Here is a 288,358-nt window from a genome sequence, read left to right as displayed (position 1 = left end):
GTAAAAGTAAATGGAAAGAATGAGCTTTCCATTTACTTGGAAATTAAATGGAATTAAATTAAGTGGAAATTTTTCAAAATTGAAAAATATTCCTTTTGTAACATGTCAACTCCACAGTGTATTACAAGGGAATTTGTCAACAGAAACATTAATTCAGCATCAAGCTGCAATTATCATGGATCAAGCATGCACGGAGAAACAAAATAGCAAAATTTGAAAGTACAGATGCTGTAAATGATGTACATGGTTGATTATATGGTAATTTTCAACTTTCTAAATCACAGTTGCACATCTTTAATATAGCCCCCCTTGCACAACAAATTTATGAAATTTGGCGTGTTTCTGATTTCAGATTGTTTCAGTTGTTTATATAGACACAGCATCATACACTGCATGTCTACACCAAGTTTCATAGCCATTGGCCATTCAAAAAACAATGTACTGGCTGTTAAACTTTGATTGGCTCAAGTAATCACTTGTGCAATGCAAGCATTTTCAGTGCCCCCTACAGGAAGATTTTGTCCTGTTGTTTACAGCAGGGGTGCCCAATCATGTTCCAGAGGCCAGTTGTTCAAAAAGTTTAATCTGGATCAGAATGATCTGGATCTGGAAATCCCATGTTTTGCTGTCCAAGATCATGTAATCCATCGTAATTTTGTGCTGGTTTTTCAAAGCAAAATTGGATCACCCTGATCCAGATACACACTTTTTTAGATGACCAAATCTGGATAACTAGTGCTCTATGGAGCACCTGAAGGGACATGATGATAAAAAGAATATGAGATGGAGGGCAAAAAAATAAAAATAAAAATTGTGTAGCGTTCACACGAGAAATGTTGCGTTCGCTCACAAACAACTTTTGATTGGTTCATCTCTTATGATTGTGCCAATGTCGTTTACAAACAGTGATAAAAACAAACAAACAAACAAACAAAAAACACTTTGAAACAAATATAATATTTTTGTTTGATACTGTATTTACAGCTGTTTGGAGATTATTTTATGGCGCCAAAATGTCATTTTTAGGCTAAATACGTAACCTAATGTCTACTTCTAATTTATTACTTTAACAGTTAAACTAATCAAGAGCTATATATATACAGTTGTGGCCAGAATTATTAGACCCCTTCATAAATATGATCAAAGATGACTCTAAAAGTAAATCTGCATTGTTTAACCTTTTGATCTTTAATTGATAAAATTAGCAAAAATCTAACCTTTCATTGAAGGAAAAGAATTGAAAGTGGGGGGAAATAACATTATGAAATAAATGTTTTTCTCCAAAACACGTTGCCCACAATTATTAACACCCTTTTATTCAATTCTTTTTGCAACCTTCTTTTTGCCAAGATAGCTCTGAGTCTCCTTCTGTAACGCCTGATGAGTTTGGAGAACACCTGACAAGAGATCAGAGATCATTCCTTCATGCAGAATCTCTCCAGATCCTTCAGATTCCAGCTCCATGTTGGTGCTTCTTCTCTTCAGTTCACTCCGCTCATTTTCTTTAGGGTTCAGGTCAGGGAACTGGGAAGACCATGGCAGAAGCTTCATTTTGTGCTCAGTGACCCATTTTTGTGTTGGTTTTGATGTTTGTTTTGGATCATTGTCCTGTTGGAAGATCCAATCATGGCCCATTACTGGTTTTGATTTTTTATCTGTTGATATTTGATAGAATCCATGATACCATGTATCTGAACAAGATGTCCAGGACCTCCAGCACAAAAATCGGCCCACGACATTAAAGATCCAGCAGCATATTTAACCGTGGGCATGGGGTACTTTTTATCCATGTGTGCACCAAACCCATCTGGTGGGTTTGCTGCCAAAAAGCTCTTTTTTTTTTTTGTTTCATCTGACCACAGAAGCCGGTCCCGTTTGAAGTTCCAGTCTTGTCTGACAACTGAATATGCTGGAGATTGTTTCTGGATGAGAGCAGAGGATTTTTCTTGAAACCCTCTGGAACATCTTGTGGGGATGTAGGTGCTTTTGATACATTTTTTTTAGGCTTTCTGAGATTCAAGACTCAACTAATCTCTGCAATTCTCCAGCTGTGATCCTTGGAGAGTCTTTGGTCACTCAAACTCTCCTCCTCACCGTGCATTAGGATGATTTAGACACACGTCCTCTTCCAGGCAGATCTGTAACATGTTTAGTTAATTGGAACTTCTTAATTATTGCCCTGATAGTGGAAATGGGGATTTTCAATGCTTCAGCTATTTTCTTACAGCCACTTTCTATTTTGTGAAGCTCAACAATCTTTGCTGCACATCAGAACTATATTCTTTGTTTTTTCTCATTGTGATGATTAAGGGAATTTGGCCTTTGTGTTTCCTCATGTTTATACTCCTGTGGAACAGGAAGTCATGGCTGGACAAGTTCATGTTCATGATCACCCCGGTGAGCTAAAAAAAATTAATAATGAATGGGAATATACTTCAGAGATATTTTACTCTAATAATTCTGGCCACAACTGTATATTTTATTTATTTATTTATTTATATGTGTGTGTGTGTGTGTGTGTGTGTGTGTGTGTGTGTGTGTGTGTGTGTGTGTGTGTGTGTGTGTGTGTGTGTGTGTGTGTGTTTGTATATTATGTAGCCTATAGTATGATAAAAATGTTGTATTTTTTGACCAGTTTTAAAATGTTATTACATTTTTGCTCCTGAAATCCACCCTTCTGATGAGATCAGTATAATCCAGATTTTTTGGATCAAAGATATCCCAATCTTACTGAGACACAAACTGATGATTTTATCCATGATCAAAACCAAGATTGGATTTCGTTATCTAATCTGATTTCAAAATCCTTTTTTTCCCCCCTCTCCTTTTGAACAACCCATTTTCCAGATTTGATCCAATCTGATAGCTGAAATCCGATCAGATTACTTTTGAACAACTGGCCTCATGAAGATCAACCTGCAGAGTTCAGATTCAACCCTGATCAATCACACCCGTCTGTAAATATCAAGTGCTCTTGAGATCTTAATTAGTTGGTTCAGTTGTGCTGAACAGTTGTGTTGGAGCTGAACTTTGCAGGAATGCCGATTTCCTGGAACAGGATTGGGCAGCACTGGTTTACAGAATGTATTAAGTGTTCTGAAGCATTTTATACATATATTAAGCTGACACAACTGATATTGATATTACAGATAAATCTACTGTTACTTTGCAGTGGGTAAAGAAGGCAAAGAGAGACAGACAGCCGTGGTATTCAGAAATACTCTGATCACATCATTTATGAAATGACTTACAGTCTTATTGAATATCAGCCTTATATTTATCATATAAATCAATGTGATCTATTTTCAATATATTTAAACAATATTGTTTGCTTGTTTTAGGTGGTTCATCTGAGAGTAGACTCCACAGGATACTCATGAAACGAGATGGTGAGATTGACAGCTTTAATTTTAAACATTTTACTGGTTAATGATATATGGTTTATTAAGGTTTTTATCTGCATATTCCACCTAATCACACCCTGCCCATCATGCCAGCGGTTCAGTCATTTACCATAAATCTTTAATTATAGCCTGATGCCCTCCTGATGCCTTCAATGCCATCAATTTCTTCACACTTGTCCAGAATTCCCCATCAGCTTCTGACCTCCAAAACTGACAGAGATTGATGGCTGATATGTTCCAAGGGAAGATAACATGTACGATTATAAACTAAAGACATTGTAGATATTTATAACATGAAGGTGTGGAAGCTTTGGGCTGTAGATCAGGTCAGAGTCTCTCTGTGTCATCGTCAGAGCAAGATAATTGGGCAGGGGTGCTGTCGCTTTAGGCTGTTATCATCCTCTGTGCTTAAAACACATGTTTCTTTTTTAAACTGATCTGGGGTCTGCTCTTTTAGAATGCATAAAAAACCTACACAAATGCGTAAAGGGGGTCAAAATGACCAATATTGGAATTAATGGTTTTCTTTTAAAAAAAATGTTTATTTGTCCTATTTACTTGTGCATTACAAAACATATAATTTATTCTTTTTAAAATGCAGTTGTATTTTTTTTTTTCTTAATCTAATTTAGATCTTCTGTAGAGTATATTCAAGTCTGAACCTTCACTTCCCACATTACTCACAGATCATGACAATGATATTTTCAGATACAGAGAACATTTCACATGAGATTTGTACCTTTCTAAGCATAACTTTTATGCAGAGTTTGCACCTCTTCTTTTGTTTGGTTCTTCAGCTGTCCTTTCTCCACCCATCTGCATCTGAAATCATACTCTCTGAGTAGTAAAGTGTCCATTGTGAACTTCAGAATTGTGGCAGAAGTATTACATCATCCGGATACATTTTTGCCTACTGTTTTATGAATACCGTGAATTCAGACATACTACTCATTTCACATGCTGCTTTTCACCTACTTAAAGAGTTAGTTCACCCAAAAATGAAAATTCTGTCATCACTCACCCTCATGTCATTCCATCTTTGAAACACAGATGAAGATATTTTAATTAAATCTGAGATTTCTGAATCCCCGAAATTTCTGATCCCCCAATTAAAAGTCAGTTCACCCAAAAGTCCATAAGAATCGATGAAGAATGCTTTATGAATGCTTTATATGAGGAATAGATTTTATTTGGCTTTTATTCACATATAAACACTGATCAGTGAACGTACATAGAGTACTCATATATGGTAAACGGAAGCTCAGCTGTACTTGCTTAACATGTGAGGCCATAGAGTGCCTCAGGGATGACGTGTTTTTGTAGGCCGACCTGGAAGTTAGCGGCGCACGGGTTCCTTCGATTGAAAGCCTATGCATTTTTCCCATAGACTTTTGGAAAATCGCAGAAAATTAGCTCTGTGTTTAACAAAGGGTTATGACACTTACACGTTTTGTCTGTCAAGATAATCTTTACAAGTTAACACAACATTTATAGATTTTGAAGCCTAAATAAAGTCGTCAGATATAAAAGGCTAACAGTAGGCTATAAACGGACAACAGCACACCATGGTCGCGGATCAACGTCGTCACCACCAAGCTTCCTCAAACTTTATTTAGAAAACAACTTTATTTATAAACATGCTCACTGATTATGATTTGCGCTGTGTATGAATACTTATCCACTTTTTCATGAGAAATGCTGTCCAAATGTCCTGTTTGTCATGATGATGTCTAAAGTCCCCGCCAAAGGAAGTAGTCCCTTTTAGCAATTTGTTAGCAACGGCCAATTTTAAGACACGGTAAAAGTTTAAAAAATCACAAGTGGGTTATAACTGGTGTGTTTTATGTAAGCGGGACTCAAACCCGTGTCAAAACCATGGGAAGTGGGCGCTCTAACAAAGAGGCCTTGTGATCAGGGGAGTGAGGTTTTACACGCACAGCTCTTACCGGCCTACATCCGTTACATTTGTACTCGCTGATCAATGTTTATATGTGAATAAAAGCCAAATGAAATCTGTCCTTCGTATAAAGTGATTGTGTTTATTCAGAAAACTTAGATTAAACCACTTGATTCATACAGTACAGTCCAAAAGTTTGGAACCACTAAAATTTTTATTGTTTTTAAAAGAAGTTTCGTCTGCTCACCTAGGCTACATTTATTTAATTAAAAATACAGTAAAAAACAGTAATATTGTGAAATATTATTACAATTTAAAATAACTGTGTACTATTTAAATATATTTGACAAAGTAATTTATTCCTGTGATCAAAGCTGAATTTTCAGCATCATTACTCCAGTCTTCAGTGTCACATGATCCTTCAGAAATCATTCTAATATGCTGATCTGCTGCTCAAGAAACATTTATGATTATTTTCAATGTTGAAAACAGTTGTGTACTTTTTTTTTTTTTTTTTTAAGGATTCCTTGATGAATAGAAAGTTCAAAAGAACAGCATTTATCTGAAATACAAAGCTTCTGTAGCATTATACACTACCGTTCAAAAGTTTGGGGTCAGTAAGAATTTTTATTTTTATTTTTTTGAAAAGAAATTAAAGAAATTAATACTTTTATTCAGCAAGGATGCATTAAATCAATCAAAAGTGGCAGTAAAGACATTTATAATGTTACAAAAGATTAGATTTCAGATAAACACTGTTCTTTTGAACTTTCTATTCAACAAATAATCCTGAAAAAAAAACAAATTGTACACATTAAACGTTTCTTGAGCAGCAGATCAGCATATTAGAATGATTTCTGATGTGACACTGAAGACTGGAGTAATGATGCTGAAAATTCAGCTTTGATCACAGGAATAAATTACTTTGTCAAATATATTCAAATAGAAAACAGTTATTTTAAATTGTAATAATATTTCACAATATTACTGTTTTTACTGTATTTTTAATTAAATAAATGTAGCCTTGGTGAGCAGACGAAACTTCTTTTAAAAACATTAAAAATCTTAGTGGTTCCCAACTTTTGGACTGTACTGTATATGGATTTTTTTACAATCTCTTTGTGAACATTTTGGGTGAATAGACTTTCAGTGGAGGAACAGAAATCTCTCTGATGTCATTAAAAATGTCTTCTTTTGTGTCCTGAAGATGAACGTAAGTCTTTGGAATGACATGTGAGTGAGTAATTGAAGACAGAATTTAAATTTTTGGTTGAACTAAGCATTTAAAATCCCTGGTCTGTTTAAATAGTATTAAATCAGATGGGAAGCATCTGTGATCTCCAACTTGCTGAACCTGATTTCACCAAGTGCACAATATTCCTGGATCAGCCCTTTGGTAATCCTGGAACAACATTCCAATCAAGATTTGAAGGACAACCAGGGTTAGGTGCTTCTATATCAGTGTTATTCATCAATCATTCCCTCTGATTTTAGGGATACCTTATGAGTAGGCTTAGGTTTAGGGGTAGGGATATTATATTTTCACAAAGGAATGTTGTTCCAGGATCAACAAAATATAGACATGGACGTGGACGTGATCAGGATGTCCTGACAAAATCAGGATGTGCTTATGACTCTGACCTTGAATGTTTTCCTGTTTTCTTTACAAAGCAAAGGAGCTGGAAGCCAGGCCTAAAGCACAGATCGCAGTGTCGCAGTCCAAGGCTAAACAGTTTCTGTCAGAGCTTCACAGGACTAAGAGAAATGTGTGGGACCGTAGCCGCCCCGACGTCCAGCAGTGGATCCAGCAATTCATGTACATGGGCTATGATGAGGCAGTGAGTAAAACAGTAATCACTCAAATGATGTCAATTAGCATAAAGCTATCATATGCCTCATCTTTTATTTCAAAGTGCATTAAATATTCACACTGAAATTTTGATATAAGCACTGGATGTCAATTAGTGTAAACTACAAAAACGTGAGTTTGTGGTGATGTAATTCACATGCATATTACGTGTTCAGTCTATAGGCGCGTAGTGTTTCTTTACAAAGTGACATTGCTAACTACTGGTCTGGAATGCATAATACAGCGTTTTAGATTTGTGTGAACTTTGGGGTCTGTACGTGTTGTTGTGTAAACATACCCTATAATACAATTACAATTGTTCCTCACAAAAGAATAATGCATTAATTCAGAAGACCGGGAATTAAAGCGTTTCTCTTATGCTGGTTCCTAATTTTGTTTTATAGGTCTCCAGCAATAGGTTTACATGCGTCTAAACTAAAAAAACAAAAAAAAACCACATTTTTTCAAAATATACACTGAAGCATCAACTCTTTTCTCTCAGTTTCTAAATTGGTTCAATAAAGGATTTAGTTTCTCTAAACCCCTACTTTCTGAAAGCGTACTCTGTTCTCATTGGTCAGTGGCCCATCCCCAAATTACGCATATGGTCAAAGAAGATGTTTTGCAGAAAGCCAGTGAAGACCATAGGCTGTAATTATGCAAATATGTTTAGGTTAATGCAGGAAGTAAGACTGGAATGACTGACAACTCCATCCAAGCAGTTCAGAATTGGTTCTTTCTTTTAAAAGACAATGACTCCATTAATAATGCACTTTGATATTTGAAACATTTACATTCACAAACAGCTATATTAGACACTACAAGAAAGGTAATTTCCGAAAAAGTATAATAGGGGCATAGTTTATGATGAAGACAATCCGAAATATATTAATAAATATCCTGACACATCCAAGCTTTATAATGGCAGTGATAGGGTTCAATGAGTATGAGCTGAAGAAAGTGCTCCCATCCATCATAAACGTACTCCACATGGCTCCGGAGTGTTAATAAAGGCCTTCTGAAGCGAAGTGATGCGTTTGTGTAAAAAAATATCCATATTTAAAAAAGTTATGAAGTCGAATATCGAGCTTCCGCCAGACCGCCTTCCGTATTCAAGTTATGAAGAAAGTGTAAACTGGCGTCGCATCAATTGCACTTTTTCTGTAAGTTTAACAGAGAAGGCGCATGGCGTAGTGTACATAACCTAATATTGCTGAGTTCAACATGTTCCTGGGTCAAAATTTTTGTTGATCCTGGAACAACATTCAAATCAACCAACCAGATTTGAGGGACAAGTTTACAGATTATGTCAAGTTTAGACTTAAAATCATGAATTGGTGCTTCTACATAAGTGTTATTCATCTATCATTTCCCTCTGATTTTTGGGATAACTTTTGGGTAGGGTTAGGTTTAAGGGTAGGAATAGGGTTAAGAATGTTGTTCCAGGATCAACAAAATATGTTGACCCAGGAACATATCTAACTCAGCAATATCAGGACATGCACATAGCGTAAGCTTTGTGAACTGCAAGAGGTTTACACTTTCTGCATATACATTGAATATGGAAGGCGGTCTGGTTAATTTTAATTTTTAAAGTGAACTAATCCCTTATGTCTTGTTGACTACTTTTATGATACATTTATGGTGCTTTTGTGTCCTTTTTAAAGCTTGAGTCCTCATTTTTTGTAATTTTTCAAAATGTTTCCTTTTGTGTTAGATGCAAGAAAGAAGGTCATGAGTTTATCTATCTATCTATCTATCTATCTATCTATCTATCTATCTATCTATCTATCTATCTATCTATCTATCTATCTATCTATCTATCTATATATATATATATATATATATATATATATATATATATATATAAGTCTGAATCTGAGCTGCCATGTCACTGTAAGTGCATGTGACATGTTTAGTTGTGACACTTTGAGTGTGAGTCTGGTCTGCAGTGTGTATTGATTCCATTCCTTCTCTTTCCTCATTAATTTTCTGTCAATTTTTGTTGTGTCTGTGTAAAAAAAGCCCAAATGTAACCTTTTCCAAAGAGTGTAATATCTGCTCTCATTCAACATTTATGTATTTCCAGAGACTTGAGACTGATCTCTCCTATTGGATGGACCAGGCCAGATCAAATGACCAGGGCCGGCAGCATCATCATGATGAGAATGCACCAATGAGCCAACAGGACCCCCGTTCCTACAGACAAGGGGCCAACGTCAATTATGACTACTATTAAACCACTTTACAAACTATCTTGAACCTAACATTCGCTGTGAGAATTAGAATCCATTCTAGTGCAATGTATATACCGCACAACAATGTCCCGTATATGATGTGTATATGATTTTTAAATCAAGTAGTTTTTAAAAGTAGTACTTTCGTCAAGTAGGATTATGAGGAGAAGCAAATCGAGTTTGGATAATAGAGAGTGGAATTAATGCACAGTGAATAAAAAATGACAGTGTTTTTTTTTTCTTTCTTTTCTTGTTTGTATTCTATGATTGCATTGAATCCTGACTGTATTGTAAATATAATGAAAGTGGCTACATCTTGAATAAAACTTCAGTGAGGTGACAGACATTATGACACACAGACTTGCGTAAGCATGTACAAAAGGATGTCAGTTGAATATAAATATGATTCATTTAACTGCGAAATGAATGGACTCAGATTTGCAGACGTAATGATTTCATAACCTGATTCATACAAAGGCCACAGCATCTGAGGGCAATATAAACTTCTTTTACACAATACTAAATAATAGACAGTCCATAGGCTAAATAAACATTCTAAATCTATTGTTCTCAAATTCAATTTGTCAAAGGGGATTTTCGGAATCCTTATTGCATGTTCTAAAAAAAAAAAAAATAACCAGACCTAAATGCATTTGCAATATTACAAGAGAAGAATGGTGTTCACAGCCATGCTAATACTGACTAATTCCAAACCATCTCAAAGCAGAATCTACAGTTGAGCAACACAGTAGTGAGGTTTCCATCCTGATGGATCAATGTTGTGATCAAATCGGTTCTTTGAATGATTCAATGACTCAATCGCCCCCTAGTAATGCATAATGGCTTGAATCATCTTATGTTTGGAATTGGTGACATTATTTTAGGATAAATTTGATGTTTAGAGAGATTATTTTCAATGTCACATGCATCTAGATTATATTCAGTTAATCTTTAAGTTTATTTAATTACAGTCTTTGGAAACTTATTTTTTCCTTTTTCTGTATTTCAGTTTTACTCTGTTCTACTTGTATTTGAAGTGGTGGTGCTTATTAGTGGTGCTTATTAGAAATGAGCTCAACTTTCTTGTGGAAGGAGTTAGCTGTCTGGCTAGCTGAAGAAGGAGAACTCTTTTATGAGGGCAGAATGAGTGGAAAAACCAAGAACAGACCATATTTAGTTTGTTTTGTAGGCCGAATGTCTTTGAAAAATGACGCATGGGTCTTTGAAAGTTATTGTTGCTCGGATTTGTTGAGGTCTGGTCAGGGCTTTGAACCGATTCAAAGAATGAAAACAAAAAACAGAGATGAAGAAATAAAATTTAATGAACAGAACAGAAATTCTGAACAGAAATGCTTATTTAAAATGACCATTAACTGGTTAATAATGTCATTTTATCATTCTGTTTAATATTTTAATTTGGCAGTCAACCAATCATGAATTTGGCCTATGAAAATGTAGCATTGACACACAACGCCTGTGCTCAGTTGTCACGCCATCATAGGCAAGTTACCATGGAAATGGGAAATGCACTGGCATTAGCTTTTGAATCTCAGGAGTTTTTTTCGAGGATCTGTCACCAACCGTTAAAGCATTACATGTAAGTGAAAATGAATGGCAGGTCATGTCCAGCATGGTGTGTTTTATAAACAACTGCAGTATAAACAACATCCACATGTCGTCACACCCTCTGCAGCGCTTCTGTGAACAGAGAAAACAGAATAAATTCATATATATATATATATATATATATATATATATATATATATATATATATATATAAGGAATAAATTGCCCTTTATGCAAATATATTTCACTTAAATAATTAACAGATTAACAAAAAGCAAAAAGAAAGAAAAACAATTGTGCTGAGTTTTGATTCATTTTTGTGATGTGCTCCACAAACAACGGGTCCGTCCCTAATTCAGTATCAGCTATTTTAAAAGATTAGTTCACTTTGAAATGAAAATTACCCATCCCTATTCAAACTACGAAGGCCTCTCGCAGGTCAAAATCCTTATGCTACGTCCTACACCTTCTGTATTCAACTTACGGAAAAAAAAAAAAAAGTAACTGACGCACTTTTTTCTCAGAAATTGAACTTTTTTCAATTTGGATTTTTACCTTTACCAAAAAAAGGAGCAAATTAAACAGGGGAAATGCTGTACAGATGTTTCAAGCAAGAGAATGCTTTATTTACAATTACTTTTTCCATTTGGCAGATGGTGACTCTGCATTGATGTTCTTCAGATTATATTTATTACACCAGAGCAAAGAGCAGATATGACCATTGATAAATAGCAGACTAAATTAATTTGTAGCATGATGTTCTCGCCTTTATGTAAACATCATGTGTGAGCTGTCACATCTGTCATTGCAGTAATTTTTCTGGTAAATGCATATACAACATAATATAATGAGAGAGTGATAAGGTCTTTCAGTGCTTTACCACTGTGTATATGAACAATAAACAGTGTCTGTGTGGTCGAGCATTTTTTAAGTCTGTGTGAGCATGCAGGGGTGAAGTTCAAGACAACAGTGGATCAGAACTCTGGTCTAGCCATCATCCTGATGTTATTGCTTCACAATCCCTCATTTATGTCCAGCTCTGTAAACTAATACTGTGGTTTCTATCTTTAGCACTGAGAGATTTGTTATATAATACCGCTACAGATACCAGTTTGAACATCAAACACACCTGTGGAAACCCTGTTCTAAAGCTATTCCTGACAATATTTCAAACAAAAATACTGCTTAGGTGGTATTTATTATATCCAGAAGTGAAGCATTACTCTGTACAATGTATTCTTGTTGCCATGCTTAAAGGGTTAGTTCATCCAAAATTATCCCTCACCCTCAAGCCATCCTAGGTGTATATGACTTCTTTCAGATGAACATAATCAGAGATTTTTTAAAGCTTTATAGCTTTAAGCTCCTAAGCTTTATAATGGTAGTAAACAGGAGTGTTTCTTGAAGCCAAAAATAAATGCATCCATCCATTGTGCTTTCAATGCTGTGATTAGTGCCTTTCTAAACCCTACTTTTGACCCCGGGTAAAGGGAATGTTTCACAAGGGCTTTTCACACTGTGTGTAACCCTGAGTTATTGTTCTAAACCCCACTTTTTAACCCCAGTTAAAGGACGTTTCACACATGTAATTTAAAAACAGGGTTAGCACCGATAAAATGCGACAACTGGAGTAAAGAAGACACTATTTCATTCTTACCTTTATAGTCCAGACTTTTATAGTCCTCTCAAATGATGAAACTAATGTTTATACGGCATGCAGTGTTTCTGCGACTGCAAAAGCAGTGCTAAACCGGGTATGGAGTTACAAGTGTGAAACATACTCTACCTGTGGTTAAAAGGGGCATTTAGAACAAAAATAATGGGGTTAAGCACAGTATAAAAATGCCTTCTCCTTCTCTTTATCTTTGTGCCATCACTCTGTCCCTCCAGAAAATGTTGACTCTGAGCACAGCTTCATCGATTTCCCTTTGTGGTGTTACAAATTACATCTAAGTGTTTTGCATGTGAAAACTGCACCATACCATGATGTCATGGAGATAGTCACCCTTTTTATTCCTCTAGCAGCCCCCATTAGTCTGATGAGCTGGAAGAAACCTTGTCTGTGTTCGTGGCTCTTGAGATATCTCCTGTTTCATGATCTTAAAAGCGATAATGTGCTCAATGACTTTATGTAGTTATTATAGTGACAGAATTGTGGTCTTTAGCATGGCGTCGGTCAGGCTTTGCTAACCTTCGACAGAGAAACAATGATTGCAGAGAATTGATAACATCTCAAAGGCAGTTCCAGCTGACACGGCTCTTTAGTGTTCTCTGCATTGTGCTGGAATCAATTACTGTCGACTCACACCCACTGCAGCCTGATCTGCTCAAACCCTCCTGTAGACATTAATCAAACTGAGAAGCTTGATTGTATTGCTTAAAGGATTGGTCCACTTTTAAATAAAATTTCCTGATAATTTACTCACCTCCATGTCATCCTAGATGTTCATGTCTTTCTTTCTTCAGTCGAAAAGAAATGAAGGTTTTTGATGAAAACATTCCAGGATTATTCTTCTTATAGTGGACTTCAATGGACTCCAAACGGTTGAAGGTCAAAATTACAGTTTCAGTGCAGCTTCAAAGAGCTCTACATGATCCCAGACGAGAAATAAGGGTCTTATCTAGTGAAACCATTGGTCATTTTTGGCTTTATAAACACATATTATCGCCGTGCACGTGCTTCCGCTTTCCGCATTCTTCAAAAAGCTTACACTGTATGTCCTACGCCTTCCCTATACTACTTATGGAACGACCGTGGCTCCAGTTTCGTTTTTTTCCAAAAAAAAGGCATGTACGTTGAAGCACGTGCAAGGTAATAAAATGTGTTTATAAAGCATTCGTAAATGAGTGATGTTTTCTCTAGATAAGACTCTTATTCCTCGTCTGATATCGTTTAAAGCTCTTTGAAGCTGCACTGAAACTGTAATTTTGACCTTCAACCGTTTGGAGGCCATTGAAGTCCACTATAAGGAGAATAATCCTGAAATGTTTTCATCGAAAACCTTCATTTCTTTTTGACTGAAGAAAGAAAGACATGAACATCTAGGATGACATGAGGGTGAGTAAATTATTAGGAACATTTTATTTAAAAGTGGACTAATCCTTTAATAGTCCCAATTGGGATGTGTCTTCCATAAAGTAAACTTCCAACAGCAACAGTACACTTCTTTGTTTCTTTAACACCATATTACTCCCATTAACCAATCTTGTCATTCTTCCTGCAGCTTGCAGTCTCCTACAGCTGAACTGCATCACAGGATTCTTTGCACATCCAACCGAGCAAAGTGAGAGATCCCGTGGTCCTCTTCTCACATCCTGAGATCAGAGGAATGTCTGACACCCATGCAGGCTGAGAGGTGTCTCTGGAGCCAGGGAAACAGTGACAATGAAATGCATTCAACAATACAATATGCTTTAATGAATTCTCCCTGTTTGTGTCTTTTATCATTTTGTCATTTAAAAAACAAACAAACAAACAAAACATTGTCTTAAAGGGTTAGTTCATCCAAAAAATGAAAATTCTGTCATTAATTACTCACCCTCATGTCGTTCCACACCTGTAAGACCTTCATTAATTTTCGGAACACAAATTAAGGTACTTTTGATGAAATCCGATGGCTCAGTAAGGCCTATTGACAGCAAGATAATTAACTCTTTTAAATGCTCAGAAAGCTACTAAAGACACATTTAAAACAGTGCATGTGACTACAGTGGTTCAGTGGATTTCAAAACACTGCTTCATGAAGTTTTGAAGCTTTACGAATCTTTATGGAGCGCGTATCAAACTGCCGAAGTCACGCCCCCCAGTGGTGAACTATTTACATTTCTGATCATTTTGAAACACTTATGAGGTAACGGAGCCTCGTTTACTGAAATCACATGACTTTGGCAGTTTGATACATGCTCCGAACCACTGATTCAAAACAAAAGATTCGTAAAGCTTCAAAGCTTCATGAAGCAGTGTTTTGAAATCGCCCATCACTAGATATTGTTGAATAAAGTCAATATTATGTTTTTTTTTTGGTGAACAAAAGTATTCTCGTCACTTCATAACATTAAGGTTGAACCACTGTAGTCACATGACTGTTTTAAATATGTCTTTAGTAGCTTTCTGGGCACTTTAAATGTTTATTTATCTTTAAATGTTTATTTATTTATCACTGATTAGGGCCAAGCAATAATAAAAAAATAAAACCATCTCGAGATTAAAGTTGTTAAATTTTGAGAAAAAACTCGTTAAATTACAAGAAAAAACTCGTTAAATTTCGAGAAAAAAGTTGAGATAAAATGTTGAGAATAAAGTCATTAAATTACGAGAAAAAAGTCGTTAAATTACGAGAACAAATTCGTTAAATTATGAGAAAAATGTCGTTAAATTTCGAGAAAAAAGTTGAGATAAAATGTTGAGAATAAAGTCATTAAATTACGAGAAAAAAATCGTTAAATTTCGGAACTTAATGAATTTGTTCTCGTAATTTAACAACTTTTTTCTCAAAATTTAATGATTTTTTTCTCGAAATGTAACAACTTCAATCTCGAGATGGTTTTATTTTTTTATTATTGCTTGGCCCTAATCCTCTTCCGTAGCATTGACAGCATTTTGATTTCATCAAAAATATATATCATGAAGATGAATGAAGGTCTTACGGGTGTGGAACGACATGAGGGTGAGTAATTAATGACAGAAATTTCATTTTGGGGTGAACTAACCCTTTAATTTCACTTATTGTTTGTGCCAAACATACATTTTACAATTTTGGCCAAAAGTTCAATCTTGGTTTCATCAGACCATATTTGGGAGAATGTATATACTGTATGTCTTTGCTTTTTCTTTTTCTTTTTTTCTTTTTTTGTCTGTCAGAAAAGACTAATTAACTAGCTAATTAGCATGAGACTAGAAATAAATATCAGTTCCAACTATGTTTAATGAGAATTCATGAAAAAGTTTTTCTCAGTTTAATCAAGTGCATTAAACATTTTTATCTTTTGAGTGCAGTAAGCTAGGAAATACTCATCACAGTTCCCTGAATTCTAGTGTGAAGAATAACAGCTCCTCTCAGTAATGCATAAACCATGTTCTAGATCCCCCACTGATACTAGACATGACAGCATGCCATCATTTCTGGCCTTTAGATGGGAGAGACTCATGGAAAGGAGACAGTTGATAGAAACACACTGGCATTTCCCTCAGGGAGCTTGTCATAGGTGAACATGCAGTAAACTGTGACTGCCACATCTCTCATGCACTGATGATGTCAGTGTGAATCAAGCACTTCACATCTTCATTAAAAGAACTTTGCCAACAAATTGTGTAATGTATATTGTTATTTCTTTTATATATTCTGTCACAGCATAGATACAAGATAGCAACTGTATCTGAATTTCCAACATAGAAGTAACAGATGAATGCTTCTGTTGTTTGACATTCCAGTTCATTCAGTGGGGTTCAATGGGTTCCCCAGGTAAGCGATGCACACGCATCCAGCCATCCATGTGATGTGAAAGAAAACGTGATTCATCAGACCAGGCCACCTTCTTCCATTGCTCCATGGTCCAGTTCTGATGCTCATGTGTCCACTGTTGGCGCTTTCGGCGGTGGACAGGGGTCAGCATGGGCACCCTGACTGGTCTGCAGCTCCATACGCAACAAACTGATGCACTGTGTATTCTGACACCTTTCTATCAGAACCAGCATTAACTTCTTGAGCAATTTTAAGCCATGGAGCACTTTTGATAGATACTGACCACTGCAGACCGGGAACACCCCACAAGAGCTGCAGTTTTGGAGATGCTCTGATCCAGTTGTCAAGCCATCACAATTTGGCCCTTGTCAAACTTGCTCAAATCCTTATGTTTGCCCATTTTTCCTGCTTCTAACACCAACTTTGAGGACAAAATGTTCACATGCTGCCTAATATATCCACCCACTAACAGGTGCCGTGATGAAGAGATGATCAGTGTTATTCACTTCACCTGTCAGTGCTCATAATATATGTTGTTTCTATGTATAATGGTATGTCTGTGAAAAGAAGACCTTTCTTTACAAATACAAAGAAGTATAATTCAAATAAACAAGCTGCCATAAACACATTTGTACATTTGTGTGAAACATATTTGTGCTTTACATTACAGAATTAAATTGCAGGCACAAAATTATGCTCATTTGTGGGATGCATTGTAAATTTACAATGGATGAGTCTATTGAATACATAATGCATGCATTTGTTAGAGATGTTACAGTATACACACCATATGAACATCTGCAATTGTTGGCATTGATGGGTGAATGTCTTTGTTTTCCTCTAATTTCTTTGCCTTTTTTGAGTAGAGTAGTAATAGACATTTTAAAGAAACACTACAATGGCTTATTATTCTGATTGAAGAATTGAGAATAGGAGGACTTTAGGAAGATTGGAAAACTGAATACACCCTATATTGATGAAGAATCGATTGTGATGGCGTTTATTTTCTCACTCTTTGGTCAGAGAAACCAATTAACGGATCAAAAGAACATCAGAGAATGAGAAAGTTAAAATATCAGCCTGGTCTCATTGTTAATACGTAGTTATTAATACGTAACTTTAAAAGACACAAAACGTACATATTTGTACGTTTTGAATGGTGCTAAAACGTACAAATACTGACGTAATTATGGCACCAAAACGTAAACATACTTACGTTTTTACTGCGAATAAAACGTAAAATATTTACGAATCTTTCATGTCATAAAAATATATGTATAAAATATATATAAATGTTCCCTTTTTAACATTTTTAGATGAATTTAATATCCCTAAACCCCACCCCGAACCTAAACCTACCCATTTTATACATAATGTTAAAAGAATAAATCATAATGGACAGAAATGTGTAGGAAAATGACAATTTTAGTAAAAATATGACATTAAAACGATATTTTGAGCCACTTATCCTACACCTACCCCTAAACCTACCCATAACAATTTCTTAAAACTACATAACGTTACTGTTAATAAATGAAAAACAGACAAACAAGCGTAACGTTAATCAATCATTTATTTTTTGCAAATATGTCAAAAGTGGTACCAAAAGTTAAAATGATGATGAGTTCCAGTCGCAGTCCTCTCTGGCTGTAACGTAATAGTTTTTATAGGGTACAGAGCAGAATATAATTTATTAATCCGTGAAATTATGAATCTTCTCTCCGTGAAGGCGCGCACTCATTTCAAATGTCAATCCACTGAAACACGGCATATCGCAATCTGCGACGAAGCAGGTAAGAACCAATGAGCGTTCGATATCAGTGCCGTAAATCATGTCGTAACGCTTCTCGAGGGTGGCGCAGGCGCACTGGCGCTATTTTTTAAATTGAATCATAACGTGCGCGGGCTTTGACTGTGACGGTCGCTGTTGCTGAGAATGAAGGTGAAGATCGACAGATAAAGGGCTGAATTTGAATCTGTTCCTCGCAAACATATGGATTCTAAAGATATGGAGTACAGCAAACAAATAAAATGGGTGTGATTTGTTAATTTATGTTGTGCTTTGGTGTATCTTATGGTTGTATTGTCAGTCACTGCATAGGAAAAAAATCTCACAGCAAAATATTACAAAACGATTATAGAAATGTTATTCATTTTAAGGTTTCAAAGTGTAGTCTCGTTTAACATTTATGTAACGTTAATGACAATTGAACACAACATATTTGAATCATTAAAGCCACGATTTTAATATTAATACATGGTAATTCATATACATTCACACTTTACGTTAGATGTTTTACGTTTTTTAAGCTGCTAATACGTAAGTATTTGTACGCTTTAGTGCTATAAATACGTCAATGTTGTACGTTTTTGTGTGTATGAAAACGTTAGTAAATGTACGTGTGGTAGAACCACACTTCACGTAAAAATACACACGTATTCTCATGAGATCACGTTGAAAATATAGACCTTTCATCAATATCTCCAACTCTATCTATCAAAAACTGCTACTCATTTTCCCATTTCCCAGTCCAGAAAGACAACATAATTTCACCATATATTTTTTTTTTTCAGAGCCTGCTAACCACTAACTCTCATTTAAAGAAAACCAAGATACACTCAACAAGACAGACTTCATTGAGGAGTGCAAATTAGTGGAAGATTGTTTGAGGTTTAATATAATTAAAAGGGTCAGTATGAAGGTGAAGTAGGCTGTATGTCTAAAATTTAGTTAAGCACACATTCTGATGCAAGCTGTAAGGGATAGTCGTTCGCTGTAGCAAGGTTTAAAGTACAGGGAAGGAATCAGATCCGCACAAACGTTCAACGTAACTCTTTAATTATAAAATAAACAAACAATAAAACGAAAGTAAAGTGGCAGCCTCTGACTGACGACTGACATTTATCGCAGTAGATGATTATCGAGCCTGTAGAAATATCAGCATGCAAAGATTACTATATTCTAATGTATAATTACATGAAATCCTTCATGTCTACAGGACGCATACATCATTAATGTGCACTTGAATTGTTTGAATGGGTGGTTGATGTCATCTGTTGACATTAGAGAAAGTAATGTTCGAACTGAAACTGATGGCTCTTGTGTAAAACTGCTCCATGCAACTGAGAAAAGAAATTGCATTGCTATCACACGTTTATTATATTCTCACATTTTGAAACATACATTTCTACATTATTTTAACCAAAAATGCAGGTCAAGAAATTGCTGTACTGTAATGAAAAAGGCACAAAACCATTTTGAATGCATTTGTTTTTTGTTTATTCAAAGTGAAAGGAAAAGAAACAAATGTAACTGCATCATGTCTTTTCAAGTCAGAACAGTGATTCAATTTATAATAACAGAAATTGATTTATTAACATATTATTAACTATACACATGCAGACTAAATGCTACTTCTGTCAGTATAAAATGACTCTATGATTTTTTTATTTTTTTATTTATTTATTTAGTGACACCACTGCTTTACAATGCATCAGTAATGTACAAGTTCTTTCATTTTTGGGCAAAAGAAAATCACATAATAAAATATATAATGACAGACAGTTTCCTTTGAAATAGCTTTTTTTTTTTTAAAAGTTGAAATTAACATGTACTTTGTCTTGATGTTTCCATTTTCTTGATGATGATTCTTTGATTTCACAATATAACTCATTTAAAAAAAAAAAAAAAAAAAAAAAAAAAAACACGTCTCCCTGAAGTATACTTGTGGCTATCAGTGCAACAACCAAATAATTTTTCAAAGGCTGTAGTTATTTCTTCAAGAGACTCCTTCTCCTGGGGATAGAACATACTCTAAGTGAATAGTCTTTCAAACCTGTTCCATGAGCGATAACGATCCCTCTCTGTGCTCTGTGCAGCAAAGCAGGCATCATCAGAAGCTCCTGTCTCTACACTGTTGTAAGGTTTTGTTGCAGTAATCTGAAAAGGAACGAGTCAAAACACACAAATACTATGTTAAAACATTTAGAATTTGTGATACTCTTTATAATTTTATCAATCCACTCAGTTCGCTCTACAACATTTGTAAATGTGTAACTATATCTTCCAAACTGTACAAGACTGCACATAAATATATATCAAACTTTATGTATCAAAGTTTATACGGAAAGACTAAGACAGTTGCAATTTGCATTTCATGCCGACTTTAAGTAGCTTCATTGCAGTAAACTACTTGTTGTACCTACTTTGCAATTTATCTAACCACATTTTTAAAATAGCAGCTGGACTTTAGTTTAACTGCTTTAACTACTTTAATTACTCACAAATGTAATGTAGAAACATGCATTTTTCTGTAAATGATGTGTACTTGGAAAATCACTATAATAAATGTGAAATGAAAGGAGGACAAATGTCCACCCACTTAGAGATTTCTTTCCTTGCCACAAGATACTGAATTAAATCATTTGTTAGATCTAAAAAAAAAAAAAAAAAAAAAAAAAAAAAAATGCCTTCAGCAATGGAATTTTTAATTCAATTAACTTTTTCTATTCAGGTGTCACAAATCTGGTGAATAATATGTTTTAAATATTTATTTCTTTTTATGAAATAGTCACAGCATGTCTTTGACCTTCTAAATGAATAATAATAATAAATGAAATTATGAGACATTTTTCCCCAGAACCCAGAAGTATATTTGTGAACCTCCTATCAAACTGCGCCCTGTGCCGTCCATCCCTAATTATTTTATTTTCTAAATGGCACGTGATTCAACCAGCAATTTTACTGATTTTCATCAACATCTGTGCCATGTGTTTCAACCTAACTCAGATGACAGCATTACAACATGCAACATTGTACAGGCAAACTGCATAACCACTTCCTCTTTTAGTGTTATAAAAGCATATTTTACTAGCTGAAAACATCTAAAAGCTGTTTATAAGACAGACTTCTGTACTTTAACTACTTGCAAATTGCAATTTTTTCTTTTTTTTTTCAGTTTTGTATCGATTGTATCGGCCCTAAATGGTTCAGCTCCAGTGTATTTAACCAATCTTCTATTGCTCTACATTCCATCACACTCTTTAAAGTCACAAAACTCTGGACTTTTGTTAGATCCTAGAATATCTAAGTCCACTAAAGGAGAGAGAGCATTTTTACATTTGGCTTCTAAACTCTGGAATAGCCTTCCTGATGATGTCCGGGGCTCAGACACAGTCTCCCAGATTAAATTAGTCAAGAATTTTAGATTAGAATTCACATAATGCATCTCATAACCTTCATAACCTTATATCAGATGAAATGCACATGATTATCTTTAGCTTGAAATGTTGAGAACAACAGCTACATTAATTATTTTCCATGTGCTTTTATGCCCATCCTGAGGTAACCAGAGAGTACGCCAGCTCTAGTTAGGATCCAGCCTCTAAAGAAGATTTCACATGACCAACACCTGTGAAGAAATGACGCCAATGAGCCCAGGAAAAAATAATGTGTACTTGAGTGCATTAAAAAAATACTTAAATACAAGCAAGTACATTTGTAGTACATTCTTATTTTTTGTGCTAAATAAAATTGTAAAAGTTATACGCTATAAATGCAGTAATTAAAAGTATATTACTTCAGTGCACTTGAAAAAGTATACTGAATACCACTAATAATTCAATTGATTTTTAGTGCATTGAAATAAAGTATAGTACTGCAAAAATATACAGAGGAGATTTATTTCTTAAATTAGTTCAATGCTAGTTGACTTTTATTTAGTAATCCTAAATTTAAATTAAATGGATTTTATTAAAAATATATCACGAATGCACTAGTTCTAAGTACATTTTCCCACTTATGGTACTTAAGTAAACTTAATATAAATGCACTAATTAGCACTAACACAAATTGATTTTAAGTGTATAATCAGATGAAGTAACCAAATATACAGTGTTTTATAAGTGCATTACTGAAAAGTGTGCTATATGCTTTTTATACTATCACTAAGTTCTATTTTAATGAATTTTCATGAAAAATACTGTAGAAATGTATTAATTACAAGTAAAACACCATTAACATATACTTAACATATAAAGGGAATATTAACAGTTATACAATACATTTGAAATTAATTATATGTGGGCAATACATTAAAAATACATTTTGTACAAATGTATTATATATTATTCTTATATTTTAAATTATTCACATTCTCATTCAAGTCTGTTTTCTATGTCTGATGAGCATAAATAAATACATTTTTATTGCAGAGATAGTATGTTAAAAGAACATTTTAGTTCATATGGTGTCTCATATGAAGTTGAGGACACTTAGATATTCTTAAGATTACCTTTATTAAAGAATAATTTTTAGTATCATCAGTATTCTGTCTAAATGAATACACAATGTTAACTGCATGATTTATATTATCTTAGAATATGTATGGACATTGACACAGTCACCTCTGATCACAGATAGTACTCACAAATGTAATGTAGAAACATTCATTTTTTTCTGTAAAACTGCTTTGAAACAATATGTATTAGGAAAAGCACTATACTAAATGTGAAATTTAATTGAATTATGACTATCTTTCTTGAAGCTGGAAAAGTCATGGCTTCAAAGAGTTTTGAAAGGAGACAATAAATAGAGATCCACCCTATTTCACCAAGGACAAATGTCCACCCACTTACCTTGCCACAAGATACTGAATTAAATAATTTGTTAGATCTAAAAAATGGAATTTTTAATTCAATTAACTTTTTTTTCTTCAGGTGTCAAAGATCTGGTGAATAATACGCTTTAAATAAATAAAAAATATGAAATAGTCATAGCATGTCTATGACCTTCTAAATGAAAAATGTGACATCTAAATGAGACATTTATCCCAAGAACCCAGGATCAAGAAGTATATTTGTGAACCTCCTATCAAACTGCGCCCTGTGCCATCCATCCCTAATTATTTTATTTTCTAAATGGCACGTGATTCAACCAGCAATTTTACTGATTTTCATCAACATCTGTGCCATGTGTTACAACCTACATTACAATACAGTAACTCAGGTGACAGCATTACAACATGCGATGTTGTACAGAACATGCTTACAATTCAATGAGCCATGCATAAACCTCTTTTAGTGTAGTAAAAGCATATTTTACTAGCTGAAAACATCTAAAAGCTGTTTATAAGACAGACTTCTGTGCAATACTGTTTAATATTAAGCAACACTTTGGATCAAAAACGGGATGTGTTTGCTTTCTCAATTGAGCTTTGATGTATTTTTGCAGATTTTCAGTTCAATTCAACAAAAGTGTATTTCGGTCCTCAAAGAAAATTTTTCATAATAAAGCAAAAATATACATAATAACCAAAAAAGGAGTAGGCTGAAGCCTTTGCTTATTATGCTAACCCTTTGTAATGAGAGTCACTTTTCTTATTGGGGTTGATTAATTCAAGATAAACAAAAAGTTACATAAGACATTTTACAAAATGTACATACATAACTACACATTTCAGACATTAATACAATAGTTTAAATATTACATACACAAATTATTCATATTGAATTATATATATTTTAAACATTTTCTTGAATTTACAAAGTAAAAATACACATTTTTAATTCCTTGTCACAATTATTCTGTATACTCTTGACAGATATATACATCTATTTTTTTTTTTTTTTTAGTCCTTGCCCGTATTTTTCTTTAAACATATACATTCCATACAGTTTATACTGACTTTGTGTAGCCAGACCTTCAGACTGACGGCAGAAGGTCTGGACTCTATTGAACTGAACATACTTTTTTTTTTTTTTTTTTTAATCCAGCATTTAGTTGATCCTAAAGCACTCATTGTCACAGTTCTAAACACGACAGCGTTCTTCATCCACCAGGGGGTTTGGCATCACAGTGTTTGTTTCCAGGCAGACCATTAAAGAACGCAACACACAATTCAATCAATCAGATGACGACTTGGAAACGCCTGAAGTGTTTCCAGATAAGTGTTCCATATGCATCAGACGTTCAGCCAACGGTCCATGCATGACGTCTGAGGCTGAGACTAATACTGACTTTTATTTCAAACAGCCTCTGAATACAATCTGGAAGTAAATTATTATACTTTATACATTATCTGTGAAGTGTAAAAATCAAATAAATCAACAAATTTTAAAGCAAGTAATTTAATAAATATTACAAAACGGTTAGTTCCTGTCCTTGATTCTGATTGGTCAATAGCTGTGTTTTATCAAAGACTATAGAATAACACAAGATGTGTCACTCGTATCCGGTTGTTAAGTCTGACGTCTTGCGGCAACGCTTCCGGGTCCTAACGCTCTATCTCATACCACAAGAAAACAACAAATGGTGCTAATATACATACACGATGTGGTGTAATACTACAAAAAATATATAATTACAACCTTTATCTCCATATCAAAATTCCAGATGGCCAGACAATGATTCATCTTTTATAAATCATTAAAATATTAATATCTGTGACGCTGTGAGCACGGAGACTGTGGTGTAGACTGTAAGTATTTAAAATGTTTAACTTTTTTAAATGACTGATGTTTAATATGAATAAATAGCGCTCATAAACGGCCGTCGATGGCATTCTCAAGTGAAACGAGTCGAGGCTTGGACCCGGAAACGGCGTTCTTTACGTCACGACTTAACAAGCGGATTGTTTTGAATGGGAGAAAGTGTAACGTGCAATATGGCGGAATAGGTCCCGCCTTCTAAAGCGAAGAGCCAATCGCCGACTGGTAAAGTCATCGCGTCACTTCAGCGGCCGTTAGAATCACCAGTTTCTATAGAAACAGTCAGACGCGCGCCTCCGAAGAGACGCGCATTTAGGTCTGCACATGCGCATTAGCTTGATCCAGCCTGAATTTTTTTTTTTTTTTTGGTTATGATTTGAGAGTTTAGAAACTAAATTTATGAGCTGGTTGTTGTTAGGTTTCATTGGTGATTTCAAATATAAAATTTAATCGTAAAGTTGGCAAACAGTTTTGGAGAATTTGATGTTTCCCCATTCAAAGAGAATTCATGATGCCCAGGATGCCCGAGAGGCGTTTCAAACATGGCCGCCGAGTGAAATTACTTGTCTTAAAGGGACTTTGATATTGTTCAGTGAATCTTACTGTATTATATAGAAGAGTATTGTGAGAAAGATTGAGTGAGCGAGTTTATTACCTGCATTCAGATTTAGCATTTTCCTTCAGGTCAGTCCTATTTTCATAATAAAAATCTGTTTAAATGCCTCATGTATTATCTTGTCCTTTTAACAGTAAGGGGTTTTCCCGTCACTGACAGCACTAGTCAAAGCATTTCTCAGTTGTGTCTTGTTCTGTGTTCACAACAATTCAGTCTTTTCAATGTTAAAGTCTTCACTACACACTGACACACTCATAAAGACAGTCTTTGCCGCCATCTAATGGTGTAATAATGTAACTTCTGTTGCTGTTCACGGTCAGGGACTATTTTTTCCGGCAGAAGGAAGGCTTTTAGTGAAAATTTACTTCATGAAAGTTGCACTGATACATATTTTTGGCTTTAATATTTGCATTGTGTGGTAACCGTTTTATAAAAGCAATAAGGTACTCAAGGCTAGTGCTGTATCGTGAATAAATCATGGCTGAAGGGGTTACAGGCACTCTGCTTCACGTCATGCCTAACAACGCCCTTCAGCCTTGACTTATTCATGATACAGCACAGCATCTCGTACCTTATTGCTTACATATATTTGTTGGTTTGTAATAAGATGTTTTAACCTTTTTCAACTCGTCAACTTGTCTTCCTTTAACAATATCAATTTGAGTTAGTTTAATTATTGTCACTTTGACAATAACTGAAGTAACTGTACGCCACAGGGTACAACCTTGCCATTAGTTCAGTCCATATACATTACACTGTATTCACGAAGCAAATTATGCAAATGCACAGTCACTGAAAACTAATAGTAATTAACAAACAAAAATTTGTCTGAGGACATATAGCACATATGGGAGAGCTACATTCACTTCAGGCCAAGTTACACCATATGAGGCACATGTCTGTTACAGCTGTGCTAAAAATTCATCATCAGCCACAACTCTGTGATGAAATGATCAGCCACCCCTTATAATTGTCAATGTGGATTCCTATCAGATGATCACGATGAGACTTTTCAAAGTCACCCTGTCAAAATGAATGAGAAACCACACATATCTTCTCCAAGCTGGATGCAGCTTGGCAGTGTTTTGAGGAAAATAAAAGGCACAAGATGACGCCAAGTTCAGTTAAAGCTCATCCTACTCCCTGCAGTTGGATAGCTCCGACAGCGTGGGGGCAGGAGCAATAGTGGCTGTGGCTGTGGAAGCGGGGGATTGGCTGTATGGATCACTGTGTTGTATAACATCTCTCAAACTCAGCAAGCAGCCACACAATTGCCTTCCACCATGCCATCACGGATCCTTTCATCATTGTGTGCCAGTAGGGGCTACTGTTACTTCGTTTTGATGTTGCACTGCATTTTCAGTATCCGTTGATGTTCACTGATTCCTTGTGAAGAGACTTCGCCTGACCTCTTCTATTACTTATAACAATTTTAAAGTGACTTTTTTACATAGTTTACATAGTGTATAAATGATATAAACAGTCAGGGAAAGCTATTGCTTCCTCTGGATCTGGAAAACTGCCTGAACAGGATAACACTTCAAGTGCAATATCTGTGTACAACCAAATCATTTCCCCCACTTGTACATCACAAAGGACAGTGTTCAGAATATTTCATTTGGGAAATCATGTTCCCAGAAGTTGCAGAGGGCAGAGTGCACGGGAGCTTAGAGAACTTTTGGCTTATCTGCTGGTTTGAAGCACCAGGAGGGACCGCGTGTGTCTTCAGCCCAACTGAGCGTAGCATTCTGGAGCGGCACCCAGCTGCATCCCCCAAGCAACTGAATTAGCCAACATATTTCTGTCCTCACTCTTTTTCTGTAGCAGATCCTGAACTCAAGCATGAAAAAGAAGCACGAAAAAGATGAAAAATGTCATAGTTGCCACTTTACCCAAAAACTTTGCACTTATAGTTATTGCTTTATTACTTATATCAAAAGGAAGAAATCTATATATAAAGACTTCAGATGCAAAAGCCTCTAAGTGCTATCTGAAATTTTCTTCTAAAGTGATCATTTTTATCAGGCTTTTATGTTTATGTTCAGTTATTTCACTTTAATGTCAGTGAAAAGGACCTATGCATTGCCTTTAAAGTGAAATGACTGAACTTAAACACATGAGCCTGATAAAAACACTCATTTTAGAAGAACATTTCAGATGGCACTTTGAGGCATTTGCATCTAAAGTCTTCTTATATATAGGGATAAAATCTTCAAATTGTCTGGAAAATCTGGGCTCAGAAAAGCATGTTTTCTATTAGAAGAAAAAAAATAAAATGTGTCAGACATAAGTGCTGTTTTTTCCTAAGGCACCTGTTACACATTAGCACTAAATACGATTATATAAAAAGATGAATAAAGGCTAAATATAAACTCTCCTCTCATGCTCTTGTATTTTCTTTCAACATTTTGTTAAAAGGTAAGTGCTTAACCCTGAATTTTCTTTAATCCTTATTACATATAGCAACCCAGATTTATATCCAACACAGATGGATCTCTACCTGTTGCAATAGCATAAAACCCTCCTGATATTAGAGTAACAATTACAGAAGAATAAAATAAGTCATATTTTGTTACCTTTTGGAGCTTGGAAGAGTTCAGTTTGAGCAGATGTTTTATATCATCACTGTCCTCGTCGGAGCTCATTTCCCAGTACATTCAGCATCTGGATCATATTTGCGATCTCAAACATATTCTCAAAACTGTCATTTTCAACAATCTTCTTCACCAGATCCACCATCAAGTGATAGTGACACTAATATTTGATTGCATTCAGTACTTGCTCTGCAGTAAATCGTTGAGCCATTTCAAGTTTTGCTGATGATATACTTCTTATTCTTTTTTTTTATGCCTGCAGTGAAACATACCCTAACTTCATCATTGTGTATCATACATTGCCACCATAAATGTGAATTGCACTTATTCAGTCATGAAAGACTCAATTTGTTGTACAGAAAAAAATATACTTACACTGTTACACCCCTCGGGTCGTTAGCGACCCTATACAATTTTTACAAAAAAGTTAATGGGAGAACAGGCATAATTTATTTTTTTTTCTTTGTATATTGTTTATAATAAATTGACTGAGGAATACTAAGATGGTTCAGGTCTAAATTTACAAAAAAATGAATCTGGAGTAGGGTAGTGAATGACGTCCCGGGTCACTAAAGACCCGAAGTATGCGTTTAAGGGTTCAGCTATTAGAACAGCTTCAGAGACATGAAAATCTGAACAAATCCTTTATATTATAAATATATTTATAGTTACATAACCCATTATATAGATATTTTTAAAGTATTAAATAAATAAAAATTAAATGATTAATTAATGATTAAATAATGGATTGAATAGGGTCAGATTTCCTACATATTTTCCAGAGGAGTACAGTCATCGGCCCTTGTATCGTATCTGGTTTCATTTCTCCTGGTCTCTCTGAGTGATTACTGCACTTACTGATCTTCTTGACCAGTCGCTGGATAGTAATGGACAATGCAGAACAATTAAATATGTGTGTATGGACAGTCATGACAGCCATACACAATCTCATATTTCAACTTTCATGACAGATGAAATGATCAATCAATGGACCTAACGTTTAATATCCAGTGTTCCAAAACTGAAACTAGGGAACATGATGTGAGTAGCCAATACAGTCTGAGACACCAGATTTGGTCTTACGTGTTATGGCAGACCGGGGACCTGCTATGCAGTGGGTCTGGAACTCAGCAGGGTTCTCTGGAGCTGCCGGGAAGGATCTCTGCTTTGTTCACATCTAGATGATGTGATGGACAGCCATGCCAGAAAACATCAGTCAAATTATCATACTGCACTAATGATAGTGCTCACATGATGGAAAAGGTCCCCTGGCCAGGGAGCTAAAGATGAATGTGTGAATAACAAGTTTATAAGTAATAAAATGCTCTTGACTGTAATAGCGACAGGAAGAGAGAGTTTATGTTTCTGTCTTGATTATTGATTTGTTCTTCCAATTAGAGCTTGACATGTAAAAACAGAACCAGGACTAAATAGATACAGCAGATACTACAGTACACAACAGACTGGATAGTGTTTCTGAACAACAAACACCATGAGATGATAAACCACAAACATGGCTACCCAAGCATCTTTACCACACAATGTTTGGATAACTCAGCTTATTCTGTCCTTTTAAATTATTTGCTCACATAACTCACCCAGCCAAACATATTTATGTGTGTATTCCCAAATTGTTGTCGAATCAACATAAAGAAAGGATATTTATTTAACGGCAAGTACTATCACGAATATTGCCAATACAAATACCTTTACAAATATGATAAATACAAATCATTTTAACATTTAAAGGCGCAGTGTGTAAATTTTTAGCAACATCTAGTGGTGAGGTTGTCCACCTCACATCCCTTTCGAAGCACATAGAGAAGCTACGGTGGCTGAAACAGGACAAAGAAGTCATTGTCTGAGACAGCAAAAAGTAGCCAGTCAAGCAAACGCGCTCTGTAGAGCAGTTTGTCCGTTTAGGGCTACTGTAGAAACATGAGAGCCGCTTAATTCGATGTAAGGGAACCTGTGGTGTATGTAGATAGAAATGCTCATTCTAAGGTAATAAAAACATAACGGTTCATTATGTAAGGTCTTTATACACCACTGAAAACATAGTTATGTATATTATATTGCATTTCTGTCAATAGATCCTCCTAATGCTGCGTTCACACCGAAAGCGTCTGGGGCGTCTGATTTACATGTTAAGTCAATGTAAACGCATGTCTAGTTGTCCTGTGGTGCGAATCAAGCGTCTAGCGCGGCACGAATTGGCCGTTGACGCGCGAATTGAGCGTTCATGCGAACGTTGGCGTAAATTCGTGATGCGTTAACCAATCAGGGACTTTGGTAGTAGCGTGTTTATGATGTGATCAGTGGTGGAGACCAGAACAAAGATGTCGCTGTGTGTAGCCACCCTGAGCTCTATGATGTGTCATTATATTTTTAACGAGACAGGAATAAAAAGGACCTTGCCTGGAAGAGAATAAGAAATCGGACAATCTGGTTAGTTGTAAAACTTTTTGCATGATTTTAGCCATTGATACTAGCCCACCTTCTATCTAGCAAAAGTCGGCCGGCATAACCGAGTTAAATTGCAACTACAGGTTTACAACTGACGAGATTATGTGTTTATTCAGAGGATCTGTGCAGAAAGAGATGAAAGCCCCTCCCCTGACACGAATTTGCGTCAGAACACACTTAGTTTAGACGCGCGAATTGAGCGAATTTTACACGCGTCTGAAGCGTCTGACTTCAAAATGTTCAAGCGTCCAACTAGGCGCGTCTGGCGCGAATTTGACGCCCCTGACGCGTTCGGTGTGAACGCAGCATAAATACAGTATTACACACTGGACCTTTATTAAGAAAACTGCAGATCATCAGATGACAGTAACAGTACATATTATAATAACTTTTAATTTAATTAAACATATAACATCCCATGAAAATTATAATAAATGTCTCATTTAGCGTTACTGTTATTTATAAGAATTAATCTTAGATATTAAATTAGACCGTAATGTATAAAGAGTCATACACAGGAGGATGTAGAAGTGAGCGCTGCAATTTTGCAACACAAAAAAAATGCAAGCTGTGATTAGCCATGGAAAGACAAAAAGAATTTGCCCATTGTATTACACAAATTTTAATGTAATTTCCATTACGGAATGCTATTTAATAAGTAAAGGTCTTTGCATGCCCAAGGTTTACAATCTCACACAGTGGACTCTCCAAACAAACTGGGGGAAAAAAACCACAAAGTAAAAGGCATGTGCAATATGAGCAAGAACATACATTTTTAGTTGAGTAATCTCAGAATGATGCAGATATTAGAGTTTTTTAGAGTTAGAAATTTTTTATTTTTTAATTTTAACATTACCAGTAACTTGTAGTATTGTGAAACACAGCTCTGATTCTGTTCTTACACAATCTTGATCTCTTGCTGTTTATACTTTAGACTTGTAAAGTAGTAAGGTAAATCCTAGTTTCTGTCTCTCTATGACTTTATAACAATTTGGCAAGACCCAAAGAAATATTTATGCATGATTAATCCATGACAAGAAGATTTTAAAGAGGCTGATAAAGGAATTTCATTAAACCCTCATTACAACTACAAAATGCACTAAACATTTGTTATACTGAAAAACAACTTAATAGAAAACAGACAAATCCTTTTTAAAGTTGTTTATACAAAAAAAACAGATTAATTATTTGCTAAGTGAATACTGGTGTCCTCAGCTGTGTTGCCCTAAGGAGCTGAACCCTCTTGACGGCTAATTAAACATTACCATGATTGATGATTTGTTATCCTTGTCAGCGACTGATACTGTCTCTTAATACTTTTAACCTGAAGCGCACGTTAAGCGGCCTGTGCTCTAAAAGTAGGACAGCAAAGGCTTGTTTGGGATCCTCAATACACTAGGAAACTGACTTTTATAGTGTATCATAAGAAGCTGCCAGAAAAGTCTCTCTGAAATACAGAGGTGGGTAGTAACAAAATACATTTACTTCTTTTCATTTACTTCAGTACACATTTAATTTTTTTTTTTTTTTTTACTTTTTAGAGTAGATTTAAATGTGGGTAATTACATTTTTAATAAAATAAAGTTCTTTTACTTCATTACACTGGGCGAAATTGCTCTTGTTACTTTATTTTAAATTTTAATGCAACATGTTAAGAAAGCATTGCACACTTGCACGCTGTCTCTTTATGCGATGCCCCATTCACAAATTAATCACCCTTTTTAGATAGAGTAACTAGCTACTTGAGTAGTTTTTTCATTGGATACTTTTTACTCTTCCTCAAGTAACTATTAAGATTATTACTTTTACTTTTTACTAGAGTAAATATTACTGTAAGTACTTCTACTTGAGAACAGTTTTTGCACACTCTACCCAACTCTCCTGAAATATCAAAAAAAAAATGCACGCAGCATCATAAAATTAGGATGACTGTGTTTGCAGTCCAGCTGGTTTTGGATAAGACCACCAGGTGTGACCTAGTTTTTCCTTTAGTTAATTTGATAGGCCAAAGAACAAGGATCAAAGAAGCAGAACTATTTCCTTACATAACCTCTTGCTATTACCACTTCAAGACATTTGCATCTTCCTTTCTGCCCAGTGGTAACTTCTGCTGCCAACATCCGGCCAAGTCTACTGCCTCAGGTATTCAATATGTTTCACTTTATGTTGACTCAACCTATAGGTCTATTTAAGCTCTGGTGGTAGCTTTAGGCTCATTTTTTGCATGAAAACCTTGTTGAGTTATGACATTAAATATCTCCAAGTGTCACCACAACTGCAGAGCAAACTGTTAAAACCCCACGCACTTATGTAATACTGGTAAGAATTATAAAAGATAAAGATAACTTAAAGTAGGCTAACTTGGTTGCCTTAAAATGGAATTAATTTGAACTAAAAAAATTGAGTTGATACAAAATAAGAGAAAAATTGTTTTTTACAGTGCAGTGACAGACAGCACTCAGTCAGCGCTCATTTAAACTGCTTATTAGTGTGAATGACAGAGACAGAGAAACATCATGTCCTTATTTTGTTCTATATTTTTTAATTTATATTAATGAATATGATTTGGTTAGTTAAAATGAGTTGAAATGAAATCAATATTCAGGGAGTGACTTGATAGGACTCCCTGAGAGGGAGTACCTGCACGTTATTTTTTCCACTTCAAGCACTGGATATATTACTTCATCTTTAATGATTCTCTGTTGACATCTCTATATCAAAATGTGTCAGTGAAACGATATTTTTGCCTTTATATCTTTGCACAATGGAGTGCATTGATGCACACAGCCTCTGACGTCAATGTGTGTGCGTGTGTGCGTGTGGTTCCGGTAAATCCTACGTTATGGGGACAAAATGCATTTATCAGAAAACAGCATAATGAATTACTGCAAGCACACAAACATCTAAAAATACTAGCTTACAATAGCTGACTAACATTTTTCCATCCTGTGAGATGGCTATGGTTTCTTTTCAAAAGCAATGTGACATTTGAAGAAAGATAAAGCAAATGTTTTTATCTCTTGTAAAGCATAGCAATATATTGTAAGTTATTCCTTTACTCCCTGAAGCAGTTAAGGGAAACAAAATCTAAGGTCTATTTACCTATATTTTTATATTGGAAACAGGAGGAGATGATCAGCTGGGATTATTTTTAGACTCTGAGGGTATGCTAGCCACAAGCATATCTAAAAATAAATAGTCTAAAAGTATCCTGAGGGCAAACATCTCAGGTGTTTTACGAGGAAAGAAAAACTTGTATTTCAGTATTTTTCTGACTATGTAGAAAGTAGCCATTATTATAAAGAAAATGGTAGCACTTTATATTAAGGTTCCCTTAAAGGGTTTGTTAATGAGTAATAAGTAATTTACAAATGCATTATAAATCATTAATAAGCAGTTCTAACTGCATGAATAAAAAGGGCAACTTTAATGCAATACCTGCCAAATAGTGAGCCGTTTTTAACTCATATGTTATAAATGCTTAATAAATGTATTTATTCACATTTATTTAACTCAAAACCAGATTCCTGGTTTATTTCATGCAGCAAAAATTGAAAAATTATCTAATGTCTGCCACTTTTCTTACTATGTTGCTTTTCTGTCTTACCCATGATACTCTCCAAAAATGTCATGATGCCGATCCACATCAGTAAACTGATTTCTTGTTTCTGAAAATTCAAACTTTATTTTGAAAATAACACATAAGATAATAACTATAACAAGATGAGATATTAATTATGAATAATTTAATACCAGTAATAGTTATATGTGAACCATAATGTAGGGTGGACGCTTGTGAACCATTTATTAATGAGTTATAAACATTAATAACTTGTGAAAGTGAACCTTAATGTAAAGTGAACACATGTGAACCATTTATTCATGAGTTATAAACATTAATAACCTGTGAAAGTGAATAAATATATTGATTAAAGAAAAAAAAAAGGTTCAATTTCATCTTGATATACAAGCTTTTTGGGGAGTATCATGGGTAAGACAGAAACTTCTGTTAAGCAACATAGTAAGTGGCAGTCATGAGATATTAATAAGAAAACGTCTCGGTTACGTATGTAACCCTCGTTCCCTGAAGGAGGGAACGGAGATGTACGTCAGTAGTGACCGACGAATTGGGATATCGCTTAGACAGCCCTATCAGCTTCGTGTGAACTAAAACAAGCCAATGGAATTGGCGTGCGATATTTGCATAATGCGCACCGCCTCCGACGGGTGTATATAAATAGGAAGCAGATGCAATCGCACTCTGTTTTTCGCTAAGGAGACAACTGGTGTCCGCACAACAGCGAGGGTACAGAAACTGTGGCGACGGGACGTACGTCTCCATTCCCTCCTTCAGGGAACGAGGGTTACATACGTAACCGAGACGTTCCCTTTCAGTCGGTCACGTTCGACGTACGTCAGTAGTGACCGACGAATTGGGGTCCCAAGTAAAGCGCCACAGTTACGAAACCCCTTCCAGTGCTCAACGCGAGCTCTAACCGCCCATAGCACCGGAGGACTGGAGAAGGGGGCGAGCTCACGCCAAGGAGTTTACTGCTGTTTCACCTCATACCCACTAAGTAAACTAGACTACACTGGGGAAGCGAACCCGAAGGGGATGCTGTGGAGGCCACTACCTACCCAATGGGGGAGGAGTTTACGTGGATAATACACATATGGACTGGCCCGGGGGGGCAGTACGCATATCCCTGGGATGGCTCCACCTGGGTAGGGGGAGACTCATCTGACAGGTGACAGCAGAGCTGGCTCTGCTAAGGGAAAGACACGGGCTCGCCGTAGGGAGTTTAGACCCGTGGACAATTACACATATGGGACCGCTCACGTAGAGGAGTCACGACATATGGAACCCAGCCAACAGTCAACGTCAGAGACGAATGTAGGCCTGGCATCAGACACTCCGCAATGTCTGAGCCGAAGGGGGAGGCAGAGGAACTCGACAGGGTTCGTTAAGCGGGGAACACGACTGGAGTAAAGATATGCACGTATCCGGCCCAGGGGGCGGGAATGGCATTGCAAGCCGACACTTAGAGCGGGTTCAACGCGTCTACCGGCTAGTGGAAGCGAGTACACGGGAAGATACCGGCTCTACACGTAGGCTATAAAACCTAGCGAACGTGTTAGGTGTTGCCCAGCCCGCAGCTCTACAAATATCTGTCAGCGAGGCGCCGTGAGCCAGCGCCCAGGAAGAGGCCACCCCTCTGGTGGAGTGGGCTCTCAACCCAAGCGGGCAAGGCACGCCTTGGGAGTCGTACGCCAAGGTGATGGCATCCACTATCCAGTGGGCCATCCTCTGCTTGGAGACAGCCTTTCCCTTCTGCTGGCCTCCATAACAGACGAAGAGCTGATCTGAGGTCCTGAAGCTTCGCGTTCTGTCCACGTACACACGCAGAGCGCGGACGGGACAGAGCAAAGCTAGGGCTGGGTCTGCCTCCTCTGAAGGCAGCGCTTGCAGGTTCACTACCTGATCTCTGAAGGGAGTGGTAGGAACCTTGGGCACATATCCAGGCCGGGGTCTCAGGATGACGTGAGAATCACCGGGCCCGAATTCTAGGCACGCTTCGTCGACCGAAAATGCGTGCAGATCCCCTACCCTCTTAAGGGAAGCCAATGCAACCAGAAGAACCGTTTTAAGAGACATTAGTTTCAGGTCGACTGATTGCAAAGGCTCAAAGGGATGACCCCGGCGGAGAGCTGTGAGAACCAGGGTCAGATCCCAAGAGGGTACGGAGGAAGGGCGAGGAGGATTCAGTCTCCTTGCCCCCCTCAGGAACCTGACGATCAGATCGTGTTTCCCCAGGGACTTACCCTCAACTGCATGGTGATGTACAGCGATAGCGGCAACATACACCTTCAGGGTGGAGGGAGACAGCCTTCGCTCCAACCCTTCTTGCAGGAAGGAAAGCACGGATCTGACCGAGCATAATCGGGGGTCCTCTCGGCGAGAAGCGCACCATTCAACGAATAGGTTCCACTTCAGCGCATAGAGGCTCCGAGTAGAGGGAGCTCTAGCGGAAGTGATGGTGTCTACGACCGCTTGCGGGAGATCACTCAGAACCTCCGCATCCCATCCAGGGACCACACATGGAGGTTCCACAGATCGGGACGCGGGTGCCATAGGGTGCCCCGTCTCTGAGTCAGGAGGTCCTTCCTCAGAGGAATCGGCCAGGGAGGGGCTGTCGGGAGGAGTGTGAGGTCCGAGAACCAGGTCCGAGTGGGCCAGTATGGCGCCACTAACAAGACCTGCTCCCCGTCCTCCCTGACCTTGCACAAGAGTTGTGCGAGAAGGCTCACTGGGGGAAACGCATATTTGCGCAGACCCTGGGGCCAGCTGTGTGCCAGGGCATCCGTGCCGAGCGTGCCGCCGGTCAGGGAATAGAACCACTGGCAATGAGCAGTTTCTGGGGAGGCAAACAGGTCTACCTGGGCCTCGCTGAAATGCTGCCAAATCAGCTGAACCGCCTGGGGGTGGAGCCGCCACTCGCCCACAAGTGGAGGCTGCCGTGACAGCTCGTCGGCTGCACGGTTGAGCACACCTGGGACATGAGTGGCCCGAAGGGACCTCAGATGCTTCTGACTCCACAACAAGAGATGGCGGGCGAGTTGCGACATGCGACGGGAGCGTAGACCACCTTGATGGTTGATGTACGCAACGGCCACAGTGCTGTCCGAGCGGACCAGTACGTGCTTGTCTGACAGCAGCTCCTTGAAGCGGCCCAGTGCAAGACGTACTGCTAGCAACTCCAGGCAATTGATATGCCAATGCAGCTGAGGCCCCGTCCAAAGACCTGACACTGCATGCCCGTTGTACGTGGCCCCCCATCCTGTGGCAGAGGCATCTGTGGAGACCACAGCATGCCTGGAAACTTGTTTGAGGGGTACTCCGGCCCGCAGGAACGAAGGATCCGACCACCGGATGAGGGTGTGACGGCAGCTCGGTGTCACGGGGACATAGAGCGTGCCGCGCTGCCACGCCCTCATATGGAGCAATCCGAGCGCCGTGACCGCGGCTGCAGATGCCATATGCCCCAGGAGCCTCTGAAAAACTTTCAGTGGGGCCGCTGTCCTGCGCTTGAGCAAGCTCAGGCAGTTCAACACCGACTGGACGCGCGCCTCGGTGAGACGCGCAGTCCGTGCGACCGAGTCTAGCTCGAGACCGAGATAAGAGATCCTCTGCCCGGGGGCGAGTTTGCTCTTGTCCCAGTTGACCCGAAGACCCAACCGGCTGAGGTGAGCTAAAACCATGTCCCTGTGTTCGCACAACTGCTCTCGCGAGCTGGCCAGGATCAACCAGTCGTCGAGATAGTTGAGAATACGAACGCCTTGTTCCTTGAGGGGAACAATGGCCACCTCCGCAACCTTCGTAAAGACGCGGGGTGACAGGGCCAGCCCGAAGGGTAGGACTTTGTACTGATATGCCCGACCCTCGAACGCAAACCGTAGGAAGGGTCTGTGTCGAGGCAGAATCGAGACATGAAAGTACGCGTCCTTCAGGTCGATCGCTGCAAACCAATCCTGGGGATGGGCGCATTCGAAAATGCGCTTCTGCGTGAGCATCTTGAACAGCATCCTGTGAAGATACCGATTCAAAACGCGCAGATCCAGGATTGGCCGTAGCCCACCGCCCTTCTTTGGTACAATGAAGTAGGGGCTGTAAAACCCCGACTTCATATCGGCTGGAGGGACCAGCTCGATTGCATCCTTTGCCAGTAGGACAGCAATCTCCGCCCAGAGAACAGGTGCACTGTCCAACGACACCTGAGTGAAGTGGACACCCCTGAAAACCGGGGGACGCCGGGCGAACTGAATCGCATAGCCGAGCAGCGAGGCAGAGTACGGGGACCCGACTCGGACGGCATGGAAGCGGCCCGGAGTGTGGTCGGACTCTGCGAGGCAGCAGTGCATATGGCAGACGGCGCACGGGACGCGACCTGCACCATCACACTGCCACCTGCTGGCGGAATGGGAGGGGGCTGCGAGCGGCGAGGCGGGGCCTGGCACACTGGCAGACGCGCCCTCTTGTGACCTGGAGTTTGAGGAAACTGCTCTTTTTGTGACAAGGTGGGTACCGCTGGACTCCGGAGAGCCAGCGGCGGTGGACGGACAGACAACACAAATTCCCCCCGGCCCTCCTCCGGGGGTGGGAGAGCAGATGGAATGCTCTCCCGAAGAGCAGGAACCTTCCCCTCCAGGTCGCCCGTCTCAGGGCCGAGTTTTCCTCGACCGCTTGCCACGTCCGCGACCGGCACCCTGCTGTTTGGCTGGTGTTGGCTGCTGCTTTGCCGACTTAGCAGGGGCGGAGGACGACGCAGGCGGGCGCCCCTCGGCAACGAGCAGGCTGAGGCTGAGGCGGCTGGGTGGAGGCAGCAGCGGACTGCCGTGGCATGACATATTTGATAGCCTCAGCCTGCTTCTGTGCAGCGGAGAACTGTTGGGCAAAGCTCTCCACAGGGTCGCCGAAAAGGCCGACTGGAGACACGGGGGAGTCCAGGAACCGATGTTTGTCGGTTTCCCTCATGTCTGCCAAGGTCAGCCAGAGGTGGCGTTGCTGGACTACCAAAATAGACATTGCGTAACCAACAGAACGCGCTGTCACCTTCGTTGCCCGGAGGGCAAGGTCAGTGGCAGCGCGCAGCTCCCCGAGCAGCTGTTGGTCAGGACCTTCCTGGGGCATTTCCGACAGCGCCTTTGCCTGGTAGACCTGCAAAAGGGCCATCGCATGCAGGGCGGCAGCACATCCGGATCTTCCTCCCCCGAGGACCCTGGCTCACCTTCCGATGCAGAGATCAACATCTGCTCCGCTGCAGGCGCACCAAAGGTAACGGCTGGACAGTCCGTAGAGGGCCCAGCGGAAACCAATGGCGGCACGATGGGTTGCGGTGCTGATGAGGTGGCAGGGGCCCGCAGAGCGTTTCCGCTCGGCCGGGAAGCCCTAACCGTAATCCTCAGGTCACCCTTCCTATACACCGCCGAACCGTCATTCCGACCAGGGCCGGAAAAAACGGTAGAATGGGGCATAGGGGAGGGGACCCCCGCTTCCTGAGACTTCAGGAAGGAGAGTCTAGACCTCAGCACCGTGATAGTCATGTTCCCGCAATGGGAACATGAACCATCTACAAAAGCTGCTTCAGCGTGCTGAACGCCCAAACACGAGATGCAGTGATTGTGCCCATCAGCAGGGACCAGGGAACGACCGCACCCAGTAACGCACAGACGAAATGACATACTGTCAAGGTTCGTCTGTAAAGCTCTTTTAGAAGGGAATGTCAGCTCACTCGTGCTGAAGCACACAGGGAGTGACGCTATGTGCTTAGGTACACCACTCCCTGAACACACCGAGGAACCGGCCCAAATGCCAACACACACACACACTTTTAGTAGTGTTGCTGTTAGAACAGCAGTTGAGAGCTTTACAGCTCGGCTCCCCGGGACTCGCGAACTCGCTGGAGTGCCTTTTTACCAACACAGACACTCGCTATTAATCCTCTTCTGAGGCAGTTTTAGTTGAAGAAAAAGAGTCTTCTGAAGCAGGACACCAGTGTATGGCTCCGAAGCGAAAGACAGAGTGCGATAGCATCTGCTTCCTATTTATATACACCTGTCGGAGGCGGTGCGCATTATGCAAATATCGCACGCCAATTCCATTGGCTTGTTTTAGTTCACACGAAGCTGATAGGGCTCTCTAAGCGATATCCCAATTCGTCGGTCACTACTGATGTACGTCGAACGTGACCGACTGAAAGAGAAGCACAAATACAACACCCTTCAGTCTAATTATGATAGTCAATTTTTGCTGCATCATGAAATAAATCAGGAATCTGGTTTTAAGTTAAATAAATGTGAATAAATACATTTATTAAGCATTTATAACACACTTTTTGTAGACAGTTGGGTTGTTTTAACCCAGTGGTTGGGTTAAATGTTTGCCCAACGTGCTGGGTGGTTTTATTTAACTCAACTGTTGTATAAAAATTACTGTATTGCTTGCTTAAAATGAACCCAAAATATGCTGGAAATTAACATTTATTAATATGTTTAATAAATTAGCATTTATTAATAAGATAATGAATAATAAACAATAAACATTTATTTAATTGCTTATTAATAAATGTACACCTTTTGATTATTATTGTTGCCTATACTAATTATGTGTCTGATTTTTAATTTCTCACCTATTTTGGATTTATTTTAAGCCAGATATATATTCATATAGTCATCAGTAGTTGGGTTAAATAAAACTACCCAGGAGGTTGGGCAAACATTTAACCCATCCACTGGGTTAAAACAACCCAATTGCTGGGTTTGTCCATTTTCAACCCAACTTGGGTTGTTTTTAACCAAATATTTTTTAGAGTGCATGTGATTTAAAAACGGCTCACTATTTGGCAGGTATTGCATTAAAGTCACCCTTTTTATTCATACAGTTATAACTGCTTATACTCTAAAAAATGCTTGGTTGTTTCAACCCAAATTTGGGTCAAATATGGACAAACCCAACTTATGGGTTAAAAAATGCATTTAAAAATTTAACCCAATGGTTGGGTTTGTCCATTTTTGACCCAAACTTGGGTTGAAACAACCCAGCATTTTTTAGAGTGTATTAATGATTTATAATGCATTTGTAAATGACTTATTGCTCATTAACAAACACCTTTATAAACCCTTTACAAAGGGAACCTTAATGTAAAATGTTACCAAGAAAATAAATTATCTGCTTTCAAATAATTAAAACCAGGGATATCTTGACAACAACTTGATGAATCTGTTTGTCAAAATCTTATATATAGTATATAGTTCAGTCCGCTAGAGTTCTTGGTCATCAATGACTGCCTGTATACACAATGACTCATTGTTTTTCCTAGTGGTGTAAATGTTTGTTTGTTTGCTGGATCCTGCATCTCTCACGGGAAATGATCCCTCCCTGAGCTTTCGTAATCTTCTGAATCTCCCAAAGAGATTCATTTTAATCAGCCTTCAACACATGGGTCACAGTATTCCTAAAGATTTGGATGCGAACCTTAAGAACTGCTGTATGCCTCTGCACTTTTGGCATGCCAGTAGACTTCAGGGATCAGGGAACAGAAGAACGTCATGAGATATTACAAAGAGTTCAGCTGGCTAACAAACAACTTTCAAATTACACATTGAGATTTTTTTCTTTCACAGTTGTGTACAAACTTTATTGACCTGATCATCTGGGTGATTCTGTGCAATAATAATTATGTGTAAATGCATAAATCTGCTACATGTGTAACCAATGATGATTACTCATAATGAAAAGGGTCTTACATACATTCAGTATAAAAACATAGTCATCTAAAAGAGATGTGCTGAATGTTAGTCTAATTTTGTGCATCTCGATTATAATACATGTCTATTTCATCCCCTTTCAGATAAACATATTAGGTGACATATTAATCAATGCATATATCATCTTTAGTTCACCCAGAAAGGACAATCATAACATTCATTAAGAAACACAACAGTGGCATTTCTCTCTATTACCATTTTCCTAAAAGTTTTGCCTTTGTGTGAAGTGAATCTAATATATTTTTCATTCCTATTTATAACATGCAAATGTGCAAAAGGCACAATATCTGGATGCCATGCAGAAACTGACACTGGAATAATCTCTGTAAAGCAATACATTTGCTTGCTCTTCAAATTTCAGTCCCCATCGACTTCAACATAGTCTACTACTGGAAATAAATGAATATGTCGATACCCGGTTCACTTAAAAGTCGATGCCATAATATATTCTCCCGCTTGAATCATGACATGTTCTGCTGCCAGTGTACCCTCTAGAAACAATATTTCTCTGAAGATCAACGAGACACTCCCTCATACACTTTGGTTAAGCAACAAATGATTAATGATTAAATGGATTCGCTGCTTAATATGCTTCTCACTGAACCATCAAACCTCATTCCTGCTTATATAGAATAATCTGCAATAGACTTAGAAAACAGTTCTGTAACACCTTGTTTTATGAAACATGTTTCTCATTTGGAAAGGTTTATCCCACCGCCTGGCTCATAAAGTCTGCTCCTCTGATTATATCCAGTCTGCTTTTTGTTTTTCTGTTTATATCCTGTGTTTCAGAGTAACTTAGGTATTTTGTAATAAGTCAGACAACCGTTTTACCCTGTTCCAGGATTTTTTTCTTGGTATTACAACTTTATATCTACAAATTGCAATTTTATTTTTATAAAACGTGACTTTCTATCTCACAATTGTGACTTTTTGTAGTAATTGTGACTTTACTGTATAAGTGCAATGTTGTTTCTCATGATTGTGACTAAATATCACATTTGTGACTTGCGAGTGTTAGATGGAAATGATGGAAGACCAGGGGTGGATGAAATAAACAGTCTTTAATAAAGAACGTAAATAGTCCTCACAGGTTTATCAGGTAGAACACAAAACACTGGCATTAAACAGAGCCAGAACAAAAACTGCCAGAACGACTGGAACACAGGAAATCTGTCTTAACCTCCCCGAGGACAGAGGCAGGGACCCCGAGATGCGTACAGCCGGTCGAAAACAATGAGGACAGCAGCCAGGGTGAACAGCCAAGGGCGAACGCAGAACAGGTACTGAGAGGTCATAGAATAATCCGACAACAGGACAGGGCTAGGAAGAGGGAATAAGAAGCAGAGAAAATCAAGAGGGAAACAGGGACAGGTGAGGAGAAGGGAATGAAAGGGGAACCAGCTGAAAGAGATAATGAGCGGAGAAGTGGAAGTGTGTGCGTGAGAGTGTGTGACCACAAGAGGGAGACAGAGAAAGAGGGAAAAGCCAGGATCATGACAGCGAGTTGCGAAGATAAATTTCTTAATTGCTACTTATATCTCACAATGCAACTTTATTTCTTATTTTAAAGTTTATGTAAGAATTCCCTTTTTATAGATAGAAACTTTAATTATATTTAAAGCTGCAGTCCGTAAGTTATGCCTCTTTGTCGCCATCTCTGTTTGAAACCTGCAATTGCAGTTATTTGCAGAATTATCATTTTTATGTGGGCACGGCTCCTCAGCACGGATGAATCTAATGTTTGCTGTCAGTCACCACATCGGTGGGGATACTGTACTTCGGAATCACAGATTCTGCATCTTGGAAGTATGACCAAAATAAGAATTTTGACCAAAATAAGAATGTCGTCTGAACAGTAAGGAACATTACAAGAAAAAAAAAAAAAAAAAAAAAAAAAGTAACGTTATAATATTACAATGAATTACACTTCCAATGGTGATTAAATCTATTTGGTTTATTTTGTTTTGTGCTCATGTTTTATGAAGGGTTTCTTGAAGCTTGATTATGGGGCCAAAAACAAGCTGTGAGATATACTTATTACAATCACAATCAGCTGGCAATGAAAACATGCTAAAATTCATTCTTCATATAATTAACATAAGGCTACTTAAAATTGATGATCAATTTCATACATACAAGTACTTCCTCTTTAATTTGTCAGTTGATTGACTTGGATCATCCGTATGACAATTTATTATTAAATCATGCTAGACTTGAGATTTGTGACCTTTTGGTCAGTTTTGCACTTCTTTCGGATATGTCAGTCACTCTACACATTATACAATCATAAGCACTACAGAGAGACTCATTAATGGAACAGCTCAAATGTCGCACTTCTTATAATATGAGATCATTGTCATATTGTGCCATTTTCAGGGGCAGATGAGTCACAGCCTTGAGGAATCTTAAGGGCTTGGTTTCACATGCAGAAACCCTGTCTTTAATGTGCATCTGTAAAATTGAATATAGGATCATAATGTGAGATTTTTTATTATGTTGCAGTGATTGGATATCTATCGAATAAACATCTTTTGATACAGAGGTCCTGTTGGAAACCTTACTCCCCATGTGCTGGTGTTGATGTGACTCTGTGGTGATGTAGTTACTACATATGTATGTCTGATGTCTGGATGTCAGACGTGTGACAAGGTTAATCAATGCATTATGAATTTACAGGCCTTCAGCAAAACAGTTTAGCCTTAAATATGGAAATAATTTGCCAGAGCATGACTAAACAGACAGGGTCATGGTGAGCATAAATCCATGCATTAAAGTATGTGGTACTTTCAAATGGTTGGACAAGGTCAGCAAACTTGAGGTGGAATACATCTTTCCTTGTCTTTCAAAAGTGTACAGTTTAAGGAAGAAGCAACTTCAATATCTAACCTGTTTGCAATAGCCCTAATAATTATGCGCTAACTAAATAAATAAATAATACAGTGCCCCTGTTTCCACTATAACAGTTGTGGTAGATAACAAATTCCAAATCACTAAATACAACATCATTCACACCAAGTATTATTGTCCATTTCAGGTGATTTCAATTTCAATTTCAATTTCAAATACTTCATTTATCCCCGAAGGGCAATTCACAAGGTCACGCAGAGTAACAACAAGCAATGTACGTCAAAACACAACACAGTAAATAAACAAATAACACAATATACACAACGTATGTATATTCTATGGTATGACATATAAACATCTCAAAAAAAAAAAAAAAAAAAATTAGATATGTAATCACAACATAGTAAACCTGGGGTTCAAAAATAATTGGAAATTTAAAAGCTGAACCACTATAGGAATGAAGGTGATGTGATCATGTGGAGTGAGCTACAGTAAATTCAGGTCCAAAACCATTTATGATCGCCACTTTAGGAAATGAAATGCATGGGATGCTCCCAATATTTTTTTGCACACTTTTATCTCTGCATATGCACACCAAACTGTGAATGACCACCTAGTGACCTGTCAGTCTTCCAGTCATCCACACTCTCAGAGAAAAGCTGTCACTGTGGTGGTACAGTTTTAAACCTTTGTACTTTTTTTTTTTTTTTTTTTTTTTTTTACCTCTTAAGTGTATATTAGCACCTAAAGAGTATAAATTAGTAACTTGTGAAAGGGTACCATGCCAGTGACATCTTTTGTACCTGTTTTTTGTTTGTTTGTTTGTATTGTTTTCTCATAAACGGCCGTCGATGGCATTCTCAAGTGAAATGAGTCGAGGCTTGGACCAGGCAACGGCGTTCCTTAAGTCACAACTTAACAAGCAGATAGAAACCGGTGATTCTAACGGCCTCTGAAGTGACGCAATGACTTTACCAGTCAGCGATTGGCTCTTATTTAGAAGGCGGGACTTATTCCGCCATATTGCGCATTACACTTTCTCCCATTCAAAACTATACGAGTGACACGTCTTGTGTTATTCTATAGTCTTTGACAATACTCACATCCGACCCATGCATGCGCATGCATGAGGAACACTTTGTAAAGATCCATTTGAGAGTTATATTAGCTGTGTGAACTTTGTTTATGTACTGTTTAAGGCAAGCGCGAGCTCCGTGGGCGGGGAGCACAAGAATTAAAGGGGCAGCAGCATAAATCGGCTCATATTTAATGATGCCCCAAAATAGGCAGTTAAAAAAATTAATAAAAAAAAATCTATGGGGTATTTTGAGCTGAAACTTCACAGACACATTCAGGGGACACTTTAGACTTAGACTTTGATGTAAAACATAAATAAATAAATAAAAGCTATTTTCCACTCAAGGATGTTGACACGAGGTCTAGGCCTATATCTAAAATAAGGTCCAAGTACACAAAGTTGATGTGTTAGTAGCAGGAAAAATGGGCAAGCATAAGGATTTGAGTGAGTTTGAAAAGGGCCAAATTGTGATGGCTAGACGACTGGGTCAGAGCATCTCCAAAACTGCAGCTCTTGTGGGTGTTCCCGGTCTGCAGTGGTCAGTATCTATCAAAAGCGCTCCAAGGAAGGAACAGCGGTGAACCGGCGACAGGGTCACGGGCGGCCGAGGCTCATTGATGCATGTGGGGAGCGAAGGCTGGCCTGTGTGGTCTGATATAATAGACAACCTACTGTAGCTCAAATTGCTCCAGAAGTTAATGCTGGTTCTGATAGAAAGGTGTCAGAATACACAATGCATCAGTTTGTTGCGTATGGAGCTGCATAGCTGCAGACCAGTCAGGTGCCCATGCTGACCCCTGTCCACCACCGAAAGAGTCAAAAGTGGACACGTGAGCATCAGAACTGGACCACCTGCTGGGAAACCTTGGCACTTGGCAACCATGGCAACCTTGGTACTTTGACAGGTACCACCTACCTAAGCACTGTTGCAGCCCACAATACAATATTTTTGCTAGCTTGGTGAACAAAGTGAACTATGAAGCTGTCACATTTTTACTGGGGTTTTAAAATGTTATAAACGTGTAGAATTCATTAGTTAATGTTTGCTGCCATCTGGACATTGTTTAATATTTTTGCATGTTACATTTTCAAAACTGCAATAACACCGGAGTGTCTATTTATAGCCCGTCGTGTATAACATGGAAATGTAAAGCACTGCTTAAGATGATCATGTAAGCTACTATGCTGTGTTGACGTCACTCTCAAGGCTTCTCCCATGCACAAATGCGCTCTCAAGCTCTCAGGATCTGAAGAGGTGGCGAACTCGAGATGTGTGCGCCTCGCCAATGAACGCATCCGCAGCAGGGGAATGCTGTCCCTTGGTAAATGTTACTTTTTATGTGCACAGCTATTTATTAATTACTCAGGCAGTATTTCAAGACAAGATTAACTTCTTTTTTTCAATTTTGACTGCATGTAGATCACTTGTTTTAAGAGTCTGCGAAACTCTTTCATCTTTACAGTTCACTTCTGCAGTGGCATTAGTGGCAGACTTTAATTTATATCAGGCATCCTCCGAAATGACCAACAAGCTTAAGCTACACGCTTAACCTACATATCTGTTTGAGATGGACTGGGAGGCTTTTTATTCGGGCTGCTGAGCCCAGCAACTTGATTCTCGCGCTGTGAGGACCACAGCATTGGATGAAGCATCAGTTGCGATTCTTCACAGAACTTCTCGTGAATGGCATGGTCCACGCTCAGGTGTGGGGAAGATCCGAAGGAATTTCCTCAATGCATCAAGTATGCAATAATATAATATCAGCTGAAGAGTGTTAAGCAAAGATGTTTTCTGAAGAAGCTAATTTCAGTTATACTTCGAACGGCACGGATGATAACACGCTGTCCGCGCAAGATCAGGATTGGAGCGACACTCCTGCTGAGAAACTGTCACGGACGGGACACAATGTGGTCGCCGTTATTTTGGGATCTATTCTGGTGTTCGGGATCCTAAACAATTTAATCGTCCTCGTTCTGTTTTGTAAATTCAAGACCTTGCGGACTCCCGTGAACATGCTTCTGCTCAACATCAGTGTGAGTGACATGCTCGTGTGTCTGTTCGGCACCACGCTCAGCTTCGCGGCCAGTATCCGCGGCCGGTGGCTGGTGGGGAGACACGGGTGCATGTGGTACGGATTCGTCAACTCATGCTTTGGTGAGTAAGAAAAAAAAATGCAAAACTGTACGTTGCATGTATGTAGTAATATTGTAGCCTAATACTTTTCCCATTAAATGGGAAAGGTTAATAAAAACACAGTAATGACAGTTTTTACTTGTTTTACTTGTCCATGGGCAATTAGTTCTTTAAAGATCATTTATCAAAACCTGATTAATTAAGGAAGGAAACACTACTAATGTGTGTTGACTGTCAACAAGAGTTGCTTTGGCTTGATTGAATGATTGATTTATGTTAGGCAATGATTCTGCATGGTTCTGGATACATTGAGAATCACTCTTTTCTAGAATAGCGATCAATATTCTCTAACAATTCTGAAGAAAAATCTGAATGTAAATTTACTAAACAAAACATGTAATTTACTGAAGGTTCTGAAAAAATGTTATTTTCTTCAGTCTAAAATGCAATAAACAAAAAAGTATGTGAGTCAGAGTAAATATTTATTGAAATATGTTTAAAAGTTTGCACAAAATATTTAGCTTACATCCTAAGTTAGTATTCCATGACTAAAAAGAAACAGGTAAGAGACTTTTAAAACTACCCTGATTTGTCAGTTTTATTGAAGAGTTTTTACATACATTTTTTTTTTTAAAGATTAGTCCACTTTTAAATAAAATTTTCCTGATAATTTACTCATCCCAATGTCATGCAAGATGTTCATGTCTTTCTTTTGTCAGTCGAAAATAAATTAAGATACCAGACGAGGAATAAGGATCTTATCTAGTGAAACGATTGGTCATTTTTGAAAAGAATACAACTGTATATGCTTTATAAACACAAAATATTGTCTTGTACGTGCTTCTGCTTTCCACATTCTTCAAAACGCTTACGCCGTATGTCCTCCACCTTCCCTATTCAACAGAACAACCCCGGTGCCAGTTTCGTTTTTTTTCCGTAAGTAGAATAGGGAAGGCGTAGGGCATACAGCGTAAGCGTTTTGAAGAATGCGTAAAGAAGAAGCACGTGTAAGTCAATAATTTGTGTTTATAAAGCATATACAGTTGTATTTTTTTCAAAAATGGCAGATAGTTTCTCTAGATAAGACTCTTATTCCTCATCTGGTATCGTTTAAAGCTCTTTGAAGCTGCACTGAAACTGTAATTTTGACCTTCAACCATTTGGAGTCCTTTGAAATCCACTATAAGGAGAATAATCCTGGAATGTTTTCATCAAAAACCTTTTTTTTTTTTTTCGACTGACGAAAGAAAGACATGAACATCTTGGATGACATGGGAGTGAGTAAATTATCAGGAAAATTTTATTTGAAAGTGGACTAATCCTTTAAGAAATCGATTAAATGTATGATTCAGTGACTCAATCTTAAAGACAGCTGTTTCATTCCTGAATGAATTAGCATTTTTGAACAAATTGTTATGTTTTGTGTGAAAACGTGGCTTATTAGTGTTTTCATTAGCTGTGTGTTCGTGTCTTGTTTGAAGTGGTTTAGATTCTGTTTCACTGACTGTTCCCAGTTCATTCCTATGGGTGGTCATAGATCTGAGATTAGCTCTGTTTTCACTGGCATTCCTCAGGGGTCAGTCTTGGGACCTTTACTTTTTAACATACTTTTTAACCGCTTAGCCATCTCTTGAGATCAGTCGTCCTTCATTTGTATGCTTATGATATACAGATTTATATACATTCAAAACCTGGTGAGTGCCCTGATCTTAAGATCACCCATAGATCTTAAGCATGTTTGAGGAACAACCAGCAAGTTCGTTTGTGAAGAGAGTAATCTGCAATTAGGCATATTATAGGATGTAACAGTTCTGTTAAATATTGTGGTGCCAGGGTGTGCAATGCTTTATATGTGAGCATCATAATTTTGCAAAACCTGTCTGGGAGCCAATGCAATGATTCCAAAACTGGAGTAATATGATTGGATATCCTGGATCCAGTTAAGATCCTGGCAGCCGAATTTTGTACATACTCCAGCTTGTTGAGTGTGGATTTTGAAACTCCAGCTAAAAGGGTGTTACGGTAGTCTATCCAAGAGATGACAAAGGAATTTATCAGCTTTTTTGCTTCAGGAAAATTTTAAATAGGACGCAATATTGCGATGTTTCAGAGATGGAAAACAATATGTTTTAACAGTACTCTGAACAAAAGAATCAAATGAAAGATTAGCATCAAAAATAATTACAAGGTTCCTCACTTTATTTTGGGCTTGCAAAACAGAGCTATTAAAAGTCAAAGACAGAGAACCAGCTTTGGAAATCTGATGACGGGAACCAATGAGCATAACTTCGGTTTTACCACTGTTCAGAAACAGGACATTGTTACTCATCCATTTTTTTTTTTTTTTTTATCTCAGTAATACAGTCAGAAAGAAAAGCAGTGTCAGGGCGCCCACCAGGTACTGAATATATAATGGAGGCCGAGCGATCTCAAGAGCTGGCCAAGCGATGACAGATGAATGTTAAAAAGTAAAGGTCCCAAGACTGAAGGGGTTATTTATTGTGAGATAGTTACACAAATGAGAGGCAACAGTACGCTCAAGTATTTTTTGCCAAAAACTATGGAGTCAAATTAATGCCTTAAAGTTTTGCACAAATGACAGCTGTAATCCTATTTTATCTTTGCCACATATTTTTCATGCTCAAATCTACTAAATCATTTGCAACGCTCATTTTATTCTGCGTTTCAGTCAAGCGTGCACTCACGATACCGCTTTTCCTTTGCGCTGCACTTTTCTGTGCATATCTCTTTATGGCACTGGTTTGACGTGGGGGTGGAGTCAAGAAACGGGGGCACACCTCCGCGAAACACGTCATCGGCAGGAGACGCAGATCGCAACAGAACAGATCAAGCATACCCTGCGTTCCAATGTCCATACTATCCATTCTAAATAGTATGTGAGATTAAAATAAGTGTGTCCCAAAGCATAGTATGTTGAAAAGAGTATGCCAAAAGTCCCCGGATGGTCTACTATTTCCGGTAGATTTTCGAAGTGTGGATCCGTGCACGCTATAGAGGCTAATATTGCCCACAACCCATTGCGCATTGGACGAGGATTCAGTTCAGAACTACAAACACGAGTAAAAAGTGTTAAAAAACTACAAAACATGGCGGATATGCGCGATCGACGCTGAGAGATTTGAGTGACTAATAATCAGTTTAACCTGATAGAAAATATATATTTAATGTTACCCGTGTTATTTTTCATCTGCAAAACCAATGTGGACTTTTATAAAGATCCGAATGGCCATTAACTTTTAAATGCATCATTATGCATTAATATGAGGAGAGTTCTCCACATGAAAGACCCGCGACTGCAGATCAACGTGCTGTATTTCTCTCCGATACGGTAGGAAATTAGCTAAATGAAATATGGAGGATGTAAGATGATTAACAGGCCAGTTTACGGTGACAGGATGCGACAGAGAGAAAAGACGCGATTGTATAACGTGTTAGTATGTCCCAAAGCTTGTCTACTCTTTTACTACACACTCAAAAGTAAGTACTTTTTGTTCACAGAAAGAGTACATACTTTTAGGGCGTAGTATAAGTAGGCGAATTGGAACGCAGCAATAGAGACAGAGCGCATTTATTATAATCTGAAAACCACGCCCACCGGAGGGGAAAACAATCCAACCGTCTCCATTGACTTTGTATTGCGTGAGGCTGCCTTCTTGTCTTTTCTGACTCATTACAAAAAACAGAACAATGCCTAAAAGCTGCTGTGTGACAAGGTGTACAGCTAACAAGCTAAAAAACCCAGAAATAAGTTTTTATAAGCTGCCCAAAAAACGAATGTTTAAGGACACAAAAGTGGATACAGGCAGTGAGACAGAGCGCAACGGGTCATATTACTATAAGAAATGCATGGAGGGGAACATAATCGGCGACAACATATGCTAAACAAACCAACAAAAACATTATTTTTAACCATGTCAAAGAATTATTTCACCTGTCGCCGATTACGTTCCCCTCCAATACATTTCGCGGAGGCGTGCCCCCGTTTCTTGACTCCACCCCCACGTCAAACCAGTGCCATAAAGAGATCCGCACAGAAAAGTGAAGCGCTAAGAAAAGCCGGAATCGTGAACGCACGCTTGACTGAAACGCAGAATAAAATGAGCGTTGCAAATTATTTAGTAGGTTTGAGCATGAAAAATATGTGGCAAGGATAAAATAGGATTACAGCTGTCACTGATTTTTGTAATTGATTATATTTTTATTTTTGCACTACTTTATTTTATCTTGCAATTTATTATTTTTGTTTGCAAACTTTTTTTTTCTTCCACTCAATACTTTATTTTTCCTTTGCAATTCTTTATTTTTATTGCTCAATTCTTTTTTGTGTTTTGCAAAACTTTATTTTTGTGCAAAACTTTAAGGCATTAATTTGACTCCATTAAAAACAGAAGATTTGACAAATCGTCCAGAGCAGCATTCTCTTTTTTTTTTGATAAGCAGCAATCTTTAATGCGACTGGAACAACCCTAGCCTGCAAAGAGTCAATTATAATACTGAGAACAGCAGGGCACAAATCAATGAAGCAAGATTTAAATAAGCTTGTGGGGATAGGATCAAGCAAGCAAAAGCTAGATTTCATGCTAGATATCTCCCTTTTGAGAGTCTCAGTATCAAGATAAGGAAAGTTAGTAAGTACCAGTGAACCCAGCTGGACAGTGGAATGCAGATGAGATCAGATTTGTTTGCGAACATTATCAATTTTAGAATTGAAGAAATTAAGAAAAAAGTTACATAGCTGCTGAGAAAGAGGTAACAGCATTGACGTGACGCAGTCTATTTATAATTTGAAACAAATGTCTTGGGTTTCCTTGAATGTTTTCAGTACTCTGAGAGAAATAAGAAGATCTTTTAGTCTCAATTAATGCTCTGTAGTCACCCAGAAGATCCTTCCAAGCTAGATAAACATTCAAGCCAGTATTTTTCCACTTTTATTTCAACATGTTAATAAAAAAATTGTTTTGCTAAATGGAAATAGAAGATATGGTGTAAAAAGTCCACACATTGCATTTAAATGAATGCGCATTTTGATTGGTAATGACAGTCATACGTCAGTGTCTTGTAACGTCTGTCATTATTTTTCAAACTTCAAAACGTAAATATAGGTCGTAATAAGGTGCTTGAAAAACAACCTGTAGGGTGGTTTTATTTTTGGAGGACAGTCTCTTTTATTTACTATAATCGTGTCTATTTTATTTTATTTTTTATTCTTGGTTTGAATGGGTATGATGCTTCAGGGTTGAAGTGAGGACTCAGTACTGCAGAAGTGTTGGGCTTTTATTAGGTATAAAAATAAAAACACCCTATCCCATTTGGGAAAACAAGACCGTCAACTGGACAAGGCAACACTTGGCAAGGCAAACAGGATCAGGCAGGGCAGGACACGAGAGGTCCTGGATAAAGCACAGGACTGCAAACACAAGGAAAATCAATAGGGCAGCAAACAAGGCAGATACTGAGGGAGGACAGGTGGGGGAAAAGAACCAATAATCAGATAACAAGAAGGGCGGGGTCAAGATAATTCACATGAGGGCACATGACACAAAGAAACAAACATGACAAGCCATGTGATCACACCAAACACGAGCACATGGCCAGCGAAGGCACTCACAAGCCATGTGCTCAAACAAAACACGAGCCACTTGTTACAAAGAACACGACAACACAAGAGTGCCTGGCCAATGAAAACAAACCAGGTGCTCACAAAACACATGAGACAAGAGCGCACGGCGAGAGAATGAACACACAACCCGTGCGCTCACGCGAGAGACAAAACATGGAGCATGAATGTCATAAAACTGAAACCAAACTAGACATGAGTGCCGGGATCCAAACACCACGCTCTGAACAAGAAACAAGGCATGTGGACAAGCACACTTCAAACCGCACACTCGCACAAAGACGATACAGAGCTCTGAGAATAAACCAGACTGAAGTGACAGAACCCTGACAAATGTGCTTTAGGATGATGCTAGTCAAATAATATAATCTTCCATAACATCTCTGCCTTGATTTATTGCGTTTGTACTGCTACAATGTAATTTTGTTGCTTTATTGATCCTCACATGAAGATGAAATGATTGCATTTAACAAATGTATAACATGTCAGTGAAGGTGCAAGTGGGTATGTTATGGATGACATACAACACTGCACAAAGAAATGCAAAAGCAGTTTATGTTCCCAGTTTTGCCAATAAAAGTTGAGCCGTAAACCTCGGCTCAGGTGCTGATGATTTGTAATGCTGCATTAGTCTTGTCACTGTAGGGGTGAACTGGAAAGATCACAGATATGTTCTGAAAAGATGCAAACAAATCAAAGGCTTGTTAGGAGGTGATAATAGCTTCATCTGTGGGTGTGAATGTAATTCATAACATAACCTCACATATATGTTTACTTGGCTATCTAATAGACTTCTATTGTTTTAACACACAGCTAGTTATAAAGGCTAACCATAACTCAGTTCATAAATATTTTTGTCTAACCTTTAAATGTTTTGCCAATCATCATTACATATAAAGCATATTTTGTAAAGCATATTTTGTTACATTTTGGAGCTTGGAAGGGTTCAGTTTGAGCAGATGTTTTTATCATCGTCAGAGCTCATTTCCCAGTACATTCAGCATCTGACTTATATTCGCCATCTCAAACATATTCTCAAAACTATAATTTTCAACATCTTCAAATTCAATATTTTGATCACTGACACCTTCTTCACCAGATCCACCATCAAGTGACAGTGACACTAATATTTGATTGCGTTCAGTACTTGCCCTGCTGTAAATTGCAGAGCCATTTCAAGTTTTGCTGATGATATACTTCTTTTGTTTTCTGCCTGCAGTAACTAGGAGTGAAACGTCACTTCATCATTGAGTATCATACATTGCCACCTTGTGGAATTAATGTGAATTGCACTTATTCAGTCATCAAAGATTAAATTATTGTTGTGCAGAAAAAATATACTTATACTGTTACACACCTCGGGTCATTAGCAACCCTATACAATTTTTACAAGAAATGAATTGGAAAACAATTTTATATATATATTACTATTATATATACATAGTTTATAATGAATTGTTTAAGAAATACTAAGAAGGTTGATGCCTAACTTTAAAAAATGAGGAGGGAAGTGAATGATGTTTAAGGGTTAAACAAACAAAAAAAACCCACTTATTTACTTTTATCAGTTTTACAAATCATGACTTCCCTAAAAGGAGGTTTTGTCTGATTTAACTGACTTTTGGTTACAAATTCGCCCCAGAAGCCTACTGTGTCATATGTAATACACATTTCTTAGGCCTCTAAATGATCAATATAATAAAATACCTGTTGCACTCAATCTACTACATACCTTCTGTTGTCTGATCAATGGTTTATTCTTCTTTTTAAAAAAAAAAAAAAAAAAAGAGAGAAAGAAACAAAAGCCCTATTAGAATAATTCTGAAAAACGCCCCCCTACGCAGGTCATGCACGTGTTTTTTTGCAGTGGAACTTTTATATTGTTAGATATATTTTAAGATGAACACTGTCTGGACTGAAGCAACTTGTGATTGCTTATCACTCATTCCATATATCACTTTTTAGAAAAATCATATTAAAACGTGAATATCAAATTTGATACATCATGCTTTTGAGGAAGGTTTATTTGTACATCTCTGTCATTATGTATTGCATTGTATTATGTTTTTTCCCCCACAATACAGAGCTACAGATCATAAAACTAAGCATTTAAATGTCATCTTACTATGTTATTGGGTATATATTTACAACTTACAATCACAGAAAACTTTATGCATTTTTACATTTTCAAAAAAACATCACTTTGTATGATTTTGGTCTCCATGAAGATAAGCTGTTTTCCTTTTGGGGACCAAAAAATGTCCCCACAAGGACAACGATTTTGGGTAATGCCATCTTTTTGGCGACATCTTGTTCCCATAACAAACACACACACACACCCGAAATGTAAAACTGCAGACTGTAGTTTTATATGTAAGCACTTTGGACTCATAAAACATAAACATGTCAGTGGAACCTCCCTGTGTTTATCAGTCTGTAATCACTGAAAAGTATTTTTAAAGTTTCAGACATATAATAGAGGCCATTTAAATCATGTAAACTACTAATATATTTTGAATTATTTTCAGGGAGTTCATCCCTGGAGTGCTATAAATATTCTATAAAACATTCTGTTAGGTGAAAAATATGCTGCATGTTTAATTTCATCAGAGTCCCCTGGAATTTGGACAAGAAAGTTAAGTTTTGATGCATGGGAAAGCAGCTGCTGAAGTGTAGATGTGGAACACAAAAAGACTGCAGATGGAATTAAATGTGCAGGCAAATAACTGTAACATTTTTGTAAACACAAAGTGGGGTTATGCTGTGCCATACCCAGTTATAGCACTGTCACCCCTTTTCCATCCAAGCTGACCCCAAAAATGTTTTTATAAATGTCAAGATGTTTCTTGCACCATGCTTTTGTCGTAATCTGCCAGTCATAATTCACAGGTGATGCTGTCCATGTCATGCATGCATTTAATACAGTTCTCTCATGTTGCATTATTAATGGCTGTCCAATGTCAGGTTAACAGAAGTCATGAAATACAACATTAGCAGAAAAGATTTTCACACTGAGTGACAGACACATACTTAGAAGACATTTCTTAGTCCCACTTTATATTAAGTGTCTTTAAATACTATGTACTAACATTTAAATTAATATTTTGATATAGTGCACTTATTGTGTACATACATGTTTTTACATTGCACTTATATTTTAAAAAATACCTGCATGTAATTACAGCTGTAATTATTATCAGTAATTACACATATAATTAAAATGTTAATTTTTTTAATTTTCATTTAAGCTTTATTTGCATGACTGTGAAGAGTGTCACAACATTGCTAAAGCATTAATATGTGTGTGTGTGTGTGTGTATATATATATATATATATATATATATATATTATAATTATTACAAAACACAAATTTACATGTATATGTGATATCATATGTAGCATAGTAAATAAATAAATAAATAAATTCCTAGCCGTGTCTAACATTGCAAAGAGCTAATGTTTAGCAGCAACTGTGTTTTCATCTTTTCCAGTTATAAAAAGCATTTTCTCAGAATGAATGATGTGATCAGTGCTTCAAATTAGGGAAGAAAATTAGGTAAGAATGTGATATTTAGGACAGATGAGAAAGAATTTGCTGTAGATCACAGTGTCAAATTATCTGCTTTCTCTGTGTCTGGGTTAGTTTACAGTTTCCTCTCTCTAGTTGTAGTTTTCATTGATTGAAGGGCGAGTGTGTTTAGAGGATGAGATGCGTGTGAGGTTTCATTGGCGTGTTTCATTGAGGTTTCATTGGCGGGGAGAGCTTTATATTGGAGTCAGTATTGAGTTAGTATCAGACTAATGGAGGTGATATCCGAAATGAACTCATCTCTTCTGGATCGCCATGTTTAGTGCGGTTCAATTCAGCTGTGAAATTCTCTTACACCTTGAAGTGATAGTTCACCCAAAAATGAAAATTCTGTCATCATTTACTCACCCTCAAGTTATTCCAAACATGTACGAGTTTCCCTTTCGTGGGAACAGTCGACGCTGCGTGGTAACGCATTGGGAACCTTCTGCGTGATGTCGTCACTGAAGCACTCATGTATCTAACCAATCGCGTAGCGAGACGTCAGAGACGGGTGATGTCACGGACCAGGAAACTATAAAGCATACCCGGATGCAGAGCACGCTAGCTTCTGTGTCTTCAACAAAGTGCTCTATGTTATCTTGCCTGTCTTATTTGGTGTTGTTTGTTCTGTATCATTACAATATCTCTTCGTCTGAGGACAAGAGTTGCACAAACACACACACACATATATATATATATATATATATATATATATATATATATATATATATATATATATATATATATATATATATATATATAATAAGACAATTATAATGGCGGAGGAAAAACGTTTCAGGAAGTGTGTGCATCCCTGCCCCAGATACATTCCTGACGGGGACACACATGATATGTGCGTTTTTTGTCTGGGGGTTGAGCATGCCCAGGCAGCTCTCGAGGGAGCTGTCTGCGTGCATTGCGAGAGACTAACCCTCAGAGTGTTGAGATCTCGCCGAGCACTCTTCGAGGAGGGTGCCTCGGCGAGCGTTCCCCGCGGGTCGGGTCCTGCTGCTGCTGAGGCGCAGCGCCGGCTACTGTCGTGGGGTTCGCAGATGGAGCTGGCGGAGGGGGTTGAGACGGGCCCAGCCTTATCTCGCCCTTTACCCACCAGCCCCAGTGTCTCCTCTCAGGCGGCGGAAGCACGCGTTGCGGTTTCTTCCCCCCGGAGAGAGACACCGGCGCTTCACCTCTCTTCCTCCGAGGAGGTTGATGTGGTGAGCGTCGAGACTGGGGAAGAGGACCCGCCATCCTCTTCCCCAGCATATGAGGAGCTCCTGGAGGTAGTGACCAGGGCTGTGGCCAAGTTAAAGATTGATTGGCCAGCAGAGCGGGCAGAACCGAAACCAAAAAGTAAGCTAGATGAGCGCTTTCTGCCCGCTCGGTCGCTACCCCAGCGTCGGGGTTTGGCGAGGTGTCGAGGTCGTGGAAAAGGCCCGTGCAGCACCGCGTATTCAGCCCCCAAACGTCTGTATATAGCAATATAGTGGGGTTGAAACGGCACGGTTATGCGGCGATGCCCCGGGTTGAAGAGACGCTTGCGGGCTATCTCTCGCCCGAGTCGGCATCGTCACTAAAAGCCCCGACGTTGCCCACCAAGCCCTTAAGAACAACATCAAGCTTGGTGGGCAAAGCATACACGGCAGCAGGTCAGGCGGCGGCATGTCTACACACCATGTCGCTGCTTCAAGCATATCAAGCAGACCTGCTGGGGGAGATTGATGAGAGCGGGGAGGCCACTTATGATTGTATTCAAGAGATCAGGATGGCAACTGATCTCGCTCTCCGTGCCACCAAAGAGACGGCCAAAGAAATCGGCCGGTCTATGGCAGCCTTGGTGGCTACGGAGAGACATTTGTGGCTGAACCTCTCGGACATAAGGGAGCGAGACAAAGCTGCCCTTATGGACGCGCTGCTGTCCCCTGCGGGCCTCTTCGGCGACGCTGTAAATACAGTCGTCGAGAGGTTCCAGGAGGCATAAAAACAATCAGCGGCGTTCCAGAGGTTCATCCCCCGCCGCTCTATTCCCCCCGAGGCTGCTGAGCGGGAGCAGCCTCGGCCGTCCACGAGCTCCTCAGCGCACCACAGAGCGCAACAGAAAGTGAGCGTGGCCACTCGAGCTCCCCCACAAACAGCTTGGGGACCGGGTCGGTCCGCTCACAAGAAGCCTTTCAAGGGTAAAACGGACCTGCGGGCCGTTATCATCGCCAGGAAGGCTTCAAAGCGGTCCTGACATCTGTGGGTCAGGACCCGATGAGGGTGGTCCCCTCTGGAGGAAGCCGGGAAAAAATACATCTAATCCCCGCTCCCCTTCGGCACCCTCAGGGGGACAGTCCGTCAACCCTGCCACCCAGTGTGCGTCAGGGCACGGCGGTCCCCGCCGGTCCTTTGAGGAGGGCCGGCCACTTGATTCGGTTGTCTGCCGGCGCGCCGTGTCAGATCACCGAGCCAAGTGCTCAAAAAACACCAGAGACCAGTCTCGAGAGACTGGTTCCCTTAGTAGATTTTTTGGCAGAGTGGAAACTACTTCCAAATATATCAAATTGGGTGCTGCTCATGATAGAAAAGGGTTACAGAATACAGTTCGGGTCTCGCCCGCTCATATTCAATGGGGTCCTTCCCACAGTGGTGACCCCCGAGCAGTCTCTGGTGATGGAACAAGAGGTTATGACACTCTTGCAAAAAGGAGCTATAGAAAGGGTCCCTCCTCCCAGCAAGCTGTCAGGCTTCTACAGCCGTTACTTCATTGTTCCAAAGAAGGATGGAGGACTACGTCCTATCATAGATTTACGCGTGTTAAATCGCTCAATCCAGAAGCTCAAGTTCAAGATGCTTACACTCAAACAGATTATCCCACAGATCAGGTCCGAGGACTGGTTTGTGGCGATAGACCTGAAAGATGCATACTTTCATGTGTCCATCCATCCTTCTCACAGGAAGTTCCTCAGGTTTGCTTTCGGGGGCGAAGCTTTCCAGTACAAGGTTCTTCCGTTTGGCCTATCGTTATCACCCCGCACATTCACGAAGTGCGTGGATGCGGCTCTGGCCCCGCTAAGGCTTCAGGGCATCCGCGTGCTGAATTACATCGACGATTGGTTGATTCTAGCTCAGTCAGAGCAACTGGCAGTCCAGCATCGAGATGTTGTTCTGCGTCACATGGAGAGGCTTGGGCTGAGGCTCAACGCAAAAAAGAGTGTGCTAGTTCCGGTTCAAACTATCACTTATCTGGGGGTAGTTTGGGACTCCACCACGATGCGGGCACATCTGTCTCCCGCTCGGGTGAGTGCCATTCTTATGGCTATGAAAGGGGTGAAGTTAGGCCAGTCACTCACTGTAAAACAGTTCCAGAGGCTGTTGGGTCTGATGGCAGCTGCGTCCAACGTGATACCTTTTGGCCTCCTGCACATGAGACCCTTACAGTGGTGGCTCAGGACCAGGGGATTCTCCCCGAGGGGAAATCTTTTTCGCATGATCAAAGTCTCACGACGATACCTTCGTGCTCTGGTCATGTGGAAAGATCCCTGGTTTCTGTCCCAGGGACCCGTGCTGGGGACTTCTGGTCGTCGCGTAATGCTTACGACAGATGCTTCCCTCACGGGCTGGGGGGCGATCATGAGTGGCCGTCCAGCTCAGGGCTCATGGGAGGTCCATCAGCTCTCCTGGCACATAAATCGGCTGGAGATGATGGCGGTGTTTCAGGCATTAAAACACTTTCTCCCAGATCTGAGAGGCCATCATGTGTTGGTCCGCACGGACAACACTGCTGTGGTCGCCTATATAAATCATCAGGGGGGTTTGCGGTCTCGCCAACTTTATTATTTGGCCCGTCAGATCCTCCTGTGGGCCCAAGGGAAGCTGCTCTCCCTGAGAGCAGCTTACATCCCAGGGCGCCAAAATATGGGAGCAGACGCCCTGTCGAGGCAGGGCCCGAGGCCCGGGGAGTGGAGACTTCACCCAGAAGTGGTGGATCTCCTATGGAAAAATTTTGGTCGAGCGGAAGTCGACCTATTTGCTTCGGGAGAGTCAACCCAGTGTCCACTCTGGTACTCCCTCACCCATCCAGCACCTCTGGGGCTGGATGCCATGGTACAGACGTGGCCGAGGCGGCGTCTGTATGCATTTCCCCCGATCGCCTTGCTCCCGGGAGTTCTGGAGAAAGTACGCCGGGAGGGGGTCAGCCTAATATTGGTGGCTCCCTTTTGGCCAACCAGAATATGGTTCTCGGACCTAGTGTCCTTACTAGACGGCTCCCCAATGGAGCTTCCCCTCAGACAGGACCTCCTGTCACAAGCGGGCGGCCGGATAATACACCCCAGGCCCAGAATTATGGAAACTATGGGCCTGGCCTCTGAGGGGGCCAGGTTCGTAGATACTGGTCTCCCAGCCGAGGTTGTGGAGACCATATTAAACTCCAGAGCTCCCGCCACGAGGAAGCTTTATTTATACAAGTGGAATCTGTTCTCTGCCTGGTGCAGACGTATTAATGTGAACCCTGTCCACGCCTCTATTAGCCACGTGCTTACATTTCTCCAAGAAAAGTTCTCGGAGGGCCTATCCCCTTCAACATTAAAGGTTTACGTTGCGGCTATATCTGCCTTTCATATTCCCCTTGTAGGTGGCCTTTCGGTGGGTCGGGACCCCCTGGTCACTCGCTTCCTCCGTGGCACACTGAGGTTGAGGCCTCCAGTGCGCACAAGGGTTCCGGCCTGGGACCTGGCCGTGGTTTTACAAGGGTTGGCTGAGGCGCCCTTTGAACCACTAGAGGAGGTTCCTGAGAGGTTCCTCACTCTAAAGACTATTTTTCTACTTGCTATCACTTCTCTGAAAAGGATAGGAGATTTACAAGCACTGTCAGTTGCTCCCTCATACATTGAATTTGCACCAGGAATGGTGAAAGCATTCCTGCACCCTAGACCGGGCTATGTCCCTAAGGTCCCTACCCACGTTCCAGGTCCCATTGTGCTCCAGGCTTTCTGCCCTCCTCCCTTTAAATCTTTGGATCAGGAAAAACTAAATCTGCTCTGCCCTGTGAGGGCCTTGGATACTTACGTCCACAGAGCTGCCCTGTGGCGTAAGACTGATCAGCTTTTTGTCTGTTATGGGTCCCCTAAGAAAGGGGGCCCTGCATCTAAGCAGAGGATGAGCAAGTGGGTGGTCGAGGCCATCACACTTGCATATGATGCGGCTGGACAGCCTTCTCCTCTGAATGTCCGTGCCCATTCTACGCGGGGTATGGCGGCATCAAAAGCCTTAATGTCAGGTGTCTCCATCGGTGACATTTGTGACGCGGCTGGCTGGTCATGTCAGCACACGTTTGTAAGGTTTTATAACCTTGATGTCGGCTCCACTCCGGGGTCATCAGTTCTGCCAAGATAACCTGGCAAGTATTTGCCGCTACGGCACACTTGGGATAGCGTTCCCAATGCGTTACCACGCAGCGTCGACTGTTCCCACGAAAGGGAACGTCTCAGGTTACAGATGTAACCCTGGTTCCCTGAGTAGGGAACGAGACGCTGCGTCTCTTGCCGTACCCCCTGCATACTTGCGAGCATTTGTCTCAGACTTATCCAGAAGCTAGCGTGCTCTGCATCCGGGTATGCTTTATAGTTTCCTGGTCCGTGACGTCACCCGTCTCTGACGTCTCGCTACGCGATTGGTTAGATACATGAGTGCTTCAGTGACGACATCACGCAGAAGGTTCCCAATGCGTTACCACGCAGCGTCTCGTTCCCTACTCAGGGAACCAGGGTTACATCTGTAACCTGAGACGTTCTTTCATCTGTTGAACACAGTAAGAAACTCATACAGGTTTGGAACAACATTTTGGGTGAACTATCCCTTTAACCCAACCTTGAACCTGACTATACCATGAAACCTGTCCTTAACCTTAATCATATCCCACCTCAATAGCAGCAAAAGTGTTTTGATATACAACATGAATATAATAAGTACATTGTATTTAACGATTTGTGGTTACACATTATTTCGATAGTCTATGTGTCAACTAACTCACTAATTTAATCAATTTAAGACCTCTTGGATCTAGGGCAGTTCAGTGTTTGATGGCTTGACCCTGTGGCCTTCAAAATTTGATCCCATTCACTTACATTGTATGTGCCTCACTAACCAAGCAATTTGTTTCTAAAGATTATTATTATTATTAATTTGTATTATTGTGTAAAACAACATTGCTACAAATACTCTTGAATGAGCTTAAGTTGTTTATCTTTTTGAATAACGAGAACAAATACATGAAAATTTAATTTTCCATATGCAGTAGGTATATCAAAAAGCAGCATTAAAGTAAGAAATTGAATAATCAATATAAGTAATATAGGCCAATCGGATCACAAGTAAATAATGGAGTAACATCCCTGTTTACACCTTGTGTTTTAACACCAGGGGGGTATTCCAGAAAGCAGGTTATGTGACATACCTGGGTATGTTTAAGAGTAAGTAAGCGGATAACCTCAACTTTCGGTTCCAAAAATGGAGGTAACTTTTAGGGTATGTAAGTAACCATAGCAACCTGCTCTCTGAACATAACCTGCTCCGGAGCAGGTTATGTTCAAGGGTTAGTTAGTTTAAGAGGAATTCAGATGCGTGTTATATTATCAATATGGTTATATTAATGTATCTACATTTATTATATAGTTACAGTTATATACACAATGTTATATTATACAATATATAAATGTTTATTCAATTCTAATATATGAATTTATTTTATTGTCATCTCACACATGGATCTGCTTTTTATCCTTTATAACAGGACATTTTCTATGCTATGATTTCTATAATAAAATACATATTATATATGTGATATCTTATTAAATAATTAGCATCAAACAATATTAAGAATAAAAAATGATTGCATAACCACCCAATAGGTGGTGATGTGCACCAAGTAGGTTATGTAAATCGCCATTAAACAAAAGAAGAAGAATGAAGTAGAATGGCGCGCTTTTTCTTAGCGTCTGTTTCCATGGTGAATCATCGATTCGTCGCTCTGTTGAGAATGTCTTGTGTGTTAACCGGGAACTTACTCCCGGACGCATTTTTGGAACCAGCATACCTCGAGTAAGCAAGGTTTGGGTTAATCAACCGAGAGTTCAGGTTATATGTGAGAGTAAGTTAACCCTGCTTTCTGGAATACACCCCTGGCCTCTTTTATCCACTTTCGACCACTTCTGTCCTGATTTCTTTGAGGGGAGGGTCTATGTACAGGTAAATGTATGGGCTTTTTCAGATCTTTAGATCTAATGGATGAAATAAGCTCACGCAATTTACATATAAACACCACCAGAGACGACGGGAAAACACACGGAGAGCTGCATCTTTCGTTTAGTTTCAGCTGTGTGTTAGAAATCAGGAATGGTGAAAGAAGATTGCGCTTGTTACGTTTTTCAACTTCAAACCAAACTTACTGTAGGTCTTCAGCCGTTTCAAATGAATTTGACCACATGAGCATCTATGCTATGAAAGCAATCCAGTTGAATGTGTTTTTGACTACCTCTGGAAGTGGTTGAAAGTGAATCAACCCCATTTTAGACACCGTTTACACCTGTATTTAGCATCGTCCTCTTGTGATCGGATTGACAAAAATGCTTCTTAATACCAGGTGGAAATAGAGATACAAAGATGACTAGGATATTCAGAAGATATACTGTCCTTTTCTTGCAGTACATCCTTGTTAAAACATTCATTCGAAAATCTGGTAGTTGTCATGTCTGGTAGTTTTCATTTGTATATTATTGTGATAACATGCACATTTGTATGTGTGAGAGACCCGGTTAGAGAGCTGCATACAGTGTAATCTCAAATTGAGCTTATTTCTTGTCTTCACTCAAGCATACTGCGACCAAATCCTTTTGAGCAGAGTATCCTCCTAAGCGCTGATAAACATGATTAAACAGCTTTGAAGATTAGAACATGCTGTCCTGTTAGAAGAGAGGCCTGAGAAGTGATTTGGGAACATTAGGGAATTGATTGCATAACTCACCTCTTCCCACGTAAAGCAGAGACTGAAGAATTTCAGATCTAAAGCCAAGAAGAAGCTGAGAAACGGTCCTTGTGACAAAAGCGCTTTAAGGGAATATGTGATTCCACCTGTCTCTATCTTTTAATTAGAATTATCATAGTGTGATTGATGCTGTCCAGAATTATTATAATATTTCCTCTCCAGAATTATAATAATGACAATTACAGTTTCTCATCCTCAGTAGATGACATTATATATTATCATGACACCCACCTGGTTTCCGTTTTCTGATCAGTCTCTCTAATTATAACTATAATGGACAGGGTATCAGTTTTTTTTTGTGATTAATTCTCTCATTAAGAATGAAAGAATGTTCCCATCACAATCAGATTCTCTGTCCAGTTTCCTGTAAATGTTGAAGATTTCAGATTCATTGGCCTCTATGGTTGGATAGCAAAAACGAATAGCAAAGTGAAGTAAACATAAAACTATATGCACTAAAAAAAAAAAAAAAAATTGCAACTTGTGGCCATGTCCATTCTTACATTAAATATAAAGTGCTTAGTATGTATTTGTATATTGAGTACTTCTCAATCAAAAAAAATATTTTGGTCTGAATTTAAGTTTATGTAATTGAATTACATTAAAATTTTCCATCCATTTGGATTACAAAGTGTTAACATAAACTAATTATCGTAATCTGATTCATATTTGTCAGTCATACATAAATGAAATACGTAGATGACACCATTGTCTAAACAATCCCCATTCACACGGATATTCTGCTGCCAGGCCATTAGATGGCGATGATACACAATAGACTGAACATGTAATACACATGTGCATGACATCATCGTTTCCACAGATTCACGTTTTTATTGTTTACACGGAGACCGTTTTCAAAAACGTGCACTTTGAAACCTGTTTTCAAAAGCTTGCATTTTCAGGCATCCAAGACACTGCTGCTGTTTAAATGAACAGCCAAAATGCATTAAAAATTTTACGTTTTTAGTTGAAAACAGTGTTGACCTTAGTGTTCACGTGTGTGCGCGCACTGTTAGGGTTAAAGTACCATTGAAGCAGTGTCGAAGTTAATGAGATAATTAAGTGATGATTGAACCTTAATGATGAACACCTGCTGTTAACAAGCATAATCAATGAAGGAAAGAGAAACACAAGAACTACAACTGACTTCAGTCACAGATGATAGATGAAATCAACTGAAGATAAAAGACATTTAATCTCTCATGATTTGATTAAACAACTCTATAAACTCTACAAACATTACCAGCTTCACTCGTTTGAATTTCTAATTTTCTACTAAAGACTAACATCATAGTGATAACTAGTATTGAGTGATCTTGTTGGAGCCTGACAGATCAAATATAATTGCCACTAGATTTCGTGACATTTATGGGATTAATGTTTTAGTGGATCATTAGAATGTCATATGTGCTTCTATAGAGACTGCAGTCTGATTAAGGGTTTTCAATTGCTAACAAGCATCGGTCAATACTGAAGCCACATTTTCAAAATTCTTCACACATTTAGCGAAAAAGAAGTCTTTGTAGACTGTGAATCATTTTTTATTGCTTTCACACAAAATGCATTCAGTGACCTTATTTTCCAAACTCCATGAACACTTTTGTCATTCATACTTCAACAAAACACTGGATAATTGCAGCACATTTTTCGAATACTACTGCATTCAACAGCGTTTTCTTTCCCAGAATCTCGGGTCCTAGGCAGGAAAACACCCTGGACAGATGGCCAGTCTATGAAAGGGATGACACACACACGTACAGGCAAACTTACAGTCTCCAATACACCCGTCGAAAAGACATTATTTTTCACATATATGACATTGTTGCTGCTCCTCTCTTCCCAGTCTGTCAGTTACGCTCCTTTCGAAAAGCTTAATGTGCTCTGATTGGTCAGCTGGATCTGCGTGTTGTGATTGGTCAACAGGTGTTTTAGAAATGTCACGCTCCTTACCATAACTGCAAGTTTCAACACACTACTAACACAACTCAACCAGGCCTCATCCTCTTTGTCGTGTATGCCTTGGGCGGGAAATAATTAAATCAGAAAATGTGACACGTATGTTAAATATGATGTGTACATTCCTGGAGGAAAACTCAAGGCATTTGGGGAGTTCAGAAATGAACTTAGAAAAACTCCTGCTGGAGTGGACTTTGTTCTTTACAACTTTGCAGATCTTTTTCATGCTCAAACAGCAACATTACACACAAGATAAAAAAGCAAATAGGTCCTCTTTAACGTTCTTCAGAATGTAAGCTGCAGTGTCTAACAGTGTTGGGAATATGAAAATTAGCATGTAATCCTCTTCTGTGTGTTTCTGGAGTGCAAATATGTTCAGCTCTACTCTTGTGTGCCGTTTCTTGTATACACAGTGACAAATACGGCAGCTTAAGATTCCATCAACAGACTCAAAGATCTTTATTAACACAGGCTTAGAGAGAAAACAAAGAAACAGTGAATGTGCTCTTCATATTCTGGTGAATATCTGGTGAATTCATGTCCATACTGAATTTTCATATCTGAATGTTGGAAAATAATCTGTTTTGGTGTGATATGAACAAACTTATTTGCATACAGACATTTGAAAGGGATGTCTCATCACCCTGTCTGAAAAATCCCACACTTGCCCTTTGAAGAACATCAGTGAATGAAGGTTGCTTAAAGGCATTTTCATTAATATGTAACAGCAACAAAATGGCACTGTAGTATTTTTCCCACTTTATGCTCTTGAAATAGCCATTTCAAAAAACAGAGTGGGCTATTTACCTGGAAGTCATTTCTAATTTTTTGTTTCTTAAATCATAACATCACTTTGACATTAAGTGCTTTTCTTGAAATCCAACGTGAATAGAAAGGCAGATTGTATGTTTATTCCCTGTAATTATGTTCTGGTTCTTAACATGTCATCACTCTCAAATTGACAATTTCTTTTTTTTCAGGCAATGTGTATTATCTGAAATATTTGTTTTTATCGTATTGATTTTTATGATGTACATCAATGCAGATAAAAAGGCATTCAACCTGAATTACTTGTACTATCAGACTGGTGCTAATTTTATTATCCTTTGAAAGTTCAGGAGGGTTTTCACTTTAGGGTGTTCAGGGGTTTTAGGGGATATTAAATAAAAAAAGAAAAAAGAAAAAAAGAAAGGAAGGGAAAGTAGTAACATGTTCTATATTGATTTTATTGTTTCATTTTGCTTTCTAGTTTTTAACATTAAAATATAAAGAAAACATTAAGAAATAAAAAACAGATTGTAAAAAATATTATGCATTTGTAAACATTCATCTCTACGGAAGAGGATTAGGGCCAAGCAATAATAAAAAAATAAAACCATTATTAGATTAAAGTTAAAATGATAAAATGTTGATAATAAACTCATTAAATGATGAGAAAAAAGTTGTTAAATTACGAGAACAAATTCGTTAAAGTATGAGAAAAATGTCGTTAAATTTTGAGGAAAAAAGTCGAGATAAAATGTTGAGAAAAAAGGCGTTAAATTTCGAGAAAAAAGTGAAGATAAAATGTTGAGAAAAAAGTTGTTAAATTACGAGAACAAATTCGTTAAATTACGAATTTGTTCTCATAATTTAACGACTTTTTTCTCGTAATTTAATGACTTTATTCTCATAATTTAATGACTTTATTCTCATAATTTTATCTAGACTTTTTTCTCGTAATTGAACAAATTTTTTCTCATAATTTAACAAGTTTATTCTCAACATTTTATCTTGACTTTTTTCTTGAAATTTAACAACTTCAATCTCGAGATGGTTTTAACAAGTTTGTTCTCGTAATTTAATGACTTTATTCTCAACATTTTATCTCGACTTTTTTCTTGAAATAATACATTTTTCTCATAATTTAATGAATTTGTTCTCGTAATTTAACAACTTTTTTTCTCGTAATTTAACGAGTTTATTCTCAACATTTTATCTTGACTTTTTTCTCGAAATTTAACAACTTCAATCTCGAGATGGTTTTATTTTTTTATTATTGCTTGGCCCTAATCGTCTTCCGTACATCTCTCCTTCCTTGATCTGTAAAAACATTGAAAAATAGTCTTTTGTTCTATGAAGTTTCTATCAGAATACTTTTCCAAGTACTAGTAGAGTAACACATTACTTTTAAATTGACAATAAAATATCTGAGTATCTTTGTTTTCCCATTTATTGACTGACAGCTTTCCTGTTCCCATTTTGAGAGAAATCGGAAGCAAGTTGCAGAGGCGTTGTTTGCGCTGTCTAAACATGATGGTTATTGTAGTAATATGAACATGCATTTACTCATCTCACTTGCATAAAACAGATTTCGTATTCCTAAAAAAGAATAAAAACAGTGAAATGCAAACTCAGAATATTACGCAAACATGCAATAATCAAGTATTGTAAATTACACGGATATACTTTGTGTTTAACCCTTACATGCATAAATGTTTTGCCAATCATTATTACATATTTGGGTCTTTAGCGACTCGGATCTACAGTATATCTAACATGGATGGATCTCTACCTGTCGCAAAAATATAAAACTCTCCTAATATTAGAGTAACAATTAGAAGAATAAAATAAACCATATTTTGTTACCTTTTGGAGCTTGGAAATGTTCAGTTTGAGCAGATGTTTTATACCATCATCACTGTCCTCGTCAGAGCTCATTCAGCATCTTCAGCATATTCATGATCTCAAACATTCTTAAAACTATCAATCAAAACAATCTTCAAAATCAATATTTTGATCACTGGCAGCTTCTTCACCAGATCCAACATCAGTACTTGCTCTGCAGTAAATCTCTGAGCCATTTTTAAGTTTTTCAGATGATATACTTCCTTCCTATTCTTTTGTTTTCTGCCTGCAGTAACTCTGAGTGAAACGTCACTTCATCAATGTGTATCGAACATTGCTACCTTGTGAATTGCACTTATTCAGTCTTCCAAAATTCAATTATTAATGTGCAGGAAAAATATACTTACACTGTTACACCTCTTAGGTCGTTAGTGGCCCTATACAATTTAAAAAATAAATACATTAAATAAATTGGAAAACATTTATTTTTATCATTTTATACCTTTTTTTCTTGTTACATTGTTTATGATGAATTGATTGAGGAATACTAAGAAGGATGATGTCTAACTTTAAAAAATGAATGAGGAGGAGGGAAGTAAATAATGTCCGGGGTCACTAAAATCCCGATGTATGCGTTTAAGGGTTAATATCATTTTATTAACAAATGTCTTTACTGCTGATCCAATTCAAAGCAAAAATGACTTTAGATAAACATCACATTTGTGTTTCTTCTTTTTTTTAATTTCTGAAGTAAGAGTGTTGAACTTTCTTCTCCTGCCCTATTCTTCTGCAATCCAGAATGGCAGCACAGCTGTGAGGTTTGTTTGAGCTGTGCTCTCTAATGTTCACAGAAGTGAATTTGCTTATTCGTTTCACTTTTGGTCTGAAAGGGCCTTTACACTTGCAAAAAATATAACTTGTGTTGCTGTTGTTGTTGTTGTTGTTAATAAAAAAACAAGCCCAGCCCAGGTGAGAAAAAGTAACACAAAAGTAATTCAATATATTATGCATGTAGTTACTTTTTTAGGCAGTATGGCAATATTGCAATGCATTGCTTTTAAAAATAAGTTTCCCCAACACTTCTCGTCACTGTAATTTGTAAGGAATTATCTCTAAAAAATATTTATTGATCATAGAAAGGGGGTCCCTCATGAGGGAGCCATCATATTTGGAAATTTTGGCATCTAAATGTTTGCAAATCCTTAAATGTCATTATAATGATTATTATTGCATGCACTTGATAATATATAGTCAATGCTAAATAATAACAGATATACTTTGTCTGAATAATTCCTCTTTTCATTTTTTTTAACAGGGATTGTATCATTGATCTCTCTGGCAATCCTTTCGTATGATCGTTACAGCACTTTAACTGTTTACAACAAGAGAGCCCCAGACTACAGCAAGCCCTTGTTGGCTGTCGGGGGCTCCTGGCTCTACTCACTGTTCTGGACGGTTCCCCCCCTGCTGGGCTGGAGTAGCTATGGACTGGAAGGGGCAGGAACCAGCTGTTCAGTCACATGGACCGCCAACACTCCTCAGTCACATTCCTATATCATCTGCCTGTTCATTTTCTGTTTGTTAATCCCTGTGCTGGTCATGGTGTACTGTTACAGCCGGCTCCTCTGTGCTGTCAAACAGGTAAATTCCATCACAATATTTCAATTCAGAGTTAATGGTACACTTTAATTATGCGTGTAATATTTCTACACAACAGGGTTTAAATAAGTCAGATTTAGTGCCTGCAGTGCAGTTTCCAATCCTCTCTGGAACTAAATGTCTCTCTGACTCAAGCTCAAACTAGGTCAGTATCTCAGACTCCAGATAAAGTTTAAACCGCCTCAAATTATGTTTGATATCTGATGTGATATCTGGAATCCACAGTCTCTATTATGCTAAGTAGAAGCACAGCCTTGCAAAGTATACTTCATTTGACGTACACAGGCGTTTGATGCATGTGCATTTTTGAACAATCTTTCGCCACAATTTACAACCCATATGCATATGCTAGAGTTGTACAATGAGGGTACTTTCTAACCTCTTTGCACAGTCTCTCGTCTATGTAGGCCTCCATTGTCGCTGTAGATTGCATGCGTTCCAGTGTCATGAGAAATCGAGTTTTTTCTTCGACTATCTTGTGAATCGACACCCTCCCAGGGCACAGTTGCCATCTTGTGGATAAACTAATTACTGCAATAAATAAATAAATGCACATGTGTGACCTGCGCATACTTTAATTGAGGAGTTCAATTTTTATTAGTGTGGAGAACATTTTAATAATCTAAAGAAACCTTGTACATCACGAAGAACCTTTTGTGTAATGGAAAGGTTCATTGGATGTTAAAGGATTAGACGACTTTTAAATAAAATTTTCCTGATAATTTACTCACCCCCATATCATCCAAGATGTTCATGTCTTTCTTTCTTCAGTCGAAAAGAAATGAAGGTTTTTGATGAAAACATTCCAGGATTATTCTCTTTATAATGGACTTCAATGGCCTCCAAATGGTTGAAGGTCAAAATTACAGTTTCAGTGCAGCTTCAAAGAGCTTTAAACGATACCAGACAAGGAATAAGAGTCTTATCTAGAGAAACCATTGGTCATTTTTGCAAAAAAATACAATTGCCAAAGATACAAAAATTCAATTTACGGAATGAACGCGGCACCAGTTTCGTTTTTTCGGTAAGTAGAATAGGGAAGCGTAGGACATACGGTGTAAGCTTTTTGAAAAATGCGAAAAGTGGAAGCACGTACAAGGCGATAATATGTGTTTATAAAGCATATACAGTTGTATTTTTTCCGAAAATGACAGATGGTTTCGCTAAATAAGACCCTTATTCCTCGTCTGGGATCGTTTAAAGCTCTTTGAAGCTGCACTGAAACTGTAATTTGGACCTTCAACAGTGGAGTTCATTGAAGTCCACTATAAGGAGAATAATCCTGGAATGTTTTCATCATTCTTTTCGACTGAAAAAAGAAAGACATGAACATCTTGGATGACATGGGGGTGAGTAAATTATCAGGAAAATTTTTATTTAATAAGTGAACTAATCCTTTAAATGTTCTTCATGGAACCATCGATGCCAATAAAGAACCTTTATTTTTAAGAATGTACTGTTCTAGATTCTAGCTTTTAAAGTGAAGAGCATTGAGCATTTACATAATAGAGAAAAACCTATACCAATTTGTTAAATAGGGTGCATCTGTTCCACATACACTTCATAAATATGTAAAATTGCTGTTATTTCAGGACATCTTTATGAATATCAATAAATTATGTTCTTGACCCTAATGAGTCAGCGGTTCCTCTAAACCAGATTGTAGGTTCATTCTATAGTGGATCAGAAATCCTTTCATGAGGGATTTGTATATACTGAAGACTAATTCTGAATCATCTGCTGGTTCAAACAAAAAATACAATCTAATTTACATGTTTTTCCTCAGGTAGGGCGTATCAGGAAGACAGCAGCAAGGCGGAGAGAGTACCACATTTTATTTATGGTCATCACTACAGTGGTGTGCTACCTTTTGTGCTGGATGCCTTATGGGGTTGTTGCAATGATGGCCACCTTTGGACGTCCCGGGATCATCACACCCATTGCTAGCGTGGTGCCGTCCCTCCTTGCCAAAAGCAGCACGGTCATCAACCCTCTTATTTACATCCTTATGAACAAACAGGTTAGACATTTCCAACTTTTTAATTAGCACTGAATAATGGGATATGATATACACTGAGAAATACATAACCACATGTGTGTATCAGTTAACATTTCTTCCACAACATACATTGTTTTTATTGTCTTTACTCAGTGTAAACCTACAAATTACCGGCCTATAGAAGGAACAATGTCAAGTACTGAATTGATTGTCAGAAATGATAAATAATACTATACCCCACTGAAAAGTTCTTTAGACAGTAACAGCAGATACGTTTTGGTGCAGCTTAAAACAACACTTTCTGAGAAAATATATTACAGGTTTTTGAAATGCATGTACCCACTTTTTACTAACAACTAGATTAAAAAGATAATAGAAATTATATGCACAAAGGTCAGTTCAGCTTCTCAGAGAGGTCTGTCAGTAGCAGTGCACATTCAAAAAATTGATTTAGATTATGAAAAGAATAATTTATAAAACACATTTAAAAATTACATTGATCAATTATCTACAGTTAAAATCTAATTATCGTGGCTCTATAGTAAAATAACAGCTTAAAGTGTCATCTAACTGAAGAGAAGTGCAAACGATTTAATTGAAATTTATGAGTACAGCACAGACAGACAGAAAGGAGAAATCTCTTTCCATCTTGACTCATTTCATACTGTAGCTTACCACATTAAACAGTCAAATAAAAAAAGTTAATCATTCTTTACAAAATGCGAACAGCTTTAAATGACATTTGGGAAATTTAAAACTTCCTCAATCCTCTTTTCATACTTTTTTCTTTGTTATAATTAGAACGCAAACTAGAATTTGATTCCACTCAGGAAATGGTGTAAGTGGATCATCATATTTACAATCTTATGTGTGTTCATTTCAGTGGCTTTTTGTCCTGCATCACAGACAATTTACAGTAATCTGTGAATTGAGGTCAGTTCTGACTGTTGCCAGTGTTAGATTTAATGTCTTTTAGCATAAGGGCTTTATGAGATGATGCCTCCCTTCAAGACTTCCGTGAAAGTGCTGTTAATTATTCTCCTCAGTACAATGTCTTGTCTCAGACTGTTACAAGAACTATAGGTAAAACCCTTATTCGATGACAAAAGTCTGTGTTAGTTTAAGTCAGATGGGGTTGTACTGTCTTGAAGACCTGTACAACTTCATATGTTAGAGTCTTTAAATTACAGCGGACAGTTGATCTTACTGAATCCTGGCAGTGTGACCTTTCCTTTTTTCTTGAGGTCCTCCTCAGAAGCTGTGCTCATGCGCTTGACAAGCAGTTTCTCATAAAGCAGAGGGTGGTATGCCCCAAATGTGCAGGCTGCGTCGTAATACGTCTCATGGTAGTGGCACAGATCAGTTTGTCTGATAGAAGGAATGTACTCGTACACATGGACCTCCTCACAAAGGTTCATCATCAGGACTATACCTGTCACACACAAAATTGATATATTCAGTAATAATAATTGTATCGAGTAGGCCACATGAGTCTAACCGACATAATCTCATTGCAGTCTGTAACTATGCATTTGAACATAGACATCATTTGAAGCAAATTAAGGTCAAAATGAAATTTGCTTGCCAAAGTGAACTTTCCAGGAAAGTTTGCTTCAGATGGTAAACACTTTTGAACTAGCATTGGTCCATGGCGATTACATAATAGGTAGGTTTAATCTTCACCGTTTCATTCATTTTGTTCAATTCATTGAGGTCAGATGCAAATAAAACATGAACACACTGGCGAGCTGCTTTATAGTAGAAACAGAAGTTGTAATTCTAATTAAAAGTGACACTTTAATTTTGTAAAACTGCTTGCTTTACAGCAATCTTTTGTATAAAATGCAAAATAAACGTGACAAAGCTTGACTGTAGTGCTGAATTGCACAGCTGATGCAAACATATCCACATCACTATAATCAGATGCTTTCTTAACTGCTATTTTCTCTGCTGTCATTTTTGTTGAGTGCTTAGTAAAGAACGAAAGAGAATTTTACCATGAGTATATCAGGGCATTTAGCATCACACCAGAGGGGAGGATTGTCAGTAAATAACAACTTACATTTAAAGTCACCATGAAATCAAAAATTAAGTTTTGTGGCTTTTTGCATGAACGTTCGCCGTACTGTTATTTATAAGTTAGTGTGCTCCAAAATAATGGCAAAATTTTGTATTTAGAAGACATAAGCCTTTAAAACTTAGTGGGTCCTAACGATCTAAGTGCATGGTCTAAAGCACATGGCGCAGGTGCACTTAGGGCGTGTTCGAATCCACTTTTGCTAGTTTAACGACAGAAAAAAATGAACTTAGGGCATATTCGAATCCACTTTTGCTAGTTTAACGACAGAAAAAATGAACTTAGGGCATATTCGAATCCACTTTTGCTAGTTTAACGACAGGAAAAATGATCGGCACGCCAGGTGCATGGTCCAAAAGGGTTGTACCTCGTCTCTTAATAAGTGGTTCATGGGTGTGTTTAGGGCATAATGTGAAATAAACCAATCAGAATCTCATCTCTCATTCCCTTTAAAACCCAGTTGCACTAGCGTCATGGCAGATTTGCTATTTACATGGCAGAATTTGCAAGTGGAAAAACTGAATGCTTCTCCAGAGAGAAATCCTTTTATTTCTAATACTTTTTTTGTCTGCTGCTGTGCATCCCTGTATGTGTAACAAGCAGAGTGTACATGCGTTGTGCACCCGCCTATATATTACTAACGCACCATTTTAATAAAGTGAAAAATATTGCTGGACTGAAAATGACTGCACCATTGACCAACCTGGTTGCTGGCGCAGTCGTTTTCAGTTCCTCAAAATAGCAAGTCTTTTATCTGGAGTCCGAGTCAAGTCTGAAGTCTTCATCACTGGAGTCTGAGTCAAGTCTGAAGTCTTTTGTCACGAGTCCGAGTTGAGTCTCGAGTCATTAAAAAAAATAAATAAATAAAAATTTTCATAATCAAATCCTAGTTTATCCTAGTTGTATTATATAGAAAAATTATATGATCTTTCTATAATCTGTTTTATTTTAAATGATGTAAGGGATAATGTACATCCAGTTTTTTGCTTTATAATCCATTACAAAATGTACAAAAAACAGTTGTCCTGGAACACGAGTAGTCATTTTCAATAGTCGCTAAACGGACACAAGATTGCGCCAGTGAGTCACGGTTTGTTATACTGCTGTTTGTTATACAGCTTCGTTGTTATTGACAACAGTCATTATCAGAAAATATCAAACTTCGGAATGTTTAAGAATGTCAATATAAAACTCTACACATGCTGATTGTGATAAGTTAAAATATAAGCTTTAAGTAATAAATGGATTAACATCTCTTTCTATCTCTCTTTCTTATGGACACTCATTAAGAAATAGAAAAGCTGCAAATAATACAAAGATTGATAAAACGTAGTGCTAGGTTTAAAGTCTAGATTTTTTTTTGTTCATATTTTAACAGGCTGGCAATTCAAATGAGCCATGCAGCTACACCACAGTATAATAGCTAGCTGTGTGACTTAATGCGACTAACCTTTGTGGATGCGATGTCTCATAAAATGTGATGATGCTGTTTCGGTGTCTTTAATTGTTTTCCCACATTCTGTGCGTCTAGCTGATCTGACGTGATAATAAGCACGGTGGCTCCCGTCATGTTGCATGGGACTCTTATTATGACATTTCGGAGTTTATGCGCACGGACATACGTAATCAAATTCTATGACAAGAGTCCAATCTACCATGACACGTAAGGAAATATATGACACAGATATTATAAAACTATTTAAACACAACACAAATTCTTTATTTATTATATCAGTAGTTAAGGGTAAAATACTTGAGTCATTTTTGAAATATTCTGAGTCTTTTGTGCCGAGTCGAGTCAAGTCTGAAGTCATTTCAGGTCGAGTCTGAGTCCGAGTCTGAAGTCTGTTAAAATGCGACTCGAGTACGACTCGAGTGTCCGAGTCTCTAACTCAAGTGCCCATCTCTGCAACAATGCGCCTGAACACACATCGTTTTCAGACCAGCACACCCATGGGCGAACAGATGGGCGTGAGTGCGTTTATTTAAACAAAGTGGCGCTGGATGTGAAAATGATAACTGTGTCAGGCTGAAACTAGCAAAAAAAACACTTGCATTGCGCCTGGCGTCACATTGCGCCGCGTATATGACAGAGCCCATAGTCTCTCCGTTCCGCCAATATGGATCAATGATTTTCATGACATCATGCTGCACATCAGCTTCTCATCAGATTTTCTGTCCAATCAAAAGCTCTCTAAAATCTGAAGCAACCCGCCCCCTACATTATAAATGGACGCTGAAGCTGTGGCTGAAATCAGTCACTTGTTCACACATTTACTATTTCCTACATGGTGAATGGCACATAGTGCACTATATAGGGGATACAGAATGATTCAGTCGGTGTAAAATGCTTTCCATAGAGGCAAAATAAGTATGGTTTCATTGTAGTCTCACGCGAACCGCTGCAGCGCACACACAGTCTGCTTTGGTCCAGAGACCAGATAGCACAGAGCGGATCATATTCGCGAGTCGGTGCAGAATATAAAATGTCTCAAAAGACCACAAAATGCCATGAAATCGGGCTCATTTGAATTCTGCATAGAATGCTATATTTTAAAGGGTCATGAAACCCTAAACTAAATTTTCCAAGATTTTTACAGAGATATGTGTGTAGAACATCACTGAATACAATGTTAGCATCTGATAGATTTAATTGTAGGGGGAAAGTGGTTCATTTTGAGATTTTTCGGCTATTTTTGTCTTCCGGGTTTAAGATCTACACCGTGTCCGGTGACGTTGGCGGTGGACTGTAGTATTTCGATGACACATCGGTGGAGTTTTCTTCTCCTATGTGAAGACACCGTCTAATTATTCAGGACACGACATTGCTCTTTCAAATGACAGACATGTCAGACTTTTAGATCGCGCAGTAGATGAGAGAAGCTTTCATGGGTCGCAAATATTTATTTTCATGGTGTTGAATGACTTTCCCCACGATGCTGCCAGGGCTAGACCGGCTGCAAGCGGTTGGTTGGCCATCAACTACTGACACATTGAAACTCTCTGTGTGCAGCTAGCATTTTTTCCTCAAGAGAGCTACGAGAACTGAAGAAAGGTGGACTTCAGCCTTATTCATCCTCTGACAGGCACTTCAAACAGTGAGTTCACATACAATAAGCACAAGTTCTCTTCAATATCAGTGTTTCCAACACAAATGCCATTCATCCACACTGTGAGTGCAACCGTCTTTACAGCTCTTTAACCAATCAAACGGCTTATAAAAACACCACAAAATAGGCCTAAAAAGTTATCAAAAATGCAACAGCATTCGATGTAGAGAACAAAATTAAAATGGCTGCACATTTATTTGTGCATTAAATAATAGCAAATACCATGTGTATACTGTGTTGCATGTAATGGTAAATTTGCAGCGTTCATTTGTGGAAAGCTTTGATGCTTTTAATGAGAGCGAAATAAAACCGTCAACGCCGTTGCTGTGCTGTCAGTCTCCCCTCATCCCCCTCCACTCCGCAGCTTAACCATGCCCAGTTCTGTAGCATTTTTCAAAACTATGGTGAGATCTGACTGCTGCTGAAACAGGGGGTTTCATGACCCTTTAAAGCCATATGGAGGAGATTAGGAGGAGAAACGGTTAGAGATTAGGAGGAAAATGAGGCTTTACAAAGCTCAACAGCTCTGGCCATGCTGTGATAAAACGAAACACTATTAGCTGTTTTTTTAAAAGGGGGAGGAGCTGTTTGATATGTCCCACCTGTCTTCTGGTTTCAGTGAAAATTACGTCAACACCTTGAATAATGCTGTGTGTTTCAAAACACTTCAGTAGGCCTTTAAGTTTGTTCTTTACAGTCTTTTCTACTGTAAACATACATCATATATGAATTCATAAGACTTCATAAGAAGTTTGAATCTTGAAAGCTTCATACCTGAGTCATTGTAGGTGTGTGGAAAAAAGGAAGAAAAAAAATTATAGAACCAGTTATACATACTTGGAACAAATTATGGTGAGTAAATTAATGAATCTCCTCAAAGATCTTGTGGTTAAATCTGTGTTAGTACACAGTACACATTCTGTCAGCTGTGTGTACTGTGGTCTAATGTTGGCCAACTATATTGAATGTTTTTATTTTTTCCCATCAAGACGTCGTCTGCCTGCAGGATGTCAACATACACAGCCTGGCAGTACCCTGCCAAGATCAGACAGAAAGTTGTCTCAATGTGTACATGCACACATGCAGGGGACACACATCAAATTCTTGGCAGTGTAGCCACAGGCAATATGAAGGCCAATCAGAGGCCTGGAGGGGCCGAGACCACTCAGCTAGCCAATCAGACATCTGGTCTCATGAGATGAATAGCAGGACATCCACATCTTGGAATATCCAATTATTAGACAGTTTGTTTGTTCTGTGTACACTTCTACAGGTTGTCAAGGCAACAAAGTGATCCTGGTGTATTGACTAACATCAACCCCGCAGCTATCATTTGAGAACCAGCAGGGTGTGCAGCTTACTTCACTGTAGTTAATGCCACAGGGATTTTTGTATGGACTGGACTGAATTTAATTGACATCCCTAGGCATACTACAGAAACTGTAAAGGGATGATCACATGACACACACTTATGAATGTAAACAGCTATTTCTACATCTCTGCTCTTGAGAAGTTACCTAACATCTTATCAGAAGTGGGCAGTCGTGGCCTAATGGTTAGAGAGTTGAATGAACAGTGTTCTCTTTCACTCTCATTACCCACAACTGAGGTGCCCTTGAGCAAGGGCAATCACTCCCCGGGTGCCGCAGCAAAAACTGCTGCCCACTGCTCCGGGTGTATGTGTTCAATACACACTGCTGTGTGTCTGCACTTGGATTCATGAAATACAGAGCACAAATTCCAAGTATGGTACACCATACTTGGCTACACACGTCACTTCACTTCAGAATGAAGAAACAAGTCATCCAATAATTATTGGGTCAATGACTCTCATTTTTGTCCTATATATCAATTATTCAAAAATATATAAAAAATGCAATTCATGCATATCATAGTAACGGTTATATTTAGGGCCAGAGCACCGATGGTGTGAGGACCCTATTGTAATTGCTCGGTCAATTCTTCTTCTTCTCTGAAATGAATCGCATTTTTGAGGGCCTAAACATGCTTGAAAACTCACGAAGCTTTGCACATGTCAGAAGTGGTGAAAATTTACTTCTGAAATGGGTTTCAGAATTAAATGTGGCAAAATGGCTTGATAGCAGCACCCACAAAATTTCAATTAAGCACCCTTCACGCTACGTTTCACGTACAGTACAAGTATGAAATTCCGTAGACATATCTTATAGCCCAATACCTACAAAAAATTTCCCTGGGTGCAAAATCTGAAAACCCAACGGGAGATATTTTGAATTTTCTATGCAATATTTGTCGCCATTTTCAGAAGTATTTTAACAAACTCCTCCTAGAGCTTTAATCAGAGCAACGTCATATTTGGTCAGTCTAATCGAAAGGCCATTGCGACGTTAAATTGCGAAGATCTAGAGTTTTCGTTGAAGGTCGGGTCAGTGGCGGCCTGACAAAATTTTATGTTTTCGCCATGAAATAGGAAGTTGTATTTCAGTTGAAATTGTAACTCAGGCATACAATGTTCGATCTGCTCCAAACTTCACAAGTTTGATAAGAGTCCTGGCCTGAAGACATCTACATGGCACTATTCAGTTACAGTCATAGCGCCACCAGCTGGTAGCAGGAAGTGTGGCAAATACAAATTACTGACGTAGTCCTCCTATATTTATATACTTAAAGGTGCCCTAGATTCAAAAATTGAATTTACCTTGAATAACAAGAATTCAGTACATGGAAATGACATACAATGAGTCTCAAACTCCATTGTTTCCTCCTTCTTGTGCATGTGAATCTCAACATAACACCAACTGTTACGTAAAAGTCGGGATCATTAATATGCACGCCCCCAATTTTTGCATATGCCAGCCCATGTTCAATGCATTACACAAGGGCAGCCAGTATTAACGTCTGGATCTGTGCACAGCTGAATCATCAGACTAGGTAAGCAAGCAAGAACAATAGCGAAAAATGGCAGATGGAGCAATAATAACTGACATGATCCATGTTAGCCATGGAGCACAGCCTCAAACTCATTCATAAACAAATGTAAATGTCCAAATAAATACTATACTCACAGGAATCGATGTATGCATGATGAACACTTTGTAAAGATCCATTTTGAGGGTTATATTAGCTGTGTGAACTTTGTTTATGGTGTTTAAGGCAAGCGCATGCTCTTGGGGCGTGGAGCACGAGATTTAAAGGGGCTGTGTACCCTGGATTAATGCATTTATGATAGGCAGTTAAAAAAAATTATAAAAAAACAAAACTATGGGGTATTTTGAGCTGAAACTTCATAGACATCTTATATTACATCTTTTGAAAACATGTTCTTCGGCACCTTTAAATACATATTGCCCACCGTGCTCTGTTTTCCTAAAGCCACCGGGTGGTGGTGGCATTGTTGTGAGGGCCCTTACATCGCTGCTTGCAGCTTTAATCTGTTATGTTCTGTTGTGGTTTAGATTCATTGTGTTCTAGTCCTGTTTTCCCTGTTCCTGTTTGCCTGAGTGACCTAGTTTTCTAGTGTGTGTCAGCTTGTTCCCTTGATTAATGATTCCGTTCACCTGTCGTTCAATTAATTAACTCATTAACTCTTTGTCCAGTCTCGTCTTTTTGAAAGTGGATGTGTTTCCCCCATGACTCTACTCTGTATTCTGTGGATTATCAAATTAAAGACTGTTCTCTTGAACTATGCATCTTTGTGGACTTACTATATACAACCATTCTATGACAGAAGATCGGACTTAAAACAGTAGTTATTTTATGCAGCATTTACTTTTCTTTATGGCATATAACAAAAGTCCTGCAACCATCATGCAGGGGGAAAAAAAAAAAATCACAGGGAGAAGACAGAATCACAGAGAAGACCCCCTGCAGACCCTCTGTGTCAAGGTCAATAAGCCTCTTAAAATATCAAATAATTCTGACCTTTTTATGATGAGAGTTTAGTTCAGGTTGAAAAATGTAGTGTAAAATGTCAAACATGGCATGCATCTTGAACTAGATTTTTTAAATAATTTGTCCTTTATTGTGAGCACTTAATATTTAGATACTCCCACTACCCTGTTGAAAAAAACAGCATATGCTGGTTAGTTATGTTTTAAAGGTGCAATGTGTAAAATTTGGAAGGATCTACTGACAAAAATGCAATATAATATACATAACTATGTTTTCAGTGATGCATAAAGAGCTTACATAATGAACCGTTATGTTTTTATTACCTTAGAATGAGCCATTTCTATCTCAAACTGCAGGTCCCCCCTCCATGTCAAGTCGTCATTATGCGCCGGCATGTTTCAACAGCAGCCCTAAACGCACATACACTCTACAGAGCGTTTAGTCACTATGTTGTTGTTGTTCTAAATCGGTGGTTCCCAAACTTTTTAGCTTGGAGTACCCCCTGAAGGGATTACCATCCTTCTGCGTACCCCCTCTCTTCCACTTCGACTGCAGACACACCTTTACCATTAAGGGACAATATTTGCCCCCTAAATTGACTTTCCAGTGCATTTTTTTACCTTTATGAATAACTTTATAAAATAAATAATGTTTTAAATACAAAATGTTCAATAGAGAAATATGCAATGATGGTAAAACTAAGTAAACTTTTAAATATTAAACTACAACCGCCAGTAGGTGGCAGCAGGTCACTGTTTTTATGAGTGAGTCATCGAGTCATTCATTCAGTAACGAAGCAAGTGGCTGTGAATGAATCATTGAATGTAGTGCTGCTGTGGTTTTCGTCAGAACTATTATTTAATTGCAAAAAAGATTAATCTGACAGTACTGCGTTTAAAATGTACATTTTATTTTTTGACCTGTTTAATAATGTCAGTCGAGGATATTTGGCAACAATTGCATTTTATCATCATTAAATACAAGAACTCACACAAGGTATGTTTTTGCATCGGAGAAAGTTTGAGTCTTAAATCGAAATTAATCCATTATCTGTGTCTATTTGTTCCTCATGCAAGTAAGTGCTAAATCCCCACTTTTACAAAGGTGCATTGTCGAGAATGACAGTAAATCAGCAGATTCTGCACGCAATCTGTGTCCATTCATTTTTGAAGTTGATTAAATGTACTGGATTTACGACAGTTAGAAATAACTGAACATGTATTTGGCAGTTAGAAATACATGCTCGATTTTAATATTATTTTAAGTTAGAATTAAATGTACTACTCAGCATTTGTTCGCGTACCCCCTTTTGTCACCTCACGCGTACCCCAGTTTGGGAACCACTGTTCTAAATCGTTTGTGTTTTTAGAGGGAGCTTGCATTGCCACTATGTTGAATACGCATGAAGTAGTATTAGTAATAGTCACCGTCTGGTTCATTAGAAGCAGAGACCGTTCTCTTTTTTTTTTAAGTAAGAAGAAACCTCATTTCTTCACACAGGCTACTCTCTGGTGTCTCAGACGATGACATCTTTGCCTTCTGTTGGCCAGACAGTCACCGTGGCTTCTCCGAAAGAGAAGGGTGCGAGGGGTATGCGCCATTAGTTGCAGTTCGCAACCTCACTGCTAAAATTGATACATTGCACTTTTAAAGCATGGCAGCTGGTTTACACTGGTCCTAAGCAACTAGCTCCAGCTCAGGACCAGCTTAAACCAGCTCATAAGGACCAGCATGAACCAGCTGCCATGCTTCAAAACATACCTAACAAGCATATGCTAGTTTTCTTTGGCCATAAAACGAATGCAAGATGCTGAGATGCTACAATTCAAAGGAAGCTGGGCAAACTTTCACACAAAATGTGCAAAATTATTAACATCTTTTGTGTCTCAGAAAATATGAGTGGTAATGTACTGTGTTTTGTGCAGTTTTACAGGTGTTTCCTCATCCTGTTTCATTGTAAACACAGCTCTCTAGAGAATGGACAGTCCTCCATGCCTTCAAGAACTACTGGCATACAGCTCAACCGAAGGGCTTATAGCAACACAGTTGCTGGCAACGAACCTACTTCCATTGGTCTCCAGTGCAATGAGTGCAGCACCCCTGTCTCGGGCTGAACCAACCAACACACACACACACACACACACACACACATGTTTGTTTTTGTGAATTGTGGGGACTTTCCATAGACTTCAATGCATTTTACACTGAACAAACTGTACATTCTATCCCCCTACCCTGCCCCTACCCCTAAACCTAACCCTCACAGGAAACTGTGCAAACTTTTACTTTTTCACAAAAACTCATTCTATATGATTTATAAACCCATTTACATTGTGGGGACCGCTGGCTGGTCCCCACGATGTAGGTGAACTCAGGTTTATATTACATCATGGGGACATTTGGTCCCCACAATGTAATATAAACAAAAGCACACACACACACACACACACACACACACACACACACACACACACACACACACACACACACACACACACACACACACACACACACACACACACACACATACACACACACAAAAATCTCTATGTTCCAGCTCCACACTACCCCAGTCTAAGCCTGGCATACATAGTCTCCCAAATGATGACAAAATCGTCTGTGTAGTGTTGTTGAGTGCCTACCAATCAAAAGCTGAAAATCAGAACTGTAGCAAAGTGATCTCTATCGTCGTCTTTGTGATGACCTAACACACCATTTTCAATTGGTATTTGTATGTGACTTGTCAATATAAATGTTACAAAGAGCGAGAAATGTGCAACCAGCTACTGGTGACTTGTTAAATTGGATGTTTAGATTCTGCATTACTTCTAAATGTGCTTGCCTCCATTTTGTCTGTATGTTCCCATCCCAACCCATTTAAGGCCAGGTCTGAATTAGATGTTGAATAAAGCTGTGAATGTAAAGGGAAAACCCTCAAAACTGGTAAAATCCCCCACCCATGACTTCTTTGTGTTCTGTTTGTACCCTAATCTCACCGTTAGCTGCTGGAGATCAAGGATCATGACATGTGGATCATTAGTCACATCATTGCTTGAGATTCGTCCAGTGATCCAAAACAGTATCTCCAAACTTGGTCATTAGTGGTGGTGTTGAAGGAATAGTTTAATAGAAGGAAAATCCTTCTTTCCAAACTTGATGATTCTTTTTTCTTCTGCTGAGCACAGATAATTTAATGAATATCAGGTTGGGTGAATTCAGTACAATGGCAACCATGCGGCTCGCTGATCATTTCCGACCATTTTTGGTGAAAAACTCCCCAATATTAAAGCAGCTTTAACCTGTCACGGGCCCACCGGTGGGCCCACAGCCATTACATATTTAAAACAGTAATATTCTATACTAAACCTAAACTAATCTTGACAAACTATGTATCATTCGAAAGCTTAGAATCTCTAGTTTTCATATTTGGTGACATTACACAGGAGCAGTAATTTATCAATTTTTCAACAAGCATATTTTCATACTCATAAGGCACATTCAGACCTTTATTTTGAAATAGCGATGAACATGAAAAACCATTAAAGATTGGTTGAAACATGTTTGTTTTCATGCCAAGAGTTCAAAAGATAACATCCATTCAATTTTTTGAGAAAAAATGGTCTGAAAATGTTTTTAATAGAAAAAAATATATACATTTATGATTGTGGCGGCGATCTATAACCCAAATACATGTTGTTTTTATGTCATTAGAGGCTAAATTCATATCAAATTCGGCCAAACTTCCCATACTACTTCTATATAGGATGTCTACTTCATAAATTGTATGAAAATAATGGAAATATATGGTTCAGATCACTCAAACCATATATGGACATGGAGGCGCCTTTATATGGTCAGTAATGGAGCTTGGATGTCATTTAGTGTGGTACTGCGCCCAAACAAAATCTTACTGAAAGCTCATTTTTTGAGATATTAACCTGAAATTTGAAACCCAACTTGTTCAGAATTTTGGCTTTGATTTCCTTGCAGTTAGTAAAACTGGTTTTGAAAAATATATATTTTATATAAAATATAAAATATTATATTTTTACATTTTACATTTTCATAAACTTCTGTTTCACTTACATAAGTTAGTCTACAATAATCTGACAAATTTCATCTTTAAAACAAGACCAGCCTTATGTCTATACTCCAAAGTATTCTTGAATTACAACCATTTAAGTTTGGATAGTGCATTTTCTTGTCTAAAAACAAAAGTGGGGGTGACAGTTAACAGGTTAAGTGGCATCAAAGGACTTCTAAATTTTAAGGACCTTTTGGAAGGCAGCTTTCATTTTGTGTCCTTCATTAAGCTTGTTTTAAAGGATGTTTTCAAGTATATCCTGCATATCCTACCGTCACCCATAATCCGTTACACAAAAAGGAGTTGTCACTGAGCTTGTCTAATGTAAAAAAAAAAAAAAAAAGATTGGAGATAAAAGCATTATTTACTTTTGTTTTGTTGTAAATTAATCACATAATGCTACATTTTGTTCCCAGATGAAGAAAGAAATTCTGGAACATGGTTTTGGAGTTAATGATGACAATATTCCTTTACGTCAAAGCTGTAATCGTAAACGTAAAGGTACGATCCAACATTGTGCACTCAAAACAATGAAAGAGGAGAAAAAGATAATTTTTCAACATTAGGACCAGCAAATATTGGATTGTGCCTTTGATAGCACTAATGATGTTTGATGGGTGTAGGAATAATGATCGTCTGTTTGAGAGCCATCAACTTGTATTAACAGCACCGATTTACACAGATCTTGATTATATGTCAATCATACAAGAAAATAAACCAACTACCCACAATTATACTCACTGTCACATTTGTTCATTTGCTTGTGTGCCTCTCTTAGATTTTTACTTTGAAGCCAAACCTCCATTCATTCATTAAGATTCAGCAATGCACTTGCAAAGGAGACAACAACAAAGTGTGTTTCCATGAACATTCAGGGTTTTTTTGCTGCCACAAGCACTGTTTCTGCCAGTACAGCCTTCGGCAAGGTAAGTATCCTCTAGAAATGTTATGGAGAGTTTACTTATTCCACTCTGATTGAAATAATCCCTTCATGCACCCGAAATGGCATCTATCAAAGTGATATTACTTAGTAACACATTTCAGTATTTGCACCCACACACACATTCACACATACTGCACTCTTCAGTCATAAATGAATTCAAGAGGAACAGTGAATACAAACAGACATAATTATCATTTGTAAGTCAGCAGATACTCTGGAGAAGTAGGCAGAGAAATATTTGATCTTGCTTAAATTAGGGTCGGATGTGTGCGTCAACTGCACAGCATGGCAAATCTCTCAAAAATTACTGTCACAACATGTGGCATAACAATTTTCTTGAGTGCAAGGATCAAAAAGAGGATAGATTGTGTCTTTATATGAATATGTAAATGATGAAAATACTCACCTATAAATCCCGAGGAAGGAGGGTTCGGTTGAATGTTCTCCCGTGTGTTGCTTTGTACAATATCCCAAAGTTTCCAGATAAAAGAAGGATGCAGGATATAAAAGGGCTGCTCAGGGAATTTCTTCCTGTGAGTTATGTATGGAGTAAAAAGGTCATAATCGGGATGCTGGTACCACTGTGAACATTGGGAAAACAGGAAAACATTATGTTAAAAATAAAGTCCTAACACTTAGTTGCATGGTTTGATAAAAGGTCAATGACATGATGCTCATATGCAGCTCCATACGTAACAAACTGATGCACTGTGTATTCTGACACCTGTCTATCAGAACTAGCATTACCTTCTTGAGCAATTTGAGCTACAAGAGCTCGTCTGTTGGATCGGACGACACGGGGCCAGCCATCGATGAGCCTCGGCCGCCCATGACCCTGTCTCCGGTTCCGCTGTTCCTTCCTTGGAGCACTTTTGATAGATACTGACCACTGCAGACCGGGAACACCCCACAAGAGCTGCAGTTTTGGAGATGCTCTGACCCAGTCTCTAGCCATCGCAATCTGGCCCTTGTCAAACTCACTCAAATCCTTACGCTTGCCCATTTTTCCTGCTTCCTGCTTCTACAAAATGTTCACTTGCTGCCTAATATATCCCACTCACTAACAGGTGCTGTGATGAAGAGATAATCAGAGTTATTCACTTCACCTGTCAAAACGATCCCCATTCACACGGATCCGTGATGACGACTAGGGCTGCACGATTAATCGCATGCTATTCTCACGCGCATTTCGTCAGTAAAGCCAGTTCCCTGATTACCGCTAAATCGCCATCACCTGCTTTCAAATGAAGCTGCATTTAATAGACAGAGCCATAGATCACTGAAAAGCCACGCAATATCGCGTTCATATCGCAGATGAATCGCCTGCGATAATGGACGCGATATTGCGTGGCTTGTCCGTGAACTACGGCTCTGTCTATTAAAAGGCGCTCCGTTTAAAAACAGGTGATGGCGATTTAGCGGTAATCAGGGAACCGGCTTTACTGACGAAATGCGCGTGAGAATAGCATGCGATTAATCGTGCAGCCCTAATGACGACTAAAAACGCTGTATTATGCTGCCAGGCCACTAGTTGACACTTTGATATGAAGAAAAGTAAAGAAAAACTATGCACCTATAGACTGAACGTGTAATATGCATACGCATTACGTCTCCGTTTTCACAAAGTTTTTGTAGTTTGCACGGAGATAAAAATAGTACTGTTTTCAAAAACTTGCACTTTGAAACTCAGTTGTTGTCATGTAAACGAACAGCCAAAACACCTAAAAAGTGTTTATTTTTTGTTGAAAATTGTGTTGTGTAAAAAATGCTGTTCTTACTTTAGAGTTTTTGTCTTGTTTCTAGTCAAAATATCTTAAAGTTCTTAAATCAAGAAGCAATTAAGAGAGTTTTTCCTTAAAACAAGCAAAATAATCTTATATCAAACCAAAAAAACTATATAATCTTGTTTTCAACTTGGACTAAGATTATTTTACTTACCCCACTGGCAGATTATTTTGCTTGTTTTAAGGAAAAACTCTCTTAATTTTGACTTATTTTTCCTAAAAACAAGAAAATAATTTTTACTTGTCAAGAAAATGCTTCTTGATCTATGCATTTTTAGATATTTGGACTGGAAACAAGACAAAAATTCTAAGTAAGAACAGCATTTTTTGCAGTGTAAGGAGACGGGAACTAAACTGAAGGAAACACAGGAAAAAACAATGAAACTAAATGTGTAAAATATTAATTACAGGTCTGCAAAAGATTTTACTATCATACAGTCCCAAGTCAAAGGACCTTTTTATTCCTACTCTGTTTGGTCGTCTTGTTTGTATGCCTCTCAAATTTGCTACTCTAGCGAAAATATCAGGCATTCTTCTTACGTCCACCACTTTTTGATTTCATTCTCAGTCAGTGAAGCACAACCACAGATCTAATCATTATAAATGATTCTTCTGCTGGCCATTAGGCTGATAATGTCAACTCTATGCCTTCAAAGTCACCCTGCTCCTGCCTTACCATATATGTATTTCAAGAAAGAAAACTACACAAAAAAGTTAAACAGGGCTGGATAGCATAAAGTTTCTGACAGGTTCTCTATGATATGATTTTCATACCTTTTTCAGGTCAATGTTATAAGGAGCAGGATCCCAGGCTACCAAGGTAATGTTCTTATAGAGCAAACTGCTGCTGAATCTGTGTTTGGGGTTTGCTAGAATCTGATAAAACAACAAAAAAAAAAAGACATCTCTATTTAGTCCGTGCACACAGGGAGACAGGGAATGAGTCAGAGGGTGAAGGTTTGTGTCTGTGACGACCTGAGAGTTCATGATTCGAATGGTTGTCTTGCTGCCCACGTCTCTTTTATAGCCCTTGGAGGGTGCAGCATTGAAACGCAGCACAGCATCATGGGAATCTAGAATGGCAAAAACAACAGTCAATCAAAAGTGCCAGTTAAATTTTGAAGGCAGAACACATGTTGACCTTTTGTGACAATATAGGGTAGATGGAGTAAATTGTCACAGTGGAACCTGTCATTATACAGCACTAAATGCCTTTTCAGCTACTGTGAATTTAAAGAGTATAATTATTAATAATGTCAGTTCCTTGTTTTGATCAACACATACTTTAATTAAAGGTGCAGTAAGCGATTTCTGAGAAATGCTATTGAAAGTGGATCGGACTGAACGCCACAACACATTTGTAGCCAATCAGCAGTAGGGGGCGTGTCCATTCATGATGGGGAGGAGAGAGTGAACCAATCAGCAGTAGGGGGCATGTCCACCGATTATGGGGGAGGAGAGAGAGTGAGCGAGAGGGAGATTAGAAGACAGAGGCCGTTTCTCAAAACCAAGTTCGCAAACTTCGGACTCGTGTCCTTGATAGTTAGGACTTGGCAAGTTAGACTCAGGAGAACGAACTCCCATGGACAGGAGAACACAAGTCTGGTGAATCTGCAGATGGAACAGCAGCGTTCTTGATAACGTCACTCAGCTCGCTCTGGCTTCTCCAGTTATCTCTTTATGTATATTTTAGCCAACAATAAAACAAAATTTGTTATAAAACAGCACTCTAACTCTTTTCGTTTTATTTAAAAACAAACAAAAACATATTAATAGCCTCAAGCAACGAGTGACTGATTATCTGCAATGTGCATATATTTATAACAAAACGAAATATTAAACAACCCTGCCTCTTTTCGTATATATTTCAAAAATATTAAATGTAATACTATTTGTGCATACTCTGATTAACTTCACTGTAAAAAAAAATGAAATTTTGTTTTATGTCAGTTTTAATGATAGCCATTATAAAAGGTAAGAATATACAATAAGAAATAAAGCAAACAATTCAGTCAAGCGTACAAAATCAGCGCTTTAGTAGGATACAAAAGTTAAATAGCCATTTATAAAGTTATGAAACGTCATGTTGCCCTCAGACAAAACTGAGTCAGCGGCAAACGTCAGAAGGATTAGCCGAGGTAAGGCTGCTCTCGGCTGGGCACATGAGCGCTGAGCGTCCGGTGATCGCCTGGATCTCACAACTCCGACAACATCAGATCAAATTGTCAGAATCTTTATCAATAAACCACAAATTTGAGCTTTAAACCAGCACATTTTTGCCTGAAAAACTCTTAAAACTACATATCATGACATAAAAACAGTAATATGTTTAAATTATGCGGGGTTTCTCCTTTACTATTGACACTTGCTGGTTAGTGCGAGATGCATTCTGGGATACCTGGCTGTCTCAAGTCTGCACAAGTCACCTCTCGATGCATCCTCGATAAAAGGGGCGGATCAAGAACACATTCGGGGATTTGAACCGATTTGAACTGAACTTGGCTAGATGTGTACTTTTGGACAGCGACTGATGACGTTTCACAAGTCCACAAGAACACAAGTACAGATAAGTACGCATATTGAGAAACGGCCAGACTGTAGAAAGAGAGATGGCTGAGAGACATTACAAAAAAGTAAAGCTCAGAGGAATATCACTGAAAAAAAAAAAGAGTTATGATTAGGCAAGAGCTTTAGTAATATGTGACCCGTCACGGAAACCAGGGACACAAGTCGGCAGCACAGCATTCGTGCAAAATGAGAAAGAAGCATTGGTGATTTTAGTTTTTTTGCAGAATCTGTTAGTTGAGATCATGAAGAAGCCTCTCTGTGTTTGAGATAGCAGTATTGGTATATTTAAAAGCATACATTTTAAGTTTTTCTGAGATTCTATCTCGCAGTAGGGGCGTGTTATTGTCTGTTTGTATTTCCTTACTGGAATCGGATACGCCGGCTTTTGTTTCTTTTGTTATTGCCCCCGCCCTCCAAGGGAAGCGTGGCTACTTAGTATGCAGCACCGGCTCTGCTGGATTCTTTAGCTGTGGAAAAAAGTGGCGAATTATTGGACATTTAGAGGCAAAAATACGGTAACATCCACGAAGAAGACCCCGGCAAAGAGAAAGTGTGCCCGAACAACTTATTTCATTGGAGGCAACGAGATCTGCAAGAATACTTTTCTGTTTCTTATGGGGTGAGTTTCCATAAACATCAAAGTTTGTCATTTTGTGTTCATTCTAATAACACGCACACATTTTCTCGTGTGTCTTTTGTTATTAGCTAGCTCAGGACTGTCGTTTTAATTTAATTACTATAACCTGCTTTTAGATGGTAATGTTAGCATCTGCTATTAATTTGAATTACGCTTCAATTGCTTGAATTGACTGGTGTGAATGACTTAGCCCACGTAAACCTGCCTGTTAGCATTCTTGAATTGAATGCGATGCTAATCATTTTAGCCCATGGTGGAGGAAGTGCTACTTAATATTTTTAACAAGGATTTACTAATGTAATAGTAAATGTATCAGATTAAATTCCTACTTAAGTAAAAGTATAAAGTATCCGTAGCCGTAAAATGTGCGTTATTAAGTCAAAAGTAAAAGTATGAAGAGTTTAATTAATGTTTTACAGGATTTTTTTAATCTTTTGACTCAAACCAGGTCTAACCACTAACTGAGGTCTAAACCAGGAAAGATAAATTAAAAGATAAATTACTGACATTTACAATGCACATTATCCTTTATTAAAAGTTTTCCAGGGCTGGAGAGACAATAGCTGGAAGGCCTGAAAATAGACGCTCCATACGTGAGTAACATTTGTTTTGCTATGTTTCACAGAACCAAGATATGCTGTTGTTGTGATGTTAGCTCTAGTATCAGGACAGTTTTGAGTGCCATTGTTTGTCTGGAGCTGCTGGAGACTAACAACCAACTCTTGCTTGTATGTACTCGAAACAATCTTGGGTCTATTTTTTTTTTTTCCGAGTTATTTTCTCAGTGTAGTTTTTGTTTTACCCATATCCTGGGTCAGGTTTAACCCAGGGGTTGAGTTATTTATCGCGAGCTTTTAGCTTCCTCTTCAGGAGAGAGCAGTGCAGCTCCGTCAAATTGGTGCATGTCTTCTGTAAAATACAGGTTATTTTATCTAAAAATTAATTATTGTTCGGTATATTGTTTAATTTTATGCAAAGCAACATACAGGGCCGCGATGTGAGTCCTAAACGAGTGTCGCATCAGTCTTTTCACATGAAGGATACGGCTGAATTTTATTAAAAAAGATACAGAATATAAGCACATAGGATTTTAAAATATGTTCTCAGAATTGTAAAATGATTATTTATGGACAGGTTATGGATTCAGTCACATAATATGAGTGAAACGCAGGCGGCGGTCTGAAGTTATCAGTTCCCCCGCCGAACACAAGTCATCTCCGGCACAAGATCTGGCATAGAAAAAGGTCAACAATTGGTCAATTACACTTGAATTACTTATAAATGTTTAATTTTTACTTCTAATATTTAATAATCAAGGCTAAATGTAGGCAATATGTATTAAAAACAATGCTATACTATAAAATATGATTGGAAATAAAGGAATTATTATGCAAACCAGTGGTTGTGTGGAGTATTTAAAACGTTTAAAGGATTTAATTTAATCTGTAAACATTAATTCATGTATGAACTATACGATAAGCTGGGTTAATGCTGGGTAAAATCAACAACCCAATTTGCTGGGTAAAAAAAAACCCAACATGTGTTCTGTCCTATATTTACCCAGCCCTTGGGTTGTTTTTAACCCAGTGTTTTTTAGAGTGTATGTTTGTTTTTTGTTCTTCCTTGTCATTTGTTCATCATCTTCAATTTATTTTTCACAAAGCATTATTTTGCTTTGCTTAAGCTTTGATAAAGCTTGCACTGTGTTTGTGCATTTTGGGGGCGGAGCATTAAAGGGAGGGGTGTGTTTGTACATGTTTTGTGTATTTTGTGCGTTATTTTGCATAATAAACTAAAACTTGCCCTGACCTGATCTGACCTTGCCAGTTTAATTCTTAATTTAATTCTAATTCTTAATTCTTCTTGAGGTTTTTAGTATTTGAAATCAACATACTCTGCTATTGGACATCTGACACAAAACCACAGTTATTGAGATCATGTGTGATTTGAAAATTATTGTTAAAAAAAAAAAAAAAAAAAAAAAAACACTTGTATTCATTAATTGAATCAGACTGCACAGTGTGATGGCCAATTTATTATCATAAGAAATTGCTCCCTCTAGTGTTGTAAGGCAAATCCTATCATATTAATGTGCAGGAGCCTGATGTACAGGTATATAGGATTTTTATTCTGCTATGTCTCTAGTAAACTAAGTAATTCCTTATTCATTGACCTGAATAATCAAAACAACTATCTACTATGCATTATCTTCTTCCATCAATATCTTTCACATGCAAGACATTCAATCGCCACTAGAAGGCAGCAAAATACAATTCACTAACATCTAGCAAAAGAAACCATTTTATGTAGACTCACAAACTTTCACTTTATTGGTAATGTAAGCAAAACTAATTTTACAATCAAATAAACCACTCGAATTGAATTAGTAAATATAAAATGTTTTGAGTTTACAACACAAACTCCTGCTGTAAGTTTCTAGGAAAGTCTAGACCTAAAACATAAGTTCCAATGTCCAGTTTCCAAACCAGTTTAATGGAAAGTCCAATAAGACAAAAACATGTAAGGACAACGTGATAGCAGTGCTCTCGTTCTTTCTGACAATGAAGCAGGGCAATGCTATTCAGGGGCTTCTAGAGAACAGGGAGCACTGCTCTAATGCTTATCTGCCATTGGCTGTCAGCCGCTGCAGTATTCATGTTCCAACACATTCAACAATTAGACCTTGTGCATCAATGTCTCTATTCAACAGCAGACCAAATCAAGGACTAACACGGAGAAAAAAGAAAAGAAACAAGAGAGAGAGACGATGAATTGAGTGGAAGAAATTGAATGAGGGAGTGAAAGTAGAAGCAAGAGAGAGAGAGCAACTATCAAAACAAGACAAGAAAGTGGCTATCTGGCTAATAAAAAGTCTGAGACCCTAACTAACCTTTGTGTGTAATGAGTGTCACAGTTGTCTGAACTCTTTTATCTTTCATGGACTTTCAGTTTGTTTTCATTAGTCATGCATCTCTTTGTCTTTGCTTCCCGCCACTCATCAGTTCCGCTGGACACTAATCTTGTATGTCATTCAATTCATTATCTCTGTGTATTTAGTTCCTCTGTTTTCAGTGTTTGGTTGTCAGTTGATGCTCATGCACATGTAGTGATTGCGTTACGTTTATGCTCCCGTGTGCGCTGTTACTCCTGCCTGCCTTCTTGTTAATAAAACAATGTTTATATTTGATAATCCCAGCCATCTTCAGTCTTTAATGAATCTTTGCTGAAAAAACTTACCCAAAACTTTTGAATAGTAGAGTATTGCCACAAAAATCTTAAGCAGTAAAAGCTGTTTTCTACGGAAGAGGATTAGGGCAATAATAAAAAAATAAAACCATCTCGAGATTAAAGTCGTTAAATTTCGAGAAAAAAGTCGAGATAAAATGTTGAAAATAAAGTCATTAAATTATGAGAATAAAGTCATTAAATTACGAGAAAAAAGTTGTTAAATTATGAGAACAAATTCGTAATTTAACGACTTTTTTTCTCATAATTTAATGACTTTATTCTCAACATTTTATCTGGACTTTTTTCTTGAAATTTAACGACATTTTTCTCATAATGTAACGAATTTGTTATCGTAATTTAACGACTTTTTTTCAATTTAATGACATTATTCTCAGCATTTTATCTTGACTTTTTTCTCGAAATTTAACAACATTTTTCTCATAATTTAACGAATTTGTTCTCGTAATTTAATGACTATTCTCAACATTTTATCTCGACTTTTTTATTGAAATTTAACGATTTTTTTCTCGAAATTTAACAAGTTTTTTCTCTTCATTTAACGAGTTTATTCTCAGCATTTTATCTCGACTTTTTTCTTGAAATTTAACAATTTTTTCTCGTAATTTAACGAGTTTATTCTCAGCATTTTATCTCGACTTTTTTCTTGAAATTTAAAAATTTTTTCTCGTAATTTAACGAGTTTATTCTCAGCATTTTATCTCGACTTTTTTCTCAAAATTTAACGACATTTTTCTCATAATTTAACAAATTTGTTCTCGTAATTTAACGATTTTTTTCTCGTAATTTAATTACTTTATTCTCAGCATTTTATCTCAACTTTTTTCTTGAAATTTAACAAGTTTTTCTCGTAATTTAACGAGTTTGTTCTCAGCATTTTATCTCGACTTTTTTCTCAAAATTTAACGACATTTTTCTCATAATTTAACAAATTTGTTCTCGTAATTTAACGATTTTTTTCTCGTAATTTAATTACTTTATTCTCAGCATTTTATCTCAACTTTTTTCTTGAAATTTAACAAGTTTTTCTCGTAATTTAACGAGTTTGTTCTCAGCATTTTATCTCGACTTTTTTCTCAAAATTTAACGACATTTTTCTCATAATTTAACAAATTTGTTCTCGTAATTTAACGATTTTTTTCTCGTAATTTAATTACTTTATTCTCAGCATTTTATCTCAACTTTTTTCTTGAAATTTAACAAGTTTTTCTCGTAATTTAACGAGTTTATTCTCAGCACTTTATCTCGACTTTTTTCTCAAAATTTAACGTCATTTTTCTCATAATTTAACAAATTTGTTCTCGTAATTTTACGATTTTTTTCTCGTAATTTAATTACTTTATTCTCAGCATTTTATCTCAACTTTTTTCTTGAAATTTAACAAGTTTTTCTCGTAATTTAACGAGTTTATTCTCAGCATTTTATCTCGACTTTTTTCTCAAAATTTAACGACATTTTTCTCATAATTTAACAAATTTGTTCTCGTAATTTAACGATTTTTTTCTCGTAATTTTATGACTTTATTCTCAACATTTTATCTCGACTTTTATCTCAAAATTGAATGAGTTTTTTTCTCGTAATTTAACAAGTTTATTCTCAGCATTTTATCTCGACTTTTTTCTCGAAATTTAACAACTTTAATCTCGAGATGGTTTTATTTTTTTATTATTGCTTGGCCCTAATCCTCTTCTGTAGTTTTCAACAATAATAATAAGAAATGATTTTTAAGCACCAAATCAGCATATGAGATTGATTTCTGAAGGATCATGTGACACTGACACTGGAGTAATGACTGGTGAAAATTTCACCAGTACATTTATAAAGGTCCCATGGCATGAAAATTTCACTTTATGAGGTTTTTAAACCTTAATATGAGTTCCCCTAGCCTACATATGGTCCCCCAGTGGCTAGAAAAGGCGACGGGTGTAAACCGAGCCCTGGGTATTATGCTTCGTCTTTGAGAAAATGAAAGCTCAGACGACCCAATCTGGAATCTTCCCCATATGTCGTCATAAGGGGAAAGGTTACCTCCCCTTTCTCTGCTTTGCCCACCCATGAGAAATGAGCTAATACAGTAAGATTCGAGCACAGTATTTTTTTTTCACCGAGAGACATCATGCCTTGTAAACGAGCGAAGCATGGCAGTTGCTCAGTGTTTGGATGTACAAATGAACACCTTAGTATTTTTTTAGTTCCTTCATCCGAGCCTATGAAGAAACAGTGAGTTTAATTTCAGTGAGTTAAACCACGCCGCCTAGCTCGACGTGATCATGTTAGCAGGCAAAGAAGATACTATCTAAATTCTAAATTAATAAATTAATATTCTAATGATATAACTTATCTTTATTAGTTAATAAAGATAAGTTATATCATTATAAAGTTATAAAGGTTTACGATATGCTATTTTTTACGATATGCTCCAGCACCAGTAACTTTATTGAAATTTGTGTCAGGTTTGCACATGATAATACGAAAAATGAAACGGGACTTCATACCTTTCAAATGAAATAATGATCGCGAATTAAATCCAATCCATTGCACTTGGGTAAAATGTCTATGAGTGTCCGTTGAAAAAAAACAAAAAAAATATATTTTTGTCCACAAAAGCGTTAAATCCATGAAATATTAATATATTATCCATTGTTTGCATCACATTTCTTCTGAATGATCTGCTCTCCATCATCGTTCTTCAAGAAATTATGCAACCTGGGCAGCGTTTATGTTGTAAAACTGTATGATCATATATCTCACAAAAAAATGAGCCCGGAGTTTGTGGTGTCTTGAGAGACATATTCTCCAGCCATAGTCATAGTAAATCTTACGAACAAAACTTTTAGCCAATGCCACGACGATCCTTTCCTTCCGCATGTGTGCACATCTAACATTACACAGGCGCACATCTGTCTCGACCATTAACGCAGCAAACCTTATTATTTTATAATTGTATAAAATAATCCCGAAAAAAGCACAAACACGGCAGAGATGCCAAATTCAGCGGCTGGAATTAGCTGAGGTCACTCAAGTGACCACGCCTTTAATTATGCAGAACTTTAAGGCTTAATATAATTTAAACGGATGAGTAATAAAAAATTCACCCCCCTCAGAGTTGTCATGAAGGGCAACATTAGCAGTATAGACCAAAACCACAATTTGTACCAGACCGTACACATGTTTTTTTCTGCTGTAAAACTGGCCAATTTAACATGGGACTCAACGAGATTCTGCTCTCTTTTGGAGCCTGTCCCTAGCGGCCAGTCGATGAATTGCAGTTTAAGTCACTTCCGTATTGGCCTCAAGAGGGGAGGTTGCCGCTTGTTGAATACACACACTGTAACACAAGTGTTGTACATTTCTTTGTTGTTCGGATAACCGTTCTGCTGTTGGTGTTATGGCGCATGCGATATCCACATTTCCAGATTGCAGAGCTTGATGTAATTGTAATAAGAAAGATTGTAAAAACTTTTAAGATTTATGAAATATAAAATATGTAAACAGATAAATGATGTTGTTGGCATGGTAGCACATTTTCCACAACGGCACCTATCAAAAAAGGTATTTGTAATAATGGCAGAGGTCTGACTAATTTAGTTGCGCTGGTTAGTGTCTAATATATATATATATATATATATATATATATATATATATATATATATATATATATATATATATATATATATATATATATATATACGACAGCATATCAGAGTAACATGAGCCAACAATGTAGGCTAGCATTAGCTACATGATAATAACTGTAACAGCATACGTAAACCAACTAAAGTACCGTATCCAGACACAATGTTTTAAGCGAATCATTCGGAGATGTCCTGCTGTAGCTGCTGAGTTGCAACTTCTTCATCAGGTGCTTCTTCATCAGGATCAGATTCTGGGTCAAACTGAAACGCTTGAACGACTGCGTGTCTACAAGCCATTGCGATACATCCACAGTCAACATTGGCACATGGTACCGTAGCCGCAAGCTGGTTAAGGCCACACCCACCTCCACCTTGCCCCGCCTCTCTCCTCCTCATTAGCATTTAAAGCTACAGACACAGATATGGCACGTCCTGAGGAAAGCTCATTGTGGGACTGGCTCATACTGGCTGATATTTTGCACCAAGGCTGAATTTCGGGAAAGAGACTTCAGTTACGGTACTAGGGACCACTTTGGCCTATATAAAAGCATCCAAAAAGTATGTCATGGGACCTTTATATGAGTGAGCGTTAAAGATTTTCAAACCTATGACAGGTTGTGTGTAGCCATATATGCATATTATTCCTGCCCAACTCACCAATTTCAAGCCCCAGTGATGAGTTAAGAATCGCCCCTGCTGAAGTCACCACGGCACATGTCCTGTAAGCCCGCTGCAGTCGAGGAGGAACCAGCTGTTGAAAACCTAGGCGAGCGAAGGGCTGTTCAGTGCCATCCAGAGTCCTGAGCTGAGCTTGCTCTTTCATCTGACACAGTATCTCCTCCCTACCCTTGTTTGCTTTACGTTGGCCTCTGTAGTGAACTTTGTGCTTATTAGAGTGAACATGGTCTTTGACAGCTTCCTGTAGTCGTTGGCTTAGCAATTTGTAGGACACCTTTCCCTTCCACAGTCCACGGACCACCGACCAGGAAAAGTCAGTTTCAGGAGGCTTAATCTCCGGCTGACGTTTGCCAAAATCCCTGAAATGAAACTCTTTTCTAGAGCGACGAGGTTGAAACACTTGCCTGCGCTGGAAAGGACCCCTCCTCTCCGCAAAAAAATCCCAGCGAGCATTACGGGACGCCATGATGGCCCGGGAACTACGCTGAACATGGGTTGAGTGTTGAGATTCAGAGTTGAGGAGGGAAGTCATCCTATGGGACTGGTTCACCTGGGATTCATTGAAGTAGGAAAAGACTAGAAAGAAGAGCAGCATCCAGACCAGCAGGAACAGCAGGAAAGATTGAGCAGACTTCTTCATGATATGCCGTAGGGCCGGCAATAGAGAATCCTTGACTGTCATCACCCTGTTCCACAACACTCACCCTGGAAGGAAACAGAAAGGTGTGAGATTGAGGGGAGAGCATGCTGAAGAAAAAATCACTGATATCATGCAGGGAAAGTGACTCTAATAAGTCAAATTTGTTTCACAGCAAATATATTTGTTACTGTCATTTAACTTTTTATTTGGAGCTATTCGAATGTTCACTTCCAGAGTTATTGGTGTCTGACAGTCACTATAAGTTGTGCCAAAACCATGCTGTTTGAGAAGCTAATTTATCTGGTATCTGGTGACCAATTTGGCTGAATATTGATAAGAATTATACAATTAAGAGATTAATGAAGCAAATGCAACTTGACATGATTTTTAGGGGTCTTGCACCAGTGGTGCTTAGGCACCTATTGAGTACGCTGCTTTCTTATTAGGGGCCAAGCATTGAAGGCACCTATTGTATATTTTAGTTTTCTACTTCTTCTTACATTCTTTAAGTCTATGGCATAACCACTTGCAGGAAAATTATGAAATTTGCCACATAAATAGAGGACAGTGTGAACATTAACTACAGCAATTTTGGATTCTCTAACTTAATCCCTCTAGCGCCACCAACTGTTCAAATTGGCATTTACGTTTATGCTATCAACTTTTGAACCATAAAAAAAAAAAAAAATGTTCCTCTTGATTCCTTGGCTCAAGATGATTTGACAAACTTTGTATGTGCCATTATCATTTAACACTGACCAACAGCGCCACTTATTGGTCAAAAGTGATACGCAATTTAATCATATTAAAAGTGATTGTATTTGTGATTTTTCAGCCATTTTGACTAAAATAATCTAAAAATGTCTTTTATTACTCATTGTAGCTGTTGCTATGAACATCCCAGCCATGCTTGCACTCATTGTACCTTTTTATGTTTGGTCTCTTAATTGCTGCTTGCATTTATTCTTGGTATTTTAAAGCAATTCTATATTTAAAACGATTCATTTGAAGAGCACCTGTAGCAATAGCACAACACTATACTGAAAAGATGCTCACAAAGATCATTTAGATTCAGCAGGAAAAAAAAAAAAAAAGAATAAAAACCATGATAACCATGTTAAATGAAAATATTTAAGAATTTCTTAAGCCTATTGTTCTTTCTGTAATTATAATGCAGAAATACTGCTTTTTTTTCTGAATTGGGCTCAGAAGAACCAGTGCCATTGACCCATTTTGTTCTTTATAAACCTCATATAAACAACCATTCCTGAATTCATAGGTGTCAGAACACTCTTTTAATTCATAAACTGTACCCACAATAAAAAAATATGGACATGCTAAGAAAAATTATTATAATAATTTACTGAGGGAGTAGGCCCTACATGTCTGCTCATTCTCTTCTCTCACTGTTAACATTCAGTTCAGCATCTCCATGTCTCCTATTTGAACAGTGTGCTTTATTTTGGTTCATGTTGCTTAGTTCTGCTTCAAAGAGACTCTCTCTTCCCGGCTGCCTTGGTGCTGATGTCTAAATGTTGAGAATGATGCAGAGCCCATTTTAAATAAAGGATAATTCACTTCCTTTTGCTCTTTGTGAATCTTGATGTCTGCAGATTTTAATCTCTTGTGAGTTTTGTACAATGTAGACTGTACAGGCTCTATACTTTACATGGATTTTCTGTCAAATCACACACCCCTTTCATTCTCAGAGATATCTGCTTCACACAATGAAGAAATCAATTTGATGTGCTGAAAATTGCTTTCATGTGGGCATATTGCTCTTGTTCCCAGTCTGTTCAGAGCAAAGTTAAAGAAGAACACTGAAATATACAGAACAGAGTAAACTGGTCATCTATATAACAGCAATACATCCAAGAATTCAGAATATTCTTGTCATTTTGTTTTTCTTTTTGCACACATTTATCTTCTAAGCACTTCATCAGTGGATGATTTAGAGAGCGTAACACTCTATAGTGTGTAAACACTTCAACTTTGCTGACCTTGAGACTGATACACCCGAGAGATTTTGCAAAAATTGATCTCTTTATGCTCAGCCTGGTAATGTCAACTAAGATTACAAGCACAATAGCTCTCACTAACTCACAATAGCATAAATAACAGAGGTTATATTACAGTTAAAGAGTTAGTTCACCCTAAAATGAAAATTCTGTCATTTATTACTTACCCTCATGCCGTTCCACACCCGTAAGACCTTCGTTCATCTTCAGAACACAAATTACGATATTTTAGTTGAAATCCGATGGCTCCATGAGGCCTCCATAGGAAGCAATGACATTTCCTCTCTCAAGATCCATTAATGTATTAAAAACATATATAAATCAGGTCATGTGAGTACAGTGGTTCAATATTAATATTATAAAGCCACGAGAATATTTTTGGAGCGCCAAAAAACAACAACAAAATAACGACTTATTTAGTGATGGCCGATTTCAAAACACTGCTTCATGAAGCTTCGGATCACAAATGAATCAGTGTGTCGAATCTGCTGTTCGGAGCATCAAAGTCACGTGATTTCAGCCGTTGGCAGTTTGACACGCGATCTGAATCATGATTCGATACACTAATTAATTTATGCTCCGAAGCTTCATGAAGCCGTGTTTTGAAATCGGCCGTCACTAAATAAGTCGTTATTTTGTTTTTTTGGCGCTCCAAAAATATTCTCGTCACTTTTTAATATTAATATTGAACCACTGTATTCACATGAACTGATTTAAATACGTTTTTTGTACCTTTATGGATCTTGAGAGAGGAAGTGTCATTGCTCCCTATGGAGGCCTCATGGAGCCATCGGATTTCATCAAAAATATCTTAATATGTGTTCCGAAGATTAACAAAGGTCAGGTGAACTAACCCTTTAAGTCAGTGCAGTTGCAATCTCCATCTGTTAACACATACTGTATGTATACACACTAAATTTTATGACAGACAGGCTCTGGATCACACTAATGTTTTCCTGCAGTTCTACAGTCCTAATTGCTGGCATTTCTAATAACTGACTGCCAGACACTGCTATTTGTTTTCAAACTGCAGGGGTCCAGACCATCATTAAAAAGAACACAGCAAACAACAGAGAGGAGTTACGGCTTCAGACAACTACCAATGAAACTATCATGAAGAAGAATGTTATAATTTTATATTCAGAGGCTTATTTTAGATTTTAATTTGGAGAAGGTATGTTGAATGTCATTTACCAAAGGGAAAAGTAAATGAAGGGATATTATACTAATATTTCAATCAGTGTTGAAACATATTTAGCCAGAAGCTTCAAAGAGTTTTGAAGTAAAAAAAAAAAAAACAAAACAAAACAAAAAAAACATTAGAAAAGTTGTAGCTCAGCTGGGAAGAATAGATGGTAAAGGTTTTTCATATAATTGCATATTTAAAAGAATAGTTCGGTCAGAAATTAAATAAAAAATATGTCAATTTACTTCCTTATGTTGTTCCAAACCTGTAGGACATTCTTTATTTTTTTGGAATTGTGATTTTCTTTGTAGAATATCTTGGATGGACAGATTTTTAGAGAACAACAACTTAAACATCAATGTGATGTGAAATATAGTTCACAAGTGATATGGATAACCTATAATTCAGTCAGGACCACAATAACACATACAAATTATCATTGTTCATTTAAAACATTTGGTTTGGTGGTATATGTATGGTTCTTTATGGGGTTTCAGCTTTATAATAAATTAATTTCAGTAGGATATGCAAAAATCCCCTGGAACCATCAGCATGACATTGAAACAATGATGGCACACAAATTGTTTAGTGATGTATAGAAGATTGTATGGAGATGGCACATTAGGTGATATTCCAAGAATGCTTGGATGGCGTGCTTAAGCAATTTCAGAGCAGCTAGCAATAGCAAGCTAACTTTGAAAGCATTAGATCCCACCCTCCCTTCAAAGCGCTCTCCAAAGCCACGCCTCATCCAAAACACATGAACCTGCAGGTCGCGCACAGCCAGAGCAGATTCAGCAAAGCATCATGATGGCGTTAAATTACTTAATGTCTCAAAGCACATAACATTACAATCATAATGAACGTAAACAACTTACAAAGCTCTTACTTGTACCACCTGACTGCTGCAGATTCATTTTGTCGTTGATAGTGTTGACATAGAAATGCATTAATGCGAGTCTGAGGATGAACAGCTCAGAGTAGAATGGGTTGCCGTTTCTAAATTACGGTTACAACATGGCGTGAACGCGGTATAAGCTTGTTGTTTTGATTCAGGAGGAACTGTAAAAGGCGGCTGCTGTTTGTCTGTCAACACTCTGCATCGCCTCAAACGTTTTGTGGTTTGAGACTTCCACAGATGATGTATGTGCATTTTTTAATATTTAGACCACTTCTATTAATGATTGCTATCAGGATGTGAAGGGAGTTTCAACCAGAATAACAAAACATTTATTAAAATAATTGCCTACTTTACTTTTAATACAGCAAACTGAAACAGAGAGAGAAAAAGAAAAAGGAGAACATGCAGCTATATGGAATAACGGATACTGATGTCAAGGAAAGTGGTAGGGAGTGTTGATCATGAGCTTTGGCTAAGCTGAAGGCAGATCATTTTGTCATGTGTAGTGTATATACATGATGTAGATAGAAGAATCACAGTGATCGGACAGATTGAACAGTAGGTAGTCCTGCCTAACGAACGCTTGCACTAGATTACTTTGCACAAATCATACTTTTTGTAATTTCTTTTTTGTATAATGATCACCAAACTGCGTAATTGGCGGTTGTCCAAACCAAAAGAATTCCACATTTTTATCAAGATTTATGCACACCAATGTACCTCCCACAAAACTTAACTTAGAAGGAAAGACACTGCTCTAATCTCAAGACCAGAAAGACATGTTTTTCCCCCTATGTGTTTCATTTAAAAACAGCGTTAAATGAGATAAGGGTGAAAGGTTACCTACATGCCAAGTATATCTGCCTGAGGTCAGAGTCTCTGTTTACTATTCAAAGTACTAATAACAGTGGTTTTAAATGATTCTGAGGAAATCAGGTGTATTACAGATGCTATTATTGTAACTGCTATGTGCCAGTAAACTGTATGTATTGTGTTTAACTTTATTGTTCAAAAGGTCAGAAATTAAGAAGGGCTTGAAGCAAAAATGCTACAGATGACAGACTGTCATTATAGTGACGAATGAAGTCTTTGGATAGATTAGAATGATGTGTCAATGGGATACATTTTATTAATGATATGTCCTTACATCAGAAATTGGGTCTGACTTTATATTAGGTGTCTTTAACTATGTAATATTTAAATTAATCATTTAATACAATGCAATGTCACTCACATGAGATCAGAGCAATAGCAAACATTAATGATCCAATCCATTACCAATGGACAAAATCAATACATTTTTTCTTGTTCGAGAAGTTGTAACACTTAGAAATACGTCACAAAAGGTAAGAAAAAACTATTGCAACTTCAGTTTCATGCCAACTTTAAAAACTTACAGAAAAAAAGCATGTGTGGTGTAGCCTAGTGTGCCACCAAGCTGATATCTACAAGCTCCAATATAATTTATGCCAATATGTGGTGTCCACTATTCATTTTAGCTTCACGAAATATATTTGTCTTTTTGGGTGATAATATCACCAAGCAATCAATATGGCTGGGATCTACTGTTGTTAAATCTGGGAGGAACTTTCATACAAGACATGCAAAGAACCTTTTCTAATCATAGTTTTAGACACCCAAGAGCATTTGATAAGCTGCCTACTCATGCTACAAACACATACAAACACTTTCATGCTTAGTAAGGCTTAAAGTGTGGGAGTCAGGTGCACAATTCCAGCTTTATGCTGGCAATAATCACAAAGAAGTGAGCCAGTTCAACCGTAGCACCCAACTATGCAAATTCTTCCTCAGTTCTTTTGTTTCACATCTCTTTTGCATCCAGTACACAAATTATTATAGTAAAGGTATCTTTGTGAAAACCTGGTGTTGAGTGCCTTGCTCAAGGACACAAGGGTGATAAAGAAGAATTAATCTCATGTACCTCTCCTTTCACACCATGGGAGGAAAGGTACATGAGAAGCTGAGATCTTTAACCATTAGGCTACCACCATCACAAATTAGAGGATATAAATAATTTCACCTGCTGCCTCTTAGTCCTTCAAACTTGGCCTGTGTCCAATACCACTGAGAGAAACAAATGCCTACGCCAGCAAAGGCAATCCACTGTGGAGGAGAATTTTAAATCAGCAAAGCTTTTAAACACACTTAAGTAAACCTGCCAAGAAAAAAAAAAAAAAAAAAAAGGAGAAGAAGAAGAAAAGCTTTTGCAATCCAAACAGAGAGTTTGTGTGTGACAGATCTATGCCAAAAGAAAAATTAACGAATGGAGACAGAATAAGGGCAAATTTTGATGGCAGATGAACAAAACAAGTGCTCTTGAAATGAGGAACAAATAAACAATGCATAAATATATGCAGAAAATGGGAACACAAATTGCTTATTATTATTGCTATGATGGTCTTTGGTTGTTTTTGCTCTTTCTGCACCCAGACAACTGATCCAATTGTCTAACCAAAACTAAGATAGAATACTAAACATACCAGCACTCTTGCCAGGCACAATCTGGCCAATCATCCTCAACTCTGGTGTGAGACACCAAATACATGTTGTACTCATTGCCAACAATCATATATTATATATATAATGATTGTTGAGGCAAAAAAAAACTGGTTGATTATCAGTATGTGGGTCAATGATGTGACGGGTCTTTTTTTTTTTGTCCAAAGGCCTTAATAATAATAATAAACAGAGATATGACATCCAAAGTATGTAAGGTAGTACAACTTGATCTCTTTTATTGAATCCAAAAGGTTTTATATTTTGCTACATATAAAGGTATTTTAAAGATTTTGAAGCGTCAAAAGGTCATTCGGTTTAACCGTCCAAAGGCCAATACAGCCATTTCATTTGTGATCAAAATATCTAAAAATGTAATAAATGTATATATGTTTTATTCTGGCATGATTCTATATATATATATATATATATATATATATATATATATATATATATATATATATATATATATATATGTATATATATATATATATATATATATATATATATATAGGCTATATGTATATATATATATATATATATATATATATATATATAGGCTATATGTATATATATATATATATATATATATATATATATATATATATATATATATATATATATATATATATATATATATATATATATATATATATATGTATATCAACATAGTGCAAACTGATATTAAAATTACGTGTAGAAGTCGTTGCTTTGTTATGAGAAAGAATGTCCTGAAAAATGAATTTCATTGATGTCATTTGGAGTAACCAATATAAAGGGTCCATTTTTGATCAAGTCATGCGGTCAATATCATGTGACAGGATGTGACATCATTCAGACACATTCAAAGGACCACATGGTCATGAAGCAAAGTAACTAACTCTCTCTTAACTATTTGAAAAAAAAAAAAAATGTTTTCACTTGATCATACGCATGTCCCGAAACATCAGGTCATTCGGTAAAACCGCTATAAAACATGGAAATTGTTGTAATATTTTAAAAACTTGTACTAAATATAAAATGTTTGATTGTCCTTTTGCTAGCTAGCTAGATATCAGCCTGTTAGCATTGTTTGAAAATATCGTCATTCGGTAAAACTGAATTTTTTGTTAAACCAAATGACTTTTTAGTGACAAATTTTGTCAATATTGTAAAAAAAAAAAAATGACAAAAGCAGCATAATCTCATTGTTAACACCTAAAAAATCTTCAAAATTAATTATATCTCCATTATGTATACACTTTTAAAAACCTTATTCATCAATGACCCATGTAATGGCTAATGGTTTTTATATGATGTCTAGGACAGATGTAATAAAAAAAAATATATACATTTATTACATTTTAAGATATTTTAATCACAAATGAAAGGCTGTATTGGCCTTTGGATGGTTAAACCGAATGACCTTTCGACACTTCTTTAAAATCTTTAAAATACCTTTATATGAAGCAAAATATAATTAAAACCTTTTAGATTCAATAAAAGAGATGTAGTTGTACTACCTTACATACGCTGAATGCCATATCTTTATTTATTATTATTATTATTATTATTAAGGACTTTTGACAAAAAAATGTCATCATTGACCCACATACTGATAATCAAACAGTTTATTTTTGCCTCAACAATCATATATATATATATATATATATATATATATATAGAGAGAGAGAGAGAGAGAGAGAGAGAGAGAGAGAGAGAGAGAGAGAGAGAGGACACAACTGTGTGATTGTGTTATTGATGTAGTTGTCTTGTTGTGCAGCTTCAACTGTATTGCCCAAGACAATTTTCCCTTAAGTAAGTGAAGTAAAATGTGTAGAATCGGATGCAATCAAAGTCTAGGGATATACTTTGACATATCTAATCTTTTAAATCCACATGTAAAGTGAAGAGGTGGCTTGAAAATAAAAAAAAAATAGCAGTCCCTTTGAACTTTGTACATGGATGATGGATTTTAGATGCAATTCTTTTCCTGTAAAGTAATTCAAACAGACAGCAGGTCCTCAGACAGACAGCAGAACTGAAACACTGCATGAATCCTGCAGTCGTTTCAATGACAATGTGAAAGTACATGAAACTCCACTTCACATTTGTTCCTGATTAATTACACATTCAGATTAAAACTGTAAACTCTTTTTAAATTTTAAAAGCCTGGTTACGTATAAGGTCTTAAGACATAAAAGCAAAGTTCTGAATACAATAATCTGGCACACATAGATATGTGTGGAAGGAAGCAGTAGTGTGCACTTACTGCAGCTGAAGACAGTTTGAGTCGCGCGGCTGCATTCCCCTCGCGCCGCTCCGTTTGTACTCAACAAAACTAAACAGTCATAAATGTCCAAGTGTGAACATTTACTACACTAAAACGTTAATCCATTGTACCGTTACCTCGCCAGAGAACTGGACCAGAGCGGTTCTCTCTGTCATTACTTTCATCGTTGTCAGCTCGCTATTGCCTGCGCAACCAGGATGTTATTGTCTCATGTCACGCGCACTTCAGCACAAAACTCTGGGACCAGATCTAATGAGCGCAGAGAACTAAACAGAGACGTCTACAGAATCATCCCAGTGTGTTTTCCCACGCCATTTCTTTTGCTCAAAATGCAGAGTATCCAGTGCCACAGCGCGCGATGTCTTTCCCGGCGCACACGCGGTGTCCGCTCTGATGCTCACTATTGTTCCGTGCGTTTACATCATCGGGGACGCGGGGGGGAACGTCACTGACTTAATGGTTTAAAATTACTCAAGCTTTGCAAATATTATAAAAAGCTCTTCACACACTGGTTCGTTTATTGAGTGAGTTCGTTTTATTGACTGATTGCTTGCTTGATTGATTGACTGATGTGTGCATTTGAAGGTTGGGTTAAGGTAAAGAGGTGCACTTTTACTATGCACATTTGGTACATTATATATGTCTTTATATATATTATTATTTTTATTTATTTATTTATTTTTTGGCATATGCTAATTTCCCATCCCACAGGGATCAAACTTTATATGACAAAATTAAATTTATATATCACAATTTAAAAGTAAGAATCACTTCATGCCAAAAGATATGAATAAAATATGTTTTAATTTCAAAATTATAATTGTTCGAATGTCACTATGAGGAAGGATTTGGAAGTAATTTAAAATGCATAATAAGGGACTTCAGCATTTGTAAAGATCTGAAGTAAACAGTTAAAATAAACTGTTCAAGCACAATCAGTTTGCATGGACATCATAAATTCAATTCAATTCACATTTATTTGTATACATATCGTTTCAAAGCAGCTTTACAGATAAAGCGTGTCAACTTTACAATTTAGAGAATCTGGTACTGGAGGTGACTGTCCAATGTAACAATGTATTAATTTAGGCAATTTCATTTACAATCATGTGAACAGCCTTTTTCAAGTCCACCTTTTCTTAATTGGATTGAGATCTGCTGGGGAATCACAACAATCTTCTCAAGGAAGAAGTTAAGAAAGTTCTTAAGAAATTTGTAGGAATGCTCCTAATGCAGTTTGAGAAGATTTTATTGTTTTGGTCTTATCAGATTATGGCAGGATAACTGTAAAAAAAAAAAAAAAAAAAAAAAAAAAAACTCAAAACCTGTATTTTTGCATTGCCTACAGATTACAGTAGATCAGTGTTTCTCAACTCCAGTCCTCGGGACCCACTGCTCTGCACATTTTGTATGTATCCCTTATTTAACACACCTGATTTAGATCATTAGCTCATTAGGAGAGTCTGCATGAACTGAATTGAGTGTGTCAGAAAAGAAAGACATACAAAATGTCCAGAGCAGTGGGTCCTGAGGACTGGAGTTGAGAACCACTGCAATAGATAAGTGTGCACACGGTTACTGCTGTGGTTTAACCAGAATTCATCACTCAGTGTTGTGTTTTTAATGCGCCGTGACAAGTTAAGGGGATAGTTCACCCAAAAATGAAAATTCTGTCATCATTTACTCACCCTCAAGTTGTTCAAACCTGTATAAATGTATTTGTTCTGCTGTATACGCAAAGGTAGATATTTGGAAGAATGTTTGTAACCAAGCAGATCCCGATCCCAGATTGACTACCATAGTATTTTTTTCCCCTACTATGGTAGTCAGTGGGAGACTAGATCTGCTTGGTTACAAACATTCATCTTCCAATACCAGCAGCTGAAAAGCCTCCCCACACAATGACACCTCTTCCTACATGCTTCACAGCGCTAGAGATGCATTTATTATTATATTTCTCAGCAGATTCTTTAATGGCTTTTTAAGTAGTGCATTTGCTTAAATTTTGCTAATTTCCTGACCAATAATTTGTGGTTAAGACAACTAAAAGCTTACTGTTTAGTCCAAATTTTCAGTACTTATAAAAGAATAAGCAAAATGTACCCTGATGATCTGCTATTTCCCGCAAGATTCGCAAGTTGGACAATTACAACGGAAGTGATTTAATCAAAAAACCACTTTAGCTCGATAAAAAATTTCCTGTTGTCACTGCGAAGCTTAAAAGGGCTATATAAATTAAGATGACTTGAAGTGACTAAAGCTCCGCCCTCTTCTGGAAAGCAGCAGCTCATTAGCATACACAAAAAAAGGCTTGTTTTTGCTCACACCCAAATAGGGGCAAATTTGACAAGCTATAATAAATGATCTGTGGGGTATTTTGAGCTGAAACTGCAGCTCAGAATACCAGAGACTTATATTACATCTCCTGTAAGGGGCATTATAGGTCCCATTTGAACTAGTGTGCTAACACTCTGTGCTTCACAGAGGATGGAAAGGTGCCTGTGCTTCTGTATGTAGACAAAACACCAGTGTTGCGACATTGCCTACTGCCACATCATTTAACAGTGGAGGTCTCTATTGATATCACTTACCCATTGTCATGTATTATTTGTGCATGAGTAATCTGTCATGGTCACACCAGGCTCTCCCTTCGTACACACACACCCCCCTCATAATCCCCGGAGCACCTGTTCCTGATCACCTTCCCACTCAGGACAGAACAAAAGCACACACCTTCACTCACTCAACATCTCAGTGACCCACTACCTGCAAACCTTCCTGAAGATTATATTACCTATACCTGATCTCATCGTCTGCATGTGTACTGCTCTGCATCAACAATATCAAAATCATCATCATTCTGCCATTATCAGACAGTTGAACTGTCTGTCATTTATATACTCACCTGTTGCAGTTGTCTTTGAAGTACTTTTCAATAAATACCTGCCATTGGGTTCAAAACTAATATCTCTTGAGTCTGGTATGCCCTGACAGTATCTAGCTATACCTTTAAATTCAATATTTATTTATTTTTACTTTTAGCTGCTATAAAGAGGCATTTTAAAATGGTATAAAAATGGATGTAATGGTATCTGGACACATCATCTGGCATACTATTTTTAATGTGATTTGTAAAGCAATCATTGTCTTACCTTGCATACTATGAAATGGACAGTATGCATCCAATCTTTTAATGCGCTCCCAAATAAATCTGCTTACTTCTGCTTCATCTTTGTGCAAAAGCACAAAGAAGGGACGTGAAAGGGGTAGGTTGGGACATAACTGTTTAAGCATCATTGACTAGACAAACAAACTACACCCAGAGAAATTCCTCTACCTCAAAAGAAGTTTCAGCCATTTTGACTGCAATTATAAAAGCATTAAAATGATCTGCATTATAATGTCCTGCAAAATATGTATGTTGTCATTTTCTAAATGAAATTTTGTAACTGAATAAAAGTGTACTCTGTTTTTAGAAGTAGGCTAGTGAAGTCTTTTTTTTTTTTTGCATAAAACTAAATGGCCCTAACAGGTCATGTTCCCTTCCCAGGTATAACAAAAATAAGTTCAGGTTCAATACTAAATGCCCATTAAATGCTGCTCTCAATGTCTGTTGGACTGTGCCTCCTATTTAAGTTACACTTTACTTCACTCTTCACTGCCACTTTGCAAGAGAGTTGACTGCCTATAGCAAAGATTTAGTTTATTGGTAAAAATTCTCAGATTGATGCTGCAGGCATGTGCCATCACCAATGTGCTTATTAGCTATTAGCTTTAGAATGTGTCATTCATTTCAGCACCAAATTCCTAAAGAAATGTTGTAAAGTATTTAAAATAAAAAATATACAATTTAAAAATAGTAAACAATGATCAAAATTGTTGTCAAAAATGTTAGGTTAGGATTCACATGATGTGAAGGGGAGTGATATTGCAACCAGTTGTTTATGAAAGGATAATACAAAAATAAATGAAAGGGGATGTGTTTGAATGAAAGCACAAAACACAAGGAAGTGTATAAATGTTCTTTAGAGCCCAGAATTCCATAGTGATTTATTTATTACAAACAAAAAAATTATAAATTTTTTTATACTTTAAAAATATTGTTAGTTTTTTGTGTATTCTCTATAGATGCATTGGTTAGAGACAGATTTTTTTAGTGTACTTCACAATGAAACATTTATAACTTTTATCATTTTTATCTGTGATCTGCTGTTTTTCAGGGCTTCTCTCTATAGGACCTAGGGGAGCAGTGGCATACTTCACGTGATATTGACTGTCAAAGCCTGAGTGCTTTGTTTTGTTTCAGACTGAAAGTGCCATTGGACCATGTCTCATACCAGTTGGAACTAGGCTGTTGAAATGTCAACTTGACATGATGGACATATCTATGCATGTGCACTGTAGTAGTAGTCTAGTCTAAATCAACTAAATCCCCTCATCTCTGATTAGATCTTGTTTTTTTCATCATCTCAGTCCATGCATGTTCCATAATAAACACAAAGTTTTTTACCTCCTCTTAAATGTTCTTAGGTTTATTAAGTAAAATGTATGCTAAGGAATAGCTCAGCCAAAAATGATTTGAAAAGACTTTGGCATCATTTACTCACCCTCATGTCATTCGAAACTTGTATGCATTTCTTTTTATGTGGATCAGAATTGTATTTTATTTTTTATTTTTTTTTCATTATAAGTCATTGTAATTGACTATGTGAATCATGTTATTTTGGACCTCACTGACTTTCAAAATATTTTCTTTTGTCTTCCACTGAAGAAAGAAATACACAGTAGGGGCTTTCACACCAAATAGTTCTAGGAACTCAGTTATAGGCACTAGCCACTAGGACAGCTCTAATTTCTCCCCCGGGCCATGTTCATGGTTGCATTCGCACCGGGAATAGGAACTCTGAAGCGGCCGACAGCGACGTCTTTAAGTGCGGCATTTACAAACGCTAAAAACTGGTGGATGGAGGATGCCGTGGTCGGTGCTGTGTTTGTTGTGTGTCGTGGGTTTTGTGATAACAGACATGGAATGTAAACACATAATTTACGTGACTGAAAGAGCAAAAAGTGGCGCTAAGAGATGAAATCTCCTATGACAACTTTCAGTATTGCATTTCATCGAGGCAGAGAAAGGAACACAACAATGCAGACAACAGGTAAATGCTGTTATCACTGTTTTCCATGTTTGAGAAGTAAATATGTTTACTGAAAAATTTACTGAAATGATATATGAAATGCTATGAAATGCTGAGAGGAGAGGGGTTAAAGGGATAGTTCACCCAAAAATGAAAATTTGATGTTTATCTGCTTACCCCCAGTACATCCAAGATGTAGGTGAATTTGTTTCTTCAGTCGAACGCAAATTATGATTTTTAACTGCAACCGCTGCCATCTGTCAGTCAAATAATAGCAGTGATTGGGAACTTCAACAGTAAATAAAACTTGCTTAGACAAGTCCAAATGAAACCCTGCGGCTCGTGACGACACATTAATGTCCTAAGACACGAAACGATCGGTTTGTGCGAGAAACCGAACATTATTTATATAATTTTTACCTCTACTACACCACTATGTCCAACTCCGTTCAGCTTCCTGCTAGTGAGGTCAAATAACGCGTTCTGGTGACGGAAGTGATGTCTCGCCCATATACTTGAATGAGAGCGAGACATCACTTCCGTTGTCAGAGCGCGATTAGACCTCACTAGCCGGAAGTTGAACGAAGTTGGACATAGTGGTGTATTAGAGGTAAAAAATGATATAAATACTGTTCGGTTTCTCTCACAAACCGATCGTTTCGTGTCTTAGGACATTAATGTGTCGTCACGAGCCGCAGGGTTTCATTTGGATTTGTCTAAGCAAGGTTTATTCACTCTTATAGATGAAGTTCCCATCTACTGCAATTATTTGAATGACAGAGGGCAGCGGTTGCAGTTAAAAATCATAATTTGTGTTCGACTGAAGAAAAAATGTCACCTACATCTTGGATGCACTGGGGGTAAGCAGATAAACATCAAATTTTCATTTTTGGGTGAACTATCCCTTTAAAAACCGCAAAAGAAACACACTCATTGTTCAAACATAAATAGACAAATTTTTTTGTTGAATACATTTGCCCCAGGGTGCTAATTGGCTAATTGGTACAGTATATTAAAATAAAATATATAAAATAATATAATATATAATAAAATAAAATATATAAATAAATATACAAAGAAAAGCAAAAAAAAAAACACAAGCATTTATTCCACATTTATTTATTTATACATTTATTCATTTTGATTTTGATTTATTTCCACATTTATTTATTTATTTCCATATTTGTTCATTTCCACATTTATTCATTTCTACATTTCTTTATTTTTTACATTTATGTATTTTTACATTTCTTTGTCCGTAGGGTAATGAGGAGGCCTCAACGCTTCGCTCTCGCCTACTCTGAGCTCGATTGCTATGTCTGATGTAAACCACGCCCTCCTCATTACCCTATGGACAAAGAAATGTAAAAATACGCAAATGTAAAAAATAAAGAAATGTAGAAATGAATAAATGTGGAAATAAGCAAATATGGAAATAAATAAATAAATGTGGAAATAAATAAAAATCTAAATGAATAAATGTATAAATAAATAAAAGAAAAAATAAACAAATGTGAAAAAAATAAATATATACATAAATAAAGGAACAAATGTATATAATTGTTATTTTATTTTTGCTTTTCTATGTATATGTATTTATATATATTTTTTATTTATTTATTTTTGCTTTTTTACATTTCTTTGTATATTTATGTATTTATTTATTTTTAATTGTGGCAGACTTTGGTTTCCATACATTATATCCTCTAGTGAAATGGATTCTAAGAAAATATGAAGATATCCACATTCACTACCATCACGTCAACAACTGACTGACGGTTAAGAATGAGTTGTTGCTGATGTCCGACACAACATGTTTTCAAATTCAATGAAGTACAAATCTCATCCGTTTACCATGTAATGGAAAACTTCTAAAATTGAAAGCACATCCTAAGAGTGCATTCATCTTTTATGTTCACTGAAAAAATAAAGTCATACAGTTTGGAAGGACATAAAGCTGAGTAAATTATTTTCAATTCGGGGTGAACCATCTCTTTTAGTTAACTACTTGAACTCAGTAACTAATTTACAACTAATGTATACCTGCACACTTCTGCTCATTAGGAAACTAGAAGAGGATGTTTAGGTAGGCAGCATTAAGGGAGCTCTGGGAAGAGTGGCACACAGCTGTCCTGTGCAGCCCACCATGTACAGCCCATTAACAAGACTCTACCAGAATGGGTTTTGTTTCTGCAAGCTGTCATCCAAATGGGTCAGTACAGCTGGTGCACACAGTCCCCTTGATGGCTTTGAAGGCTCTGTGCACTGCTGAATTCTCAATGGACCAATTACAGAATCTGGTTGGTCGTGTCCACGCCTGGAGCCAATGTGCCGCTTGGTTTATTTTGAGTGTAAGCGTTATGCAAATTCTCTTCGAATCTGAACAGTGCTGTGAAGGAAGAGTGTGTCAACAGCACATGGTTTTCTGCCAGTTTTAAAATCAGGCCACAGACACATAGCTGTCCCATTGTCTGCTAACAGATCGACATGAAAGTTTGGTCTTGTGAGCAATTTTCCATTGGATCTGATGGGGTATGAAGATTCAGGAGAAGCTCATTTAGTTTGAACAAATGGGCCTTCAAATCAGATGAAATTAACTGAAAGTAACATACATCACAACCACGGCCTGTTCTTGTTAGACATGTCACCTGTCTAGATCTCGGCTGTAATAGTCAGAACAGACTGGGAATCTCATCTCCCCGCATTAGTGCAATACACACATGTTTACCTGGCACTGCTGAATAAGTTGGACGGGCGTGGCGATTTGGTTATTGAATGTGTCTGGCTTTCTGTTTCATTCACTTGCAGTTATTTTTAGCTGTACAAACCAGCTTGTTGTGCTGCTTGGTATTCAAAACTGGTATTTCTTACTATATTATTGCAATTTATTGTCATAATTATAAACTCACTGGCTTGTAGTGCAAATTGTTAAATCATTCACTTTGCTATTTATTTTGTTATTATTCATTTTTTGCATTAAAAAATAAGGTGGATAGGCTTGTGCTGATTTTTCCAATGTAAGACATGTGAGGACGATTTAAAGGGGACCTATTATGCCCCTTTTGACAAGACTGGGGCAAGAATGTGTCTGTGAAGTTTCAGCTCAAAATACCCCACAGATCATTTATTATAGCTTGTAAAATTTGCCCTGATTTGGGTGTGAGCAAAAACAAGCCGTTTTTGTGGGTGGGTTGCTTTAAATTCATTCCAATTCCAATACATTGAGGATTACATAAATAATACAGCTCACACAGCAAATATAACTCGCAAAATGGATCAAACAAACTATTCTTGATGCAGCATATAACATATGGCATGTATTTTGTGGATATTTGCTAAAATTCGATTCTGAATTATTTTCATAGACTGCTGCACGGCTAACACTCTTGGAGAGACTCAATAAAAATGAAGATGCATTTATGAATTATACAGACTACACGCATTTTTGGGTTAAAAATGAAAATAACAGAATGGCTTTGGTCTCCGTGAATACAGTAAGAAACAATGGTAACTTTAGCCACACTAAACACATTAAGGAAGACAATTTGCAAACATCACAAAATAAATACATATGAAATTGGATCATTTGGTATCAATCCATCTTTGAGAATCAATTTCTTTGCAAATTTTACTGACGATTGTGTGAAGCATTCAAGTGTTAATGACTCACACATACTGCTATATGAATTTATCTAGCCACATTCCCTTCATAAATAAAATTACACCACTATGTCCTTAGTGGCTCAGATGCCAGGAGTTTATGGAAAATCAAATGTTTACAGTTATAGCCATTAACAGATCAGTAATAATGTTTACATAGATGAGATATATCACAAGCTCGGGGATAGTCATTCTTGAGTGTTGGGTTAGGGTTAGGTTTTGCTCGTCACTTGCAAAAACAATGGCGGCGCAGTGGGTGGAAACATACAGATTCAGGGGCCGGTAATATTATAATAAGTGTGTGTGTGTGTGTGTGTGTGTGTGTGTGTGTGTGTGTGTGTGTGTGTGTGTGTGTGTGTGTTTTGTGTGTGTGTGTCATATAACATGATCATTAAATAGATAGTTCACCCAAAAATGAGAATTACCCCAAAATTTACTCACCCTCAAGCCATCCTAGGTGTATATGACTTGGAGGATGAGATTTTGCAGCCCAAAAAAGTGCATAAAACATACTCAATGTAGTACACAATGCCATGACGTTTTACGCTACGCCATGATGTACTATGCTATGTCCTATGTTTTAATGCATAGTATGTCATGTCATTGTGTACTACGTCTTGGACGTTAACACTTTTTAGACACAAGTCGAATGCGTATGCCTGCCGTATCGGACGCTCGTTATTTTACTTAATAAAGTTTTAACTTCCGGCACGACAGCCATACGCATTCGATTTGCATCTCAATTGTATTCAATGACAAATAGTCTTACACAAACACATCTATTCACTTCACTTTATTAACCCCCTGAAGTCACGTGGAGTACGTTTTATGATGGATGGATGCACTTTTTTTGGGGCTTCAAAATCTCATCCTCCATTCACTCCCTTTATAAAACTTGGAAGAGATATTTTTAATATAACTCTGATTGTGTTTGGCTGAAATAAGAAAGTCATAAACACCTAGGATGGCTTGAGGGTGAGTAAATTAAAGGGTAATTTTCATTCTTGGGTGAACTATCCCTTTAAGAAATGCACGACGAAGGTATTGGCATTGTTTGCTGTTAGCAGTCTGCAGCGTGCTTTCAGAAACCCTCCACCTTCCCTAACTCCACCTGTATAGATCTGTTGCGGTTTATTTCATGCATGTTAAATGTGCATCAGCAGCAGCAGCATGTCTTATGTGTTCACAGCAATGTCTGTGAAAGTATTGGCAGTAGCAATCTCTGTACTTGCTCTGCAGGAGCAACAGCAGCAGCATAGCAGATCTATTCCTCCAAGACCAAATACATTACATTGCCATATCCATTGCCATGCCAATCTCTCTGAGAGTTGTCATGACAGAATATATATCTTAGATGATGGGCGGACACCTAATTCAGCTTTCAACGCCTTGCTAGAAGGTTGCTCTTGCAAAAGCATGATCTAGTCAAAAAGAACCCCCCTCTATGCCTGTTTGGAATTTGATATTGGTTCTCATGCGTGGTGCTCTCCGGACCCCTGTTTGAACAATTGGAGACAGTGGAGTTACGTCTGTTCTCTTTGAAGACAGCCCTCTTAATTGTGCTCACCATTTGGGCACAACTAGCAGCACTGAATCCTGCTCTTCACTGATCTTCTGTAGTACCAGGGGAGCAGCTTCACTGGAGGAAATGCATACTTCCGTCCACTCGGCCACCTATGAGCTAATGCATCCACTCCCAGAGGGGACTGCGTCAATGAGTCTCCTCTGAGGCAAACAGATTCACCTCCGCTTTTCCAAATGTGTCCCAGATTATGGCTACTGTCCTGGGATGCAGTTTCCACTACCCATAGACTCTTGACAGAAAGTCTGCCCTGCCATTCAAGGGGCACGGGACATGCACCACTCTGATAGAGAGGACATTTTGTTCAATCATTTTGAATGAGAGCTGTGACAGTGAAAGTTTGCAGTGCAACACAAAATAGCGATCCTCGGGAGGCACCAGCTTCATCACACACTTCTCTAATACGTATATCTCTGTGCACAAGAATGGAACATCTTATGGTGGAACAGTAGACATCATAACATCACTGAAGCAGGGTGGTCTGCGACAAAACTGCAGAGTGTTCTCATTACCCATTCTAAAAAATGCCAGAATCGCTTGCTAACAAGTGCACAGTTTGACAGGAATTGAATAATTCTGCGCTGTATACAGGGAAGTTCGCCATTTCGTGACAGGGGTTTGTCTGAGCTTGACTGCATGTATTTGTGAAAGCATGCTTCATGTACAGTTGTTCACTGCCCTAAGGTGGGGAACTTTGTGAACTTACACTGTAAAAAAAATCCCCGTAAAATTTACGGTAAAAAAACGGCAGCTGTGGTTGCCAGAACTTTGCCATAAAAAATACAGTAGCAACGTAAAAAAAAATCTGTTAAATTTACGGTAAAATAACCGTATTTCATTAACTGATATAATGTTAATTTACCAACCTAACGAAGTACTAATATCTGTTTTGTACCTTTATAATACACTGACAGTCACCAAACACAGTGGTGATAAGAGTCACATGATGAAAGTTCATCACAAGCTGAGGAGGACAACACTAACTTATAGAAGGTGCACACAGTGTCATTCACACACACATTAAACACCATCATGGTAACATGCATGTCATTTTAAAAAATGCAATAAACATTAATTTAACAACATTAGATGTAACATAAAACCCTAATGTACATGACTGATTAGAAAAAAATGAGAAAAACTAAGAAGAAACAGAGTTATTTCAACAAAAATATATCAAATGTGAAGTGTCACGCAGGGAATTGTGGGAATGTCAATTTACGGTTTTTCACTGTAAATTTTACAATGAATTGTTATTTTTCACTTTCAAAAACTGTGAATTTAACGGTATTTTACCGTAAAATTACATTAAATGTACCGTTAGATCTATTACAGTTATTCACCGTATATAGTACGGAAACTTTCTGTAAACCAATTAGCAGTTTTTCACCGCAGCATTTTTACAGTCTTTTACTGTTAAAATCACAGTAATTTTTTACAGTGCATTATACACAGTTAAACGTGCTGAGACGATGCTGTTTTATGCAATCACAGATATCTCATGCATCACAGCGCACACACGCTTTGAGGTAGTCTGTCTCAGTCAAGATGTGTTATAGGCTTACCTTCGTCAGTCTCCACGACAGGCGTGGCATTTGGTTAAAGCATACACTTATATCCATCGCCAACTGTAAGCTCTTTCAGCTGTGGTCTACTAACACCCTCAAAGTCATCAGGGCTAAAGTGAAGAGAACAAAGACACAGATCTTTAGGAAGTTTTATTTGTCCAAATTCTTCACAACTTCCCATTCTTTTCTCCTCTTATCAGTAAAGCATAAAGACTTACATCGCTTCTCTTGTGGCTCATCGACTGAAAATTACAACCAAAACCTGCACATTGTGGCATCGTATATTATATTCCGAGTTGTGTTGCGGTAAAAATAACAACAAGGTAGTGTTAGTAGTTCACTGAGTGCAACCATCATGGATTTTTTTAAAATAACGTAAATCTTTCAGTAAGAGACATCATTTATGTTATTTTAAGCCATACATGTCTTAATACCAGGGGTTCCCTTTAAGAATGTGCTGCCGTTACTTTGGTTTCCTTATGTTAAATATTTACCTTACGATAACCGTTTTCCACTAGGAGCAGCAAAGCTTAGTTCAAATTTGGTCTTTGCTCAGTTTCAGGATATGTGTTTAAACATTCAGACAGCTATAAACTATAAACTACAGAAGCTAGCAGCAGATGAACTGTACATTTATTGTTCTTCAGAAACAGGATGCCAGACAGACAAGTAGTAACTTATCTGGATTATCTGGTTTGAGATTACAGTTTTTCTTGATTGCTAACACATGAATTCACCCATTTTTTTTGTTTGTTTTACAACTATAAACACAAAACTGCATACCAACTTGCACACACCTCAAATGTCCACTTCAAAATCAAATATTTCAGTCAAAAACATACTCTATTCTGTCAGAATCAAATTTTGGCCAAAATGTAACACAGACTACTCCACTCCCTAGTGAACACCAGTGAGATCAATTCAAACACTATTACTAAAATCTTACTGGGAATCAGGTTCATTTTGTAGGTCAATGTCTGTTATACAACATAAATTGAAGGGTGGAGGTACATTAAAATACAACAATGAGCTTTTTTTTCTTTTATTACAGTACTGTAATGTGATCTTACCGTAGATGAAAGTCATTTTCACAAAGAGAAGTTCAAAGTCCAAAGAACTGAGTATGAAATCATGGTAACACTTTAGAATAATGGTCCGTCATTAATAAGTAACTATGCAGGAAGTAATGCAGGACTACTGAGTAGTTCTACATTAACACTTAAGCTACTATTAACTAATATAGAAACAAGCTTAACTAATCAGTAAGTAATACCAAATTTAGAAGACAGTTCCTTATTAGCTAATCAATAATTACCCTAATGAGATTACCATCATTAATAACTATTAACTAACGGACAAATTGTAAAAAAAACATTATCGTGTCTAAGACGTGATCAGTCATAATTTTTACTCTGAATATAGTTATAAAATGCATCATTAATCACTCAAGTATTACCTAGTCACTATGCAGGAACTGCTAGTGATCAGGACTATTATTTTAAAAATATTTTTCTAACTTTAAAATAATGCTCCAGATCACTAGTAGTTCTTAAAGAATGACTAGGTACTTGAGTAATTAGTGATTCGAGGTTAGTTTTCATGTTAAACGGTAGTAGTAGAGTACAAAGTGTATCTTCTTTATAGGATGAGCGACGCCTGTCAACTTTGATCTCTCCGTAAAGCTGCGAGTCCGAGCTATTCACTCATGTACGTTACTGTCAAATGCATTGTTCAATGTTTAATAGTACTATGAAGAAAATGCACCGATCCGACATACCATAAATTAACCCGGGAGACAGGACAAAGGGATGTGGAAAACCGCCAAATTGCAACGCAATCATTGGAGGACGTTTTCAAGAAGGCGTTCTGGTCTGTTGTCTTTAAAATACCACGACACACATCTTTTTGATGCGCAAGTCTCCTGCACAAGTTCCTGACTCTCTTCTCTATCTTCCGGTCATCTTACTTCCAGTTAAGCCTTCGTTTGAAACTTCACTGAAAATCACCTCCTGAAGGACCAACTACCACACTGAGCGCTCTGAAACTCAAAGCACCACAACGAACATATATGCAAGTATTGGTTACGATTTTAAATACTGGGTTTCCTTGCTGGCTCTTTAAAGTTAACTGTTGGAATTGGCCATTCTATGATCATCTCGCTCTTTTCTGCCTTTATTTTCACCTGTATGTATCTGTATCTACTTGTGTATATTTATCCGTATAACCTTTGTATTACCCGTTCTGTATATTAAACACATCATATCCATGCTTTTTGTTAACTTGATCATTCAGCAACAACCGAGTCACTTTAACGTTCTGATTCTAATATCCTTGATTTACGTTTGGATGCTACAATAGAAATGTATCTTCGTGGCCAGAGGATAATATTTCTGTCGTAAGAGTCTGTGGATAACTTACTGGTTTGCTGGACGGACCGATAGTTCTCTACATAATTATTAAAACAGAACTAATCATATATGTGATTGATTATAATTCGTTGTAGTTAATTCACCATATATGGTTAATTCCATTAATACAAATCGCTACATCGACTTGAGTGAGTTTGAGTCCCCAGCTTCACATCATGCCTTCTGGCCCATGTCTCAACCTCAGCCTGTCAGCACTTCAGCTCCGCCCTAGCTCTGCGCTACCTCAACTCCACCATGGTCCGCCAGCCCTTGGACTCATCCTGGCTCCCTCGTTCCTCTGGATCAGCCTCAGTCAGTCATCGCTCAGCTTGTACCACAGACTTCCGGTTCTACTATTGCACATAGACCCTCCACCCCTTCAGCTCCACTGGGGTTCTCCTGCCCTTCGGCTTCTCCATTGTCCTCACTACCTCTCTTGTCGCCCCGGGTCTGCCGAGCCCCCGTCTCCATCTCTATCCTGTGAGCCAGCAGCTTCACCTTAAGCTGTAGATGTAGCCCTGGTCCGTCGGCCTCTCTGCTCCGCTGGATACTCTATGCACCCTGGTTCCTCCTTCATCAGTCAGTCCCCAGATTCCACCCAGTCCTGTAGTCAAAAACTCCTGGCTCACTGATTTGAAACAAAAGATTCAAAGCAGTCTTTTGAAATCGGCCATCACTAGATATCGTTGAAAAGTCGTTATTTTGTTTTTTTGGCGCACAAAAAGTTTTTTCGCCGCTTTATAATATTAAGATTGAACCACTGAACTTACATGAACTGTTTTAAATATGTTTTGAGTACCTTTCTATCTATAGAGGATTTCATCAAAAATAACTTAATTTGTGTTCTGAAGATGAACGAAGGCCTTACGGGTGTAGAACGACATGAAGGTGAGTAATAAATGACATTATTTTCATTTTTGGGTGAACTAACCCTTTAATGGAGTTGCCGAAGAGCCCAGAGGGCAAGATCAAGGCATCAAGAAGAAAGGTTTCTCTCTCTCTGATCCCCGACAGTTTCAGCAACAGATGTCTCTCCATGACCACCACTGAATAACTGATTATAGCAGCCATCTGTTTCGTGGCCCAGAGAGCCAACTCTGTGGTGTGGCGCAGGAGACAATCCCTGCCCTTGGTCCAAGTCTTTCAGCAGGTTAGCTTGGTATGGATACATGTGCAGGGCACCACCGGTCTGACCCACTGCTGCATAAGCCTTGCCTGCAAGCTGCGAGGTGGTCTGGCATGGCTTTGCTGCCTCAGCAACAGCAGGGTCCGATCAGTGGGGTGCAGATGCTTGTCCCTCTCCCCTTGAAAAAGGGACAAGCATGAGCATGGCTTCCTCACTGTAAACTTGTCACAGTGAGTGCATCCAGCCCCCTATAGACCTGAATGTGCAAGCTGTCCTCCCAGGCAGATAACACAGAGTTCATGTATGTGCTCAGGTGTACTATGGTACACACTCTTTGAAACTCTTACCATTGCTCTCCATTGTCTTGCCACACCCTCCAAATGACTGCTGAAAACAAAATAAGGTCATTACGTGTAAATCAGGCACCCTTTTATACGCACATATTCTCCACTTGACGTCATGGACTGCCATCTGCCAATGGGTATTGGTGTGTGTTTGCACATGCTTCAGACACTGTTCATGCTGATGTCATTCCCCACACCGTCAACACCAAGACACATCATTGAAGTTCCACTTCGAAAGGTAACTACATTAATTTATACCAATAAAACAAATTTCATGGGATAGATCGAGTTGAAATAGCTCTTTAATGTGTCAGTTGCAGGTCACCAATTTTTACAGTGAAGGTACATACACTGTAAAAAAAAACGGCAGCTGTGGTTGGCAGAACTTTACCGTAAAAAATACAGTAGCAACGTAAAAAAAAATCTGTTAAATTTAAGGTAAAATAACGTATTTCATTAACTGATATAATGTTAATTTACCAACCTAATGAAGTACTAATATCTGTGTTGTACCTTTATAATACACTGACAGTCACCAAACACAGTGGTGATAAGAGTCACATGATGAATCAAAGTTCATCACAAGCAGATTTTCCACAAGCTGAGAAGGACAATACTAACATATAGGAGGTGCACACAGTGTCATTCACTCACACACACACACACACACACACACACACACACACACACACACACACACACACACACACACACACACACACACACACACACACACACACACACACACACACACACACACACACTAAACACCATCATGGTAACATGCATGAAATTTTAAAAATGCAATAAACATTAATTTAACAACATTAGATGTAACATAAAACCCTAATGTACATAACTGATTAGAAAAAAATGAGAAAAACTAAGAAGAGTTATTCCAACGAAAATATATCAAATGTGAAGTGTCACGCAGGGAATTGTGGGAATGTCAATTTACGGTTTTTCACTGTAAATTTTACAATGAATTGTTATTTTTCACTTCCAAAAACTGTGAATTTAATGGTATTTTACCGTAAAATTACATTAAATGTACCGTTAGATCTATTACTGTTATTCACCGTTTATAGTACGGAAACTTTCTGTAAACCAATTGACAGTTTTTCACCGCAGCATTTTTACAGTCTTTTACTGTTAAAATCACGGCCATTTTTTACAGTGTACATCTTCAGTGATTCTTCTCTGAATTTCTCATAATCATATTTCATCATTGGCAATGACCATATTTGCATTAGCAGTTTTTTGGCCTGTCACCTCTCAGTTCTGCAAAATTACAGAACATGTAAGAACAACTACCAATTTGGTGGCAACAAATCAATTTGACAGTTATAAGTTTAATGGTGTACAGTATGTAAACAATATTTACTGTACACAGGAGAACAAAAACCCTGTATGGCAAATTTCAGGTACCTATTTTCCTCTCTAAACTTTCCAATGATAAATACTACTTAAAAAATGATTCACAATTGGCTGAATTCGTTGACCAGCTTCCCTCATGTTCATCCCATGCATAAATGTTCTTTAGCTCCTTCCTCTTCCTCTCTGTCTCCCACCAAAATTTGGACTAAACCACTCGATTCATATGGATTAGTTTTCCGATCTCTCTATGAAGTTTTTGAAGCGTCAAAGTGGAAGTTACAAAGGCAGTCAATGGAAGAAAATCTGACAGCATTCTGTCATCAAAAATATTTTAATTTGTCTTCCAAAGAAGAATGAAAGTTTTATGGGTGTGGAACGACATGAGGGTGAGTAATTAATGACAGAATTTTCATTTTAGGGTGAACTAATCCTTTAGGTAAAACAAGAGAGTCAAACAATAAGTTATATAACAATGATTAGTTTTCTGAGAGTCAGTAGCTTAAGGCATAACGGTATAACTGATAGATATATTTACATTATGATGTTCTAATTTTTAAAAACATTATCAAAAATTATTAAATTATAAAATGATTATCAAACCATTAGTTTATTATACAGTACATTCAAATAGTTTGTGAAAAGATATGTTTTCATAATATTTGGGTCAATATGATTTACACAACATGTTCCTGGATCAACATCTTTGCTGATTCCGGAACAACATTCCAATCAACCAGTCTATATGAAGCCCATTTGTCTTGTACAGTTCCTAACATGCCATGTTTAAATCATGTTAAATGATCCATCAAGTTTCCATAATCAAATCAATTCGGTTTAATTTACATTTATTTACATTAATTTAATTTGAACATTTAGTATGCAGTGATATATTATTCCATTCACAAAATACTTTTGTACTATTTAATTAAAGGTGCCCTAGAACTTTTTTTTAAAAGATGTAATATAAGTCTAAGGTGTCCGCTGAATGTGTCTGTGAAGTTTCAGCGCAAAATACCCCATAGATTTTTTTTAATTCGTTTTTTTAACTGCCTATTTTGGGGCATAATTAGAAATGAGCCGATTCAGGGTGTGTGACCCTTTAAATCTCGTGCTCCATGCCCCAAGAGCTCGCACTTGCCTTAAACAACTTAAAAAAAAGTTCCAACAACTAATATAACCCTCAAAAGTGTTCGTCATGCAGCATGTCTAATCGCGTAAGTATGGTATTTATTTTGATGTTTACATTTGATTATGTATGAGTTTGAGGCTATGCTCCGTGGCTAACGGGCTAATGCTACACTGTTGGAAAGATTTATAAAGAATGAAGTTGTGTTTATGAATTATACAGACTGCAAGTGTTTAAAAATGACAAGATTTAACAGTTTTTTTTTAACACATTTAACAGTACATTAGCAACATGCTAACGAAACATTTAGAAAGACAATTTACAAATATCACTAAAAATATCATGTTATCATGAATCTTGTCAGTTATTATCGCTCCATCTGCCATTTTTTGCTATTTTCCTTGCTTTACTACCTAGTCTGTTGATTCGGCTGTGCACAGATCCAGACGTCCTGCCCTTGTGTAATTCCTTTCATCCAGACGTTAATACTGGCTGCCCTTGTGTAATGCCTCAATCATGGGCTGGCATATGCAAATATTGGGGGCGTACATATTAATGATCTCGACTGTTACGTAACAGTCGGTGTTATGTTGAGATTTGCCTGTTCTTCGGAGGTCTTTTAAACAAATGAGATTTATATAAGAAGGAGGAAACAATGGAGTTTGAGACTCACTGTATGTCATTTCCATGTACTGAACTCTTGTTATTCAACTATGCCAAGATAAATTAAATTTTTGAATCTAGGGCACCTTTATGGGTTACTTTGTAAATAGTCATAACAAGTCATAACCAAGATCACATAAAAAAATCCGAGACTAACCAGGCTCATCAATTCAGTCATCATTTAAATAGTGCAGAGTCTCTCAGATGATCTTGCTACACATACAAAATAGAATACATGAGTTAATGTACGTGAATCAATACATGAGTCAATAAGTATGCTGGTGCTGATGGATGAAACTTGTTTCAAGCCTGATTTTGAAACCTCTTAATAGAATGAGATTTAATGAGAATCGCGGAAGCGTTGTGGGTTGAGGTAGAATTAGTCAAACAGGATTTGGAGTATGCAGTCTACAACAATCTTTAGGTAGGTGATGCATGTCACAGTAACATCACATGAAGTCCAGGACCCGACATTGGACGTAACACTGCCAGTCTGCCTTCTTGCCATAGTGCATCCTGCTGCCATCTCTTTCCAATATAAACAATATACACTCACATGACCTTCCACCTGATCTAAAACAAATATGATTCATCATGACCCTGAAGCCGGTTTACCGGTTCTCCTCCCTTGAACTATGTTTGCCACTTCATAAAAGGAGCACTTCATATGACTTACCATTTTGGAGATGCTCTGACCCAGTCGTCTTGCCATCAGTATTTGGCTTGAATTCCTGCCCACATTTAGTGCTGTTAATATTGATGGGTTTTCAATGAGTTCTTATGAAGGACAGGCCTGAATTTTCCTTAGAGCTGCCAGTTAGAGCTAGGCTGGCTGTGTGGAAGAAAAGTCAAATCTCCAGGGGCCAGTGTTCAGCTGTCTGTGTCTGAGGGCCAGCATGACTAAAAGACTTCCATCTGCGCATTTTATTCATGTATTTCTTCTTCCTCTTACATTTTTTATTTTGGTATTCAACAACTGAACAGATTTGCCTATGAAGGATAACACAAAAGAAACATTTTAGTTTAAGGAAATGTGACAATGAATGTGTCTGGTTAGCTATGGACAAAATAATAATACATATATTTTGGTCACACTTTAGATTAGGATCCAATTCTCACTGTTAACTATTAACTATGACTTATGTCTCAATAAACTCCTAATTACTGCTTATTAATAGTTGTTAAATTTAGGTATTGAGTAGGATTAAGGGATGTTGAATATGATCATGCAGAATAAGCCAATATCCTAGTAATATGCATGCTTATATCTCAATTAGTGTGAACTGGACCCTGAAGAGTTACCAATATATATAAATAGATAACCCGTCGAAGCATGGACTCCTCTACACCCCTGATCTGGCACCAAGATGTTAACAGCAGATCCTTTAAGTCCTGTAAATTGCGAGGTGGAGCCTCCATGGATCGGGCTTGTTTGTTCAGCACATCCCACAGATACTCGATTGGATTGCTTCCCGGTGCCATGTGTTTCCCAGGTAAGCGGCCATCCACGTGACGTAAAAGAAAACATGATTCATCAGACCAGGCCACCTTCTTCCATTGCTCCGTGGTCCAATTCTGATGCTCACGTGCCCACTGTTGGCACTTTTGGAGGTGGACAGGGGTCAGCATGGGCAACCTGACTAGTATATATATTATATATATATATATATATATATATATATATATATATATATATATATATATATATATATATATATATATATTGTCCAAAAGTTTGGAACTACTAAGATTTTTAATGTTTTTAAAAGAAGTTTCGTCTGCTCACCAAGGCTACATTTATTTAATTAAAAATACAGTTATATTGTGAAATATTATTACAATTTAAAATAACTGTGTACTATTTAAATATATTTGACAAAGTAATTTATTCCTGTGATCAAAGCTGAATTTTCAGCATCGTTAATCCAGTCTTCAGTGTCACATGATCCTTCAGAAATCATTCTAATATGCTGATCTGCTGCTCAATAAACATTTATGATTATTTTCAATGTTGAAAACAGTTGTGTATGTTTTTTTCAGGATTCCTTGATGAATAGAAAGTTCAAAAGAACAGCATTTATCTGAAATACAAAGCTTCTGTAGCATTATACACTACCGTTCAAAAGTTTGGGGTCAGTAAGAATTTTTATTTTTATTTTTTTGAAAAGAAATTAAAGAAATTAATACTTTTATTCAGCAAGGATGCATTAAATCAATCAAAAGTGGCAGTAAAGACATTTATAATGTTACAAAAGATTAGATTTCAGATAAACACTGTTCTTTTGAACTTTCTATTCATCAAATAATCCTGAAAAAAATATTGTACACAAATATTTTGTTCAATTGTACACATTAAATGTTTCTTGAGCAGCAGATCAGCATATTAGAATGATTTCTGAAGGATCATGTGACACTGAAGACTGGAGTAATGATGCTGAAAATTCAGCTTTGATCACAGGAATAAATTACTTTGTGAAATATGTTCAAATAGAAAACAGTTATTTTAAATTGTAATAATATTTCACAATATTACTGTTTTTACTGTATTTTTAATTAAATAAATGTAGCCTTGGTGAGCAGATGAAACTTCTTTCAAAAACATAAAAAATCTTAGTGGTTCCAAACTTTTGGACTGTACTGTATATATGTACTGTATATATATATATACCATGACTTCATCAACAATGGCATGTTACTGAAAGATTTGCCTTTAACATAGAAAACATCACCAGAATGCAGAACTGATTTATCAGCTGAAAATGTAGTGCTGCCCTCTGCTGTTTAAACACACACCACTTCCATGTTTTCAATGTTATGAGGGAGCAGGATCCATTTTGTAATTCTTGTTATTTTAAATGTAAAATAATGCAATAAAGAAATGAAATAAAAACCTGAAAAGTCAGTGTTATTGCATGAGTTTATTTCTTGTTATGCCATATCATACAGAAGAGCTGTAATACAGGTAAACAAAGTGATTTGTGTGTGTCTCTCTCTGGTATTTCAAAAGTTCAGCATATCAGTCCTTAAGAGACAGAATGTCCATGTTCACTGAGTGTGTAAACAAGGTGGCACACTGTCTCCAATGGTTGCAGAGCCCTGGGGAGGGATACAAGTGAAGCTCGCAGTCAGCAAAAAGAATCAACTTCTTGCCACAACCAATTATCCAGCAGATACAGCATCATGACATTCATTATTACAGCTGTTTTCATAATGGTGTACATCTGAATTTTTTGTGTAAATGTAATGGTCAATTACACTGAAAAGCGTTATTGCAATACAATTCCTTTTTATTTTTTTTAAAAAAAGCCATGTTCATTTCTATAAACCCCAAATGCATTGAGATAAATGATACACTCTTGAAATGGCAGACCATTAGTGAAAGTGCTACAATGACCAGCTTCATAAAAAACAGCTGCACTCCCATTTATTTTGTTGACTCGGCATGTTTTCGAAAGTAAGACTCGGATTACAGATTGTATCTTTAAAGGCTGGTGATGTCCATTTAGCCCTCCGATGATACTGTTGCACTATGATCTGTTTGAGTTTAAACTGGACATAAAATGGTATTCTGATCATCAGCTGTGCTTATACTGTCCGTCTACTTCTACTTACAATGTTACAATGACCAAAACCTTTTTTTTTTTATACACGGAAAGCAAGCAGGTGATCTAAATCCTGCATATTAAACAAAAAAGTATCATTTGGCCCACTTTAGTTGAATAGATATGTGAGAAAAAAAGAGTGCTTCAATAAAGCAACAAAGAATTGCCGCCACTGAGAACATTTTTAAAAGGACGATGATTCAAATACTTCCAAACTTGACTTTGACCCAAATACACTCCATGAAGTTATATTAACGTTGTTATTGCATCATAGTTTTTGTAACCATGTCCTAATATAAGTTCCTCAGCATGTTTACGCAACATTAGCATGTAAACAAAAATTACTAACATCATAAAGTGCTAGTCCTTATTTAAGTACGAACCAACACTTTGCACACATACAGATTTGGCGTAAAATGAAATGGACGTTATAACAATTCCAAACTTCAAAGTGATATTGCACATATCCTGCATAAGTTGTATAAACTGTCTGCACAAAACATTGCAAGAAAATGCACAACCGTCTCTGCATGAGAGCATACATTCATTCATTTAACCTCTGGTCTAAACAATTCCCATTACGCAAAAGAGTTCCACGTACAGATTGTGTTAAAGTTTCTGCGTAACACATTTGAATAAATTTGAATACTGATGCAGAGATAAAGTGCAAGTCAATGACCCTCTGAACCAACATACTACCATAAAGTAACATGCTGTCATAGATGTGCTCTTCCTGTGCTGCAACAGAGATCCGTAACCCGGTCAAAAAAGTATCGAGAGCTCATCGAGGGCCTGAATTCTGCTAATCCAAACCAAAGGTCACTTTAATGAGCCTCAGTAAGAATCTGTTTTTGATGTGTCCTCCGCTTGGAATCCTACTAGTAAGCAAATGAAGGTTGATGTTCATGTCCGTTAGCCTTATTTACTTTTTCAAAGTCTGAATTAGCATGATTATGATTGAGCTAATTTGATTTGATTTTGGTAGAAGTTTTAGTATAGGTGGCAGATCATTGCTGCCAGTGGGCGGGAGGAATCATGCCCCGACTGCAGAGTGGGCACAGGCGGGCGTCACTGCTGTGCCAGTAGGGCACTCCGATTGGCCTTCATCTTCTCTAGTCTCTTCGTCAGGTGGCTGTTGCTTGCTTCCAGCTCATCGATACGGTCAAGAGCAGACCTCAGCTGAAGAATAAACACAGTTTGTTACATCACAAATATTCAGTGGCTTTTTAAATATCACTAAATAACTACAATCTCTGAACATCACTTATTTGTTTGATTTGGTCTTACCAAAAGAAATGCCTAAAAATCCAACAGTTCATTTTGAATAAATGCCCTTTTTATCTCTTAACTTTTATCTCTTATTTAAGTTTATAAGAAAATAAATTAGTATTTGACAAACAAATTCAATTTTTAAAATATACTTAAAGGGTTAGTTCACCCAAAAATGAAAATTTTGTCATTTATTACTCACCCTCATGCCGTTTCACACCCGTAAGACCTTCATTAATCTTCAGAACACAAATTAAGATATTTTAGTTGAAATCCGATGGCTCCGTGAGGCCTGCATAGGGAGCAATGACATTTCCTCTCTCAAGATCCATTAATGTACTAAAAACATATTTAAATCAGTTCATGTGAGTACAGTGGTTCGATATTAATATTATAAAGCGATGAGAATATTTTTGGTGCGCCAAAAAAAACAAAATAACAACTTATTTACTTTTGGCCGATTTCAAAACACTGATTCATTTGTGCTCCGAATCTTCCTGAAGCAGTGTATCGAATCACGATTCGGATCGTGTGTCAAACTGTCAATGGCTGAAATCACGTGACTTTGGCGCTCCGAACAGCAGATTCGATACACCGATTTGTTTGTGCTCCGAATCTTCCTGAAGCAGTGTTTTGAAATCGGCCATCACTAAATAAGTCGTTATTTTGTTTTTTTTTGGCGCACCAAAAATATTGTTGTCACTTTATAATATTAATATGGAACCACTGTACTCGCATGAACTGATTTAAATATGTTTTTAGTACATTAATGGATCTTGAGAGAGGAAATGTCATTGCTGGCTATGCAGGCCTCACTGAGCCATCGGATTTCAACAAAAATATCTTAATTTGTGTTTGAAGATTAACGAAGGTCTTACGGGTGTGAAACGGCATGAGGGTATAAGTAATAAATTACATTATTTTCATTTTTGGATGAACTAACCCTTTAATATTTTTGTTAAATTTCAATCAACATGTTTGAGAATGGAGAAATTATCCTGATCAGTTTCAATAACTGCTATTATTACTCATCCCATCTCAACATTCTCTTATCTTTAAAAACAAATTAAGCGCAGGGTCAAGGGCTTGCATCAGCTGACTTTCAACTGACACACGTTTACCTATAGGAATTCAACACCTATAACACTTATAATATATACAGTACAGTACGTAACAATAGGGAAGAAAAGAATATCACAACTTCTGTTTCATGCTGGTTTTATGAACTGCATGAAGTAGTTTAATAATGTACCTCTCTCTGTAACTTGCGCTTCTCCACTTTTAGTTCATCTTCCACTTTCTCTGCAGCCTCAGCAGACGTCTTATAGCGGCCCACCTGACCCTCCAGCCGAATGATCTGCCGCATGACAGAGATTACAGGTTATGCATGAAATACTGTGGAACTGGTTGTACCACAATAAGAACAAAATTAATAGTGCATAAAGGGAAGTACAACTTTAAAGGAGAATATAATTAACTACTCATGATGAAATTGCATGCGAGAGCATGATTCTGAGTGCCTCTGTGCATATAGTCTTGTGTTCATTTTATCCATTTTGACTTACGTTTTGTTCAAGTGCAGTGACTTCTTGCTCAGACTTGACAAGCTTGAATTTCAGGTCACTGATCTGCCTGTTAGCATCCCCTGCAGGAAAAAAAAGAAAAAGTTTTTTTGAGATCACATGAAAACATAAAACTCTATATGACAAAACAGCCTAAAACAAGTATGGTAGTGATCGAAAGTGTATCTTACTCTGCAAATCTAGGATATGAGGGTCCAGACCGTTCTGTAGGTCATCCTCATCCATGCTTCCCATTTCTTCTGTCCCGTTCTTCTGTTTCTGCTCTGCAGTGGCTTTAAGCTTCCGCACCTGCATACACACACACGGTATTTCATAAGATGCTCTCCAACAATAGCAGTTATATAGAAAACAAATAATCACTTGAAAAGGATGAAATGACAAAATATACCTGGTCGAGCAAACTCTCTCTCTCTTCCACCAGCTTCCTTAACCTGATCTCTGAAAGTTGCAAACAAAAACATGTACAGCACATGAACCTCATGCAGAATCGGACAATGGTACATACACAATGAGACGATGTAGGCACTAAAATAATTTATTTTGTAGCACAAAGTATACAAATTTGGACTGTCATTTTAACATTTTACAATGAATTGTACAATGAAAAAAAAATGCAATTAACGCGCATTTAACATGACCAAAAATGCATGACTTGATTGCAAATAGATTTCAGAAATAAGGAAACAAAACAACAAACAATATATTTACTTCTAAAGCCAAGTCGATTTAAAGCTTTATTCCTCTTGAATGTCAAATGATCATGCTTTCCAGCAATATTCCTATATAATTCATTTAATAATCAGCATATCATGTAATTAATTTAAAAAAGGTTCAATATAATTATTGTTTTTATTTAATATGAATATACTATTGTGTATAAATAGAAAATGTATATATGGTGTTAATATGATTATATTATTATACATATTATCCCTGTATATGTCCACTAATGTGAATGTTATTTTGTATAAAACATTTTTGATATTTGCTTTTTATTTGTGGTGACAAGTGATTTCAATTATGATGATGATTACAGTATTGGCAAACATGGAGAAGTACATGCATCTTCAGTGCAGTGCATCTAAATTTGAATTTTTATCCATAATATTGAAAAAAATTAACAGCTTTTGCATGCCCAAAACATGTCTAGATCTTTCTCATTTGCATTAAAATTTTAGAGCACATATGCAACATTACATCATGAGTATAATTTCTCAATGAAAAATAAAATCAAAAGGACATTGTCATAATCATCAGAAAATAAACAAATTGAAAAATCTGTGAAAAATCATGACACAGAGCAGTTGAACATCTGCATTTTAAATTTGGTCTTAAAGAACATGTGTGGTTCATTTTCTATACTCAATATTATTCCTTTCGGAGGTTCACTGCTATGCATATCAACACCATCCAGTGCTACAAGACCAGCATCCAGTGCAATAGCTTCCTCACAGCTATCGAGAAGGAAAGCAGTGCACTTGTGCTCTACTGGCATGCTATACGTGTCCTTCACACAATGTGACTCTGCAGCCTCGGTCTCTTGCAGGTCCCTGGATTGTACACCATTGTCTCCTGTGGTATTAAATATATCCACTTTGTTAGAGTCTGTGGGTTCAAACATGAGATCTTGAGATGTTTTCAAGGCAGCATTGATTTCTATGCAGTTAATGTTCTTTGCTGGGCTGGTCTGTGGTTCGTATACTGTAATTTCCGACATTATCTGATTCTCATGTTTAATTGGTTATAGTGAAAAAAGTTTCTGTACTTGAATCAATGTCTTCTTCATGTTTGATTTTAACAGTAATTACAGGTTCTTCAACATTAACTGCAGTGTACTTTACCTGGTGTTAAATCTGCAATCAGTAGACTTGGAACTGCAGTTTTGGCATGTTAATGATAATGAATATGGCAATGTTAATGTATTTGGTCTTGGCAGACTAGATCTTTTACACACGCTGCTGCTGCATAGCAATATGGACTTGCTACTGCCAATAAATACACATATGCGCTGCTTGCTGTGAGCATGTAAGATCTGCTTGAATAGACATACATAAATCCTGTAGCAGATCGAGGCAGGTGGAGCTGGGGAGGTGGAGGGGTTCAGAGGAACCAAACTAGCCTAGAGCGAACACTAAAACCAGACTATTTAAATATTGACCAAGCAATCTCATTGACTGCAGAATCAGCAGAGGCGAGTCAATTTGTGCCATGAGCTAATGGTGTGATTGCTTGTAGATTGCATGTAAAAGCCTATCAGCCAGTGCTATTTAGAGTTTCATTACTGAACTAGATATTTATAAGCGTTTGCTATACCATTTGTGCACTAAATGTGCTGACTTCATTCTCAGATGGACAAATCTTTGCTTGGCCTTCACTTTATGTCACTTTTCATCTGCTGTCTACATTTGGCATACTGTAATTGACTGCAGAAATGGGTTTTGACAACTTCAAATCACTGCTCCTCTTGCATATTTGTAATGTTTTCAACAATTTCTACAAGAAAATACCATTAAAGCAAAGTGGTAAAAAAAAAAAAAAAAAAGTATATAATTTGACGACATACACTTGAAAATGGAGAAACCCAGTGGTTGGGTTAAATGTTTGCCCAACCTGCTGGGTAGTTTTATTTAACTCAAATATGTGACCTGTCACGGAAACCAGGGACACAAGTCGGCAGCACAAATCTCGAGCAAAATGAGAAAGAAGCATTTTTTTTTTTCAAAATTGGTGATTTTAGTTTTTTTGCAGAATCTGTTAGTTGAGATCATGAGGAAGTCTTTCTGTGTTTGAGATAGCAGTATTGGTATATTTAAAAGCGTACATTTTGAGGTTGAAATCGGCTTGTTTTTCAGAGATTCTAACACACAGTAGGGGTGTGTTATTGTCTGTGTGTATTTCCATACTGGGAAGCGTGGCTACTTATTATGCAGCACTCTGGCCGGCTCTAGCTGATATCAAAATTCAATGAAGAACCGTGGCCGTCACACTGAAAATGTTTTGAAGTACTTCTTCGACAAGCTGGATGCTTATGAACAAGCGCTCACTGATTCTGAAGACGATCTGAGCGACGATGAAAGCGGCACAATAAGACATTACCTCTCTGGAGTCGGGTAACGCTCCGGCGCATTTTGCAGGATTTTTTTCACATTGCAGCAAAACAGACTTAAAATAGGCGTACTCCGTCATTTTTTGTCATAGAGACATAAGTAATATATCAATTGAAACTATAGAATGTCTTCTTTTATTTGTGTACACTCAGAGTAAAAACAAAATGTTGTGCTTGTTGTAAAATAAAGAAAACTAACATGATGCGTGATCTCTCGTCTCGAACGAAGTCCAATCTGATAGTTCTCAGAAAATGAACTGTAACTTAGTGAATACTAATCACAAAAAAAAAAAAAAAACACTTATGTCTAAAGAAACATTGAAATGTCAGGTTTTAAATCGTGCAAGTCAAATCGAAAACAAACCTTCTGTGTTTATGTAATCTGTATGAAAAGAGAGCCATGTCAGAAATCCGTGATTCAGCTCATTATCCGCTAATGCGGCCACGCCCACAGAGCCAGCGCTATTCAGACGCAAATTCAGTCAATACATGCATTCATCGTCTCAATTGTGTATTTATTGTCTTGAAAAGTGTTTTGAATAGCCATAGTTAGCGATCTCTGGCCTCTGTTAGTTCAGTTAGTATCCTTTCTTATTAATAGTATGCGGTCCATGCAGCTTTACAGGGGGTATGGCTTATCTAAATGAGATGTAAATGAGCCCTATTGTCACTCCCAGCAGGTGAGAACAGGTGAGAACTGCAACTTTAAAGGCGTTTTTCTCCCTATAGAGCTTTCTTGAGTGCCTACCTTCAAATGGCCACAACTTCTCCAAATATTATCAGATTTACATGTGTTACACACCGTTGGAAAGCTTGGAGACTACACTTTCAGAATCTGCGAATAACTCAAAATGCCCCTACTTTCCGTGACTGGTCACATATTGTTTAAAAATTACTGTTTTGCTTGCTTAAAATGAACCCAAAGTATGTTGGAAATTAACATTTAATAATGTTTATTAAATTAACCTTTATTAATAAGTTTAATGAATAACATTATTAGATTATTATTGTTTCCTCTAGTAATTATGTGTCAGATTTTTAATTTCCAACCTATTTTGGGTTATTTTAAGTCAGCCATATAGTCATTTTTAAACAATAGTTGAGTTAAATAAAACTCCCCAGCAGGTTAGGCAAACATTTAACCCAATCGCTGGGTTAAAACAACCCAATCTCTGGGTTTGTCCATTTTCAACCCAACTTGGGTAGTTTTTATACCAGCATTTTTTAGAGTGTACATTTGATTGCAACAAGTAAATCTGCTGCAATAGCTGATTTGTTCAGATTGTGAATACTGGAATCCGTTTGTCTTACCTAACATGCCGTCTCCAGTCATGGTAGGCGTGTGAGAGTCTTGATTCAATCGGGAAGCTGTTTCCCCATCAATCGCCCTGTCTGCTACCTCCCCATTGGCCGTCACCTCAGATCCCAGCACAATGCCATGTTTCTGTGCAAGAATACAATCTGATGTCAACATCCCATTTTTTCCCCTTTATGTTATTATTATGGTCCTCTGAATTCAAAATAATGATGCTAAATATAATTACTTCTATATCCTGTCTGTGATTGCCAATATTCCTTCTATATCTCTACCTTTAGAGCATCCTTAAGCCGGCAAACCTCATCCCTGAGTGCCTCCCGTTCATCACGGATAATGTCTGAATATTCCTTCTGCCTCTCTAAGGCCTTAATGCGGCCATCCGAAAAAGTGAACAGTCAGGGAAGGAAAGAACAAAGGAGTAAAGGAAATCTGTAAGGTTAGGAAAGACTACAAGGGACATGTGACAGTATAAAGCATTACGTATTTTAACAAGTTAACTAGGGTTAATAAGTTACACGAGCTATGGAGAATTTAGGGAATTCTGAAATGCAAAAGATTATTAAGTGTTCAAATCTAAAAAAGAGAATTGTTTTGATGCTATATGATTAATGAAACATGGCCATGAAAAGAAATTGTACCCGGATCTTTTTATCTTTCCATTCCAATGTTTCTTGGAGGTCAGAGATCTCCCTAATATAGTCCGCCTGCTTCCCGCGAGACTGTTGGGCTTCCTGAGCCCCGGCCATCACGGCAAGCAGAGGAAAACAGATGGACAGATAGGAGAATATTAAGAGGAAATATGAGAGAAGACAACAGAAAAACAGAATCCATCTATGTTAGGAAGACAAAGAGCAAGAAGAGCTTTGACTGCCCCATCATTTACTGGTGATGCTCACCGTCAACAACTCTTCACTCTGCTTCAGTGTTTCCTTCATCTCCTCAAACTGGATCTTCAGGATATTGTGGGCATGACGTTCTCGCTCGCACTCCTAAAAAACATTACAATCAGTGAAGTATGTGTGAATTTGCAGTATATCTTTGTGTGCCTGGCACTAAAAGTTTACCAGATAACAACTTCTCTGCTAACCATTTCCATATTGCAAAACCACTTCAATACAACTGATTATACTATAACATACAACATTCCCACATAGTTTAGCTATGATCAGACTAAACTCTAGAATGAGCAAAAGGGGTCAAACTGACCCAACAGAGTTTGATTTTTAGAATTTGTTTTCCAATAAAATAATAATAATAATTGAATTCCTTGATATTCCATTAATTCCTCCTGTATATCAAATAATGTACTATGCGAGCCTCTGCAATGTTATTTATACATTTCTTGGTCACAGGTTGAGAAAAAAAAAAAAGTTTCAATATTCTAATTCTTTGTAAAAGGGGTCAAAATGCCGTGTATGCACTTTTGACTCACCATTACAGTTTTTTCAATAATTATATTTATTCATCACACTTCATGGATTATTCTAAATGTGGATTTATGACTGACAAAGTGTGGTTCCAGCACTTACCAGCATGAAGAACAAATAGACGCAGGCTGGGCATAGAGATTTATTTAAAGGGGACCTTTTATGCCCCCTTTCACAAGATGTAATATAAGTCTCTGGTGTCTCCAGAATGTGTGTGTGAAGTTTCAGCTCAAAATCCCCCACAGATCATTTATTATAGCTTGTCAAATTTGCCCCTATTTGGGTGTGAGCAAAAACACACCGTTTTTGTGTGTGTCCCTTTAAATGCAAATGAGCTGCTGCTCCCGCCCCCTTTCCAGAAGAGGGCGGAGCTTTAACAGCTCAACAACAACAAAGCTGGAGAATCTCACGCAGCCAAAATGAGGATTGTCAGTAACGGTGTTCAGCCTTACATTGTTCAAACCGGAGTCGACACTGATGGAGAGACTCAGGAAGAAGTTACAACTTTTAGACGTTTCTGAATGGTTAGTGGATAAATTGATGTAGTTGCTGTGGAGTTGATTCAACTCATCCACTAGCATGTGTGCCATCAAAACTCAAACTGTCTTCAATACAAAAACATACCCTGTGTGAGTTCTTGTTTTTAATGTTGATATGATATTATACGAGCAAGAATGTAATTTTTGCCCAAATATCCACACGACTGCAAACGTGACATTGATTTTATACAACAGTTCAACAAACATATTGATATTAATATTATTAATATTAATATTAGGTGAAAAACATATTAAATACAGTATTGCCAGTATTGTTTGTTGTATTTTGCAATGAAATAATAGTTCCAACAAAAGCCACAGTAGAACACTGCAATGTTTCGAGAACAAATCTGCAACTGTGAACGAATCATGAGAGTCAATGATTTAATTATACAACTAATTGCTTCGTTACTGAATGAATGAATGACTCAGTGACTCACTCATTAAAGGTGCCCTAGAATTAAAAATTTAATTTATCTTGGCATAGTTGAATAACAAGAGTTCAGTACATGGAAATGACGTACAGTGAGTCTCAAACTCCATTGTTTCCTCCTTCTTATATAAATCTCATTTTAAAAGACCTCCGAAGAACAGGCGAATCTCAACATAACACCAACTGTTATGTAACAGTCGGGATCATTAATATGTACGCCCCCAATATTTGCATATGCCAGCCCATGTTCAAGGCATTACACAAGGGCAGCCAGTATTAACGTCTGGATCTGTGCACAGCTGTATCATCAGACTAGGTAAGCAAGCAAGAACAATAGTGAAAAATGGCAGATGGAGCAATAATAACTGACATGATCCATGATAACATGATATTTTTAGTGATATTTGTAAATTGTCTTTCTAAATGTTTCGTTAGCATGTTGCTAATGTACTGTTAAATGTGGTTAGAGTTTCCATTGTTTCTTACTGTATTCACGGAGACAAGAGCCGTCACTATTTTCATTATTAAACACTTGCAGTCTGTATAATCAGCCTGGTCTCATTGTTAATACGTAGTTATTAATACGTAACTTTAAAAGACACAAAACGTACATATTTGTACGTTTTGAATGGTGCTAAAACGTACAAATACTGACGTAATTATGGCACCAAAACGTAAACATACTTACGTTTTTACTGCGAATAAAACGTAAAATATTTACGAATCTTTCATGTCATAAAAATATATGTATAAAATATATATAAATGTTCCCTTTTTAACATTTTTAGATGAATTTAATATCCCTAAACCCCACCCCGAACCTAAACCTACCCATTTTATACATAATGTTAAAAGAATAAATCATAATGGACAGAAATGTGTAGGAAAATGACAATTTTAGTAAAAATATGGCATTAAAACGATATTTTGAGCCACTTATCCTACACCTACCCCTAAACCTACCCATAACAATTTCTTAAAACTACATAACGTTACTGTTAATAAATGAAAAACAGACAAACAAGCGTAACGTTAATCACAATCATTTATTTTTTGCAAATATGTCAAAAGTGGTACCAAAAGTTAAAATGATGATGAGTTCCAGTCGCAGTCCTCTCTGGCTGTAACGTAATAGTTTTTATAGGGTACAGAGCAGAATATAATTTATTAATCCGTGAAATTATGAATCTGTCTTCTCTCCGTGAAGGCGCGCACTCATTTCAAATGTCAATCCACTGAAACACGGCATATCGCAATCTGCGACGAAGCAGGTGAGAACCAATGAGCGTTCGATATCAGTGCCGTAAATCATGTCGTAACGCTTCTCGAGGGTGGCGCAGGCGCACTGGCGCTATTTTTTAAATTGAATCATAACGTGCGCGGGCTTTGACTGTGACGGTCGCTGTTGCTGAGAATGAAGGTGAAGATCGACAGATAAAGGGCTGAATTTGAATCTGTTCCTCGCAAACATATGGATTCTAAAGATATGGAGTACAGCAAACAAATAAAATGGGTGTGAGTTGTTAATTTATGTTGTGCTTTGGTGTATCTTATGGTTGTATTGTCAGTCACTGCATAGGAAAAAAATCTCACAGCAAAATATTACAAAACGATTATAGAAATGTTATTCATTTTAAGGTTTCAAAGTGTAGTCTCGTTTAACATTTATGTAACGTTAATGACAATTGAACACAACATATTTGAATCATTAAAGCCACGATTTTAATATTAATACATGGTAATTCATATACATTCACACTTTACGTTAGATGTTTTACGTTTTTTAAGCTGCTAATACGTAAGTATTTGTACGCTTTAGTGCTATAAATACGTCAATGTTGTACGTTTTTGTGTGTATGAAAACGTTAGTAAATGTACGTGTGGTAGAACCACACTTCACGTAAAAATACACACGTATTCTCATGAGATCACGTTGGTATAATTCATAAACACAACTTCATTCTTTATATATCTCTCCAACAGTGTGTAATGTTAGCTTTAGCCACGGAGCACCATCAAACTCATTCAGAATCAAATGTAAAGATCCAAATAAATACTATACTCACATGATCTGATGCATGCATGCAGTATGCATGACGAACATCTTGTAAAGATCCATTTGAGGGTTATATTAGCTGTGTGAACTTTGTAAATGCACTGTATTATTGTTGAGAGCTCAGGGGGCAGGGAGCATGCGATTTAAAGGGGCCGCATGCTGAATCGGTGCATAGTTAATGATGCCCCAAAATAGGCAGTTAAAAAAATTAATAAAAAAAAAAAAACAGGGGTATTTTGAGCTGAAACTTCACAGACACGTTTAGGGGACACCTTAGACTTATATTACATCTTGTAAAAACTGGTTCTAGGGCACACTTTAAGAGTGACTTATGCCATCTGCTGGCGGTTTTAGTTTAATATTTAAAAGTATCACTTCATTTCTAACACCATTGCATATTACTCTATTGAACTTTTTTTTTATTTAAAACATTATTTCATAAAGGTAAAATAAATGCACTGGAAAAATCAATTTAAGTTGGGCAAATACTGTCGCTTATTGGAAAATGTGTGACTGCAGTGGAAGAGAGGGGGTACACAGAAGGATGTTAAATGCCTCAGGGCAAAAGTTTGGGAGTCTCTGTTCTACAGGATTTTTCCTATTTTGTATTATAACCCTCTTTATCAAAAAAACTGACTTCATCGCTTGATAGGCCTTACCCTGTTTTTCTCCTCACACTCTCTGCGTGTCTCACACAGAAGTTCCTCCAGCTCCATCAGAGTGTCTCTCAGTGTGTCCACCTGATACATCAGGTTTGTCTTCTCATTGTCCAGCTGAGCGTTGGACACCATGGCCTTACGGTACTTCTCCTCCACCTCTACCAGGGAGTCCTGAGAGTAGACAACTAAATGAAGATCTTTACAAATAGATCATTGCCATTATAATTCAGTATTATGAACACACCTTCATTTCCCGTATGGAGGCCTCAGTGTCAGCTGAAATGGAGGTATCACAGCTTCCTCTCCGTGATAACCCTCCACCCAGAGATGCCAGAGTTGCAGCAGAGAGGGTGGAGGCTGTCCTGGACCCCTGAGGAGGTACTTTAAATATTTACTTGATCATTTTGTTGTGGTATTATTTACTGTGATGGATTAAAAATTTAGCTTGTGCATCTTTTCAACAATTATACTACTGACCTTTTCCAGGAAGTCTGACCTTTCCTCCACCTGTAAATGAAATGTTTTAAAGCTCTTTATACAAATCCACATTAAATGAGAAATACTCAATTTAAACAATGCATCAGAATCGGGGCATCTATAGATGTGTTGCATGCTTTATTCACTAGAGGGAGCAAGACACAAACAAGATTCATGCTAATTGCACACGATACTGAATATTCTAGTGTGAGGAAGAAGCTATGAAGAGAAGCAGGAGAACAGGTCAGTTTGTGCCATTGATCTTACAGAGATGACAGGCTCGACCTTGAAACTGCAGTACTGAAGCTTGGTCAGTGATAGAAAAGGGAAGCTCACCACTGGACTGGCACGGGCTGAACTCGCCCTAGATGAAGCCCTGGAACTGGAGCCCAGAAAGCCATTGTAGTCTGAAGGCTGACCAGAAAAGCAGGTACAGAGAGAAAACAGTAGAATAAGATGGACAGAGGAGCAGATGTTAGCAGGAAGAGGAAAAAAACTGATAAGTATAAAGTTTAAAGAAATGCCACATACACTGCTGCTCAAAAGTTTGATATTGGTAAGATTTTTTTGTTTGTTTTTAAAGTCCCCCTGAGGTAAAAATCAAGTTTTTACTGTTGTTTATATGTCTATGTGGTGTTTTTAATATGCTTTTCTGTTGATATGTTGAAATTGTGTAGATTTAGCAATATAGCGGGTGTATGATTTATGTTACGTTGTGATGAACTATATTTTTCCACCAACATTTTGAGTTGTTCAGAGTGTTTTTAAGGATGCTGATTTTCAGATGGGAGCGGTGTAACTCTGAGATGGCGAACGGGAACATGGTTTGTGTAACATTAGCAACACATTATTAGCTGTTTAAAAACATAGTCAAGCTAAAGACTAATCATATTAATTACAGTTATGTGTCCGACGTTGTAAAGAGCGATACCATTGTACAGCGTTTACCTCAGTAAGTTGAGCGAGTGGAGGCGGGGCTAATTTGCATATTCATTGATCCGCGTATATTAAATCAGGCAAGGGTGTAGAGTTACATTCAAGCTATTTTAAGGCATGAAGAAAATTTTTCATAGGAAAAAAAAAAACGTTTAAATATGTAATTTTGGTGATCAAAGATGGGTTTTTTTTAAGGGTTACAGTTACTGACTACATGGGGACTTTAAAAGAAATCTCTTTTGCTCAACAAGAATGCATTTATTTGACCAAATGTATTGTGAAATATTATTACTAAGTAAAAGAACTGTTTCTATTTATATATATTTTAAAAATGTAATTTATTCCTGTGATGGCAAAACTCAAAAAGTACTCCAGTCTCATGATCCTTCAGAAATTATTCTAATATGCTGATTTGGTACTAAAGTAACCTTTCTTATTATAATCAAATGTTGTCAGTGATTAGTTAAAAACAGCATTTATCTGAAACAGAAATCTTCTGTTGTAATATAAATGTCTTTACTGTCACTTTTGATCAATTTTATGCATCCATGCTGAAAAAAAAAAAAAAAAATTCTTTAAAAAACAATATTTTGAACAGTAGTGTAAAACCATATCTATATTGTGGGTCAAAACACACACTGACATAAAGCATTAGCGGGAATCTGTGCAAAGGAGAGTCAATCAATCTGACTAGTAAACGACCACACAAAAGACAGAAAGAAATTCAATCCAAGATGATTAACCATCAAATGCATGCTTTACAAACATACACCAACAGTCCCACTCCGACTACTGCCATGCAGGCATCCGAACACAACAAGAGTGGGAAAAACAGCTCCCAAACTTTCCTCAGAAAAGCTCATGACATGAACAGACACAAACAACACCTAGTCAAGCCTGTGGTCTGAAAACAGAACCATGCAAGACGCTCAACAAGCCCAGACTGGCATCAGGTATCAGGTCATGCCCCTTTCAGAGGGATAGGTAAAGATCGGGCCTTACGCCTCTAGCGCTGGAGCCACTGAAACGCCTAGAGCCAGAGAATGAACTCTCTTCATGCAGTGACCCCTGCAGACAGAACAGAACACCTCACACACTCCATATCTCTCAGACATAACCATGGAGAACAAACAGTTAAAATAAAGACCCTTAAATGACCGCTTTATGTATCCAAAATGGCTGCCCACCATGAAATGTGATCAAACAGGGCTGCTCACAACCTTTAAACACATTATGAGGAGGAAATGCTCGTTACATACAGAGGAGTTCAAAGGAAGCCTCTTTGTGTGTTTATAGAAAGTTAACACATTAGCTAATGCACTCTGATGTATTCTGAGCACTTATGGAATGACAAAATAAAGAATTGATTTCTGCGTTAGATGTCTGAGTAAGAGGCTATGGAAGCCGTAGACATGTGTAACTATCAGTTTACTACACTGCATGCAGGTATCTGCTCACGAGGGATTGAACACACACAACAACACGTCCGTAAATGAGATAGTTTACCCAGAAATGAAAATTATGTCATCATTCTGCTCTAATGTTGTATCAAACATGAATAAATATCTAGCAGAATGTTCAAGCAGCTCTTTTCTACAATAAAAGTCCTTGTGACAAAATCTTTTCTTGTTTATTGCAATTAAATAAAAAATAAATAAAGTAATTTAGTACATTTAAAATATATTACTATAATATAAATATGTTAATGGCTAAAATTATAATCAAGTAATTTGCATGTGCTTTAGTCAAAGCATAACATACTTCTCTAATGCACAACAAAAATTAATAAACATAATGAGTGAACTTTTAATAGAACATTGTTAGAAAGTGCACTTTTTAAAAGTGCATTTAAGTGTTAAAAACAGTCATGAAAGTGTACTCTCTTTAAGTACACAAATGTGACTTTTTATTTCAATAAAGGGTTAGTTCACCCAAAAATAAAAATAATGTCATTAATTATTCACTCTCATGTTGTTCCACACTCGTAAGACCTTCATTCATCTTCAGAACACAAATTAAGATATTTTTGATGAAATCCGAGAGGTTTATGACTCGTCCATAGACTGCAATATAATCAACACTTTCAAGGTCCAGAAAGGTACTAAAGACATCGTTAAAACAGTCATGTGACTGCAGTGGTTCAACCTTAATGTTATGAAGAGACGAGAATACTTTTTGTGCGCAAACACAAAACAAAAACAACAGCTTTATTCAATAATCTCTTCTCTTCCTGTCATTATCCTTACGTAGGTGACACAGTAAGCACAGTGAAGGCTTCCATGTTTATGTCCGAATGCTGGCTTAGTATTGGCCAGAGCTGATCACGTGATCAGCACGATGCATGCATGTGATGCTGACGTAGAACCTGGAAGCGCTGGACACAGAAGAGAAGATATAGATGAATAAAGTCATTATTTGTGTTTTGTTTTTGTGCACAAAAAGTATTCTCGTCTCTTCATAACATTAAGGTTGAACCACTGCAGTCACATGACTGTTTTAACGATGCCTTTAGTACCTTTCTGGACCTTGAAAGTGTTGATTATATTGCAGTCTATGGACGAGTCATATACCTCTCGGATTTCATCAAAAATATCTTAATTTGTGTTCTGAAGATGAATGAAGGTCTTACGGGTGTGGATCAACATGAGAGTGAGTAATTAATGACTGATTTTTCATTTTTAGGTGAACTAACCCTTTATTATTATCAGCAAGTACTAACTATTTTTTTAAATGCTTTTAAGATTTGAAGTACACTACAAATGCAATAAAGTGCAGCACACTTTATCAAATGGGAAAGGATGGGGACAAAGAACATCATTCATCATTCACTTTAGTATAGAAAAGAACAGCTTGAACATTCTACTAGATCACTCCTTTTGTGTACCACACGCACACACACACACACACACACACACACACACACACAGATGTAATATGGGTTTCGATGACAACAGATTCCATTTTTGGATGAACTATAACTTTATGTTCATTACAATGTGTGCCATGTATTCACCAAGATGAAACAAACAATCTGCATGTCAGGTTGCATGCAGACGACAACTGGAAACAAACCCTGTGACTTCTTGAACGGGGGGGTTCACTAAAAAGCGCAGAGGGCTAAAACAGACAGAGAGGGGAGGAAGAAATATATATGCTCATAACATTTCATTTCAGTACTAAACATTCTTCAAGTCAAATAATCATCTCTCCCCTAAATAAATAAATATAAGAAAAAAATATTTAATTACAACATCCTACACTCTAAAAAATGCTGGGTTAAAAACAACCCAAGTTGGGTTGAAAATGGACAAAGCCAGCGATTGGGTTGTTTTAACCTATAGTGGTTGGGTTAAATGTTTGCCCAACCTGCTTGGTATTTTTATTTAACTCAACTATTATTTAAAAATGACTATAAACCCAAACCCAAAATAGGTTGGAAATTAAAAATCAGACACATAATTACTAGAGGCAACAATAATAATCAAAAGGTGAACAATTATTAATAAGCAATTTAATAAATGTTTATTGTTTAATTATTATTTCATTTTAAGCAATAAATAAAATTTTTAAGCAATAGTTGAGTTCAATAAAACTACCCAGCAGGATGGGCAAACATTTAACCCAACCGCTGGGTTTGTCCGTTTTCAACCCAACTTGGGTTGTTTTTAACCCAGCATTATGTTAGAGTGTACAAAGAAGCACTACATCTTAAAACAAGTTTGTAAGGACCAAAATAATGACAGCTCACTTTTGTAGCTTTCTTGGTTATGAAAGTTTTTTTTTTTTTTTTTTTTTTTATCCATTCATTTTCTCAATATTAATTTAAAATAGGTAGTAAAACATGCATTTTACTGTTTGCATGTTTGCATTTGCATTTAGCAACATTCAATCAAAATAATACAATTTGAAAATACACTGGAAATAGTACTGTATATCATCCGACCACAATTGACGATTGTCAACCTTGAATACTATTTAATGCACAAAAGTGCAAACACATTTACAGATGTTTGGAAAATTTTCATGACCAAAAGGAAAACAAAAATATTTTGAGATTGAGAATTTCCCTTGAGGACGAAAAATTTCCATTGCATTGCATTCAAGTTTGTCAAAGTGAGTTCTGGGTGAGCGGTGTTTCATACATCATTGATAATGGAGTTTTTCAATTCACAAAATTTCAAGTTTTGCTAATGTGGCCGCACCTGAAGATGCAATGCTAGTTTCAGTAACAATGACTTCTCTGATTGGTGGATTTCACAGTGCTATTGCGAGTATAATGTAGCACTTAAGAATATACACACTGTAAAAAAGAATTGTTGGTTTAACTTTAAAAAATAAGTTACCTGTTTGCCTCAAACTTTTAAGTTCATTGAAATTAAAGATTTGAGTTAATACAACGAAGGTGATTGATTTAATCAAGAGAAACTCTAAATATTATGTTATATGAATCACATTAATTATCTAAGTTGATTTGACAAAAGAAAAAAATGTGATAAATCATGAAAATAATAATTTTAAATAAGTTGAAATTAAAATGTCAGATCTTATGATTTTACAGTTGCCTACACAATCACTCACATTGATATTTTTTCTTCACAAAAAGTCTATTTGGTTATTTTGAATGTGATTTTCACTACCAGAACCCTTCAGTTCTGATCTACTGACAGTTGACAGAAAATAAGCATTCCTGTGAGATGACCGAGGAAAGAGGAGCAGGCTAAATGAAGAAAGGGTTATAAGATAAAACAATGAAGAAGAGAACTAATTCTAAAGGAAGGAATAAAGAGGGATTGTTAGGGATTGTGAGAGGGACAGACCCGTCCATTTTGTAGTCTGGCTGAAGGCAGACTGCTGGTGCTGCTGCAGAGATCTGTGTGGTTACCCTACGGCAAGCAGAAGAGGACAAAAGAACAACGTGAGAATGAGAAATAAAAAAAAAAAACATGAAAATAGCTGCGGTGACAGACTGTCGCACAAGTGATGAAGAATGAATGAAAGCGGGAATTAGCAGTGACAGGGATCTGTGTGCAAACGGCAGCCGCACAGACTCTGGATTCATTATTCTGTATCATCAATGCTTACTCATTTAATAAATTAGCTTCAAATAACGAGATTAGATTTTTTTATTTGACATAACTTCAGTGATTTGAGCAAGCTATTTTAAATTGTTTCTCTTTGCATTTCACTGATGCTTTCTTACACTACTGGTCAAAAGTTTAGATTAGGTTAATTGCAATTTTGTAATGTTTTACAATTTAAAATAACTGTTTTCTATTTTAATATATTTTAAAATGTGTGTTTATGTAGTGTTTATTCCTGTCATGGCAATTTTCATCATTACGCCAGTCTTCAGTGATCCTTCAGAAATCATTCTAATATGATGATTTTGGTCCTCAAGAAAATTTTCTTATTGTTATCTTTCATTGAAAGAAAGAAAGAATTAAAAAATGATCAAAATGTCAGAATGTTACAAAAGATGTCTGTTTAAAATAAATACTGAATTTTTGAACTTTCCATTCATCAAATAATCCTGAAAAAAGTGCAACATGGCTTCAACAAAAATAATAAGCAGCATAATAAACTGTTTTCAGCATTGATAATAACATTATTATTGATTGAGCACCAATAATAACAAATTAGACTTGGTCATGTGACACTAAAGACTGAATTAATAGATGCTTAAAATTCAGTTTTGCCATCACAGAAATAAATTACATTTTAAAATCTATTTAAATAAAAACTGTTATTAAACTTTAATAATATTTCACAATATTATTGTTTTTTTTACTTAATAAATGCAGCCTTGACCGGTAGTGTAAATCCTGAATATCTATAATATTTAAGTGACAGAAGATTAAAATTAAGAGAAAATAAACTTCAAATAAAATCTCCAATGTTTTTTAATTGTATCATTCCAATGAAAGCTTTATAGGAAGAATCACAGGTATACTAACCCTCAAACTGCCCCGACTGCCAACAGACATCCGCTCCTCATCATCTGATATCTGAGACAGGAAGACAAAGAAAACAGGCATGCCTGTGAGTTTACTGCCATAGCAAACTGCTAAAGAAGATGTGGGTCAAAAAAGGATAGAATTAGATGCATACTTTACAACATTTTTTGTCAGTGATTTTTTCTTAAAGGGTTAGTTCACCCAAAAATGAAAATTATGTAATTGATGACTCACACTCATGTCGCTCCAAACCCGTAAGACCTCCGTTCATCTTCAGAACACAGTTTAAGATATTTTAGATTTAGTCCGAGAGCTTTCTGTCCCTCCATTGAAAATGTATGTACGGTATACTGTCCATGTCCAGAAAGGTAATAAAAACATCAAACATCAAAAGCATCAAAAATACATTTAAAAAAAATACAACTTTATTCAGCATCGTATTCTCTTCCGGAATCCTTTCCATTTAATTGATTCCACTGAATTGATTCCATTGAATTGATTCCACTTAATTGATTCCATTGAATCCTTTCATCTGTTGGTGTTGTTAATGCACTTTTACGTCGCCGTGGTTGTTTTTGGCGATTAGGACATCCACGATATTTTGAAGCATCGAAATTACATTTTGGTCCAAAAATAACAAAAACTGCGACTTTATTCAGCATTGTCTTCTCTTCCGGGTCTGTTGTGATTCCGCGTTCACGACTCCGCTTCTTCTTCTTCTTTTCTGTTTTACGGTGTTTGGCATCCAGCTTATTGGTGCATTACCGCCCCCTTCTGCTCCGGAGTGTGGTTCACGACTCTGCAGTGACGCTGCTGATGTAAGACGCTGCTGACGTGTTATCTGGTGCGCCAGAGCTTCGTTTACAGTCTGAGGGAGACGCACGCTGTATTCAAGCTATTCTACATTGTTTGTATTTTGGTATTGCTATATTTTTTAAAATGGTGCGTAAGTGTGCATGTCGCGGATGTCCTAATCGCCAAAAACAACCACCGCGATATAAAAGTGCATTTGAAAGGATTCAATGGAATCAGTTCAATGGAATCAGTTCAATGGAATCAATTCAATGGAATCAGTTCAGTGGAATCAATTCAATGGAAAGGATTCCGGAAGAGAATACAATGCTGCATGAAGTCGTAGTTTTTGTAATTTTTTTGGACCAAAATGTAGTTTCGATGCTTCAAAAACTTCTAACTAACCCACTGATGTCACATGGACTACTTTGATGATGTTTTTATTACCTTTCTGGACATGGACAGTATACCGTGCATACATTTTCAATGGAGGGACAGAAAGCTCTCGGACTAAATCTAAAATATCTTAAACTGTGTTCCGAAGATGATTGATGGTCATTAATGACATAATTTTCATTTTTGGGAGAACTAACCCTTTAATTATAATTAAAATTTTGTGTGTGTACCTACATATTTTGTGGTTCTACACTCTAAAAAATGCTGGGTTGTTTTAACCCAAATTTGGGTCAAATATGGACAAACCGTTGGGTTAAAAAATGCATTTAAAAATTTAACCCAATGGTTGGGTTTGTCCATTTTTGACCCAAACTTGGGTTGAAACATCCCAGCATTTTTTAGAGTGTATTATTCATAACTAGCTGTATATAAAAACCGTGGAAGCATGTTTCCGCCACAGAATGAAAAAAATAAAAAATAATAATTTTTACTTCATCTGACAATTCTCTTTTTTTTTTCTCACAACTGGTATAGTTTATATGTCACAATTCTTAGAAATAAAGATAAAACATTTCCCACAAAATTATTTCTCACAATTCTGACTTTTCTTTCTCACAATTGCGTGTTTATATCATTCAATTCTGACTTTATTTCTTTGTAATTCCAAGTTTATAACTTGCAATTCTGACTTCATAAACTCGCAATTGCAAGAAAAATGTCAAAATTGGGACATAAAAAGTTGCAATTACTGTGGCAGAAACAAGCGTGTGTGTGTGTGTGTGTGTGTGTGCACTTCAGGGTTTGCCTACATTGTCTGTTTCTCACACAAAGTTTTCATATTAAAAGATTTAGCACAAAAGTCACATGGACTATTATTCTGACACTTTTATGGAGTTTTATGATGTTTGAAAGCTTCACTGTAACCACATGGAAATTAGCACGGAATTTAGTTTTTTAACATCATAAAGATGATTAACTTATTTTCATTTCTGGGTGAAGTACATCTGACATCTGTTATGAACAGCAGAGTACAGGCAAAAATGAAACACAGGAAGAGAGTGATGGAGAGGATGAAACACAGGCAAAAGTGAGGGACTAAAAGGACAAAAAGCAGACGGAGAGATACAGACCGAGGTATGTCTCCGAGTGCGGTGGGAATACCGCTCGCTGTCCTCCTGAAAAGCAGAGGAGGAAAAGAGGACAGAAAGCAGGAAGTTTTAGGTCAAAAGGTCACATGATTATCAAACACCGCAAAAACTGAACAAAGCATGCACTGAGAGATTACGCTGTCTGTCATATCACGGTTTATTACAGGGCTCAGACAGGGTGCCTGGAGGGGTGGGAGGAGAGGGTTGAGTGCTTTAAGATGTGGGTCACGCGACCGCCCTATAATCCTGCTGTATGTTATGACCATCTCTACTAAGCCCTAACATGTCAGATGGGCATCCTGCCCCCCACTGCTCCAGAAAAGCCTGTGAAATGAGGATCAGACACAGACTGCCTAAGAGACATGCAACACCAACCAATCACAATTTCATTCTCTGAAGGATACGCTGTGATAGATAGGGTTTGATTAATGCATTCAGGACCTGCGCTGTGTGCATTTTCTAATTTGAATTCTATCTTTGGTGTCTACTGCATGCAGCAGTGTGGTATAATGACAGGTCATACCATCCACTGTTCAATATGGCCCCATTTGCTGTCCAGCCCATAGTATTTCTGGTGCAGAGAGGAGGAGAGCAACACGATCAAGTGAGGAAGGGTTATGATGAAAGGATAGGAGGATGTTAAAAACAGGTTTGAGTGTGGGATTGGTCTTCCTCAAGCTTTAGCTGTATTTTTATAACCTGATGTTCATAAAACAACAATGCAAAATACATCAGCTTGTATTTCAAATACGTGAGCACGGTTTGAAAGATATCTTACCTTTTGCGCTTGATATATCTAATTGAACAGCAGGGAGACCAGGATGAAGAGAAAGAAAGAAAGTGAGACAGGAAGAGAAAGATATAAAGAGCTTAAAGGAGACTATAGGGATCATTTATTAATAAATCAGGATAGAGCTGGTATAAAGACTTTTAAAAATCATTCTGATTCAGAAAGCCAACAAATGAACCCTTAATGGTCTGGCGGATGTATTTTACAATGGAGATATAAAGCAATATTTTTGAAGAAAAAGGTGAAATTGTGCTAATGTGTAACAGCATAAAATTGATTTTCTGAGGTACTTTATGTTAAAATTTGGTTTCTGACTGGACTTTTATTGGACACATACACTACCATACAAACTGAAAAGATTGGGGTCAGTAAGATTATTAATTTCTTAATCAATTTATATTAATTTTATTCATAAAAGGTGCATTAAAGGATTAGTCCACTTTAAAATGAAAATTACCCTAAGCTTTACTCACCCTTCTGAAGCAAAGTGATGCATTTGTGTAAGAAAAACATCCATATTTAACAAGTAAAATATCTAGCTACCTCCAGACCGCCTATTCAACTTACGAAGAAAGTGTACCTGACATTGCAAAGTTGAATACCGAAGGCGTAGGGTGTAGCATAAGCATTTTGAACAGCAATAGGCGTTACACTTTCATCGTAAGTTGAATGAATTACAGATATTTTACTTCATAACTTGTTAAATATGGATATTTTTCAGATATTTTACTTCATAACTTGTTAAATATGGATATTTTTTTAAACAAACGCATCACTTTGCTTCAGAAAGCCTTTATTAATCCCCCAGAACCATTTATGATGGATGGATGTGGATGGAGACTTTCTTGAGCTTCATACTCATTGATCCCATTCACTGCCATTATAAAGCTCGGATGCGTCAGGATATTTATTAACACATCTCCCATTGTGTTCATCAGAAAGAAGAAAGTCATATACAGTAGGATGGCTTGAGGGTGAGTAAAGCTTGGGCTAATTTTCATTTTAAAGTGAACTAATCCTTTAACTCTTTCCTCGCCATTGATGGAATTTTCCAGCAATCTATATTTTCACTGTTATATGGTAGGGGGCGCAGTTACGCATCTTCTGTAAGAGTACAGAATCTCCCGATCAAAACATTCACAAAAAGGAAGAAATAAGCATTAAAGCATTGGTTATGCACGGTGTTGAAAAAATTGTAATTTTCTCAGCTTTTTGTTCAAAATGGTGATATTTAATTAAACGTTTAACGTTGATAAAAAAAAAAAAAAAAGAATGCATGAAGCTAGAATAAAATGTTTATTGTTTTAAGCAGATACTCTGTTCTTTCTTTTGATATATTGCATGTTCAGATATTCATACGATAAAATATTCTGGAGGCCATGAAATTTTTGTGAAAATGATCAAAAAATGCTGGCAACTTTTATAAAAAATATTACTATTCTACTGTATTTTTCATTAAATAAGTGCACTCTTGGTGGTTATAAGAGATTGTCTTCAATTAAAAAAAACTACTGACCCCAACCTTTTAAACAGTAATGTATAATCTGTCCAATATATATTTAAACACACACAACAGCACTGCACTCTCTAAATGACAACCCCAAATATTTTCACTATTACGCTAAATGTGATCAAAGAAGCTATTCTGAAATATGATACTCTCAAAAATATCACAAAACAATTACTAAATAAAGGTAATAACACTCACCTCATAAGCCATACTCTGCTCTACATACATATCACATATTCAGTTTACTATTACAGACAAAGGTAAACACACACCTGCAAAGATCACATGATCATATGCATCCCACCTTTTTTTGTCTATATGCTAAGCAAAACCTTTATACAAGAAAAAAATAATATTTATACATTATTTTCTCTGTGTCACAACTTTAAGACGTTAAGGTTTAGAATGTTTATGTGTTTCTGCTCCAATTCGATTCTGATTCTGCTTAGGATTTTTTTTTTTTTTTTTTTTTTTTACTTTTATCAGCAAAAACATAAAAGTAACTCAATATTAAGTTACTCAATATTCTGAATATCAACAAAGTTGCACAAGATATTGAATATTTTTCTATGACAATTATTTACTATTATTTACTGACGCAATATATTTTCTAAATCAAAATTTAGTAATTACACTCTTTCTTGTATAATTTTGCTTAAATAAAGCCAGTGAGAAATATTCTATATAGAACCGTACAATACAGGCTATTTCTTATAGCCTAAGAAGACCTGTAACTGTCTGCCAAACAGATTATCCCCTGACCTCTTTCTGTTGCCTCTCCAATTCCTTCATACGGATTTCTCGAGCTTCTGCCCGGGCTGCCCGTTTAGCTGCCAGTCTTGCCTCCGCCTGGAAGAAAGACAGAGAGAGAGAGAGAGATTCAGAGTCAGAACTGCTATACTAAAAATACTAATCACATGAAGCATTTTTTTTTATATTCAATCAATACAAATGAAAGTCAAGACTATTTACAAGTGTCAGTGTGAGTGAGAAAGGCAATCTGTATGAGAGAAAAACCTTTTCTGCTTGAGTTCTATGCAGAGCAAAAGCTAATATTGAAGTTGAGGAGAGTCTTTGGAATGTAATCTAATTAAGCTATCCACAGACTTTCAGTGATTAATCCATTATAGTTTTAATCTCATCATTGACTTCATTGACGTGAGGGGGTGGAAGTCCCGTGGAAATGAGCACCAATCAGCAGCACCATAACTAAGATTAAGAACCATAAGAAATGACTGTTCTACCTATAAAGAAATGTTTTAACTAGAACAACAACAAAATCAGCATGATGGTCAAGGAAAAATATAATCGACTGTTATATAACCATAAAAAGAGTCATGAATAGATTGTAATATTGTAAACTGTGAACACAAACAAAGATTGTGAACTAAGGTTACCCGTTAAGCACACACACACACACACACACACACACACAGGCCGTGCCAGGAAGGAATAGCTCACTCACTGCCTCCAAGCTGCCATTTCCGGTCAACATGTGAAACCCAAAGCATAACAGAGGACAAAAAAACTGCTGCTCAACAACCCAACTGATGTACATCATTGTGAACACTTACTACTATCTGTCATCATACAAATACATTTTTTGTGGTCCTCACACTTCAAATTCATTGTACAAAAACAAACAAAAAAGGCTTCAAATTGAACATTGCAATTTTCTAATATTGTCATGAAGTGTTCTTTACAGTGTCTGGTTTATAAATGTATCTTGAATTTCAATGGCATCCTGCTCTTGGCAGCCAATAATTTGCAGTGGAGAACACATTGTGGTCGGCACAACCCATGTTTATCAGTGCAAGTCAATGGGGAATTCCCTATTGGTCTAGAAAACAAAAGGCCCGTGGAGAAGCCATTATTTAAGGAAAAAAAATATTAAATTTGGATATATATATATACATACATACAGTATATAAAATGCAACAGTTCTTTCTGGTTCTTGAATCTGATTGGCTGGGAGCCATGCAATATTCCCTCAGTACTGGAACCGTTTCACCATTTTTTATCAGTACGCTTGTGGCGACTTTAATGGTGGTCAAGCAAATCCTCAATATTTTTTTACAAATACTACTGTTGTTGTGTCACAGAATATAGGGAGTTTTTTAGATTAATATATAGTTATTTAGACCTCACATATGTGACTCATGTGTAAACATAAAGCCTATTTTTACAGTTTGTTTAGACGCTTTAGCAGATGTGAGCTCAAGGCAGGCAGCAGACGTTCAGCGCTCATGTACCCGCTGAGAACAGCTTCATCTCAGCCAGTCCTTCAAAAATTTAACACTGGCTCTTTTGAAGATAGTGGTTAAACATGAGATATAATTCATTTGGGGGATATAAATGATTTGGGTTAAGGGGAAAATTAAGTTTCATAACTTTATATTTAGGCTATATTTAACTTGAATCCTGTACTAGAGTGCTGATTTTGTACATTTGACTGATTTGCTTGTTTGTTTGTGTTATTTCCTATCGTCTAATGGCTATTGTTGTTAATTTAAATATTATTGTTTAATAACTATTATTCGGACTGAATGCAATTCTATGCCTTTCACAGACATATATACATACGAATATATTTAGACCACTTAACTTAGTTAGTGCTATCAGGATGTGAAGAGATTTCAACCAGCATAACAAAACATGTTTATGGAACAAATCGCATATATCCTGCCTTTAATTGTCTGTTTAATATCTCCTACATATGTAAACTGAACTGCTTTCACATTAGAGCTTTTGGTGCAGTCCATTATATAAGGTATAAAGCACAATGGGAATAGAGACCAATAATGGCATGGGGAAGTTTGACCAAAGCAATCAAACCATTGTGTGAAAACAGTCTCTATTGAATCAAATTAGTAAATTCCGCCATGCTACCTTTTTGTTTTACCCCAATATTGCTTATTAAGGTAGCATGAAATATATTTTTGATTTTATAAGCTGTTGTACAAGCAATATATCCATACAGACAGCATATATAGGCTAATGCACTGTATGAAGTCTGGCTAAATCTATGACAGAGTGGACAGAATAACAAGCTTGCCAGGCGACACAAACAGACTGTTAGAAAGCAGCTCTGGTTCTTTTGTTTGAACAAGTCTCAACTCATTGAATAAGGGGCTTTAGACAAGCCTCTGGCCTAGATCCTGCCAACCATGTCCACTGGCCTGTCAACAGCATGCAGGGAGCTGGAGTTCACACTGCTCAGCAGAGCAACTCTCACACGCTACTGAATATCAGAGACATACCAATGGAAAATGTGGAAAAGACAGAAAAATGGTTAAAATATAAATGGTATAATTTTACCTATAGATTATTTTAAAGCATAATCCAAGGAAAAAAGTTCATTACAATGCACAAAACAGTCTGCCAAGCAAGACAAACACTGCAATATTACAGTAATATAGTCATCTGAGGTAATTTTCAGTACAATCGATACTGAAAAGACACAAAATGGCACCAGTTTTATTTGTACGAAACAAGAAAGAAGGGGTACGCAGTGTGTTGAGTGTCTGTTTCAGTTAAGGCCTGTTCACACCAAGACAAATGTATGACGGAGATTAATGTGTCTACTCATACTGACATAAATATTTGTATGCCATCAATGTGAATTTTTTTTATTAAGAAATGTTCTAATCTATTTTCCATCACATTGTGAAGAAAACTGGCCAACCATTGACATTTTTGTTTTGTTTTATTATACACGGTCTAGTCTACTTTTGTTCAGTCCTCATTGCTTTCTGTGTGATAGTCTCTCCTTGTCTAATCAGTTGTCATAGTCGCTGATTGAGTTATCCAGGTGTTTTGTGTTGTGTTAACGATCTCTGTGTGAACTTAAGCCCTCAGTTTACTCAGTTCTGTGTTGTCTATGTAACATGGTTGTTGTTTCCCCTGAACTTTTCCTGTGTGCTTCTGTGGATTATATTAAAGACTCCTTTCGTGCAATTTGTCTTTGTGAGATACTTTACTACAGCGATGCGTGACAGAACACGGAACCCTCTAAAAACGAGTATGTTTAAAGCTGCAGTCTGGCATTTTTCCTCTTTGTCGCCATCTCTGTTTGAAACCTGCAATTGCAGTCATATGCAGAATTGTTATTGTTACGAGCACGGCGACCCAGCAGTTTCACCTTGGCGCAATGCTCCCTTGGCTTCACCGTGGACTGTCATCCCTCAAGCTCCACCGGGCTCCTTCATTCTTTTGACCTTACCTTGTTCCATCATTTCTCTGGCTTTGCCCCGGACTTCTTTGCCTCGATCCTCTGCCTCTCTGGCTTTGCCGGGCCCCACCTTCACTCCAGTTTGGCCATTGTCCTCAATCACTCCGTCTCTTCCCCGGTCTGTCAAGTTCATGCCTTCGCCTCAGTCGCACCCACCTGCAGCTCCACCTTGGCCTTCCGGACTTTCTGCGTCACCCTGGCTCTTCAGGTGGTTCCCTCTTTCATCGTCTCTGCCTCAGTTGTCCCCCTGGTTTCGTCTGTGCACCCTAGGTCTACACCGTGGCTTCTCCCGTTATCGGCTCCACCGGGGACTGTTATTTCTCTTTTGTTTTGCCCCTCATTGATTGAGTTACAGGTGGTGTGTTACTCTGTACTCTGTGTGTACATAAGCCCTCAGTTTACTCAGTTTTGTGTTCCATGGCGTCTATGTAACGTGGTTATTGTTTCCCCTGAACTTCTCCTGTGTTCTTCTGTGGATTATATTAAAGACTCCTTTTGTGCAATTTGTCTTTGTGAGATACTTTACTACAGCGATGCGTGACAGAACACGGAACCCTCTAAAAACGAGTATATATAAACATTGATACAACTGTAATCCATCTATACCTCCTCCCAGAACAAAGACCATATTTGGAGCATTTCTTTTGGATGCACTAGCTTTGAGGATCCCTTTATACAGCCTGCGAAACAGAACCAGCCAGCGACCAGCTGTGTCCGCATCGAAGCAGCAACCAGATCTGAGATAGAGCAAACCTCAGAGGCTGAAGTTATCCCAGAGTTTGAATCAGTCAAGGAGTGTGAACCGCACGTTACATCCGTCATTAGAGTATGTTCGTGGGGATAGAGTGGAGCAGTCATCCCCCTGGTTTGTCCCCCCCGTCTGTGCACCCTACGCTTCTCCCGTCATCAACTCTTTCGGGGACTATTATCTCTCTTTGTTTTTTGCCCCTTTCCAGCTCCACATCCTCCAAGAGCCTCTCCAACCTTCCCTCCTTTGTACTTTTTTTGCAGCACGAAGACGCACCTTCCAGAAGGAGGAAGCTATTGTCAGGGTTATCCACTGTCTAGTTTACTTTTGAGTTTTGCTCAGTCCTCATTGCTTTCTGTGTGACAGTCTCTCCATGCCTAATCAGTTGCCATAGTCATTGATTGAGTTATCCAGATGTTGTGTTACTCTGTACTCTGTGTGTACTTAAGCCCTCAGTTTACTCAGTTCTGTGGCATCTATGTAACGTGGTTGTTTCCCCTGAACTTCTCCTGTGTTCTTCTGTGGATTATATTAAAGATGCCTTTTGTGCAGTTCATCTTCCTGAGATACTTTACTACAGCTACGCGTGACAGTGTGTAGTATGAATAAGATTCACCCATATACTGCATCCGCATGTTGTCATTGTCATGTGACCTATGACTCAGTGAAGCAATGCAACAACTGGTCATTCACAAATCCACTCCTGTGGCCCAATGGGATAGTAAAGTATCCAAAGGATGCGCACTTTAGAATATCGCCCGAAGTAATAGGTAATCTGAGTACTTAATTACCCTACAGTTTTATGAATACTATGAGATTCAGACAGATTACTCGTCTCACATACTATTTCCAAAAGAGACAGTGAATGGCAGAGAAAGAAACTGACTCCTCTTGTCTCTGTACTTTATTTATTAAACACCATGACAAGCAGGTGTCAGAAATGAAAAGTTGTGCACCACTCTGCTTTTCCATAAGCGCCATTCTCATTCAGACCACCCGCCGTTTATTTGCATTTATCCGAACAGAAACATTCCACGCAAAATTTGCACTAAATTTTTGTGCCAAACATTTTTGCTAGTGTGAAAAGGCCTTTACCTAGATGAGGGGTCTGACATACAGTGTTGCCATGGATGATGGTGAATAATATCAGAGTGCTGGATTGTGCCCAAACAAAATCAAGTTCAAGGGAGCCATGCAATAATATGCGATGTCCATATTGTGAATAACCTTTCAGAATCTTTGTCATTTTATTTATTTATTTGGGCATTCTCAGTTTTAGCATAGTGTAGTCATGTTAATAATCCAGGTGGACACAATGGTTATCATGGGTATATTTTGTAAAAGAAAATGAACAACCCAGCTAGTTAACAAGTGTAAGTCAAGCAACAATATTAGGCTAAAGATTCTAATGGAAACAAGAAGAGTCCCAACCACAGTTTGAGAAATGTAATTCCAAAAGTTTCCATGCCATAATGTCTACTGAAATACTGCACCAACAAAGAACAGTTACAGTCTAAACACATGCACATGCCAGTGGCTCCACAGGTCAAAACCCTTTGATCAGTGACTCAGCTTGAGACACATGTGTATGCGATAAACTGGTGCCTTATCAGTCATACCAGACTTGTGTGCATTCTCCACTTGAGACCAGGGTTTTTTGTTGGTTTCATGCGTTATTGCAGAACTAAATTGTAGTGAAATAACATTATTACTGCTAATGCAATATTAAGCTTCTTTAATTATGAAAGGCTCCAGCTTCACTGATTGTCTCAGCTGTCATACATGAATGATTTCTAAAGCACTAAATCTTCTTGCAGACACTCTACCAGAGAGAAGAAAGAAATAGAGTCACTGCAATCTGCTGCGTTTTCTTCGTTGGTTGGATTCCCTTACTGGGGGAGCTATATTTTGAGCTTTAATGTTCAGTTTCTGGTTTCGTTAAACACCGCTCTGTAAAAACAGACTAAAAGTCACTGCTATTAGAGGGATTTGAGGTTCTGTGAGGGGAAGACACAGTGCCTGTCCTAGATCAAGTATGAGCGTGGCAGAATCTGACAGATGTTCCTTTCCTCCTCAGCTGTGTCAGGACCTACAGCCCTCCCTATGGAACCATAAGGAACTAGATTCTTTCAGAGCCAGGAAAGAGATCAACTCAGCGAACTCACATAAGAGCAAAGGGACAGTTCAGTGCTGTGTACACTACCATTCAAAAGTTTGGGGTCAGTAAGATTCTGTCCTTTTAAAAGGAAATGAATACTTTCATTAAGAAAGGATGCATTAAGTGACAGTAAAGAACTTTCTGTTCATCAAAGAATCCTAAAAAAAAAAAAAAATGTATAAAGATTTGCACAACAATATTAAGCAGCTGTCACAGTTATGTTCAGTTTGCTTTCTTCAGTATTTCTTTGTCTTTGTTTCCCGCAACTCATCTGTTTCCATGGACACTAACTCGTCATTACAGCTTATCATCATTTAGTTCATCATCACTGTGTATTTAAGTTCCTCCTTGTTCACTCTTTAGTTGTCGGTTGTTATTTGTGTTTATGCAAGCTGTTACTCTCTAGCCTTTTGTTTAATAAACCTCATTCATATTTTATAATCCTGTCGTCCATCTTCATCTTCTTCAGACCTCGTTTTCAGCATTGATAATAATAAGAAATGTGCAGCAAATCAGCATATTAGAATGATTTCTGAAGGATCATATGACACTGAAGACTGCTGAATGATTGTTTAAAATTCAGCTTTGCCATCAGACTTAATAAATCTAACTAAATAAAGCTGTTATTTTAAATTGTAATGATATTACTTTTTACGGTATTTTTAATTAAATGAATGCAGCCTTGGTAAACATGAAAAAAAAAAAATCTGAAAAACCCAAAACTTTTAAACAATTTACAAAAAAATCTGAAAAAAATATGTTGTATTTCTTGGCAGAATAAATGATCTTGAGAAACGTGACAAAAATAGGCTTGCTTACATATTTAAAATATGGCAGCAGCTATTTACACTAAGTGCAAAAGCAATAGATGCTATTTACACTAATGAAAATAGCAATATATTCTATTTACACTAAAGCTGGGGACACACTTAACAATTGTAAGGCCGATTATGAATCTAATTTGATACTTACGACTTATCATGCCCAAATGCTCCGAGTCAGAGCCAGTTGCATTCAGTCTGTGTTTACAGTCAGCATTTAAAATCTTATAGTGTGTTCAGTTCAGTCTTAGAATGTTTCAGCTAGCCGTTAAGTGTGTCCCCAGCTTAAGTTAATATAGCAATATATTCTATTTACACTAAGTGAAAATAGCATATTTTCTTAGCGATATGCTATTTACACTAGTTGAAAATAGCGATAAATTCTATTTACACCATGCAAAAGTATCAGTTCTTTGCAATAACAGTAAATAGTAATTAGATGCAATCTATACTTATATATTGGCAGATACTATGTTAGGATTTTTGAATATTAACAGGATGCAATAATATCATAGATTGTAAATGATTATATTTATTAAAATTATTAAATAGATGCTGCCTTATTGGAAGAATAACCTTCCCCTAACCCTACCCAATACACACATTTAATATTATTAAACACTTGTTCGCAGTTTATTTCCACTTTTAGAACATTCTTTTCATTTTCTATTGAAAAAAAAAAGCGAGCTCAGCAAAAGGCGGATTCGAACCTGCGTCGATCATGTTAAAAGCCAGGTCTACGAGCCTTACTTGCTACTGCTGCGCCACTGAAGACATTGAATTCTCTGCATCTTTTTTAAGACTTGAGTGGCCCAACCAAACATTGGTGGGTGGAGCTAGTGTAAATAGCATTTGTCAACAAGGGATGCTATTTGCAGTTAGTGTAAATAGACACTCTGTTAAAGGCAAAAATATATTTGCTGATAGTGACAGTTAGGAAAACACTCCACATGCAGTTTCACTAAATCTCAGTTTATATACTTCTATATATTGGTCAATTGTATCATTAAAGTGAGCAAACAGCACAATAACATTCAGTGAACAAGTGATTCTTAAGAGCTGGTTCTTTTTTAATGAGAAACTAACTTAAGTAAGAGGGATGAATTACACCTGTATTAAGATTTAGGTCAATCAGATCACAAGTGGATGACGCTAAATACAGGTGTAAAGGGGTTGTAAAATGTTTGAGCTTGTCCACTTAAAACCACTTCCAGAGGTAGTCGAAAACACAGCCGTTTCAACAAAAGATCTGAAAAAAAACATATATTTACCCACCCATAGACCCTCTCCTTGAAGAAATCAGGAGAGAAGTGGTTGAGAGTGGCCAAAGAGACGGATTAACATACCAGGTGGAAACGAGTATCTCCCTCGTCCACTTGTGATCTGATCAACCAAAAACAGGGCCAAACTCATTCAGTTGAACCATTCAGAGCCGTTACTGAGTTTATAACTGACTCCCTCACTAAACCATGAGTCAAAATGAAAAATCTAACACAACACTTCATTTCTGCCTATCTGGGAAAAAAGCATCAATATTTATCTGGCACAAGTACAATCAGGATCAGTAGTGTGTGAACATTACATTCATCCAGTGATTCTGTAACTAAACATTCATTTGTTCCTAAATGATTTATGCAGTCTGGAGCCCAGATTCTACAACTCACACATTGCTGCTTAATCATATTTTGCTGTGTGAAGCAAAATGTCTATCATAATCCAAACACCGTATCCAGAAGAGTTTAATCTACATAGATTAATGATTCAACTACTTGCACTTACAAGTAGAGCCTGTACTTAGCATAAAATGTGCTTGGGACTGTTTACTTGTTTGTGCATATATTTGCATGTGCAAATCTCTTCCAGCCATTTACTGAGATCCAAGAAGGTTGAGAGGTAAAATTGATTCAAATTGCTGCAGTGGAGCTCCTAAATATCTGAGATCAAACTCATGCTTTGGCAGCCCCATGTGAATTAACTTTACCTCACAATCTGCTGCTGGGCAGACCAGCTCAGAACAGACTCTCTTTCAATTAGACAATCCAACAACAAAATCACATAGCCTTAATATATTCTTGATCTATTGTAGAGAACTTCTAGCATGGAAACATTTAGTCAGTTTTATATAAGCAGTCAACATGGCAGAAAAGAAGTAGGCCGTTTCAGGCCCAGCACATTCACGCTGGGTGTCTTTGGAGACCATTAACACACAGAGTATTAGCCTCCAAAGCAAACAAGCCTGCACCTCACAGCGATATTTAACATATGTGGCTCAGAGCAAGGCTGCAAAATGAACTTTGCATAGGGACTGATGGAACAAACAACAAGAGCGTTCCTCCTCCTCCGCAGTCTTGCGGAGGGGTTAATTTGAATATCAAGTATGCTGACTCACAATTCACTCAGATCACAAATGTGTGTGTTTGCGTGGACTGGGACTGGAGTGACTCACCAATACAGATTGAAATTTATAGGAAAGCACAAGCGAATCATTAAAATAATCAGTGCAGATTAATAAACATTTTTGAAAAAACATTTCAAGAAAATGTATTGACTCTAAAAGTATCATGTGTTCTAACCATACATTTTACGCCGGACTGCTTCACAAACGAGGGTCAATTCAACACAAAAGATGAACATGACGGCACATGCTAGTGGATGAGTTGAATCAACTCCACAGCAACTACATCAATTTATCCACTAACCATTCAGAAACGTCTAAAAGTTGTAACTTCTTCCTGAGTCTCTCCATCAGTGTCGACTCCGGTTTGAACAATGTAAGGCTGAACACCGTTACTGACAATCCTCATTTTGTCTGCGTGAGATTCTCCAGCTTTGTTGTTGTTGAGCTGTTAAAGCTCCGCCCTCATTTGCATTTAAAGGGACACACACAAAAACGGTGTGTTTTTGCTCACACCCAAATAGAGGGAAATTTGACAAACTATAATAAATGATCTGTGGGGGATTTTGAGCTGAAACTTCACAGACACATTCTGGGGACACCAGAGACTTATTTTACATCGTGTAAAATGGGTATTATAGGTCCCCTTTAATAAGATAAAAGATAAAAAAAATCAGTCATTGACCCAGTTGTAAAGCTGATTCTGAGCAAATGTAATACAGAATTATTGAGAGCGAGTTGTTTTTGTTTTCTAGGTGACAGTGCAGGAGATTAGACAGTCATGGAGAGTAACTCCAGACTAATCTGCTCTTAGAGCGCAATGCAGGCCCATAACGCATCACTTCCTGTCTGCTCCTCACCTCAGTCTACCCAGCAACTTAATCGCAGGCTTACTGCAACCCCCCTAACGCGCACACTCCCGAAGGCCTACAACATCACCTTCCACTGCACCACAGAGAGCAGAATAGGCTGATATATGACCCTGCATGACTAACAGAATAACTGCCTCTGCATTCCTGGCACTTTACACTGGAAACTGTCATCAGTAGCCCTGAAAGGGAATACATTTTCATTGTCTGAGGAGTTTCAATAAAAGTGGCCAAAATAATGCACAGTAGTAGAGCTCCTAGAGGGGCGATTAACACGGGATGTTGTGGAGAGGCTTAAAGGATGCAGGTCAGTGGGTGGTGGCTGGCCAATCTGTTGCTGCAGTGAGGCAGGGGCTAAATACTCTTCTATCACTAGGTCAGCTAAATTCTCTTTCCCTCATGAGCCAAAAAACACACCTTTTCCTCCACAAACCAACCATCTATGCACACTTTGAAAATAGAATCTCCATTGGCTGGTCATTTTCTTTTTAGGTTTATTTGCCAGACTGTATTTATGCATGCATGCATGTATGTATGCATATGATTTGGAATGAATAATTTATATAGGAATGATGTGGAATGTGCATCTCTTCACAAAATGGCACAGCTTTTTACAAAGATACATTCACATGTGAAAGAATTTGAAAGCATAACAACGGAAACTTTAACATAACATCAGTCAATCAAGCATATACCTGTACATACACTTTAAAAATGCTGGGTTAAAAACAACTTAAAGGGGTACTTCACCCCTGGAAAGATGAATGTTGTGACGAGCAGGGCGGGCGAGAGCCGTGAGGGAACGGCGCGAGGCCGGTGACGCGAGTGATAATGAGCGTCACCTGCGAGGCGTGCCGGCCTCGAGTCTCTCACGGAGGAGCTCCGGAGGCATAAAAGGAGGAGCGACATCAGTGAAGGACGAGAGAGGACCAGGCCTGGACTTTATTTTATGTTTTGTTATGTTTGTGTGGCCGGCAGACGTCCGCGAGGGTCTGCCGGCATTACTTTCGTTTTGTTTGTTTATTTTATATTAAAGTTTCGTTGAATGTTCGCCGGTTCCCCTGTTATACAACCGGCACTGTCTGTCCTGGGCTTGTAACAAATTCTCCATAAATGTGTATTTAAAATTGGTCATTTATGTAGTAGAAATGTGAAATTATTTTTGAATTTGGAGCTTTCTAGACTGAGAAAAGGCAGAATATGTATTTTTGATTAATGTGGATGAAAGACAACAACTCCCAGAATGCACTTGCTGCCCTTGCGAGGCCACGCCCAAACCACGCCTATCGGTTACAGGCGGCATTACCAGAAAAATTCAAACAAATAAATTGTGAGTTAGTTCATACATTTACAGCGAAATGGTGCTAAAAACCAGGAAAGGACAAGTAAGTTTCCATCATTTTCCGATTAAATTAAAGATTTGGAGCGATGTAAACAGTGGCTGTGGGCCATCAAACACCCGAAGTTTGGAGATGACACCATTATAGAAAACCTAAAAAAACGCAGAATATGTAGTCTCCATTTCAAGCACGAGGACTACGAACCAAATATCTTTGCAATGAAGAGAACCATTCTGAAGGACACCGCGATACCATCGATATTCACTTTCCCAGAGGACGAACAGCCTGGACATCTGGCACTAAGCGTATTCGCCCAGAGGTAAGACTCGCTGATACTAGACTGGTAACACAGTAGCCTATATGTAGTGTTGTAGGCGGCAGTAAGTAACGTTAGATAGACAATTACATATACGTTGCATATATGTTGACTGTTATCAAAGTAAAGCCTCTGTTCTGTAAAACTGAGTTTATTTATCTATTTATTCTAACGTTACCACAAAAGCCTGTTGCTGTATTGGTTGAGATGACTGCAGAGACCGATAAATTTGCGAGATGAACCACTGATGTAGTGCAGACAAAATAAAGTTAATTACTGTAAGCTTAAAAATATAATTGACACCCACTTTTGATAAAATCTTTGATCTATGTCCGTGAGTAACCTCAAACGCGCATATGTATGGGCGTGGTGAAAAAATGCGGAACTACCTGCTATTACTGGCTGCCTCTGGCCAAAAAAGCCTCCGATGACGCAAAATGACGATTTTTGCGTCATCGGAGGCTTTTTTACAGAATAAAAATGCATAAATCTCTCATCTCAGGCTGATATGTAGGGGGAAAGCACGCTAATTCGAAAATACTAGTGGTATTCTACTAATACAAAGCTTAATGCTAAATCCTGAAGTAACCCTTAAGTTGGGTTGAAAATGGACAAACCCAGCTAATGGGTTGTTTTAACTCAGCGGTTGGGTTGAATATTTGCCAAACGTGTTGGGTAGTTTTATTTAACAATAAACATTTATTAAATTGCTTAATAATAAATGTTCACTTTTTGATTATTATTGTTGCCTCTAGTAATTATGTGTCTGATTTTTGATTTCCAGCCTATTTTGGGTTCATTTTAAGCCAGACATATAGTCATTTTTAAACAATAGTTGGGTTTAATAAAACTACCCAGCAGGTTTGGCAAACATTTAACCCAACAGCTGAGTTAAAACAACCCAATTGCTGGGTTTATCCATTTTCAACCCAACTTGGGTTTATTTTAACCCAACTTGGGTTTATTTTAACCCAACGGTTGTGTTTATATTGTATCTACTATGATATAAAAGGTCTGAAAAGCTGCTGGGCTCATGAATAATGTGCTCTGCATTCACTCAAACTGTTTTGCTGAAATCAAACCGTGATGAGCGCAAGCCAATGAGATTGCTGCTTGCGTATTATTCCCACCCCCTACCGAAGGAACCAGCTGGCAGTGCTTCTGCTTAGTTATTATTATATTTGCGTCTTTTTGACAGGAAAAAAAAAAAAGGAATATTATGTAGTAGTGCATTAGTATGTACTCTGTTTGTGTGTGTGAGAGAGAAACACAGAGCGCTCACAGCCAAGCCAAGAGTTTACGATGTGTCAAATACGTTGTGAATAGGAATAGTGCTCTCATACACTAGGAATAGTGCGCTCACTGTGCCGTAAAGCCAAGGAGAGACAAAATCTCAAACGCTTAGTCAGAGTGTTCAAGTGTATGCAAGTGAAAACATATACATGCTAAACTTCTTCTTAGCCTCTAACTGGCAAGTGAAGTCTAACAATTTATTAGCCAGTGTCTAAAGATAGACATTATTTAGTCACCTAGAGTGAAATGTGTGTGATTTACTTGCAATGTAGACAATTGAAAACCCAACCTTTTTTGCATTAATCACAGTCAAACTCCTTCACAAGGTCCCAAATGCCATCCTAAACCTACGTGGTCTACCTCAAAATCCACACTTCGATGACGTTATTTCACATAAACTATCCAGTAAAGTTTCTCTGGAGCCTGCATCAGTGCCTCTGCAAAGTGGGCGGTCGTGAGATCCCTAAAATATCCAATGGGATGTTCTACGGTCTCACAGGCACACGAGCCATGGCAGGTCTGCAAGACCATAAGTACATATCAAGAGCGCCATTTGGAACGAAGCCTAAGATGTACAGCCTTAAAGGCTTTCTGCTTCCTGTAAGGCAGTAAGTGGAAAAAGAGTCGAATGTGAATGGAGTCCAAAGTTCCAATGGAGTCCACATGCTGTGACTGAGGTAGATTTTAAATTTGGATCATGAGATGTGATTTCTGCTTCTGTGCAACTAAGACGCAGTAAAGATATTTCACTTGGAAAGAGGTCGGTCATAGAGTTCAAATAACATCCACTTGATTCTCAACGACCACATGCACTTCTCTCCATTCTGCTAGATCTAGATGAGTACCAAAAGGAAACATCAGAATTCATTTATTGGGGCTCATAATTAAAAATAATAACAATAATTTAACGTCTCGAGGGGAATGCCAATAAAAACTTTACTGACATTGAGGTAATTGTACAGCAAATTTTTCAGAAAAAAAGTTTTGTTTCTGCATCGGCAGGTTTTGATCAATTGAGGCGTAAGCTATTATTGCGGTCATTGCCTAATTTTTATGGGTGGAACCCTATCCCATGAGCCCAGGCTACGTTCACACTATGCAAATTCAATTTTTTGTGTATCCAAATAGAATCTGATCTAAATTATTGACTGTCCACACTGTGTATCGCAACTGTTCAGATCTGATCTGTGTGTCTTGTGCACCTCTTATGTTTTCCAGAACATCTACATTGGTTTTTATGGCAATGACATTGCTTTGGTAGGCATTCCCCAAAAACAACAACAGCAACGTAGAGGAGTTTGCAATACAGATCTTGTTTTATTTACAACATGACAGTATGCAACCACCGCGCGGGACTACTATGCCTTCAGAGGCAGTGGCAGAAACATAGGAGGCTGGTTTGCGTGGCTCTATTCCAAGCTGTCATCTCCGCCGGTCTCAAAAAAATGTCACCATTATTTCTGTTTAACCGTCACTTTGCAACAACACAGCCTTGTTTCTGCAGCGACTTTCAGCATGTTTCCTATAACAATGTCTGACCTCACTGAGAAAGTGACATACATAAACCACAAGAAATCCAATTAGAGCGGTTAGACTGAAACAGATTTCCAGAAATGCAATTTGAATAGGATTTCAAACCACAACTGTTCAGATCTGATGTGATTTGCAAATTCACACTTGTTAAATATGATCAGATTCCAATCAGATATGCACAAAAATCACATTTGAGTCTGAATGAGGCCGTGCCCCCAATCCTAGATCATGCCATTTATGCTGGCTGTAATGTGAGCAGTTTAAGATCAGAGACAGAAGAAGCCAAAAATCTATCCAGACAATATAACAAGCATTGTTTAGGCTAAATAAAAACATTGAATCCATCTTGTATATGTTACATATTACCACGCTTGTTTGTACAGTTTTAACCACTTCCCTTTTTTTTTCTGTGCTTCTAATATGTAAAGCTGCTTTGAAACAATTACCAATTGTAAAAGCGCTATATAAATAAATTTGACTTGACTTGACTTGACTTGAATTAAAGGGGACCTATAATGCCCCTTTTACAAGATGTAATATAAGTCTCTGTTGTCCCCAGAATGTGTCTGTGAAGTTTCAGCTCAAAATCCCCCACAGATCATTTATTATAGCTTGTCAAATTTGCTCCTATTTGGGTGTGAGCAAAAACACACAATTTTTGTGTGTGTCCCTTTAAATGCAAATGAGCTGCTGCTCCTGGCCCCTTTCCAGAAGAGGGCGGAGCTTTAACAGCTCAACAACAACAAAGCTGGAGAATCTCACGCAGACAAAATGAGGAAAGTGTTCAGCCTTACATTGTTCAAACCGGAGTCAACACTGATGGAGAGACTCAGGGAGAAGTTACAACTTTTAGACGTTTCTGAATGGTTAGTGGATAAATTGATGTAGTTGCTGTGGAGTTGATTCAACTCATCCACTAGCATGTGCCGTCATGTTCATCTTTTGTGTTGAATTGACCCTCGTTTGTGAAGCAGTCCAGCGTAAAATGACGGCATGACAACAACACTCTACTACAACAACTCTTCCTCTTCTCTAAAGCAGCCCAACATGGCCTCAAACCCTTTGTTGGTGTTCACAGGGGCGGGGTTTATGTAAATTTTAGGGTTAGTGATGTCACTAACACGGGAAGAAGCACCAAATCCAACACTTCTGCAAACAAATGTGATCAAGCTTGTACAGAGTCTTGCTGTTCCCTAATGCCTGCTATATAAAAACAGCTCAGTTGGCAGAGATGTTGATTATACTTATTACAGATGAACCTTGTAAGTGCTACATAGCTGTCAGATTGGCCCAGTGTCCTAATGACTCCATATCAGACTGCACGCCTAACTCATGCCTAAACAAAGCTGTCTAACATCGCATTTACATTATATGGTTCAAATTACCCAATTTCGATTTTTTCTTCCCATGTGGCTCAGATCGGATATGACCCACGAATGTGTAAGCAGGAAAAAAGCACATGGATTCCGATATTCTCAGATTGCTTTCAGGCCTCATTCATGTGGAAATAAATCAATCAGATATACATCTGCCATATAAGCAGCCATTTTACTTCCTTTTTGGCCTAAGCTTTTCCAGGTCAGTACATCTACCTTGAGTTGTTTCACCAGGTGTATAGTGTAAATGCAGATATCGGTCACTTTTAAAGTAAGATGTAAGCTAGTCAAAAAACAAAAAAAAAAATCTGGTATAGTCAACAAATCGGAATTGGGCATCAAGACCTGCAGTGTTAATGCAGACTATTATGTTGCTATGTGACTGTGCCTCTCCTGTCAAATACAAAGTTCACCAAAACTTATTTTCAAACCTGTAAAACTTTCTTTCTTACATTGAAGACAAAATAAATAATTTTATATAACACACAGTTTTCCCCTGAATTACACTGACTGTGGACTAGTGAACAAATTATATTGATTTTTTGTGAACTGGATCAACTGAATCACTGAAAAGATCAGACTAAGTGCATGATTATTCAATCATTTTAGCTCCAGAAAGCACAAATCCAAGTGCATAATCAATCCAACTGTGCATGAATTGGACGGGCAAGGCGGATGTCAGTGTGACAAATTTCAGCCTGTTCATGGAAAATAGTTCACAAATTGCAATGACAACATTAATGATACTTTTATGGTACATTTTTGTGGATATTGTAAACAGCGGCCAGTTAAAACAATTCACCTTTTGTGTTAAACAGATGAAGAAAAGACAATTTTGGTTTTGAATTGTATTAAGATGTGAAAATAATGACAAAATTTTTAATTGATTTAACTATTTGACTCAATTCTCCCTGGTTTGGGCAATGGCTGATTGTGCAGTTTCAATGAGAAAGAAGAACATTTGAGGATTCAAGGAGTGATTCATCCTGTGAGTTTAATAGAGGGTGTGTACAGAGTTTTACAAGAACACAAGGACCAGAGGGCAAATGATGCAAACCATCATTACATTTTCCATTCCTTAGCTGGAGCTAATTTTATGGACTAAATGTCCCTGATACATCCAAAGATTTTGCCTATTAAAGGAACAGTTCACCCAAAAATGAAAATTACCCCATGCTCCCATTTACTCACCCTCAAGCCATCATAGGTGTTTATGACTGTCTTCTTTCAGAAAACACAATTGGAGATATATTTAAAAAATATCCTTGCTCTCCAAAGATTTATAATGGTAGTGAACAGGGGGATCTGTTTTGAAGTCAAAAATAAATGCATCCATCCATCATAAATATAATCCATCTGGCTCCAGGGGGTTAAAGGGTTAGCTCACCCAAAAATGAAAATTCTGTCATTTATTACTCACCCTCATGCCGTTTCACACCCGTAAGACCTCTGTTAATCTTTGGATAATAAATTAAGATATTTTAGTTAAAAATCCAATGGCTCTGTGAGGCCTCCATAGGGAGCAATGATATTTCCTCTCTCAAGATCCATTAATGTACTAAAAACATATTTAAATCAGGTCATGTGAGTACAGTGGTTCAATATTAATATTATAAAGCGATGAGAATATTTTTGGTGCGCCAAAAAAAACCCAAAATAACGACTTATTTAGTGATGGCCGATTTCAAAACACTGCTTCAGGAAGCTTTGGATCATAAATTAATCAGCGTATCGAATCATGATTTGGATTGCGTGCCAAACTGCCAAACGGCTGAAATCACGTGACTTTGGCGCTCCGAACAGCAGATTCGACGATATGATTCATTTATGATACGAAGCTTCCTGAAGCAGTGTTTTGAAATCGGCCATCACTAAATAAGTCGTTATTTTGGGTTTTTTTGGCGCACCAAAAATATTCTCGTCGCTTTTTAATATTAATACTGAACCACTGTACTCACATCAGCTGATTTAAATATGGCAGACGACTGTATGTATGCTGCGCAAATCAACTTGTGCCACAAGAGTAACTCGTGACGCGATGTATGACACAGATGTAGGAGTATAGTAAGCTTAGACGCCTCTCACGGTTCAAACAAATATGGCTGAAGCTCCCCTTCTCTTATATCGAAATTCTCCGACATTTCTCTTTAAAATTTCTCATTTTAGACTTCTAATTGGTGTCCGGTGTTTTGTTTTGCTCTATCCTCTGCGCTTCTGCATTCATCATTGCATCATGCGTCGGATCAGAGGTCACTCTTCCGCCGCAAATCGGCTGGAAGCTAGTTATTATAGTTAATAAAGTTTTAAAAATGGATATTTTTCTTACAAAAATGCATCGCTTTGCTTTAAAGGGCCTTTATTAACCCCCTGGAGCAATTTTTTATGATGGATGGATGCATGTATTGGATGCAAACACCACCATTCTAAATCTTTGGAAAGCCAGGATATTTTTAAACATATCTCCGATTGTGTTCGTCTGAAAGAATACACCTAGGATGGCTTGAGGGTGAGTAAATTTTTGGTTGAACTATCCCTTTAAGGGCACCAGCTAAGAATCAAGATAAGGTCAAGGTCAATTAAAAGAAAGAAGTGTGATGGGGAAAATTGTGAGGATTCTTCAGTGAGGAAATGCTTTCCAGATGTGGTCCGTTGATCCAAAAAGGTCACAGAGGTATTTAGGTGAAAACCTGCATATTTTTGTGGCACTAAAAACAAATCTCTGACTTGGGACATCTTCTGAAACACTATAACAACATCCATTAACTGTTTATAACAGATAATAACAGATGAGCATAGGTAAAAACAACAAGCTTTACTGCATTTATGACCCACATTTTCCTTTCAGAAAAGAAAGAAACCTAGTAGCTGCTTGCGTCTGCTTTTCATTAAGGACTGAAAACCGAGGATCACATGTGGCAGAGTATTTAAGTGATCAGCACCATTTGAGCTCTGTGTATTTTAAAATACATCCCTAAAGGCTATTTGGGCCATTCACTGGGTGTGATGTGCCGCATCAGAGCAGCTTGTGACGTCAGCATTTTCGTTTGATCTTCGCCTCATGACGTCACGAGGCTGTGCAGGTATCCAAACATGAGGATGCTGTTGCTCAACTGCACTATAACGCTATTTCTATAGGGACAAATGCTTGACTCGACTGTTTAAGACTGTAATTAACCTATTCTGCAATCATGTAGGTCATGCTAGCAACAATACCTCGATTCAGACTGCGACGAATAATGCGTTTTTGTCATTCACGAGAGCCTAATAATTGGGAGGGGAGGGGTGCAATGTTTCCCATTCACATTATTGAAGGACAAGCGTCATCGTATCCGTGCTCATTTTTCCTTACTGCATGCGGAAAACGGGGAGTGAGGACAGAACAGCACAACCGACCCTTTCATAATTCATCAAGATCATTGGAGATCCCCTAAATTTGGAGAACTCCAGACGACATTTTGCGCAGCATGATCGAGCGCGTGAAATGCTGGTCATCTGTCTTACCTCTCGAGCTATTTGACTGAGCGCATCATCCTCCGCCGATAGTTTCTCCCGGTTGGGAATTCTTTTCCTCCCCGTAACTTGAGTTGCCATTTTAAATTCCCTTATACTCTGGCACAAAAATGACCTCGCCAAACTGAAGAGCTGTTCAGCTGTGTGCAGATCAAAGATCACTATTCAAAGAGACATGGTCGTGAGTGACCAGCATTAATAAATGGTTATATTGTAACCACAAGCAAAAAAACGCAGAGCCCTAGGACACATCCTCCCTTTGATGACCCATCGTCTCCATGAAGCGCATGAATATATGGCGGGAGCCTGTTGCACATTCAAACGACACATCGATCTGTCAAAACATCACGGAAGATGACAGTCTGCTGATGAGCCCGATACACCATATACACTCCTGTGAATGTAGACGCTCATCCCTTTATATTCCTTCCATTCTAGCGTCAAACCAAACGAATAAAGAATAAAGTTGTCGGTCCAGAGCTGCATTTGTTTCTAGGGCAAAGCGAACCGGATGATGAGCGGCCCTAGGATGAGAATAAAGCAGCCCAATGGCACACGGTCTGAGGGCTGGACGGGCGCTGCGCGGAAAAGTGGGCGGAGCGTGTGGGCGGGGCCTATCTTTGCATTTTAATTATTTCCGTCTTCTTTCATTTAGGACAAAATATCTTCAGAATATTATTGTTGGATATGATTCACAAGCCATTTCTATCTATCTATCTATCTATCTATCTATCTATCTATCTATCTATCTATCTATCTATCTATCTATCTATCTATCTATCTATCTATCTATCTATCTATCTATCTATCTATCTGCCTGCTTTATTAGACAATTACAATGTCATATGTGACCCTAGACCAAAAAAAAAAAAAAAAAAACAGTCATAAGGGTATGATCATCTGAAAGCTGGATAAATAAGCTTTCCATTGATGTATGGTTTGTTAGGATAGGATAATATTACTACACTCTTAGGTTTTCGCATCGATGCCATGGAAGAAACATTTTTGGTTCCTCAAAGAACCTTTCATTGAGCAGTTCTTAACAGAACCATTTTTTTTTTTTTTTTTTTTTTTTTTATTTTTAAGAGTGTATTTGAAAATCTGGTATCTGAGGGTGCAAAAAAATCAAAATACTGAGAAAATCACCTTTATAGTTGTCCAAATGAAGCCCTTAGCAATGCATATCCACTCACAAAAATACATTTTTTGATTTATTTATGGTAGGAAATTTATAAAATATATCTTCATAGAACATGATCTTTACTTAATATCCTAATGATTTTTGGCATAAAAGAAAAATGTATTGCTGGCTATTGCTACAAATATACCCGTGTGACTTATAACTGGTTTTGTGGTCCAGGGTGATGTGATTTTCAAAGCCACCTATGGGAGAAAATGTTGTTATACATGTCTGACTGCATGTGTGATATTTCTTTTTAATTTAAAAAATATAATCGTCATATTTTATAAAAGATTATAAAGCAGCTACTAATAAAGGATTCTGATATAAGTCCAGTACATCCAATCACTGGAAAAGCACAATATTCCCTAATACAATTGCAAGGTTCTTTGCAACTTAGATTTTTAATTTTTCTCAGTTACATTTCTTGAATCATCTTTAAGACTTGCAAACCAGTAGCTAAGTGAATTTCTCGAAACAATTGGTACAAACAGCAGCACACAACGGATTACCTGCAAAAGCCTGTAATGTGCTCAAAATCCTTAGTTCATCTCTCAAAAGTAAGTATGTCAATGAACTCAAGTCCTTGTGTCATTGTTCACAAAGAAGATAGTCAAAATGTTTAGTCATGTCAATATAACATTGTACTCGGTTAGTATTTTCAGATGTAAACTGGCTACAGTTTTGATGTCAATGATTGAAAATGCACAGGACTGCACTTTATCTCAATGGCATATAAATTTCAACAAAACATATTTACACATTACTTTTATGTGGAATATTGATTGCAAGAGACTGGATTGGATTCACAGTTACACTTTCACGGTCTGTCTTTCAACAAATGATAGTACAATGTCATTGCAATATAAACAAAAAAATGTCTGTGTGTGTTACATTATGTCTCTATAATAAAGTATATTTATAAGGTAAAATGCAAGTGGACTAATGTAATATAGCATTACAGTAAGTACAGTTTTACAGTAGTAAACATTGTCTGATTACACACCTGTTCTGTCTACAAACATGTTAATGATTGTGGACACAGTTGTTCTCCCAACACTTTTCAACATAATGTCATGACTGAGAACATGAGCTACAATAGTGGCCATTATTCTTATATAATCTTCTTCCCAGCTGTTTGTTTCCTTGTTGTTCTTCCATTGTCAGAGTGTGTAATACTAAGTTGTGCTCTGTCTATATGCTTCCCAAATGAAGCTTCATGAGATGTACCGTTGAGCTATATTAGAGAACTGGTTGATCTAATGCTTCACATTTTCCTTCATTAGTGAAATTCAGAATTCACCTCTGCAGTTTATCAATTCAGGACACAATTACAAAAAAAAATCTAATAGAAATGTGTAGAAAATATGCTTAACAGTTTTGCATTTAATGACTTGTGGAAGGAACTAATGCTTAGATGTTTGAGGGGTAAGACTAATTAACAGAATATTAATAATATACTTTGATCAGCATGCATGTCATAAGCAATTGATAATGTAGGAAACAGCAGACAATTAATCGATTGCATAAATGCAAAGCATTTGCAATTTGTTCAAAAGAATGAGAAACTGCTTTCATGATGCACACAAGTGGCTAGATGATGTGGAGCAGTTTTGAGATTTTAAGTTAAGATCTGAGAAATGCTAGCCTTCTTTATATGTCCACTAGAGGGAAGCACACTCCTCTACAATGAACATCAAGCAGATGCAATTGCAATAATGGGGTCAAGCTTTGGCTTGGCATCCAACAATTATCTATCCCCTGCTTGTAATGAAGTCTGTCAGCATGAAATGAACCTTTCCTTGTTTGCAGCCTTTCACTTCACCACTAGTCACTAGAATGAGAGATTGAATGATTTGCATGATCTATTATAAAGCATTTGCTAACGTTTAAGCAAAAGCTGTTGTTAGAAGTGCCTTAACTTAAGATGGTCGAGAAGCTGTTGTTTAGCCTGAATGCCTTTATAACTAGTCAACAGACCAGCATGACCAGGCTAAGACCAGCAAACCATTTGTCAAACCAATATCTTTTTTTCCCCCTCCAAGCAGGAAAGCAACACAAACATGTTCTATTTTACAATGCGTTTTACAAAGGAACAAGTGTTACATTTCTAATGAATCAACATTTATAACTTCAAGTGTTAAGGTAAGTGACAAGTTTAGTGTATCCCTAAAAAGAATGATGTAATAAAGGAAAAACTATTATTTGTTATACCTTCCTTTATTATTAAAATCTCAAAGTTATAAACGTAATTTGAGGAACAAAGCAAGCAAGGAAAAGCAATTTTTCTTGTCAGGAATACATATTTTGTCAATTTCATTATTTTAACTAATAATGATTTTAGTTAAAGCTGGGGTTTGGTCAAGTCGCCTGATCATTTACACAAGACACAAAGTTTATTAGTGCTATTTCAAGATCAGATTAATATTAGATAAGTCATTATATCACAGAGTAATATGGGCACATATATTTTCATATATAGGGTATATTTCATTAGCAATACATGATAACCTCACTGACATCTACATTGCATTTGTGTATAGGAGAAATGTTATTCATAGCAATTGAATCAATTTGTACTAGTGAAAATGCATTCTGAAACAACATAACTCATGCAATTAAAATTTGAACATAAATGGAAAAATACTGTTTAATCCTTTGGGGCTCAGAGTATTCTTGTCTTCTGATGATTTGCAAAACATCCTCTGGACTGAATGCATGCACACGTATAAGGGCCGATGCAACAGAGAAGTTAAAGTGATGTCCTGTTTACACTCAAAAGTGTACTCTGTTTGAAGGAATGTCTTGGGAAAACTTCCTTTTTTGTTGTATACTCAGTGCCTGGAATAAAATTAAACAAAAACACCTAATTAGTTGCAAATCTGCAAGAAAATTAATCGAATTTTTCCAATGATCTTTGTTCAGTTCACCTTTTTCTTGGCTTTATCAATTGATAATCCTTTAGCACTTAGAGCAGCTATCTTGTTCTCGATGTCTGAGACCTGATAGATAATAAATAATTAATATCTACAGATAGATAGATAGACAGATAGATAGAGTCGAGCCACATAATATGTTTTTGTAATGTATAACTCACCTCACTTTCTGTGCTCTGAACTTTAGCGGCTGCCAAAGCAACCTGGTCCTCTAGATCAGAGAGCTCTGAATCAGTTAGCGGGCCTCTGTAGTGATTCTTGGCATTCTGTTCAATCATTTGCAACTTTTTCGTTATATCGAAGGACTTCCCTGAAGTCATGTATACCTGCGGTAAAAAATAAAGAAAGAAAATACAGCAAAAATTAAGTTCTGAACAAATCTTACAAATGTTAGTGATATAAAACCCATTGGTATTCCAAGTGTCTAAACTCTCTCCTTCAAACAAACATAACAGGATCTATAAGAGGGATAAGCTTACATTTTCCTCAAGTTCCCTGTATGCATCATCAGCCTGCTTAACATCAGTGCCCGCTAACTGAAGTCTGTCATTAGGATTTGAGTGGGCCAACTCGTTCATAGCGCTTTCAGTGGCATTAATTGTTCTTAGAATCTCAGTTGTGATGTCGCATAGGGCCGCCGCGGTGGATCTCTGAAAGCCATGTAGAGGGAAGAGCAATTAACCGAGAGGAGAGAAGCCTCATCAGCATTAAAACCCTAAAAAATGACTGTGAGTATAGCTAAATGAGGCATAAGTGACATTAAAGGATTAGTTCACTTTTAAATGAAAAATAGCCCAAGCTGTACTCACCCTCAAGCCATCCTAGGTGTATATGCCTTTCTTTCTGATGAACACAATCTGAGAAATATTAATAAATATCCTGACACATCCGAGCTTTATAATGGCAGTGAGCGACAATCAACAAGTATGAGCTGAAGAAAGTTTCTTGATCCACATCCATCCATCATAAACGTACTCCACATGGCTCTGGAGGGTTAATAAAGGCCTTCTGAAGCAAAGCGATGTTTAATAACAAGTTATGAAGTAAAATATCTAGCTTCCACCAGATCGCCTTCTGTATTCAAATTATGGGGGGGAAAAAAGGAACTGGCATCGTGTCAAGCTTTTCCGTATGTTGAATAGGGAAGGCGTAGGACAGCGTAAGCTTTTTGAACTGCAAAAGTTTTACACTTTCTTCATAAGTTGGACACGGAAGGCAGTCTGGCGAAAGCTAGATATTATACTTTATAACTTGTTAAAAATAGATTTTTTCGTACACAAACACATCACTTCACTTCAGAAGGCCTTTATTAACCCTCTGGAGTCTGAAGCTGTTTTGGGGCCTGGAGAAGTTGACATGCCCTGACATTTGTGCTTTTTTCAGTTGTTCATAAACATATTAATGACACAAGTGTCATTACACTGTATTCAGCACAAACTAAGCTACCATAATATGTGAGGAACATGTATGTACATGTTTTTGAAGGAATAATGTTTATGCGTGGTTATTGAAAAAACAAAAAACTTAAGTCACTGAAATAAGGCCAAAAAAAAGTATATTAAATCTGTATTGACAAGACTTCTGGGTATTGGAGGTTGTAGACTAGAGTTTTGCTTCAGAATTATGTAAAAATTATGCTGCCTACTCCTTCATATTAAACAATATATTGATTTAGTTTTTGTAAGACACTTTTTGTCAAGAAACACAGTATGCGTGGAGGTGTGAACCATCATGAATAATGGGCCATTTACACCTGAGAAGACAAAAGAATCGCATAATAATGACCTGAAATGATTTGCATATTAATGAGGCCTTTCAGTCAGGTAGGCTGTGAAAAAAACCCTCTGTAATCATGTCTCAGCTCAATTTAAAATAATGGTATTCTATTATATTCTTTAAAATATCATGTATTTCTGTGATACAAAGTGTCTGAACTATTATGTTACCTCTATGGCATTTCATATAGCCTTTTAGCTTAAAAGCATGCACATTTGGAGAGATATTGATGGATTCTTATATGTTTATGTCAATTTTCTATACAGAGTAATATTTATTCAATATTTATTGTCATCACTATGAGTGCTGGATACTGTGTTTTCAATTCATACTTGCAGCCGGAGGGCGCTATGTACACCTTCAGGCCACAAATTCATATAAAGAAGAAAATGAACCAGGAAGTAACGGCATGTCTTCTAGAGATCGCTAACCATGGCTTTAACATCCAGATAAACACTTTTCAGGACAATAAATACACGATTGAGACGATGAATGCATGTATTGCCTCTGATTTTGCGTCTGAATAGCGCTGGCTCCTTGGGCGTGGCCGCATTAGCGGATAATGAGCTGAATCACGGACTTCTGACATGGCTCTCTTTTCATACAGATTACATAAACACAGAAGGTTTGTTTTCGATTTGACTTACACGATTTAAAACCTGACATTTCAATGTTTCTTTAGACATAAGTCAATTGTTTCTGTCATTAGTATTCACTAAGTTACAGTTCATTTTCTGAGAACTATCAGATTGGACTTCGTTCAGAGGGAGACGAGAGATCACGCATCATGTTAGTTTTCTTTATTTTACAAAAAGCACAACATTGTGTTTTTACTCTGAGTGTACACAAATAAAAGAAGATATTCTATAGTTTCAATTGATATATTACTTGTGTCTCTATGACCAGAAATGACAGAGTATTTTAAGTCTGTTTTGCTGCAATGTGGAAAAAAATCCTGCAAAACGCTGTTAACGGACTCCAGAGAGTTAACCCCCCGGAGCCATGTGAAGTACGTTTATGATGGATGGATGTGGATGAAAAAACTTTCTTCAGCTCATACTCGTTGGTCTCGTTCACTGCCATTATAAAGCTCAGATGCGTCAGGATATTTATTAATGTATCTCTGATTATGTTCATCAGAAAGAAGAAAGTCATATACTGTACACCTAGGATGGCTTGAGGGGGATTTTCATTTGAAAGTGAACTAATCCTTTAATGCTTAATGGTCTTTAGATAAGACACGGATTAGTTATGAAAACAACTCAGGGGAACTACGAACGTATGTTTCTTTTCCTATACTGATAAAAATTCTAGTGCTAAACTCAGTGTTTTAAGATTATTAAGGGATAGTTTGCCCCAAAATTAAAATGCTGTCATCATTTTCTCGTCCTCATGTCGTTCCAAACCCATAAGACCTGAGAGGTTTCTGTCCCTCCGTTGAGAGTCAAGGTAACCAAAACTTCATCATATCAAACAGTTGTGATGCTACATAAAGGTCAGGGTGGCACTGGCCCACTCAGATTGAAGGCTGGTCCATCCAATCAAATGAGACACAATTTTTTTTTTTTTTTTTTTGTGGGAAAGGATTCGAGAAAAAAAAAACACACATACATTGAAAATTAGGGCCCTATTTTAACGATCTAAGTGCATGGTCTAAAGTGCATGGCGCAAGTGCACTTAGTGCGTGTCTAAATCCACTTTTGCTAGTTTAATGACAGGAACACATGGTTGGCACTTTTTTCGAAGATTAACCAAGGTCTTATGGGTTTGGAAAAACATGAGGGTGATGACAGAATTTTCATTTTTAGGTGAACAATCCCTTTAGTGAATTATTTGTTCTGGCATTCTATAAAATGTTACCGATAATATGGGAAGCCTGTGGAAAGAATGTGTGACTTTTAATACCATCTGGTATTCCATTAATAGTCTGATAATGATAGATCTAAATCTGCATTAATTGTTTTACAAAAAAAAAAATAATAATAATTATATATATATATATATATATATATATATATATATATATATATATATATATATATATATATATATTAATTAATTAATTCAGGAAAACCTTACCTTGGACAATGGCAGCATCAGATTTTTGGACTCATTCGTGTTATCTGCTTACTCACCTTTTGTGCTTCAGTGGGCATTTCATCACTGGAGGAGCTCAAGGGATCTTGGGACGCAGGGGCTGTTGGTGCCGGTTCCCCCTTCACACCCTTGGACCCTTTGGACTGAGCAGGTCTCTTCGGCTCATCTTCATCAGAGGAAAGCGCCTTGTCGCTCATCAGCTCATCTAGTTTTCTCCTAAGCTTCTCCTCCTCCATCTGCCCTGCTGTGGGCTGAACGGGCTACAAACATACAAAATAAGTCATTTTTATTAAAATCATGAGATGGGCCTACGTGAAACCTTTAGGATAATAAGAAGTACTGGAATAAATGAGCTACGTTTCTTCATTTCTGAGACTTTACCTGATCAGAAGGCAAAGTCATTTTCTCCTCCAGCCGATTCAATAGACTCTCAATGGCAGACATTCTCTTGCTCAGTTCATTGATCTACCGCACAGTAACATGTGAAAGATCAACAAAAGTTAAGTTGACTTTAATATGCAGATTGATCAATGTAGTCACTCTAGCCAGACTTTTGTCTGAAGAAAACATAGTTTCTTGTTTTATGTGACACATCTGAAATCAATTATTCTACAATAACAGACAATCATTAAGTAACTGAAACTAATATAACTTACAATACTTACAATAATTTGCAATAAAAACATTACTTATAAAAGACACACTATTCATGTTCAAAAGTTTACGATTTTTTAATGTTTCTAAAACAAGTTTCTAATGCTCAAAAATATAGTAAAACAGTAATATTGTGAAATATTATGACAATTCAAAATACAGGTTTTCCATTTTAATATATTACAAAATGTAATTTATTTCTGTAATGGCAAAAGCTGAATTTTCAGCATCATTACTCCAGTCTTCAGTGTCACATGACCCTTCAGAAATTATTCTAATATGCAGATTATGTGCTCATGTATAATATTTCGTATTAATATCACACTTGTGTTTGCTTTTTTTATAATCCTTTGATGAATAGAAAGTTCAAAAGAACAGTTTCTAACAATGTAATAAACTAATAAACTTTAATAATTTCTTTAAAAAATAAAATATAAAACCTGAGTGACCCCACATTTTTTTATGTTATTGTATATTTAAAATCATGTACATCCATCTGAGGTGAAGATTCAAGTCATATCAGTAGCCTGATGGGAGTCACCTTGTTGAAATCAAATGACCAGCTGAAAACAACTAATTTTGCCTCCCTATCCTTGAACACCTCCTCTAACTGTGAATAGAGCATGTTTTACAATGGCATCTATAACCAAACATTTTGCTTTTTTATGATGATGCATCTTCACTAAGTGTCAGTCCAATCAAAAATATGATGTGCTTTTAAGTATAACTATAATTCAAATGCAAATATAGTCTCTTAATCATACCGGTGGTGCTCCCTGATTAATGTTTTCCTGAGATGAAGCTCGACTGCGGCGTCGTGGGGGCAGCTGGTAGACGGGGTAACGGAACACATCTTCCTCCTCTGAAGTGTCCAGGTAGATCTGGCGTGGAGCCATAGAGGAGTTGATTTTAGAGAGAGAGCGAGCGCGTACCATTCTGTTTTCAGAATACAAGCCATCATCTACAACAAAAATGAAGGTGACAAATGAGTTAATGTGCTTAATGCTGAAAATGCATTTAAGTTATCTTGGTGACTGTCCATGCAGTGCATCCTATTACACAACATGTACTAAACAGATATTAAAATACAATGAATATTGTAAGATGATCTGTAATACTTAACCTCTTAACCCACTTAACCTTGACCTACTACAACATTATGCACAGCATAAATACAAATGTTATTTTAAAAAAGTTATGTCAGTGATCTACAGATGCTGGATTTAAAAAAAAAAAAAAAAAAAAAAAAAAAATTCCTTCAGTAAAACATGCAAAATTGCACACATTATGGTTTGTTTGTATATTAAAAAATGTGTAATGTATTTAAAATATAAAAACATTTAAATATATTTAATTAAAATTGAATTAAAAACACTGGTCTGTGTTCTGTTGGTCTTGTGTGTACTTTTATATACTTCCTGTTCTTTTCCATGTTTTGTAGTTCTTTGTAGTTTTTCTAGTTGATTAGTTCTATGATCATTCCCAGGTGTGTCTTGTTTGCCTATTACTCCTCTAGTATTTACACCCCAGTGTTTCTTGTGTTCTTTGTCGAGTTTTGTCCTACATGTACAGTGTTTCTTGGTGTGCTCATTCTGTTCCCTGGTTCTTTGGTGTCCGTGTTTGATCGTTATTATGTTTATTCTGTTTGTAAACTCACTGCATGGATCCAGCTCTCCCTTGTTTTTGAGTTCACCTGCATTCCACATATAATTAAAATACATAAAATATATATTAAAATACATTCTCTGAAAACAAGTTAATATATTATACAGCTGTTCACTTAAATTTATATTGTTTAAAGAACGTTTAGATTTTTTTTTGACCTGAGTCACTGATTAAGAAAATGATTTCCAAATCAGTGTAATATTGTATAGACACAACCTAGTAAAAAAAAAAAAAAAACGATACCAAAATCTATTTAAAATACATTTATTAAATACTAAATATATTCATATCCATTAACATTTATTGACATATCACTTAAGACTTACTGATATAAAAGTATAATTTAACATTATTTGGAGTATTTCTTTATTGCACAATGCACATTTCTTAATATTATGCCCAAAATTAGTATTAATATCACTATTAATAAGGATTGTATGATCTCTGTATAATATCAGTCTTTAAATGCAAGTTATTTAAATATACCTGCAATAGTTCCACTTTAACACAATCTAATATACTTCAGTATATCTTTAGTTGGATCTCTACTTTTGCACAATTAAAGTGCATTAAGAACAAAATTAGTTGTTCCAGTTCAGCAGATTTAGTAATATACCAGTAAAATACAATTGCAGGGTATTTTTATTAAGCACATAAATATGTAAATGTATTTGTAGTATACTTAGCATAAAATAATCATATTTCAAATACATTTTAGAATATTTTTTCACTAGGGCAGGCAAAATTAATTGTCTTTATGTGTAATCTGAAAACTTTGTGCATATGCAAATCTTTTTTAAATGAAATCTACGCCACGTTTTACATGAAGCCCCTGAAACGTGATCAGTTTTTTACTCCATCCAGCAGCAGTTTGTGTAAATTTGCCTTTTTGTGAGAGAGGTGAGGAAGAGAAAGAAAGAAATGGAGACTGAAATGTACAAACAGAACATGTTTGCTTCACCTGGGCGCAAGAACCTGTCGAGGCTTTTCCTGCGGTTCATGCGATGATGATGGTGATGGTACATGTCAGAACTGTATTCTAGATCATTCCGCTGACCTCTATCTTCATGGATGTGCTGGAGAAGAGAGAAACGTGCTTATAATGCCCTTAAAAATGTGGATGTTGATAACAATATTATGAGCCAAATCAATACCTGGAGAGACTGTCTGCGAGAGTGAGTGGCGTAGTCGTCCATGTCAAGATCCATGGGGTGGACAGAGAGTAGACGCTTGGTCTTCCGTATCTGAGAGGAAGTCACAACAGTTCATATAAGATAATATGAGTGACAGAATACTGGTTTAAGACACTCTTATCATAATAGCACACTTTGAAAATATTCACAGTGCTTTTACATAATGATTCTAAAATATTTGTGATAAACAGTAATGTATAGCATTCAGCTGCAACAGAAGCATCATGCCCATCAAGTCAGTGTAGTAAGGAAGGCAATTTCCGCCACAAAAAAAGAAAAATAAATCATGCTTCGATAAATCATAGTCCTAATGATGATGTAAAAAGTCAAAATTATGACATTGAAAAGTTTTTGTCATAATTATGACATATGAAGTCATAATGACATAAAATGTTTTTAATGTCATAATTTTGACATACGTCAAAAACCTTTTCTCACTAGCATATGTTGATTTAGTATCTTACAATTTCAAAACTCTCTCTTATCTCAACTATTTATCTCACAAATATGAATTAGTTTCTCATAACTTTGACCATTTCTCATAATTTTGACTTTTAATCTCATAATTTTGATTTTTCATCTCATAATTATGACGAAGTATCTCACAATTTTGACTTTTACTCTCATAATTGTAATTTAGTATCTCATAATTTTGACTTTTTCTCTCATAATTGTAATTTAGTATCTCATAATTTTGACTTTTTCTCTCGTAATTTTAATTTAGTATCTCATACTTTTGACTTTTTCTCTCGTAATTGTAATTTAGTATCTCATAATTTTGACTTTTTCTCTCATAATTGTAATTTAGTATCTCATAATTTTGACTTTTTCTCTCATAATTGTAATTTAGTATCTCATAATTTTGACTTTTTCTCTCATAATTGTAATTTAGTATCTCATAATTTTGACTTTTTCTCTCATAATTGTAATTTAGTATCTCATAATTTTGACTTTTTCTCTCATAATTGTAATTTAGTATCTCATAATTTTGACTTTTTCTCTCGTAATTGTAATTTAGTATCTCATAATTTTGACTTTTTCTCTCATAATTATGACTTAGTATCTCATAATTTTGACTTTTTATCTCATAATTGTAAATTAATCATTAATATCTAATAATTTTGACTTTTTATCTCATAATTGTAAATTAATATCTCATGACTTATGTGGCAGAAATGGCTTTTCACAGCGTATTGGTTCCCTTACACACAAACTGTACTAATAAAGGCCTGTTCACACCTAGAACGATAACTATAAAGATAATGATAAAAACATAGTTCTAACAATCATTCTAAATATAAAATAATTGCACTGTCCACACCACAGCTATAGCTATAACGAGAGAGAAACAATATTGTTGGGATCACTTTCAGAATGATAAAATAAAAGCTAAAAGCTAAAATAAAATTTCCTCACATATTCAGCACTAGTTTTGACAACATTGTCTTACTTACTTAAAAGACTAGGCGTTGTTTTTATTCCACTATATTGACTTTGTCAGCTAAATTCTCTGTTAGATTAGATCGATTACACTAGCTATTCTTTCGAAACATAGCATGCTGAGGACATCTGCTGGTTAAAGCAATGTAAATGCAACAAGGACAATTATATTTATCTTTATACTTATTGTTCTTGGTGTGAACGGGCCTTTCGGCTCTCTGGTCTTCAATGTAAATACAAAAACCTAACATAAATTAATCTACCTGCTTATAACGTTGAGCTTCAGCAGCATCCATATGTTCATCATCATGATGACCATTATGCACATCTAAGAATAAAACATATTATATATTACAGTGTTGCACTATCAAAAGGAATGCCATGGTTTCATTACTGATACGTCAGCAATGCCCTCAGCTCTACTCTGTGATAACACCAACTCTGTTTTCCTCTTGTTTTCTTCACAACACCATGAATGTGTTTTGTACTCACTGCGCACGTCAGGCATGCTCTGTGTGTCATCTTCACGGTGCCCTCGAGAAATAAAGGACAATAATGTAAGTGCAGGTCTTGTGCAACACAAAGGGAAAATCTGATATTCTTTAAAGAATATTTAACTCAAGCACTCACACAGAATATAATATGTGGAATTATTGCCACATTTGTCAGGTATTTTTAACAAATTAGATACTTCAGTAATCACTTCTGCATTGAAGTACATAATACCACAACAAAAGTCATAATTCATAACTAAACAAAGAACATAAACCATTTTACAGCTGTAAACCAAAGACAGATGTCATTTTTAACCTTGGGATAAATACTCTATGCCTCCATTTGTGCGTTCAGCCAAGGTTTCTCATTTTTCTGTTTAACATGTCCCGTCGTGCAAGGCTATAAACAACATCAACAGGTTCAGCAGTGCCCCAGACACAGCATGTGACCCAGCTGTGGCCTCAGCTCTGGAGCTCAGCCTCTGGACAGAGTTCTTTGAGTTCAGAGGACTGATAAACAAATCCTTTTGGTAACTAAATACACATAGACATAACAACGATTACACATGGTCTAACTGTTGCTGTCTCTTGCCACACAAGCTTTAAATATTCATTATATGTTACACTGATCATTGATCATTCTAGTTGAGCTGATCAGAGAAATGTTTGTTCTTTTTCACATATGAAATTAAAAAATTGAACAGTGATTATTTAACAAAAATTAACAGTGCACTGTTTACGCTCTAAAAATGCTGGGTTAAAAACAACCCATGTTGGGTTGAAAATGGACAAACCCAGCGGTTAGGTTGTTTTAGTGGTTGAGTTAAATGTTTGCCCATCATGCTGGGTAGTTTTATTTAACCCAACTACACTCTAAAAACTATAATTCAGGGGACCTTTACTTACTTAAATATATATATATATATATATATATATTGTTGTGAAATAAAAAATCAAGTTCTGAAATGCTGTTAGACTTTTTACTTGTAATAGTTATTTTATTGAGAATGGATGACACACAAATTCAAATCAAAAATGTATTTAATTTTAAGTTCTGTTAATGTAAAATACAATCTGATGACATGTAAATTGTTTTGAGTTATATGAACGCTTCTTTTAATTTAGACGAACTTAAGTTAAGTGAAACTGGGCTGGGATTTATATTTCCCATCATGCTTTGCCCATGGCACTTGAAAGGGAGAGTAAATGCTAAAATTAAAGTGTTATATAATGTTTTTTTGCACAAGATTAATGGTAAGGGAGATTTAGCAGTAATTAGTGTTTTGTTATGCTAATTTAGAAGAGTTGATGTGGGTTTTTGGAGATTTACCATCATGGTGACAAGCGGTGCTTGGTAAGATCATGTTACTTAAAAATGCATTTTATTGCGTCTAAAAAGCATCTTCACCTTACTCAAAACATTATGTTGGATCAACTTAAATAGTTGCATTCATGTTGACAATTATTAAGTTCATGTTACTTAGAAATGTGTATTTATTGTGGCAAAAAGACATCTTCACCTTACTTAAAACATTATGTTGGATCAACTCAAAATATTGCTTTGAATTAATGTAATCCTCCCAATTGGCTTAAGTTAAAAATTCTAGTGGAAAACATTAAAATATTTTTTTGTTGTTGTTGTTGAACCAATGTTTTATTTTTTAGAGTGTATTGTTTAAAAATTACTGTATTGCTTGCTTAAAACAAACCCAACAGCTGGGTTTGTCCATTATCAACCCAAAATGGATTGTTTATAACGCAGCATTTTGTAGAGTGTATAGTGACCTAAATTAATCATTCTAAATTCTAAATTAATTTCTAAAATATGGCCAACTTAACATATATATTTTATTTATTATGCTGTCATTTACTAAACTATTTATTTAATACTACAATCTAAAAAAAATATGGGTTTATTCAACCCAAATGTGGGTTAAAAATGGACAAATTTTAATATAAAATGTAAAAAAGCATTTTTAGTTTAGCGGAAGCTTGAAGATTTTTTACATTTCTTCATTTAGCAGGTGCTTTTATACAAAGTGACTATATAGTTAAAATTTATGTATACTACACTCTAAAAAATGCTGGGTTAAAAACAATCCAAGTTGGGTTGAAAATGGACAAACCCAGTGATTGGGTTGTTTTTAACCCAGCGGTTGGGTTAAATGTTTGCTCAAAATGCTAGGGAGCTTTATTTAACCCAACTATTGAAAAATGACTATATGTCTGGCTTAAAATGAACCCAAAATTTGTTGGAAATTAAAAATCAGACACATAATTACTAGAGGCAACAATAATAATCAAAAGGTGAACATTTATTTATAAGCAATTTTATTGTTTAATTATTATTCATTAAACATATTAATAAATTTTTATTTATTTTTATTTATTAAACATATCAATAAATGTTCATTTCCAACAAAATTTGGGTTCATTTAAAGCAAGAAATACAGTACTTTTAACACAACCGCTGACAAACATTTAACCCAATCACTGAGTTTGTCCATTGTCAACCCAACTTGGGTTGTTTTTAACCCAGCATTTTTTAGAGTGAATATATTAAACTGAAATCAATATTTGATGTCCACATATCAGTTTATTTGGTAAGTAGCTGTGTATTAAGTAGGATAATGTACAGCCAGCCAGTCATTATCGCAAAATAAACCCCTTCAGGGTGATACAAGAGCCCTAATTCCGAGACCCAATCACCATGCCAGGGTTTATTTTGCGATAATGACTGGCTGACTGTACATTATCTCTTACTTAACACTCACTTGCTCAGATAAGCACTTAGTGATACCGCACTTGGTGATACCGAACCAGTGTGATGATGTGACAGCTTATGTGTACACAATAAAGGCTATCGGGGGCTTTTAATAGCACTCACCATCTTCATTTAATCTCTTGTACAGTGACCTCATTACTTTTGCACTGCCAAAACGCTTGAAGCGAGACCGTACATTGTCATGGTACCACCCCAAGGTTCCAATTTTTAGGACCCTGCATTAAAAAAACAGGTGTTATGTATAGTTTTATCTTAGTGATGTACTACTGTAAGTGCATAAACTCTGTAGATGTCATCTGATCTTTCTAACCTGGACATGCGGCAGGGGTCGCACACCCAGCCACGCTCCTTCTTGTTGTAGCGGCTGCAGGTCTTGCAGGTGTAGAGTTTGCAGTCCATACATTGCCGTTTGCTGTTCACCAGGAACTTAAAGGGCTGCAGGCAGCGGATGCAGTGAGAGTCACTCAGATTTGTCTGAGACCCCAGAAGTTCCCTCTTTGTTTCCTCCTTCTCAATCTTGGATTTAAGCTCCCTGTGATGTAATACAAACAGACAGAGCCTTCAGAATGTCTCAGCATAATGACATGCATGAGCTGAAATAAGCTTTGTGACTTTGACGAAGAATCGGGTTGCTTTTCTGTAGGCAGGTTTGGCTTAGCACTCAACTAAAAACATTTTAAATAATTAAATATAAATCACTAACAAGCAACCTCTGATCTATGTGCAGGACACATAATGTTTGTTAGCTAACACTGAATTCCACTATGCATAATATCAGCACTAGAACACTTAATGGATATCATAAAACAGTCCGGGGCCGTATTCACAAAACATCTTATGGCTAAATGTAGCTCCTTGCCAAATTAGGAAAACTCTTAAGAAAAAAGGACTCCTCAATTTCTGCTCTATGTGTATTTCACAAAGCATTTTAACTAGCTCCTAAATCTGTGAAACGTTAGGAGTAGTCAAGAGGACTCCTAATGCTGAATACACACTAAAAGATATATAAAATCTTATAAGATTTTCAAAATGTCAGAGACTACAAACATGAGGACAAAAACTACTAGATTTATTCGTATAGTGTGTGGTGTGCTGTGATGTGACAAAAACAGCATGCCACACACGAACAGATGACTATGAACAAGGAAAATCTTGCAAAATCTCTCAAGACTTCAGAATAAACATGGCGGACGATAGGCAGGAAGAAATTGCATTGATAGTACACTGCAAAAAAATGCTGTTCTTACTTAGAATTTTTGTCTTGTTTCTAGTCCAAATATCTAAAAATTCTTAGATCAAGAAGCATTTTCTTGACAAGTACAATTTTTTTTCTTGTTTTCAGGAAAATTAAGTCAAAATTAAGTGAGTTTTTCCTTAAAACAAGCAAAATAATCTGCCAATGTGGTAAGCAAAATAATCTTAATCCAAACTGAAAACAAGATTATATATCTTATTTTTGGTTTGAAATAGGATTATTTTGCTTATTGGCAGATTATTTTGCTTGTTTTAAGGAAAAACTCACTCAATTTTGACTTATTTTTCCTGAAAACAAGAAAATATTTTTACTTGTCAAGTAAATGCTTCTTGATTCAAGAAAAATACATCTTTGAAAATAGATAAATAAATAATGTCCAATTGTACAATTACTAGTTGTTTTCACAAGTTACAAAGGATCAAATAGAGTAAATGACTAAAATAAACATGATCGAAGTGCATCGAGGGCTCCAAGTTCACTGTACTCCCCCGTATCCTGGGAATAGGAAGCAGCCAAAAGTGAGGAGTTGGGATGGCGGAGGGATGCAGAAAACTGTAGAGATAACAGGTGAGTCGGCTGCGTATATATGCCTCCTCTCCAGCTGATTAGATAGACCATTTGAACGTAATCCTCTTGAACTTTGTTTATAAAACGTTTGTCGCTTGAATTCTGCAATCTGCAGACATGTAAGAGGCTGGCAATTATCTGAACATATACTTGTTTAATAATTAGTGACACTTAGCCTACATTTTAAAATCTTTATTTGAATATTGCAACATGATACCTAACTCTTAGCTTAAGACTTCTCTCTGTTCCCTAGTAAAAGTTTGTCTCAGCAGCTTTGTGAATAAGTTTTAGGAAAAAACTCTTAGCTAAGAACTTTAGGAGAACTCTTAGTGGTAGGATAACATGTTTTGTGAATACAACCCCAGATCAAGAATTTAACTTGAATTCAAGCCATACACTATATGAGTGTCCTTGCCAACAAATAGAAAAGAACATAATCCTCCAACTTAAGCAAATAACAATTCAATAGGCAAACAGAGACCTCCTTGTAGAAAAAGAATAGAGCTCTGGGGCATCATGTTTTCCCAGCCAGTGGAATGGTGTGATCAGGCCTTGTGACTGTACCATGATCATCATGATGTCTTTACAACAGTGTCCTTTCACACTTACTGCCCTTTCTCATAACCTGGTTTTTCTGGCGTGTACTATAGTATGATATATAGAGACATATGGAATAAATTATGCACTGTGGATAGACCTCACAGTACACTATGTTTTTCTAACATTCCTATTTAGTTAAAAAAATGTTAATGTTCTCTGAATGTTCAAAACTTCAAGTTTGTTTTAATGCTTTAAATATGTTTTTTGTTGTTGTTATTGCAAGCTTTAAGGGACATTCCATTTTATAATTTGCAAACATTATGAGAATGTTACTTTTGAATGTTCTCGGAATGTTCTGAAACAAGCAGTAACATTAAAATGTTACATAAAGATCCAACTAAAAACTTTCAGAAATAAAATTCCATGAACGATGTATAAATTCCGTTTTGGTGTTAACATTTTGAGAGCATTATTAAAGACCATATAACTCTGAATGAATGTTCTATTAATGATACATTTTGTTCATAACTTTGAGAGAACCTTGCCAGAACGTTCCCTGTTAGCTGGATAAGTGGTAACCTAAAGTTTAACCATGTTAAAGTCCTCACCCCAGCCTCTCCTCTTCCTTCTTCCTGAGTTCGAAGTCTCTCTGAATGACGTCCCACACATGTTTGGCCTCCTCTTCTGTTAGTCTGGACAGATCCAACTTCTTATCCATGATCAGAGCTTGGTTTATCTTTTTTTTTTAAAAACAAAATAACAGGAAAAGTGACCCAATATGAAGTCTAGTGAAAATGCAACTCTTTTGTCATTCTTTATCCTCTTGATAGATAGCAAGTTTCCAATATGGGATATGTTCAACATATGAAGCACCGATCATTATAATCAAGAATCCATCCATCGGGTGTGACACTTTTCGTGTCAAAGTCTAGGCAGCTACTTTAAATAAAGATACATTTAAAAACTCCATTAACAAGCCTTCAAAATAATTCAGGATAGATTATTCTGTAAACATGAATAACATCAGTGATTCAAATCAAATTTGTGAATTCCATTATGAAAGAAGCATTAATAAAATTAGTGCTAACACAACAACTATATTATCTTTAAAAAAATAAAAAAATGATGGATGCATTTCATTAAATATCGATGTTGGCCCAATGACATTCTAATTCATAGTGCATTGATTACCATGGCTCCTCACAGATACAGTATTCATGATGTGATCATAATGATTTCAGCAAGAGTGTAATAGGATATGAATCAAGTCTGACAGATACCTGCTGCAGTCATTAGAAAGTACAGTGTGATTACATACATGAACTCTTCACATTCTTAGCCTTCATAGCAGCAGGAGGAATTGACTTAATATTAAAGCTATTAAAAATATTTACCTATTAAAACATTAAAAAGCAGACTTTACACTTACAGAAATAGTTTCATAAGTGATAATGAAGATTTAGTTTACCTTGCTTGCAGACACGTAACTGCTGTTTCCAAGTCTCTCAGGATGAGGCAGATAATGTGAGGAAAGTCAGAGGTATGACAATCTTAATCACATGTCTAGTTTTTCAAATGAAATGCAGAGAAAGCTCCACCCTTTCCATGCTTGAAATATAAATTAATGATTTTTTTCCCCAGACAGTTTAAAATAATTGTTGTTTGAAGAGAGATTGTTAGTTGTATTTTATTATTTGCTTTTATCTTATTGATTTCTTTTTTCAATCTCTTCTATAATAAGCAGTTTGTTAAACATTTGCCTTTTTTATTTTACTTTTGTTTTAATGTTAATTAAGTTTTAGCCTTTCTCTAATTCTTCTTTAGTCGTGTTAAAAAATAAATAAACAAAAAACTTTCATACTGCAACACAACTGGGACTTTTTACTGCTTGTATCACTAACATTATCTGTGTTCCAGACTTACAGTCTGCATGGGTATTTTCTTTCTTTCTACAGGTTACATCATTATGCCAGTGGGTGACGACAAGTTGTTTACTTTTAAAGATTGATTTAACCTATTCTTTCAAAAACAAGTTCATTTCACATGATAAAATAGCTGCGTCTCATTTCGGAGGCTGCGTATTGGCTACTTATTTAAAGCTGCAGTCCGTAACTTTTTTTGGTTAAAAATAATCCAAAATCAATTATTGAGCGAGTAAATAACCAGACAGTGTTCAAAACTATCTCCTTACCTTAGCCTGATTCACAACAGTAAGCTTGTAATAATGTTTTATAATAAAATCGGTACTGGTGGGTATCCGCGGGAAATTCGAGCATGTCGGCGTTCATCTTTGCCACATGTTTATATGAAGAACGAGCCCCGGTTAGTAGGCTATATCTCAAGTGAGGATGCTGTAGCGGATCATTTATAGCCTTTTCTCACAGCAGCTGCAATAGTTAAACGTATCAGTTTGATGGCGGATTATAATCTAGATGTCAACTGGAGATTCACCCGTAGTCAAATGCAAAAGACTTCAGACTTTGGAGTGACTACAGAAATTGAAATCTACAGGTAACACTAATACACACTAATGCTGCCTATCAGAATTATTGTAAATACGAATTTCCGAGGTAAAAAAAAAAAATTGCACATGAACGCCCTCCCATTTTGAAACTTGAATGCGATAAGCTCGTAATCACGACTTCAGAAGTGAGAGTTATAAAATTTCCGATAGCACGTGAAGGCAGCATAAATACACATAGTCACGCAATGCTGTTGTTGTTAACATCAACAATTTGAGAACAAAGAATAACAATAATAATAATTTGCACGGTTTGACGTGATCCGAGCTAAGCGATCGTTAGATTTAATCACCATTGGTAGCATGATTTATTGTAATGTTTTTTTCTCAGTTGGTCAGAACAAAAGTGGCAGACATGTTACTTACTTGTTCAGACGACATTTTCTGGTGAAAATTCTTATTTTTCTTATACGTCCCAGACGCAGAATCTGTGATTCCAAAATACAGTATCCACACCGATGCAGTGACTGCAAACATTAGATTCATCTGCTGAAGATGCCGATGCACAACCAACTTAAAGATGATAATTCCACAAATAACTGCAATTGCAGGTTTCTAACAGAGATGGCAACAAAGAGGCAAAAATTACGGACTGCAGCTTTAAGAAAAGTAACTGTAATAAAATTGACTGTTGTTCCTCGCGAGGTGTAAAATAAACTCTATCTCACGACTAATTCATATGTATTTTACGAGGTGGCTAATTCGTATGAATTCATATGATTTGTCTAAACAACAGTGACTGGTAGCTTTAGGGATGGGGTTAGGAGTAGGTCATTCGTATGAATGCATACGAATTTGGTAACTCGTAAAATACATACGATTTAGCAAAAAACTTTGAATTTCTTTCTTGCTTTACAATCTAATGGTTACTTAACTTTTTAAAATGAGATGGCCTCAATGACATATGCAGCCTTCATATGCGACATTTCATTTTGATTTTCACCAAACTCTACCGTACACCCCCAGAACACTTGGAATATACAGCACATGCAATTTGCCACCTGCCATGTTCAACCTTTTGACTTCCAAAGTGAAAAGCAATAGTAACTTTTTTTCCTATTGTAATATGTCATCTGTGGGTTTTGTGTTTTTATAATAACCAGTTTTAAATGATTTACGTGACATTAATGGTGCTAAAAAACAAATATGATGTCCGAACACTGATATGACTGCTCCAAAAAACTTTATTGTAGCTCGTACAACGTTTCGACCATCAGGTCTTCATCAGGCACGACATTAATGGTGGTGCACATTACAGTAAAGCTTATGAGGCAAATGGCAAGATGACAGAGTGAAAGTTTCTATTTACTGTACGCCCATCTACAGGCAATGTCTGTGGTGGCTAAAAATGAATCTGGGATAGTTTTACACATCACCGCACTCTGCAATGCCTCAGTAATGTTTCATGTCTTGTGCAAAATGACACAGCAGTTTCTCTCCTGGAATTTAATAGCTAAACAATCATTTTTTTTGCATTCCCTGGTCCAGCACTGTCTTTACCTTAGTGATAAACAGAAAAGCCCCTCTCTAGGGCCGTGGTTCAGGTAAAAGATTTGTCCCGATTTATGCTGTAGGATAGGAGGTTGAATGAGAGTTGCCCTTTAGTGCATTGGGGCTAGACTATGGGCAGGCTGATTCATTACTCTAAAATTAGCTCCCATGCAATGACCTGTCTTTGGGTGCTGGCTAGGGGAAGTCCTGCTCTTATTTAGGGAAGTATTGCTGAGCTTTTCTAATGTACCAAATGGGTCCTTACACAGACTGGTTGAGTGTTTTACTGATGAGCTGTAAAGTGGGAACTAAAATGATCTAAAGAGTTGAAAAAAAAGTGCATTTACATATTTATGTACTTAATTAAAATACCCTGCAATTGTACTTGTGGTATATAAACTGGTATACTTAAAGTCTTCTAAATTGGAACAACTAATTTTGTTCTTAATGCACTTTAATTGTGCAGAAGTAGTGCTGAGATCCAACTAATGATATACTGAAGTATATTTGAATGTGTTAAAGTGGAACTATTGCCAGTATACTTTAGGTACACGTTAAATATCTTGCATTTAAAGACTAATATTATTCCAAGTTCATACAATCCTTATCAATATTGACATTAAAACACATTTTAGGCTTAATATTAAGAAATGTGCATTGTGCATAAGTAGTACTCCAAATAAAGTTTAATTCAAATTTTAATATCAGTAAGTCTCAAGCGATATTTCAGAAAATGTGTTAATGTATTTGAGCAATACTTAGTATGAAACAAATATATATATATATATTTAAATGTATTACTTTTTTTTTTACTACTCTAAAAAACACTGGATTAAAAACAACTCAATTTGGGTTGTTTTCAACCCAAGGGCTGGGTAAATATAGGACATATTGGTTAATTTTACCCAGCAAATTGGGTTGCTTATTTAACCCAGCAATGGGTTGATTCATTTTTACTATAATACCTGCTTAGTTTTTCTTTTACTTCATACATAAATTAATGTTTACGGATTAACTTAAATCCACTAAACTTTTAAATAGTCTATTTTCGATCATATTTTATAGTATGACATATTTTATATTGTTTTAAATACATATTGCCTACATTTAAGCTTGTTTAACAAATATTATCGACCAGTGTCTGTTGTCCTTTTTCCACCGCAACGGCGCTGGATCTCGTGCCGGAGATGGCTCGCGTTCGGCGGGGGAACTGATAACTTCAGACCGCCGCCCTGCTTTCAGTTCACTAGTAGCCGAAAAATGCTGCCACTGACTCCATAACCTGTCCATTAATAATCAGTGTACAATTCTGAGAACATATTTTAATGTCCTAAGTATTTATATTCTGTATCTTTTTGAATAAAATCATACAATTTTATGCAAGGCATCAGGCGTTTCCATCACACGAAAAGACAGACGCGACACTCGTTTAAGTAACTCACATTGCCCCTGTTTGCTGCTTTGCATTAAATTTTAAACGATATACAGAACAATAACGAATTTTTAGAAGAAATAAAATATACGCAAACCTGTATTTTACTGAAGACATGCACAGAGCCAGAAATGAAAGCACTTTAATGTGGGTAAAACTGTTTTATGCTGTAGTGTCTGTGGCTCATTTCCTAATGGAAAAAATGTATCTTTATATTACTTAAAAAGATTATAATTATAAATATAAATAGAATACAATACATAGAGTATAATTATTGTTTGATAGCTGGTAATGAACCAATCATTTGTTAATGGCAAATCTTGGAAGAACATTCCTTAAAATTAGTTTCTGGACCAAGAAGGTCTTGACACACACGTGCACACACTTCCCGTGCCATCAAGGCCTCCAGCATGTTAGAAACATGAAAGCTGAGCTTCCAGCTAAACAGATATATATACATGACAGACATGCACAATACTATTCACAGCAGCTCAGGCCAACATTCTCCAAGAGCTTCAAATCAACAGGTCAACCCTGTAAACAGCTGTTCTTTTGTTTAATACCAGAATCTCAGAGTTTTTATTGTCTAATTTTTGGTTTTCTACATGTCTCTAAAACAAGTACGCTGTAGTAGTTAAATGTACAGATTTGAGTCTGAATTTGATAATGGATATGTTGAGTAAACCAACTGGAAGTAAACATGAAACATTAGCACTTTAACTCTCTAGTCTCAGTGCTTTTATTTTTAAGAAGAAGAAAAAAAATATATAGTTTATTTTCCAAGAACCAGTGTTCATGGTGTTGCTATAAAATCGCTACAGTTTTTATAAATCCTGATAAAATAAGGTATTGTTCACTCTCTAAAAAACAAACAAACCAAAAGCTTATAGCTGTAAACTTATAATGGCATTCATTTGAATGGCTGTTTACTGGTTACTTGACACGTACTGCATTGTTATTCACATCCACCGTTAGGGTTTGTTTTAAGGCCATAGCAACAGTTTCTGTAGCTGACAGAAGAGTCAGTGTTAACCTCTGGCCCATAATATTGCCTACAAACATGCCTACCAGCAGCTGTAATTGTCAGGGTTGGAAACATGAGGCCTGCATCCCACTGTGAGTCTATTCCTGGAGATCTGTGGCTTCTCTCATTCTCACCATGCTAAAATAGCCACCCACTTCAACTGTGCTCAATGCCTCACAAGGATAGGTTGGAGAGAATGCAGATATAGCCACGCAGTTGAAAGGGGTTAAATGTTACGAATTTTAAGGTCATCTGAAGGTGTGTGAAATGTTATGAATATTAAGGTCATCTGAAGGTGTGTGCATCTCAACAACTGATTCGTTTAAGCAAGCAACACTTTTTTTTAAATTTGTTGTAAGTCCTTTATTTCCACTGAATTATTCAATGAACATGAACATTACATTACAGTTCATCATAAATCAAGTGCATTCAATATTTCAAGTATTCAAACATTTGGATCTCACATGGCACTCTAAGGTAAACTAGCAGGGCTGTATTCTACAGCGTATAATAGCAAACAAAACATAAACTTCTACATTCTATAATGAAAGTATAAAAAAACAATAATTCAATATTAACATTCACATTAATAAAAAAGTACAAAAGTCAAGTGGAAAAGACATTACAAATGGTGCAATTTGTACAATTTGTACTAAAACTGCTTTAAGATTGCACTTCCCTTGTCTCACAGTTATCAAAAGCAGCTAGATGATTGTTCTTATCGCTGAGGTTTTTATCTACTGTCGTCTCTTTTTCCCCACAAAGTCTTTTTTTATATAGAGCTTATTCCTCCTCTTCCTCTTCTTCTTCCTCTTCGTTCTCCTGATTGCCATCGCCACCGACTCCAAAGTCCAGTTTGGCAAGCATGGCCTCTACGTCTTCAGTGAAGAGCGTGAAGTGGTCCATGCTCTCAAAGCCGGGCTCTGGCCTCTGAAGATGTGAGTTCTTGGATGTATCCTTGGCTTCGGTGATGAGCTGCTTGGCAGCGATGAGGAACTCCGCCGTGTTGGAGTTGTCTATTGTCTGGGAGGCTTTATCCATCAGCTTGATGCTGGCCTGCAGGTGTTCGTTGTACTGCTGGATTAGAGATCGCACCACAGCCACCTTCTCGTCCTGTTCTTGAGCGATCTGTTCTAGGAGTTGGCTCTTGCGGTCTTCTAGGATGGCATAGAGTAGGTCAAACTTCTCCCCCAGCTTCTGCTTCTGCGTTTGGCTGTTTTCTTCCACCGCTTTGCAGTTTTCCTCCATCTGCGTTAACATCGCCCGCAGGCAGCTGTTGCTGGCGCCTAGCAGGTCGATTGAATTTTTAAGTTCGGACTTCTGTGCTTCATAAACAACTTTTAGAGTGGAAACCTCACAGTCCTTGTGCTCACCGAATACCTTGCACATGGAGCAGGTAGGTGTCTGGCAGGTTATGCAGTAGATGTTAATTTTTTCATCTTTGTGAACCTCGCACATGGGCTCTTTTGTTTCTTTGGATTTCAAAGGAGGTTCAAGGGTGTTACCTCCTTTCTCCAGCTGCTGCTTGTAGATGTCAATGATGTTCTCCACCAGAAGGTTCCTCTGTAGACCATAGACACCGTGGCGGTCCAGAACCACCTCAAAGCGGCAGGTAGGGCATCGGAAGATGCCTCCAGAGTAGTGGTAGGGGTTTTTGGAGTCGTAGAGGTCACTGGCGCAGCCGCGGCACAGATTGTGCTGGCATGGTAGAATGACAACCGGCTTTGTGAACATGTCCAGGCAGATGGGGCAGCTCAGCTGCTTCTCCAGGCTCTCCATGGGACTCGGAGCCCGGACTATTTGACCCGTTCGGATGTCCATTGCTGTCGTTTGAGGTAGAGTCCTTGTAACCTTCACTGCTTTGCCTTTTGGATTGAGGTTGAGCTTTAGTGGTTGCTTCTTCTGCCTTTACTGAAGTTTATCTGATCTGTCGAGGCAGAACGCACTCGGGGCTTATATACCGGCCAGCTGTTTGTGACACTTGATCCGTGAGGCGGCTGGGGCAGGATTGCTCCCACCACTTGTTTGTGCGGCTCGATTCGGAGAAACATGCTGCCCTCCAACACAACCCACTGAAGAACAAGTCACATGCCAAACTTAGCAACACGACCCCCTCCCTTCCCAAGCTGCAGTAGAGTGTGTTTGTGAATCACAAAGTCAGGCCAAACAAGACCCATGTGATAGCTGATGGCATGTAGACATCCAGACATCCAGAACTTCCCTGACTGCGCAACAACATGGCAGGTCAGGAGGCGTTTTAGGACAATTGAGCAAGGGGTGAGTTGTGTACCACTTAATCTGTTTTAGGCTGCATTGTCCTGATGGCCGCTTGCCACCAACATCCGTCTGTATGGTTCTGGAAGAGAGATCAGGTGGTTGGTGAGCATGGGCAGTGCAGGTCAGATTTTCCAGCGCATGGCTGGGTGTTTCACAACTTCAGCACAGTGAATTTGTAAACAAATAGTCATATGGTCGACAGCCATGCCGCCCCTCGACATCATCTTAAGCAATATTACACTGAAAGTGTCATTGTTCCCTCCTGGAGATGTGCTCCAAAACAGCAGGTGGACACTGCAGTACGTAGTAAAGCATATTGATGTATGTCGTGTTGGTTGCAGAATCATCTCACGCACACGTGTGTGCTGAAACAACATGTTCAGACCAGCATGTTCCCATCAAAGGTTATTTGGAGCAAAATTAGATGTTTTCAAGTGGCAAAAAAAACATATAGTATACAGTATGTTAAGTATTTAATTATTATAAGTGGTCAACATATTTTCAACGTATTTGAAAAACCTTTGTCCACCAGATCAACGTCATGTGGTACGATCAACAAAATTTCCATGGTGCAACCAACATGCAGAAAAACAAATGTGTTGTTATTGTTGTTGATCACTTTTGTAAATTAAATTAAATTAAATTAAATTAAATTAAATTAAATTAAATTAAATTAAATTAAATTAAATTAAATTAAATTAAATTAAATTAAATTAAATTAAATTAAATTAAATTAAATTAAATTAAATTATGAAATGAAATGAAATGAAATGAAATGAAATGAAATAATGAAATTAATTTAAAAAAGAAAAAAAATTAAATGTTGTCTTGGCAACTACCTGAAATATTAATAAAAAAGTAGTACTATATTATTATAGACTTAAATAAAAATAGCTAAAAAAAACTATAAGGAAATATTTTTTAAAAAGGTTAATAAAAGCATTACTAAAACTTAAACTGAAAGTAAATATATTAAATTAAAGATTATTCAAAATATTATTAATACTCTAATAATATATAGATAATACTCTGTCAAGTTCAGAAATTCTCTTAAAATCTAAAATAATTTGACCTTAATTATATTTAGTAATTAATTATTCATTATATAAATATTTATACAACAGTTCTTTCTGGTTCTGAAATCTGATTGGCTGAGAGCCATGTGATATTCTAGTGATAACGTCACTCCTACCTTTTCACTGTTTGTATCGCTCTGCTTGAAGGGACTGTCATATCCACCATTTTTTTTTACAAATACTACACTTGTACCTGTATTTTTAAGAGGTTTTTTTTTTTTTTTAGGTGAGAATGTATTTGTTTGTACCTGAAATATGTGATTCGCTTTTAATCATAGCGCCTATTTTACAGTTTGTTTAGACGTTTTGGGAGGTGCGAGCTCCAGGCCGTCAGCGGCCGTTCAGTGCTCGTGTACCCGCCGAGAACAGTATACCACATGCCTTTGCACAGTCATTACACTAAAACCTTTCTTGAAACTGGTAAAACAAAAATACAATATTGTACACTTTTGACCCATATAAGGTTTTAAATAGATAGATACATAAATAAATCAAGACAAGCTGTGCAGTTTCTTTGTGAGTGAACACTATGATCAGTGGTGGAATTGGCTGCAATGGAAGGGACACCAGATAAAATCTTGCCTACGGCAGCAAATAGGTCAGTGCCGACCCTGAGTTTGACACCCCACTTCTAGAGCTTCATGTAACCTTTATGAAAAGTCATCGAAGACAGTTTGTTGGCCCTGTATATCATCCATGTAAATATAAACAAGTGTGGGAGCCAGCTGAAAACGGACACCTCACTTATGCAACTCTTGGACACAAGCAAATTTTAAAAGATGTACTTATATTGCTAGTGTTTAAATGACTTCAAATGGATGTTTGTGGGTTGTTTGAATATTTTGTGTGCGTTTTGGCAATGAATTATGTTCCTGGAACAACGTGTCTTGGTTCAACGTGAGGTTTAAATGTCAGAGACTGGATCAAATCACCATTCGTTTTCTTGTCATGGGTAATTCTGTGACATCTGTGTTATCATATGACACAATGTGACAAAAGAGATCAAATATAAAGCTTTCCCCAATTAAACAAAAAGAAATGAACACTCTCTAACAAGACAAAGGACTCCAAACATGATACACTGTAAACCCTAATGCTCAAAATACTTAATTCGTTTGAGTAGGACAAACTTAAATTAAACAAATTAGTTCAGTTAAATTAACTGTTATGAGTATTTAAAACTTCTTTTACTTTTGAGTTCACAGCACTGACATATTTCAAGTAAACTAAACTGTTTTAGTTGCAGCAGATTTCTAGTTCCCAGCATGCTTTGCATCAGACTGTCTAAATGTTGAAATAAAGTGTTATTTTGTGTGTTTTTGCATAAGATTAACATAGGGAGACATAAGTTAGTGTTTAATGTTGTGTTATGTTGGGATTGACAGGGGGTTCTGTTATGTTAGTTTTGTAAGGTTACCATTCTGGTGAAGAGTAGACCGTGTGGTTAGGTTGAGGATGGGCTGCAAAACTTTTAAGACCACATATACTTTTATGTTTAAAACATATATATGTTTTTTGATTACATACATGCAAGTGTATATTGACAGTCTCTTTTATAGTTATAATAGCATGTGTTTTTTGCTAACTAACTAATTTAACCAAGATTTGAATGTGATGTTTATGTAAATTAACTATATGTACTTGAGTAGGGCGAGGCTGAGAACTGTGGGAGTGAAGGAATGCCAGTGATGTGATTGTTAATGAGAGACACCTGTGCACCACACTAGCATTGCTCCACTTCCATGGCTCTCGGCCCCGCCCCACTTGTCACAAAAAAATTAAGTTCTACTAACTTAAAAAAAATAAGTTAGTTAACTTAAATGTTTCGAGGTAATAAGTTTCCTCAAATGTTTTGAGTATTCTGAACTTATTGAGTTTTACAGTGTAAATGTGATTTCCATTAAACACAACACATAAGCATATGTGGTGGAAATGACAGGGAACACAGTAAAAAAATAGTTTCATGAGTTGTTTTGAATTAATTTTTTGTTTTGAATTAATGTGGTTCAGATAACATAATATTTTGAGTTTCTGTTGATTAAACAAATCGCCTTCATTGTATTAACTAATAATATTTAATTTCAGTGAACTCAAAATTTTAAGGCAACCAGCTAACTTACTTTTTAAAGTAAACAAACTATTCTTTTTTACAGTGTATAGTGTACAGTGTAAATTTTTGTGACTTTCAGATTATAAAAAGACAGAAAAATAATGATTTTGAAATACATGCAATTTCCGCAGTTTTAATTAACATTAATACCCATTTCTTACATATTACATATTTTTTATATATGATTAACATATTTAGTTGACAATTTAGCAAAAAATAATAATAATAATAATAATAATGTGAAAAGGGTTTCAATTTTATCTGTATTTTATAGTGTATGACTGAAAGTGTCCACTAGGTGGCAGAATATACCAAAGAAAACCACCTCATTCTCAAGCTCTTCAGTTTTGCTGTAGTTCAGAGTCTCAGTTATGGTTCAGTCTCTCTGTGAGTGAGCAGACTTAGAGTCGGCCTCATAATGTTCAATGTCTGTGAGAATGTGTCGCCTCTCCAACAAAAGTGTTTCCTACAGTGTATGTGATCACTGGAGACCGATTATTTGTTCTGGGGCTGCAATCAAAGATAACTGATGAATGTACATTTCCTGACTGGAGCCAGTTTGACCCCTATCAACAGAACCATCTTTGTGTCCGCAAGTCTACAATACGAGTCCATTGTGGCTGTGTATGAGACGCACAATGATTTGAATGACTTAGCAAACCGATGCTGATGTGATTGACGCTGTATAAGACTGTTGTGCAGAATTCTGTGCCATGTCAAATGTGCCAGCGACGACATGGCGTGCAGACGAGATTCCTGTTCTTGACCGTGTGTTTAACTTCCGCCACTCTGAGGATGTTGAGTGGCCATAAATACAGCAGTGTGTTTGGCACAATGACACGGTCAACAACAACGCTGATAGCAGTTTTCCCACGCTTTAAGAAATTTAAATGCCAGCAAAAACATTGTGAATATCTAGTGTGCTTATGAAATTTATGAAATGCTGGGTTAAAAACAACCTAAGTTGGGTTGAAAATGGACAAACCCAGCAATTGGATTAAATGTATGCCCAACATGCTGGGTAGTTTTATTTAACCCAACTACTGTATTGATTAAAAAGAACTATCTGGCTGGCTTAAAATGAACCCAAAATATGTTGGAAATTAAAAATCAGACACATAATTACTAGAGGCAACAATAATAATCAAAAGCTAAATGCTGGGTTAAAAACAACCCAAGTTGGTTTGAAAATGGACAAACCCAGCGATTGGGTTAAATGTTTGCCCAACATGCTGGGTAGTTTTATTTAACCCAACTATTGATTAAAAATAACTATATGGCTGGCTTTAAATGAACCCAAAATATGTTGGAAATTAAAAATCAGACATATAATTACTAGAGGCAACAATAATAATCAAAAGGTGAATGCTGGGTTAAAAACAACCCAAGTTGGTTTGAAAATGGACAAACCCAGCGATTGGGTTAAATGTTTGCCCAACATGCTGGGTAGTTTTATTTAACCCAACTATTGATTAAAAATAACTATATGGCTGGCTTTAAATGAACCCAAAATATGTTGGAAATTAAAAATCAGACATATAATTACTAGAGGAAACAATAATAATCAAAAGGTGAATGCTGGGTTAAAAACAACCCAAGCTGGGTCAAAAAGGATCAAACCCAGCAGTTGGGTTAAATGTTTGCCCAACCTGCTGGGTAGTTTTATTTAACTCAATTATTGTTTAAAAATTACTGTATTTCTTGCTTAAATTAACCCAAAATTAACATTTATTAATACACTCTAAAAAATGCTGGGTTAAAAACAACCCAAGTTGGGTTGAAAATGGACAAACCTAGCAATTGGGTTGTTTTAACACAGTGGTTGGGTTAAATGTTTGCCCAACATGCCGGGTAGTTTTATTTAACTCAACTGTTGTATAAAAATTGCTGTATTGCTTAATTAAAATTAACCTAAAATGCTGGAAATTAACATTTATTAATATGTTTAATAAATGAGCATTTATTAATAAGATAATGAATAATAAACAATAAACATTTATTAAATTGCTTATTAATAAATCTTCACCTTTTGATTATTATTGTTGCCTCTAGTAATTATGTGTCTGATTTTTAATTTCTCACCTATTTTGGGTTCATTTTAAGCCAGACATATAGTCATTTTTAATCAGTAGCTGGGTTAAATAAAACTGGGTTTGTCCATTTTCAACCCAACTTGGGTTGTTTTTAACCAAACATTTTTTAGAGTGTATAGTCATTTTTAATCAATAGTTGAGTTAAATAAAACTACCCAGCATGTTGGGCAAACATTTAACCCAACTGCTGGGTTAAAACAACCCAATCACTGGGTTTGTCCATTTTCAACCCAACTTGGGTTGTTTTTATCCCAGCATTTTTAGAGTGTAATAAGCAATTCAATACATGCTTAATTGTTTATTTATTATTCATTAAACATATTAATAAATGTTACTGTACGACATACTTTGGGTAAATTTTAATCAAGCAATACAGTAATTTTTAAACAATAGTTGAGTTAAATAAAACTACCCAGTAGGTTGGTCAAACATTTAACCCAACCACTGTGTTAAAACAACCCATTTGCTGGGTTTGTCCATTTTTTAACCCAGCGTTTTTTAGACTGTAATGTGTAATGATCCTTCTCATAACTGGCAAGACATGAAACCTAAAACATTCCAGAACAATAACCCATTCTAATGGTTTCTTTCCTTTGCCATGTACTATTTTGTGGGTCATTTATAAAAACGTAATTATCTCTTTTTTATTCTTATTTTTTTACAACATTAATGATACGAGCTGCTTGTTTAGTGCAATGCAATAGAATTATCAAGGCAAAAGTTTAGTTGTTTTTCCTCCATCAAAGATTACATTATTCTGACAGGTTCTCAAAGCTGGTGATCTACACATTTTGGCAAGCAGAGGGTTAAGTGTTATCTCACTAAGTTCAGACCAGGTCAGCAAAGGTCAGCTTCCTAATACTGCTAGATTTTCTCTCACCTCCTGACAGCTGTTGATTTTTATCCAAAACTTGTAATCATGTGAACTTAAAGAAATAACATATGGCACATAACACATCAAATTCTCTTGAGTCAAAATCTTCATAATTGTTCTGAGAAACTCAGTGTGGAGCACTACACATGCTTTAAATCCCTCTCTTCTGGTGCCATGCGACTATGTCTCTGTCCGCCTCCACTCTGAACAGCCACAAATTTGTCAGAGATAAAAAATAATCAAAGCTATACTTTTCCGTTCTCCTGAGAAAAGACACATGTGTCGGGAGTCACAGAACGGAGGAATGTGTGAGGGAAGATGTCCAGACAGGGACCTTGGTTTTACACTCTATAAATCTCTGTCGAGATTAATCATTGTTCATGTGGTTTCCACAGGCAGACGGAGCACATGCAGGCTTCTCTCATCACCTATATACTTAAATCTTCCCACTGGAATATAGACTAATGAGAACCTTCTGGGACTATTAGACTGTTAGGTTTCGTCCAGATAAAGTTGAAAGCAAAAGACCCCGACAAGACATGCCAGTGGGCCACATAAAAATCTGCAGGTGTGCAAGTCTATGCTTGTCTTTCACTCCAAAAAAACGATTTTTTGATGCTGTTCACTTTATTTAAACAATTTATTTTGATTCAACACCATTGTATCAGGTTTCTGGTTTAAATGTGATTGATTCATGTTAAATTGACTTGAAACGATTACTCTTTGACTTAACTTGATGTTTTCATATTGGAATAACATGTTTCAATCAAGTAAACCCAACCAGGAATCAATCAAACAGGATTTTTTTTTACTTCCCATCATGCTTTGCAAAGGGGCTGAACTAGGAGTGTAAATGTTGAAATAAAGTGTTATTTTAAGCAGTTTTTAGCAAGATGACAAAATGGAAAGACTTTTTAATGTTTACTGTTCTATTATGTTGGTATTTAAAAGTTTCTGTTAATTAATAGTTTTAGGGTTACCATTGTGGTGAACTGCTGCTTGGGTTGAGGACCTGCTAACAAACTTTCAAATTACTTTAATAAGAAAGTAATCACTGTGGTAGTGCTCTGGGTTGCATTTCCCAAAAGCATTGTAAGACTATGTTGATTGTAAAACCATTACCATCAATGAACTTATGATCAATAGGCTTTACAATGCTTTTGGTTAAGGCAACTTAGGATGAATCCAGTATCAGATCTAGATTTCTAACACAGAACATCACAAAAGTTATGTAAATCACAAAATTAAACAAGAAGAATTAATTGTAAAAATCAATGTTTATGAAAAAAAAATATATATATTTATTTATTGCTTTTTATTTATATATGCTTATTTTATTTTAAACGAACACAATTGATTCTAGTTAATTTAACATGGTTGATTCTATTGGATTTTACTTGTCTCAATCATGTGGAACCACTGTCCATGATTGAATTGAGTAAGTTGGGCATAACTATTTTACATAGATTCTTCCTTAGTCAGTTGTTTTGTCAAGCTGTGCCCAACCATAGTAAATAAGTTGAATCAACCTTAAAAAATTAAGTTGACCCAACGTAAGTACATTAAATTGGAATAACAGAATTCCATAATAAAGCAACTTAATCATGTGGAAATCCTTTCCATGATTTTTTTATGTTTGTGGAGGAAATCTATTTGCAGCTACAATCAGCAAAACTTTAATAAAAAAGTGTACTTAAAAAAAAAAAAAAGATTACTTTTAAAGATTTTTTTTCTAGAATATTTTTTATTTACAGTCATTTTTAACAGCAAAAAAGAAATAAATCTGCATATAATTTTGGGGAAAAAATATCTCTTATTCCTTTCAATATAAATACTGTCAAGAATAGCCTGCGTCGTATCTTTTTAAGATGTTTTCTTCTCTACTTTCACTTTTAGCTTTCATGGTGGACAATAATATCTCTAAAGCTGCTTTGGAAAAATATTTATAATGAAAAGTGTTATTGAACTGAATTGAAAATGTTTATCTTTATGTCTAAAAGTACTATATAATAGGCATAAAAATAAAACACCATTAACTTACTATAACGTAAATGTTTTCCAGATAGAATTTTAATAATGATTTTTGGCTTCAGTTTGACTATATGTCTGGCTTAAAATGAACCCAAAATATGTGAAAATTAAAAATCAGGCACATAATTACTAGAGGCAACAATAATAATCAAAAGGTGAACATTTATTAATAAGCAATTTAATATATGTTTATTGTTTAACTATTATTCAGTAAACTTATTAATAAATGTAAATTTCCAACATATTTTGGGTTCATTTTTTTTTTTTTTTATCAATAGTTAAATAAAACTACCCAGCATGTTGAGCAAACATTTAACCCAGCCGCTGGGATAAATCAACCCAATCTCTGGGTTTGTCCACTTTCAGCCCATTTTCAACCCAGCTTGGGTTGTTTTTAACCCAGCATTTTTTATAGTGATAAGAAAGAGGTCCCTCACAAGGGGATCCTCATATTTGGGGTCCCAAGCTTTAGAAGCCCTCCATTGGTGCATATGATTCCCATCAGATTACACAGTACCTGATGGTCAAGTCATCATATCAGAAACTTTGATCTCTGAGATTTTTTCATGTTTATTTGTTCAACTAAAGGGTTTCTGTACTGAAAAGATTGCCAAGGACAATGAGGCAGGAATTCCCAGTTGAGCCGTGTCTGTTTAGCTGCAGTGGGAGTGCGTGAGAAAATGAAGGAGCTGGGTGGTATTGTTCGTTGCCATCATTTCCTTATGTTTGATCCCTCACCTCTGTTGTAGAAGCCCGCTGCCCATTTTAACACCAGCATTAGGAGTGACCATAGACTGTGCTCATGGCTTTGTTTGGATGCTGGCGTCCATACAGATGTGGTTAGTTTCGACATATTCGCCCAGCATGTACCTAAATAGACTTTTCTTTTCTTTTTGAGGTCATGGGTGGAGTATAGTCATTTCTACAATTATGACTTTCAAATTCCAAAATAGTTTCCAGAAGTTTTACATTAACAATAAAAACAGCAGGACACAATGACTATACAAACCCGATTCCAAAAAAGTTGGGACATTGTACAAATTGTGAATAAAAAAGGAATGCAATAATTTACAAATCTCATAAACTTATATTTTATTCACAATAGAATATAGATAACATATCAAATGTTGAAAATGAGACATTTTGAAATGTCATGCCAAATATTGGCTCATTTTGGATTTCATGAGCGCTACACATTCCAAAAAAGTTGGGACAGGTAGCAATAAGAGGCCGGAAAAGTTAAATGTACATATAAGGAACAGCTGGAGGTCAATTGGCAACATGATTGGGTATAAAAAGAGCCTCTCAGAGTGGCAGTGTCTCTCAGAAGTCAAGATGGGCAGAGGATCACCAATTCCCCCAATACTGCAGCGAAAAATAGTGGGGCAATATCAGAAAGGAGTTTCTCAGAGAAAAATTGCAAAGAGTTTGAAGTTATCATCATCTACAGTGCATAATATCATCCAAAGATTCAGCGAATCTGGAACAATCTCTTTGTGTAACGGAAAACCATACTGGATGCCCGTGATCTTCGGGCCCTTAAACGGCACTGCATCACATACAGGAATGATACTGTAATGGAAATCACAACATGGGCTCAGGAATACTTCCAGAAAACATTGTCGGTGAACACAATCCACTGTGCCATTCCTCGTTGCCGGCTAAAACTCTATAGGTCAAAAAAGAAGCCATATCTAAACATGATCGAGAAGTGCAAGTGTTTTCTCTGGGCCAAAGTGGAAAACTGATCTGTGGTCAGACAAATCAAAATTTGAAGTTCTTTTTGAAAAACTGGGACGCCATGTCATCCGGACAAAAGAGGACAAGGACAACCCAAGTTGTTTTAGCGCTCAGTTCAGAAGCCTGCATCTCTGATGGTATGGGGTTGCATGAGTGCGTGTGGCATGGGCAGCTTACACATCTGGAAAGGCACCATCAATGCTGAAAGGTATATCCAAGTTCTAGAACAACATATGCTCCCATCCAGACGTCGTCTCTTTCAGGGAAGACCTTGCATTTTCCAACATGACAATGCCAGACCACATACTGCATCAATTACAACATCATGGCTGCGTAGAAGAAGGATCCGGGTGCTGAAATGGCCAGCCTGCAGTCCAGATCTTTCACCCATAGAAAACATTTGGAGCATCATAAAGAGGAAGATGTGACAAAGAAGACCTAAGAGCAACTAGAAGCCTGTATTAGACAAGAATGGGACAACATTCCTATTCCTTAACTTGAGCAACTTGTCTCCTCAGTCCCCAGACGTTTGCAGACTGTTATAAAAAGAAGAGGGGATGCCACACAGTGGTAAACATGGCTATGTCCCAACTTTTTTGAGATGTGTTGATGCCATGAAATTTAAAATCAACTTATTTGTCCCTTAAAATGATACATTTTCTCAGTTTAAACTTTTGATATTTCATCTATGTTGTATTGTGAATAAAATATTGAAATTTGAAACTTCCACATCATTGCATTCTGTTTTTTATTTTTGGAATCAGGTTTGTACATTTGAGTATTGCTTCATTCAAATTGTCAAGTTATTAATAAACATACAGGCTAAACATGCCAGGTTATGATATTTCAGTCTGAGAATAGTTTCTTTCCCACAGTCCAGGAGTGGTGCTTGATTTTTAATCGAGTGTGTGATAACAGCAGATCATAATCATGTACAGTTGGCCAATAGAGTTAAAGGAATTTGTATATGTGGAAGAGGAAATGGGTCGAACGAAGACGACAGTGAGGGAGGATAAGAAAGAGACAGATCATATCCATCAGCATCATTCACCACAGAGTGGAAGACTGGAAGACTGTCACTCTAAACAGGAAGATGTGGTCAGATTAAATGCAGATTACTGTTTCTGCGCCCCCTCAGCAAGAGAGAGAAAGGCACACCAGTGTAAACAAAAGATTAGTCTCGCATGTAATATCTTGGGTTAAAGGCATTATTCACCAAACACCATTGGATAAATAAAAGTGCTATCTGTCGGACCTAATGCATATTCTCAGGGTCTTTTACCATATTTAATGTCCAGGATGGAGGTATACATTGACGTAATAGTGTACACAACACTGAACAGTATCTGCTTGGCTTTGGGTTTACTATTGTTCTTAGAAGTATTTGCTAGATGGATTAAGGGCTCCTAGTGGGCTTCTTTTCTTTTTCTTGGTTTCATTTGCAGCCTTAATACATTCTCTGTGACATTTATGGTGGTGCTGTGACTTTACTTTTAACAGGTTTTGGGCTTTTACTGATAGGGGCTGTAGTGTGACAGACATTATTGGTTTATGATGTCACTGGAAACCAGAGTTATATACATGTGTCACACAGCCTCGTGAGATCTGTGGTCTTCATCCGATCTAGAACATTTGGAGCTCAGCCATGCTTTTGCACAACACATTGTTCACAACCTACCAGGAACATTAAAACTTAGTTCATTTACAAGATTGATCAGTGTAATTTGGCCTGTTATCAAGCTAAAAGAAAGCATTGTATTTACAACTGAATGTAAATGAGCAATATTACACGAGCACAAGATCTGTTGTTACTACTATGAGCGTGATTGTTATATTCAGACCATTAAGTATATATTGTGAGTGTTATATTGCTTTAGCAATCATTAATGTCAATAAACAAGAACTTAAAGGTAAAGAAGTTAGGTCCTTGGAGAGGTGAGGTGTCTAAGTCGCATCATCTTGCTACTGGGGTACCTCAGGGCTCAGTGCTTGGACCAATTCTCATCTCCGTCTACATGTTATCACTAGGATCTGTCATTCAGGAACATGGTTTTTCCTATCACTGCTATTTTGATGACTCACAACTCTCGTTCCAACCAGATGAACTGATGGTTGCTGCTCACATCGCAGCCTGCCTGACAGACATTTCTGCCTTTATGAAGGACCATCACCTTCAACTCAACCTTGCAAAAATGGAACTGCTTGTGGTCGGTGCCAACCCAACACTTCTTCATAATCTCTCCTTTCAACTAGGTTCATAAAGAATAACTCCTTCCAGGACAGCCAGGAACCTTGGACTTGTGATGGATGATCATTTAAGCTTCAGAGATCATAGCATATTTGGTAACACTTTATTTTACAGTGCTGTAGTAACACGCTACTATAGTAATAACAGTAAATTATGCATAATTACAAGTAACTAACCCTAAACCAAACCATAACCTTAACTGTAACTCTATAGTAAGTACATGTAGTTAATTAATAGTACTTTGAGTAATTGCAATGTAACTACAGCACTGTAAAATAACCGCATATTTTTCCAATTGTTTTCAATGGGAGCGCCGTGTTTTTAAAACGTCAGGTGCGTAACGATTGTGACTTGGACTGTGATCAGAACTCAACAAATGCCAAATTCAGGGACAGGAATAGAGGGTATTCATCAACGTCACTTTCCCTAAGGAACGCACTCCCTCAGCTGGACTGAGTGGGAAAAGAACCTGCTGGATGACTGGATTCAATAGAGGAAACTGCGAAAACACAAGTAAAACAAATGATTACACTAAAGGTTGGGCTCAAAAGTGTTCCTTATGACATGTCAAAGAAACCTAATCTATGGATATTGAAATGCAGCCAGGAATCGTGTTTCCTGACATTTATATGTGCCGGATTTTGAAATACATTAAGCAAATCTGCCTGTGAACGCTTTATATAAATACAATATAGGAATCGGAGTGATCACTTATATCAATGTTATATATTTCGTCATATCGTCCAGCCCTAAACTTGTCTAGTTTTGTCAATGTTTATTTAGAAACATCCAATTATGCAGAATATAAGATGGTAAATATTTAATTGATGAGTTGTCAACTCAATATATAACAATACAATATATAGGGTATGATTTTACCCCAAAATCCAACATTTTGATACAAAATGATAACTGCAAAACATGTTTCTTTGCATGGAGTCCAGCTTTTTCTGTGAATTGCAGCGACCTATATGCTTCTTTTTATGTAGCTTTCAGCAGTCTGTAAAAATACACCTCAGATTTTGTGTCAAAGCTATTTTTACAGTCAGTCGCAAAGCTCTATCCCATTTTGGATGTGTTTTGTATGTTTTTCGCAGCATTCATTCTCTTTTGCCAGAAAAGAGATACGTTTTTGATGCTTGAAATTTATCTGAAGGACCTCTCACATGGTGCATAACTTGTCAAAGTGTGGTTCAGATTATCCACCAGTGTACTTTTCCCATGGCTGTCTAAAAGAACATAAGCTCTTCTCTGAGGGACAGCTGTAGAGTTTGATTTTCCCCAAATAGCCATAAAATTACCCATAGTGTAGCTTGACCTCTATGTTGCTTTACCCTGGTCAGCTCTATTAGATGGATTCAGGGACCCCAGGCAGAGGCTTAGGGACCCAGTTAATCTCTAATTGAATCTGGAGCAGGTCCAGCTAGCCACAATACAGGTCAAAACAGGTATGAGACACCATTTATTTGCTTTTCTTTTGTCTTTAAGCTTGCTTCTTATCCAAGAGCTCCCATCTCAGATTGAGTGTTGGTGAGATGTTGTTTTAAGAAGAGTCCATGCCAAAGATAACCTCTTTCAGGTGGTAATATTTCTCTCTGTTTACCAAGTCTACACAAAACTCTTTCATTTGTTAAGTCACAAGATCAAAAAGAGGGCGTTGGGCCTTATTTCCCATTCCCATACCTCAGCATAGCTGAATATACACTCCAAAAAATACTGGCTTAAAAACAACTCAAAGTGGGTTGAAAATTGGGTTGGGTTGTTTTAACCCAGCGACTGGGTTAAACATGCTGGATAGATTTATTTTAACCCAAGTATTTTTTTAAAAAATGACTATATGGTTGGCTTAAAATGAACCCAAAATTAAAAATCAGACAGATAATTACTAGAAGCAACAATAATAATCAAAAGGTGAACATTTATGAAGCAATTTAATAATTGTTTACTTAATTATTATTCATTAAACTTATTAATGTACATTTATTAAACATATTAATAATTGTTATTTTCCAACATGTTTTGGGTTCATTTAAAGCAAGCAATACAGTCATTTTCAAACAATAGTTGAGTTAAATAAGGTACCCAGCAGGTTGGGCAAAGATTTAACCCAATTGCTTGGTTAAAACAACCCAATAACTAGGTTTGTCCATTTTCAACCCAACTTGGATTGTTTTTAACCCAGCATTTTTTAGAGTATGCTTCAGCATTTCCTCATCTTGTCTCCTTGTATTTATTAATGGTGTCTCGTAACTGAATTGGAAAAGTGCATTACGGGTTAATACGTTTTTTCAAATAAAAACAAATCTGCTACATAAACTTGAGATGCTGGAGACATTATTCTCATGCTATTTCATTAGTAAGCTGGGAACTTTGGCAGGAAATTCATGAGATAAAAGAATCAAGCTTTCAACCAAAACCTAATTAATGGTGTGCCAGTCTAATTCTTTATTTTATCGAAAACATCTGCTCTGTGCTTGAGGTATAACTGTGCACCAAAAAGTCTCCCCTGATACTTCCAAGGTTGTAGCTCTTCTAATTGGGATGTTTTGTACCTAAGAAGGAAGTGGTTCAGTGCAGGGTCAACAGTGCTACAATTAAACCATTTTCTGTAGGTCAGCGCACAGACGGTGGACCAAAGACATAGTTCAAGGGTGTTTTGCTGGTATGCACCTCAACCAAACGCTCCTCAAGATGTGCTTATTTGTGAAGTGTCTTTTCTCTATCCAAGTGTCTTTGAACTGTGTCAGGGGAGGATGCAGCCAGACTCAAGTTATAATAGAGAAGAAGTGCTTTATGATCTCTCTGATTGAGTCTCAGCCCATACAGTATGTTTGCTGATTCTTATCTGCTCAAAGATGTGGCAATGGTCAGTGGGGGAGAAGCACAAGAGAGTATTTATGCCTCCCCGTCCCTTCCTCAAGTTTGAGACATGCCGACTCGGCGCCACAGAGTGAAGCACAGCATTTTCACCTTGTTTATCTCCCTCACATTAGTCTGAAAGGCAGGCATTCTGAGCCTTCATTATGTCTGTGTTTTATACAAAGGGCCTCGAGTTATTTGCTATTATCTGTCTGGAATTCTAAACAAAGCGGAATCAAGGCCAATCTGCACTATGGCACATAATGGCTTTATTCCACAAGATAATTATCCCTGGTTGCAATCATGAAGTATCACTATCCCAAATACAAAAGCAGCGTATTTATTTCCTTTTGATTACATGAGGTTCATGTAATAATAGGATTTAGAATTTTTTCACAGTTATGGAAGGCTGTCAACCACAAAGCTTACAAAACTTGGAGTGGAACAAATCTTCCTTTGACTTTATTTATTTGTTAGCCCTTAAACCAAATTGTTTTCTAGCCAAAGCTCTGAAAGAAGAGATTCATGCAAGTTTCACACAGCAACTCTTGGCACTAGAACTAGAGATTTTGAAATAATGACCTACATAGACTCTGTCCATGCCCTTTACTTTAATTCAAAGGGAATAGGTCTTGCAAAAATCTGATAAAGTTCTGCCATCATTTACACACTCTCATTTTTTTTTTTTTTTTTTTTTTTTTTTTTTTTTTTTTCAAAAAATATATGACTTTCTTTCTTCTGTAGAGCACAAACAATCTCACACTATAAACCCAAATTAGTTGGCAAAGCGCAAAAAAAATTTGAGGTAATCAGTTACATCAAAATTATTTGCTCTTAACTTGAAATATTTGCATAAACTATCCATCTAACTTCAAATTATCATGTAATCTCAACTTAATATTTTTAACTTGCTAGCTTTAATTAAATACTTCAGTAAATGTTAACTTGTGAATGGGTAACACAATGATTTGGTAGCATTAGCAGAGCATAGCTAATACAGACAATTTAAAGGGTTAGTTCACCCAAAAATGACATTTCTGTCAGTAATTACTCACCCTCATGTTGTTCCAAACCCATAAGACCTTCGTTCATCTTCATAACACATGCATGCATTGTGCTGCTCACGTGACCAGAGCTGGCCAATACTGAGACGAATTTGTTGAATAAAGTCGTTATTTTTATTTTGTTTTCGTGCACAAAATGTATTTTTGTTGCTTCATAACATTAAGTTTGAACCACTCTAGTCACGTCGACTGTTTAAACGATGTTTTTACTACTTCTCTGGACCTTGAATAACGGTAATTTCGTTGCTTTCAATTGAGGATTAAAAAAAAACTCTCAGATTTCATCAAAAATATCTTAATTCGAAGATAAACAAAGATCTTACAGATGTGGAACGACATGAGGGTGAGTAATTAATGACAGAAATTTTATTTTTTGGGTGAATTAACCCTTTAAAATATACCTTCTCTCAAACTAAGCTCATGATCCACTCGTCAACATGATGGTTTGGTAACCCCCCAAAAAACCCGACATAACAGACACTTTTCTACATTAGCATAGCTAAACATTAAACACTACTAAATCTCCTACTTAACATTAAACCCAAAGAAGAAAAAAATATTCATTTTTTTTATTAAATTTTTACATTTAGATTTGTCAAGATTAAAAAAAACAAGTTTATAAAACTAAAATCAATGAAATAATTCAGATTACTTAAAATGTGTCAGTTTTGTGAACTCAAAAGAAAAAGAAAGTTGTAAATACTCATAAAAGTTAATTTGATTGAACTCATTTGTTTAATTTAAGATTACCCTACTCAAACCAATTATTGTTTTTTTTTTTTTTAGCATTAGGGTTTACAGTGTTTCCACACAATGAAAGTCAATGGGGTCCATTGTTACACCTTTTTCGAAGGATTCTTCAAAAAATATTCTATGATGTTGTATAGAAGAAAGAAAGTCATCCAAGTTTGGAACAACATGAAGATAAGTTATGACCAAAAGTTTTATTTTTGGATGTACTATCCCATCAAGTCTCCCCTGAAAACTGCAGGCCTCAGCTCTCTTGTGAGCAATGATTATACAAACGTGTACTGTACATAATGGTGTTTGTGCAATCAGCAGACAGGAATCTCTTTATGGCTCTGTGAAACAAAGCCAGGTCAGTTAATGTAAATGCATGCACATACACTGCAAGCATGCACCTTAGCACATAATCAAACTATTAATCAATGGGGGGAAATGAGCCCTTTGACCCTTCCCTCTCACTAATGGGGCTCCTAACAGAATGTAGCTGTTCGCCAGCAAACTTACAAAATGATCAAGGCTCTTGTGAGACTACTGATTCAGGGAGCAGCAGAAGAAATGATCCACAAATGTTCAACATTCCATTTTGAAATCATAGAAGATTTAGTGCTTAAAAACAGGTGTGCATATCAACATATCTTCACTATGGATTTCTGTGTTATTTTGTTCCATGTAGCGTAAAATTCTTCCTTGACCTCAAATGAATAATGCACCAGAGGAAAGCATAAACGCAGAGTAACACCTTCCAAACTCTTAACTGTATTCACTTGGCTGATGTTTCAATAGAATCACATTTTATTAGAATAATAACCCTCCCTCGCTTTACAGATGAATTGGCTGTCATGGTAAAACTCAAGCTGATTTGCCAACATTATGATGTAAGATTCTCAAATCTCTTGTGACTCTTCTCAGTGATTTACAGTGCTGTAAATTATATCATGGTTAATGAAAAAGTTGACAAATTAATTGTGCAGACTCTGTGAGAGGCTTGAGATGGTACATAACAGGTGATGATGACATACTGAACATTTCCATTACACACATCCCGGACGAGCCCCCACTTGTTACAACTGGCTCTTAGGCTGCAACAAATAGGAGACCAGACGCCCCACTTCTTTGCAAAACATTTATTTTAATGCAAGAAGAACAAACATAAGTATAACATAAACAAGGAAACATTTTAGGGCCGGGCATGGCAGGTGTCAGGTGGTTCAGCCACGCTCCCTCCAGACAGCATCTAAAAACACAAACGCACTGGGACGTCACACAAGGAAATGTAATCTTTTACAATGTTACATTTTTTTGTCTCAGGTTTTAACTACCCTATTGGATGGTGAAAACCTGGGTTAGATGCAAGCCCCGGAAAATGTGAATGAATCTGATATCAAAGAGAATTTATTTAGATTTCTTTTTTAGATCTCCATTGAAGCTCAATTATAGCATTGCCCTGCATCAACCAAAACAGATGTGAATGAGGTGTAAATGGGGTCACTTTAGACCCGAACTACTACAAATATTGAGACACATTTACTGTATAGTGAATTCCTGTACACTCTAAAAAATGTTGGGTTATTTTTACTACCCAAGTCCTTGGTTGAGCCTTTTGGATCATTTTTAGGGGGTCATTTTTCCATTTTTTTTCCAGTGTTTGAGTAGTTTTGCATTAATTTGTTTAGAAAAGTTCTATATAAATAAAATTTGCTTGCTTGCTTGACATAACAACCCAGTGTTTGTTTGTTTTTGTTTTTTTTGTTATCCAGGTCCTGGGTCAGACATAACCCAGGGGTTGGGTTATTTATCGTGGGCTTTTAGCGCCCTCTTAGGAGAGAGCAGTGTAGCTCCGTCAAATTGATGCATGTCTTCAGTAAATTACAGGTTTGTGTACGTTTTATTTTATCTAATTTTTTATTGTTCTGTATATCATTTAATTTTATGCAAAGCAACATACGGGGTGCGATGTGAGCCACCTAAACGAGTGTCGCGTCGGTCTTTATGTGATGTAAACACCTGATGCCTTGCATAAAATGTAATGACTTTATTCAAAAAGATACAGAATATAAATATTTAGGATGTTAAAATGTGTTCTCAGAATTGTACACTGATTATTTATGGACAGGTTATGGAATCAGTATCAGCATTTTTGGGCCCTTGATCAACCAAAACAGATGTGAATGAGATGTAAATGGGGTCACTTTAGACCCAAACTGCTTAAACTGTTCATGCTTATTTCTCAGTGATAAACATATACTACATTGATTTTTCTAAATAAAACTGTATGAACTATGCTATTTAGAAAAACAGAAAAGAAGGAACCGGACTCTGTCTGCTTAAGTTTGGTTTTGGTCAACTTTTTGTTTCGGGAAGCAGATACAGCATCAATGATTGACAGTTTTCTGTGTCTCTGTCTATCAAAAGTAGTAAAGCACCCTCAGGATTTATCTGAAATGGACTCCACCAGATCCTTGTTGCCTGAAGTCTATGTAGTAGATGTCAGCAGAGAGAATGGAGGTCAGGATTCAATACAGTAGACTGACAGCTAAGCTGCCTTTATCCCAGCGTCTGGCCCCTTTTTGTGTGTCCCCAGTGGCCTTGGGGCTTTTTCATCTCCTTGGTCTAATATTTACCCAATTTTGGAACCTTACCAGAGGAAGGAACACCAAGAAAAGAACCTTGAGTAAAGCTTTAAACATTGTAACTGTTGAGAGACATCCATGAGCTGTAAACCCATATTCTACCTGACACAAATGCACACACAGAGCTAAATGTGTTTGGCTGAAACTGACAGGTTTGTGTGAATGAAACCAACAGAGAGTGTATATATTCTGCTGTGTCATTAGGAACAGTGTTTTTGGTTAAATCAATGTTGTTCAGTATCATCTTTGGCAAATGCAGCAATTGGACCCAGAGATGCAGGGAGGGATGTTGTTTGAGTAAATGCAATGCTGTATCAGGTTCCTTTCTGATGAGAGATGGACAGGTTATGCCATAGAATACGTAAGTGTGTGTGGGTGTGAAGATGAATGGGGTTTGCATGGCCTGGAGTCAAGGGCTTTTTATAGATGCAAAGCGCTGCAAGGACTGGTGGGTAAAGCAGACAGTTATGAATGGGTCTGACTAAGAACCCATTAGCAAAGAGTTATTAATTACAGCCATGATAACAGATGAATGAGAGCGATTTATTGAATATTGCGCTGGGAAAAATAACCTTGTTTAATCTTCGTCATTTGTAATCTGGTTTCTTTGATTTACAGGTTATGAAATGAGGAAGGAAAAATCTAACTGGAATCAAACTCTATCATGTATAGTAAGAAGTACCCAGTTTAGGAATATACAACAGAAAAAAATATATGCAGATTTGATGAAGTGCAGAAAAAAAACTACATTAATTGAACTGTAAGATATTCTACAATTCGTTCTCTCTCAAATTCAGAGCTGATGAAAGCACTTTCGTAGTAGACTTGAACTTTGGACCAAACTAATGAACTTGAGAGATAAATTCATTGAATTTGACATTGAGGAATGTAGTTATTAGGGTAGCATCAATCTCTGCTACAACTGTAATTTGATCCACCATCTTTCTGTTCCCAGACCAGTACACAAAACATATATATACACAGTGGCATGAAAAAGTATGTGAACCCCTTGCAGAATCTGTGAAAATGAGAATTATTTTAATAAAATAAGAGGGATAATAAAAAATGCATGTTATTTTTTGTTTAGTACTGTCTTGAGTAAGATATTTTGGTAACACTTTACAATACGGTTCATTAGTTAACTACATTAGTTAACATGAACTAATAATGAACTGCACTTATACAGCATTTATTAATCTTTGTTAATGTTAATTTCAACATTTACTAATACATTATTAAAAGCTTGTTAACATTAGTTAATGCACTGTGAACTAACATGAACAAAGAATGAACAACTGTATTGTCATTAACTAACACTAACGAAGATTAGTAAATACAGTAACAAATGTATTGCTCATTGTTAGTTCATGTTAGTTAATCCATTAACTAATGTTTAACAAATGAACCGTATTGTAAAGTGCTACCGATATTTTACATAAAAGATGTTTGCATTTAGTTCACAAGACAAAACAACAGCTGAATTTATTAAAATAACCCCATTCATAAGTATGTGAACCATTGATTCTCAATACTGTGTGTGGTTACCTGAAGATCCACGACTGTTTTTATGTTTTGTGATGGTTGTTCATGAGTCTCTTGTTTGTCCTGAGCAGTTAAACTGAGCTCTGTTCTTCAGAAAAATCCTCCAGCTCCTGCAGATTCATCAGTTTTCAAGCATTTTTGCATAATTGAACCCTTTCCAGCAGTGACTGAAGGATTTTGAGATCTGTGTTTTCATACTGAGGACAACTGAGGGACTCAAACTCAACTATTAAAAAAGGTTCAAACATTCATTGATGCTCCAGAAGGAAACACGATGCATTAAGAGCCGGGGGGTGAAAACTTTTGAATTCAAATATCTGTTACAGATCCCTTGTCTTCCTGGACTCCATATCCCATGATCCTCCTGTTTCCACACCTGCACTCATTTCCCTCGTCTGCTCCTCATCAGCACTCATCACCTGCACCTGGACTCTATTGTCAGCACTCCCCATATATTGCACTCACTCCCTGCACTCCTGGTCCGTTCTCTGTTTATGTCAACGTGTATGTTTGGTGTTCCTGCTCTTTGTTCATTAAAGTATTGTATTATTGTGGAAATCCGTGATCTGCCTCGTCTCTGCACCAGCTACCGTAACAGAAGAACGGACCTTTACCAACTGGATTTCCACAGAAAAAAAAATGGAGACTTTCCCCAGCTCCCTGGATCCAGCTCCTCCATCACCTCTCACCCTAACAGCCAGCGAACGCCTTATCGGGCTCCTGCAGGTAGGACGTTCGCTGGAGAGGTGTGTGGAGGAGTTTGTTGAGCTTGCTTACTTGACTAACTGGCCCGACGCTCAGTTGATCTCCCTGTTTTTGGATGGATTGGATGACGACACTATCCGTTTTGATGAACCTGTTTTTTGTTTCTCCTTAAGCGAAACTATCAATTTAATTTTGTGGTTGAATGGCTCCAAATTCTTTGTGGAAGAGGTTCAGGATCAGTGTTGTCGTCCAGTCCATCCAGAAACACGGTTGGCCGGGCCAGTCAGTCAACCTCCGGCTTCCTCCGCACACCTTTCCAGCGAACTCCCTGCCTGCCCCATGCTGGACCCATATTCCTCCACTGGGCCCAGTAAGAGGAGGAGGAAGAAAGCGGCTCCAGTATCTCCAGAGCCCGCTCCAGTATCTCCAGAGCCCGCTCCAATATCTCCAGAGCCCGCTCCAGTATCTCCAGAGCCCGCTCCAGTATCTCCAGAGCCCGCTCCAGTATCTCCAGAGCCCGCTCCAGTATCTCCAGAGCCCGCTCCAATATCTCCAGAGCCCGCTCCAATATCTCCAGAGCCCGCTCCAGTATCTCCAGAGCCCGCTCCAGTATCTCCAGAGCCCGCTCCAGTATCTCCAGAGCCAGCTCCAGTCCCCACAGAGCCAGCTCCAGTGCCTGTGGGGATTTTAATTGTATTTGAGGGGATGAAATGGCCCTCAACCCCAGTCTCCGCCGAGCAAAGTTCTCCAGTCTCCGCCGAGCAAAGTTCTCCAGCTCCAGCCGCCGCCTACGAGCCCTCAGCTCCAGCCGCCGCTGCCGAGCCTGCCGCTTCAGCCCCAGCCGCTTCAGCCCCAGCCGCTTCAGCCTCAGCCGCCATGCCCTTCCTCAGACTTTTAAAGACTTTCCTTAAATTCCCCATGTATTTTTTGGGGGGGGGCCTAGTACCCGTTCCGGTACCTGTGGGTGGGGAACTCCTGGGCGGGGGTTCTGAAGCGCCAGAGCCCACCAGTGCACCTGACCCTCCATGGCAGCCCGCTGCACCTGACCCTCCATGGCTGCCCACGGCTCCAGACCCGCCATGGCTGCCCACGGCTCCAGACCCGCCATGGTTCATGGATCCGCCCTGGAGACCTCCGTTCCTGTCCGCTCCTCTCCCTGCACCTGCTTGAGGTCTCCAGGGCGCCCGCCCCGGTGTCTCCATCTACGGCGCGAGGTCGCGCCTACCGGGAGGGGGGAGTACTGTTACAGATCCCTTGTCTTCCTGGACTCCATATCCCATGATCCTCCTGTTTCCACACCTGCACTCACTTCCCTCGTCTGCTCCTCATCAGCACTCATCACCTGCACCTGGACTCTATTGTCAGCACTCCCCATATATTGCACTCACTCCCTTCACTCCTGGTCCGTTCTCTGTTTATGTTAACGTGTATGTTTGGTGTTCCTGCTCTTTGTTCATTAAAGTATTGTATCATTGTGGAAATCCGTGATCTGCCTCGTCTCTGCACCAGCTACCGTAACAATATCAAGGTAAATTGTACTCAATTTTTTTTCCCCGGGAAACATGCAAGTGTATTCTGTTGCTTCTGAAGGGCAGTACTAAGTGAAAAACAATGATATTTAAACAAAATAAGAAAAATTTTGACATCTTCATCCTGTTCAAAAATTTTCACCTCCGACTCCTAATGCATCGTGTTTCCTTCTGGAGCATCAGTGAATGTTTGAACCTTTTTTAATAGTTGAGTTTGAGTCCCTCAATTGTCCTCAGTGTGAAAAATCAATCATACAGTCACTGCTGGAAAGGGTTCAAATATGCAAAAATGCTTGAAAACTGATGAATCTGCAGGAGCTGGAGGATTTTTCTGAAGAACAGAGCTCAGTTTAACTGCTCAGGACAAACAAGAGACTCATGAACAACCATCACAAAACATAAAAACAGTCGTAGGTCATCAGGTAACCACACACAATAATGAGAATGAATGGTTCACATACTTATGAATGGGGTTATTTTAATAAATTCAGCTATTGTTTTGTCTTGTGAACTAAATGCAAACATATTTTATGTAAAATATCTTACTCAGGACAGTACTAAACAAAAAATAACATGCATTTTTTATTATCCCTCTTATTTTATTAAAATAATTCTCATTTTCGCAGACTCTGCTAGGGGTTCTCATACTTTTTCATGCCACTGTATATTACAACATAATCTTTGTTTAAAGCTGCAGTCTGTAAGTTTTGCCTCTTTGTCGCCATCTCTGTTTGAAACCTGCAATTGCAGTTATTCATGTAATTATCATCTTTAAGTTGGTTGTGCATTGACTTCAGCAGATGAATCTAATGTTTGCTGTCAGACTGGAGTGGATACTGTATTTTGGAATCACAGATTCTGCATCTTGGAAATATGACCAAAATAAATCTAAAAAAATAAGTAACATGTCTGCCACTTTTGTTCTGACCAACTGAGAAAAAAAAAACATTGCAATAAATCATGCTCCCAATGATGATTAAATCTAATGATCGCTTAGCTCGGATCACATCAAACCATGCAAATTATTATTATTGTTACACTTTGTTCTCAGATTGTTAATGTTAACATCAGCATTGCGTGACTATGTGTATTTAGTGTGTATTAGTGTTACCTGTAGATTTCAGTTTCTGTAGTCACTCCGCAGTCTGAGGTCTTTTGCTTTTGACTACGAGTGAATCTCCGGTTGTCACTCATGATTGTCAGTTGGATTTTTCTGGATTACAATCCACCATTAACATGATAAGTTTAATTATTCCATCTGCTGTAAGAAAAGGCTATAAATGATCTGCTACCAGCAGCATCCTCACATGCCATATATCCTACAAGCTGAGACTCGTTCTTCATGTAAACAGCCGTGACGTAATGACGCAAAGACGAACGGCTGCATGCACGAATTTCCCGCGGAAACCTACCAGTACCACCCGAATTATAAAACATCATTACAAGCTTACCGTTGTGAATCGGGCTAAGGTAAGGAGATAGTTTTGAACATTGTCTGGTTATTTACTTGCTCAAAAATTGATTTTGAATGGCAAATGATACAGTATTAAAAGACGGTTTCTATGGTTTCTGGTTTCTAATTGAAAGTTCTAAGTGAATGAATCAGTTGAATGGTTTCGCATAATGGCTCGACTTCATTGTGTAAGACACAAATAACATGTCTAGATTATTTATATCTAGTGCTTGCTTGACTATTTTTACTTCGCATTTGCATGTATCTTAACTGTAGGTGTCCCGCCCATGTCAGAACCTTTTGTTCACTCAGTCCAGAAAGAAAGATGATAATATCCAGCCTGAAGTCTGCTGTGCAATAGATACTGTGGGATTTTTTACAATGATATCATTTAGACCAATAAACTCTCTGTGCATTTTAATTTTAAAGAGCCATTTACTCCATAAAACTTTGGAGAGATTGCCAAGGTCAATATATGTTGTGGTCTGCAGTTCAATTGCAATCAAAACAGTCTTAAATTTCTTTAGATGTTTTATACATCCCTGCTCGACTAAGGCACGACTGCATGTTAAATTGCTTTAGGTTGGCCTGGGTCAGGATTCTGTGGAGAGTTGCATGTTTAACTTTATTGTATATAACTATAACACAATTCAAGGAAGTCATTCCTGAAGTGGAAAATATTTCATTCATATCAACACGTCATCACAAAAACGTCTCAACATTTGATCCAGAAGCTTTAATGATTTTCCCTTATGTTAACATCATGTCTCAGTCCATCACATTTGAGCTTGTTCCCATGAGTCACAGTGTTTTAAGTCATATGTCGTGAAACAACTTTGCCCACATGTTCGAGAGCCTCTTGAGAGTGCCTGTCCTTCAAAGGATTGTGTGGTAAAGAGACAGCTGTAAATTCATTGTGGTTAAAGCAGCGGGAATGACCGAGGATCAGACGTTTGATCTTGTTCTTCGAGTGGAAGCGGAGGCCGGGTGCCTCAGCCAGAATGGATTGCGATGACTTGCAGAAGAGCGGTGAAGGAGCTCTCTGTTTCTCAGCAGTCAGAACACAATGCCCAGCAATCTTCCTGTGGCAAACCCCAGAGAAACATGTAAGGAAGGTTCAGAGGAAAACCAAATGCCGGTCACTTTCCCTCAGTGTATGAGATTAAGCATGGGGCCTCCCTCTCCTCACTATCTGGCACTTTTTTGGCTCTGGCTACCAGGCACCTTTGATCTCCTTCTCAATGGACCGCAGACTGCTGCCAACAGAGGGGTATGGTAGACTATTATCATCAAATCTAATCTAGCTCCATCTAACAGCAGAGATGGAGTGATATATTTAGACTGTGAACATAGGTCATGAATTTGTGCTGTGGGGTATGAGGGAGAAGTAAGGAAAAGAGCTAATCAAGCTTTAGATGTTTTGGCAGGGCTTCACCACTGAAGAGATCCAGTGAAGTATTGTGCACTCATTTGAAAATGATTAAGTGGATTCTTAGGGTTGGTGTGGAGATGAAAAAGAAGGGAGAAATCCTGCATGTCTGTGTTTGCTTCAGCCCAGAAATAAAGCACAGTCCAAAAATAATATATATATGCACTACTGTTCAAAAGTTTGGGGTCAGTGCAATTTTAGTTTTACAGTTAATAAGAAATGGACAGTTCAATTCAATTTCAAATAAATGCTGTTCTTTTGAATTTTCCTGATAAAATGCATCACATTTTCCACACAAAAATATTGAATAGTGCAACTGTTTTCAGCTGTGATGACAATAATGTTACCTGAGCATCACATCAGCATATTATAATCATCGATTCAGTTGTTTTGACCCAGCGGTTGGGTTATATGTTTGTCATACCTGCTGGGTAGTTTTATTTAATCCAACTATAGTTTAAAAATGACTATATGTCTGGCTTAAAATGAACCCAAAATATGTTAGAAATTAAAAATCAAAAGGTGAACATTTATTTATTAAACATTATTCATTAAACTTCATTACTAAATAATAAATGTTTCCAGCATATTTTTGGTTCATTTTAAGAAACAATACAGTAATTTTTAAACAATAGTTGGGTTAAATAAAACTACCAGGTTGGGCAAACATTTAACCCAACCGCTGGGTTAAAACAACCCAATTGTTAACATAAGCAATTTAATACATATTTAATTATTATTCATTAAACATATTAATAAATGTTAATTTACAACATATTTAGCGTTCATTTTAAGTAAGCAATACAGTCATTTTTAAACAATAGTTGAGTTAAATAAAACTACCCAGCAGGTTGAGCAAACATTTAACCCAACCGCTGGGTTAGTCCGTTTTCAACCCAACTTGGGTTGTTTTTAACCCAGCATTTTTTAGAGTGTAAAATACATGATTGTGATGGATCATGTGACACTGAAGACTGGAATAATTCAGCTTTGCCATCATAGAAATACATTACATTTCGAAATATATTAAAATAGAATACAGTTGTTTTCAATTCTAATAATATTTTACAATACTACACTCTAAAAAATACTGGGTTCAAAAACCAAAAAAAAAAACCACCAAAAAAAACAAGTTGGGTTGAAAATGGACAATTCCAGAGATTGGGTTGTTCTAACCCAGCGGTTGGGTTAAATGTTTGCCAATCTGCTGGGTAGTTTTAATGAACTCAACTAATGTTTAGAAATGACTATTGCTTGCTTAAAATGAACCCAGAATATTTATTAATTTGTTTAATATATGAACATTTATTAATTTGTTTAATATATGAACATTTTTTAATTTGTTTAATATATGAACATTTATTAATAAGTTTAATAAATGTTCACCTTTTGATTATTATTGTTTCCTCTAGTAATTATGTGTCTGATTTTTAATTTCCAACATATTTTGGGTTCATTTTAATGCAGTCATATAATCATTTTTAAACAATAGTTGAGTTAAATAAAACTGTCCAGCAGGATGGGCAAACATTTAACCCAACCGCTGGGTTTGTCCATTTTCAACCCAACTTGGGTTGTTTTTTACCCAACATTTGAGTGTACTGTTTTACTATATTTTTGATGAATGAAATGCATATTTGGTGGGTCAAGTCAAGTCACTTTTATTATGTAGTTCTTTTTACAGTACAGATTGTGTCAAAGCAACTTTGCAGTGATAACAGGAAAATAATGCAACACAGTTTGTTTCGGCTACAGCAGCTCTAGAAGATAAAGTTTCATTGTCCAGCTTAACCAAGTTCAGTGTTGATTCAGTTCACATTGAGTCACTGCACTCAGATCAATAATATCTCTGAATATTAAGTTAGCGCAATCATTCTGCTTTTTCCTTCTTCTTCAGATAATTCTTGTCACCGTATGAATGGCACAGAGGATCCTTGATTAAAAGAAGACTTTTGTCGTATCCTCAGACCCCTGCATCATTCCTCGGGAAGTGTGAACATCTCGGTGGCGCTCTGTCAACATGCAGCCGGGTTGGTGAAAGACTTATTTGTTAGGCGGTGACAGTATCAGTGGACTCATATCATGTTTGCATATTTGTCTCTGTTTGACAGCAGCCCACAAAAGGGGGAGGCCTGGGGTTAAATCCTGATGAATTGAGCTTCCCGAACAAGAGGAGTGTGGAGTGACGTGTTTCAGACCCCCATACATCACTCTTTTTCTGTCACACATTCTCTCTCTCTTTCTCCTGATTTCTTTTTCTCAGTGTTTCTGTCTCTCTGCTTCTCCCCTTTTCCAATTCACAAGCTGTTTTGATCAACACATTTCTTTGTTTTTCTCGGTTTTCTCATTTTAGTTATTTTTTGCTTCCCTTTCTTTCTCCTTTTCTGTCTCCTGCACACATCTTGGCCAATAGGTGGTGCTACAGCAATCAAAAACGTGAAACTGCTCATAATCAAGTGCCTTATATCGTTGGAAACGTGTATGATTTTATTTGCACCTGGAAAAAGGTGTTTTTTTGCCCGATCAGAACCAATCCAGTGCATAAAGATTTTCTGGATTCTGAATATCAATAATTATCAAAGAAAAAAGTTGAAATTACGATTCATGGACACTAAGGGGTGCCAAAACATTCAAAGTAGGCGGAGCCACTTTTACTAAAATGGCTATAACTCAAGATTGAAATGAGATATTTTCACCAAACTTGGTACACATGTGAATTGGCTCAATCTTTGGTCACAGTAAGAAAAATTGCGCGATTGGGCACTAGGTGAGGCTATAACACGAAAAAAAAAACATGCAAACTGCTATAACCGTTAGTCTGATTGACTTGAAAATTGGCATGCAATGTTTTTGTCCAAGGTGCCAAGATTGTCTATGAGGAAATTTGCGTATCTCAAATACCATGGCGCCATCGGCCAATGAATTTTGAGCACCTATTAGACAAGGTTAATCAGAATGAAACTCAATCAAGACTCATGGCCCTAGAGGTCTGTAAGAATTTTAAAAGAAATCAGCCACAAGGTGGCACTAATGAGTTTTACGCCTCTGTAATAATGTGATGTTTCACGCATCAACACAATATGCATATCATTTGATAGATCTCCTCATACTGAACAACTTTGCCTCAAGAACTGCTGTCAATCAAATTGTTCATCAAATATTTGCAATTATGTAAAAAACCTACTTTTGTGAACCAGTCCTAGGTTTTTCACCTGATTGGAACCAAACCAGTGCAGAACAATTCTCTGGAGGTCAATAATAATCAAAAAACAGTTGAACTTTGGATAGCTATAACAGGGTCATAAAAAAAAAAAAAAAAAAAAAAAAAGTGCATGCAAAAGCCTATAACTCCTAAACAAAAACTCGAAACGTCATGAAAATTGGTGAGCACATGTGACATATGATTCCAAACAAGCATGCAAACTTTTTTGGAGATCTGACTTTAGGTGGTGCTATAACTGTTAAAAAACTTTAAACCCCATATATTTCCAATGGTAAATTGCCTGTTTTGGCTGTAAATAGTCGTTTCCTTCTATGATTTAAATGGTTGTATGCTTGCTAAATAAAACAATACATTTTTGTGCAAGTGTTTAAAGTGCTTGAACCCGAATAATTGCTGCTCGCAGCTTTATTCTCTAATTATTTTCTCTCAGCCTGTCTGTCATGTTTATTAGCCATCAATAACTGTATATATTGAGAGTAGAGCCGCTCTCTCTGTTTCTCCTTTACACTCAAACACAAGATAACACTGCAGCAGGTGATGAGAGCACTTCTCTCTTCTTTCTTGCTTTACGGCCATCTGTGGCCTCCTGAAAAGACTCCACTGAATAAACAAGTCTCATTGCCTTCTCCTCAAAGGCTCCATTTGCTCTTATATTACAGGCCATATATAAAGTGCCCTGTAGGCCGTTCTGTCTATTTAACCAGTTTCCCTTAGTAACAGTGTCAAGCATACCACACATCTGACCGCAGGGTGAAATGTGATAATTGTACAGAGAAGTAACTATATAGAGAAGGATTTTCAGATAATAGCATTTGTGGAGTGTCTGGCTCTCAAGACCTTTTCAGTGACTCTATTCTAGGATTGTTGACATTCTTACTGATACATTCGTATCTACAGACACTCTTCAAATATGCTGCTGTCCGACAGATACGACAAAAAGAGTCAAAAGATTTTTTTAGGTATGCAAAAGTTCTTTATTTGATTAAAACAATAATACTGCAACATTTTAAAGGAACAGTTTTCTATGTGAATATATTTTAAAATGTAATTTATTCCTGTGATCAAAGCTGAATTTACAGCATCGTTACTCCAGTCTTCAGTGTCACATGATCCTTCAGAAATCATTCTGATATGATGATTTGCTGCTCAAGAAACATTACTTATTATTATCAATGCTGAAAACCATTTTTGCTGCTTAATATGTTTTATGGAAATCATGATACTGCACTATTCAAAACTTTAAGTAACAAGAATATCTACGGCAAGCCCTTACAAAAAAGTTCATTTTATGAAACTGTATATTTTTAAGTATACTTTATGTAGTAAGTATGCTAATATCAATGTGTACTAGTAGTAAACTTGTAAGTGTACTATTTCAATACTATTTTGGACTAAATTGCACTTTTAGAATATAAAAGTATAAATAACAGTAGTAAACGTTAAGTAGATAACTATAGTTCACAAATACGTTTCTCATTTGTACTGCATCTGTACAACAAATAAACTTGTAAGTATACTAGTAGTTTACTATTTTAATACTAGTACAAAATGTTTTAGTTTATGAAAGTACACTTTCAAGTGTAATCTCAGTAAACTAGTTTAGTAGTTTTATACTGCAAGTGTAAGTTTTCTTTAAGTGAATATAACATCATACTTTTAGTTTACTATTTATGTATTATTTTTGCACTTGTATACTACTATAAATTATTCATGTTTTATACTTAAAATATACCTTTAACTATACTTTAACTAATTTTATGAACATTTTATTATAGCTTTCTTTTTTATCAACACTTGAATGTGGATAAGTTTCATAAAGAAAGGAAAAAACAGGAATAAAATGCATTTATATATATATATATATATATATATATATATATATATATATATATATAGTAATAATGCTTTACAATATTGCTGTTTTTACTGTAATATTGGTCAAATAAATGCAGCCTTGGTGAGTATAAGAGACTTCAAAAACGTCAACAAATATGAATTATTCCAATCATTTTCTATATACATACTCTCATTTAAAATCAGCCTGAACTTTGCAACTATTAAAAGGCCTCATGTATGAAACAGATGTGTGAGTGCAAAACTCCTCAGCCATAATAAACTTGTTTGGTAATAATAGTGATGAAGGTGATGTCAGGATTGTGGATTCCTTTTAAAACTCCTCCCTATCCATCAGAGAGAGCCTCATTTCCACTCCCTATGCACTCCTCTCTACCCTGATAGATGTGTTCCTGTCAGCACACAGCCGAGCTGCCTGATGAAACTGAGTTTAAAAGAGAAGGACCAACCCTCACACACACACAACCATTCATTACACTAGCGCACAACAGTATCTTAATATGCTTTTGCATTTAAAAACCCAAATGGATATCTAAATGAAAGTTTGTGAGGAGCTTCATCTAGTGTCAAACACAAGCACCTATAAGCGGCTGATAAGCTCACTTCAATCCCTCCACCACCCCCAACACCACCTTCACTAGTATATTAACTTTAAGATGTCTGGGCAAGGCGGGGAAGTGGAGATTAGCCTGATGCTCAAGACCCTCCTTTACATACAGCAAGTTAGATGTATCTTATCAATCTGTTTTTCATTTTCACCCTTGAGGATTGGATGGATACGTGAACCAGAGTTACACTAAAAATTTTAAATTAAAATTAAATTAAAATTACAATTATTTTATTTTCAATTTTTTCAGTTTAATATCTGTTAGTTTATGACTGTTGTTTATATAATGTTAATTTACTTTTACTTAATGGGTTAACTTAACAACTAGCAGCATTAAGTTTAAGGGCAGTCCAGTGTAATCTACACTCTAACAAATGCTGGGTTAAAAACAACCCAAGTTGGGTTGAAAATGGACAAACCCAGCGATTGGGTTGTTTTATCCCAATGGTTGGGTTAAATGTTTGCCCAACCTGCTGGGTAGTTTTATTTAAACCAACTATTGTTTAAAAATTGCTATATGGCTAGCTTAAAATGAACCCAAAATAGTTGGGAAATTAAAAACCAGATGCAATCAGAGACAACAATAATAGACAAAAGGTGAATTAATAAGCTTTAATATTTTATTAATATAAATTTAATAGTTTAATAGTTTATTAATACAAATGTATTAATAAGAAATTTAATAAATGTTTATTGTTTGATAATTATTCATTGAAAATTAATACATTTTAATTTCCAACATACTTTGGGTTAATTTTAATTAAGCAATACAGTAATTTTTAAACAATAGTTGAGTTAAATAAAACTACCCAGCAGGTTGGGCAAACATTTAACCCTACCGCTGGGTTAAAACAACCCAATTGCTGGGTTTGTCCATATTCAACCCAACTTGAGTTGTTTTTAACCCAGCATTTTTTTAGAGTGTAGTGACATTTTCATGACGGTGGGTAATAAAATTTAAAACAGTTACAATGTGTTATGTATAAAAATAACCATAATCAAAATAAATGTGGGATTTTTACTAACTATTATTATTTGTATTTATTTATTGAGTTTATTTAATTTTAGCATCACTTTAGTTTGACTTTTTTTTTTTTTTTTTTTTTTTTACAATTACATTAGTTTTTATTTTTGTTTCCATTAACAAATGTGTTTTCATTTGTTTTCATTTTATATTTCATTTTAGTTTTCGTTAACATTTAATCTGATGTGAACTCCTGCAACACTACACTAACTAAAACTAAAAATAATCTTAAAAATATTTTCGGTAATTGAAATAAAGCTGAAATGAAAGAAATAAATAAAACATAAATATTAGATGAAAAATTAAACCTAAAAAAAATGAACCCAAAGTCAGAAATGAACATTTATTAATAAGTTTAATAAATAATAATTAAACAATAAAATTTTTTAATATCCAACATATTTTGGGTTCATTTTAAGCCAGACATATAGTCATTTTTAAACAATAGTTGCGTTAAATAAAACTACCCAGAGCATTGGGCAAACATTTAACCCAACCACTGGGTCAAAACAACCCAATCACTGGGTTTGTCCACATTTAACCCAACTTGGGTTGTTTTTAACCCAGCATTTTTTAGAGTGTAGATGAAAAATTAAATCTAAAAAAAAAACTCTTGAAAAAAAAAAATGAAAAAAATATGAATGCAACTAATTACTGTATTTCTTGCTTAAAATGAACCCAAATGAACATTTATTAATAAGTTTAATAAATAATAATTAAACAATGAACATTTATTCAATTGCTTATTAATAAATGTCCACCTTTTGATTATTATTGTTGCCTCTAGTAATGATGTGTCTGATTTTTAATTTCCAACATATTTTGGGTTCATTTTAAGCTAGACATATAGTCATTTTTAATCAATAGTTGAGTTAAATAAAACTACCCAACACGTTCGACAAACATTTAACCCAATCACTGGGTTTGTCCATTTTCAACCCAACTTGGGGGTTTTTTAACCCAGCATTTGTTAGAGTGTGGTATATAAATAATACTAAAATAACAGAGTGATGCAACACAATTTATGTGTCAAGCAGGCAATAAGAACACAAAACAAAAAGTGCATGTAGATTATCATCCGTAGTACAGCATACATCACTGATCACATCACATGATTATTTGCAGTCTTGTTTAATGGTAGTAAAAGACTGGGAACTTGACTGACAAATGGAAACTCAAGGAATGTGCTTTGACATGGCTATTTATTTGCACTTCATTGAGCAAATAAAACAGACAGCAAAAAGAAACACTGTGTCTTCTCCCTCAGTTTCTCTTTCTGCCCTGCTCCGTGTCTCAAAGTGTGTGTGCATATCTCACCATGCACACCGTCTCGGAGTCGTTTAGTCTGGGTCTCAGGGTGTAGGATGGAGGATGGGGCTGTTTGTGTGCTGTGGAGCATGTCTTAAAGTTGACCCCCTTGAGAAGGAATGTGTGGGCTCCTGCCCCACTAATCCAACACCTGCCTTCAGTAAACCCAGCCTGGGTCTGACCACAGACCTCCCAGGTTATCCACCCCTCTCTCAACACTCAGGTGAGGTCTGTACAGCACCGAAGCTCTTGAAAGAACACATTCTGTATTTGAGCTCACTTGTGTGAAAAGTGAGGGATACGTTTCCTGTAGATGGAGTTTTCAGGAACACATCAATCATGTAAAACATCATTATTCTGAATGTGTCAGGCAATGCTGTAAAAGCAACTATAAAGCAAAACATATATCACATGGCATGTGTTTTTGCTCTGGTTTTTAGTTCTTTTAATAACAGATTTCTATTTCAGTTGCTTCCAATGAGATTAGCTGACTTACATTCACTCAAGCAATATTAGCCTTTCAAGATTGTGCCAACTGGCAAGAGCTGTTTGAATTACCCCTGAATGCAGTTTAACCAAATGTTATTCTACTGAACTCTTGTGGGAATGCATTTTATGCAAGCACACTTTTCACTTACCTTTACGCCATTGGTGTGATTAACTGTTTCCTTTTAGATCCCAGTGTGTTTCTACTCCGTTACACTCACAGAGAGCACATTCATGACCACAATAAACCTTTATAATATAATGATTATTATAGTTTTGAATCAAGAGATTATTTGTTCTTTCAGTTTAGTTTAGTGTTTTATAGAGAACAACTTTTTCAATGTTTTATACATTTTAATTAACAAATAACTGAGTTCTTTATTTTAGTTTTCATCTCTTTTTTTTTGTGAACAATAACACTGTGTGAACACAGTGATGTTATTATTAACTAAAGGTAAAACTAAAAACATTACAAATCATTTTCAGTAACTGAAGCTAAAATAAAATATAAATATTTGATGAAAAATTAAACCTAAAAAAACTTGAAAATGTAAATTAGAAACTGGAATAAAGTGGGTTAAAGTACTAAAATGACTAAAACTGAAATATTTTCGTTATCAGATATGAAATATGAAATATTTTAAAATAAATAAATAAATAAAATGGCAAAACCTCAACAAAAATAATAAAACTTACACTCTAAAAAAAATGCTGAGTTAAAAACAACATTAGTTGGGGTGAAAATGGATAAACCCAGTGACTAGGTTGTTTTAACCCAGCAGTTGGGTTAAATGTTTGCAGTTTTATTTAACTTTTATTTTACTTTTATTTAAAAATATGTTGGAAATTAAAAATCAGACACATAATTATTAGAGGCAACAATAATAATCAAATGGTGAAAATTAATTAATAAACAATTTAATAAATATATATTTTTTAAATATTATTCATTAATCTTAATAATACATGTTCATTTCCAACATATTTTGTTTTAATTTTAAGCAAGCAATACAGTCATTTTTAACCAATAGTTGAGTTAAATAAAACTTCTCAGAGGTTGGGCAAACATTTAACCCAACCACTGGGTTAAAACAACCCAATCTCTGGGTTTGTCCATTTTCAATCCAACTTGGGTTGTTTTTAACCCAGCATTGTTTAGAGTGTAAAATTAAAATGAATAATGAAATAACATAATAAAGGCTAATTCAAAAAAAAAAAAAAAATACTATACTAGTATAAATAATATTAAAATAACACTGGTGCAACACAGTTTGCGGACTGAGGAGACAATAGGAACACAAAATATGAAACGCATGTAGATTATTCATATTACAGCATTAACCATATTTGCTCTAAGAAATCACCAATGATGTATCCATGAAATTCAGAGTTAACACGAAGCGTACTGGGATATCAAAGGTCAACGATTGTCTTCTAAAGTGAAACAGGGCTTCAGGATGGCATGGATGGGATATTGCAGCTTTTCATAGCTGTAGGCAGATCTTAAATATGAGAAGAATAGGAAGAAAAATAGAAACCAAGATGGAGAGTGGAGGAAAGATGTCCAGGTGTGGGATCTGGTGTTGAATGTCCACAGATTGCTTGGGGCAGCAGATTTCTTACACCTGATCTGAGGTGTAGTGTCCTTAGAGCATCAGTCTGAGGTTCTGTCTCTAGTACAAGGTCAGTCATTACCAGGTTCAACCGTCCATCAGTACATGCAGGTAGAATGTTGTGGTAAGCTAGCAGGTTAAGGTTAGCTTAATGTTTTTGTCTTGCAAATAGTTCACACAAAAAAAATAATTTATTTAAACATTTTAGTACACTAATTGTTCACAAAGGCCTACTGATTAGCATTAAACCCTGAAATACTTCAAGTGAAATTGTTGAATGAACTGGTGTGACATTATATAGAACAAAATCGGGCCAAGACTAACTTTCTTTTTGGGAGCTTTTTATAAAGCATAAAGAAACAGAACAGTGAAGGAAATTCTAGGTCTAGTTCTAGTTTGGAAATAATGATTTGAACTATTTGCACACATGTAGCATACTTTTTTGCATGCCATTATGTCAAAAACATAAACGGTTTCTTGTATCGTCACACTAGGAGTTACTTGAATCACATAAATGCATGTTTTCAATTAAAAAAGCCCAAGTGGTTTGCATCACTGGATGTTACTGTCGGTCGTTTAACATTTCTATCACAAAACAGCTGACATGTATTAAATGTTTCGCTATCTGACTCTCTTTTAACGTTTAACTGACACTTGGAATTCACGCTCTGCTTCTGTAAACACTAAACTTCTAAAATTCTGACACTGTTTACTCATGTTTAATACTGTACAAATGCTTTAAAACAATATACTATGATCAGATGCTTTCTTAACTACTGTTTTCTCACCACTGTCATTTTCATTGTGTTAGTCACAGTTTAGTACCTCGGTTTTGGGGTCACGGTTCAGTGCAATAGAAAAAATGGTCACACTTTAGGTAAGGTTCCAATTCTCACTATTAACTATGACTTTTGGCTCAATAAAACCTTAATTACAGCTTATTAATAGTTAGTACGGTAGTTTAGGTATTATAGGATTAAAGGATATAGAATATGGTCATGCAGAATAAGGCATTAAATGTGCTTAATAAGTACTAATAAACAGCAAATATCATAGTTATATGCATGCTAATTAGCAGCTACTTAATAGGGAGAAGTGGACCCTAAACTAAAGCGTAACCGGACAAATCCACAATGCTAGGTTTCTTTTCATTTATTTTGAACAGACAGTAGTGAAAATTACAGTTAGCAGCATTTAGTCCCCTAGCAGTAAACACTAATAGAATGCACTCTTGCATCTCATGTTATAAAAGTACAAAATAAATAAAATAATGAAAAATAAAACTTGTGCATGTTACAATTTGCTCCACTTAAACTATATTTAAGCATTCAAAGCTTAAGCCCGACCCTCGTACTTCATTTTTCCCACACAGTTGAGTGTACGATCCTTTTAAAGTATTCTCCTTTGTCCATGAGCGCAGAAAGACACAGTCGACGTGGACTTTGTTTACAAGCGCTCAAGTCATTTGCATATGCGCTGTTCTTCTTCTGCTCTTTTTCCTGTTGTGGCGATTAGCAAACAGCATTGCATTACCACACGCCCCCTTCTGGATTGCAGTGTGGATCGCCTGTGACTGACTGTATTCATCATCTAACTGCTTGAACCGAACCATGACATCCATACCGTACGGTTCGGGATGAATACAGCTGAAGTCACTTCAGTGTTGATTAATTATTAATTCAATTAAATTCAATTCACATTTATTTGTATAGTAGTTTTCACAATACATATCATTTCAAAGCAGCTTTACAGAGAATGCATGTCAAAATTACAATATTAGAAGAATGCAGTTAGCAAATAATGTTATAATTTGTGCAATTAACACTATTAGCATTTAATTTTAAGGTAGAAGCAATGAGCTCCTGGAAAAATGAAATACATCAACAATAATTAGGATATATAGAAATATTAAATATTAAGTTAGTTCATTTCATCTATTAGCAATTCTGCAATAAAAAAAAATGGAAAAAATGTCATCGTAAAGCTCAGTTCAGTTCTCATACAAAAGCGTCAATACAGTCACATTAGTAATAAGTTATACCACTTCAAGGGTATTTTGGGTTTTTTTACCCCCAGTTGGAGACTGAAAAAGTATAACGGAGCCTTTAGCATTTCAAATCTGTGGCCCTGTGGACTTTTGTCAAGTTTTGCCAAGCCATGTCAAGGTCATAACCATGTTCTTCATTCACAGCCCATGCTGTTTTGAATTGAATGTGCCCACACTTTTAACACTGTATCTCTCTTTCCTCTTATCACGCCGCCTCTCACTGTGCCAGCAAGTTAGCCAAGCATTATAAAGTGATTCTCAATGGCTTTGCATACAATCCTGCACACTTGGCAGAGGCTGGACAGCCACAATGGCCTCACAATTGCCCACAGCTCTAAACATGAATCTCACCATAGACAAATGCTGATAAGCCAGCCTGAGCTGCAGCTAGACCTGATGGGAGACAAACAGTCCCCGATAACGAAGTGGTATCGAGACAAAAGCCACCATCCCCCATCTTATAATGAGGGCTAGAAAAGTAAGAGAAGTTTTTAAGAAAAGTGGCATGCCGATGAAGAACCGTTGAACCTGAATAAGCCAGTTTAACTGGCCTTATAGGAGATTTGGTGGTGTAATGTTTCCTTAATGCTGTGTGACACTGAACAAGAGAGAGCGTTGTAAGAGGATATGTAAGAAACTAAATGTGTTACATGCGTCATTAAGTATGAAACTTTCACCTCTTTCTCTTTCTGTCTTGAAACAGTTTGTCCTTTAGGATGCTGAGCGTTCAGTTAGTGACACAGTAGTGTAAGTATATCATATGAACTTTAAACCTGTCTCCTTAAATTAATGTGATGCTTGTGAAAGCAGAAGTCTGAGGGTTTGACGGTTGGCCAGAGAGTTATTTACGGACGAGGATGTGTGTAAAGTTTAGGCGATGACTGGTTCCAAGTTAATACGTGAGCTTTTCAGCATCTACCAGTGAATCCTCTCTCTGACGTAATGTATTAAGAAGAATGCAATGAGAAAGGAAAAGGCATGTGGGATCTTGAGGAGTTCAAATATGATATTCTTCAGAAAGAGCATTTTAAAAAAGATAGCACTTTCTTCAGTAATGTTAAATTTGAATTAACATGAACAAGGAATTAACAATGAACAATAATCTATGTTAATGATGAGCTACACTCTAAAAATGCTGTATTAAACACAACCCAAGTTGGGTTGAAAATGGACAAACCCAGCGATTGGGTTGTTTTAACCCAGCAGTTGGGTTAAATGTTTGCTCAACGTGCTGGACAATTTTGTCTAACTCAACTATTGTTTAAAAAAAATGACTTTATGGCTGGCTTAAAATGAACCCAAAATATGTTGGAAATTAATAATCAGACACATAATTACTAGAGGCAACAATAATAATCAAAAGGTGAACATTTATTTATAAGCAATTTACTAAATTTAAGTAATTATTATTAATAAATGTCCATTTCCAACATACTTTGGGCTCATTTTAATCAAGCAATACAGTCATTTTTAAACAATAGTTGAGTTAAATAAAACTATCCAGCATGTTGAGCAAACATTTAACCCAACTGCTGGGTTAAAACAACCCAATCGCTGAGTTTGTCCATTTTCAACAAATAAATATACTATTGCTCATTAATGTTAATTTATAATACATTAACTCATGCTTATTTATAACATTTAAAATCTTAAAACATGTATGTAGATAATAACAAATGCAATAATGAATCATGTGAAAGTATGGTTCGTGTTAACTATGCATTAACTAATGCTTACTGCAAAGCGTTACTGATAATACCAACTGTTCTTACATACGGTGCGGCCCCCAGTACAGTTTTGGACATTCAAGTCTTAATTTCATTGGAGACTGTCCTCCAAAAAAAACAACCCTATAGGTTAACAACCCTATTTAATATTACGACTTATATTTACGTGTTGAAGTCATGCGCCCTCTAGTGGGCATAAAAATAATGACAGTGTCGTGTTACGTCTGTCGTCATGAAATGAAGTATGACTGTCATTACCAATCAAAATGCATGTTCATTTAAATGCAATGTGTGGACTTTTTACACCATTTCTCCTATTTCCATTTACCAAAATTAAATTTTATTAATGACTACACCCACCCCATCCCTAAACTTAACCTTAGTGATTTATAGTGCATTTACACTTTATGATCACATGTGGTACCTGGGATCGAACCCACAATCGCATGCTCACATGATTGTATATTGCTATTGCAATGCTCTACCAGTCTACCAGCAAATGCTCCTATGGGTCGTATTTCATTTATTAAAATGAAAGTGTCCTGTTGTCAATAGGGGCGCCACTTTAGTAAACGCTCCTATGAGTCGTATTTCAGGGAAGTGACAAACGACCTATATGGTTGTATTGGTTGGAGAACATGTTGTTTCATTGCATTAGACACAAAATATCAAACTAGGTGGCGTCTGCAAACAAATAATAAGAGTTTTTCTCTGAGCCACTTTTTCAATTATTTTTAACCAACTGGAAAATTGAACACACTTCACATTTATGTTTTTAATCGTCCTATCCTATATGTGTGTGTGAGTGGCTATCTGGGTGTGCGACGGCGTATTCACTGACCATTGTACCACACATTATAAGATCATTTCAATATGAATGAAATCCATGGCTGCATTTAAACCACGCAGGGAGACAGAAAAAGCTCTAACTACGTCTTGAGCTTTCAGAACACAAATGCACCGTGTCTTGGAGGCCAGAGCAAGTCCTTTTCTTCATGCTAAAATTCAGCCATGTTTTTTTTTTTTTCTGCCAAAGGCTCAAGCCACAGGCTACAGGTCTCCTGTGAACTCTTTTTCTCCACACAAAAACAGCGGCGCCCCAGCCCTTCACTCAAACTCAGGCTCCGCCCACACGTCTGTCAGCGACATGAGCGGCCCCTCGCTTTCCTTTTAAACATCTAGGCACATACTCAGAGCAGCTCAAAGCCTGCTGCTTATATTCACTGGCATTGTGAATGCTGAGTAATTCACAGGAAATGGTTAAGTGCAGAATTGTGACATTGTGAATGTCTGATCATGCTTTATGTTGCTGTTCAGCTGCTTGGACACATTTTTATTCTGTTTTCAAAAATGAGATCATCCATGCATATTAGACAGTGTGTCAGAATCACAGCCAAGCGTGTTGGTGCAAATCGCTCAAAGCGTGAGGAATTCTAATGTCAACATCCAGGAGTTTTCTACATTTCTTAAAGGGGTCATGTTATTTATATACACTCTAAAAAATGCTATGTTAAAAACAACCCAAGTTGGGTTGAAAATGGACAAACCCAGCGGTAGGGTTAAATGTTTGCCCAACCTGCTGGGTAGTTTTATTTAACTCAACTATTGTTTAAAAATTACTGTATTGCTTAATTAAAATTAACCCAAAGTATGTTGGAAATGTATGAATGTTCAATGAATAATTATGAAACAATAAACATTTATTAAATTGCTTATTAATAAATTTATATTAATAAACTATTAAACTATTACATTTATATTAATAAAATATTAAAGCTTATTAATAAACATTCACCTTTTGTCTATTATTGTTGTCTCTAATTGCATCTGGGTTCATTTTAAGCTAGCCATATAGCAATTTTTAAATAATAGTTGGTTTAAATAAAACTACCCAGCAGGTTGGGCAAACATTTAACCCAACCGCTGGGTTTGTCCATTTTCAACCCAACTTGGGTTGTTTTTAACATAGCATTTTTTAGAGTGTGTATATATATATATATATATATATATATATATATATATATATATATATATATATATATATATATATATAATATATATATATATATATATATAAACTTTCTTTAGCATGTAATGTTGCTGTTTGAGCATGAAAAAAGTTCTGCAAATTTATTCTCTACACTGCCCTCCAAAGTTTGGAAACACTCCTGGCAAAGTGTGGTTTTGGACGATATCAGCATAAATCCTGATCATTTTTTGGTGCAAATACATTAAAGTAACTTGACATTATCATTAAAGACCAGCAATAATAATTTTCATTTTGATTACATAATAATGGCAATATATACATGTCAAAGTCAGACATGCCCTTTTGCCAGCTAAGATGCCTGGTTACTGGTTTAAACCAGTATAATTGATTGCCAATTAAGTTTAGTATACATTGAACCAATTAGAACCCAGTTTAAGTCAGACAGCTGCTAATGCTGGATATTTTGATGAATCGAAAATGTAAGTTTTTTCTATGTATAAACTGTTCATGTAATAAAATATGCTTTTGTAGGTTGTGTTGTCCCTTATCAGTGCAAAATTATCAGAAAATAATGCCAAAATCCCACTTTTCTAGAGTGTTTCCAAACTTTTGGAGGGCAGTGTATATCAGTTCACACTGTTTCTTAACTCCCTGAAAACCCTCAATTGTAGTTCTTCAGGGAACGTAAATGTCTTTCCTCATTTAAATAATTCCCACCCAAGGCATACGCATAATAAAGGGGACGAGGCCTGGTTAAGTTGTGTTAGTAGTGTGTTAAAACTCTTAGTTATGGTAAAGAAGTGTGATACTTCTGACACATGATCAAAGCAGTTGACCAATCAGAGCACTCTGTGCCTATACAATCTAAAACACGCTGGGTTAAAAACAACCCAAGTTGGGTTGAAAATGGACAAACCTAGCATGCAATTGGGTTGTTTTAACCCAGTGGTTTGGTTAAATGTTTGGCAAACCTGCTGTATAGTTTTATTTAACTCAACTATTGTTTAAAAATGACTGTATTGCTTACTTAAAATTAACCCAAAGTATGTTGGAAATTAACATTTATTAATAAGTTTAACGCACAATAATTCAACAATAAACATTTATTAAATAGGGTATATGTCGAACGTAACATGACCACTGTGTCTCATTGCATCCGCTTGTCAGAGAAAGTGTTACAGCAGTATAAACTGACGGCATATCTATGGACTTAGCGAAACCTTCATGTTATAGGTGTTTTATAGTGTGAAGAAGAAAAATTTAAAAAGCTTTTAAATATCAATCTGCATATGCAGGGGACATCAGTTATGATCATCTTTGCTTGCTTCTTTTAAGTTATCGTGAATAAAACAGCTATTTTTTTCATGAAGCACATTCAAAAGACCTAAACCGGAAGTGACCTGATCTGTTTTACAGAATATAGAAGTTAGATTGCACATAACCCCTATTGCTTATTAATAAATGTTCACCTTTTGATTATTACTGTTGCCTCTACTTATGTGTCTGATTTTTAATTTACAACCTATTTTGATTTCATTTTAAGACAGACATAATAGTCATTTTTAAACAATAGTTGAGTTAAATAAAACTTTCCAGCACGTTGGGCAATTTTCAATCCATTTTCAATCCAAATTGGGTTGTTTTTAACCCAGTATTTTTGGAGTGTTTCTCTAGAAGACCCCAAAAACACAATCAAGACTTTGAAAATAGTTCCCCTTTAAGGTGTGGTCTCAAATTTCATTGAAATTTCAGAGGGGAAAAAAGGTGCATTGTGTATTGTCAACAGCATAGTGATGTATGAAACAGCTCACACTGTAGTCACTTTCAGACAAAGCAGTTTCTGTCGGTCAGTGTGGTGAATTCATGTGACAATCTTGAAAATGAGGGAAATCTGCATGGAGAACTTTTTCGCCCTCACACAAAACTCCAGATCGCACCGATTCCTATTGGAATTAACTGTATTTTGCTTTGCTGAGCGATGGTAAATGTGACCGCATCTTTACTGTAATATTCATTTTCAAGACATCAACGTTTTTCTGCTGGTGAAATCCATCAATGTAGTGGAGAGTTATTATTGTATCAAAGGTTAAAGCTGTTGGGGAAGAGAAATGACTCTCATTTGTTTCCACATCCACTGCTTAAAAACCCTAGGGGGGAATAGCGTCTCGCTCTTTGTTCGTGTCTCTTATTCCATTTCACTTTATCCCATTTCTTTTTACTCATTCTCCGAAATTCATTCTTCCTTGTTCCTTATTTAAAATGCCTAAACAGAGTGAAACTACAGATACTGATACTGTGGTTGCATGCAAATTTTGTATAAATAACCAAGGAAAGGAACTTGCGTGTCATCTCTATTTGTGTATGTTGCTGTAAGTCTATCAGATGCCCAGAGAAAAATAATAATTCACTGTAATATATCTCTTCCCTTCATTGTTCTTCTGCCAAAATAACCCTTCTCTTTTCAGCAAGGACAATTCTGTGGACCTCCATATCCGTTTTTGCCCGCATCCTTCCAGATTAATCTGTCCTCTCCATCTCCCCATCTCTCGACTTTGATTGGTCTCGGCTCAATCAGTGAGAACTCGCCGCACACAAACCATGTGAAATTGAACTTGTGGTCTCATTACCAAACAATAGGATTGAAGTGAGATTCAGTGCAGCGTTACAGGCCAAATACAGTGTATGGCTGAATGGCCCATTAGCTTCTCTCACAGGGAGGTTCCCAGCAGGGTTTATTAATGACCTTAGAGTGCTAATGACCTTTCAGTCTTCACTTTCTCTCTACCTGTAAACTGATCCACCGAAAGCGACTCTATTGTCTGATTCTCAGGGCTCTCTGTATCACTCTCTCTGTCTCACTTGTGCCATTCTCTTTGGCACAGAGTTACCATTGCCACCTTTCAGGAAAGCCCAGGGAATATCCCATGTGATAAATAACAGTATCAACACAAAAACAGACACATTCGCAATTAGTCTGACCTTTGGAAAGGTGTTCTCCTGTATCGCTCAGCAGAAACTGAACTCAGCTGAGTCTGACTCTACAGAATCTGAGAACAGAATCCTCATCTAACTTTAAAGCAAGTGATACACTGTAAAAAATGCTGGGTTAAAAACTACCCAATTTGGGTTGAGAATGGACAAACCCAAAGTTTGGGTTGTTTTGACCCAGCGATAAGGGGTTAAATGCTAAACCTGCTGGGTAGTTTTATTTAACTCAACTATTGCTTGCTTAAAATGAACCCAAAATATGTTGGAAATTAACATTTATTAACAGTTTTAGGGGTAATGCATTACAAGTAACTTGAGTTATGCAATCAGAATACTTTTTTTCATTTCTTTTTTTTTTAAAATTTACAACAAAATATCTAAGTTACTTTTTCAAATAAGTAACGCAAGTTACTTTTTCACATGTATTGACTGACATTCTTCTTTAATCTGCACTGTAAAAAATGACCGATTTTAACAGTAAAAAAATGTAAAAATGCTGCGGTGAAAAACTGTCAATTGGTTTACAGAAAGTTTCAGTACCATTTACGGTGAATAACTGTAATAGATCTAATGGTACATTTAATGTAATTTTACGGTAAAATACCGTTAAATTCACAGTTTTGGGAAGAGAAAAATAACAATTCATTGTAAAATTTACAGTGAAAAAACGTAAATTGACATTCCCACAATTCCCTGCGTGACACTTCACATTTGATATTTTTTCGTTGAAATAACTCTGTTTCTTCTTAGTTTTTCTCATTTTTTTTTTTCTAATGAGTTATGTACATTAGGGTTTTATGTTACATCTAATGTTGTTAAATTAATGTTTATTGCATTTTTAAAATTTCATGAATGTTACCATGATGGTGTTTAGTGTGTGTGCGTGAATGACACTGTGTGCACCTTCCATATATTAGTGTTATCCTCCTCAGCTTGTGGAAAAGCTGCTTGTGATGAACTTTGATTCATCATGTGACTCTTATCACCACTGTGTTTGGTGACTGTCAGTGTATTATAAAGGTACAAAACAGATATTAGTACTTCATTAGTTTGGTAAATTAACATTATATCAGTTAATGAAATATGTTATTTTACCGTAAATTTAACAGATTTTTTTTTAACATTGCTACTGTATTTTTTACTACGGTAAAGTTCTGGCAACCACAGCTGCCGGTTTTTTACCGTAAATTTTACTGGGATTTTTTTTACAGTGTACAATAGCAGCACAGCTGTAAGGTTTGTTTGAGCTGCGCCCTCTACTGTACAGGCGTAAATATGCATTTCCTTCAGCCTGAGGCTTATTTATTTCACTTTTGATGTAAAAGGGCCTTAAAGGGTTAGTTCACCCAAAAATGAAAATTCTGTCATTAATGACTCACCCTCATGTCGTTCCAAACCCGTAAGATCTCCGTTCATCTTCGCAACACAGTTTAAGATAATTTAGATTTAGTCTGAGAGCTTTCTGTCCCTCCATTGAAAATGTATGTACGGTATACTGTCCATGTCCAGAAAGGTAATAAAAACATCATCAAAGTAGTCCATGTGACATCAGTGGGTTAGTTAGAAGTTTTTGAAGCATCAAAAATACATTTTGGTCCAAAAATAACAAAAACTACGACTTTATTCAGCATTGTCTTTCAGAAGGATGTGACAGAAATCTCACTGGAATTCTATTAGATAATTATGTGCTAACAGTTTATATAATCCTCCAAGTGAGGTATGTGGGATTCTGGAAAAAGTCTGAAACAGTGAAGAAAAATGAGTTTGCACCAAGAACCTTCTGTCTTTTCATTACATTTAATTAGCAGTACTGCTTGAATCAGAGCCTTGAGTGCATAGCAGACAGGTCAGGTTATGATACTGTATTTCTTTTGATGCAGGGGATTCCCAAGTCAAATTACTCGTCTCCTAAAACAGTAAAGTGTTTGAGAAGATCATTTCATTTGTTTTACAGGAGAGAATAAGCCTTGTTATTTTCTGAGGACTTTCCAAGAGAGCAGTAATAATGCCTTCTCTAATTTGCACTGTCTAGAAACCCAGTCACAATTTGAAACAAACACCTGGAACTTCTTCAGAACTACAAAGGAGAAGCAGAGAAAACGAGGCTCCTGGAACAGTTGGTATGGATTAAACAAACTTCCCTTCTCTCAGAGCTGAACTCACTGAAGATACAGAATGAGCCGGACCCCCCCGGAGATTTAAGTACACACACATATGAACACATATACACAAGCGTACCCATATGAACCATGCCCACAGGCTTGAGTAATGTCTTCTCATCATGGCAATATAAGCCATATGGTCAGTTTTCCACAGAACATGACTTGTAAATACTCAACATCTTTACTTTGATCATGTGCCTGTTTGAATGTAGGTCCAAATTAAATAAAGATGATAAATGCATAATGGTTTACTTTAGAAATTAATGCAACTATGCAAAATATGATTTGATAAGACTACTAGAAAGTAAGGTTTAATTCATTAAAATTAATTAATGCATTATGTATTACAAAATAATCCATACACTCTTAAAAATGCTGGGTTAAAATGGACAAACCCGGCAATTGGGTTGTTTTAACCCAGCGGTTGGGTTAAATGTTTGCCCAACCTGCTGGGTAGTTTTATTTAACTCAACTATTGTTTAAAAATTACTGTATTGCTTAATTAAAATGAACCCAAAGTATGTTAGAAATTAACATTTATTAATGTTCAATGAATAATTATTAAACAATAAACATTTATTAAATTGCTTATTAATCAATTTATATTAATAAACTATTAAACTATAACATTTATATTAATCAAATATTAAAGCTTATTAATAAACATTCACCTTTTGTCTATTATTGTTGCCTCTAATTGCATCTGGTTTTTAATTTCTATTTTGGGTTCATTTTAAGCTAGCCATATAGCAATTTTTAAACAATAAAATGGTTTAAATAAAACTACCCAGCAGGTTGGGCAAACATTTAACCCAACCGCTGGGTTAAAACAACCCAATCGCTGGGTTTGATCCATTTTCAACCCAACTTGGGTTGTTTTTTGTTAATTTGATGTTTGTTCATAATGTTAATTAAAAAAAAAATGTTAAATATTAGTAATAAACACATACTAATGCATTTTGTAACATATTAACATTACGTAATGTATAATAAACAAGCATCAAGTTAACATTAACCTAAATTAACAAATGCTATGTAAAAAAAAAAAAAAAAAAAATTCATTTCTAAAGTATTGACTATTGTAAAATGTTAATGATCATCTTGCATATAATAATGCATATTCTCAAACGATATGACAACATAATTATAATAATCAAGCTAATGCATAAAAGTGAGTGCTTATGGGTTAATTTGTAATCATACAAAACAAACATAATCAAGAGAATTCCAAAAGATTGATACAAACTTTATTTCAATAGCACATTTTTATGTCAGACAATATTTCTAAACACTGAACATACACAATGAGTATATAAATATAATTTTATTTACAAAACATTTACAAATGCAGCAAGCATTGTTCCTGAAATGTACAACTTATCTAAAAAGTGTATCATTTCCCACAAGCAGAACAAACAGCATGACATCAATTTACAATATCTCTTGATTTGGACTTGCTTATCTCCACTCCATTGTTTGGGTTTTCAACATTACCCTCCATTTTACCAGACATAACTGTACATTACACGTTGTGTATGAAAACTTGATCTTGGAGTCTTTCCGGCAGATGCAGGAAAGCCACAGATAAGTGGAGAACGGATTATACAAGTCTTTCTGTGGCTCCAGGACAGGAAGGGGCCTTTTCCACCAATTTCAGTGACACAAAAGCCTAGCTAGACTTACAAATCAAATCAATACAAGTGCTTTCTCAATACATCTATAACTGTCATAATAATGTACAAAAAGCATAAACATTCATCTGTTTATAAAGATATACTCTAAATCCACAGCGCAATATAGCGTGGGCCAGATCTGGTACATGTGGATTACGCGCGGACCAGATGTCGGCCGGATCTGGGCCGACAAGTCGGGTTGAAAATGGACAAACCCAGCAAATTGGGTTGTTTTGACCCAATGAATGGGTTGTTTTAACCCAGTGGTTAGGTTAAATGTTTGCCCAACCTACTGGGTAGTTTTATTTAACTCAACTATTGTTTAAAAATTACTGTACTGCTTGCTTAAAATGAACCCAAAATATGTTGGAAATGGGTTGTGTTTTGAGTTAATTTGTAAAACAATAGTTGATTTAAATAAAACTGCTCAGCATGTTGGGCAAACATTTAACCCAACCACTGGGTTAAAACAACCCATTTTTTAACCCAACTTGGGTTGTTTTTAGCCCAGCATTTTTTAGAGCGCAAGCAAACTGTACATGTACAAAGCTGTTTTACAAAACATCAAATTTGGCCATGTTTCAAGAGCAAAACATCCAGAGAGATTTCCATGACTGTTGATGGTCAACACCATCATAACATGTTCATAACGGTCCCTGGTTCTCCACAGCAGAGTATTCTGTCTCAGACACATGTGAGGCATCGATAAGCCTAGCGAGGCCAGTTTTGGTAGAGTACTTGAAGATGAAGGCCTTCATGAGGTCGTAGCGGTAGTTCTTGTTGATGAAGTTGTAGATGATGGGGTTCACGCAGCAGTGAAGGAGGGAGAACCACTGAGTGAGATGCAGCGCTGCATAGAGAGCGTTCTCCAGAGTGCAGTTGAAGGGGAGCACGTTGAGAAAGGCTAGCGTGTCAAGCAGTAGAGCTCCATGGTAGGGCAGCCAACACACTAGAAAGACCACAATGTAGGTGAAGATGAGGCGACGGCTGACGCGACGCTCCTGGTCAGCTGAGGGTTGGATGGTACCGGCCAGGAGGATGTAGAACACGGCAATGACAGGGAAGGGAATGGCAAAGCCGAGCATGAAGAAACTCAACTGGATGCCAACTGTCCACTCCTTAGTGCTGTCCGCGGGGTACACAGACTTGCATACGATGCTGTCTGAATGGCTGGACTTCTCAGCCTGAAGGAAGTATGTTTCAGGGAGGGCGGCAAAGAGTGCCAGCAGCCAAACGCCAACGCAGATTAGCTGCCTGGTCCTTCTCTTCCTCTGACTGGGACCGTCTCCAAAAAGTTTCACGGACAGGTAGCGGTCCACACTCATGCACGTGAGGAAGAAGATACTGCTGAAGAGGTTGACACTGAAGATCAGGTGTGTAATTTTGCACATGGCATCCCCAAACGGCCAGTGGCCGAGTTGAAGCAGAGAACTAATGTAGACCGGAAGAGTGGCCACTACGCAGAGGTCAGCGATGGCTAGGTTGAGGATGTACAGGTGAGTCTCGTAACGTTTCCCCTCGGCTCGCACGTTCACCCACACCACCAGAGCGTTGGCGGCGAGGCCGATGATGAAGAGGAAGATGTAGAGCACAGAGAGGCCGTAGAGCAACGCCCTCTGGCTAAAGGCGCTGTGACACACTTCCACATGGGAGATATTATCGTCAAGAGTTGAGAAGTTCAGATCACCCAGTGCATCCAAAATGTCATTGAAGTCATTCACGTTCACACTCATCTTGCCACGTTTTTGTTATTGCCGCTTTCGGGACACAACGGCAGTGACCTGAAACGTAAAGAGAGACGCTGTTATGACACGTAGACAGGAAGAAAACATGAACAGGGACTAATTAAACTCAGAGGGACAGAAAAATGTATAACAAAGAACGTTTATTTATAAAACACTCATAATCTGAAACATCTCGAACACAGCAGGATCCTTTCTCAGAGGGCAGGATTTTTCAGTGCATGGGTTTATTTCCCAGGGTTGCTGGGCTGGGCTTAATTTAAGAATAAATTTAAACTGTCACAAAATCAAAGAAGGAAAGGGTCAATGGGTCAAATAAGAGTGTCTACAATAAATAAAAGGAATATATCTTTCGAATTCTTAGAAATGTATTCATGAAAACTCTAAAACCATCAAGCAAAAAGTTTTCTTTCACCTTGAATACATGTGATTGTACACATCTTAATCATTATTTTCAAAATCTTTTTTAAATATACTAGGGATGCACCAATATGACAATTTTGGCCAATACCGATAACCGATAATAACCGATAAAGAACCATAGTTCTTTATATTTGAAAGCCGATAACCGATATATAGGCAGATAAATCTAAATCCAATTTTTATATAATTTTTGAGAGCCTGATTACAAAAACAAAAGTCTCACCATTAAAAGCCATGTCCCAATCACACAATTATAGTATAACTATATGACAGACTTGCACTGTATTCTCCTTTTTGAAGTGATTTCAATCATATTTCAAGCAATTCATAACCATCATGGCGAACAGTGCGCATCTGAAGCGTAATCCATCTTTTAATATATCAACCAAATTTTCTTATCAGGCCGATAAGATATGTCTGTAATATTATCAGACTAGACTAACAAAAAAGCAACAGTGCTCAAAAGTTGTACTACTTTGCTGAACATAAGGACTAAATGCCTGGCAGCAATACTCAGATGGTTGAGCAAAAAAAAAAAAAAAAAGATTATTGGCAGACCTCAGTTGTCATGCAGTGACCTAGTGAAAAGCTAAGCAGATATCCATGGCGAATGGGAGGCATTTTGGCTATACAAAAAGTTCAGCACAAGTACGAGTGAGTACAATGATATAGAGCAGAGTGTAATGCTTCAGGAGTCATCAGAGAGAGACTAATGCCCGCTAGAAGTGAGATAAGTCATAGACCGAGGGGAGGATGGGCGGCTGCTGCTCACTCTGTGACACAGAGGGGTGAAAGGTTCTTTTCTCAAAATGATATGCTCAGCTTGAGGACTGGGTGCCAGGCTTTGAACTGACAAAAGCTAAGGAGAACAGAGAACCGGCACACTGGCGCTGTGTCAGAGTTTTCATTTGCACACAAATGTACACACATCTCTAATCACACAGTTTTGATCTTCATCCCCCAGGGTTTGCATAATATTAAAAACACTGGCAAGTGTCCTTTTAAAAGTTTGTGCAGTGAAGCAGAAATGATAAACACATTTATGCTCTTTCACAATTTCTAAGTAAACATGGAGAATATTAAACACAATATCTGTTTACAATTGGTAAAAAACTAAAAGATGCAACTGCAAACTTGTTGTGTTTTGCTAAAGAAGCATCAAGAAGGAGAATTTGTTTAGGCTTGTTTATTTTCATTCCACTGTTTTGACCCTGGAACACGGTTAGCGCCTGACCTTAATATCACTAAAAGAAATATGAGAAGAGACACAGCTGCTCTTAATGCATCCTGTGATGTACCGCAAGAAAACAAAAACTTATTTTACCGCTTTCTACTCTGACATCATTAGATTAGGGAGACAGAGAGGGCGGCATAAACCTCTGACCTGAATGACCAGGTGCAATTGAAAAAATCAGGTGCCATAAAATGTGACGGTCCATTACAGACGGCCCCAGGCACCATCACGTCCCCCAGCCTTGTTGTAAAACTGTTGCGTTTACACTGCTCAAACACAGCGGCCCCTCACCTGATCTCACGGCCCCAGGCGTCAAGCACACTTGCCCGCACAAAGACTTAGCTGTGCGGACACAGCGACTCCCTCTCTCCCTGTCTCTCTCACTTCAAGTCTCTAAGTTCCATTGAAACTCAGTGTTGTTTCACTCCAAGCATGAAATAAGGGAATTATCGGTCATGGTTAAAGCATGAAATCTTCACTGTAACTGAATGTGAGGGGAAATGTAACAACAATACAGTAAAACAAATCATGCTGATCATGAAAATGGAAGGAAACTAGAAATTTACATAAATAGATGAATAATGCAAAATGAAAAATAATGCAAGAAGCTTTAGTCAACATTTACAGAAGAAGCTCATCATTAAAACCACCTTTGGTCCAAAAAAAAAAAAAAAACAACCCTCAGTCAACAAACTACCTCATTATTTACATGAATGGATATGGATTCACAGGAACTGATCTTTACGCCAGAAAACAAACAAAAAAAAAAGAGCGAAATAAAGAGTTCCTCTACCTGATCCTGTAGACACAAGAATGCATATTCTGCTCTTAAAATGTGCATTTAAAGTCATTTATTCTAAAACAACATTCATTTGTCTGTTATAGCTATTAAACAATATAATCCGACATCACGTTGGTAGCCTATTAAAGAGACAAATCCGCGGGATTGGAAACTGCTGATCCACACCACCAACTGAGAGTTTCGGGATCAGTGAATTTGTTTAAAAAAGAGCTTTTTAAGTACCTTAACTTTCAAAGTGTAGAATTAGAGGAAGTTGCGTTTTAAGATCGCATTTAAATCTACTTATATCACTAGTTGGTCCGATACGAGTGCATTTAAAAACTCAAATCTCTCACACAAGCAGATGCACGCATACAAGACGCAAAAATGAACTTACAATCCTTGTGGTGTGTTTTGGTGCTCCTACACTTTTAAATGTAGCCTTTGGTAACGAGATTCCGATGCCTGGAGAAAATGTCAAAGTCTGTAGTTAGTTATCCGTACGAGAGGATAGCGTGATTGTCCCTCTGCGCTCCGACTGCACTTGCTGATATAGTGCTGCGCGTAACGCCTCCTGAGGCCGGTCGGAAAACTGAATCACTCCAGTTTCTGTCCAACAACAATGTGGATGGCGGACGTGCGACACATCGGATTTCCACCCCCTTTTTAAACAACGATATCAACAAAAAAGACTGTTCGAATATAAAAATAAGCTTTTGTGTTTTGTTTTCGCACGAGAGTTGTTTAGAGAAATCAAAGAAGATTGTGCATGCGAAAGTTTCATTGAGGACTTCCACAGTTTCACATGCATATTCTCAAGATGTTTAAAACACTATTCAATTAGGTAACACTTAATTCTGTAACAAGAAATATTTCATATTGCTAACATATATTTCTTATATCATAATATAGAAATGTAGGCTATATATTAATATTTGAATGTATCAGCTGATATGTTAAGCATTAGACTAATATATCATATTACCTGTAATATGACTTTAGTACCCTATTAGTCATATAAAATTGATTTAATGCTCTTTTTAGTTCATGCTTCAAAGTCTTTTATCAAAAGCTGTAAGTAGTAGCAGGTGAATGTTGTTTTGTTGTTTTTCCTGTCCCATGACTGTTTCATTCTTTTTGCATCCTCTTGGCAATCTCTTAAAGACTTCCAAGCAGTTTGCTAAATTTAGGCACGAGGAAGCTCACCTGTTCTGAATCTTCAGCTGGCCTCTGTTTAGCTTTATATTTTCTGGCTAAAGGCCAGTGGCTATTGTGTGTGGCTTGGAAAAGTGGAAACTGAAATGAAACATAATTAACAATATCAATGGAGTCTTGATGAGATAAATTGTTCAGAGGTAGTGATGCATTTGACTGTAGAAGCATAAACACTAATAGTGCATTGATCCAAAGGCAAAACATAATTTGGCAATGTGAGGGTACTGATGGAAAAGAGATAAGCCAGATGAATGCAACTGTAACCACAACATGGAAAGTGTAATATCTTTGCCAGCATTATTTTTTTTAAAGTGTGTGAATAATTTGCACGGAGATGCATCAATGTGCTTATGCATGTAAGCATTAGATGGAACAGCTGCCTGAACAATACACATCATTTGTGGAGCCACCCCTGAAATGGGGAAATACACATGTAATGTCCATATACGTGCAAGCATAACAGTTCACACCAGACTCAACAACAATTGACTGGTCAATGGTCTCTGTTTGAAGAGTCTGGGTGGAAACCATCAGGTCTTTTTGTGAGAAGTATACATAGAAATCCAGCAGTTAAAAGACATTTGGTTTTAGTTAGGGGCGTAGTCTGGTAAACTGAGACATGTTCCAAATTAAAGACTGTTTAAATGGTCTTTCCATCTTATTAAGTTTTCACTGGAGTCTATTTTTTTGTGTCAGGAATGGGAAGGTTTTCACAAAATAAAACTGTTTTTTGGATTAAAAATGCTAATGGGGTGCCTATGAAACAAAACAAGCTTTCTTGACAAGCTCATTGTTGACAGGTTTATTAACAAATTGCTATCAACAGCAAGTAGCTGTTCACTTCCCATCATAGAGTGAAGCCTGTAAGGGATCATCCCTAAAGGCGGGCGTGCACGGTGCGATTTTTGCTGTCGTACGAGCTCGCAGGCGATTTTTTTTAATCGCGTGGAAATCGTTGATGCTCGTATGGTCGTGGCTCGTATCGTGTGCGAGGAATTACGAGCCGAGCAGAGTACCTTACGAGCACTTCCCGACCTCCTTATCAACATGTCGAAAAAGTTCAGGAGCTATCGGTTTGAATTTGTGACGTGTGTGCGGTTGAACGAGCCGATTTGTTGATCTATTTAGAGTTGATCAATCACGAACTAAGGAAAACCACAGAAGAAGAAAGACGAAGATGGCAGCGAATGTGGACTATTGATAAAGAAGATAAACTCGCGGAACTCTGGCAGGGAACATTGTCAGACTTTAGGCTAACTTTCTAGCATGGTTCTCTCAAAGCTATGAACAAACAACGACCAATTCATAACTATTTTACGAGGTGGCTAATTTGTCTAAACCCCAGTGAGGTGTGGGTTTAGGGGTACGAATTCATACAAATTTTGCAACTCATAAAATATGTACGATTTAGCAAAAAAAAAAAAGCACAAATTCGTACAAATTAGCCACCTTAAAATACGCATGAATTGCGTGTGATATCAGTTGGAACAAATGTTCTTCCAATAATATTAATAGAACTTTGTTCAAATGATCTGGTCTTTAATAATGTTCTCAAAATTTTATTCATACGTTGTATAGTTGGACATTCGTCTAACATATTTAAAGGGATAGTTCACCTAAAAAAGAAAATTATCCCATGATTGACTCACCCTCATGCCATCGTCTTTCAGACAAACACAATTTGAGATTTATTTTAATATATCCTTAGCCCTCCAAGGTTTATAATGGTTGTGAATGACCATACGCAGAATGTGCAAGTCGACTAGCACCAAATGAGTAATCCTTTGACGCGATGTATGACGTAGAATGTAGTATTGTGAGCTTAGACACCTCTCGCGGTTTAAACAAATATAGCTGCGCAACAAACTCAAGCTCCTCTTCTCTTATATCGAAATCCTCCGACATTTCTCTTTAAAAATTATCGTTTTAGACTTATAATCCGTGACTGATGATTTGTTTTGCTCCACCCTCTGCGCCTCCGCGTTCGCCATTACGTTGTGCGTCAGGTCAAAGGATACTCTTCCGCCGCAAGTTGACTTGCTCATTCTGTGTACGGTCGTCTGCCGGAAGCTAGTTATTTGAATTCATAAAGTTTTAAATATGGATATTTTTCTTACGAAAACCCATCCCTTCACTTTAGAATGCCTTCATTACTTTTTTATGGATTTATGCATTATTTTTGGCTTCAAAACACGGGCCCCCATTCACAACCATTATAAACCTTGGAGGACTAAGGATATTTTTAAATATATCTCTGATTGTGCTGAAAGAAGATCAGAGTACATATGGTCCCTCTCTAAATAGTGTTAAAGTAACACTGAAGCAGAGTTAAAGTTAATGAGATAATTAAGCAATTAATAAGGCTGTGACTTAAGTCACTTGTAGTTCTTGTGTTCTTGTGATTCTGCTTGTTAACAGCAGGTGTTCATCACTAATGCACAATCATTACTTAATTAATTGCTTTATTATCTCATTATTTTTTTATTTTGCTGTGTAGGATGGCTTGAGGGTGAGTAAATCATTTCATTTTTAGGTGAACTATCCCTTTAAAAACCTTACTAACTTGTTTCAGAATGTTCAAAATGTTCAAATGTAACGTTCCAAAAATGTTTGCTAAATGATAAAATGGAACATTCCCCTAACGTTTTCTCAAATGTTTGCAATAACCAAGAAAAAAAAGCTTTGGACATTTTGAATGTTGAGAGTACATTTAGAAATAACATTTTCATAACTTAAAGGGATAGTTCACCCAAAAATGAAAATTCTGTCATCATTTATGGGTCACTAAACAGTTGATGGCCCCAATTTACTTCCATAATATGGAAAACAAATTAACTGTCATCAACTGTCTGGTTACCAACATTCTTTAATCTATGTGTTCAACATTCAACATTCTTTCTTCAGCAGAAGAAAGAAATTCATACTGAATTTGAACAACATGAGGCTGAGTAACAGAAGTTTCACAACTATCCCTTTAATGGGAAACGTTCTAGCTATTTTTGTTAGCTGGGATATAACACTCTTTTAAAAACTATATAGCCTATTCATGGTAGGACCACCAAGAAGGTAGAAGACAAGGATAAATGATGCATCCATTGAAAAATAAATTTCACACTGCACTTCCACATACCTACCTGCCCACATGGTCCTTTTGACTATTGAATTCAAACAATATGTCGACCAAACATACAACCAAAGGAATATAGCTCACTTCCAAAGTGACAAATATTTCAAAACGTTCTGCGTCAGAAAGACTCTGCCAAATTGCTTTGTTAACAAATGGCCGAATGGCATTCATACATTGAATGAGCTCAGCAACGCAAGCGTGGCGTGGCGTTGTGTTGTGTTGCACAGCGGGATGCCAAACAAGAGCTTGTTAGTAACAGAGACTTGACATGCTCGCGGCTTATCGGATAAGATAAGAAAACGATGAAAATGACCGGCTAGTGTGTTAGAATCGCATTATGTGTTATAGTTAAGTTGATAGCGTATTGTATTCCGATTTGAACTGCATGCATAGATGCCTCTGTCCCAGAAGCAGTGAAGAGGCTTTGATCTCGTTGCCATGGCGGCTGTCAGAAGCGCAGAGCAAACCGCAGCCTGTCTGGCGCGAGACTTGTCCAACTCTAGTTAAAAATGGTTAACTAATGAAACTTGGATGCTTTACTTCGCTTCGTTTAACCATTTTAGTTTCGAAAGCGGCGGCTTGCAATTATGTTTTCCCTCTGATATTCAAACAGGCTGCAGCACTTTCTAAACTAAACTCTGTAGCGCGTGGAATCATTAAGGATGTCGCAGAGGTGAGTTAACTGCCCTTTTACCTTGTGCACTGTGATGCGAAACGCTAATGTTGATGTGATGCCAAAACCCACCAGTGTTTATAATTAAGGAAAACCGTGCAATGTCTATCTATGTGAGAAAATATGTGTTATGTAGCCTACACAGCTACAAGCCTACATCTGTAAAGTGCAGAATATTTAGCTTATATTGTAAGAGTCTAAGAGAATAGGCTATGCAAGACTTGTGCGAAAAAAGGAAGGTGCAAAAGAAAGTGCAAGTTTGAGAAAAACGCCAACTAGGAGAAAGTCCACATTGTATTGCAGTTCCTATGACAACATAGAGCAAAACTCCTGAGAACCAGTATTTTTGTCCCAGCTTTGGTGTAGGTGGAGGCGTGCTTTTTTTAGTCACTCTACACAATTAGTTTTCTGAAGCAGAGCACTAACTTTAGACCTACACAAGTTGAAATTTACATCAAGGAATTTTCCCTCATCAAGCAAGTGCTACTTTTAGGGGACATTCGTGCTGATTTCGAATGAATTAAAGTACTTCTGCCTTTGTTGTCTGCCATATTAAAGATATCTCTAAAAAGCCGCTCTCTTTTTTATTGTAAATGTTCTTTTACAACCTTCCTTCGAACCTCCTCCCAGAACTCCTCCCCTGCCCCCCTCCTACTCTAACCATCCCGTCCCCTCCTTTGATTTTGCCATCCCTACAATTTGAGTAGCTCTTGGCGGTGCTAATGCCCTGAGGGGAACAATACTGTATGGGCCCATCAGAATAAGAAAAGAAGGTGGTTTCACCCTCGCCATGAACTCTTTCAACAATCACAAAAGGAGCACCCACACGCAAGGGAGTCAAAGAGGTCAGAGGACATCTGTGGAATTCATGTGTATTCAACTTTAGAAAACGAAGAATGGAGAAATAATGTTTGTCAGGGGATTTTTTTCCATTATGTGGCTTAATATGCTGACTTCAGTTTGAATTCAGTGTGCATGCTGTGGTTCCCCCACATTCAGTTTGCACAGTCAGACATTGGCGGTGCTAATTTTGGCCCGAGGGTCTAAAAACTGAGGGTCGGGAACATTTTCCCAGAGGGCAGGTGCTCTCAACAGGTGCAATTAGGCCTGTTAACAAGTACTATCGCAGATTTACGTGTCTCTGTTGATTGCATTTCAAAGACAGGTTGTCATGGAAGGCCATGGACCTTTTGCACCGCTGTGCACCATTAATTAATAATAAGTACACAAGAAAATATAATCATTGTTTCATCCACATTAGCTGCATACCTTTCTGTCATGAAACTCTAGATGGCACAGGCTGATAGGTCCTTAACACAATCTGCTTGCAATCATATCACTATAGGGCACAGCTGATTGGTTCCTGCTGTATCTGTAGGCAAAGAGCTTGCTGATCAACTTTCAAAAACTTGGTTAGCCGAGGTAGCCTCGTTTGCCTTCCCCAGCTCCACCTGTATAGTGGAGGTAATTCATGTACACTATATTGTACAGCAGCAGCATTTCTTACTTGCTCACAGCAGCATGTTGTGTATGTATTGGCAGTAGCAAGTCCTGTACTTGCTCTACAACATGAGCAGCAGCGTAGCAGATCAGCGAGACCAAATATATCAACATTGGCTGCGTTTACATGGACATTTTTTTTCATTCGGAATGAATTCATGATGAATCCAAACATAGAGAGTACATGAGTACATGCACGTTTATATATAACAAGCTTCATATCGCAATTGATTTTTTGATATGTTGCAATTTTCCTGCGGAATTGGGCTACGTTTAAGTTGTTTCCGTGGGTAAAAAATGTTTCCCGCAGGTTGATTTCCTCCCCTGTATGTACGATTTTGGCGCTCCAACACCACGAAAACACCACCCAGATGTACAAATTGAGTGGCAAATTCGGCCGCCCGATGGAGAAAATCACATTGGGCTATTTTCGGGCTTCTTTTGACTTGCGATTGGGTTACTTTTGTTGCACAGACCTGGCAACCCTGGATGAAAGTCCAAAATGAGGACTAGTGGAAGGTTGTCCTGCTCCAATTCACAAATGATGAGTGGAAGGAAAATTTTTGATTGACACAACAGTCATTTATGACACTTCATTCAACAACTGCTACGCGTCATACGCCATTTCTACGTCATTGCACATGTGCAGTACTTTCCAGTTTCGGCTTTCAATCCGATCAAGTGTTTACATGTTCTCTCGATCGGATTAGAAAAGGTTTAAACCACCTCTTACAATCTGAATGAGATTTTAATCAGAGTTGGCCAATTTATTCTGACTGATAGTAGTCCGATTACAATCCGATTATTAGGGTCCAAACACTCATGACAGAACTGTCAAAAAAGAGGAAATATATTAAAATCTAAGATTTACAGGACTATTATCTCTTATATTATAACCTATTTAGCTATTATTATTACCTAAATGTAACCCCTTTCCTTTACCCAGTTCATATGGCCGAATGTGGGATGCTGCTCAGGGAGCTTTGGAGTACCTTTTGGAGGATGAATATCCCACAATGCAACTCCGTCCTCAAAAGGACCGCCTGCAGGTCTTTCAGACATTGGCAACTTTCTACCTGCGCTACCTGAAGATATTCCGTGCCCTGGAAGAGGTTTATGATCAGCTGGTTCACCCCCAGAAGAGACGGGTTGTGCACCAGGTTCTTGAGGGGGTGATGGGACGACTTGTAGAGCTGAAGAATGAGATGGTGGAGCTGGAGCACTCAGAGTTTCACTACTTTGATGACATATTGCAGGACTTCAAAATGACACCTGTGAGTGAGATATTCCAATACACTGTTACATGTACAGAATGCTGGGAATGTTTTGGTCTGTTGATGCTGTATATTCAGAAGAGTGGGCCCAGAGGGGATTTTGAAGATTTGGGCTTGGGGAAGATTTAAGTGCTCAATGTCAAAGTGGATTTTAGCAGGCTAAGCCTCTTGTTTTTCTCTGAATTTAGTGGATGCTAATTGGGGTCACTTTTACATATGACCTTCTCTATTCAGTGCTGAAAATAGTTTGAATCTTGTTTTTAGGAGGATCTTGAGGTGCCTATTCCACGCTATTTTGTGAGGGAGAAGATGAGGGCACTGAAAGAGAGGGAGAAGATGTTGGCTCATATTTTGGCTAAAGGAGGATGCCAGGAACATAAAACTGTGAGTGTATCTTGATGTAAAACACTTTAGTGAAATATTTTTTTTTTTCTCAGTACAAAAACATGCAATGCAAGAAGTTCTGGCTTCTCATTCAACAGGTGCTAGTTCAGTCCATGTCTATGGAGCGCGCTGTGTGGCTGCTGCAGGTCAGTGAGCGAGCTCGGCAGGGAAGACTGAGAGCTCACTTCATGAAGACGATTCGACAGGAGGAACAAAGAAGACTTCAGGGTTCAAGCTCTAGCATGCTGGACCCTGACCGGGCAGCCACCTGCATTCAGAAGGTATCAGGAAATCACTTGATTTTCAACAGTGAGTTTGCATTCCAGTGAAATCACTGAAGCATTGCATGGATGGGTTTGAAATTGACAAAACAAAGGAATGAAAGCTTCTTGCAGTGAAATTATAAATATTACTACTTTTATATTACAACGATTGCACAATCTCAAAGGAATAGTTCAAACAAATATGTCCATTCTGAACACAAGGGAAAATATTTTGAAGATGTTTCAACTGTTTTTGTCCATATTATGAAAGTCAAAACGCTCTAAAAAGGACATAAACATAGAGTGCAATTAATCCATGTCTTGACTGATATATGATGAATGAATTATATTTAAGCCCTTATTCAATGCATGGATGCACAGACTACATCGAAAATGGCAATACAAGCCAGAAAATTTGGAGTATACCAGTCGAGTTTTATAGATTAATTTTATGGTTTTGTCCAATTTCATGTTTGAACGTTTTGGAACCCATTGGGTTGGGTTGAAAATGGACAAACCCAGCGATTTGGTTGTTTTAACCCAGTGGTTGGGTTAAATGTTTGCCCAACCTGCTGGGTAGTTTTATTTAACCCAGCTATTGTTTAAAAAATACTGTATTGCTTGCTTAAAATAAATAAATAAAACTGCCCAGCACGTTGGGCAAACATTTAACCCAACCGCTGGGTTAAAACAACCCAATCACTGGTTTTGTCCATTTTCAACCCAACTTGGGTTGTATTTGACCCAGCATTGTACATATTTTATGTGACCTTTTGAGTTACAAATACTAAGAAATGTGAGTTACTTTCCCATATTTAATCAATAGAATTCCCCCAAATGTTGTCCCAACTAGTCACACATGGTACTCTGAATAAATCATGTCATATTGAGCAATGATGTCTCAGCATGCACTGCAGCATGAATAAATTATGTGGTTATTGTTACCGGATTACTGTTTTGAGTAAAATTATGCGTGCACAAGCTACTCATTCAATGTCATCAGAGTAAGCCAATTGGCTATCAAGGAAATAAAATAAATGATATTATGGCCCCCAAGATGATACATACATCATAACATCATTAAATATATCATTATATAAATTGATTGTTGATGTTCCAGCATCATACACAAGGGAGGTAATGTCTGCTGCCCTACCTGTGTATGAACTCAAATGTAGAGGTCAGGCCATCTCCTTTCACTGTCATCAGTTGTCACATTTGACATGTAGTCTGCTCACAAAGGACTATGAATGACATGCGATCCCGACCAAGCATAAAAGATATATGTCCACCTCAACTGTGGGAATAATGTGCTTGTAGGCCCTTTGGCAGGAGGAGGGAGATTAGCATTGGAGTGCTGAGAGATGGGAAAAGGAAAGAATTCCTGGATTTTTGGTGTTATTTTTCAGTGCTATCCTAATCATGAAATCTGAGCTCATGTATCCTGACGTCTTTTTGAGTGAGTGTTCGCTACGGATGGTGAACCCAGACATAGATGTAGCCTGAATGAGATAACAGATATGATTTTGGAGATCTGACATTTTTTACAGTGAAACTGACATTGCTGAGTGAAATGTTACAGAAAAACATAGACGATGGTCCCTGTTGTCAGGATTATGTTCTGTTTATTGTGTCCATTGGCGTTCTTGTTCTTGTTCTTGTTCTTCTTCTCCCGCTCTGGGAGTCTATGGCAGCCCATAGAACCATTTGTGGGAAAAATTATGAAATTTGGCACAATGATAGAGAACAGTCTCAACATTAACCACAGCTAATTTGGAAACTCTAGCTCAATCCCTCTAGCGCCACCACCTGTCCAAATTTTCACTCATGTTTATGCTAATAACTTATGAACAGGAAGGGCTGATTCCTCTGATTTTCCTCTGATTCCTGAGCTCATGTCGATTCGATTGCACCCTATGATGTCATTTTCCGTCATGAAAATATTCCCGCCATTTTCAATTTTGCAAACAAAAACTACTTTTTCAAACTCCTCCCAAGCCGTTGCTCTTATTTTCAAGAAAATTGAGCCAGATCATCATCAGACCATGCTGACAAAAAGTGCAATTCAAGATGATTTGTCAAACCTTTTACGAAAAACGTGCATTTTACGTAGCGCTCCTCAGTGCTTTATTGTATTCAGACCGAGGTTGGTCCATGTCATCACAAGCATGACCTTAGATTACATGCTGCATTTCGGTGCAGCACCACCTACTGGTCCTGAGATACTTCTGAACAGTTTGTCCAAAAATCAAAAAAGTGGTCTTGTTAGATTCTGGGCACCATGTCAAGTCGAATGATATCTAATTTTCCCATATCGGCCATCAGCCATTTTGAATTTTGAAGTAAAATTCTGTATTTTACGAATGCATGCACATTTCATTATGAAACTTGGTATAGGTCATCAGCACGATGCCCTGAAGGAGTCTGAGAAGTTTTGGTTGACTTATTTTTGGTTGACTCATTTTTTGCTAGGTTTTGCATTATGGTTAGTGCAACGTTGTGATTTAGCATTTTAACAACATTCAGGAATATCTTAGAAACTTTTAGTCTGATCGAGATGAAGCCAACATAGGACAATCAAAAACATAGGTCATTAACTATATGCTAATGGCCAAATGCCAAAATTTTAATAGTAAGTGGCAAAAAAATGCAATCCATGTTAGGTGTGTTCATACATATAAATGTCTAAAACTCCTAAACGAAATGAAATATTTTCACCAAATTTGACACCCTTATGTATGGACACACACAAAAAGTGGTGGGACTGCACCACTTGGTGGCGCTATAATTGAACAAAACATGAAATTGGTTCTAGCTACAGTACTGTTGGTCTGATTGAGTTCAAACTTGACATGCCGTGTCTTAAAGACAGTTTGTGTTTAGATATTCTCCTTTCCTGTGCGTTTGTACTCAGCCTCCCTTGACAACATTGCAGCTAATGGGTAATTCATTTTCAAATAGCTCATCCTGCAAGCACTGTACTGTGTTTGAATGCCATTGAATGTGATTACAAGAGGTGATAAACAGAGATTTTGGGCTCTCACACTGCGTTGCTGTTTTCACAAGGTCTAATCCTCCCTTCTTTCTCATTCTGTTGCTCACAGCAAAGCTGTGATGTGAAACCCTGGAAACATAATCCTCTCTCTTCAGTTGGCTATTGTTGTTTTAGCATGATTGTCGTTCAAACTCAAAAAGAGGATTCATTAAAAGTAATATAGGAAATAATTGAAAACCCTTGCCTGCATTTATGGACTATAAGCACGGCCTTGAGATTTATTTGCCTTAATGTTGATGCGATCTGAATATCCTCACATTCTCACTGACAAACTCAATGGGGAAATTCTTTTTGTCAGATTAGAGTTTCAGTTGCTGTTGTACATTCCTCTCATCTAAAAGTCCACAGTGAAAGAAAGAAGACAGTAGATTGTTTTCACCAGATTACACCAGAGCAGATGAATGTCCTTGATCTCAAATTGACTATGATAGCATCATTTCAGGTATGTTTCCTCAGCCATAGTTTTTTATATTTCCTGCTATGATAATGTGTTTTTTCCACTACATCTTCTAGGTTTGGCGGGGGTTTCGAGACAGGAGGAGGGTCAAAAAGGACTGTCTAGAGGAGATGATATTTTTGGGAATGGTAAACACCAGGTTGATCTGTCAATCCAGCTAACAGAGAATGTTCTCAGAACTTTGGCAAACATTCTTTCATTAATGTTGATAGAAAATTAATTTAATAATGTTTTTTCTGGAACATTTTAGTTGGACATTTGGTAACAATTTATAAACAATCACGCCCCTACCCAAAAGGATCACACCCCTATCTTCATAACTCCGCCCCCAAATTCACTAAGATGCTATGCAACACAGGCACCTCCCCCCTAATGAATATATACACCCCTTACTGCTGATTGGCTACAAGTGTGTTTTGGTGCTGCTCGGTCTGATCCACTTTCAACAGCGTTTCTCAGAAATTGCATACTGCACCTTTAATTAGTAATTTTAAGCACTTCACACAAACTATTCATGTTAACATTTTATTCATTAACTCATAACCACATTTGTTTGTGGTGTGTATGCAGACGTCTACTGATTACACTTTTTTACAAATCATTTATTAACTATTTGTTCATGTTTTTGCTGTACCCATTTTAAAGTTGAAACTATTCATCATTTGTAAGTGTTTATAAATATTTACTTTTAATCATTTAGTACCTTTGTTAGCGTTGTACTTTTAGCTACTGTGACAATGCGTGTGTAAAGCTAGGTAAGTTTAGCTAAATTGTTAAAGACATAACAACACTTAATGGAAATTTGGGTGCAAAACATGTTTTAACACTTAGTATACTATATTCTTAAACAGAGGATATTCCTTGAATCATACATTAACAGGAGAAAACAATTATTAGGATTATTAGTGCGTTAGGTTATATATTAACTAAAGTTTAATGACATAAGCATTTTAATTTAATTTACATTAAATAATGGTCTGTTAATCATTATGTAATATTTAATAAGTTCACTGGTAAACATTAACAAGCACATTCTATTTCTAGCTTTTTAAATATTAATTAATGATCTGTTAAGTATTATACAATGTTTGTTAATGATTTATTAATGAAAGTTATTATTAAGTGTTACCACATTTTTTAAATGTTACTGCCTGTTTCAGAACATTCAGAGAACTTTCAAAAGTAGCGTTCTGTGTGCAAAATTCCGAAATAGAATGTTCCATTACACTTAGTATAACCAAGAAAAAAAAACTTTTTAAAACTGGATATTGTGAAAGTTCAGGGAACATTCAGAAGTAATGTGGAACATTAGCAAGATGTTCTTAGAATATATTTCTGTTAGCTGGGAATGTACTGTTAGTGAAAAGCAAGTCTCTTCATGCATTTGTTGTTTTGTACATATCTTCTTCTATTTTTGGTCAAACCACATTCTGAACTTTTTGTACCCTTCATTAACAGTTTTGTCTCCTCATGCCCTGTTTCCAGATACCAGCCCAGCAACTGACACCCTGCCCTGCCCAACTGCATGCCCAGCAGGTGGAAAGCAGGAGGCACGGCGTGCAGGAGGAGCACGAGGCTGAGTACCAGAGGGCACTTGTCAACATCAAAGAGTCAGTGCGATCTGTGGATGGCCCAGATATTAAAGAAAGCCTGCAAGAACAAATACGGCAGTGGTTTATTGAGTGTCGGTAAGCCATACACAAAAATCACAGATGCTATCTGTAGTTTTTAAGATGGATTACATTTTAGCTAAAAATAATAATCATAATAATTACATGAAAGATGATAGGTGGGGCAAAGACGCTACATGACACAATTTATTGTCCTATCTATTAATTTATTCAGAAATTAATAATGCATTTCATTCATAAATACAATTAATCCATGATGATAATGTATTAAATTTCTGCTAAAAACTTTGATATAAAAGAATGAAAAGAAAATGGAAAGAAACCCATGTTAAGTAGTTCAGCATAACATATATAATATTTAATAAAAACAACTACACATTAATATTTAAAAAACAACAACTTTTGACTACAAAATCAACAAAGTGGTCAAATCAACATGCAGGGGGAAAAAAACATAAAATAGGAAATGATATCATAGTGAAATTACCTGCAGACCCTACTATGTCAAGGTCAGTAATTCTGATCGTTTGACTTTATGTGGTGTGACTCCCCAAAAAAGTAATGAACTTAATCATTCACAATCTTGAAAAATATTTATATTTTAAAAAATGATTAGGATATGTTTACACACAAGTATTCAATAAGGAAAATATTACTTGATGGTAACACCACATGACATTTTTATAGTCATTAAATTGAAACTTTTTGTGAAAATGGTATTAATGTTTTTCAAACCCATATGAAACCAATATGGATAAAAGAGTACATTTATAGGAACTTGGCTCGTATGTTTTAATATCATTAATATTTTTCCACTTATGAAATAAAGACTTTTTGTTCCCTCAGTTACTTTCTCTGGAACTAATCACCTCTATGGAAGCTTCCACCACTCAGACTTCCCTTTAGCCAACGTCTCCTTTAGATAATCTGTTAATTTGCTTCCACACTCACAAGAGCTTTTCCTTGCTTTTCTCCATCCACTCAACCCATTATTCCACTCTAATTGCAAAGAACATTCCTGGTCCTTCGTCTCTTCCTTTTGTGCGGAGACTGGAATGTAAGCAGTCGTAGAGATGGTCACTCTTACCCAGGGCTGTTTATGCTAACCTAATGCATGTGCTATTTTCAAGTGTGTATGGTGTAGAGTGAGACTGGGCTGATTAGTGCATTCCAGCCTGATTTACGGCCTGCCAATGCATGCTGCTGCCCATTAATGCCGAGACAACAGTCATAAGTCATCTCAGTTGGACAACACAATGTGGTGGGGGGGTGTTCAGTAGCTTTGTCTCCGTTTAGCGGCCCCTTTCTCTGGCCCCCTCCAGTGACCTTGCTGGGTCCCTGCTGGTTGTATAAGGGATGTATGGGATCCCGGGTCAGGACCCGCAAGGTGAAGTATGTTGGCGTGGTTTCCATGTGCTGAAGAGGTAAAGGCGGAGTATTTGAGCAGCCAGACATATACATGTCTCTCCGTTATTACATTTTCACCCTGCTAACAGACTCCAGCAGTCGGGTTCCAGAAAAAAAACTTTAAAAAAATTAAAAACTTAATTAATTTTCTTCATAGATAAATTTATTTTTAATGACAGCTTTTCATTTTTGACCAAAAAAATGTTATGTTTTTTACTTCATCGGAATGGTACTAAAAGTTTTGGCACTGGCTGTGTGAACAAAAAAAACAAAAAAAATGATGATTTGAAAAGGTGGTCCTGAAAAAAATAGTCATGCTTGTATTGTTCGCATTGGAAATGAATGGGAGACAAATTTCATCTAGTGGAAGGGTTTGGTACTGCGCTCAAACAAATTCTTACTGAAAGCTAATTTTTTGAGATATCAGCCTCAAATTTGGAACACTTTTTTAGATTTATGGCTTTGAGGAAAATATGTTTTGGAAAATATATATTTTATATAATAATTGAAAATGGTATTTTTGTGCATTCTTCATAACAATAAATTGAAAATTTATCAAGATCACTTTTTAAAACGTTTTTCTCTGCAGCAATAATCTGCCAAGTGTCATCTTTAAAAAGAGACAAAACTTATGTCTGTGCTCCAAAGCATTATAACTACTGCATGAATATACAAAAATACAAAATAGTAAATAAAAAAAAACATTATCAAACTAAAATATAGTGCAATCATTTCATTGAAATAAAAAAAAGGGTCATTTTTGACCGACACGCGAACTGTTACAGAATACAGAATTGATTGGATATGATTTAGTTAAAGCCATCCGTTCACATTATTTAATCTTATTTTGAAAATGATTGTTTTTTACAGTTGAATTTGTGGTGAAAAACTACATTACCCATGATTCTGTACAAAAAAAAAATCCACCAATTAGAGTCGCGGTGAGGAAATCACGAAATTGAGTCTCGCTAATAGTCACTATGCTCTCAAAATACTTAAATATGTGTATTTATATGCATATTTTTGCAATACACTTAAAAAATGTTTCTATAGATGTAATAAACAACTTTAAATCCGTCACTTTAATTCGATTATGTCATTTGCAATGCTTCATGGGATTGTAGTTCTTTCTCTTACTATAGCCGTTAAATAAACAGTCTTGTGCCTTTGTCTTTTTTCTGATTTTCAAATACTTTTTTGCTTCAAATGAAAGTTTGCTATGATTCACCTCTTAGCTTTTTGGCTATGTTCATGGCTTATAATGCTTTAATATAGACTTTTTTTGAAATCCAAATGGAAAAATGAATGGAACTGACAAAGTGGACAGGCACTAATGCACTCTACACTGAGGTATAGCCAAGAAACTAATGCACAGTTTCATTGTACAGTCCTTACTTTTAAGTATTTGAATAAAAAGTATGAAATGAAGTGAATCTATTTTAGTTTAGCAGATTTAGATGAAATTCAATCCCACTGCATTACAGTAGTAGAGCTTTCAGCATGTGCTACCACATTGGGAGTGAGTTTGAGTTGTGTGCTACTGATTGAGTTAGCTAGAGCAGAGCGCTCAGGCTGCGCCCTGACTGACACATTTACCCTGTTATTCTAAACCTGCCCCGCTCCCCTGAGAGTCAGCGCTGGACCTGGCTAATGTATCCTCCCCATGTGTGAAGTTCACAGTTCAAATATGATTGATTTGCCTTTGTTCACGCGATCTGCTTTGTTTATCTATATGTTCACACAGACATGAAGTCTGCCTTACCTCATCTTTAAAAAATCTTTAAGAAAATTGTTTTTCTCACACTGAGTTCTCCCCATATATTTTCTGTTTTGGGAGGGAAATATGGAATATATATATATATATATAAGCCTTCGTTACTAGTTCTGAAATTACATTTAGGAATTAGCAATGGAGGCTTGGGATGAGATGTGTAATAAATTAGTCCTACACACAAGAGTATTTTAAGGACAAAAACCTGACACATGTCTTAAAATACAACATCTGAACAGTGTCCTGAGATGTGGTAACCGTAGTATAAGTGGAATAGTTGACTCCAGACCGTTGAATTATTAGAAAATAATGCACACCCGAGGTGTAACGGCATTACCACCTCAGTGGTGCATTATTTTCTAATTATTCAACGGCCTGTCATCAATTATTCCTTACATGTAGCTACTGTTTTGTGTTTCAGAGATGCCACCGGGAAGTTTCCTGACTTCCCAAGCCCTGAAGATGGAGGATCTGCATCCTTATTTGCTCAGAAGACACCAGAGCAGGTTATTAATCCTGTCACTCCATTAAATCCATTCAGAATTATAATTACAGACCCAATACTGTACTTTTACTAAGAAATTTTATTTCATTTCAGATGTATATACTGCTTCTTGATACTGTTCTTTTCAGATGCAGAATATAATTTTGTTTCAATTATTCTTAAGAATCTTTACATAATGTTTTGAAGGTGGCTGCTGAATTTGCTGCTAAAGAAGAAGAGAGGGAGAAGAAGAAAAAATCAAAAGAAGATAAGGACAAAAAAGGGAAAAAGAAAGAGAAAAAAGGGAAGATGAAAGGAAAAAAAGGGAAAGGAGATACAGAGGTAAGATCATGCCTTCAAAACACAGTATCACAGTTGCACAGAAATCAATACAGGCTTTTTAAAGTATCTGTATCTGCAGAATTAAATCAGCTGATGTTGCTCATATTTGAGTGTCTAGGGACTCCGATGACCTCTGTGGTCAGGCCCACTCACTGGTTGAGCTGACTTTAGGTGGATAATTTCATTACAGAGCGGGTTTACAGAAAAATCACTTGGCTTAGTGTTTCCTTGTCCTTGTAACAAGTCTAGGATGCAATAAGACATCTAACCTATATGCTTTTTTTGCATGAAAGCAGGTTTATGGGCGTTCATATCAACATCTGTGTTAGGGAGTTTACAGATTTCCCTTAGGTGAGAAGGCCTGAAGTTTGACTATTAAGTTAAAAGAGTCATAGATGAGAGAATTATGACCTTTTACACCAGCACTTAGAAAAGACATTTAACGTACTCCATACACTCATATTCTCATGCATAATTACACATTGTGAATATTCCTGCATGTGTTCTGTTCAGGGTAGATTAAGATGAGGAATGGTGAGTTTGTTAAACTCATCCACGATCTCCGGAAATATCTGTGATTTCATCAAGGCGTTCCTGCAGTGTTCCACCAACTATCCTTGATAACCTCTTGCTCTCCCTATTCTCAACTCTTCCTCTTGTTCAGTATAGATAGAGGTTCTGTTTTCTCTACTATGACGTCCAGATTTCCTGTGTTCCTACATTTTATTTTAACAAAGATTTGAAGATAAACTGGACCGATGATTTAATAAAGCATAGGCGTGGCAGATAGCAGTCTTTCATAATGGACTTCACTGGGGTTCAGTGGGTCCAAATGTCAGTTTCAGTGCAGCTTCAAAGAGCTCTACATGATCCCAGACGAGGAATAAGGGTCTTATCTGGAGAAACCATTGGTTATTTTCTAAAAAAATAAACAATTAAATATTTTTTTACCACAAATGCTCGTCTTGCACTGCTCTGCGATACGCCACGCATGACATGATCACGTAGGAAAGGTCACATGTGACGTATGAGGATGTACCGCAGTAGAGCGATAAACTTCAAATTCGTCTGACATCGTTGTTTTTTTGTATATACCGTTTGACTTAGTATTTGCACATTTGCATTGTAAACGTTTGCTCGGTACCTCCGCCTACGTCACGCTTGACCTTTCCAACAAGATGATTGCATCGCAGAGCAATGCAAGATGAACATTTGTATTTAAAAAATATGCAATTGTTTATTTTTTTTAGAAAATGACCAATATTTCCTCTAGATAAGACTCTTATTCCTCGTCTGGGATCATGTAGAGCTCTTTGAAGCTGCACTGAAACCCGTTGAACCCCAGTGAAGTCCACTATATGGAGAAAAATCCTGGAATGTTTTCCTCAAAACCTTAGAAAGAAAGACATAAACATCTTAGATGTAAATTTTCAGGAAATTTTAATTCTGAAGTGAACTAATCCTTTAAGTTCAAAGTGATTTAGGTTCACGTGAGGTTTTATGTTCTCTGATCTGACCTCTGAACGTCATATGCTGACCAGTGGTTACTGTGAGGCAGTCAAGCGATAAAAATAACCGCTCACACTGATTGGCTGCGTTCCGGAGATCTAGAATGGAGCCTTTGTTCAGGCTTTCCTTCATCATAAGAGCACCTGTAATCCTCATTGGAGAGCCAAACCACTGATATCTGCTCACAATGAGGCCGAAAGACCAATCTGACCTTTTTCAAATGCTCACATCCTGTCTGAAAGCCGAGCCTTTCAATAGTTAATTAAGAAATTTTTGTCGGAGCTCTTATGTTGGCCTAGTTTAGTCCTAGTTTAAATTTCCAAGTGCCACTCAAAGGCTCCTTGTTAAAGAAAAAGAAGGCAGTACCAAATACATCGTTTATAAAGAAAAGAATGTTTATTAAACTGTGATTAGTAAATATTTAATATATTCCACCAATTATATGGCCAAAAAATATTTCAAATAGATGCTGTAAACAGTGCGACTTAATGAAATATATTTCAGAAAATATATTCAAATTAAATAAATATTTTGTTAAAAGGCCAAAATATATAAAAAAAAATGGACTTTAAGATGCTAACGTTAGTTAATGCATGAAATAGCATTAACGAACAATGGCCTTAACATTTGTTATCATCTTTTTTCATATTTTTTAACATTGGTTAATAAAAGTATAAAAATACAACTGTTCATTGTTATTTAATATTAGCTTGGATCTTATTATATTAACAGGTGCAGCTTTTGTTTTTATAATTTATTAAGAAATGTTAAAATTAACATTAACTAAAATTAATAAATTATTATAAATATTTTTCATTGTTCGTTCATGTTACCTAATCCAGTTAACTAATCGTAACAAATGGAAACTTACTGTAAAGTGTTACCAGAAAATGTCTGATCTTAAAATAAAAAAGCAAAATGTATAATGTTTAAATATATTTTGGGCGATACAGATTGAAAATATATATTAAAAATTACCGAATATAAGTAACTAAAACAAATCAAAATACATTTATAAGTACATTTATAAGCTGTATTAGCAATATATTTGTATAAAATGAAAGCTAAAAGACTTTTAAATCACACAAGCCAATATTTTATTCACAATAGAACATAGATAACATAACAGAAATGTTATACTTTTTTTTTTCACTAAATGAGCTCATTTCAAATTTGATGCCTGCTACAGGTCTCTAAAACTTGGCACGGGGGCAACAAATGGCTAAAAAAGCAAGACATTTTTAAAAGATTCAGCTGGGAGAACATCTAGCAATTAATTAAGTTAATTGATATCAGGTCTGTTACATGATTAGCTATAAAAGGGATGTCTTAGAGAGGAAGAGTCTCTCAGAAGTAAAGATGGGCAGAGGCTCTCCAAACTGTGAAAGAGTGCGTAAAAAGATTGTGGAAAACAATTTTCCTCAATGTGAAATTGCAAAGGTTTTGCAAATCTCATCATCTACAGTGCATAACATCATCAAAAGATTCAGAGAAACTGGAGAAATCTCTGTGTGTAAGGGACAAGGCCGAAGGCTATTGGATGCCCGTGGTCTTCAGGACCTCAGGCGACACTGCATCACTCATCGGCATGATTGTGTCAAAGACTTTACTATATGGGCCCAGGAATACTTCCAGAAACCACTGTCGGTAAGCACAATCCGCCGTGCCATCTGCAGATGCCAACTAAACCACTGTCGGTAAACACAATCCGCCATGCCATCTGCAGATGCCAACTAAAACTCCATCATTTAAAAAGGAAGCCATATGTGAACATGGCCCAGAAGCCCCGTCGTGTCCTGTGGACCAAGCCTCATTTAAAATGACTGTTTCAAAGTGGAAAAGTGGTCAGATGAGTCCAAATTTGACATTCTTGTTGGAAATCACGTACGCCGTGTCCTCTGGAATAAAGAGGAGGGAGATGTTCCAGCGTGTTATCAGCATTCAGTTCAAAAGCCAGCATCTCTGATGGTATGGGGGTGCATACGGTATGGGCAGCTTGCATGTTTTGGGAGGAACTATGAATGCTGAAATGTATATAAAGGTTTCCAGACGACGTCTATTTCAGAGAAGGCCTCAGCAGGACAATGCAAAACCACATACTGCAGCTGTTACAACAGCATGGCTTCATCGTAGAAGAGTTCCGGATGCTGAATTGGCCTGCCTGCAGTCCAGATCTTTCACCTATAGAGAACATTTGGTGCATCAATAAACGAAAAATACGTCAAAGACGACCACAAACTCTTCAGCAGCTGGAAACCTTTATCAGGCAAGAATGGGACAAAATTCCAACACCAAAACTCCAGAAACTCATTACCTCGATGCCCAGATGTCTTCACACTGTTTTGAAAAGAAGAGGAGATGCTACACCATGGTAAACATGCCCCCATCCCAACTATTTTGAGACCTGCAGCAGGCATCAAATTTGAAATGAGCCATGTAGGCTGTTGCATATTACCTGACAAATTCAATTGGAGCTAAATTATATAAACCCGGCACATGAATTCATTTTACTCCTGACCTGGCCACAGGGTTCTTTTATATAAGCTGCTAGATCCATTTGGAAGTTCTGTCTAATGCCACATGAATAATCATAAATCACTGCTCCCAGGCACTTAAGGGCCTTTCATATTTTCAGATGGATTTCTGTCTCTTTTGGGGGTCATTAGTTGCTAATGGAGAAATGTGTTTAAAGGAAGACAGCCCATAAAATATACAGCCTCCATTTGGCTTATTCCTTCTGAAAAGCTCTGCTCCTGAGCAGACACATTCTGCGATCTGAGTGTGTGCTTGTGACACGCAAGGCAAACATTCGCGTGAGTATGTGAGGACGTTGATTTACTTTTAATGTGCGACCCCTGGTTGAGAGAAAGCAAAACAGGAGGCGCCGTAAATCATACTCGCAGCATCGCGTCCAGCCCCCGCTGTGTATTCACATCATTAAAATGCCAGTGCTGAGGGTGACCCCGCTCCAGAGCAGCATGCAAGCACCTCGCCCTGGGAAGAGCTTTGATCACACATTTCAGAGAACTTTCCTTGTCTCACCATGTAAAGTTCATTTACAGGAAAACAGCAATGCTGTGCTTATGAAGGACCCACCTTGATACTAACTGTCTGTTTTGCAGGAGGAAGAGAAGGGATGGAAGATGACTCCCAGTAATTTCCTTCCTACGGTAGTCGAGGGAGCCAAACTGTACAAAGGTAAGTGGGAAATGACGGTGAAAGGGTGCAGTCTGTGTGTCTGTCATCGATAATTTATGCAGCATTTCCCTGACCAAATGACTAATGCTCAACAATGTCAACAGTGTTTGTGTGAGGTCAATGAGCGAGTGAGCTTTCATCACAGTTGTGACATGAGATGTGTCTGGAATACGTCTAAGTAACCAATAATGATAGGGCCATGTCAGTTCTCAGGTCAAGACCGGTCCAGATGGTTCCCCACCCCACATGGAGCCTATTTCCTTTTCCCTCTCTCTCTACATCTTTCTCCTTCCCCCTTCTTTTGTGACTACAGATTCGTTTTCTTGCCCTCTCATTAAAACCGAGTCTCTTGACGCCACATTGAAGTCCAGCTCCTCCTCGTTCTGTAATCAACAGCAGTTGTCTGTCAACTCCCCAGTTGCCTTGGTTTCACGGCAAGGACAGTTTTCACAGGCCGTATATCTGACTACATTTGTTTGTGAAGTGAGAGCTGTTCATCCAGTTCTCTCCAAACAAGTGTACACTGTAAAACAGTACTTTGCTCTGTACAGTAAATAACTGTCAGTTGTTGTTGCCAGATATTCCCTGTAAAAATACAGTGTTTCAGGAATTACTGGGGGCATTTTGATGCTTGTATATTTTACAATTCATAACCGTTTAGACCATTAATTGACAGTGTTAATATATCTGAGACAGAGTAAACTAGCATACTTCAAAGGGTTAGTTCACCCAAAAATAAAAATTCTGTCATCATTCACTCACCTTCATGTTGTTCCAAAGACTTTTGATCATCTTTGGAAAACACAAATGAAGATATTTTTAATGAAATCTGAGATTTCTGTCCTTCAATTGACAGTCCATGCAACTACCACTTTGATGCATTAAAAAGTTCAACAAAAAAAAGATAAAAAAAAAGATAACAAAACTAATCCATATGAATTGACCAGTTGAGTCCAAATTTTCTGAAGAGACATGATCGCTTTATATGATGAACAGATTGAATTTAGGCTTTTATTCACATATAAACATTGATCAGCGAACATAAACAGAAGATCAACCAAACCTGCTGCGTAACACGAGAATGAACCTCATTGGTTCTTGCTGAAGCTCAAATGTGCTGCGTAACACGAGAATGAACCTCATTGGTTCTTGCTGAAGCTCAAATGTGTTGCGTAACACGAAAATGAACCTCATTGGTTCTCGCGGAAGCACAAACGTGCTGCGTAACACGAGAATGAACCTCATTGGTTCTTGCTGAAGCTCAAATGTGCTGCGTAACACGAGAATGAACCTCATTGGTTCTTGCTGAAGCTCAAATGTGCTGCGTAACACGAGAATGAACCTCATTGGTTCTCGCGGAAGCACAAACGTGCTGCGTAACACGAGAATGAACCTCATTGGTTCTTGCTGAAGCTCAAATGTGCTGCGTAACACGAGAATGAACCTCATTGGTTCTTGCTGAAGCTCAAATGTGCTGCGTAACACGAGAATGAACCTCATTGGTTCTTGCTGAAGCTCAAATGTGCTGCGTAACACGAGAATGAACCTCATTGGTTCTTGCTGAAGCTCAAATGTGCTGCGTAACACGAGAATGAACCTCATTGGTTCTTGCTGAAGCTCAAACGTGCTGCGTAACACGAGAATGAACCTCATTGGTTCTCGCGGAAGCACAAACGTGCTGCGTAACACGAGAATGAACCTCATTGGTTCTTGCTGAAGCTCAAACGTGCTGCGTAACACGAGAATGAACCTCATTGGTTCTTACTGAAGCTCAAACGTGCTGCGTAACACGAGAATGAACCTCATTGGTTCTTGCTGAAGCTCAAACGTGCTGCGTAACACGAGAATGAACCTCATTGGTTCTTGCGGAAGCTCAAACGTGCTGGGTAACACGAGAATGAACCTCATTGGTTCTTGCTGAAGCTCAAATGTGTTGCGTAACACGAAAATGAACCTCATTGGTTCTTACGGAAGCTCAAACGTGCTGCGTAACACGAGAATGAACCTCATTGGTTCTTGCTGAAGCTCAAACGTGCTGCGTAACACGAGAATGAACCTCATTGGTTCTTACTGAAGCTCAAACGTGCTGCGTAACACGAGAATGAACCTCATTGGTTCTTGCTGAAGCTCAAACGTGCTGCGTAACACGAGAATGAACCTCATTGGTTCTTGCGGAAGCTCAAATGTGTTGCGTAACACGAGAATGAACCTCATTGGTTCTTGCTGAATCTCAAACGTGCTGCGTAACACGAGAATGAACCTCATTGGTTCTTGCTGAAGCTCAAACGTGCTGCGTAACACGAGAATGAACCTCATTGGTTCTTGCTGAAGCTCAAATGTGTTGCGTAACACGAAAATGAACCTCATTGGTTCTTGCTGAAGCTCAAACGTGCTGGGTAACACGAGAATGAACCTCATTGGTTCTTGCTGAAGCTCAAATGTGTTGCGTAACACGAAAATGAACCTCATTGGTTCTTGCGGAAGCTCAAACGTGCTGGGTAACACGAGAATGAACCTCATTGGTTCTTACTGAAGCTCAAACGCTGCGTAACACGAGAACGAACCTCATTGGTTCTCACACGTCAAGCAAACACGCTTGAGCTTCCATTTGCCATAACTAATGTGTGAGAATGTTTATATGCCTAAATTAAAATTTTTGGGTGAACTAACCCTTTAAGTACTAAAATCTGCTTTGTGCCTAAATATATATTGCATATTATTGCATATGCATTTGTAGGAGTTTCCCTTTCAGGCACAAAATATATGGGAGGAGAGTATGTAAATGAATTACGCAAGATGATTTACTGAGGTTACAGCTAGTCAATTTAATGGTATTTGCGCCATTATTTACCTCATGAAAAAAGGATGTCTTAAATCACGCGCAGAACTTTCCACTCACATCTGCCCTTTTTTGAAATCATAACTCTTAACTCTTCTGGTATTTTTGCATCAGTATTTCATTCTTTGTGACTCTTGGGATATATATGTATCTATGTATGTATGTGCTTGTTTTTGTCTCAGTGTCATAACTGTGGATGAGCTCACCAAGAAAAATTCCAGACAACCAGGTTGTTATGGCAATAAATAATAAATAAATTGTGCTCTCACGCTAATTTGCCCTGTTTAGTAAATCCAGCCCTAAGGCTATAAACGTCAACTAAACAAAACATATAGCCAGCACACTCTTATGACAACAGTGATGAACTGTATGAGATGGCAAAATCATATAATGTAGTATGACTTTGGATTGTACAAAAAACATACTTTTTTTTTCCTATTACAGTCATGGTTAAGGTTTGGGGTTTGGGTCTTATTCTGCAGCGTGTGCGGACAGTGTGTTTAGGAGCCATAACTCAATCTGTAGAGCAGCAAATCAATCAAGTCACCCCTGAAACCTCTTGACAAGACAAGCATGTTAATGCCTGAGACACTACTTCCTGTTTGTGTAGGGGTTTAAGGTCTCTCAACAGGAAATGAGAAGACTGAACTGCACTTCTGTGTTTCAGTGATCCATGAAGACCGGGTAGAGAGCTAGATCTTAGATCTTCCGAAACTTTTTGAATGTTTTTGTGCATGTCTGTTTGTGTCAGTAGGGAGCAGGTGAACCAGAGGTCTGCAAAAACCTATTCTAAACATGTCATTCTAGCATTTCCAGGATAGATTGCTATGACAACATCCTGCTCTGTTGCCTGTGTTCAGTGATTAGAGAACTTCCATCAACAAACTGCACTGCTCATTACACACCAGTGGGGAATTACCATGGGCAACTCCTTTTTAGCTCGGGTCCGGTCCATTACAAACCATCTATAGGGTCAGCCACAGATTGTTAGATTTCTTTTCTTCCACTCCAGCTATAACAGTCTCATTTAGTTCCTGTTACCCGAGGGAGGTCTGACGTGTCTTTTAAAGTCAAGATCTGATAGGGAAAACGTCTGTCTTTTTAAGTCACTGAATCTCACATTTATCTCACAGCTGTGGATTTGGCTTGTAACTCTGAATGAATCTATCATTCTTTAAAGAACATAGAGGTTCACTAAAGCGCATCACCCACATCGCATCTGCTAAAGTTCTTTCTGTTCTCAGCACATGTATTTATCACAAGACATGAGTTGACGTCAAGTCAAGTCAGTTGCAGGTTTTTGATGCTTTATCGCTTGCTTTAGGAACTGCAGTAAAACTTGCGATTGTACTACACTCCTAAATGGCTAAACAGTTAGCTTTTAGTTGTCTTAACCACAAATTAATGGTCAGGAAATTAGCAAAATTTAAGTAAATGCACTCCTTAAAAAGCATTAAAAACAAGACAGAATGAAGTTTTTGGCAGAATATGGGAAGTTGTATGTGGAGTGATGAATCGAGTTGCATGCTCCAGATTGGTGTCTTCGAAAATCTGCTGAGAAATATAATAATAAATGCATCTTTAGCACTGTGAAGCATGTATGAAGAGGTGTCATTGTGTGGGGAGGCTTTTCATCTGCTGGTATTAGTGAGCTACTTCACTGTGAAAAGTGATTTAATGCTGTGGAGTTCAGGAGAATATTGTAGAATGGCTGGATTGAAAAGTCGTTATCTAAAGAGGAATGATCAGATGTTATTTTTCAACAATACAATGCTCCTGCCCACACTGCAAAGTCAACCAAGAAGTGGTTTGGGAAAAAAACAAGTCTATCAGGCTCATGTTATGGCCTGTACAATACAAGCAAAACTTTTCAACAGTACTTCAGATCAGTAAAACAACTGGTTTGACTGACAGCTGCACTGCAACTTGAACTGCAGCTACTGGGAAACAGCTGCAGTGCATTGGCATATATACTGTTGCAGGCTTTATACTACACTGTATGCAATTGTGTAGCTTTTCATAGTAGCCTACTATATACTGAGGTTAAAGTACTGTTGTTGTTTTTTATTATTATTCATTTTGTTGCTGCTATTGTAGCTGGACATTCTTATTTTGCTATTTTAACATCTATTATTTTGGTACATTTATTTATTTTTTACAGTGAGCAGATAAAACACTGTGTATAGAGCATTTTAAATATACTATATTTTAAATATACTATAATTTTATATAATATAATGTTTAATATATAAGTTAATAGGGATGTAACGGTACACAAACGTGACGGTTCGGCACGTACCTCGGTATTGAAGTCACAGTTCATTACTAAGCATAAACATTGCTTCTTTTTTTATTAAACAGTGGTTTATTCAACAAATCGTGTCTTTCTCTTTAAATAAATTCAATGATAATTAACATTTGCTTAAGAATAAAATAACCAATGCTGTAAACTATATACAGAAAACCATTTCTTACACATTACTATAATATTAAAGGTTACAATTAAAAACAGAGCACAAACTATTAAATTCAGTTGCTATTTATTTTTAGAAATAATAATCAACACTAAAATAAAATAAAAACATGTAAATTGCACATACGGCAGGTTTTGCATTAACTTCTAAATCTAATGATAAAATTAATTTTTGAAATATAATCATTTACACAGTTTTCATGACAAATTTATTTAAACATATATTTAATAATTAAGATATTACTAACAGGTAAAGTGAATATAATAATGAACATATAAGCTAATATAGTGCCTAAATTTAGTTAAATACTCCTCTCTAGAGTTAATTTCTCTAGTGAACTAACATGCTCTGGACACTAAATGACTTTCCTGAGGTAAATGTAATGCTGCGTGAGATATTATTCTCAAGCTGTTTTATTGATGTTTGTGACATTTCTATATCGTCTGTTTTTCTTCTTCTGCACTTTTTCCTGTTGTGGCGTTTAGCAAACAGCGTTGCATTACCGTGCACGCCCCCTTCTGGATTGAAGTGTGAATCACCTGTGACTGACTGTATTCTAACTGCATGAACAGAATTGTGACGTCCATACCGTACGGTTCATGACGAATATATGTACCCTTATATCCCTAGAATAAGTGCCATTTTCAGTACTGCTGTTGTACTGTGCCCAATTCTACAAACCATATATTTTTACTAAAGTTACAAATATTGCAGTTAACGTTTTATACTGGCTATGTAAATACTTAAATATGTTGCAAGTGAGAGCATGGCATGCTAAAAGTGTGATGTATGTGTGTGAGTGTGTGCATGTGGAAATGCATTTTTGACTGGAAAATTTTCAGCCAACTAGCAGCTGTAACCTCGCAGGAAGCAATTATATGCCCAGTCAAAGCTGCTTAATTCTTTTCATTAAGATTTTCCTGCAAATGTCACATCGCTCTGTCTGTGGAGCAAAGGGTTGCATTCCTGAGGAATGAAGCTTAAAGGTGTAATGAAAAGCAGAGATCAGAGCTCACCTCCCAAATATTTGACATGGGTGAGTGAATAGCGATGTCAGTCTCACATGTGTTGGTTATAGCTGTTATATTCATCAAGCAAACTGCTGTCAACAGCATTGTTGACAGAATACAGCACTTTTAAATAAAATATTTTTTTATTAATTGTAATGCAACTAATTGTATTAGATGTGCACTTGTAGTATACTTCAAATCTAAAAAGTATATATATTTACAAAACTGCACTTGCAGATAATGTTAATAAAATAAAAGGCTACTTAAGTGTACTTAAAGAGATTACATTGTTACATTTTATTTTAAGGTGACATTGTTGCAGTGTAATTACAAACAAGTACTAAGTAATATTAATTACATGTACTTACTATAAGGTTAAGGTTAGGACTTGGTTTAGGGTTAGTTACTTGTAATTATGCATAATATGCTGTCAATTACTATAGTAAGTACATGTAACTTGTAACTGTGTCACCTTAAAAAATAAATGTTACCGTGTATACTTTAATGATTATGTTTCTTAAGTACAGTTTTTAAAAGTGCACTTTGTAATACTGTCAAATTGAAAGTTTCACTTTAAAAAACATTTTAAATCATTAGGTTTTAATAATTTTTTGCTGTGCTTAAAGTACACTTATTTTGATGCACTGACCAACATACATGGATTATAATTTTGACTGTAGTGTGTTATTCGATATTACTTTTAAAGCTAATATATGTAAATGTAATCAGATGCAATTTCATTATTACAAATGCATTATTAGAAATAAATTTAAATACATTTCAGTGACATTAAAGTATATTTTATTTTACCGTAAATGCTACTGTAAAAGTAATTATGAAATTATATGTAAAATTGGATGGGTCTAAAAGCAGTTCAGATGATAATATAATAAACTACAATATGTTTTAATTTAATTGCAATTAACATGCAGTTAAAGGGTTAGTTCCCCTAAAAATGAAATTGCTCACCCTCATGTCACAAATTAATGAACACAAATTAAGATATTTTTGATAAAATCCAATGGCTCAGTGAGGCCTGCATTAACAGCAAGATAATTAACACTTTCAAATGTCCAGAAAGCTACTAAAGACATATTTAAAATATTCATGTGACTACAGTGTTTCAAAATTAATGTTATGAAGCGACGAGAATACTTTTTGTGCGCCAAAAAAAAAAAAAAAATAACGACTTTATTCATTTATTTCATCTTTATTCATTTTTTATTTGACGCTTTACGAATCTTTTGTTTTGAATCAGTGGTTCAGAGCGTGTATCAAACTGCCAAAGTCACATGAACAATTGAAATTTCGAAACGTTTTGAAACACTTATGATGTAACGAAGCCTCGTTTACTGAAATCACATGACTTTGGCAGGTTGATGCATGCTCCTTTCAAATAATAGTTTCATAATAAGTTTAAAAGCATGCTAAATTGTACTTCTTTTTCACAACGTTCTAATCTCTCCCGGCTTGAAAAACAGTCACATAAACAATGTGATCAGCAATTCTGAACATTTGTATGATGTGTTCAGCAGACCAACATGTCCTACATCCGGCCTGCGAGACAGCTAATTAGAGCCGAGAGTCTTTGCTGTGCGAGTTAATCGGCAGCACACTGTTTTATCAGCTGTCTGTAATTGGGATATGATCATGTGGTGGGTTTATTTAGTTGTAATGAGGCGGAAAGGTGAGCTCCATATTTACCCAGAATCCGACGATAGCCAGCATGATCCCCAGAGGGACAGGCTTTGTTGGGAAAGTCCTTCGCGCCGCAGTTGAGAATGGCTTATAGCGAGGCCGAGGAAGTCATTTGTAGTACTCAGGGTAAGATTGAGATTGCCTGTTTGGTCTTGTCTGGCCCTTGCCCTCTTTCCCTTCCTGCATCCCAGCGTCATGGCGCACTTGCTGGATGTGACCGATGGATTTCATTTCAGTCTCTTGGCAGAGGAAGTGTAAAGGAAGTGTTTGTTTCTCACTGTTAGCTGAATGACCGGGACAAACAGGCAAAACAGGTTTTCAGAATGAGTGCGGCTCCATCGTCGCTGACTGACCAGCATACAAATCTTCACAAATGGGACAAAAGACCATGCCGTGAAGATAACAGACCACTACGGAGCCCTGAAGTGTTTTTTTACTCAATCCCCATATGGTGGGTGGCAAATGTGCTGTATTTACACTATGTTCAGTCAGAGCAGATGTGTGTGGCCGCCCCCTTCCCACAAAACTGGCCACCGTTTCACGAGAAATG

The 288,358-nt window shown here is 37.1% G+C and overlaps 8 protein-coding genes and 1 long non-coding RNA gene across 17 annotated transcripts in view; 4 read left to right on the top strand and 5 right to left on the bottom strand.

Moving 5' to 3' along the window:
* ecrg4b (ECRG4 augurin precursor b) overlaps window positions 1–9,723 on the top strand; it is a 10,173-nt gene extending 450 nt beyond the window's left edge. The window contains exons 2-4 of the mRNA XM_067374508.1: window positions 3,342–3,389; window positions 6,973–7,139; window positions 9,240–9,723. Of these exons, the coding sequence (XP_067230609.1) occupies window positions 3,342–3,389; window positions 6,973–7,139; window positions 9,240–9,389 (365 nt within the window). The 3' untranslated portion in view covers window positions 9,390–9,723. The remainder of the gene's footprint in view (window positions 1–3,341; window positions 3,390–6,972; window positions 7,140–9,239) is intronic.
* A 37,784-nt stretch (window positions 9,724–47,507) lies between these two features.
* tmtops2a (teleost multiple tissue opsin 2a) lies at window positions 47,508–84,589 on the top strand. Its single transcript, XM_067374151.1, has 4 exons — window positions 47,508–47,986; window positions 71,076–71,401; window positions 73,206–73,439; window positions 84,401–84,589. Exons 1-4 carry the CDS (start codon window positions 47,617–47,619, stop codon window positions 84,587–84,589), a joined length of 1,119 nt encoding a protein of 372 aa, XP_067230252.1. The 5' UTR covers window positions 47,508–47,616.
* st6gal2b (ST6 beta-galactosamide alpha-2,6-sialyltranferase 2b) lies at window positions 73,477–122,702 on the bottom strand. 6 transcript variants are annotated; one of them, XM_067374144.1, is made up of 7 exons: window positions 122,600–122,702; window positions 121,527–121,639; window positions 100,030–100,755; window positions 90,262–90,359; window positions 90,061–90,162; window positions 87,909–88,083; window positions 73,477–74,850 (listed from the first exon to the last, which is right to left on the bottom strand). In XM_067374144.1, the coding sequence occupies exons 3-7, from the start codon at window positions 100,730–100,732 to the stop codon at window positions 74,603–74,605; spliced, it is 1,326 nt and encodes a 441-aa protein (XP_067230245.1). In that variant the 5' UTR covers window positions 100,733–100,755; window positions 121,527–121,639; window positions 122,600–122,702; the 3' UTR covers window positions 73,477–74,602. The 6 variants fall into 6 exon arrangements, with proteins under 6 accessions (XP_067230245.1, XP_067230247.1, XP_067230246.1 ...); XM_067374150.1 differs by lacking the exon at window positions 73,477–74,850 and adding an exon at window positions 88,250–88,391 and having other exon boundaries at window positions 87,926–88,083; XM_067374146.1 differs by lacking the exons at window positions 121,527–121,639; window positions 122,600–122,702 and adding an exon at window positions 112,737–112,771.
* An 8,793-nt stretch (window positions 122,703–131,495) lies between these two features.
* lrrfip1b (leucine rich repeat (in FLII) interacting protein 1b) lies at window positions 131,496–177,664 on the bottom strand. The gene is made up of 20 exons (XM_067373590.1): window positions 177,150–177,664; window positions 157,331–157,417; window positions 155,047–155,064; window positions 154,792–154,839; window positions 154,251–154,295; window positions 151,933–151,983; window positions 150,796–150,861; window positions 146,981–147,046; window positions 145,043–145,072; window positions 144,810–144,935; window positions 144,566–144,736; window positions 140,348–140,440; window positions 140,090–140,182; window positions 139,724–139,816; window positions 139,445–139,577; window positions 135,416–135,465; window positions 135,198–135,315; window positions 135,010–135,089; window positions 134,697–134,801; window positions 131,496–133,354 (listed from the first exon to the last, which is right to left on the bottom strand). The coding sequence occupies exons 1-20, from the start codon at window positions 177,237–177,239 to the stop codon at window positions 133,244–133,246; spliced, it is 1,674 nt and encodes a 557-aa protein (XP_067229691.1). The 5' UTR covers window positions 177,240–177,664; the 3' UTR covers window positions 131,496–133,243.
* A 2,973-nt stretch (window positions 177,665–180,637) lies between these two features.
* Window positions 180,638–197,251, bottom strand: mlpha (melanophilin a). Of its 3 annotated transcripts, XM_067374283.1 has the most exons (16): window positions 197,209–197,251; window positions 196,349–196,476; window positions 193,689–193,910; window positions 193,481–193,593; window positions 190,592–190,633; window positions 190,363–190,427; window positions 188,621–188,710; window positions 188,428–188,542; window positions 187,459–187,494; window positions 186,566–186,762; window positions 185,529–185,612; window positions 185,186–185,407; window positions 181,754–181,924; window positions 181,436–181,600; window positions 181,269–181,340; window positions 180,638–181,179 (listed from the first exon to the last, which is right to left on the bottom strand). In XM_067374283.1, the coding sequence occupies exons 2-16, from the start codon at window positions 196,456–196,458 to the stop codon at window positions 181,114–181,116; spliced, it is 1,770 nt and encodes a 589-aa protein (XP_067230384.1). In that variant the 5' UTR covers window positions 196,459–196,476; window positions 197,209–197,251; the 3' UTR covers window positions 180,638–181,113. The 3 variants fall into 3 exon arrangements, with proteins under 3 accessions (XP_067230384.1, XP_067230385.1, XP_067230386.1); XM_067374284.1 differs by lacking the exon at window positions 181,754–181,924; XM_067374285.1 differs by lacking the exons at window positions 180,638–181,179; window positions 181,754–181,924 and having other exon boundaries at window positions 181,260–181,340.
* A 5,294-nt stretch (window positions 197,252–202,545) lies between these two features.
* On the bottom strand, window positions 202,546–204,152 carry trim63a (tripartite motif containing 63a). Its single transcript, XM_067374478.1, has one exon. The coding sequence runs from the start codon at window positions 204,027–204,029 to the stop codon at window positions 202,992–202,994; it is 1,038 nt and encodes a 345-aa protein (XP_067230579.1). The 5' UTR covers window positions 204,030–204,152; the 3' UTR covers window positions 202,546–202,991.
* Window positions 204,153–223,084: 18,932 nt separating this feature from the next.
* LOC137011557 (uncharacterized) lies at window positions 223,085–234,560 on the top strand. Of its 2 annotated transcripts, none has more exons than XR_010893491.1 (3): window positions 223,085–223,199; window positions 232,513–232,645; window positions 232,730–234,560. It is a non-coding gene; the product is annotated as an uncharacterized lncRNA (long non-coding RNA). The 2 variants fall into 2 exon arrangements; XR_010893492.1 differs by lacking the exon at window positions 223,085–223,199 and adding an exon at window positions 230,380–230,456.
* Window positions 234,561–252,881: 18,321 nt separating this feature from the next.
* Window positions 252,882–258,033, bottom strand: ackr3b (atypical chemokine receptor 3b). The gene is made up of 2 exons (XM_067373160.1): window positions 257,895–258,033; window positions 252,882–255,098 (listed from the first exon to the last, which is right to left on the bottom strand). Exon 2 carries the CDS (start codon window positions 255,048–255,050, stop codon window positions 253,962–253,964), a length of 1,089 nt encoding a protein of 362 aa, XP_067229261.1. The 5' UTR covers window positions 255,051–255,098; window positions 257,895–258,033; the 3' UTR covers window positions 252,882–253,961.
* Window positions 258,034–262,501: 4,468 nt separating this feature from the next.
* iqca1 (IQ motif containing with AAA domain 1) overlaps window positions 262,502–288,358 on the top strand; it is a 58,148-nt gene continuing 32,291 nt past the window's right edge. Inside the window, exons 1-9 of the mRNA XM_067373838.1 lie at window positions 262,502–262,512; window positions 264,959–265,286; window positions 265,551–265,676; window positions 265,769–265,951; window positions 269,502–269,573; window positions 270,931–271,133; window positions 274,676–274,760; window positions 274,946–275,080; window positions 279,712–279,787. Of these exons, the coding sequence (XP_067229939.1) occupies window positions 262,502–262,512; window positions 264,959–265,286; window positions 265,551–265,676; window positions 265,769–265,951; window positions 269,502–269,573; window positions 270,931–271,133; window positions 274,676–274,760; window positions 274,946–275,080; window positions 279,712–279,787 (1,219 nt within the window). The remainder of the gene's footprint in view (window positions 262,513–264,958; window positions 265,287–265,550; window positions 265,677–265,768; window positions 265,952–269,501; window positions 269,574–270,930; window positions 271,134–274,675; window positions 274,761–274,945; window positions 275,081–279,711; window positions 279,788–288,358) is intronic.

Source organism: Chanodichthys erythropterus, chromosome 21 (assembly GCF_024489055.1).
Source record: "Chanodichthys erythropterus isolate Z2021 chromosome 21, ASM2448905v1, whole genome shotgun sequence".
Classification (NCBI taxonomy): Eukaryota; Metazoa; Chordata; class Actinopteri; order Cypriniformes; family Xenocyprididae; genus Chanodichthys; species Chanodichthys erythropterus.
This window is presented reverse-complemented; position numbering and strand designations above follow the sequence as displayed.

Bases quoted from the DNA above. Each gene is read 5' to 3' on its own strand.
- tmtops2a (XM_067374151.1), top strand. From the start codon at position 47,617: ATGTTTTCTGAAGAAGCTAATTTCAGTTATACTTCGAACGGCACGGAT. The intron at 47,987-71,075 runs GTGAGTAAGAAA...TTTTTTTAACAG, and splicing joins ATTCGTCAACTCATGCTTTG to GGATTGTATCATTGATCTCT. The intron at 73,440-84,400 runs GTTAGACATTTC...TGTTTTGTGCAG, and splicing joins ACATCCTTATGAACAAACAG to TTTTACAGGTGTTTCCTCAT.
- st6gal2b (XM_067374144.1), bottom strand. From the start codon at position 100,732: ATGACAGTCAAGGATTCTCTATTGCCGGCCCTACGGCATATCATGAAG. The intron at 88,084-90,060 runs GTATGAAAATCA...CAATGTTCACAG, and splicing joins ATAACATTGACCTGAAAAAG to TGGTACCAGCATCCCGATTA. The intron at 74,851-87,908 runs GTGAGTATTTTC...TGTGTGTGACAG, and splicing joins TCCTTCCTCGGGATTTATAG to GTATAGTCCTGATGATGAAC.
- lrrfip1b (XM_067373590.1), bottom strand. From the start codon at position 177,239: ATGGCAACTCAAGTTACGGGGAGGAAAAGAATTCCCAACCGGGAGAAA. The intron at 144,936-145,042 runs GTCAGTAGTATA...GTACCTCCTCAG, and splicing joins GGTCAGACTTCCTGGAAAAG to GGGTCCAGGACAGCCTCCAC. The intron at 140,441-144,565 runs GTAAGGCCTATC...AATGTTTTTTAG, and splicing joins AGTGTGAGGAGAAAAACAGG to GAGTGCGAGCGAGAACGTCA.
- mlpha (XM_067374283.1), bottom strand. From the start codon at position 196,458: ATGGATAAGAAGTTGGATCTGTCCAGACTAACAGAAGAGGAGGCCAAA. The intron at 185,613-186,565 runs GTATGATTAAGA...ACTGTGCGGTAG, and splicing joins TTAATCAGGGAGCACCACCG to ATCAATGAACTGAGCAAGAG. The intron at 181,925-185,185 runs GTGAGTAAGCAG...CATGGCTTTCAG, and splicing joins TGCCCACTGAAGCACAAAAG to AGATCCACCGCGGCGGCCCT.
- trim63a (XM_067374478.1), bottom strand. From the start codon at position 204,029: ATGGACATCCGAACGGGTCAAATAGTCCGGGCTCCGAGTCCCATGGAG.
- ackr3b (XM_067373160.1), bottom strand. From the start codon at position 255,050: ATGAGTGTGAACGTGAATGACTTCAATGACATTTTGGATGCACTGGGT.